Source organism: Patiria miniata, unplaced genomic scaffold (genome assembly GCF_015706575.1).
Source record: "Patiria miniata isolate m_02_andy unplaced genomic scaffold, ASM1570657v1 HiC_scaffold_16, whole genome shotgun sequence".
In the NCBI taxonomy this organism is placed as follows: Eukaryota; Metazoa; Echinodermata; class Asteroidea; order Valvatida; family Asterinidae; genus Patiria; species Patiria miniata.
This window is the reverse complement of record NW_024037054.1, coordinates 12113051-12329210: the sequence shown is the minus strand read 5'-3', so window position 1 is coordinate 12329210 and position 216160 is coordinate 12113051. Positions and strand designations below refer to the sequence as shown.

General features: G+C 41.1%; 9 protein-coding genes and 1 long non-coding RNA gene across 13 annotated transcripts; 6 read left to right on the top strand and 4 right to left on the bottom strand.

Annotated features, from left to right (window-relative positions):
- The first annotated feature begins 40495 nt into the window (after positions 1–40495).
- On the top strand, positions 40496–63938 carry LOC119723035 (leishmanolysin-like peptidase). Its single transcript, XM_038193516.1, has 17 exons — positions 40496–40790; positions 44960–45097; positions 49421–49506; positions 50533–50650; positions 50929–51107; positions 51873–51978; positions 53451–53545; positions 54077–54194; positions 54543–54650; positions 55622–55809; positions 56339–56471; positions 57263–57352; positions 58029–58098; positions 58537–58667; positions 59196–59403; positions 59938–60087; positions 60343–63938. Exons 1-17 carry the CDS (start codon positions 40698–40700, stop codon positions 60447–60449), a joined length of 2118 nt encoding a protein of 705 aa, XP_038049444.1. The 5' UTR covers positions 40496–40697; the 3' UTR covers positions 60450–63938.
- Positions 63939–66357: 2419 nt separating this feature from the next.
- Positions 66358–79216, bottom strand: LOC119723034 (nucleolar GTP-binding protein 1-like). The gene is made up of 14 exons (XM_038193515.1): positions 79169–79216; positions 77217–77387; positions 76968–77071; positions 76290–76527; positions 75089–75331; positions 74029–74136; positions 73632–73721; positions 72543–72653; positions 71836–72138; positions 71319–71362; positions 69482–69569; positions 68883–68942; positions 68106–68237; positions 66358–67316 (listed from the first exon to the last, which is right to left on the bottom strand). Exons 1-14 carry the CDS (start codon positions 79214–79216, stop codon positions 67164–67166), a joined length of 1893 nt encoding a protein of 630 aa, XP_038049443.1. The 3' UTR covers positions 66358–67163.
- Positions 79217–79326: 110 nt separating this feature from the next.
- LOC119723033 (chromobox protein homolog 1-like) lies at positions 79327–85999 on the top strand. 3 transcript variants are annotated; one of them, XM_038193513.1, is made up of 5 exons: positions 79327–79464; positions 80548–80773; positions 82674–82833; positions 84064–84248; positions 85001–85243. In XM_038193513.1, the coding sequence occupies exons 2-5, from the start codon at positions 80574–80576 to the stop codon at positions 85209–85211; spliced, it is 756 nt and encodes a 251-aa protein (XP_038049441.1). In that variant the 5' UTR covers positions 79327–79464; positions 80548–80573; the 3' UTR covers positions 85212–85243. The 3 variants fall into 3 exon arrangements, with proteins under 3 accessions (XP_038049441.1, XP_038049442.1, XP_038049440.1); XM_038193514.1 differs by having other exon boundaries at positions 79372–79460; XM_038193512.1 differs by having other exon boundaries at positions 79378–79522; positions 85001–85999.
- Positions 86000–90188: 4189 nt separating this feature from the next.
- Positions 90189–112076, bottom strand: LOC119723031 (src kinase-associated phosphoprotein 2-like). The gene is made up of 7 exons (XM_038193508.1): positions 111887–112076; positions 107825–107965; positions 98836–99042; positions 97226–97306; positions 95047–95258; positions 93850–93931; positions 90189–92909 (listed from the first exon to the last, which is right to left on the bottom strand). Exons 1-7 carry the CDS (start codon positions 111933–111935, stop codon positions 92110–92112), a joined length of 1572 nt encoding a protein of 523 aa, XP_038049436.1. The 5' UTR covers positions 111936–112076; the 3' UTR covers positions 90189–92109.
- An 8-nt stretch (positions 112077–112084) lies between these two features.
- On the top strand, positions 112085–114933 carry LOC119723032 (single-strand selective monofunctional uracil DNA glycosylase-like). 2 transcript variants are annotated; one of them, XM_038193509.1, is made up of 3 exons: positions 112085–112222; positions 113299–113748; positions 114110–114933. In XM_038193509.1, exons 2-3 carry the CDS (start codon positions 113329–113331, stop codon positions 114638–114640), a joined length of 951 nt encoding a protein of 316 aa, XP_038049437.1. In that variant the 5' UTR covers positions 112085–112222; positions 113299–113328; the 3' UTR covers positions 114641–114933. The 2 variants fall into 2 exon arrangements, with proteins under 2 accessions (XP_038049437.1, XP_038049439.1); XM_038193511.1 differs by lacking the exon at positions 112085–112222 and adding an exon at positions 112394–112538.
- Positions 114934–115877: 944 nt separating this feature from the next.
- Positions 115878–124247, bottom strand: LOC119723030 (IQ calmodulin-binding motif-containing protein 1-like). The gene is made up of 12 exons (XM_038193507.1): positions 124049–124247; positions 123179–123341; positions 122136–122362; positions 121870–121969; positions 121303–121473; positions 120642–120750; positions 119969–120078; positions 119438–119580; positions 118142–118290; positions 117509–117640; positions 116948–117104; positions 115878–116290 (listed from the first exon to the last, which is right to left on the bottom strand). Exons 1-12 carry the CDS (start codon positions 124152–124154, stop codon positions 116094–116096), a joined length of 1764 nt encoding a protein of 587 aa, XP_038049435.1. The 5' UTR covers positions 124155–124247; the 3' UTR covers positions 115878–116093.
- A 49-nt stretch (positions 124248–124296) lies between these two features.
- On the top strand, positions 124297–127569 carry LOC119723029. The gene is made up of 2 exons (XR_005270508.1): positions 124297–124430; positions 125756–127569. It is a non-coding gene; the product is annotated as an uncharacterized LOC119723029 (long non-coding RNA).
- Positions 127570–128151: 582 nt separating this feature from the next.
- Positions 128152–143064, top strand: LOC119723027 (methylcrotonoyl-CoA carboxylase beta chain, mitochondrial-like). The gene is made up of 15 exons (XM_038193506.1): positions 128152–128280; positions 129825–129976; positions 130541–130642; positions 131050–131177; positions 131677–131789; positions 132157–132270; positions 133518–133582; positions 133860–133959; positions 134962–135130; positions 135749–135825; positions 136120–136186; positions 136586–136742; positions 137740–137854; positions 140446–140531; positions 141072–143064. The coding sequence occupies exons 1-15, from the start codon at positions 128152–128154 to the stop codon at positions 141187–141189; spliced, it is 1692 nt and encodes a 563-aa protein (XP_038049434.1). The 3' UTR covers positions 141190–143064.
- A 1985-nt stretch (positions 143065–145049) lies between these two features.
- Positions 145050–175814, bottom strand: LOC119723026 (DNA-binding protein RFX7-like). Its single transcript, XM_038193505.1, has 7 exons — positions 175386–175814; positions 158704–158737; positions 156919–157013; positions 154998–155120; positions 153240–153356; positions 152454–152538; positions 145050–151544 (listed from the first exon to the last, which is right to left on the bottom strand). Exons 1-7 carry the CDS (start codon positions 175493–175495, stop codon positions 147783–147785), a joined length of 4326 nt encoding a protein of 1441 aa, XP_038049433.1. The 5' UTR covers positions 175496–175814; the 3' UTR covers positions 145050–147782.
- Positions 175815–179694: 3880 nt separating this feature from the next.
- LOC119723025 (dynactin subunit 6-like) lies at positions 179695–191108 on the top strand. The gene is made up of 7 exons (XM_038193504.1): positions 179695–179813; positions 183317–183381; positions 183960–184065; positions 185516–185595; positions 186326–186373; positions 187213–187355; positions 188354–191108. The coding sequence occupies exons 1-7, from the start codon at positions 179737–179739 to the stop codon at positions 188444–188446; spliced, it is 612 nt and encodes a 203-aa protein (XP_038049432.1). The 5' UTR covers positions 179695–179736; the 3' UTR covers positions 188447–191108.
- Positions 191109–216160: the final 25052 nt, after the last annotated feature.

Genomic DNA, 216160 nt, shown 5'->3' with positions numbered 1-216160 from the left:
TCATGTACCTATGTCTGGGGCACTCCAAAAGATTCAAGTCTAAAACCTTGCCGATTTGTCAGCTTGTTGGCCTATTCATCGCCATCCAACAAGTTATAGTTTGTCAAAATCCATCCATGTTAAGGTACCTTTAGACCGCGACACATGAGAGCCATGTTGGCTGGCGCTGAACAGCCCTTGCTATGGGACTTACTGCACGAAAAACGAAAACTGGGGGCATCTGTACCTAGGTCTGGGCTCACTCAAAAAGTTTTCAAGTCTGAAGCCTTGCCGATTTGTCAGCTTGTTGGCCTATTCATCCGCCATCCCAACAAAGTTAGAGTTTGTTCAAAATCCATCCATGTTAAGGTTACCTTTAGACCGCGGGCACATGAGAGGCCATGTCGGCTGGCGCTTGACAGCCCTTGCTATGGGACTTACTGCACAAAAAACTCGAAACTGGGGCATCATGTACCCATGTTCGGGGCTCACTTCCAAAAGTTTCAAAGTCTGAAAGCCTTGCCGATTTGTCAGCTTGTGGCCATTCATCCGCATCCAACAAGTTATAGTTTGTCAAAATCCATCCATGTTAAGGTACCTTAGACCAGCGACACATGAGAGCCATGTCGGCTGGCGCTGACAGCCCTTGCTATGGGACTTACTGCAAAACGAAAATGGGGGCATCATGTACTATGTCTGGGGCTCACTCAAAAAGTTTCAAGTCTGAAACCTTGCCGATTTGTCAGATTGTTGGCCTATCATCCGCCATCCAACAAGTTATAGTTTGTCAAAATCCATCCATGTTAAGGTACACTTTAGACCGCGACACATTGAGAGCCATGTCGGCTGGCGCTGACAGCCCTTGCTATGGGAACTTACTGCACAAAAACGAAACTGGGGGCATCATGTACCTATGTCTGGGGCTTCACTCCAAAAGTTTCAAGTCTAAAACCTGTCCGATTGTTCAGCTTGTTGGGCTATTCACGCCATCCAACAAGTTATAGTTTGTCAAAATCCATCCATGTTAAGGTACCTTTAGACCGCGACACATGAGAGCCATGTCGGCTGGCGCTGACAGCCCTTGCTATGGGACTTACTGCACAAAAAACGAAACTGCGGGCATCATGTACCTATGTCTGAGGCTCACTCCAAAGTTTCAGTCTGAAGCCTTGCCGATTTGTCAGCTTGTTGGCCTATTCATCCGCCATCCAACAAGTTATAGTTTGTCAAAATCCATCCATGTTAAGGTACCTTTAGACCGCGGGACACATGAGAGCCATGTCCGGCTGGCGCTGACAGCCCTTGCTATGGGACTTACTGCAAGAAAAACGAAACTGGGGGCATCATGTACCTATGTCTGGGGCTCCACTTCCAAAAGTTTCAAGTCTGAAGCCTTGCCGATTTGTCAGCTTTTTGGGCCTATTCATCCGCCATCCAACAAGTTATAGTTTGTCAAAATCCATCCATGTTAAGGTACCTTTAGACGCGACACATGAGAGCCATGTCGGCTGGCGCTGACAGCCCTTGCTATGGGACTTACTGCACAAAAACGAAACTGGGGGCATCATGTACCTATGTCTGGGGCTCACTCCAAAAAGTTCAAGTCTGAAAGCTTGCCGATTTGTCAGCTTTGGCCTATTCATCCGCCATCCAACAAGTTATAGTTTGTCAAAATCCATCCATGTTAAGGTTACCTTTAGACCGCGGGACACATGAGAGCATGTCGGCTGGCGCTGACAGCCCTTGCTATGGGACTTACTGCACAAAAAACGAAAAACTGGGGGCATCATGGTACCTATGTCTGGGGGCTCACTCCAAAAGTTTCAAGTCTGAAGCTTGCCGATTTGTCAGCTTGTTGGCCTATTCATCCGCCATCCAACAAGTTATAGTTTGTCAAAATCCATCCATGTTAAGGTACCTTTAACCCGCGACACATGAGAGCCATGTCGGCTGGCGCTGACAGCCCTTTCTATGGGAACTTACTGCACAAAACTGTGGGCATCATGTACCTATGTCTGGGGCTCACTCCAAAAGTTTCAAGTCTGAAACCTTGCCGATTTGTCAGCTGTTGGCCTATTCATCCGCCATCCAACAAGTTATAGTTTGTCAAAATCCATCCATGTTAAGGTACCTTTAGACCGCGACACATGAGAGCCATGTCGGCTGGCGCTTGACAGCCCTTGCTATGGGGACTACTGAACAAAAACGAAACTGGGGCATCATGTACCTATTGTCTGGGGCTCACTCCAAAAGTTTCAAGTCTAAAGCCTTGCCGATTTGTCAGCTTGTTGGCCTATTCATCCGCCATCCAACAAGTTATAGTTTGTCAAAATCCATCCATGTTAAGGTACCTTTAGACCGCGACACATGAGAGGCCATGTCGGCTGGCGCTGACAGCCCTTGCTATGGGACTTACTCGCACAAAAACGAAACTGGGGGCATCATGTACCTATGTCTGGGGCTCACTCCAAAAGTTTCAAGTCTGAAGCCTTGCCGATTTGTCAGCTTGTTGGCCTATTCATCCGCCATCCAACAAGTTAGTTTTGTCAAAATCCATCCATGTTAAGGTAACTTTAGACCGCGACACATGAGAGCCATGTCGGCTGGCGCTGACAGCCCTTGCTATGGGACTTTACTGCACGAAAACAAAACTCGGGGCATCATGTACCTATGTCTGGGGCTCACTCCAAAAGTTTCAAGTCTGAAGCCTTGCCGATTTGTCAGCCTGTGTGGCCTATTCATCCGCCATCCAACAAGTTATAGTTTGTCAAAATCCATCCATGTTAAGGTACCTTTAGACCGCGACACATGAGAGCCATGTCGGCTGGCGCTGACAGCCCTTGCTATGGGACTTACTGCACAAAAACGAAACTGGGGGCATCATGTACCTATGTCTGGGGCTCACTCCATAAATTTCAAGTCTGAAGCCTTGCCGATTTGTCAGCTTGTTGGCCTATTCATCCGCCATCCAACAAGTTATAATTTGTCAAAATCCATCCATGTTAAGGTAGCTTTAGACCGCGACACATGAGAGCCATGTCGGCTGGCGCTGACAGCCCTTGCTATGGGAATTACTGCACAAAAACAAAACTGGGGGCATCATGTACCTATGTCTGGGGCTCACTCCAAAAGTTTCAGGTCTGAAGCCTTGCCGATTTGTCAGCTTGTTGGCCTATTCATCCGCCATCCAACAAGTTATAGTTTGTCAAAATCCATCCATGTTAAGGTACCTTTAGACCGCGACACATGAGAGCCATGTCGGCTGGCGCTGACAGCCCTTGCTATGGGACTTACTGCACAAAAACGAAACTGGGGGCATCATGTACCTATGTCTGGGGCTCACTCCAAAAGTTTCAAGTCTGAAGCCTTGCCGATTTGTCAGCTTGTTGGCCTATTCATCCGCCATCCAACAAGTTATAGTTTGTCAAAATCCATCCTTGTTAAGGTACTTTAGACCGCGACACATGAGAGCCATGTCGGCTGGCGCTGACAGCCCTTGCTATGGGACTTACTGCAACAAAACGAAACTGGGGGCATCATGTACCTATGTCTGGGGCTCACTCCAAAAGTTTCAAGTCTGAAGCCTTGCCGATTTGTCAGCTTGTTGGCCTATTCATCCGCCATCCAACAAGTTATAGTTTGTCAAAATCCATCCATGTTAAGGTACCTTTAGACCGCGACACATGAGAGCCATGTCGGGTGGCGCTGACAGCCCTTGCTATGGGACTTACTGCACAAAAACGAAACTGGGGGCATCATGTACTATGTCTGGGGCTCACTCCAAAAGTTTCAAGTCTGAAGCCTTGCCGATTTGTCAGCTGTTGGGCCTATTCATCCGCCATCCAACAAGTTATAGTTTGTCAAAATCCATCCATGTTAAGGTACCTTTAGACCGCGACACATGAGAGCCATGTCGGCTGGCGCTGACAGCCCTTGCTATGGGACTTACTGCACAAAAAAAACGAACTGGGGGCATCATGTACCTAGGTCATGGGGCTCACTCCAAAAGTTTCAAGTCTGAAGCCTTGCCGATTTGTCAGCTTGTTGGCCTATTCATCCGCCATCAACAAGTTATAGTTTGTCAAAATCCATCCATGTTAAGGTACCTTTAGACCGCGACACATGAGAGCCATGTCGGCTGGCGCTGACAGCCCTTGCTATGGGACTTACTGCACAAAAACGAAAACTGGGGGCATCATGTACCTATGTCTGGGGCTCACTCCAAAAGTTTCAAGTCTGAAGCCTTGCCGATTTGTCAGCTTGTTGGCCTATTCATCCGCCATCCAACAAGTTATAGTTTGTCAAAATCCATCCATGTTAAGGTACCTTTAGACGCGCGACACATGAGAGCCATGTCGGCTGGCGCTGACAGCCCTTGCTATGGGACTTACTGCACAAAAACGAAACTGGGGCATCATGTACCTATGTCTGGGGCTCACTCCAAAAGTTTCAAGTCTGAAGCCTTGCCGATTTGTCAGCTTCTGGCCTATTCATCCGCCATCCAACAAGTTATAGTTTGTCAAAATCCATCCATGTTAAGGTACCTTTAGACCGCGACACATGAGAGCCATGTCGGCTGGCGCTGACAGCCCTTGCTATGGGACTTACTGCACAAAAACGAAACTGGGGGCATCATGTACCTATGTCTGGGGCTCACTCCAAAAGTTTCAAGTCTGAAGCCTTGCCGATTTGTCAGCTTGTTGGCCTATTCATCCGCCATCCAACAAGTTATAGTTTGTCAAAATCCATCCATGTTAAGGTACCTTTAGACCGCGACACATGAGAGCCATGTCGGCTGGCGCTGACAGCCCTTGCTATGGGACTTACTGCACAAAAACGAAACTGGGGGCATCATGTACCTATGTCTGGGGCTCACTCCAAAAGTTTCAAGTCTGAAGCCTTGCCGATTTGTCAGCTTGTTGGCCTATTCATCCGCCATCCAACAAGTTATAGTTTGTCAAAATCCATCCATGTTAAGGTACCTTTAGACCGCGACACATGAGAGCCATGTCGGCTGGCGCTGACAGCCTTGCTATGGGACTTACTGCACAAAAACGAAACTGGGGGCATCATGTACCTATGTCTGGGGCTCACTCCAAAAGTTTCAAGTCTGAAGCCTTGCCGATTTGTCAGCTTGTTGGCCTATTCATCCGCCATCCAACAAGTTATAGTTTGTCAAAATCCATCCATGTTAAGGTACCTTTAGACCGCGACACATGAGAGCCATGTCGGCTGGCGCTGACAGCCCTTGCTATGGGACTTACTGCACAAAAACGAAACTGGGGGCATCATGTACCTATGTCTGGGGCTCACTCCAAAAGTTTCAAGTCTGAAGCCTTGCCGATTTGTCAGCTTGTTGGCCTATTCATCCGCCATCCAACAAGTTATAGTTTGTCAAAATCCATCCATGTTAAGGTACCTTTAGACCGCGACACATGAGAGCCATGTCGGCTGGCGCTGACAGCCCTTGCTATGGGACTTACTGCACAAAAACGAAACTGGGGGCATCATGTACCTATGTCTGGGGCTCACTCCAAAAGTTTCAGTCTGAAGCCTTGCCGATTTGTCAGCTTGTTGGCCTATTCATCCGCCATCCAACAAGTTATAGTTTGTCAAAATCCATCCATGTTAAGGTACCTTTAGACCGCGACACATGAGAGCCATGTCGGCTGGCGCTGACAGCCCTTGCTATGGGACTTACTGCACAAAAACGAAACTGGGGGCATCATGTACCTATGTCTGGGGCTCACTCCAAAAGTTTCAAGTCTGAAGCCTTGCCGATTTGTCAGCTTGTTGGCCTATTCATCCGCCATCCAACAAGTTATAGTTTGTCAAAATCCATCCATGTTAAGGTACCTTTAGACCGCGACACATGAGAGCCATGTCGGCTGGCGCTGACAGCCCTTGCTATGGGACTTACTGCACAAAAACGAAACTGGGGGCATCATGTACCTATGTCTGGGGCTCACTCCAAAAGTTTCAAGTCTGAAGCCTTGCCGATTTGTCAGCTTGTTGGCCTATTCATCCGCCATCCAACAAGTTATAGTTTGTCAAAATCCATCCATGTTAAGGTACCTTTAGACCGCGACACATGAGAGCCATGTCGGCTGGCGCTGACAGCCCTTGCTATGGGACTTACTGCACAAAAACGAAAACTGGGGCATCATGTACCTATGTCTGGGGCTCACTCCAAAAGTTTCAAGTCTGAAGCCTTGCCGATTTGTCAGCTTGTTGGCCTATTCATCCGCCATCCAACAAGTTATAGTGTCAAAATCCATCCATGTTAAGGTACCTTTAGACCGCGACACATGAGAGCCATGTCGGCTGGCGCTGACAGCCCTTGCTATGGGACTTACTGCACAAAAAACGAAACTGGGGGCATCATGTACCTATGTCTGGGCTCACTCCAAAAGTTTCAAGTCTGAAGCCTTGCCGATTTGTCAGCTTGTTGGCCTATTCATCCGCCATCCAACAAGTTATAGTTTGTCAAAATCCATCCATGTTAAGGTACCTTTAGACCGCGACACATGAGAGCCATGTCGGCTGGCGCTGACAGCCCTTGCTATGGGACTTACTGCACAAAAACGAACTGGGGGCATCATGTACCTATGTCTGGGGCTCACTCCAAAAGTTTCAAGTCTGAAGCCTTGCCGATTTGTCAGCTTGTTGGCCTATTCATCCGCCATCCAACAAGTTATAGTTTGTCAAAATCCATCCATGTTAAGGTACCTTTAGACCGCGACACATGAGAGCCATGTCGGCTGGCGCTGACAGCCCTTGCTATGGGACTTACTGCACAAAAACGAAAACTGGGGCATCATGTACCTATGTCTGGGGCTCACTCCAAAAGTTTCAAGTCTGAAGCCTTGCCGATTTGTCAGCTTGTTGGCCTATTCATCCGCCATCCAACAAGTTATAGTTTGTCAAAATCCATCTATGTTAAGGTACCTTTAGACCGCGACACATGAGAGCCATGTCGGCTGGCGCTGACAGCCCTTGCTATGGGACTTACTGCACAAAAACGAAAACTGGGGCATCATGTACCTATGTCTGGGGCTCACTCCACAAAGTTTCAAGTCTGAAGCCTTGCCGATTTGTCAGCTTGTTGGCCTATTCATCCGCCATCCAACAAGTTATAGTTTGTCAAAATCCATCCATGTTAAGGTACCTTTAGACCGCGACACATGAGAGCCATGTCGGCTGGCGCTGACAGCCCTTGCTATGGGACTTACTGCACAAAAACGAAACTGGGGGGCATCATGTACCTATGTCTGGGGCTCACTCCAAAAGTTTCAAGTCTGAAGCCTTGCCGATTTGTCAGCTTGTTGGCCTATTCATCCGCCATCCAACAAGTTATAGTTTGTCAAAATCCATCCATGTTAAGGTACCTTTAGACCGCGACACATGAGAGCCATGTCGGCTGGCGCTGACAGCCCTTGCTATGGGACTTACTGCACAAAAACGAAACTGGGGGCATCATGTACCTATGTCTGGGGCTCACTCCAAAAGTTTCAAGTCTGAAGCCTTGCCGATTTGTCAGCTTGTTGGCCTATTCATCCGCCATCCAACAAGTTATAGTTTGTCAAAATCCATCCATGTTAAGGTACCTTTAGACCGCGACACATGAGAGCCATGTCGGCTGGCGCTGACAGCCCTTGCTATGGGACTTACTGCACAAAAACGAAACTGGGGGCATCATGTACCTATGTCTGGGGCTCACTCCAAAAGTTTCAAGTCTGAAGCCTTGCCGATTTGTCAGCTTGTTGGCCTATTCATCCGCCATCCAACAAGTTATAGTTTGTCAAAATCCATCCATGTTAAGGTACCTTTAGACCGCGACACATGAGAGCCATGTCGGCTGGCGCTGACAGCCCTTGCTATGGGACTTACTGCACAAAAACGAAACTGGGGGCATCATGTACCTATGTCTGGGGCTCACTCCAAAAGTTTCAAGTCTGAAGCCTTGCCGATTTGTCAGCTTGTTGGCCTATTCATCCGCCATCCAACAAGTTATAGTTTGTCAAAATCCATCCATGTTAAGGTACCTTTAGACCGCGACACATGAGAGCCATGTCGGCTGGCGCTGACAGCCCTTGCTATGGGACTTACTGCACAAAAACGAAACTGGGGGCATCATGTACCTATGTCTGGGGCTCACTCCAAAAGTTTCAAGTCTGAAGCCTTGCCGATTTGTCAGCTTGTTGGCCTATTCATCCGCCATCCAACAAGTTATAGTTTGTCAAAATCCATCCATGTTAAGGTACCTTTAGACCGCGACACATGAGAGCCATGTCGGCTGGCGCTGACAGCCCTTGCTATGGGACTTACTGCACAAAAACGAAACTGGGGGCATCATGTACCTATGTCTGGGGCTCACTCCAAAAGTTTCAAGTCTGAAGCCTTGCCGATTTGTCAGCTTGTTGGCCTATTCATCCGCCATCCAACAAGTTATAGTTTGTCAAAATCCATCCATGTTAAGGTACCTTTAGACCGCGACACATGAGAGCCATGTCGGCTGGCGCTGACAGCCCTTGCTATGGGACTTACTGCACAAAAACGAAACTGGGGGCATCATGTACCTATGTCTGGGCTCACTCCAAAAGTTTCAAGTCTGAAGCCTTGCCGATTTGTCAGCTTGTTGGCCTATTCATCCGCCATCCAACAAGTTATAGTTTGTCAAAATCCATCCATGTTAAGGTACTTTAGACCGCGACACATGAGAGCCATGTCGGCTGGCGCTGACAGCCCTTGCTATGGGACTTACTGCACAAAAACGAAACTGGGGGCATCATGTACCTATGTCATGGCTCACTCCAAAAGTTTCAAGTCTGAAGCCTTGCCGATTTGTCAGCTTGTTGGCCTATTCATCCGCCATCCAACAAGTTATAGTTTGTCAAAATCCATCCATGTTAAGGTACCTTTAGACCGCGACACATGAGAGCCATGTCGGCTGGCGCTGACAGCCCTTGCTATGGGACTTACTGCACAAAAAACGAAACTGGGGGCATCATGTACCTATGTCTGGGGCTCACTCCAAAAGTTTCAAGTCTGAAGCTTTGCCGATTTGTCAGCTTGTTGGCCTATTCATCCGCCATCCAACAAGTTATAGTTTGTCAAAATCCATCCATGTTAAGGTACCTTTAGACCGCGACACATGAGAGCCATGTCGGCTGGCGCTGACAGCCCTTGCTATGGGACTTACTGCACAAAAACGAAACTGGGGCATCATGTACCTATGGCTGGGGCTCACTCCAAAAGTTTCAAGTCTGAAGCCTTGCCGATTTGTCAGCTTGTTGGCCTATTCATCCGCCATCCAACAAGTTATAGTTTGTCAAAATCCATCTATGTTAAGGTACCTTTAGACCGCGACACATGAGAGCCATGTCGGCTGGCGCTGACAGCCCTTGCTATGGGACTTACTGCACAAAAACGAAACTGGGGGCATCATGTACCTATGTCTGGGGCTCACTCCAAAAGTTTCAAGTCTGAAGCCTTGCCGATTTGTCAGCTTGTTGGCCTATTCATCCGCCATCCAACAAGTTATAGTTTGTCAAAATCCATCCATGTTAAGGTACCTTTAGACCGCGACACATGAGAGCCATGTCGGCTGGCGCTGACAGCCCTTGCTATGGGACTTACTGCACAAAAAACGAACTGGGGGCATCATGTACCTATGTCTGGGGCTCACTCCAAAAGTTTCAAGTCTGAAGCCTTGCCGATTTGTCAGCTTGTTGGCCTATTCATCCCCATCCAACAAGTTATAGTTTGTCAAAATCCATCCATGTTAAGGTACCTTTAGACCGCGACACATGAGAGCCATGTCGGCTGGCGCTGACAGCCCTTGCTATGGGACTTACTGCACAAAAAACGAAAACTGGGGGCATCATGTACCTATGTCTGGGGCTCACTCCAAAAGTTTCAAGTCTGAAGCCTTGCCGATTGTCAGCTTGTTGGCCTATTCATCCGCCATCCAAACAAGTTATAGTTTGTCAAAAATCCATAATTTAAGGTACCTTTAGACCGCGACACATGAGAGCCATGTCGGCTGGCGCTGACAGCCCTTGCTATGGGACTTACTGCACAAAAACGAAACTGGGGGCATCATGTACCTATGTCTGGGGCTCACTCCAAAAGTTTCAAGTCTGAAGCCTTGCCGATTTGTCAGCTTGTTGGCCTATTCATCCGCCATCCAACAAGTTATAGTTTGTCAAAATCCATCCATGTTAAGGTACTTTAGACCGCGACACATGAGAGCCATGTCGGCTGGCGCTGACAGCCCTTGCTATGGGACTTACTGCACAAAAACGAAACTGGGGCATCATGTACCTATGTCTGGGGCTCACTCCAAAAGTTTCAAGTCTGAAGCCTTGCCGATTTGTCAGCTTGTTGGCCTATTCATCCGCCATCCAACAAGTTATAGTTTGTCAAAATCCATCCATGTTAAGGTACCTTTAGACCGCGACACATGAGAGCCATGTCGGCTGGCGCTGACAGCCCTTGCTATGGGACTTACTGCACAAAAACGAAACTGGGGGGCATCATGTACCTATGTCTGGGCTCACTCCAAAAGTTTCAAGTCTGAAGCCTTGCCGATTTGTCAGCTTGTTGGCCTATTCATCCGCCATCCAAACAAGTTATAGTTTGTCAAAATCCATCCATGTTAAGGTACCTTTAGACCGCGACACATGAGAGCCATGTCGGCTGGCGCTGACAGCCCTTGCTATGGGACTTACTGCACAAAAACGAAACTGGGGGCATCATGTACCTATGTCTGGGCTCACTCCAAAAGTTTCAAGTCTGAAGCCTTGCCGATTTGTCAGCTTGTTGGCCTATTCATCCGCCATCCAACAAGTTATAGTTTGTCAAAATCCATCCATGTTAAGGTACCTTAGACCGCGACACATGAGAGCCATGTCGGCTGCGCTGACAGCCCTTGCTATGGGACTTACTGCACAAAAACGAAAACTGGGGGCATCATGTACCTATGTCTGGGCTCACTCCAAAAGTTTCAAGTCTGAAGCCTTGCCGATTTGTCAGCTTGTTGGCCTATTCATCCGCCATCCAACAAGTTATAGTTTGTCAAAATCCATCCATGTTAAGGTACCTTTAGACCGCGACACATGAGAGCCATGTCGGCTGGCGCTGACAGCCCTTGCTATGGGACTTACTGCACAAAAAACGAAACTGGGGGCATCATGTACCTATGTCTGGGGCTCACTCCAAAAGTTTCAAGTCTGAAGCCTTGCCGATTTGTCAGCTTGTTGCCTATTCATCCGCCATCCAACAAGTTATAGTTTGTCAAAATCCATCCATGTTAAGGTACCTTTAGACCGCGACACATGAGAGCCATGTCGGCTGGCGCTGACAGCCCTTGCTATGGGACTTACTGCACAAAAACGAAACTGGGGGCATCATGTACCTATGTCTGGGGCTCACTCCAAAAGTTTCAAGTCTGAAGCCTTGCCGATTTGTCAGCTTGTTGGCCTATTCATCCACCATCCAACAAGTTATAGTTTGTCAAAATCCATCCATGTTAAGGTACCTTTAGACCGCGACACATGAGAGCCATGTCGGCTGCCGCTGACAGCCCTTGCTATGGGACTTACTGCACAAAAACGAAACTGGGGGCATCATGTACCTATGTCTGGGGCTCACTCCAAAAGTTTCAAGTCTGAAGCCTTGCCGATTTGTCAGCTTGTTGGCCTATTCATCCGCCATCCAACAAGTTATAGTTTGTCAAAATCCATCCATGTTAAGGTACCTTTAGACCGCGACACATGAGAGCCATGTCGGCTGGCGCTGACAGCCCTTGCTATGGGACTTACTGCACAAAAACGAAAACTGGGGGCATCATGTACCTATGTCTGGGGCTCACTCAAAAATTTCAAGTCTGAAGCCTTGCCGATTTGTCAGCTTGTTGGCCTATTCATCCGCCATCCAACAAGTTATAGTTTGTCAAAATCCATCCATGTTAAGGTACTTTAGACGGCGACACATGAGAGCCATGTCGGCTGGCGCTGACAGCCCTTGCTATGGCACTTACTGCACAAAAAACAAAATGGGGGCATCATGTACCTATGTCTGGGGCTCACTCCAAAAGTTTCAGGTCTGAAGCCTTGCCGATTTGTCAGCTTGTTGGCCTATTCATCCGCCATCCAACAAGTTATAGTTTGTCAAAATCCATCTATGTTAAGGTACCTTTAGACCGCGACACATGAGAGCCATGTCGGCTGGCGCTGACAGCCCTTGCTATGGGACTTACTGCACAAAAACGAAAACTGGGGCATCATGTACCTATGTCTGGGGCTCACTCCAAAAGTTTCATGTCTGAAGCGTTGCCGATTTGTCAGCTTCTTGGCCTATTCATCCGCCATCCAACAAGTTATAGTTTGTCAAAATCCATCCTTGTTAAGGTACCTTTAGACCGCGACACATGAGAGCCATGTCGGCTGGCGCTGACAGCCCTTGCTATGGGACTTACTGCACGAAAACGAAACTGGGGGCATCATGTACCTATGTCTGGGGCTCACTCCAAAAGTTTCAAGTCTGAAGCCTTGCCGATTTGTCAGCTTGTTGGCCTATTCATCCGCCATCCAACAAGTTATAGTTTGTCAAAATCCATCTATGTTAAGGTACCTTTAGACCGCGACACATGAGAGCCATGTCGGCTGGCGCTGACAGCCCTTGCTATGGGACTTACTGCACAAAAAAACGAAACTGGGGGCATCATGTACCTATGTCTGGGGCTCACTCCAAAAGTTTCAAGTCTGAAGCCTTGCCGATTTGTCAGCTTGTTGGCCTATTCATCCACCATCCAACAAGTTATAGTTTGTCAAAATCCATCCATGTTAAGGTTCCTTTAGAGCGCGACACATGAGAAGCCATGTCAGCTGCGCTGACAGCCCTTGCTATGGGACTTACTGCACAAAAACGAAACTGGGGGCATCATGTACCTATGTCTGGGGCTCACTCCAAAAGTTTCAAGTCTGAAGCCTTGCCGATTTGTCAGCTTGTTGGCCTATTCATCCGCTATCCAACAAGTTATAATTTGTCAAAATCCATCCATGTTAAGGTAGCTTTCGACGGCGACACATGAGAGCCATGTCGGCTGGGCGCTGACAGCCCTTGCTATGGGACTTACTGCACCAAAAACGAAACTGGGGGCATCATGTACCTATGTCTGGGGCTCACTCCAAAAGTTTCAAGTCTGAAGCCTTGCCGATTTGTCAGCTTGTTGGCCTATTCATCCGCCATCCAACAAGTTATAGTTTGTCAAAATCCATCCATGTTAAGGTACCTTAGACCGCGACACATGAGAGCCATGTCGGCTGGCGCTGACAGCCCTTGCTATGGGACTTACTGCACGAAAAAAAAAACTGGGGGCATCATGTACCTATGTCTGAGGCTCACTCCAAAAGTTTTAGGTCTGAAGCCTTGCCGATTTGTCAGCTTGTTGGCCTATTCATCCGCCATCCAACAAGTTATAGTTTGTCAAAATCCATCTATGTTAAGGTACCTTTAGACCGCGACACATGAGAGCCATGTCGGCTGGCGCTGACAGCCCTTGCTATGGGACTTACTGCACAAAAACGAAACTGGCAGGCATCATGTACCTATGTCTGGGGCTCACTCCAAAAGTTTTCATGTCTGAAGCCTTGCCGATTTGTCAGCTTCTTGGCCTATTCATCCGCCATCCAACAAGTTATAGTTTGTCAAAATCCATCCTTGTTAAGGTACCTTTAGACCGCGACATATGAGAGCCATGTCGGCTGGCGCTGACAGCCCTTGCTATGGGACTTACTGCACGAAAACGAAACTGGGGGCATCATGTACCTATGTCTGGGGCTCACTCCAAAAGTTTCAAGTCTGAACCTTGCCGATTTGTCAGCTTGTTGGCCTATTCATCCGCCATCCAACAAGTTATAGTTTGTCAAAATCCATCTATGTTAAGGTACCTTTAGACCGCGACACATGAGAGCCATGTCGGCTGGCGCTGACAGCCCTTGCTATGGGACTTACTGCACGAAAAAACGAACTGGGGGCATCATGTACCTATGTCTGGGGCTCAGTCCAAAAGTTTCATGTCTGAACCTTGCCGATTTGTCAGCTTCTTGGCCTATTCATCCGCCATCCAACAAGTTATAGTTTGTCAAAATCCATCTTTGTTAAGGTACCTTTAGACCGCGACACATGAGAGCCATGTCGGCGGCTGAACAGCCCTTGCTATGGGACTTACTGCACAAAACGAAACTTGGGGCATCATGTACCTAGGTCTGGGCTCACTCCAAAAGTTTCAAGTCTGAAGCCTTGCCGATTTGTCAGCTTGTTGGCCTATTCATCCGCCATCCAACAAGTAATAGTTTGTCAAAATCCATCCATGTTAAGGTACCTTTAGACCGCGACACATGAGAGCCATGTCGACTGGCGCTGACAGCCCTTGCTATGGGACTTAATGCACAAAAACGAAACTGGGGGCATCTTGTACCTATGTCTGGGGCTCACTCCAAAAGTTTCAGTCTAAAGCTTTGCCGATTTGTCAGCTTGTTGGCCTATTCATCCGCCACCCAACAAGTAAGTTTGTCAAATTCATCGATGTTAAGGTAGCTTTCGACCGCGACACATGAGGAGCCTGTCGGCTGGCGCTGACAGCCCTTGCTATGGGACTTACTGCACAAAAAACGAAACTGGGGGCATCATGTAACTATGTCTGGGGCTCACTCCAAACGTTTCAGTCTGAAGCCTTGCGATTTGTCAGCTTGTTGGCCTATTCATCCACCATCCAACAAGTTATAGTTTTGTCAAAATCCATCCATGTAAGGTACCTTTAGACCGCGACACATGAGAGCCATGTCGGCTGGCGCTGACAGCCCTTGCTATGGACTTACATGCACAAAAACGAAACGGGGGGCATCATGTACGTATGTCTGGGCTCACTCCAAAAGTTTCAAGTCTGAAGCCTTGCCGATTTTGCAGCTTCTTACCTATTCATCCGCCATCCAACAAGTTATAGTTTGTCAAAATCCATCTATGTTAAGGTACCTTTAGGCCGCGACACATGAGAGCCATGTCGTTGCGCTGACAGCCCTTGCTATGGGACTACTGCACAAAAACGAAACTGGGGGCATCATGTACCTATGTCTGGGCTCACTCCAAAAGATTCAATCTGAAGCCTTGCCGATTTGTCAGCTGTTGGCCTATTCATCCGCCATCCAACAAGTTATAGTTGTCAAAATCCATCATGTAAGGTACCTTTAGACCGCGACATATGAGAGCCATGTCGACTGGCGCTGACAGCCCTTGCTATGGGACTGACTGCACAAAAACGAAACTGGGGGCATCATGTATCTATGTCTGAGCTCACTCCAAAGTTTTAGGTCTGAAGCCTTGCCGATTTGTCAGCTTGTTGGCCTATTCATCCGCCATCCAACAAGTTATAGTTTGTCAAAATCCATCTATGTTAAGGTACCTTTAGACCGCGACACATGAGAGCCATGTCGGCTGGCGCTGACAGCCCTTGCTATGGGACTTACTGCCCAAAACGAAACTGCAGGCATCATGTACCTATGTCTGGGGCTCAGTCCAAAAGTTTCATGTCTGAAGCGTTGCCGATTTGTCAGCTTCTTGGCCTATTCATCCGCCATCCAACAAGTTATAGTTTGTCAAAATCCATCCTTGTTAAGGTACCTTTAGACCGCGACCATATGAGAGCCATGTCGGCTGGCGCTGACAGCCCTTGCTATGGGACTTACTGCACGAAAACGAAACTGGGGGCATCATGTACCTATGTCTGGGCTCACTCCAAAAGTTTCAGTCTGAACCTTGCCGATTTGTCAGCTTGTTGGCCTATTCATCCGCCATCCAACAAGTTATAGTTTGTCAAAATCCATCTATGTTAAGGTACCTTTAGACCGCGACACATGAGAGCCATGTCGGCTGGCGCTGACAGCCCTTGCTAGGACTTACTGCACGAAAACGAAACTGGGGGCATCATGTACCTATGTCTGGGGCTCAGTCCAAAAGTTTCATGTCTGAAACCTGCCGATTTGTCAGCTTCTGGGCCTATTCATCCGCCATCCAACAAGTTATAGTTTGTAAAATCCATCTGTTAAGGTACCTTTAGACCGCGACACATGAGAGCCATGTCGGCTGGCGCTGACAGCCCTTGCTATGGGACTTACTGCACGAAAACGAAACTGGGGGCATCATGTACCTAGGTCATGGGCTCACTCCAAAGTTTCAAGTCTGAAGCCTTGCCGATTTGTCAGCTTGTTGGCCTATTCATCCGCCATCCAACAAGTAATAGTTGTCAAAATCCATCCATGTTTAAGGTACCTTAGACCGCGACACATGAGAGCCATGTCGACTGGCGCTGACAGCCCTTGCTATGGGACTTAATGCACAAAAACGAAACTGGGGGCATCTTGTACCTATGTCTGGGGCTCACTCCAAAAGTTTCAAGTCTAAAGCTTGCCGATTTGTCAGCTTGTTGGCCTATTCATCCGCCACCCAACAAGTTATAGTTTGTCAAATTCCATCGATGTTAAGGTAGCTTTCGACCGCGACACATGAGAGCCATGTCGTCTGGCGCTGACAGCCCTTGCTATGGGACTTACTGCACAAAAACGAACTAGGGGCATCATGTATGAAGAAGTTATAGACTCCGATATGTTGGGAACTATTCCAGTCCGTTTATTAGACGACAACACGAGTTCACATACGAACATGTAAGCGCCATGTTAGGAGTGAAGCATGCTTGGATACAGGATTAGACCGCTACACAATGCATCGATTAGATGGGAAGCGCTACATCCTCTCTTCTAAGTTAGTTTACAATTTGAATAAAACAGCTTTATGATCATAAACATTTGTTTGATCAGTGAATTTGTAAACTGGAGTCTGGTAATTCTAAAGTCTGAGTATTTCACTGATTGGAAAACACTTAATGAATATTTAAAAAACACACTGGTTATGTAAATGTACCAAGATAAACAATTACTATCCTTTCCTTGAAAAACAAACAGAGGGTTTAAACCAATAATATAGTTTAAAAAAAAAAAAAAAAAAAAACTCAAATGCCTTGAGTACTGAGATAGACTGTCTCAGTACTCGATGTGTTACAAGGGATTTTTCGCCCTCATCTTGGAGTGTACAAACATAAAACACATGTTGAGTAGGCAATGTAGTTACTAACAGTACAGTCGCGAGGACAGTCAAAGTTATCAGCATGAAATTTGGATCAACAACACAATCCAGTGTGGTCAAAGCAATAACAGTCACACAAAATGTTAAGTGTATTTAGGATTTGGCTTCGAAGATTCGACCGGAACGAGTGAGAACTGGCTGTGGTGGGAGTGCGTGGGGGATGCAGGCTGAGGCAGTGGATCCTGTGCGGTAAGTAGAAGCTCAGGTGAGTGTTGTTGCTGTGGAGGTGTTCAGGACTAGCAATAAGTGTCTCCGATTCGGCGGTAGAGTGTGCCTTGGGGCATTGACGATGTACGATCTGGGGTCTGGAATGCTTTTGGACAATTCCAAGCTGATCGTGCCCTTTGGGTGATTGTAGACGGACACTTCGCCCGGTGTCAGTGGTCGGAGGGGCTTGGCAGATTTGTCGTATGAAGACTTCTGTTGCTGTTGCCTCTTGCGTAACTGTGCTGGACGCGTGTGTAAATGGCGGGTTTAAGGAGTGGCGTCGGGGTAGGGATGGTTGTGCGAAGACGCCGTGACATGAGACGTTGGGAAGGTGAGCCAAGCTGGGGGTTGGTTGGGACATGCGAATGTTCAGCAGGTTTCGGTAGAGGTCTGAACCGTCGCGTTTTGTCTTCTCGAGGAGTTGTTTGGCGCGCTTGACAGAGCTTTCTGCAAGGCCATTGGACTGGGGAAAATGGGACTGCTGGTTGTATGCTGGAAGCCCCATGACTGTGCGAATTGTTTGAAGGCGAAGCAATCAAATTGTCGTGCGTTGTCACTGATAACGATGCGGGGGATTCCATGGATGGAAAATTGTCTCTTGAGTACCTCAATGACTGTAGAGGCACAGGTGTTGTCGAGTGAAGCGAAGTCAAACCAGCCGGAGTATGAGTCACCAAGGGCTAGGTAATCCATACCGTTCCAATGGAAAAGGTCAACTCCAATGTGTTCCCATGGTAGCTGGGTGGGGGTAGCTTTTCAGTGGTTCTTTCTGTTGATGGGCTTTGGTAGCGTTGCAAACTGTGCATCCAGAGACGGACTGCTCGATACAAGGCACATTGATGGCCAGTAAACTACATCTCTGGCTCTGCGTTTGGTAGCCTCGATGCCTGGGTGACCTTCATGCAGTATTTGATGTATTCTGCGCGTAGTGACTTGGGAATGATGGCCTTATGTCCCTTAAGATGATACCGCGGTCGAGAACCTTCATCTCTGAACGCGAAGTAGGGGTGGGCTTTGGTGGGGCATTGTTGATATGCGAAGGCCATCCGCGACTGATGACATCAGTGAGCTGTTGCATGCAGAGTCACAGGCAGTTGCTTTCTTGAGCTGTTCAAGTCGCATGTCAGAGATTGACAGGAGGGTCATGGACTTGCAGGTCATCAGTTTCAGTACCGGTCGTTGTCAAGGGTGCACGTGACAAAGTGTCGGCAAGGAACCATTCTTTTCCTTTCTTGTACACGAGGGTGATGTTATACCTCGTAACGGAGAAGCATGCGTTGAAGCCGCGCAGGGGCACTCAGCAGAGGCTTTTTGACGATGGTGACCAATGGTGGTGGTCAGTTTCGACTACGATGTCTTTACCGTATATGTAGTCGTGGAACTTGGTGCAGGCAAACACAACTGCAGCAGTTCTTTTTCAATCTGTGCGTAGCGTTGTTCAGTGTCACTCATGGTACGTGAAGCCATACGCGACAGGGGCACCCTCTTGTAGGCAGGCTGCGCCAAGGCCAAACTTGGAGGCATCGCAGGTCAACGTGACTGGCTTGCGGACATCAAAGTACGTGAGTGTCGGCGCATTAGCAATCTTGTCCTTGATTGCTAGAAATGCGGCATTGTGTTGCTCTAGCCAGCACCAATGGATGTCACTATGTGTGAGCTCGCGTAGTGGGGCTGTTAAGTCGCTCAAGTTGGGTACAAACTTGGCCAGGTATGTCACCATGCCAAGAAAGCGTTGTAGGGCAGTAACGTCGTTGGGTGGAGGGCATGTCGGTGATAGCACTGACTTTGGCTGGGTCAGGCTTAAGACCACTGGCGGTGAAGACGTGACCGACATATGAGACTTGTTCAAGACCGAAGCGGCACTTTGTGGGGTTGAGGCGCATGTTGATTTTGCGTATCCGATCAAGGACAGTTTTGAGGTGTCGATCATGTTCCTCTTTAGTGCGTCCACCAACTAGTATGTCATCTACGATGATGGAGCATGGCAGATCGGCGAATATCTGCTCCATGGTTCTCTGGACATCGGAGGCAGAAACAGAGGCCGTAGGGCATGCGAAGATAGCGGTATCTGCCATATGGCGTGCTGAATGTAGTCAGCAGTGATGATTCGTAGTCCAAGGGGATCTGCCAGAACGAGCATTTAGCATCAAGCACTGAGAAAACTGTCGCACCATCCATCTTGGCAGCGACTTCCTCTACTGTTCGGGTAGGGTTGTGGGCGTTTCAGTGCTTCATTAAGGTCGCGAGGGTCGATGCATAAGCGGATTTCTTCGCTGTTTTTCTTATGAGTCGCGACCATGGAGGAACCCAGTCTGAGGTTCGGAGACTGGAGTGATCACGCCTAGGTAGTCATCCGCTGCAGTTCGGACTTGACCTTGTCTTGCATTGCAGCAGGGATGCGACGTGGGGGTCGGACAACCGGCGTAGCATTGGGGTCTATGGTCATGGTGTAGATGACTGGTAGTGACCCGAGCGAGCTGTCAAACAGTCTTCGTAGTCTTTGAAGACTTGAGGCGATGTTGTTCATTGGAGACATGGTAAACCAAGTTGTTGACAGACAGCAGGCCTAGACGGAGGCAATCGGTTAAGCCGAGGATAGCTTTCACTTGTGTGTCAACAATGTGAAAGTCAATATTGTGGTCAGTCAGCGATGAGTCAATGCGACATGGCAGTGTAGCTAGTCCAACTGTGTGGAGCTCGGTTCCTCCATAAGCGATGAGCTTGGTTGACTTTGAATTATCAATGGACTTAGGTGGTGCGATGACGTTGTAAACAGCATGGGCAGGACGTTACAACGTGCACCAGTGTCAAGTTGGACAGGAACGTGTGTGTTATTGGACCACAAGCGTAGCGTGGATGTCATGTTTCAAGTTCAAGTTGGTGTTGTCCACGGCTCGAACGTAAAATAATTCTTGCTCATCCACGGCAGGTTCGTCTTCCTCCGAGTATGAATCGGGGTTTTACTGTGTAGACGTGGCGCTGCTTCTGCAGTAATCAGCATAGTGATTCTTTTGTTACATTGTGGCAAGTCTTGCCGTAGGGCTGGGCATTCGCGCCTCTTGTGAAAGTTCCACAATTTCCACAAGGTTTTCTGGGCTTTTGCTGCTGTGTAGAACTACTGCGTGCCAGATGTCTTGCCGTTGATTTGACCATGTTGGTCTGTTTGGGCGTTGAGCCTTGTTCTTTCTGAAAGCATTGACAGTGGTATTGATTCAGCCATTGTGCTGGTAGAGGCTGACAACACTTTGCCTGATCACTGCGAGCTGCATTGATTGTGCAAGTTCCACTGTGCGCTTGAGGTCAAGTTTGTCCTCTGGTTGGGCAAGCAGGGATTTCTGGATGCGTTCATTCTGCACGCCACACACAAGTCTTGTCTCTCAGCATTTCATCAAGGTTTTGGCCAAATTGCAGTCACTGGCCAGTGCACGTAGTGCTGCTAAATATTCGGCGATTGATTCACCAGATCGCCGACAGCGGCTGTTGAATTGAAAAGCGAGCAATGATGCTAGACTTTGTGGGTTTGAAATGCTTCTCAAGTCTGTCCACTAGTTCTTGATATGTAGCTTCGTTGGTTTCTTAGGGGCAAGAAGATCGCTAATCAGCTATATGTGTGAAACCAACGACAGAGTTGAGTATGGCCCTTTGCGTGCTGCGTCGGAGATATTGTTCGCCGCGAAATATTCGCGAGACGATCAGTGTACATTCCCATGTCTCTTTCTTTTCACAAAAACTCTCCAATATTGCCGAAAGTAGCCATGATGTATTAAGAAACGAATCCTGTACTTACTGACACCATGAAGAAAGTTATAGACTCCGATATGTTGGGAACTATTCCAGGTTTATTAGACGACAACACGAGTTCATACGAACATGTAAGCGGCATAGGAGTGAAGCATGCTTGGATACATGGATTAGACTTGCTACAATGCATCGATTAGATGGAATCGCTACAATGTACCTATGTCTGGGGCTCACTCCAAAAGATTCAAATCTGAAGCCTTGCCGATTTGTCAGCTTGTTGGCCTATTCATCCGCCATCCAACAAGTTATAGTTTGTCAAAATCCATCCATGTAAGGTACCTTTAGACCGCGACATATGAGAGCCATGTCGACTGGCGCTGACAGCCCTTGCTATGGACTTACTGCACAAAAACGAAACTGGGGGCATCATGTATCTATGTCTGGGGCTCACTCCAAAAGTTTCAAGTCTGAAGCCTTGCCGATTTGTCAGCTTGTTGGCCTATTCATCCGCCATCCAACAAGTTATAGTTTGTCAAAATCCATTCATGTTAAGGTACCTTTAGACCGCGACACATGAGAGCCATGTCGGCTGGCGCTGACAGCCCTTGCTATGGGACTTACTGCCACAAAAACGAAACGGGGGGCATCATGTATTGTCTGGGGCTCACTCCAAAAGTTTCAAGTCTGAAGCCTTGCCGATTTGCAGCTTCTGGCCTATTCATCCGCCATCCAACAAGTTATAGTTTGTCAAAATCCATCCATGTTAAGGTACCTTTAGGCCGCGACACATGACAGCCATGTCGTCTGGCGCTGACAGCCCTTGCTATGGGACTAACTGCACAAAAACGAAACTGGGGGCATAATGTACCTATGTCTGGGGCTCACTTCAAAATTTCAAGTCTGAAGCCTTGCCGATTTGTCAGCTTGTTGGCCGATTCATCCGCCATCCAACAAGTTATAGTTTGTCAAAATCCATCCATGTTAAGGTACCTTTAGACCGCGACATATGAGAGCCAATGTCGGCTGGCGCTAAAAGCCCTTGCTATGGGACTTACTGCACAAAAACGAAACTGGGGGCATCATGTACCTATGTCTGGGGCTCACTCCAAAAGTTTCAAGTCTGAAGCCTTGCCGATTTGTCAGCTTGTTGGCCTATTCATTCGCCATCCAACAAGTTATAGTTTGTCAAAATCCATTCATGTTAAGGTACCTTTAGAGCGCGACACATGAGAGCCATGTCGGCTGGCGCTGACAGCCCTTGCTATGGGACTTACTGCACAAAACGAAACGGGGGGCATCATGTACTTATGTCTGGGGCTCACTCCAAAAGTTTCAAGTCTGAAGCCTTGCCGATTTGCAGCTTGTTAACCTATTCATCCGCCATCCAACAAGTTATAGTTTGTCAAAATCCATCCATGTTAAGGTACCTTTAGACCGCGACACATGAGAGCCATGTCGTCTGGCGCTGACAGCCCTTGCTATGGGACTAACTGCACAAAACGAAACTGGGGGCATCATGTACCTATGTCTGGGGCTCACTCCAAAAGATTCAAATCTGAAGCCTTGCCGATTTGTCAGCTTGTTGGCCTATTCATCATCCGCCATCCAACAAGTTATAGTTTGTCAAAATCCATCCATGTAAGGTACCTTTAGACCGCGACATATGAGAGCCATGTCGGCTGGCGCTGACAGCCCTTGCTATGGGACTTACTGCACAAAACGAAACTGGGGGCATCATGTATCTATGTCTGGGGCTCACTCCAAAAGTTTCAAGTCTGAAGCCTTGCCGATTTGTCAGCTTGTTGGCCTATTCATCCGCCATCCAACAAGTTATAGTTTGTCAAAATCCATTCATGTTAAGGTACCTTTAGACCGCGACACATGAGAGCCATGTCGGCTGGCGCTGACAGCCCTTGCTATGAGACTTACTGCACAAAAACGAAACGGGGGCATCATGTACTATGTCTGGGGCTCACTCCAAAAGTTTCAAGTCTGAAGCCTTGCCGATTTGCAGCTTCTTGGCCTATTCATCCGCCATCCAACAAGTTATAGTTTGTCAAAATCCATCCATGTTAAGGTACCTTTAGGCGCGACACATGAGAGCCATGTCGTCTGGCGCTGACAGCCCTTGCTATGGGACTAACTGCACAAAAACGAAACTGGGGCATCATGTACCTATGTCTGGGGCTCACTCCAAAATTTCAAGTCTGAAGCCTTGCCGATTTGTCAGCTTGTTGGCCTATTCATCCGCCATCCAACAAGTTATAGTTTGTCAAAATCCATCCATGTTAAGGTACCTTTCGACCGCGACACATGAGAGCCATGTCGGCTGGCGCTGACAGCACTTGCTATGGGACTTACTGCACAAAAACGAAACTGCGGGCATCATGTACCTATGTCTGGGGCTCAGTCCAAAAGTTTCATGTCTGAAGCCTTGCCGATTTGTCAGCTTTGTGGCCTATTCATCCGCCATCCAACAAGTTATAGTTTGTCAAAATCCATCCATGTTAAGGTAGCTTTAGACCGCGACACATGAGAGCCATGTCGGCTGGCGCTGACAGCCCTTGCTATGGGACTTACTGCACAAAAACGAAACTGGGGCATCATGTAGCTATGTCTGGGCTCACTCAAAAGTTTCAAGTCTGAAGCCTTGCCGATTTGTCAGCTTGTTGACCTATTAATCCGCATCCAACAAGTTATAGTTTGTCAAAATCCATCTATGTTAGGTACCTTTAGACTGCGACACATGAGAGCCATGTCGGCTGGCGCTGACAGCCCTTGCTATGGGACTTACTGCACGAAAACGAAACTGGGGGCATCATGTACCTATGTCTGGGGCTCACTCCAAAAGTTTCATGTCTGAAGCCTTGCCGATTTGTCAGCTTGTTGGCCTATTCATCCGCCATCCAACAAGTTATAGTTTGTAAAATCCATCCTTGTTAAGGTACCTTTAGACCGCGACACATGAAAGCCATGTCGGCTGGCGCTGACAGCCCTTGCTATGGGACTTACTGCACAAAAACGAAACTGGGGGCATCATGTACCTAGTCATGGGCTCACTCCAAAAGTTTCAAGTCTGAAGCCTTGCCGATTTGTCAGCTTGTTGGCCTATTCATCCGCCATCCAACAAGTTATAGTTTGTCAAAATCCATCCATGTTAAGGTACTTTTAGACCGCGACACATGAGAGCCATGTCGACTGGCGCTGACAGCCCTTGCTATGGGACTTACTGCACAAAAACGAAACTGGGGCATCATGTACCTATGTCTGGGGCTCACTCCAAAAGTTTCAAGTCTGAAGCCTTGCCGATTTGTCAGCTTGTTGGCCTATTCATCCGCCATCCAACAAGTTATAGTTTGTCAAAATCCATTCATGTTAAGGTACTTTAGACCGCGACACATGAGAGCCATGTCGTCTGGCGCTGACAGCCCTTGCTGGGACTTACTGCACAAAAACGAAACTGGGGGCATCATGTATCTATGTCTGGGGCTCACTCCAAAAGTTTCAAGTCTGAAGCCTTGCCGATTTGTCAGCTTGTTGGCCTATTCATCCGCCATCCAACAAGTAATAGTTTGTCAAAATCCATCCATGTTAAGGTACCTTTAGACCGCGACACATGAGAGCCATGTCGGCTGGCGCTGACAGCCCTTGCTATGGGACTTACTGCACAAAAACGAAACTGGGGGCATCATGTACCTATGTCTGGGGCTCACTCCAAAAGTTTCAAGTCTAAAGCTTGCCGATTTGTCAGCTTGTTGGCCTATTCATCCGCCACCCAACAAGTTATAGTTTGTCAAAATCCATCGATGTTAAGGTAGCTTTCGACCGCGACACATGAGAGCCATGTCGGCTGGCGCTGACAGCCCTTGCTATGGGACTTACTGCACAAAAACGAAACTGGGGGCATCATGTAACTATGTCTGGGGCTCACTCCAAAAGTTTCAAGTCTGAAGCCTTGCCGATTTGTCAGCTTGTTGGCCTATTCATCCACCATCCAACAAGTTATAGTTTGTCCAAAATCCATCATGTTAAGGTACCTTTAGACCGCGACACATGAGAGCCATGTCGGCTGGCGCTGACAGCCCTTGCTAAGACTTACTGCACAAAAACGAAACGGGGGCATCATGTACTATGTCTGGGGCTCACTCCAAAAGTTTCAAGTCTGAAGCCTTGCCGATTTGCAGCTTCTTGGCCTATTCATCCGCCATCCAACAAGTTATAGTTTGTCAAAATCCATCCATGTTAAGGTACCTTTAGACCGCGACACATGAGAGCCATGTCGTCTGGCGCTGACAGCCCTTGCTATGGGACTAACTGCACAAAAACGAAACTGGGGCATCATGTACCTATGTCTGGGGCTCACTCCAAAAGTTTCAAGTCTGAAGCCTTGCCGATTTGTCAGCTTGTTGGCTATTCATCCGCCATCCAACAAGTTATAGTTTGTCAAAATCCATCCATGTTAAGGTACCTTTAGACCGCGACATATGAGAGCCAATGTCGGCTGGCGCTAAAAGCCCTTGCTATAGGACTTACTGCACAAAAACGAAACTGGGGGCATCATGTACCTATGTCTGGAGCTCACTCCAAAAGTTTCAAGTCTGAAGCCTTGCCGATTTGTCAGCTTGTTGGCCTATTCATCCGCCATCCAACAAGTTATAGTTTGTCAAAATCCATCATGTTAAGGTACCTTTAGACCGCGACACATGAGAGCCATGTCGGCTGGCGCTGACAGCCCTTGCTATGGGACTTACTGCACAAAAACGAAACTGGGGGCATCATGTATCTATGTCTGGGGCTCACTCCAAAGTTTCAAGTCTGAAGCCTTGCCGATTTGTCAGCTTGTTGGCCTATTCATCCGCCATCCAACAAGTTATAGTTTGTCAAAATCCATCCATGTTAAGGTACCTTTAGACCGCGACACATGAGAGCCATGTCGGCTGGCGCTGACAGCCCTTGCTATGGGACTTACTGCACAAAAACGAAACTGGGGGCATCATGTACCTATGTCTGGGCTCACTCCAAAAGTTTCAAGTCTGAAGCCTTGCCGATTTGTCAGCTTGTTGGCCTATTCATCCGCCATCCAACAAGTTATAGTTTGTCAAAATCCATCATGTTAAGGTACCTTTAGACCGCGACACATGAGAGCCATGTCGGCTGGCGCTGACAGCCCTTGCTATGGGACTTACTGCACAAAAACGAAACGGGGGCATCATGTACTATGTCTGGGCTCACTCCAAAAGTTTCAAGTCTGAAGCCTTGCCGATTTGCAGCTTCTTGGCCTATTCATCCGCCATCCAACAAGTTATAGTTTGTCAAAATCCATCCATGTTAAGGTACCTTTAGCCGGGACACATGAGAGCCATGTCGGCTGGCGCTGACAGCCCTTGCTATGGGACTTACTGCACAAAAACGAAACTGGGGGCATCATGTACCTATGTCTGGGGCTCACTCCAAAAGTTTCAATCTGAAGCCTTGCCGATTTGTCAGCTTGTTGGCCTATTCATCCGCCATCCAACAAGTTATAGTTTGTCAAAATCCATCCATGTAAGGTACCTTTAGACCGCGACATATGAGAGCCATGTCGACTGGCGCTGACAGCCCTTGCTATGGGACTTACTGCACAAAAACGAAACTGGGGGCATCATGTACCTATGTCTGGGGCTCACTCCAAAAGTTTCAAGTCTGAAGCCTTGCCGATTTGTCAGCTTGTTGGCCTATTCATCCGCCATCCAACAAGTTATAGTTTGTCAAAATCCATTCATGTTAAGGTACCTTTAGACCGCGACACATGAGAGCCATGTCGGCTGGCGCTGACAGCCCTTGCTATGGGACTTACTGCACAAAAACGAAACTGGGGGCATCATGTACTTGTCTGGGGCTCACTCCAAAAGTTTCAAGTCTGAAGCCTTGCCGATTTGTCAGCTTCTTGGCCTATTCATCCGCCATCCAACAAGTTATAGTTTGTCAAAATCCATCCATGTTAAGGTACCTTTAGACCGCGACACATGAGAGCCATGTCGTCTGGCGCTGACAGCCCTTGCTATGGGACTAACTGCACAAAAACGAAACTGGGGCATCATGTACCTATGTCTGGGGCTCACTCCAAAATTTCAAGTCTGAAGCCTTGCCGATTTGTCAGCTTGTTGGCCTATTCATCCGCCATCCAACAAGTTATAGTTTGTCAAAATCCATCCATGTTAAGGTAGCTTTCGACCGCGACACATGAGAGCCATGTCGGCTGGCGCTGACAGCCCTTGCTATGGGACTTACTGCACAAAAACGAAACTGGGGGCATCATGTACCTATGTCTGGGGCTCACTCCAAAAGTTTCATGTCTGAAGCCTTGCCGATTTGTCAGCTTCTTGGCCTATTCATCCGCCACCCAACAAGTTATAGTTTGTCAAAATCCATCCATGTTAAGGTAGCTTTCGACCGCGACACATGAGAGCCATGTCGGCTGGCGCTGACAGCCCTTGCTATGGGACTTACTGCACAAAAACGAAACTGGGGGCATCATGTAGCTATGGCTGGGGCTCACTCCAAACAGTTTCAAGTCTGAAGCCTTGCCGATTTGTCAGCTTGTTGACCTATTCATCCGCCATCCAACAAGTTATAGTTTGTCAAAATCCATCTATGTTAAGGTACCTTTAGACCGCGACACATGAGAGCCATGTCGGCTGGCGCTGACAGCCCTTGCTATGGGACTTACTGCACAAAAACGAAACTGGGGGCATCATGTACCTATGTCTGGGGCTCAGTCCAAAAGTTTCATGTCTGAAGCCTTGCCGATTTGTCAGCTTTGGCCTATTCATCCGCCATCCAACAAGTTATAGTTTGTCAAAATCCATCCTTGTTAAGGTACCTTTAGACCGCGACACATGAAAGCCATGTCGGCTGGCGCTGACAGCCCTTGCTATGGGACTTACTGCACAAAAACGAAACTGGGGGCATCATGTACCTATGTCTGGGGCTCACTCCAAAAGTTTCAAGTCTGAAGCCTTGCCGATTTGTCAGCTTGTTGGCCTATTCATCCGCCATCCAACAAGTAAATTTGTCAAAATCCATCCATGTTAAGGTACTTTAGACCGCGACACATGAGAGCCATGTCGACTGGCGCTGACAGCCCTTGCTATGGGACTTACTGCACAAAAACGAAACTGGGGGCATCATGTATCTATGTCTGGGGCTCACTCCAAAAGTTTCAAGTCTGAAGCCTTGCCGATTTGTCAGCTTGTTGGCCTATTCATCCGCCATCCAACAAGTTATAGTTTGTCAAAATCCATTCATGTTAAGGTACTTTAGACCGCGACAATGAGAGCCATGTCGTCTGGCGCTGACAGCCCTTGCTATGGGACTTACTGCACAAAAACGAAACTGGGGGCATCATGTATCTATGTCTGGGGCTCACTCCAAAAGTTTCAAGTCTGAAGCCTTGCCGATTTGTCAGCTTGTTGGCCTATTCATCCGCCATCCAACAAGTTATAGTTTGTCAAAATCCATCCATGTTAAGGTACCTTTAGACCGCGACACATGAGAGCCATGTCGGCTGGCGCTGACAGCCCTTGCTATGGGACTTAATGCACAAAAACGAAACTGGGGGCATCATGTACCTATGTCTGGGGCTCACCAAAAGTTTCAAGTCTGAAGCTTTGCCGATTTGTCAGCTTGTTGGCCTATTCATCCGCCACCCAACAAGTTATAGTTTGTCAAAATCCATCGATTAAGGTAGCTTTCGACCGCGACACATGAGAGCCATGTCGGCTGGCGCTGACAGCCCTTGCTATGGGACTTACTGCACAAAAACGAAACTGGGGGCATCATGTAACTATGTCTGGGCTCACTCCAAAAGTTTCAAGTCTGAAGCCTTGCCGATTTGTCAGCTTGTTGGCCTATTCATCCACCATCCAACAAGTTATAGTTTGTCAAAATCCATTCATGTTAAGGTACCTTTAGACCGCGACACATGAGAGCCATGTCGGCTGGCGCTGACAGCCCTTGCTAAAAGACTTACTGCACAAAAACGAAACGGGGGGCATCATGTACTTGTCTGGGGCTCACTCCAAAAGTTTCAAGTCTGAAGCCTTGCCGATTTGCAGCTTCTTAACCTATTCATCCGCCATCCAACAAGTTATAGTTTGTCAAAATCCATCCATGTTAAGGTACCTTTAGGCCGCGACACATGAGAGCCATGTCGGCTGGCGCTGACAGCCCTTGCTATGGGACTTACTGCACAAAAACGAAACTGGGGCATCATGTACCTATGTCTGGGGCTCACTCCAAAAATTTCAAGTCTGAAGCCTTGCCGATTTGTCAGCTTGTTGGCCTATTCATCCGCCATCCAACAAGTTATAGTTTGTCAAAATCCATCCATGTTAAGGTACCTTTAGACCGCGACATATGAGAGCCATGTCGGCTGGCGCTGACAGCCCTTGCTATAGGACTTACTGCACAAAAACGAAACTGGGGGCATCATGTACCTATGTCTGGAGCTCACTCCAAAAGTTTCAAGTCTGAAGCCTTGCCGATTTGTCAGCTTGTTGGCCTATTCATCCGCCATCCAACAAGTTATAGTTTGTCAAAATCCATTCATGTTAAGGTACCTTTAGACCGCGACACATGAGAGCCATGTCGGCTGGCGCTGACAGCCCTTGCTATGGGACTTACTGCACAAAAACGAAACTGGGGGCATCATGTATCTATGTCTGGGGCTCACTCCAAAAGTTTCAAGTCTGAAGCCTTGCCGATTTGTCAGCTTGTTGGCCTATTCATCCGCCATCCAACAAGTTATAGTTTGTCAAAATCCATCCATGTTAAGGTACCTTTAGACCGCGACACATGAGAGCCATGTCGGCTGGCGCTGACAGCCCTTGCTATGAGACTTACTGCACAAAAACGAAACTGGGGGCATCATGTACCTATGTCTGGGGCTCACTCCAAAAGTTTCAAGTCTGAAGCCTTGCCGATTTGTCAGCTTGTTGGCCTATTCATCGCCATCCAACAAGTTATAGTTTGTCAAAATCCATCCATGTTAAGGTACCTTTAGACCGCGACACATGAGAGCCATGGCTGGCGCTGACAGCCCTTGCTATGGGACTTACTGCACAAAAACGAAACTGGGGGCATCATGTATCTATGTCTGGGGCTCACTCCAAAAGTTTCAGATCTGAAGCCTTGCCGATTTGTCAGCTTGTTGGCCTATTCATCCGCCATCCAACAAGTTATAGTTTGTCAAAATCCATCCATGTTAAGGTACCTTTAGAACGCGACACATGAGAGCCATGTCGGCTGGCGCTGACAGCCCTTGCTATGGGACTTACTGCACAAAAACGAAACTGGGGCATCATGTACTTATGTCTGGGGCTCACTCCAAAAGTTTCAAGTCTGAAGCCTTGCCGATTTGTCAGCTTGTTGGCCTATTCATCCGCCATCCAACAAGTTATAGTTTCTCAAAATCCATCCATGTTAAGGTACCTTTAGACCGCAAAATATGAGAGCCATGTCGGCTGGCGCTGACAGCCCTTGCTATGGGACTTACTGCACAAAAACGAAACTAGGGGCATCATGTACCTATGTCTGGGGCTCACTCCAAAAGTTTCAAGTCTGAAGCCTTGCCGATTTGTCAGCTTGTTGGCCTATTCATCCGCCATCCAACAAGTTATAGTTTGTCAAAATCCATTTATGTTAAGGTACCTTTAGACCGCGACACATGAGAGCCAAGTCGGCTGGCGCTGACTGCCCTTGCTATGGGACTTACTGCACAAAAACGAAACTGGGGGCATCATGTACCTATGTCTGGGGCTCACTCCAATAGTTTAAAGTCTGAAGCCTTGCCGATTTGTCGTTTGTTGGCCTATTCATCCGCCATCCAACAAGTTATAGTTTGTCAAAATCCATCATGTTAAGGTACCTTTAGACCGCGACACATGAGAGCATGTCGGCTGGCGCTGACAGCCCTTGCTATGGGACTTACTGCACAAAAACGAAACGGGGGCATCATGTACTTGTCTGGGGCTCACTCCAAAATTTCAAGTCTGAAGCCTTGCCGATTTGCAGCTTCTTGGCCTATTCATCCGCCATCCAACAAGTTATAGTTTGTCAAAATCCATCCATGTTAAGGTACCTTTAGACCGCGACACATGAGAGCCATGTCGTCTGGCGCTGACAGCCCTTGCTATGGGACTAACTGCACAAAAACGAAACTGGGGGCATCATGTACCTATGTCTGGGCTCACTCCAAAATTTCAAGTCTGAAGCCTTGCCGATTTGTCAGCTTGTTGGCCGATTCATCCGCCATCCAACAAGTTATAGTTTGTCAAAATCCATCCATGTTAAGGTACCTTTAGACCGCGACATATGAGAGCCAATGTCGGCTGGCGCTAAAAGCCCTTGCTATAGGACTTACTGCACAAAAACGAAACTGGGGGCATCATGTACCTATGTCTGGGGCTCACTCCAAAAGTTTCAAGTCTGAAGCCTTGCCGATTTGTCAGCTTGTTGGCCTATTCATCCGCCATCCAACAAGTTATAGTTTGTCAAAATCCATTCATGTTAAGGTACCTTTAGACCGCGACACATGAGAGCCATGTCGGCTGGCGCTGACAGCCCTTTGCTATGGGACTACTGCACAAAAACGAAACTGGGGGCATCATGTACCTATGTCTGGAGCTCACTCCAAAAGTTTCAAGTCTGAAGCCTTGCCGATTTGTCAGCTTGTTGGCCTATTCATCCGCCATCCAACAAGTTATAGTTTGTCAAAATCCATCTATGTTAAGGTACCTTTAGACCGCGACACATGAGAGCCATGTCGGCTGCCTCTGACAGCCCTTGCTATGGGACTTACTGCACAAAAACGAAACGGGGGCATCATGTACCTATGTCTGGGGCTCATTACAAAAGTTTCAAGTCTGAAGCCTTGCCGATTTGTCAGCTGTTGGCCTATTCATCTGCCAACCAACAAGTTATAGTTTGTCAAAATCCATCCATGTTAAGGTACCTTTAGACCGCGACACATGAGAGCCATGTCGGCTGCCTCTGACAGCCCTTGCTATGGGACTTACTGCACAAAAACGAAACTGGGGGCATCATGTACCTATGTCTGGGGCTCACTCCAAAAGTTTCAGTCTGAAGCCTTGCTGATTTGTCAGCTAGTTGGCCTATTCATTCGCCATCCAACAAGTTATAGTTTGTCAAAATCCATCCATGTTAAGGTACCTTTAGACCGCGACACATGAGAGCCATGTCGGCTGGCGCTGACAGCCCTTGCTATGGGACTTACATGCACAAAAACGAAACTGGGGGCATCATGTACTTATGTCTGGGGCTCACTCCAAAAGTTTCAAGTCTGAATCCTTGCCGATTTGTCAGCTTGTTGGCCTATTCATCCGCCATCCAACAAGTTATAGTTTGTCAAAATCCATCCATGTTAAGGTACCTTTAGACCGCGAAACATGAGAGCCATGTCGGCTGGCGCTGACAGCCCTTGCTATGGGACTTACTGTACAAAAACGAAACTGGGGGCATCATGTACTTATGTCTGGGGCTCACTCCAAAAGTTTGAAGTCTGAAGCCTTGCCAATTTTGTCAGCTTGTTGGCCAATTCATCCGCCATCCAACAATTTATAGTTTGTCAAAATCCATCCATGTTAAGGTACCTTTAGACCGCGACACATGAGAGCCATGGCGGCTGCTGCTGACAGCCCTTGCTATGGGACTTACTGCACAAAAACGAAACTGCGGGCATCATGTACCTATGTCTGGAGCTCACTCCAAAAGTTTCAAGTCTGAAGCCTTGCCGATTTGTCAGCTTGTTGGCCTATTCATCCGCCATCCAACAAGTTATAGTTTGTCAAAATCCATCCATGTTAAGGTACCTTTAGACCGCGACACATGAGAGCCATGTCGGCTGGCGCTGACAGCCCTTGCTATGGGACTTACATGCACAAAAACGAAACGGGGGGCATCATGTACTTATGTCTGGGGCTCACTCCAAAAGTTTCAAGTCTGAATCCTTGCCGATTTGTCAGCTTGTTGGCCTATTCATCCGCCATCCAACAAGTTATAGTTTGTCAAAATCCATCCATGTTAAGGTACCTTTAGACCGCGAAACATGAGAGCCATGTCGGCTGGCGCTGACAGCCCTTTCTATGGGACTTTCATGTACAAAAACGAAACGTGGGGCATCATGTACTTATGTCTGGGGCTCACTCCAAAAGTTTCAAGTCTGAAGCCTTGCCGATTTGTCAGCTTGTTGGCCAATTCATCCGCCATCCAACAAGTTATAGTTTGTCAAAATCCATCTATGTTAAGGTACCTTGAGACCGCGACACATGAGAGCCATGGCGGCTGGTGCTGACAGCCCTTGCTATGGGACTTACTGCACAAAAACGAAACTGGGGGCATCATGTACCTATGTCTAGAGCTCACTCCAAAAGTTTCAAGTCTGAAGCCTTGCCGATTTCTCAGCTTGTTGGCCTATTCATCCGCCATCCAACAAGTTATAGTTTGTCAAAATCCATCCATGTTAAGGTACCTTTAGACCGCGACACATGAGAGCCATGTCGGCTGGCGCTGACAGCCCTTGCTATGGGACTTACTGCACAAAAACAAACTGGGGGCATCATGTACCTATGTCTGGGGCTCACTCCAAAAGTTTCAAGTCTGAAGCCTTGCCGATTTGTCAGCTTGTTGGTCTATTTATCTGCCATCCAACAAGTTATAGTTTGTCAAAATCCATCCATGTTAAGGTACCTTGAGACCGCGACACATGAGAGCCATGTCAGCTGGCGCTGACAGCCCTTCCTATGGGACTTACTGCACAAAAACGAAACTGGGGGCATCATGTACCTATGTCTGGGGCTCACTCCAAAAGTTTCAAGTCTGAAGCCTTGCCGATTGTCAGCTTGTTGGCCTATTCATCCGCCATCCAACAAGTTATAGTTTGTCAAAATCCATCCATGTTAAGGTACCTTTAGACCGCGACACATGAGAGCCATGTCGGCTGGCGCTGACAGCCCTTGCTATGGGACTTACTGCACAAAAACGAAACTGGGGGCATCATGTACCTATGTCTTGGGCTCACTCCAAAAGTTTCAAGTCTGAAGCCTTGCCGATTTGTCAGCTTGTTGGCCTATTCATCCGCCATCCAACAAGTTATAGTTTGTCAAAATCCATCCATGTTAAGGTACCTTGAGACCGCGACACATGAGAGCCATGGCGGCTGGTGCTGACAGCCCTTGCTATGGGACTTACTGCACAAAAACGAAACTGGGGGCATCATGTACCTATGTCTGGAGCTCACTCCAAAAGTTTCAAGTCTGAAGCCTTGCCAATTTCTCAGCTTGTTGGCCTATTCATCCGCCATCCAACAAGTTATAGTTTGTCAAAATCCATCCATGTTAAGGTACCTTTAGACCGCGACACATGAGAGCCATGTCGGCTGGCGCTGACAGCCCTTGCTATGGGACTTACATGCACAAAAACGAAACGGGGGGCATCATGTACTTATGTCTGGGGCTCACTCCAAAAGTTTCAAGTCTGAATCCTTGCCGATTTGTCAGCTTGTTGGCCTATTCATCCGCCATCCAACAAGTTATAGTTTGTCAAAATCCATCCATGTTAAGGTACCTTTAGCCCGCGACACATGAGAGCCATGTCGGCTGGCGCTGACAGCCCTTGCTATGGGACTTACATGTACAAAAACGAAACGTGGGGCATCATGTACTTATGTCTGGGGCTCACTCCAAATGTTTCAAGTCTGAAGCCTTGCCAATTTGTCAGCTTGTTGGCCAATTCATCCGCCATCCAACAATTTATAGTTTGTCAAAATCCATCCATGTTAAGGTACCTTGAGACCGCGACACATGAGAGCCATGGCGGCTGGTGCTGACAGCCCTTGCTATGGGACTTACTGCACAAAAACGAAACTGGGGGCATCATGTACCTATGTCTAGAGCTCTCTCCAAAAGTTTCAAGTCTGAAGCCTTGCCGATTTGTCAGCTTGTTGGCCTATTCATCCGCCATCCAACAAGTTATAGTTTGTCAAAATCCATCCATGTTAAGGTACCTTTAGACCGCGACACATGAGAGCCATGTCGGCTGGCGCTGACAGCCCTTGCTATGGGACTTACTGCATAAAAACCAAACTGGGGCATCATGTACCTATGTCTGGGGCTCACTCCAAAAGTTTCAAGTCTGAAGCCTTGCCGATTTGTCAGCTTGTTGGTCTATTTATCTGCCATCCAACAAGTTATAGTTTGTCAAAATCCATCCATGTTAAGGTACCTTTAGACCGCGACACATGAGAGCCATGTCAGCTGGCGCTGACAGCCCTTCCTATGGGACTTACTGCACAAAAACGAAACTGGGGGCATCATGTACCTATGTCTGGGGCTCACTCCAAAAGTTTCAAGTCTGAAGCCTTGCCGATTGTCAGCTTGTTGGCCTATTCATCCGCCATCCAACAAGTTATAGTTTGTCAAAATCCATCCATGTTAAGGTACCTTTAGACCGCGACACATGAGAGCCATGTCGGCTGGCGCTGACAGCCCTTGCTATGGGACTTACTGCACAAAAACGAAACTGGGGGCATCATGTACCTATGTCTGGGGCTCACTCCAAAAGTTTCAAGTCTGAAGCCTTGCCGATTTGTCAGCTGTTTGGCCTATTCATCCGCCATCCAACAAGTTATAGTTTGTCAAAATCCATTTATGTTAAGGTACCTTTAGACCGCGACACATGAGAGCCATGTCAGCTGGCGCTGACAGCCCTTCCTATGGGACTTACTGCACAAAAACGAAACTGGGGGCATCATGTACCTATGTCTGGGGCTCACTCCAAAAGTTTCAAGTCTGAAGCCTTGCCGATTGTCAGCTTGTTGGCCTATTCATCCGCCATCCAACAAGTTATAGTTTGTCAAAATCCATCCATGTTAAGGTACCTTTAGACCGCGACACATGAGAGCCATGTCAGCTGGCGCGGACAGCCCTTGCTAGGGGACTTACTGCACAAAAACAAAACTGGGGGCATCATGTACCTATGTCTGGGGCTCACTCCAAAAGTTTCAGGTCTGAAGCCTTGCCGATTTGTCAGCTTGTTGGCCTATTCATCCGCCATCCAATAGGTTATAGTTTGTCAAAATCCATCCATGTTAAGGTACCTTTAGACCGCGACACATGGGAGACATGTCGGCTTGCGCTGACAGCCCTTGCTATGGGACTTACTGCACAAAAACCAAACTGGGGGCATCATGTACCTATGTCTGGGGCTCACTCCAAAAGTTTCAAGTCTGAAGCCTTGCCGATTTGTCAGCTTGTTGGCCTATTCATCCACCATCCAACAAGTTATAGTTTGTCAAAATCCATCCATGTTAAGGTACCTTTAGCCCGCGACACATGAGAGCCATGTCGGCTGGCGCTGACAGCCCTTGCTATGGGACTTACTGCACAAAAACGAAACTGGGGGCATCATGTACTTATGTCTGGGGCTCACTCCAAAAGTTTCAAGTCTGAAGCCTTGCCGATTTGTCAGCTTGTTGGCCTATTCATCCGCCATCCAACAAGTTATAGTTTGTCAAAATCCATCCATGTTAAGGTACCTTTAGACCGCGACACATGAGAGCCATGTCGGCTGGCGCTGACAGCCCTTGCTATGGGACTTACTGCACAAAAACGAAACTGGAGACATCATGTACCTATGTCTGGGGCTCACTCCAAAAGTTTAAAGTCTGAAGCCTTGCTGATTTGTCAGCTTGTTGGCCTATTCATCCACCATCCAACAAGTTATAGTTTGTCAAAATCCATCCATGTTAAGGTACCTTTAGCCCGCGACACATGAGAGCCATGTCGGCTGGCGCTGACAGCCCTTGCTATGGGACTTACTGCACAAAAACGAAACTGGGGGCATCATGTACTTATGTCTGGGGCTCACTCCAAAAGTTTCAAGTCTGAATCCTTGCCGATTTGTCAGCTTGTTGGCCTATTCATCCGCCATCCAACAAGTAATAGTTTGTCAAAATCCATCCATGTTAAGGTACCTTTAGACCGCGACACATGAGAGCCATGTCGGCTGGCGCTGACAGCCCTTGCTATGGGACTTACTGCACAAAAACGAAACTGGAGACATCATGTACCTATGTCTGGGGCTCACTCCAAAAGTTTCAAGTTTGAAGCCTTGCCGCTTAGTCAGCTCTTTGGCCTTTTCATCCGCCATCCAACAAGTTATAGTTTGTCAAAATCCATCCATGTTAAGATACCTTAAGACCGCGACATATGAGAGCCATGTCGGCTGGTGCTGACAGCCCTTGCTATGGGACTTACTGCACAAAAACGAAACTGGGGGCATCATGTACCTACGTCTGGGGCTCACTCCACAAGTTTCAAGTCTGAAGCCTTGCCGATTTCTCAGCTTGTTGGCCTATCAAACAAGCTATAGTTTGTCAAAATCCATCCATGTTAAGGTGCCTTTAGACCACGACACATGAGAGCCATGTCGGCTGGCGCTGACAGCCCTTGCTATGGGACTTACTGCACAAAAACGAAACTGGGGGTATCATGTACCTACGTCTGGGGCTCACTCCAAAAGTTTCAAGCCTGAAGCCTTGCAGATTTGTCAGCTTGTTGGCTTATTCATCCGCTATCCAACAAGTTATAGTTTGTCAAAATCCATCCATGTTAAGGTACCTTTAGACCGCGACATGTCGGCTGGCGCTGACAGCCCTTGCTATGGGACTTACTGCACAAAACGCAACTAGCGGGATTCAGTGACTACATCTTGCATTTTCTCCAAAAGTCTTGGGTCTCAAGACTTGCTTGTTTTTGCATGTTGTAGACCTATTCAGTAGCTTTCGAACAACATAGAGTTCGTCTACAATTTTGCATTCTAAAGTACCTTTATCACACTGCGAGGCCATGGCGTGCCCTTCTATCGGACTTACTGCACAAGTGAATTAAACTAGGCGGTGAAATTCAATACATCTGCGATTTTCTCCAAACGTGCTGGGTTTACGAACTTGAATGCCTTTGCATCTTATTGCCCTGCTAATTAGCTTGCTAAAAAAACATGTAAAGTCTGTTTGGAAAATTCCATATTCGAGGGCATTTTTAATCCGATATATCAAGCTCGTACCGCGAGACCAGACATGCCTTTTCATGGGAGTTACTGCACAAAGTGAAACTAGGGGGTGAAATTGAATACATCTGCGATTTTCTCCAAAACTGTTGGGTCTATGAACTTGAATATTTGTGCATCTTATTGCCCTACTCATTAGCTCTCTAAGCATATATAATTTGTTTGGAATTGTCCATGTTCAAGGGAATTTTATTCCGATATATCAAGCTGGAAAAGCGCGGCCCTGATATGCCTTTCTATGGGCTAGTTTGTTTGAATATTTCATTTTTAAGGGCATTTGTATTGCGATATTTCAAGGCGAAATCGCGCAGATCTGACATGCCTTTCTACGGGACGTACTGTGCCAAGTGATACAAGGGGTTACATAAAACACATCTGTGACTTTCTCCCAAACTATTGTGCCTAAGAAGATGTTTGTTTTGCTTCTTGTTGCCCTGCTCATGAGCTTTCTCTAGAACTGTCCAGCCGAGATTACAGCATTTCTATCAACCATTATATAGGCTATAGTATAATTTGTCTGAGACGTTGCGTTGCCACATACATTTGTTATTCAGATGCAGGGAGCCAGTATCGCGTGGGCTGACAGACCTATACATGGCGGGATTTCCCACACACAAAAAAGCTGCATTCGTTACTTTTAGCTGAAATAATATCTAGAGGAGCCAATGCTACTATGTTGTTGATGGCTCTCTCAAGCTTCACGTACTCGACGACTAATTGACGGGATCCCGTGTCAGAAATCCTCCTGGAGGTCTCTCATCGGTGCAGCTACGGTTGCTTTACAGTGAGGAAAAATCCAGTGACTTTGAATTCCTCATTTATCTTTGAAAGAACCAAAGTCTGCATTTTCCCCCACTGTGATTCATGCAAAGAATTGAAACTCACCGCACTTGATACCTCCCGTCTCCGACTTGAAAGAAAACCTTCCTGGTCGCTGCATTGGCCGCAAGGGTTAGTGCCATCCGTATCTGCCAAGGAAAAAAACCGCTTTATTTTGAATATTTTGCTCTCATGCACTTCATCGTGAGAGCACATTTGCGTGGAAGGATATACATAGAAGGGTCAGGAATAATTATCAAATAACCAACAATATTTGGTGTCGAGATTCCCTTCCCCAAGTGTTCACGTAAAGTGATGTCGGCACCTTGATCGCAACAACTTGCGGTATCTTTGTCTGTTTTATTATAATTTTCCAAAATGTACCGTAAAATTAGTTGAAGCTTCGCAACATTTCTAAAGCATTTTTTTTTTCAATATCAATTTTGTAGATAGTTCAGTTTTACTTTGAGAAAGGAATTTTCACGTCACTTGTGGTTGTGTAAATCGTTACTTTATTTCACAAATCATCATAAGTCGGGAATACAAAAAGCTGAGATGCGGAGTAGGATTTTTTTTTAAATGGGGCTAGGGGCACCAGTATTTTATGGGGGGCAACAAAATGCCCTTAATATTCCCATAACAAAATTTTGCTCCCTCCCGCGTGCTTGGGGGAGGCGAGTGGGGGTTGGATGTTACAGTGGAGGGGTGGCCAATTTCATCTTGAACTAGACTTTTTTTTCACAAGACACCCAGCCTCCGTAAAATCAGAAAATTGGGGATGGGGGAAGGGGAGAAGGGGAGAAGGGGGAAGGGGGAAGGGAGGGAAGGGGGTGGGGCTGGACAACATCTTCCTATGGGGCGCTAATCAAAACCGACATCATGTTTAATGTCAGACAATAGGTGGCTCTATAGTAAATTTCCTATTGACATTAAAAAAAATACATGATAAACAGCCAATTGTGAATAACTTGAATACTTAGGGTTTTCGTTCAAATTAAACAGAAAACCGCACAAAGAATCACTTTTTGTTATAACGAGGTAAGCATGCTAACATAATTAAAGGAATAAGAGTTTCTCTGGTTCTCAAATTTTCAGTGGTGGGGGCGATGGGGTTTCTTTTTATTTTAAAGGGGGCCGTGCTCTAAAAAACAGCCACTCTCTCGCGCTGCATGCCCGGCCTCAAGTGGCAGGTGGCCCCTCCCCCCACCTCCGATTCGAATTGGGGTTTTCTCCATGGCAGGAGCAAACAGCGAGATTAATTTCCCAATTAAATGTTCCATGATCGAAAACGGTCATACAGCTGATCATGACTGAGCGCCTGATATCGATAGGGCGCGGCGCGTAAAACCCAATAAATATAACCCTCTGACCAACCGACGCCTCTGCATATGACGTTTTCTGTCAATAGATGGCAGTGTTTATTATCTTCAGAATTAGAAACTGCTGCTAGCTCAACAATGACATGAATGATACAGCAGGCAGTGTGGGCGACGCTTTGTTTTGTGACTGATTGTGTAAGCTTTTTTTCAATGGATGTGGTTATTCAGTGTAGTTTGATTACAAAATGACACCGAATTTGGAACGCTGACTGGTTTTTCAGAGGGGTTAGTCTTGGGTCCTTAAATATGGGTAAACTCCTTGTTCTTCTTTCAAATCTGTATGTCTTCGGTTTGGTTACTGCGAATGTCTGCGTCCACCGACCCCCAGCTCGCAATGAGGTAAGAATTAAGCGATCGTGTTGTATAGGGGCCTATAGGGATCCGTTTTGTTTCGATCAAATTATAATCAAGAATTTTTTACTACTAAGTAAAAACTGACATTGTCAACCTAAACTAAAGCAGACTTTTCTCAATGTAATGACACCTCTTTGGTAAGTTTTGAACAGTTTCTTGGGGTAGAAATTGTGATTTTCCTAAATGGTTCACGCCCCAATTTACGAGCCGGTTAGTGCCGGCCGTGCAGCAAGAATTGTGCGTTCACGGTACATGGTGCGGTGATATCCATTTTTATTTTCGTGTTGCATTTTACCCCCAATTTCCCTCAAAAATTCAAAAACTTGCCCTTTAATCTGTGACATAAAAAAAAATGTACACGTCGGGGGGGGGGGGGGGGCAGAATAGGAAGGCACATAAAATGACAGCATGCCAGAAAGAATAATTTCACTGGGAGTTTTAATAGTGCCATATGCTTTTCAACAAAAAATTGTCAGTTAATAGGGCCTACTTTTTGGATAGCTGCAAATGATTCGCTCCACCTTTAAATATTTTGTGATGTCGCTTCTTATTTTTTTGGCACACAACTTAATTTTGGAAACTAAATTATAGGCCTTTGTGGATTTGTTTACAAACATATTGTCAACAAATGTCAACAAACAGGATCAGCGTCATACTTTTAAATTGTGTGATACATTGGAAATAATCTTAGGCAGCCCACTGAGTATTGTTAACACCTTATTTTTGCTGATAAGTGCGTGAACAATTTTTTTACGCTTTGTTGACGCTTGTTTTTCACCAGCCATGTACTTTCAAAGTTACCATGGTTACTCAGTATTGCTGCCATCTTCATTTTTGAGTCCTGTGTTTTGTGGTCAATGTGTTTTTACCCCGTAAGTTGCCTCACAAATCAAAACTCTGCCATATTTCCACAAAATAAATCCTGCTGATATTCAACATGGTATCACTGCCACTAGTGCCAGCTGTATAGGTGAGTCCAAAAATACTAACATTTTGCCATGAGAATTAAATCTGCTTCTCATATAGGTCTACAGACAATTAAACACAATTAAGAGGTCTACATCTTCACCGCCACAATGAATTGGTATCTGAATTTGTAATGCTGTCGGCTGAAATCATAATTGCCTATATTATTAAACCAATCCTGTATTTTGTACAAATTTGTTCGCATGAACAGCATGGATGAAGGTTGTAGCCATTACTTCATTGAACTTCGGTGTATATGTAGGTGCCAGAAATATCATGCCGATTACACTTTGGACTTTTGACATGTTTGAATGGGTTCAAGTGAGTGGGAAAAAGTACATTGTACATGACCCATAGTGAACTACTTAATGTACATTTGTAAATACTTTTTGTTTGAACACGTACACAAGTCATACCTCTTGTAACAATGTAACTTACTGTCATGACTGTGGAATAAATCATAAACAACTATCCCTATAGCTGAGTCTTCTGGTCGCTCATGGACTACATAATTAGTTTTGATCCAAGCCCCATATCACAAATCACTCTGTGAACAAAGAAGCACGTATGAATGTCTATTGAAATACATGTAGGGTCTTTCACATAATTGTTCTTAGTAGTACACATAATATGCCAAAATGTGTTTCACACAAGGATACATCCATACTACACATTATATAATACAATCTATACGTTGGGCCAAAAAAAAATAAGTTGGTCTCTGGTCAGCGCGCGCATCGATTTTAATCATGCGCGTCAACTTTTTTTTTTTTCAAATTGTCGGCGGTAGCTACAGCAGCGCCCTCTATTGCCCCACCTCCTCAAATTTTTGTACCAAGGAATTGGGAAATTGCACCAAGGCAAATGATGGAGGGCACCAAGGCAAATTACGGAGGTCCCCAATGTACATGTATATGAGGACACAACAAAAGCAAAATAGTACCCACCTTGTCTGTACAATCCAAGCTTCAAAAAAAAAAAAAGGCCCCAAAAAAAAAAAACCATTGCATCGCCGCATCAATTCCGGAACTTTGTTCTGACCAGAGACCGAATATTTTTTTTCTTTGGCCTTACATGTACACATGTATGTATAATTTGCAGAATCCCTTCTCACCCCACCATTCCCCCATCAAACAAAAAGCCAAATGGACCATCTACGTACTCTCTTTCACATTAAACAGGAAGCAATCATTTTTAAGCATGTTAATTTAAATACAGTGCAAGTACATGTTCATGTGTGTTCTTGGAAAAAGTGGTGATCCACTTTTGAGGGTCGCATAGTGCAATGCAACCATTCATGATTCGAAACGGAGCCTGAGCAAGGGACGGGAATTGTAAATTTACAACACAGATAAATTTTACGAATTTTCATACGTTATTACGCTTTTCAACGAAAAAAAAATCTCTAATCTGGAATAAAAGAGTAATGAATCAGTCTTAATGGCTGTTTCAAACCTTGCAGAGTCATGACCGTGATGACGCACAGGTCCCGCAAAATCCAACCAATCAGAGCGTGAATTCATCAGAGTATCCCAGCGTCCTGTTTACTGGTGTGCTGACATTTTCTAGAAACTTTCTTGGCTTTTTTCTAAAACTGCTCCAAATTTTCATTTTTAGTTGTTCCGCATTTTCTTTGCAGTACATGTAGATTACACACAAGTGGGGTACAAGCCTGCCAGACTGATTCTCTTACCTTACAATTCCCCAAAGTCTATAAATTCTCCAAAGTCTATAAATTGCTCTGTTTCATCTTAAGTGGGTCATGGAACCAGACTACAAGTACAAGAATATTATTGGTTTTCTTAATTTTTCCAGCATCAACAAGCCAAAACATGTCAGTTGTTCAAACAATATTTGCTATAATATACTAATCCTCCTAATCCAATTTTTTCTGAAAATTGCAGCAAAAGCAAATGTTGTACATTCCCTTTATTTGAGAAGCACTGGCTAGGGCTCATTGGATAAGCTCATTGAGCTGAAAACTTGGAAGACATTTGTATTTAATTATATAGACTTCATTCATTGTACAGCCCCAACTTCAACAGAATGCATTTTCAATAAGACAAAGTTTACCTTTGAATGCAAAGTCTGTGTGATATCCTGTTTGTCAGTATGCGAAAACTATATGTTGCAAACAATTCATAATTTAAATGCAAATTTTGCCAGCACTTCACATAATTCTGAGCAGTGCGATGTTTAAATTTGTTGTGACCACCGTGGCATCAAAACATCTCAATTTTTCATCTCTCAATAAATCCTTGCCAGCTTGCTTTTGATTAATTGTGCTGGTTGCCAGCAAACGTGTGAATGTTTTTCATGCTTCTATAGCAGCTTGACAGTATCCAATGTGACATACTTATCCTTAACCTTCTCGCCTAACCATATTGGCTTTCCCCGCTCCTACTATTTTAATTAAGAAGTGATACACTGTACTATATTCTTGTGTTGTGCAGTGGGACACATGCACATCATAGGATCCCCTCCCATACGTTTATGTACAAAGAATGTACATTGTATGTAACAGTATGGGTCATCATATATCAGGTACATGTACGTACATAATGTAATTAATCATAAAGATGTGTGCATGTATGTACTTGCACATAGTACATACATGACGTACATGTAATCAAAAAACAAACCATAATAAAAAAAAAAAAATTAATTCTGCGTGTTTTTCTACATGTTGGTCGGTTAGGGGACTAGGGTACATGTAATAGGAAGCGCACAAAATGAAGGTACAGTATTCTTTTGTTGGCCTGACTTTGTGTGTACTAGGCATGTCCAACCCCAATAGTGGCAAGATGAGGGAGGGGGGGAGAACTAGCAGTGATACGATACATTGTAAAAAGCCTTCTCAAATCTCCATATACACACATTCAAAAAGGTGGTCTCTCTTGAATCTCATCCCTTCCTTCTCCAACTAAAGTTTCAAAGTTTTAAATCCATGATTATGAAATGTAGTTTTAAACTGTTGGAAAGAAAGATTTCATAATGGTTATTTATATTTTAGCATCTTGCTTTCTTATGCCTAAGTTGCACATATTATGGTAGGTTCCTGTAAAACAAATGAAATCTGATCATTCATTTCCTCATAAATGATCACAAATTTTCAAATTAATGAACAAATTTACGAAACCGCTTGTACATGTATACATCCATTAATGCCATGATGTTGTTTGTTACAGATAAAGCACGGTGTACATCTTGAGCAGGCACCTGGGGATAGACTAAAGCGAAGGAGCGCTTCACATCCGCTACGAATCCATGTGGAATACGAAGATGATGTCGACTCCTTACCCGCTGCGACTTCACTTCTCGTTAAGGTTTGCCATTCAGTAAATGTGTATCAATGTGTTTCTTTGGGCTCAATTGAAACACTATGGTACTATTAGTTATCGCACAAGCGCTAGTGGAACACGGAATAACGTAGTGCGTCAGTGCAAATGGGACACAGATGCACTACATTTTCCCTGTGACACGAGAATGAGTGAATAACTTATTTATCTTCAAGCAAACTTGAGGCACAGTAAAGATGGAACGAGCACGCTGTACACGAACTTGTCAACGGTTATCCTATTGCACGTGCGTGCAGCAGGAATAAAGGGATAGCGTGATAAAGGGAGTGCAATGTGGACCGTGGCATACGGGACGATGCCACAACTGTTGTTGCCATGGATCAACCATTTAGGATCGAGAATTAAATTTTGCTTGAAGATACATGTAAACTGTACACGGGGTTTAGTCTTTGAGGATTTTACTGAAGTCAAAGAGTTTAACTTCCTGAAAGAAACTGTCTTAAAAAAAAACAAGTACATTTGTGTACATATATATGTAATAACATCAACTTACAAGATACAACATCCTTCAGGAAATATGGTTTGCAATATACGTCACTGCTGCTGCCCCCCCCCCCCCCCCCCAGTCTATAGAATATCCTCTTGCACACGTGCCAAGAGTCTGTGATGCAATTGGCAATTAATTATGCAGAACAAGACTGCGTCTTGACGCCTTCTATCGGAAATTCCGTAACCATTATTTTATTTAACGTAACCTACAATTGTACATAACCGATGTAAACCTATATTTTTATTCTGCCACACATTTCAAAAACAAAATTAAAGAAAATTGTAAAAATCAATTTGACCCACAAGTTGGGTTATCATTACGCCAACATAACAACATTGTCAGTATACCTACCGGGGGTAGCTCTGAGATTTTTGTTTACAAACTTGTTTTAGAATAAGGCGAATTTGCATGAAATTTGGTTTAGGTACATTTAATCTAGTGTCAAGAACTTATGGAAGTTATTTGCTATATTTCTGCTACCAGTCAAGCCAAAATATTGCATGGTTTTGCACCTTAAAAACATGCCAATATTTTGGCACATGGAAGAAAACCTTTAAAAGCGTATATTTTGAGTTTCAAAACCTGTTAAGAATAACCTATATTGATGAAGAGGGTGACTGTGAGGCCCGACACAATTTTTTTTTCTCGGCCTAACAGATGCTTGTACCATTTTCACACCCTACAAATTTCATAACGTTCATTACATTGGGAGACGTTTTATATGTTGGTGGCAGCAAATATACAGGTCCTTTTCAATTGTTTATGTCATATTTAAGCCAAAGCACGCATGCTCAATATGACGCAAACAATGGAAAAAGGACCGGTATGTTTGCTGTCACCAACGCCTCAAAAGTTGCCCATTGTGCAATCTGTGCAAAGCCCATGTTCATCCCTAACATGCTACATGTCCATGCATTGACGCACAACATATTCTTCACCTTAGCATCGGGATTTGATTTTGATGTGATTCATACAAGACGAGCCGAAGCCCCAAAATAAATAAACCACTTCCAGTTGACATTATCTGTCAGGAAGGCGGCCCTCGTCAAAACAATTCAAGATTACTTCTTGACAACATATTGAGCGGTGATACTGATATTGTGAACCAAGACAGTGGTGAGCCAGTTCTACGCCTGTTGCAATTCCGACATGTTTTTGTGGTTGATTGGGTCTATTTTTAATAAGGGAAATTTTGAAATTTCTTTGTTTTTTTTGTTTTGGTGGGTTTTTTTTTGTGGTAAACTATTGTACAACCATGACAACTGTATGTTGTCATGTGACTTATTACAAAAAAAAGGTCATTTAGAAAAACACTTTCCTTTACTATTTTTGGTTTAGAGTATTCTTGTTTTTGTGTTTCTATTTCAGTCTTTTTCTTTTAATATTTGATCGACAAAACATGGCCCTTTGAATGAGTGTCAGTAGACAACTTGAGCTAATTCGTTATAAATTGGGGCATATACCTTCTGACCGTACAAAAAACACCACATTAATAACACATGAATAACAAGAAAAGAAAAGGGCAAACAGATACTCGAATCATACGCTTACAAAACTACTGACCGGAAAAACGAACAATTTCAAATGTCCCGCGCTGCGAATTTGTCGACCATCTCCCACAATGCACTGGGAAAATTGAACTCTCCGTGGCAAACTCTTGGTGGCGCACTGCATTGTGAATCGCCCGAATTGGCTTGTTGACAACAATGGTTGATGTTTAGTTCAGTAACCTTTTTGATACATATCCCTGTGGTTTTCTATACTAATTTTAATTAAGAGTTTTTTTGTTTTTTTTTGTTTTTATTTCACCCTTGTTATTTTTATATTTTGATTATGTGAAAGTTCAACGTTGAGGAATGAGTGAATTGAATTACTTTTTAGGTTTTAATTACCTTTTTTTAATGGGCTTGTTTGATGTTTGGATTGTTTCGTGTTCAATGACTTACACGGGTCAATAGTTGACTTCCTCATTTTTGTTATTTATATAAAGTTGTTTGTGTCGAGCTACATTTACTTACATAAGAAGTTACAGTTTTGTTTTTTCTGGTTCCTTCCTGTATGCATTCAAAATGTTTTTTCTGGTTCCTTCCTGTATGCATACAAAATGTTTGTTCTGGTTCCTTCCTGTATGCATACAAAATTTGCATTCATTTTGTAAGTTATTATTCAAGTATTCCTAGATAGGCCTACATACATTACCTGTATTTCCAACTACTGTCTACATAATGAAATTCCCAGGTGTTCATCAGCCATGCCCGCTATTATTGAACTGGTTCTCAATCATAACACAAACATGTACCTTTAAATGCTCAATCCATCAGTCTACCATGAAAAAAAATCATTGAGAGTTAAGTTTCATAATTTCTAAGTGCCTGAGACCAATATACTGCCGAGCATGGAAGCATACAATAAACAGTACCTGCATCAATACAAACATGTACCGTACACGTATGTAATGTACAACATATCGGTACGGTGCATTGTAATTGCTAAGTATCCAAGCTGCCTCTTATCCAACCCTACCCATCATTAGGGAGATGTATGGGTTGCCATAGCAACCAGCCACTTACTGATCCCCAATTACTGTATCCGTCACAATGCGGAGGTGGCCCTGGTGTGTTACAGATTATACGGCCCCAAGGAGGAAGAGAGGGCATACATTCAACTCTTTGAAATGAAAATTGTTTTCTTTCCATTCTGTATGTGAAAGTCTTTGACATGTATGGAATAAAAATTGTCTGTTGGGTATCATCCTGTTCCTCTACCTTGTGAGATAATTTAATGTTTCCATTCTGATTTTTGCAGAAAGTCATTGGAGTGTACATGTGTACATGATATCTGATGGATTAATATTTTCTGGCCTATCGTAATGCTCTAACTTTTTTCAAGCCTAATGTAATTTGTACAAGTACATGTACATGTGGGTGTATAGTGTGCTTTGTCCAGACATCCATTGCCTGACATGCCTGAAGGCTATAGACAACCCATGCGGAGAGTGGTTTATCGCTCTCAAGAAGTGTCTCATGCACACTGTGTGCAGTACTTGTATCTTTGACAGTGTTAAAGGTACATTTAAAATGTCCTTTGCAAGTCTCTGTCAAGGGATATAACATGTATAAGGACAAGACTTTCATACAAGTAAGCGTGTTTGTCTTCAGAACTTTTTCTCTTTTACATGCACATGTTCCTGCTGGTGTAGCATATGTACCTGAACATGCTTGAACATTGTAAATGTTGATCCCTAAAAAAATGTACTCGAAAAATGTACTTGAAGAACATGAACCGGTACATGACTTGCCACTATAGTCACTCATGATGTACATGTACATGTAGCATACAGGAGAACACTACATTGTAGCTTGTCACATGTGCATGGATGTCCATGTTTTTGCAACACATTCAATGAGCATGTACCATACATGCACATAAACATTTACATGTACATGTAGAGCCCTGTATAAATCAGAATACATGTACACGTACATGTACCTGTTAATAACATACATTGTATTTGATTTGAATGGCCTTAGCTTTGTACATAGTCCGAAGAGAACATACACTATGTACATGTATGTAATCTTTAGAGGCATTGTCCAAGTGTGTTCATGGAATTAGGATGGTCTTAGGTGTTCTAAACCATTAGCTTTATGAACGCTAGCATGAATTCGGTCAATGACTCCAAAAGGTTCAATAGTATGAAATAGACATTGACGTATACATTTAGTACAAAGTTACAAAATAAAAAATTAGATGATCTAAATTTAATTGTGTTTTTCCAATTTGTTGGTTTTTTTCTACAGAATGATCTTTTACCTAAAGCTGTCCGTTCCATTTCCCGTATGCTGAATGTCAGGTCAACTTCAACAGGTCCCATCAGGTTAAACAGGTGAGGCTAGACTTGCTCCAGTCTTTCGTCCTGATGCCCTTCAAAAAAACATAAAATGAAAGGCATATCAGATCATTTACTTTTCATGCATTTTGTTTGTTTCCAAAAATAACACAACTCAAAATCCAAAACAGAATGTTCAATACTTTGAAGTTTCAGCTCAGTGGATATTACATTTTTCGAGAAAACGGTGAAAAACAGTGCACAACCTTTGGATCACGAAACACGATTTGTTAACAGCACTCTTTATTTCCAAAAACCAGTCAATTGACTGATTGTTGGAAATCACCTATATTTCTTGATTTCTTCTAAATGACAGTATAAGCCACACAGAATAATTTTTTTACGGGATGTTCAGTACGTGTATGATCTTTAATCCAAGTAAGCTTTTTGTATGGTAATTCAGTGGGTTACTTTCGGGATCAATGCAAATGATACTACGTGCCTTTAGATAGAAAATGTACTTAAAACATTTGCAGAAATCAAAATTGTGAAAATGCTACAAATTGTTTTGAAACAGTGATGAATAATAATAATAATAATAGTAACGGAAATTTATACCGCGCCATTATCCGCCATAAATGACGCTCATGGCGCAAACAAAAATTATATCAAATCAGAAATAACAAAACAATTAAATTTAACTAAACAAGAATATTCTGAGTGGTCTGAAACAAATAGGTCTTTAGGGCAACTTTAAATTCAGAAAGCGATGAGATATTGCGAATGGCGAGGGGTAGTTTGTTCCAAAGATGAGGACCTGCGTGAGAAAATGATCGATCACCCCAAGATGCGAAGATTTTGGAGTATTTTCCCGTTTCAGTAATTGATCAAGACCTGGCACCAAAAAAAGTCTGTCTGGGAGACCCAGTCCTTAATACACATCTCTTTCTTTTGGTGATGTTATCGGCAGAATGTAGCTTTCATGCCCTGATGTACAAAATTCGTTGTGTTTTTGTCTTCACCATGATTACGGTATGGTGAGGAAGTTATGTCAACTTTTTTCCCTCCTGTTTCCAATGGCAGAGCGTGTGCCTTTTCTCATTACTACACATTGGCTAACGACACCCATGAATACTGCTCGGGATCATGCAACAGCATCACACGGTGCGGACCGGTCACCATTCCTGACAAACATCTACATGTAAGTTGGATTTCTTTTGTAAATTACTGTAAAGGAAGGTTTAAGAGAGGTATGAAAAGATGCGGAATGCAGTACCTGTACCATGTATTTCAACATTTGTTCATGTAACATTTTACAAATGTAAATTACATTTAAATTACAACGTTTATAGACTATTAAATTCCATTCCCATAAGAGTTCAGTGGCAGACTCTGTATCTAAGAGACTTAAGCATTGTTCAAATTTAATTCATTTTGAACCTTTATTTAATTGACTTTAGCACTTTGTTCCCTGTTTAGGCTTGTTACACCTGTGATGAAACGCAGAGCAATTGCCACAAGAGCGGAGGCGAGACTGGGCCGGGTGTGGCTGACACAGATTTCATCCTGTACGTGACCGCTGAGAACACCTCCGATTGTCGGATTGCAGACACCACGGCCCACGCGTCATTCTGTCAGTTGGAGGCCAGCCAAGATAGGTTGGTACTTGTGTTTGTATCTCAGAGTTGAAATCAAGTCAGTTGTAATAAGTTCATCACAAGTCATATCGAAAGTAAGGGGGGATGAACCTTTGGCAATTGGAGGCCAGCCAAGATAGGTTGGTACTTGTGTTTGTATCTCAGAGTTGAAATCAAGTCAGTTGTAATAAGTTCATCACAAGTCATATCGAAAGTAAGGGGGATGAACCTTTGGCAATTGGAGGCCAGCCAAGATAGGTTGGTACTTGTGTTTGTATCTCAGAGTTGAAATCAAGTCAGTTGTAATAAGTTCATCACAAGTCATATCGAAAGTAACGGGGGATGAACCTTTGGCAATTCGTTTGAATTACTAATACATGACTTGAGACTGAATGACTTGTGATTGACTTGTGATTGACTTGGGATGACTTATGATGACTTGGGATGAAATGCGGCAGCCTGATCCCAAATTGGCTGGACGTATAAATCAACATATACTTTTCCACAAAACTCCCAAGAATGGTCAGTCGCAAGTCAATCACAAGTCAACTTGTGATTGACTTGTTATGACTTTTGAGGAATTGTGATAACATGATGACTTGTTTGTCATTGTGTCCTGTCCCACAAAACCTTACAGAATGACAAAAATAACTCTGATTCCCATTGTGTTTCAGTATGCATATTAACCTTAGCCACTGGAAATCCACAAAAAAAAAACAACTCTTGATCCTATCCAATCAATTGTCTGTGGTTGGAATAGAATTGTTTCATTTGTTTTCTTTGTAGACCAATTGCTGGTTACATCAACTTGTGTCCTCAAGCGTTAACCAGTGACCCTGTCCAGAACACCATGCAACTTACTACAGTACAGCATGAGATTATCCACTCACTGGTAAGAATCCTATTAAATCACAAGGGTTTTGTCTACAGTGTTAGTAATAGTCCAGCGGATATGTGACAAAATATCGATGAATTGTGCACTTTTGCATAAAAGCGTGAAACTTTGCACAGATGTTCATATTCATGCTAGAAAATGTTTTAGATGTGGAGCCATCGCAAATTTACTTTTTTAGGGGCGTGGCATCCATTTAAAAAAAGGGGGCGGGACTTGTCGTGCCCGCAGTGAAAACGGTTGTTCCCAGTTGTCACAAAAGCAGGAAACTTCACAAAGACATAATTATATAGATTATAAGTGTTTTCCAGATTCGGAGCCACCACAAAAGTACCTTTTTGGGGGCGTGGCAGCCATTTAAAAAAAGGAGGGGTGTAATTATTATGCGCACCTTAGAAAAATATTGTGCCCATATTTCATGAACGAATCAAACATCCCCCAGACGTTTATGTTCATTAGAAAAAAAATTCCAGATGTAGAGCCATCTCGAACACACCCTTTTAGGGCGTGGCAACCATATCAGGAAAAAAGGGGGGCGGGGTTTTCATTATGTCCACCATGGAAATATTGTTCCCACATTCACAGAGAAATGGAACTTTCCACAGACATTGGCATTCATGAGAAAAAATTCAAGATGTGGAGCCATCGCAAATACACCCTTTTAGGGGCGTGGCAGCCATATTGAAAAAAAAGGGGCGGGGTTCTCATTATGCCCACCATGGAAAAAACGTGCCCACATCTCATAAACGAATGAAGCTAATTCCTACAGACATTAATATTCACCAGAAAACAAATTGAGATGTGGAGCCATCGCAAACACACCCTTTTAGGGGCGTGGCAGCCATAGTAATATGGGGGGGGTAGTCATGATGCCCCTATAAAAAAGTTGTGCCTACCTTTCATAAACGGATTAAACTCCACACAGACAATATATTTAGAATCTTACTTTTTTCGAATGTGAAGCCATCACAAACCTATCCTTTTAGAGCCGCGGCATCCATTTTCAAAATGGGGGGTACTCAATATGCCCACCGAGAAAAATTTTGACCGCTTTTTATATAATAAAATCTACCTCAGATAGTTCTGAGCTTATGAACTTTTTTTAAAGTTTAATTGTTTGACAATTTATAAATAAAATATTATCTACAAAAACTTTGCACCTACAAAAAGTTTGCTCCCTGATCCAATGGCTGAGTTTCAGTATCAATGGTTAGTGCATGGTACATGGTGTCGACATAAACCGATACCGATTGATTTGAACACGTACGGTACTGGTTTCAAATGGACAATGTGAACTGATGATGTTGATCTTGATACTTGTTTGCAAAACCATAAAACACGACCACTATTGTGCTTTCAGTTTCAATTTTGGAATGAAACCTCTGGTTTTTCCTGCCCAAAAGTGTACATCTGTGCATTTGTTTTAAAGCTTTTCTCATTTGGTGTATCTTTTGTCTTCTCTTTTGTCTCAGGGTTTCACTGCTGCCCTGTATGCTTTCTACCGAGATAGTAACGGTAATCCCTTCACCCCTAGAGATGCATCAGGTCTGCCACCTTTCAATGAAAGGTAAAGTTGTGGCCTCAGCAACGTTGTAAAACTAGATTATACCTAGAATCACAGGTTTGTCATTACAACATAAACATACATATATTAGCACAGAGTGTTTATACAACATTTTGTAGTGAAGAGCCATTATCTCTCTTAGTGATCCCTGATTTTCCCATTTCCCGGGTTTGCAGCTCATTGCTGGTATCATGCATTTTTGGGGATTGATCCTTGGCCACACAGCACATACGGGTTTATGGCTTCTGACTAGCACCCATGAACAAAGACATTGACAAAATGGGAGGAACACACACAGAGCTCACAGTAGAAGAGTTGATAGTAAGTTGGTACAAATCTCCAGTGGTTACAGGTTCAAACCCACTCAACTTAATTGATAAAATATTACAACAGATAGATCTTGACTTGTTTTGGGATGGAAGGGTCTGGACTATATGTCCTGTGATTGGATGTCTCCCTTCCCCTTCTATGTACATGTGAGTACCCCCTATAATACAATATCTAAGTCCATACTATCTGCATGTTTCTTATCAGTCTTGGGTTGTACCAGTGGAGCGATCGGGTGATCAAGCCCATCAAACGGAGGGACTGGGCTGTGCGAGGAGGAAGCATCACACACACAGTCAACATAATGGTCACACCAAGTGTTGCTGTAAGTTGAAAATGTATCATCAAATAATTGCAATGGAATTACATGTAGTGTTAGATGTATTTTGTTGTTATTTTTCAGAGAGATTGTTTTCAAACAGGATGTCTTCGAAAATGTTTCTTCAACTAGTTTCAGTACTCAATGCAGCTCACAAAATTGAAATCAGAAACAAATGTTTTGAGGACATGTAGGGGAATATTATGAATTTCCTCCCAACGACACTTTGTCAGTTTTGTTTTTAGACAAAAAATCTTTCATTAAATTCAGACGTAGAATATAACTTATGAGTAAACTAAGATTCTCATATTGTTACCTCAATTAAAAAAAAAAAAATTTCTATTTTTTGTACAGAGGGAAGCAAGAGAGCATTTTGGCTGTTCCTTATTAGAGGGAATGGAGCTGGAAAACAACGGAGGCCACGGGACCAAATTAACGCATTTTGAAAAAAGACTTTTAGAGGTAGGGTTTTTTTATTTACGAATGTAAAACTTGCAAATTTTATGCCAACAGAGCATTAAATCCGTTTAGTCTGAAATTCATAAGCAATGGCATGTAATTCACTGTCACAGACAGGGATGTAGTCAAGTCCATCACAAGGCCATCCCAAGTCATGTATCAAGTAAATCACAAGTCCAGTCAAACGTAACAGTGGATGAACAATAACACAGGAATGCCTTTGTCAAAGCTCATTTGAATAGCTTGCGAGTTGAATTGGGACTGGAGGACTTGTGATGGACTTGCAGGGACTTGCGATGGACTTGACTACATCCCTTTAAGCTTGGTCGCTGATGGAAGAATTTATCTTGAAATTTGATGATTTCATAAAATCCTCCGCAAATGTGCTGATTTTTGCGAGTTTTTGCTGTAAATGCTTAATTTTAGCACAGTTTTTCTGATCGATCACTACGTTGCTAAACAGTAATCCTAAAGCATCCTGAGCAAACATAATTAATGCAACAGATGTATAAGGCTGATGGTCCTTGTTACATTGGGCCACAAACATACAGTGCAAAAAAACTGACAATGGATGCTAGTCTTGTTGAACAATGCCACAGTTGTATCCCGCTGCAGTTGGCAACAACACACGCAGGAGTTTTGCCTTGGGAATTTTGCCCTGTGGGATTTTGTCACATTGGGCAGGCTTCTCACTTTTAACCGTGATGCATGTTGTTGAGTCGGGCAGGCTTTCCAGACAGAATATCCTGGAAGGTACACGCACATGGTTGGTCTACTCTTAAGGAGTAATGGAAAAACTCATGGAGCCAGCCACTGACTAGAATATCCATCATGGAGTGGTAATTTTACACAATAGCTGGCACATTGCTTCCGTCATGACTGGGGGCCTTCATGAGTGCTCAGTGATCACATGAAATAGATTGGTTCATTGGGCCTTGATACGGGAGGTACATCTATCCCCTTATCACCAACAGAATGAAGCAATGACTGGAACTCACACCCATGAGCGAGTCTTTTCTCGGCTCACATTAGCAGTCTTGGAAGACACGGGTTGGTATCAGCCCAACTATGACAGGGCTGATCCGTTAGATTGGGGTAAAGGGCTCGGATGCGACTTCGCTACAAAGAGCTGTAAATATTGGATGGATACCAAACGCAACTCGTAAGTCTGAATCAGATCATTTTGTTTTTGTACCCTAACTTTCTCGGATTCTCTGAGAAAGTTTTTGGAGGATTTTGGAGGATTTTGAAGGATAGTGGGCTCTCACGATCCAACGTGACCCTCCATTGTAGTAGGCAAAGATCGTATATGACACTGTGAAGTGGGTAGTAGGCAAAACAACTAGGGAGTTATCATTTTTATAAACAGTGAATGGCACTCAGCTGGGTTTCTAAGGGTTAATGTAGATATTAATGCAAAGCAGATTTGATGTTGAAAATATGCCATCAGTTTTTTACAGCGCTGAAATGTATAAAACTTTGTGAATCTTTAGCAGTGAAACTTGTTTGGATGTCACAAATTTGAATTTGGTCCTGGAATGAACTGGCCGTAATAAGTGGTATGTTTAGAGATGAAATTATTCTAAATCCAGAAAATGTTTTAAAGAGAAGGTGTGAGATCCATTCTCTTGTATTGGATTTTATGTCCCTAAAGATAATGTCCTAAATTGTTTAATGCTTTTTTCTTTCAGTCAGGAAAGTTTGTCGCCTTTCTGTGACGTGATTCGGGCAGAGCCCTTCACGCTAACCTGCAGTGTGGGACGGGCCTCCGTAGCCCTGTGTAATCTTCATCAGTATGACAGAGATTTGGAGCCACAATATCAGGTATGTCAACACAGGACAGTGAGGGAGTGTGGCGAAGTGGGTGGGGTTCATGTCTAATGATCAGAAGTTCAGGGATTCGAATACAGCTGCTGACCATATGTTGTGTCCTTGGGTAAACCACTTCACCCCCACATGCCTCTCTCCACCCAGGAGTAAAACGGGGTACTTGCATTAGCTGGGGAGGAACCTGCAATGGACTGGCATGCCATCCAGGGGAATAGAAGTAATCTCGGTTGTTTCATGCCAAGGAAACTGGAGATAAGCGCCAGCCTGATGGGCCATATAGGCTCATGACAGACTTGACTTTATTACACAGGACGCTGAGATAAACAAATGGAACAATCCATTAAGTCTCGCGCTGAGATGTTCTGACCAATCAAAGCCATGAAATGAGTGCACTCACGTATGACAGACGTGGCGGGAGCATGCAGATCGGATTGGTCTATTGATTTTTTTTTTTTTCCTTGCCAATCTGTCAATCAAAAAAAATTTCAGGTCTCTTATGAATATTTTTCTGATTTTTTTTTCTGAAACTTCTAAACCTTGATTTTGTTTCATTGTTTGATTTTACGCATATAATTTTCTTGAGTGCCAAGTATTGAACTGTGCATGCTGCGTTTACATACATTGTCATTTTATTGATAGACAGATTTCCCTTTTGTACCCTTTTGGACCGTTTGTGTTATCCTTTAAAAAAGAATTGCACAGATTCCTTTTGAGAGTTGTAGAAAGGTACGTAATTATTGATCGACTGACCTTATACCAATCTCATTTTTCTTTATTTCCTACAGTATTTTGATTCATTACCCAGCGTTAGCAGTGAAGATTTAGGGAGGTACGGGGGGACCTCAGAGCTTGCAGATTACTGCCCATTCCAACAGGTGATTCATTGAACCTCTGCTTGTTGCTGGAAATGTCATCAAGTATAAAACCCATTTCAAACTGGTGTTCCAAAGTTTCACCGACCCAAATGTTCTTGAAGATTTTGAATATAGTACATGAAGAGTTCAATGTTGGAAACAGTTTAGAAGTGAATTTGTTAAAATGTGGATCGTTGCAGACATTCAGAACGACTCCAAAGTCTAGTCAATTGAAAGTTAATACATAAGCATTGCTTGTCTGAAACCAAATCTATTTTGATTGAATTGAGTCACTTGTAATTCTACTTGGTATGACATTCCATGAAAATGCTGCTTTCCGTACAAATAACCTGTATACATTATAGTTCATCTTGTTTGTAGTGTTTAAGGTGGCTTTGTAAAAAGGTGAAACCAGGCTTTGACCGAAGTGATAGTGGTTTGTCCAAGCCGTAGTTAAATGCGTGAATAAAAATAAATTAATTAAAGAATAAATATGCATTGCGTAAAATATACGGTGTAATAGAATACAAACCTAAATATATAGTCACTCAAGGTGTAAAATATGGTGTGAAAAACACTGTTCTTTAAATTTTAGATTCTTCTTGCTTTATATATCAATGAGTCTTGTGAAAGAATTTATTCAGCAGAAAGGCGACTCACATCTATTGTTTTCTTTGTTTTGTCCTAACTTTAACAGCAATTTAATTACAAAGAGCCTGATGGTGCTAAGAAGTCCACGACATGTGGAATATCATATAACATGCCAAGTAAGTACTGGAAACACTCGAGGGATGTTGAAGATTTCTTACTGTGGGTAAACTGCATATCATTCGTATAGGCTTAAGAATTAGAAATATTTATTTGTATGCTTTTGCCAGTGGCCTTTAGCAAATAAATATGTCAAGTAATTATGTCCTAGCAATGCTGTGATACTAATTTTTAAATGCTGTGGTTCGGCTGAAGTTTCCAAATTTTCTTTGTTGACCAAGTCATTGCGATAAAATCATTGACTGACTGATAATGTCACTGAGTATTAGTAATGTCCTAAAATATCATGCTGAAACTGTTTCACTTCGACTAACCAACTGAAGCGGTCCAGCTGACACTGATCAACTGACCAGCTGCCAAACGTTCAGGCACAGCTCGTGTATGCAAGTACAGTATTGTCTCTATTATCTATGCTTATTTCTGTGCTTTTCAAACAGGTGGTACTGAGAATGTAGCCGCTGAGTATTACGGCATGGGATCAGTGTGCGTTGAACATGCCGACTCGTGGAGGCAAGCTCAGTGCAGTCAATATCAGGCACAGCAGACATGGGGAGCAGGTTGCTATCAGGTGGGTATCAATAGATGTTGGTAGGGGTTTGCTTCATGGTAGGGGAGGGGGAGGGGCTAGAGGGAGGAAAGGGGAGGGGCTTATGGTATGTGTTGAATATGCCGATTCCTGGAGGCAAGCTCAGTGCAGTTAGTATCAGGCACAGCAGACATGGGGAGCAGGTTGCCATTGGGTGGGTGTCAATAGACTTGGGAGGGGTTAGCTTCATTAGGGGAAGGACGGCAGGGAGGGAGGGGGACAATTGTGGTAAGTTCACTGCAATCAGTACCAGGCACAACAGACATAGGGAGCAGGGTGCTATCATGGTGCTATCAATATACACAAGCAAGGGTTAGCTTGATGGGGGGGGGGGGCAAGGTCAGGGGCTTTGGAAGGAGATGGAAGGAAGATTTGGTCGGACCTTCTCGAACAAGTATCTTCTTAAGGAATACAGTGTTAGACTCTGAGCCGCCATTTCACACTTCAAGTCCTGGCCAGCATTTTTTTCTCAAAAATATGACTGATTATGTGAAATACCTTTCTGATCAGTATTCCTGTGGCAGTGACGGACTGAAGATCACTGTGGAAGGAGTCAACCACCTGTGCTCCTGGAAGGGTCAGCAGATTGAGATCAGCGTGACAACCAGCGCGTACCTCCACACAGGGACCATCATCTGCCCTTCCTGCCAGGAGTTGTGCGGGACCTCCTGCCCACCGGAACAGAAGCCTGGTGTCACGGTGGAGCTGACAGTCAGAGGTACAGGGTTTCTAGCCACTCTAGAAATGAGGGAAAACCTTGAAAATGAGTTCCAAATTTTCCAGTCACAGAGAGATATGCCAGTTGGGCATATGTGCGTCTTGTGCCACGTGTCCAAGTTGTGTCCATTGACTGACTGAAAAAATAGCGATAAGGGGAGAAGGAAGTCAATTGCTTGTCAGCAAGCTGCCTGTGTATTATCAGTATCTTAGTTGCTTTGCTGCAACCACCTCTTGACTTCCCAGCAACCTTGTTAAAGCGAAAATATTTCTCTTGGAATTTTGGAAATTTCTCAGGGAAATATAAGGGAAAACTCAGGGAATTTTGTTTTCATAATGTGCTGCGAACCTTGAGGTAAATAAAGGGAACGTTGGTCCAGAATGGAATTTAGTAAACTGGCCAAACTCTTTCTTTTTTGTTTTGCTAGTAAAAGTTGACCATCATAAAATCAGCCGACGCATCGAGAGTGGTCATTTCCCACTAATTTCCCCTCAAATACTGTTGTTTTTATTGTGATATCTATTAAACCTACAGAGCCTGGTGACGAGGGTGAATGCCCCCGCCTAGCGTACGACACCGTCGGTGCCTGTGTGAATGAATGCAGCAACTGCAGAAGTGAAGAGAAATGCTGCAGTAATGGCTGTGGACGCACATGCCAGAAAACTGTAGTCAAAAAATCTACGTGTGAGTATTGTTTAAGTTTAATGCATCCCAGAACAAAACAGACGTACGTGTAACTGGCATGTTTGGAAGACAGTCAATATCTTGTGTGGATAGCACCGTTTGTACAGATAAAAATGCAGTCTTTCAGAAGATTCGATCAAGCTTGTTCGAGTAGGGATAAATGTAATGTTTTGTCTACAAAAACCTCTTTCCAGGTTTCAGTTTTCATTTTGTTTATTATTCGTTCCATTTTTGTATTTTGTTTTCCATCTGCAGACGAGCCATGCCCAAGCCAGGCCCCCGACGCTGTCAGGTCAAAGGTCACGATACTCACCAGTTTAATTTCATTGTCTTTCGTTGCTATTTTGACAAAATTCTCCTGATAGTATATTTAGTTCAACATTAAATTAACTTTGTATTTGATTTTCTTGTCTAGGTAGACTCAAGGAATTTTGGTCATTTAAAAGTTCATTCCATCGAAAGCCTTTTTTTTGTCTCTATACTCTTTAAATACTTGCCCACAGTAAATTTAATTCAGGCTCTTTACCACAATAATTGCCATAATTGTTTGCATAACATTTAAACTCTGAAGCACTATGCTTCAGACATTTCATTCTTGTCAAAATAATGTTGTGCTTGTAGCATTTATATCCATTGCAAAGTTTTGGTTACGCTTTGTGACTATCATCCATTATTTTCTTTCTGTGTTATGCCTTTTCTCTCTTGGTCTACTAAAAATGTAGAATTTCAAAATTATATTTACTTCTCACATTCTCTTTGTCAGAATTTCTTGATGTTGTTAGACTTTTCACTTTAACTCAGGGTTCTCACTTTACTTATTAAACTGCCATTAAACAAAAAATGTATACGGGCCGATGCGTGTGCCTTGCAATGCATGATGGGAAGTGGCGTACGTATATTTGGGAATGTACACGAGATGTTTTGAGGGAAAACAAAAATGGAAAGTCTGAAATCCTGTCCATTTTTTAAACTGTGAACAGACTGGTTCGTTTAAATACAATGTAGATCGACATCAATCCCAGAATGCAGTGCTGTGCCTAGGGAAATTCTCATTGGCTCTGCTTTCCAATATCTCTATCATATGAGATGCTTTTAGCACTTGTACAAAGATGAACAAAATCTTATACTTTTTATTTAAGAATAAAATCCACAACTGCACTTTTATAGGATAGAAATCGTACTTTTCACAGCATACTTGTAACTTGATGGAGTAAAACTCTGTAATTGTAACATCAAGTTTGGAATTTGGAAGACATTACATCTGTTAAAATTGCCCCATATTCATGTGGAATATGTCAAAGGTTATATGTCAGACATTCCACAGGCCCGGCCATACAGTATTTGCAAATCCTCCAATCAGAGAGCAGATCATATATGTTTGACAACACAATGCTTGAATCACAATGTGTAGACTTATATCAGGTTTTAAGAGGACTGTTTTTGAAGGTTTTGTATGTAAAATATAGAGATGAAAACAAATTTTTTGGACATCAAAATTGGAAACAAAGTTGTTTCTGGAACAGCCATGCCAGCCCTTTTCGCAAATATAAAAAAAAATACTGGGGGGTTTTGCCATTTTATGCAGGTTAAATACATGGATGTTAAGATTTCACTGTCAGTGGAGAGAACATAGAAAGATTGGAAATTACTTTGTGAACTGGAAAGCATAAAAAAAACTGTGACCTTTTTTGGACATTGAAATTCCAGAGGGGGAGTGCACCATCTGGCAGACGGTGGCACTACAGCACAAACTTGTACATATACATTTATGTATATAATTGCATTTTACAACCATTCCTGGCTGTTTTTGTAATCGGCCACTGTTAAGTTTTATAGAAATTTCAAAATGGCTTGCACGCTTTTCTTTTCTTCATTTGCCTCTTTTCAATATAAGAATTTACTTTGGTAGGATATTGTTGACAAAAGGATATCATTATTGGCGGGGAAATGGGAAGGGGGTAGGCGTGGGGGGTTGGGGGTGATCTTATGGGGCATTCCCCGGGTCCAAAGTTGACAAAAAAAGAGAGGAGATACATTATCCTCTGTATAGCCCTTGGAGTTAGGGTGTGAAGGCCGGTTAATATACTTCACCCGAAAGCAAAGGGAAAGGGGATATTATGTCCTTAACAATTATACATTCATGGTAACGTTTGCTGTTTATACCCTAACAATTTACCTTGCACATCTTTGACATATTAGACATGTAATTAGCCTTTAGCAGTTTCAAGGATTTGATTTCTTGAGTAGGTTTCTAGTGTGATTGCAATTTCATACACACACAAAAACATAGATCTGTTGCCAGAAAGTCAACCTCCTTTCCTTCAAAAGTACATTTGCTCTGGGCGCATGCTTAGTTTTATACTGTGTCAGTAGATTACACATTTTATATTCTAATTTTACCACCGAAACAATTTCTTACATTTGTATAAGATCATGATACGTGTAGCTAACTCCCTAGAGGTTGTGCAAAATCGTATTAAAATTGGAGGATTCAGGACTGTTAGGGTTTTAACCTGAAAACATTAGTAGATGTCACTTGTTTATACTGACGTTCACACTTGTTGGTATTTGAATTTGTGTTGACAGACCTCTTGCACTCTTTTCTGCTTCTCTGTATTACTAACATTTACACACACAAAATCATTTATCAATCACTTTTCGCCATTATACCTACGAAGCAGTGTTGTAATGTTTATTCATATTGTGCAATTGAATGTGAATATTTATTTATATCACTTTAAAAGTTGTAAAATTTGAAAGATATTACATTTTTACAAATCTGTCGATTTCAGACCAACGTTGTTTGCCCATGTTGATCATGTTCTTATAAAAAAAATAATGATGATTCAATATCCCGATTACCTCTGAATTTTGAGGTTAACAACTGTTAATGAATCACACCCCAAAGATGCAAAAGGATTGAGATCGTGGCTAAAGCACATTTTTTTTTTAAACCAATATTGAAATAAGGTGTGTAACTAAAAAAGAATAAAACATGCTGTAATTTATGTCTTCTGCTACAAACCTTACATAATTTGAATGAATGATGAAGCTTGTTGCTTTTTTTTGTTTTTTCAACAGTTTATTGTAGAAACCAAATATTTTGGAGTGTTTGTTAGTCACTGTTGCACTATCAAGTATCAGATATATATATACATGTATAAGGAAGCCCGTAAGTGCCATTGAAATATATAAATGACAAAACCACAACAGACACACTGTTATGGTCAATCTGTTTAAATAGAGTACAATTGCCTACTTGCAGTGTATTTTTATTGGTACTAATAGGCTTTCTTAAATATCAGTAATTTTTGACATTAAAGAATGAATGCATATACATGTTCATGCTCTTTACTTTCTTGGTTTTTGGTGTATTAATATGATAAAATTTAATTTTAGCATGTGATTTTTATTCATTAATAAAAATAATAACTTTCAAAAGGGATAGCAGTGAATATTAAATTTTTAACTGAAAATGGCCTGTCAATTTTAAGCATTAATGTGATTTGTGTTTTTTAATATAGCGAAACCCATGATAAATAATTTTACTTGACGAAGCTCATTAAACAGCATTTGATCAAGTTTTCCCTAAAGAGTTCCCACCTGGAATGTATGTACACAGGTGCTTTTCCTTGTGAAACTTTTTCAAGAGCAATTGTGGTAGGAACCGATTGTACATTTTCACTTGTAGATCATGTTTTTTAAAGAAATGTACAAAGAAAACAGATAGCATGTATATACTTCAATCCTCAAAATTAATGTTTGTATAAAACACTGTACATGTATGTTGCAATATGAAGTCATCACAGCGCAATTGAACATTTGAATGTTAATAAAATACATGTATTTGATAATTTGTTTTCCTATTTACAATAATTTGGCGCAGAAACGGCCTCCTACATGTAGTTGGGTCTGAATGCAGTTCTTTTTGTGGGGCGGGGCTATTCTCCCGAATTCAAAAAATTCATTTTAAACGCTTACTCAAAATCCAAAAAAAAAATATTTTAAAAAGACGTCGTTGGGTTTCAAAAAGTTTATTTCATCCACATAGAGCAAACTTTCAAGGCTGGTATTGCAGCCAGCCTTGAAAAGAATTGGGGTCAAAAGCTGCCCCAAAGATAAATTTGTGCGTACGAAAAGTTTTATGAGGCAAACATTGTGCTTTATTTAAGTTCAAATAGTTGACATCGCAAAGCACCTAGTTATCTAAGTAGGTTCTGATACTTGGATTAACACGTGTATTGTCTCCTTAGTATGTCACCGTTTAGGAGTGCTAACATGTAAATTATTCATGTTTCTTTTTTTTCTTTTTTCCCCCCAGATGTTTACACTTGCGGAAAAAGTGTGAGGTCACCAACTTGTGTTCCAAAATTAATTTATTATTGTTGATTTTGGTTGGATTTTTTTGGGAGCACAAATATATTGGGCTTAAATTGATCATGAATTTAACCAAGTACATGTAAACCGAGTACTAACCAATCATGACAGTAGGTGATGTGATCGTGTGAAGGGATATGAGTTGCATTTTGAATCATACTCATTCATGAGGTTAACTCTCTGCTTGTGATGAGCCAATAAATACATGTAGGTCATTCTATGGTTGAGATTTTTAGGATATCAGGATTTTTTAAAATCTCTTCTCAGTTCCGAAATGTAAAATTACTGAGATTTTACAATAAAAGTATAATAACTACATGTATAAAGGTTTTTTGGCCCTTGAAACCCTCTGCCAATTCTTTCAAGGATTTTCCATTTCTCCCAATCTCTGCATCGCATATTGTTTCAATATAACTGTGTTTATTTTTGCTATAACCTGGACTTATAGGTCGGCTTGCGCCTTGCGACTCATTTGTCCCTTCATTGGGTTAATGTAATCTACAGCTAGGTTGTGTTAGGGAGTTAATCTGTATCAGACAACATGGATATTTATACATGAATGCGAGGTTCTGATCATTACCACTTGTTTTTTGCAACGGTTTAACCCAAATTGTTCCAATTCATATAAGCTGTTTTAATTCAACAAAGACTTTAATGTCGGCTGAAATTTATAACTAAATTCATCACTTGCATCTCGCTTGTCTTTTTCTCTTTCCAGGAAAAAAACCACATAGTTATAATAGAGTAGCGGACCTCATAATTTGATAATAAAATTATTTTTAAAAAACCCACAAATTCTGGTAATTGGTGAGTGCTTTGAATCTTGTCCCTTTGTGCATTTCCCAAGTTTTTGATGAAGTGAATCTGGCTTTAAAATGCGCTTCAAAATATTTGATTTGACGATGATCAAGTTTGTATTTTTTTTTAATGGGGAAAAAACTAACTACCTTTTTCTTCTTGGACATTTTCAATCCTCTGAAAATACTTTCTTTTGGTTCGCTTTTGCACCGATAGCACACAAAACGATATGGCTGAATTAATGTTGGGCGGCAAATAATTGGATATTTGTAAGGTAATGTAACGGGGTCCCATCTTGGACAACCAAGGAAATTGAAACTCGAAAGCAAAATATTTCCTAGAATTTATAATAAGACAAATATAAATAACAGTCGGAATGACATTGAAACTGAAACTTACATATTAACAGATTCAGCCACAGCAGTGCAGGCCTATCTACGCGACTACATAAACTTACAAACAACATGCACGGCCAACGCCCAGTCTGAAAGTCCACATGCGGCCAAGGAACCCGGGGATATAGTGAAGGAGCATAACAATTAAAGGAATTTCCTAATAACAAAAAGTAACCCACTTAACCCACTTGTGAAAGTATTTGCTTAATAATAGAGATCCCAACCCATGGTGGAGGGCGAAGGCTTTAATCTACTTAAGAATTCAAAGGCTCTTATAATTAATCCTGTAGACAGGAGCAAGGGCTCTAATTCCAGTGTAGTATATAATTATTCAAAATAGGCAATGAGATTAATCCACTGTACGGTCACAAACAGGGGCCCTACTGGGCGAGGCTATACAAAGGAATTGAAGTATTAAAGTAATGTAGACGCTGTTGTTCAGACCCCTGATACTAGCCTTGTACAGATGCTTATTGTTACTAATATTATATAACTAAAATGTGAGTAAAAGTGATGGACTTTTGTATTGCTTGTAACGATTTTAAAACAAACTTTTTTGGGGGGAATTAAACTAAAAAATGGCACAAGGGAGAGCAACTCAAAGTTGAAAACAGCAAACAGTGATGCTGCATTTTCACAAGTAGTTCTGCTCATACTCAAAATAAAAACAAATAAAAAACCAAAACAGCACTGAAACATATTTGCATTTGATAATCTGTACTCGTCATTTATTATCAACAGTTCTGAAATAAAAGTGGATATAATATGAAAAGAATAGTATGGTCATAAAATACAATCGAAGCTGAAACGTATAATTCAACTAACTGGTATTAGTTAAACTGTTCTGCACACAGTGTTTAAAAATCCAAGGAAAAGTTTTCCCAGTTCCGTCATGAAGAGAGCATGAGGCTTTAACAGGCAAATGATTATTGAATGTGATCGTAAATACCTTGAATGTTTTTTTTTTCATAATTTAAATGTTTAGAAAATTACTGAACAATGGATAAGATGTCATCATGATGTCACTTCAAATTTAACATTGACAATTTTTATCGTTTTTACGCTCTACTTTCAAGCTTGAACAGCTTTTTTGTGGCAGACGCCGAAAGGGGGAAAAAATGGGGCATTGGAGGTTTTTGAGAATGGGGCAGAGGCAATTCTTAATAAAATAATAAATCCACTAAAGTTGATCTAAATTAAAAGACTTCTATGGCAGATTGAGTAAATAATAGATGTGAGTAAAGCTGCTTTTCCCACATCCACGTTTTCAGCCAGTTTGGGGTCTATTACGTATTTAGGAGTATTCTCAAGTATTGGCCTTACAACGCAATGAACTGAAAATGTGCATGTATAGTAAGGCTGCTTTACATTTAAGCAAACAATGCAAACATTGCTGCATTTTTTTTGGGGGGGGTTACAAATACAATTGGAATATGTGGAAACCGTAAGAGACAGAATTTAAAAAAAAAAAAATATGAGAGAATATCATGTCGTTCAAACACAGTTTTAGCGTCTTCCCGTCGTTCCCATTTTTCTCTTGCCAGCAAACAGATGTTTGGGCATCTTGCTGGGTATCTTGCGATCCGCTTCGCCCTTCTTGGCCAACATGTTGCTCTTGCGCTGCACCACTTTCCTCATCTTCTCGACCTTGGTTTGTTGCTATGGGATACGAAGAAGAAAAAAGGAAACATCACTCAAAGCACAGGCATTATTAACTGGGATGTAAGTCCTACAATTACAGGATTTCCGGGTTTTTTTTTTTTTTACTAATTAGCAACTTTACTACACTGTATTTTTTCCCTGAGGAGTCTACAAAACCAAACAGTGCTTGAGTTGTTTAGGGCTGTACAGGGAGTAACAGGCAGGGCGGTTTTGGGCAGTACGAAGACTTACGGGTTTATAAATTGTGGGTGACAGTTCTGGTGTTATACATCATATGGGTAGTTCTATAGATTTGGGGTCCACTTTTTTTGTAAATTCTGGATGCACTCCTTAATGCCTTTTTCCTCTAAAGAGTGATTTATGTAAAGCAAATTACCTATCCAAAAAAAATAAGAATAGTTTGAACGAATTTTTTTATGATACTTAAGAGGGAAATTAAAAAGTTGAGAGGTAACAGAGACAGAAAGAATGTCACACATTGGACCCTAAATTTATAGAATGGCCCACATACCCTTTTTTGGGGGTAAACCTCAAATTTTCATCTCAAATGTCACTACCATGCACAGCATGTTGAAAAAAGTAGATTATTTTTTAAATAAGGTGACAACAGGTAACAGGGGATGAACAATGACAGAATAGCTTGTGAAATGAATTGGCATTCGATGACGTGTGATTGACTTATCAAGTCTTCACAAAACTCAATGAAAAAAAAAACCCACAAATGTCTAAATATTGCTTATTTTCAACAATTCCTTCGGAACACCCGAGTACATGTATATCTCTTACCGTCTGGTCCCGGACTCCCGACAGATCTCTTGGTGTGCGCATACTGCTGACAGATCGGCCCCGCGAGTCTGTGCGCTGCTTCTTGGGCGTCACCGGTGTTCTGCTGCGAGATCGAGCCCGGGTATAGTGACCCTAAAATATACAACATATGAACACAAAAAAATAGTACCAAAGCAAAGAAGTTTTTCTCTCTAATACCAACAAGGTATGGGATAGGAAACTATCTGGGATTAAAAAAGAGGCTCGCCAAAGATGGTGTGAGGGGGAGAAATGCTTTAGACTCCAATAAACTTGTCTTTCTTGACATTTTACAATTGTATTGAGCAGTATCTGTGAAACAAACATTCCAAGTAGTAGTATCCACTGGACATATTCTTTGAAAGAGGAACCCAGTCCAATGTAGTGATGGCACACAAGTGTAACCCTTTCAACTGCGTGTACTTCACTAACAGGTGGATTCCAGATCCAGCACATCTTGATCACTCCAAATTAGCAAAGAATACCCTAAACGAAGTATCTGAAATGTTTTAACAGAAGTGTCGATTTGCTCCGACTTTGAAAGTAGAATCAGTTTTTTTAAGTAGAGATGCCACCATCAAATTAGCTGGCCACCAAAGTGTTATTGGATGGTGTTCTTTTCTACAAATATTCAACAAATTAGTCATTAATTTCCTTTTTAATTATCTGATATATCAAAAAACTATAATTTGAAAATTGTGGTCCAAAACCATGATAATTTGTGAGAAGAAAAGTTTCCCCTTTTTTATTAATATTTACCCCTTCTGCAGGCTCCACACCCAGCTCAGCCATCTCCTGCTCAAATCGCTTCCTCTTTACCTGGACAACACAACAAAGCAAAACTTTTATTCATAAAATGCAGAGCTGGTCAGCACCATCTACAGGGTTCCAAGCACTTAATGAAAAAAAATTTCCCTGAGTTTTTCCCGATCTTTCCTTGAGAAATTTCCAAAATTCCATGAGAAATATTTTCAAGAGGTGGTTGCAGCAAAACAACTAAGATAATGATAATACACAGCCAACTTGTTGACAAGCAATGGTCTTTCTTAATAGCCATCCGTTCCTCACCATATGCAACAGAGAGGCACATATACCACACTAGCGAAAACCTTTCCCTTCTGGGTCACCGTCTAATTCCCCAAGTTTTCCCCGAGTATTTTTGTTTTCCCAAATTCCCTGAGTTTTTTACTGGAAAAGTGGAACCTCATTTTCAATGTTTCCCTGATTTCCTGAGTGACTGGGAACCCTGTTTAGACAATAAATGTTAAAATGGCAATTCACAAATTGACCCCTCCTGTCCCCCCCCCCCCCAAAAAAACCCCAAAATATTTAATTGATTAAGATGACCAGAGACATACCGGTTGGGCTGGTCGTGGCATATGGGGCTTGTTGATGCGTCGTTTCTCCTTGGATGCCTTCATGATCAGGATTTTCTTGTCACGAATCCTGGAACAAAAAAGATGTCCAAAATATGTCAATAGATGTAATTTCGAGAGTTCAGAGGATGGGACACATCACGTGCGCGTACTGGTTTGCAAAACTAATTTTATTCGGAATGTGCACAGAGCCATAGCGTCTTAGCCTGAGCATCCGGCATTGCCGGCAATGCGTTCAAATGTCTCTCCCAGTAGTCTCCCCCAACTCTCCATTTCTTACCATTGAGGGGGTACTTGTGCACCTGAGCCCCTTGAAATAATAATACAGCAGCTACATAGTTTGTCAAGTTTCACAATGAAAATATTATTGGTTTATTGCCAGAGCTAGTTTATCCATGATGTACGTAATAACAAACTGGGATTAATTCTTCTTGCAAAATCAATCGTTTTCAAGTCTAATACATCTAACAGTAGTGACAAACCTATACATTCATGTGACAGTGGATTTTTATTTTTTTCAAGAATTTTCTTTCGAAAATATTCTTGAGCTCCAAAATCTGTCAGCTGTCAAGAACCAAAGACCATCTGTTGAGTAATCTTTCAAAAAAAGACTAACAACAAGTCAGGTGTGTTTACAAACACAAATGCCCCGCAACCGTGACAGTTCCCATGACATAACACCACTCTTTTAACATCAACTTACATGTACCTTGGTCACATGGAACATTCATTGACAGCATTAGTGTCTTCTGTAGGTTTTATATGAATTAATCCCTAATCCCTATAATCTCAGAATAAATACATGATTTCTATTGTTTTAGCCACTGTGAACTTGACCATTGACCTTTTGGCCCCAAATTCAATAGGCTTCTTAGGATTACCAAGAACAATCCACAAACCAAATTTGAAGTTCATATGTTAAGTATTTCTCAAGTTATCGCGCTGACAAGATTTCTATTGTTTTAGCCACTGTGAACTTGACCCTTGACCTTTTGGCCCCAAATGCAATAGGCTTCTTAGGATTGCCAAGAGCAATCCACAAACCAAATTTGAAGTTCACATGTAAAGTATTTCTCAAGTTATCACGCTGACAAGATTTCTATTGTTTTAGCCACTGTGAACTTGACCTTTGGCCTTTTGGCCCCAAATGCAATAGGCTTCTTAGGATTGCCAAGGGCAATCCACAAACCAAATTTGAAGTTCACATGTAAAGTATTTCTCAAGTTATCACGCTGACAAGATTTCTATTGTTTTAGCCACTGTGAACTTGACCTTTGGCCTTTTGGCCCCAAATGCAAAAGGCTTCTTAGGATTGCCAAAAACAATCCACAAACCAAATTTGAAGTTCACATGTAAAGTATTTCTCAAGTTATCGCGCTGACAAGATTTCTATTGTTTTAGCCACTGTGAACTTGACCCTTGACCTTTTGGCCCCAAATGCAATAGGCTTCTTAGGATTGCCAAGAGCAATCCACAAACCAAATTTGAAGTTCACATGTAAAGTATTTCTCAAGTTATCACGCTGACAAGATTTCTATTGTTTTAGCCACTGTGAACTTGACCTTTGGCCTTTTGGCCCCAAATGCAAAAGGCTTCTTAGGATTACCAAGAACAATCCACAAACCAAATTTGAAGTTCATATGTTAAGTATTTCTCAAGTTATCGCGCTGACAAGATTTATCCGGACACACACACACACCCACCCACACACCCACCCACACACCCACCCACGGAAGGACAAGGCGGAAACAGTATGCCCCTTCGGCTTCGCCGCGGGGCATAAAAATACAACACAAATGTTCTTAGAGTCTCCACTTACTTTCTGGCTGTAGATCGTATCTGCTTCATATCCTCATCATCCGACTGTAAAAAAAACAATAGTAACGATAACAATTAAGAGTCGTATTTGCAATCACAACATCTCCATTGAGACATTTCTTGAAGATTAAATAACCATTTCATCAAGAAATATAATGCGAAGTAAAATCAAACAGCCAAATTTAATTTTTTTGTTTAAATATTAATAGTAATAATCATAATAATAATGTGGTGCTTACATAATGCTTCATACCAAAAAACTCAAAGCGCTTCACAACTATTACCCCTTGTTTGTCAGGCCATGAGACCATTTTTTTTTTCTGCAGCAGCTCGATATCAGCGCAATCTGGTCTCTACCTTCACAGGTTACCATTTACACTCTTGGTTGGAGAGAGGCAATTTTGGTAAAGTGTCTTGCCGGAGAACACCTGCACCATGTTCCCCATTAGGGTTCAAACCCACTTACCACAGAACGTGAGTGGAACACCGTAACCAACAGATAACTTCACACCACTCACCGACATATCTTCGTTGTACATCCCCGCCTGTTCCCTCAACTCCTCCTCCCGTTCCAGTTCCTCCAGTTTAGCCTCGATATCCGGATCCACGTAGTCCGCGATGTTGTGCCCCATCCAGATCTCGGGGATGATGTCATCCTTCTCGTCCTCGGCGACGTCCCACTCCTTCTGGAGATCCAGGATGTAGTCGTCCGCAGCCTCCAGCTCGTAGTCCCGGTACAGCTTGCGTTTGGGCTTGTCCACGTCCATGGCTTGCTTGCTGGAGCGATTGGCGATGGCCGCCGGTATGCATGGAGGCCTGGGCTGTGTTGAAAAAAAAAGGATTTTGAAATAATATTTGTGTCCAAAATTTAGTTTCAACTTTAGGGGTTTGCTCTTCACATAACACATCTTTATAAGCACTGTTTACTCAGGGCTATACCTGAGTTTGTGATATAAACTTTCATATTGGGTTTGTTTTTTTTAATTCATTGTGATGTTAATTTTGATACTGTTTTTTCCCTTGAACAACATACCTTTATAAGCATTGTATACTCAGTGCTGTTTGAGAACTGGTGGGACTCAAATTTATGGCTTAACAAACCTACATAGAGACAGTGCTGATATCTCCCCAACCCCCTTTTTCGACAAATTTACCACTCGACCATCAGGCATTTCTTGAGAACTGCAAACTTTGTACACAACTGAAAAAAATTGCTGCTTTCTACCTTTGTGTCTCTCTGTGTTGGCATGGCAACTCGTAGACGATTGAGGACCTCGTTGACTTTCTTGCCCTTCATTTTCATGTCGACTCGTTGAGCTAGGAGCCGGTCACAAGCCTGCCAAAAAAATTTTTTAAATGTGTCATGTCACAAAATAAATGCTGACTGAATATCATCAGAAGACAATCACAAGATATGATGATGACTGACTTCTTTAATCACCAATTTTTTTTGACACCCAAACATACACCAAATGCTGTCAAGTCTGTTCCCAATTTTGTGGATCTGTGCAGAAAATGCAGGTGAAAAGCAATGTACATGGCATTCATGTTATTCAACCTGTTATTTTGGTCGGCATTATTTACTGTGATTGGCACATTTCTGTGTTTAGCAGCTTTATGAAGCTTGTACCTTATATTCCTTTATCCCTGTGCACTATGTTCCTTCAAACCCAATCTGTTATCTTTAAGATTTAAGAGTACACTGTCACTACCTACAGTTAAGACCACACTCTATCTTTAGGAACACACATATCCAACCTTAAGGGCCACACCCTATTAAAGGAATACACCTTATCTCCAAGACTACATCCTACCTTCACGATCAGATCCTTACTTTAGCTCCACATCCAACGTTTCTGACCACACCCTACCTATAGGTACACACCTTATCTTTTGGCCCAAACCAAGCCTTAACACTACACAGTGCATCAGGTGGAAAAGAACCAGTGCAGTTTGATGCATTCAGCTATTAACACCAGTGCATGAATGGCCAGCTCTGAAACAATGAGAACTAAGTCCCAATTGAACAATGCCACAATTGAATCCTGCTGCATGTGGTGACCACGGACTCTGAGGCAGTGTGGCTTTGAGACTTTTCCCCTGATGGATCTTGCTACATTTGGCAGGCTTGTCACTAAGTCAAGTGTTGCATGTTGCTACCTTTGGCAGGGTTCTAGCAAACATACCCTGGAGAGTTAGGGTTAAGGACCACACCTTGAATGAAGGACCGCAACTTCCTTTAGAACCACACCCTACCTTTAGAACCAAACCCCATGTTTTAGGCCACACACTCAATTTTAGGCCACACACTTACCTCTGTCTTGACCTCCATGACCCCTTCCTCCGTGACCGTACTCATGCTGATCAGGGGAATCCCGTCCTCTTGAAATTTTTCAAGCAGTACCTGGAAGGCCAAGAAACATTTTTTTTTTAATTTAGCATTATAAAGTACAGATTCATGATTTTCCCAATTTCAAAAAGAAAATTGGCAAGATATGCGTGAGAACTAAGTATATTGTAGTGCAGTCTAAATAGGCATCCTCACACTATGGAATACGATAATATTTCTTTTATAGGGGGTGGGGTGGGTAGGGGCTAGATAAGTGTAAAATTTACAACAAAGAAATAAAATGTAGTCAATTCCACTTCCTATGGTACAATGTATTAATCATTTATCTTTTTATCATTAAACTTGAGTTCAGTCTACATACCTTTTTCTCCGGTGCCAGTTCATCGACTGTGACAATATCAGTCTTGTTGGCACAGACAATCAGCGGCTTATTGGAGAAAAGGGGGCGTATACTCTCAAACAGCTCCACCTGTCAATTAAAGATTGGCATGGTCACGTAATTAACATCCAGGCAAAATGGACACCTACGGCTAGCTACTCGACTATTAAGTGAGCTACTAAGCTTGATAACCTAAACTTCCCCGCAACATTCAAATATCTTTCGAAATAGTCATTTTAGCAGCCACAGGGTTCCTGCTGCTGTAACAAATGCATACTGCCGAGACATAATTGGGAACAAATCTGGAAAGTTGGATGAGTCTAAGTTTGGACTGACTTAACGTACTACATGTACCACATGGACTCAGTTTGTGAACAGCAGATAGTGCTTCAGTATCACTCATGAGAAGACACACTGCGTGCATACACTAGTTAGCACGTGTATGGTACAAAAGAATAATTTCATTTTGACGGCACATGAACCACTCCTTTCTGCACACATGTAAAGATTAGTGGCATTGACCTGTATCATCTGTGAAGCTTTGCATGCACAGACGCATATTGAGGCAATGAGCGCAGGAGTCCCTTCAAACTCTCTTTTTCCTAACCATTGAGGGAATACTTGTGGGTAGAGTCCACAACTCCAATGAGTGATGGCACATGGCAACATGGTAAGAAAAAATCAAAAGTCTGACACGAGGCAATATGGCCCATCACGCTGGCATTTATCTCCGGTTTCTATTCCCCCTGGATTGGATACCAGTCCATCAGAGATTACTCCCCAGCGAATGCTGCTACCTATTTATACTCCAGAGAGGAGACTGGGAAGTGGGGGTCAAGTGGCTTGCCCAAGGACACAACATATGACCATCGGCTGGATTTGAACTCCCGACCATGAGTCTCAAACCTTAACCACTAGGCCACACTCCCCCTGGCAACATGGGGTACTCCTCAATCTATCTTTGTTTTTATTTTTATCAATGATCTGATGAGGGGGTACCTGTGTATAAAACCCACATGGCAGGCATTTCCATACAAATTACCTGCTCTTCCACAGAGTGTCCACACTGCTCCGACACGTCCAGCACGTAGAGTATAGCCGCCCGTAGGTGAGCCAGCGCGGTGATGGCTTGCATCTCAATGGTGTTCCTGTCTTCCAATGGGTGATCCAGAACGCCTGGTGTGTCGACCACCTGCCAGCGCAGGTAGCGGTAGTCCATGTGGCCCACATAGAGGGACTTGGTGGTGAAGGCGTAGGGTTCTACTTCCACATCCGCTCTTGTTACCTGGTGAAGTCAGAGAGAAATGACAATGGATGAGAGTTTGCTTGACGTAATTCTGACTGGATGGCTTATCCTAAGAGGTATATTTGACAAGTAAATACCAATAAATACCAGTTTTGTTACAGGAGTGCTTGTGATGGTCAAGACACAAGCTATTCAAATAAATTGTGAAAACAAGTATTCCCTCGTTATTGTTCATCCTACTTCTTGCATTTGAGACCAGACTCATGAATTTTATTTGTGACTTACTTGTGTCTCTACTTTTAATGTACTTGTGATCTATCATAACTGAATGTACGTCGACTACAATACTAATAATGCATTTCTAATAACAAATAATAATAATAATTTCTTATATACCACCTTACGCTAAAAACAACCTCACATAGCAGTACATCCTTAAAAACCAAAGTACATCAAGACAATTTTAAACAATTTTTTAAAACCCCATAGCATTGCAAATACATAACTAGAGGTATGTGTCTGTTCCATGAACAGAACATATGGCTTTCCGCAATTTAATTTTTTGGTAACGTTTACCGGTATGCTTCTTTTTTTTCCATCCATTTGCATTGATGTTGTTGGTTTTCATGTACAATTAACGCCATAAATATGGTGTTAATCAACAAAACTTGAATATCTATATAAAATCACATGACGTCGTAATGACGTCACCTCAATTTTCAGATAAAACATAACAAAATCTATAAACATACAAACTTTCAACGCAATCGGACTTTTAGTTCTCTTGATATAGGACTTTGATGACGTCATGACAAGGGTACTTGTCCAAACCTGGACACAAAGATATATAATGATCCACCTAAAAAAGATGAGTTATTAAAAACCCTTTAAAATCATTATTAGACGCATATTAGAACTGAGGAGCTTTCCAAGCAATTTCACCCTAGTTTATGATGGTCAGTCAAAAACTCTTTGAAAAGACGACAAAATTTTGTACCTTGTTCATGAAGCTGGATTTGCCGACGTTCGGGAAGCCGCACAGCAGCAGGGTACGCGTGTTTGGATCGATGGAGGGCAGACGGGACAAATGTTGCCTGACCTGCTCCAGATACTGCAAGCTCTGATTCTGTCTCTTCATGATGGTGCACATGCGGCCCATCGCCGCACGCTTCAACTGCTTACAGCGGTACAGGGAGTCACCGTACTTCAGCAGGCGGACATAGTCTCTGGCAACGCTGAGGTAGTGAGGAAATAAATTTATAAAAACAAATCAATAATTTTCAAGTTGATAATACATGTCACATTTCGTTGCGTTAGTGCAACAAGGTTGTAACTCGATTCTGCAACTAAGTCGTATCTCGTGCGAATACGCTCCGTGCAACAACAACGTATCTTGATGTCCATTGATTTGTGTGTACATCCGGGTTATTTTAAGCGAGATAGGACCTTTGACATCCTAAAACTCGCGTTTCGCGTAAATGCCATTTTAGGAGATACAACCTCGTTGGACGGACACAACGATTTGTAGTTTCTCAAATTCATTTATTGATAAATTATTATTTCTTTCTTTTTCCCCTGTTTTATAAATTCCCATACACTATGATCATAACAACACACATTACCAGTGTATCGTTTTTTTTTAAAGAGGGAAAAGAAATCATCAGGAATTTATTACTTGTCAATGAGATGCCGTGCTGTGTTGATCTGTCCCAGAGCCAACTTGTAATGATCCTTGTCATACAGAACATTCATGAGATCTGCATAAAATGGATGAACGTCCTGCACACAAAAATGAGTAAGAAATAATATACAATTGTATCACTGGTATCACAGCAACACTGGTAATCCGTAGACCACTTGTATAGCTAACTAACTAACAATATCATTATCAATTAAATTATAAAATTAAACATTCGAAACCAACCTCCAATTTCGGGAAGTCGTTGATGATTTGACTGAGTTTATCATGGTAGTTCTGCTGTGTGTATTTGACCTTGCGCATGTAGAACTGACGGATCCGGCTGATCTTGTAGTGTTTATGGACGACCGTTGGAGTCTTGCGTTGTGTCTTGGACAACACTATGTCAATGAAATCCTGTTGGGTGAAATTATTCCATAAAAAAACGAGTTAGTGTTACAATGTACATGTAGGTCTGTATTTAGTAATCAACCCTAACAAGTACTATATTCATGTGGGTAATGTTTTAGGGGTAAAATCTGATGGTTTTGGAGGGCGATGAGTATGCGATGATTTATTTGGAGTCCTTTGGAAGGTTCTCACTTGGACTCTACCACTGCCAAATCATGACCAAATTTTAAAAAAAAGCAGACTTGTATTCAAATCACCAAACATCGAGTGGCATCAGGAAACTGTATTTAACCCTCTCCTGATTTCGAGTCATGCAGGTCGAGTCCGAGTCCGTGTCGCAAGTCTCAAAGGTTGAGTCTGAGTTGCGGTACTCCTAAAATCTCAGTTTAAATGTTTCCATTTTTTCACAGCATTTCTCTAATTTAATGAACTGGAAATAAATGTGTAACATGTCAATAAACAAACCATGGGATAAGCCATTGAAGTGGACTGATCTACATGACTTGTATCATGCCTTAATTGTCCTTTATTTTCAAAAATTAACATTATAAAATGAAATTGCACAAATTAATTTAAGGGTTCATTTTGGCATACTCAACATGCTCAATTCCCATCATGGCCAAACAATTGTTCTGATCTACATGTACATATGCGTGGAAGTTTTGCCACTCTGCCACTTCAAATTTAGAACTTTGTGTACAAATACAATTGTTTATCTTAAAAATCACGTGCAACTGCAAGCGCAAGGCTTTTAAAATTATCTATGTCAGGCTTTCGGGGCCGGGGGAAAGAATGTTGCAACCTGAAGCCCCTTTTTTCTTCATATGTCATGTCAATAAAGGTCAGTCACTGCAAAAATGTTGAAAAGACATGAATCCGGGACTGAGAAACATTTCCAATTTTGGTAGGAAATGACTCTCCATAGACTTTGTACACAAGTCGTCACCGTTTTCACGAAGAGGCGAATTTAGTATTTCACTGTCTGAACAAACATTCGAGATAATCACATTTAAAGTTGGTCCTTTTTCATTTGAAAATTTGAAACTTAAAGATGCATAAAATATGCAAGATTTAGGTATCAGAGGAAAGAAGAGCTTCTAATCTTCCTAAATGTAGCAAACTTTAAGAAAAAAAGGTGATTAGTTTTGCAGAATTAATCAATTAAGACCAATTAGAAAATTCGCCCCCTCCGTGAAAACATTAAAGTGACTACGCGCAGATTTCGCCCTTCTGCGGTCTGAGTCAATGCATTTTTTGTACAGTCATGACAGTCATGACAGTACGCGCAGATTCTGCCCCACTGCACATGCGTCTTGAAATTTGCCCCTTCGTGAAAACGTTTTATTGCACGCACATGGAATTCGCCCCTTCGTGATATACGCGCCATTGTATTACAATGTATTTATTTACTGAAAATTTATTAATACCATTAATACCCTTCGTGAAAACGCAAAACAGCACTTTTGGCAAATTCGCCCATTCGTTAATTAGGTCCATTAAGATTTTAATAAATTTTTTGAAAGTATAGCCTCACCAGGTTGTCGATATTGATATATTTATTCAGTTTCACCAAAAAAACAAATTTCGAAAAACAGACGATTTTCATGAAATTCGCCCCTTCGTGAAAACGGTGACGAAGTGCTGAGGAAGTCATGGAAGTGGTGGCGTCAGGATCATGATGACATGAGGATCGAACATTCCCCCATTCTTTCCAAATCAACTTTAAGTTTTACTCATAATCCTCTTAATTTATAACCTGGAAGTTATGACAAAAGTTCAATAATTACCTTTGCCGTCGGAACGACGGTAATTTTCTTGAAATTGTACATCGACATCTTGAAATAATCAGGATTTCAAAGCCACAACCGCTCGCACTTCTATCTTGCAATGCCTGGAGCTGTGTAGTGTACTGTAATGTGCACGTGGATTGCGACACGATATTTGCATAATCCAATGCATTTTCTTTCAAGTGTCGTGAGAGGGCGCTAGGCAGTTCAATTATTTCTCTCACTGTCTCTTTTTCCCGCCTTAGCCCTTGCATGCAGTGAAGTGTGTGACGGAAGGCACAAACTGTTTGAAGTGCGTGAGTAATTACTTTTCCTGGAAAACAATTTCATGCTTTACCTGAGGCTGTATCTGAGGTGATTTTGTTTCCATTTAATGTTGGAATTTCTGGAGATATCTGTCAGTTCTAATGGTTGTTTTTGTGAGGAAATGTTGACAAAGTTTCGACCATGTGTTCCGATCGCATGTCATGGTGGTTGTTTTTAAACAACGTGGTGGTCGCCATTTTGAAAAATTACCAGTGTGAAATGTGGGATTACCGGGCTTTCATACGCCTGTACATTGAAGGATATTATATGTTGTTAATGCAGCTAATACCATGTAACCAATTACATTGAAAGGTAGAAACAATATAGGCATGAGGTTCTGAGAGGTGTAATTGTTTTTGTTTGACAAAATCAGACGAGAATTTATTAATATTTATTAATATCACTGACAAAACACTGATTATAGTCCCATAAATGTGACTGAAATACTCCTGGACTACCTTCGTATATCAGTCACAGAGCCACGTACGGCCTGTGAGCGGAGCGTCCCGTTGCTAGGGGAGCCGAAAATTAATTAAAGATCGAAATTATTTTGTCAGCAGAAAATCAACCCAGCTATAGTATGACTGCTAAATAGCACAAAATCATTAAATTCGGTACCTTCAGAGATCTAGTTATCCAAAAATCATGGTAATTCGTCAAAGAATGCAGACGGTTTTGAGCAAGCATGGTGTCGCTGATATGTTTCCCGGCCACCCTAATAATAGTCAAGAGGCCAAAGGGGTCAGGGAACCAAACAAGAACTTTAATCATCTACTGAGCGTGCGTCAACTTTTGTAAAACGCACCACGGCTGTTACCTGTCATTCCAAAATCTTTGAAGCCCTCTGCAGTGAAGTGCGCCCTCTTGTGTGCGCTCTTCATCCGCAGTCGCGTATTGCATCTGGGCACTTCACAGAGCGCCAAAGATTTTGGAATGACAGGCAACAGCCGCGGTGCGCTTTGCCAAAGTTGACGCACGCTCAGTAGATGATTAAAGCTTGGAAATGAACTTTTCAATTTCAAGCCCAGTTTCATATGCCTAATGTGCATTTTTATTTTTTGTGTTTGTGTTAGTGACATAAATTGCCACAAATACAAATATGGGAAGAGGCAACCCAAAGAGTAAAAGTTCAAAGAGGCCTGAGGATTCCCAGAAGGCTCAGAAGGAGGAAGACGATCCAATGAGAAGCGAGGAAGACGAAGAAGAAGAAGAGGAAGAATATCAGGTGGAGAAAGTCCTCAACAAGAGGGTGAAAGGAGGCCAGGTGGAGTACCTCCTCAAATGGAAGGGATACCCAGAGTAAGTGGCTGCTCAAAGCCGGCCTAGGGTCGACCTGAGATTTGCTTGCTCCACAACGGTACCCTCGGCATCAACCACAGAAGTCACGCTTAGATCACAAAACTGAGAAATTCTGTAATTATCTTGGAACAAGCGGCATCTCGACCACAATGATCGCAACCATGCTCATGTCGCCAACAATGATTCACAATAAGATTATATAATCCGGATGTGAGCACGATGTTGTATGCTCACACAGGTCGACTGCCATTGATTCTCGTCCTCAGGAAGTCACATTGCAGTTGAAAAAGTTGAAATTGTTCCACTCTTGCTACTTTTTTTAGTGTCGACTGATGCCGATTGTTTTAATATCGTCACAATTACACTCGGGTCGCAGAAAATTGGCGGCTGATTGGTTCCTGATGGCTGTAGCTCATATGAATCTGCTGTCATTCATATGCTCAGATGCAGCTTGATCCTGAAAAGCCATCCCGACTGTTCTTTGTCGTCCCAAGGTCAACCTGAGGACGGCTTTAGGGCCTTTTTACACACAGGCACAGTAATGGAAAATACAGTGGACACAAAATGCGGCATATCAGGCAGTAGTGAACACAGGGATGCAAGTCCTTCTGCATTTGCCTGATTTTAGGTGTTTTTTTTTCAAATGGTAAAGAACAATGGCACCACACTTGTGTGTAAACTTTTCTGTTACACCTCAAATTTCAGGCAAAAATGTCAGAGTCCACTTGATCACTGTGAACATTTGCATATGAGTGGAAAACTGCGATATGTTAATTCATTCAAATGCAAATTAGCTTGTAATGACCTACTGTAAAGTCAACTCTGTCTTCAGGGGCCCAAATTCATGGCAGTACTTAAAAGCAGAAAAGATGTGTTAGTTATAGCAGCAAAATTATGCTAAACTTTAGGCATTGATGGCGAATTACTGTCGTGTCATTGTCTTGACCCTAACTCCCTAGGCATTTTTGCTAGGATGCAACCTCAATCCTGTGAAATCCTCCAACTGCCTCCATGTACAGATTGCATAAAGTTATTCTCCAAAATCATCCATTATTTCTTGAATAAGGTCCTTGGAGGGGTGACCACTGCCTCAGTCCTGCAAATTCCTCTGGCAATCACTGTCTATCATGTCAATATGTTGAGGCAGAGCCAGTGACATCCTGGAGCAGTGCGGGGGATTTCAAGTATAATGTAGGCCTAAATCTGTGCACGACTGAGCATAAACAACACAAGGTCCGGCCCAAGACCTTGACACAGTGCATCCTCCAAAAACCAGCCGCACACTTTGCCATGTAACCTCAATCCTGCGAGCAAATTCTGCTGCAGGAGTAAGCATGGTCTGTGCACACTAGTCTTTTAAGTGGACGGGATTGCAAATTAGTGAGTTTGATTGCATTGATACCACAATAACAATTTGAGAATTGTGGGAAAATGTGAGGATTTTGTCAATTCATCTCATGATTAGAATCAAACTCAAGTCAACATTAATGCAGCTTCTTGATCAGCTGGCCCTTTAAAAAAAATAATCTGTGTTTAGGTATTATTTCTGCTTAGTAAATCAAACTCCAACAGCAAGAGAAGGTCCAACACACTTTATTGCGCACCCTTCTTATCAGGGAAATGTTAAACAGAAATTGGCTGCTACTGTGTATTTTCCCTATTAAAAAGTAGAGTTTCTCACATCTTTGGTAAAGATGTTGAAATTTTAAAAATGAAATCTTCATCAATGCAGTGATGGCACTTTTGCTGAGAGCACCGTCAGAGTAAAGGGTTCTCAGTTACATTCCTGGCAACAATTATTTTAACAACTCTCCAATAAAACAGAGAATGGAAAGTTCTCGGATATCTTCCGTTCTCAACACATTCGTTGTCCTAAAACAAACTTTGGTATCTTTTGCAGCGAGCAAAACACGTGGGAACCGGAGACAAATCTGGACTGTCCTGAGCTCATCCAGATGTACAATGACTCGGTGAAGCAACTCACGCAAAGTAAACGGAAACTCACAGTGAACGGAGGGGATGGTGACTCGGCCAAGAAAAAGCCAAAGAAAGTTGTAGAGGTTAGTGCTATGTCTTGATTATAGGCTGCATTCATAGTGAATGGGACGAAGCCTATATTTGTGGTTTTCAGTTGATTTCGATTACAAAATACCAACTCTGCCATGCTCTAGGGTCAGCGTATAAGTTGTTCTCATGAAACGCCGGTATGTGTTTATTCTATAAACGGTGTACATGTACATTTCATGCGCGGTGTGACTGAGCTCACAGTTAAAGTTGAGTCCATCGTAAGTCCATCACAAGAACTACAGTCTCAAGTCAAGTCGCCAGCTATTCAAATGAACTGCGGCGAAAGCATTCCTTTGCATTGCTCATGAATCACTTGTGACTGGACTTAAGCAAGAACTCGTGATTTATTTTCTGCCAGAGTTAACTTGTGATGGACTCAACTACAGCACAGACTTGGCTGTCTCTATGGTTCGCGTATCAGCCATGACTCGAGTAAATAATGGATCACAAGTCCGCTCAAACTCAATCGCAAGCAATTCTCATGTTCGGTCACAAGTAGGATAAGTAAGCAAAAACAAATGGATGCTTTATCAGAGTCCATTGAGCTTGTGAGTAGACTTGGGTCTGGATGACTTGTGATAGACTTGAGATGGACTTGTGATGCATCACAAGAACCTTGACTGCCAAACAGCAATTTAGCCGTGCAAGCCTTGTCTCTCTTAGATAATTTTTGTGAGACAGTGAGCACACTTGCTACATTTTCTATGGCATGTGTGGTCTCCCTACATTCCATCTCAACAGTTTCAAAGAGAGCAGTACTGCGTATGCATGACAGACACTTGATTGTCATGCGCCCAAGCCACGGGTAAATACAAGTCCAAATAAAAAAATGTTGCACCCACGTCTTGCGTTACATGTATGCACTAACATGGCAAGCCCTACACAATGGAGCTTTTTAGTGAGGGTCGTACTAACTACCGTCAACTGCCACTTGTCAAAATGACAAGCCTGCTCAGTGTAGCAAGATCAATCAGGTCACAAATCTCATTTGGCAGCCAGTCTATTTTGGCTCGTTATTGTGGTGCTGTGCCGCTTTCTTTAGTGTGTTCTAAAGGAGCTGACAGTGAGTTGACAACAAGTTGACAGTAATTGTGGCACTTGACATCAACTATTGTGACCAGTGTGTGTTCACAAAGTGGCCTTCACCTTTCCAAACACGGCCTCCTCCATTCTGCCGTTTCATGTTTTGTGGGTTTTTTTTTACCTACCATTTCATCTCCCAGATATCAGCCAAATCCAATGAAATCGGTGGTAGCACTAGGATGGTCAGGATGGCGACAGATGTTAATCGTGCACCAAAGAGTATGCAGACTCCGACCGAGCCGGAGGGATTTGAGAGAAAACTGGACCCGGAAAAGATCCTTGGAGCCACAGAGAAAGACGGAGATCTTATTTTCTTAATGAAATGGTAAGGCAAAAAAAATGGCAGTGTTAATGCTAGTGAGGAACACATGATCTGCTCTGATTGGTGGAACTGTAGAAGGCCAGTGTTTACTTTTCTCTGGCTCCCGGTCCGTACATTATCTATATTGATTGTGGGGTAGGAACCAGCCTACCCCACGAGAATAAAATTATTGTCTGGCAGCCAATAATTTGAAATTGTAAATTCATAAATACCTGAGACAGTTTACCAGTTCCTGTATTTGTCAAGAGCCTGTCACATGGGTGGTTTTAATTGGTTTTAATTCTTCAAAGTTTGTGGGATTTGAAGTTCGGGGGGGGGGGGGGGGGGGAATAATCCAGTTCGGTATTTCAGTGACCCAAGGTCATTCGGGATAACATCGCTGACGTGATGTTATACGATATTACGCTCACGCCCATCTGCTGGTAATTTACACGCAAGCGTCGTGCGCCCGCATTCATGCGCCTTCAAAACTTTTGATTATCCCGAATGACATGTGACCCATATCATTGTGCACATGTGCTTTTGAAATACCGAACTGGCTTATTAAAAAGCAAATAGTTTTACATCGTTTTTAATTAAAAAACGTTTTTAGGGAAAAACACATGGCGGAATAAAGAGACTAAAAAATTGCAGTAAAATCTTGTTTGCTTGGAAACTAATCTTTGGGACGAAACTCGAAAAAAGCATGGAGGACACAACTTTAAAATACACCAGATTTAGATGGGTCATTGATTCTTTTTGTCCGTTGTCTTCAGGAAATCCAGCGATCGAGCCGACCTAGTCCGAGCCAAGGAAGCCAACGTCAAATGCCCTCAGGTTGTCATCTCATTCTACGAGGAGAGACTGACCTGGCACACGGAAAACAAAGATGACGACGGAGGAACCTGTCAACTGGAACAAAAGCTTGAGCAAAAATCTAGTCAACAGGAACCAAATCGCGAGCATAAATCCGAAAAGTCATTGTGAGTCCACCCCTCCCTCCCTCTTCCCTACCCCGCCCTGCCCCGTCATTTCCCCATGACACTTCAAATGTTTTTGAAAAACACCTGTATTCCAAAAATTTTCTCTAGAGTTTGTTTTCGACCAAAAGAAAGAGAAAAAACATCCAAGGGTAATGAAAACTGGGCTCATAGATGCATGTGCACAGAAGATATTTCTTCTTTACGGAAGTTTTTACCGTATTAAGACGGTGTGTATGAGGGTGAACATTTTTCCATCTACAGTTTGGAGTGAGGTTTGAATGTTTGATTCTGGAACAAAAAAAACAACGTTCAAGTCAAAAAGTTCAACTTATCTTCATGTTACTTCGTGTTAATAAGCGAAGCGTTAAAAAGGGAAGTGCTTTCGTAAAAGAAATTTTTTTAGTAGATTACACTGTCCACTTCAGCCCTCTGTGGGTAATTCTGAGAGACACGAAATATTGAAAACTAAGAAATTGTCTGAAACTTCTGGTGTAGGTAAAACGAAAGAGCGAGTCGGTGAATCGCAAAGGAAAGTATTGAACAATAATGTCGGAAACAACCACATGTAAATCATGGAAGAATGTGTTTTTACGTCATTTATGTACTATTTTTTTTTGAACTGTTTGTGTTAGCATTTTTAAAACAATAGACATCACTGTATGTTATTCCTTTTTTTGTCTCCGTGCATGTTCATGTAGATTTTGGTTTGTTTTTTTGTTTTTCAGTGTGATTAATTCAGAATTCATGTAGGTGTTTCTGAGTGAGACGATCTCATGAAGATACCTGTCGGAAGACCTCAAATAAGTCCCCTTTTTCTGCGAGTGTATAAAAAAAATCTAGAATTGCGACAGCATTTGTAAATATACTGTACATAAACATGTTAGGACTATTGTTGTCGATGTTTGTCCGCCCTCTTAACTCTAGGTTGGTCTTGAAACACCCCCCCCCCCCACCTGCCAAGCCCCGCCCCTCACCTTCTAATCATCCCCCCCCCCATTTCCCCCCCCCCCCCATTTTCCCCCCCCCCCCCACCTGCTTAAAGAGGCAAGTCTCACCTCCTTCCATTTGCCTTACGTTTATGCTTCTTAAAAAACCAGGTAGTTCTGAACCAAACCATTCAAAAAAAATTAAAACTAATACCCAGATCAGTTCTCATGGTTAAAAATCGGTTTTGAAATTTTTAATAATTACATTTTGGCTAACCTGGTTTTGAGAGTTGAAAACTGTTTCCTCATAAACCAGTTCCAAGTCGATGAAATAATGCAACTTTGTTAAAGGATACTGCAGGTTAGTATAAATATGACAAACAGAAATTTAAACTTTGTCTGGAAAAAACATTTGTCATTGTGTCGATGGGATGGGAGCATGTCCATTTTGGGTGTAATTACAGAGGTGCATCATTTACTAATTGAATTTCAGGAAGTCCTTTTATTTTCGGACATTTTGAATGCCCTAAATGTTTCTAATTGTTTTATAATTTCCGGCCATTTTGGACAGTCCTTTTGCCAGTGGCACACAGCAATGGTTGGCTGTATTCTTTTCGACAAGAGACAATTTTAAAATGAATATTATTGTCCTGTCCGTTAAAAACTTAATTAAAGCTGTTGTTTTTATCGCTTTGTATAAATTAATTATCCATATCGAAACTGATATTTTTTGTCCAGTTTTGATTTGCCAGTTGCTTTGAGGTTCAGTAGATACTAGGCATCTGCATGTAGTTAACTTAGTTTAAAGAGAAAAAATAACTTTAATCTTGCAAGTAATTCATATAGTGTGACTGACTGTCAGATGACATTCAATGACAACAAGTTTCTGCATGTGTATGTACACTGTGCATTCACAAATACAACAAACACAACAGGTACAGTGAGGTAATGAACTTTGTGTAAATCTCTGTCACAAAGTAAGTTCCACGAATATCCACACACAAAAAGTGGGTTCCAGCATGTAGCATTTGAAATGGCATATGACAAGGACTGTTTCGTGTGCCCTCGGACATCATAACTGCTTAACCATAAGACATAGCATTCAACCATTTCTACCCAGTTTCAGCACGTGTCTGCACAAGCCTGATATGTTTTTATACTTACTGGCGACCATATAATGTGATCTTTTGTTTGCAAACACGGTTGGGACAGTTAAAGTATCCAGACTTAAAAAGTGGTTGCCTTCAAAACAATCGGGCTGAAAAGTAAATTGCAGACATTCACATTGTTGTTTTTTATTATTATAACAAGAAGCCTCTTAACACTATCAATTTTTTGTTAGATTACCTAATGTATGTACAATTTGTGTACATGCACATTGCTTAACATGCTTAATGGAGAAACCAGACTGGCTTTAAACCTTGACAGTTATTGAGCTTGTTACTGAGATTGCATGATCCTTGTCCAAGATTTGTATTTGATGCCCGTATCTCTCTTCTGTTTTTTCTTCTTTTCTTTTTCCTTTTTTTTTTCAGTGGAAATTTTCTTGCTAGCCACACATTCGGGATGCTTGCTGGGGTTTCATTATGTGTCTTTTCAACAGTTTTTTTTTTTCAAATTTCTGGCATGTAATTCACTTTTGGTTTGATATTATTACATGTAAGTAGATCTGAACTTGCGTCTTTGATAGTGGCAAAATAAAGTTAGGCCCAAATTTGGATGAGTACATGTACCGGTAGTCTTATTTCCAGACACACTTGTATTTTTACTCCTTGGATGTGCCGAACATTGCAAACGTTCTGCTTGCAGCAGTTGGTATATGTGGGGGAAAAAAGATCTCTTGATGTCTGGAACCAAGTCTTAGGTACACATACCATTGGACCATGATTGCATGTTCACTGAAACTATGAATTGAACATATCAATGTTTTAATTTGGGGGGACAGGCAACCTTTCAAAAACATTCATTACTTTCTCTGTGAAATGCCATTTACTTGTGTTGAGGTTAAGGTACATGTACAAAGGATTACTGTCTGAGAATAATTACAACATTTCCTAATTTAAAATAAAACATTGTTAAAAACATAAAAGAAATTTGAATTTTTATCCATTGCCAAACCGGGCACTATTTTAGTTACAATAAAAGCATTTTGTATGTGTATTTGTATGTACAAATGTTGTGATTGCTTTAGAGTGTCATTTTATTCTTGGTGTGGTTTTCAGTTCATTCCATCAAAATTGAATTCAACAGGGCTGAGATTGGGTCGCCAAGGGTTCCATAGCAATGTAGGGTCCATGGGTTATGGAGTACCGAAGTGTGACGTCATTTAGAACCAGAAAGTGTAGTGCAAACGAATGGAGTACGCGCACTTGTTGGTTCACTTCGGTATTCACTTTGGTACTCCATATGTTTGCATTTGCCCAAAGGCAGCCCTTACAATACCAATTTCTTTTGTTCCATGCTTTTATAGGTAAAAACACCTTAACGGTAAAACCTCTGTAATTTCAGATTTGAAAAGGGTTCTTTAACCAGTTCATGCTGGGATTATTTTGACAAGAATGAAACGAGGCGCGGGATTACTTTTTACTCAACCTCAAGCCAGGTGGGTTGAAGCCATCACCCTCCAGCAGCACACTCGTATTTCCAGCCTCGCTCGCTGCAAGCGGGTCGCTCACAGATATTTCTGGCCATGCTCGTTGCGTGTTAATCCCATTCCGAATACTGCAAAACATTTGCATGTATACACGGCCTCCGGCGCGAACTGGTTAAAAATCCTAGAACAAAAAAGGTCACAAAAAATACAGAAATGAGGAAAAATCTTGACAATTCGGGCGATTCACAATGCAGTGCGCCACCAAGAGTTTGCCATGGCGAGTCCATTTTTCAAGTTTACGGTCGACAAAACATGGCCCATTTGAATGAGTGTCAGTAAACAACTTGAGCTTATTTGTTATAGACTGGGGCAAAGCGTTCTGCCGCCTTACAAAAAACACCATATTGATAAAAAGAAAAGAAAAGGGCAAACAGATACTCGAATCATACGCTTACGCAACTACTAACCGAAAAAACAAGCAATTTCAAATGTCCCTCGCTGCGAATTTGTCGACCATCTCCCACAATGCACTGGGAAAAATGAACTCTCCATGGCAAACTCTTGGTGGCGCACTGCATTGTGAATCGCCCGAATTCTGGCCCAGATCCACACTCCACAGGGTCGGAAAGATTTTATTATTATTTTCTTATTTTTTCGGAGGGGGGGGGGGGGGGGGGCAGCTGCGTACCCCAATATCTACTCCACTGGTATGGGCTCCGTGCCTAAACAAAAGAGGGCGCGTTTTTACCACTTTTGAGAGCCCGTGGACGGGACACACAGCGTGTGCATACTGTACTGTACTGGTTCGCGCACGAAGTACGCATGACTTCCTGAATGTGTCAAAGCTATTAGCCACGGCGTCTTTGCACGAGTGTCGGGCCTTGTCGGCGCGCGAATACGTTCAAATTGAACTTGCAATTGTCTACCAGACTTATCCCCGCCCCCAATAACTTTTGATCATTCGAAATATGCAGTGGATGGACAGGGATTCAGTCTAGGTCTCCCCAACTCTCCTTTTCTGGACGTTGAAGGAGTACTTGTGCGTGGAGCCCATAACTAAGACTTGTTGAATTTTTCCCTCAACTTTTTTCCCTTGCAGTTTTCCAAGTTGCAGATGAGAGTATAACATTAAAAATGGCTTATTTTGAAAAGTGTGACAAAAAGTTACCTCTGGCCAGTTCTGATTTGGCAAAAAACAATCACAAATGTTACCTGGTTTTATGAGAAAGCTTGGCAACGAGTGACAAAAAAAAATATGTTGTGATGCCCATACCAACTTCCTCTGAGCAAAATACAGTCTTGGAGAAATACAGCCATTTAAGACAAAGAAATCTAGCCTTAGTTTCTTGCAACTTATTTACTTTGACCCATTCCCAAAAAAGTGGAGTGTCCGTTATCTGCGGTTGACTTAGGACAGGCTAACAAAAAATTGTTCAAATAAAACCCAAAAGCTTCAGAAACGTATTGTCAATCAACAATATGTGTTTTTATTGCTCATTTTTACATCACTTACTCGCTCAGTTTTAAATTCATAAGCATCTGCAATGTATGTTTTGATATTTTGAACCATTTCACCCAATACAAAAGTAACTCGTATTTGTTCCACTAAAGAAGCCAGCATAAATGTTTGTAGACTTGGGTGATTTCAGTTCAACATTTTCACTCGATCGTTACAATTAAGTGAGAAAACCAACAAAATACATGGGACTGGAAACAAAATTCAAAGACTTTTTTTTAAATTGACATGACTACTTTATGTATGTGTAGATTGACCTTAAATAACTCTTTTTTTAATGGGGGGGGTGTATCCCCCACCCCATCTCACTTGTTTGGGGTTTAAGTATGACGCCACAAAACGGGGGAAGGGACGAGAACAAAGTTCTGCAAAAGTGCAATGAGAACAATTTAGGGTTCGAAGTAAATGCCTCCCCTTCCCCTAGATAAATCAGGGTAAGCCACTTCATGCAATAGTTACCGGTATGCAGTTCTGCATAGTGCAGACAACTTTCAAAAAGTAGAGATCGGATATTGCAATTCATGAGCATGTACCTGTTATCGTTCAATTATACCACAAAAATATATATACCTTTAAATTTCCTGCATTAAATTTCATCTCGGAGTAATATGAACGTTAAATTAAAATAAAAACTCTTACTTTTGCCCTTGGTAAGTTGCTTTGATGTAACTTAAATTGTAATTTTGAGAAAAAGTTGCTGAAAGGACATGAAGGATGGACACCAAAATTATGTTTTTATTATTGTAGATACCAGCTACTTGTACATGAAGCTTAGAATATCTGTATACAGTGTACTGCAATTCACAAATATGTCATACTGATATTTAATGATAACACAAAAATAATAATAATAATAAAAAATTTAGGAAAATTAAAAAATTTATAAAACCAAGAAAAGGGGGAGAGAAAATTACCCCCAAACCTGGCCAGCCTGGGTACGCAACAGAATTCCTCTTTCAAAGCTTTTTTCTTTCTGAAATAAAATGTTGATTTCCCTTGCAAAAAATGTACAAAATTGCCGAAGCATTCCCAAATCTTACATACATATACAATGTACATGTACATTGTACATGTACATGTACATGTAGTTCCATTCCACTTGATTAGGTTATCTTGAAAGATATGTACACAAACTATGTCGCTAAATCATCTACGAGCTGAGTTATATAAAAATGAACTTCAAAGCTTCGGGTATGTCAACACAGCTAGGTGCAAGTTCCTTTTCTTAGTACATGTTGATGGAAGTATTTACCTATTAAATTGCATTTTTTTTTCTCTATGACTAATGCATTTTTTCGGTGACTGTTGCATTACTACATTCATATTTTAGGGAAATAAGTGAAAAATAATTAAAATTTAAGCCTTTGCATAGACTTTTGATAGAAAACTATATTATTCTTATCATTTCACTAGGTATAATTTTGTAATAGACCAGTTAACAGATTTTAGTTGTAAATATATGGCTGGAAATGCCTGCAGCCTTAACATGATTAGTATATACATTTAAATAGATATACAAATGTGGGCCCAAAAATAAGATACATTTTAACAACTTTTCGATTTGCTCAAAACAGTTAAAGCGTAATGGAAAATGTACAAAACGGAACCCAGAAATTTGCATTTCAATTGAACTCTATTAGCCAACTTCCTCTGTTTGCTGAAAGAAAGTTTTCTTCTATACCAATCCAAATCCAACACTGTGAACAAAACTGATGGAATGGTAACTGTACCTTCAAGTAAACGATAATTCGAAAGCCCAAAGTGGATAAAATATGTTGTTTTATATTGGATGCTTTTTAATTAGCAAATGAAAAGACAAAGGCATTTAGCACTATAATGCATACATTTGTTGTCATGGGTTTACTGACTAAATCATATAAGCTTTCATCAGGTAGTCCTTGGGCACCAGACCCACTTTATTGTTCTTCTCACCGATCCACCAGCTGAAAGGGTCGTACTCTTTGCTGATGATGTGGACCATCTCGCCTCGTCGGAACTCCAGTTCGTCTTGGTCGTCAGCCATGCAGTCCCACAATCCGATGTAAATGTTGGCATAGTCTTCTTCCCACGGTTCCTTCCTGGGCAGGGCTGTGATCATCTCAGGCGCCGAACGAGAGGGGATAGGGGGCCCCGGGGTGGAAGTGATTGCCGGTTTGGCATGAGCTGGGCTGGATCCCGTCTTGATGTTCTTGACGTTCTTGCCCTGGTAGCTCTTGATTTGCGTATGTGGCGAGTACGGCTTTGCTGTTTGCGTGTCGGGTGCAGCAGGCATCGGTCGGTGGGTGGTTGGCACGGGGGGCGGGGAGCCAGACCTCGGGGGGTCTGGTGGTAAGGGCTTATTAGCAGCCGAGGGCTTTGGAATGCGTTCAGGCAACGGTGCTGGTGGCGGCTCATTGGCATTCGGTACGTCTTCGTAAATCTCCTCCTCTATTGGCTCCCCGTCTTCCTCATTGTCGCCCGTAAACAAGGCAACTGCAGGCGTCTCAGTTGCCCCTGGTTGCTCACCTATCTTGGTTGCTTGGTAGGCATCCAGGTCCTCATATGTGTCACCGTAATCGTCATCATTGGCTTCGGACGATGGGGCAGGGGCTGACGTGTCATCGTACAATTCTTCCGAGAGATCCTCGCTGCCTCCTGAATTGTTGGGGGTCGATTTGGCAAGAGGATCTACAAGATAAAGAACATCATGTCTGCATTACCATATTTGAATAATTAAAGAAGATGCACTCACAGTTTTTTGCCAATCAAACACAAATGAAAGGTAGATAGCTCAGTTTATAGGAAACAGATAAAGTGTGCTGGAAGGCACACAAACATATTTATTCACCTTGTTAACTCTTTGAGTATGGCATTAGTTGCAGTAATAAGATGGGAATAAAATAATGAGCTTTGATGTTAAAGCCAATTTATGGGCACAGCTTCTCTATGACAGGGTGCCCAGAGAAATCCTGAAATTCCAAGACTTTTCCATGGCTTTTCCATAACAAATTAGGGCTTTTCATGACCAATGCCTACTCTGTTTTGACATCTTAGGAGCCTATTGCTCTGGAGACAAGGTACGCTACACCTTTTCAGCCTTCCAGTTTTACACAATACCTCTATATGCACCACATATGCACAAGCAACCAGTATAGAGCATATATGCATAAAAAAGAAGTTCATGTATATAGAAAACTGGAAGACTGCCAAGGTTCAATACTACGCATCATCCAAATGGGTTGTACGGGATTCCACGACTTTTCCATGACTCCACCATTACTTTTCCATGACATTCCAGGATTTTTTCCATGACTGTGGGAACCCTCCTACCAGGCACCATCTTAAGCCAACATTTTGACTCAATGCAAGCAAAGAGTTAACAGCCGCCTCTGTGATTAATCCATATGAAAAGCATTCAATTCTATATTTTTCACCGATATAAATGCTGTGTCCCACAGGTGGGTTCAATCATGCCCAGATTAGTGTCTGCCTCCCCTCCATTAGACTTGACCATCAAAACTGACCTAAAATTAAATTACTTGACAGGTGTCACTGGTTGTGGTTTTACATCATCGTTTATTTTGGGAAACCGACAACTGCTAAACTGCTCAGCCTTTATAATACCTACCTACTAGACTTGGTCCCAGTTTGCTGGCGACAGCAATGACCTTGATCCATTCCTGCAAATCTTTCTTGTTCTGAGCGATGAACTGCAGACAAAAAGTAGAAAAGACGACAAGGATGTGTGAAACATGGATTCTGTGCACAATCAGCAATCAACACCTTGTTACAATTCACAAGCGTATTGTGTGCGGGAGACCCTGTTTCACGGGCATTTGGCACAGACTATTTGTTGCTGTTGAGGGGGTACTTACGCACAGAAAAAATGAAGAATTTGATGTACTTTTTTTATTTGGAGCATTTTTTTTATAAAGGGCTCTTATAATGCCACGAATCCTTCTTCAGTTTGTCCAAATTTGTGAACAGGTTCGTGTTTATTTATGGAATAATACAACTAAATTTGTATTTATTTCCGACCCAACAAGAACTCAGTTCTCACACAGTAGACTGGTTCCCACCTCAGCACCTCCCATTCAGAGTCAGCAATGCAGGGACCGGGAATCAGTCTACTTTGCAGTAATAATAATAATTTAATAATTTGCTTTAAGTTTAAATTATTATTATTACTTGCAGGGTGGACCCAATAAAGAATGATATAAAAGCTTCTTTTTCAGAGTGTTGCAGATGTCCAAAATAGTGGAAAGTTTGAATTGTTTTTGATACAAGTTAATACATTTTTTTAAACGTGACTGAAAAATGCCTCATGGCTGCCATATTGTAATTTGAGGTAACTTTTCAAGCTGCCCTCCTTTCGAGTGAACCAACTCCTTTCCTGTGATCAGGGGTGTGTTCCACTTTTCCACGCGCACAATGCTAACGTTTGCCAGTGTTGGCAACTGCAGTGCAAGTGGGACCTACTGTTTGCCACCAACTGTGGTGAACGTTAGCAACGAAGGCTACAGAGGTCGTCCCCTGTTTTCCCAAATGGCAGCAATGATTGTGTCGCTGCTGAAATTTTCCGTTTTGAACAGCCCAAATGAATTAGTTCATATTTCACTAGAAAAAAAAAATAACTTCCAGTTACACATTTTTCAAGGATTTTAAAAGCTGCTATCCAAATAGAGACATTTGTAAGATTGGTATACAGGGCATTTTGACAACATTTTTTGATGATATTATCATTTCTTTTTGGGTTAGGTCCTTTTACAGGATCTACTTAACAAATGTAAAATGGTCGCGTGAGCAGAATGCATCCCAGTCCTACCTGATACGAGCGCTTGGCCGGACACACCACCTCAAACAGCAAATCCTTCCTCTTGTTCTTCTTCTCAAAGTCTGGCGCCTCGCGTCCCTGGTAGCCCGTCAGCACAATCTGATTGCACTGCTCCTTGTCAGTTTTCTTCTTGTAGTAGTACAGGATGTTGCCCTTGATGACGCAGTAGCGTTTCTGCCAGGCCTGCAGACCAAACTGCCCTTCTGCAAAGAGGCAAACAAAAGTTGGGGATCACGATTTCTGGAGCCTATATGGTGTACGTCTGTGTTTGTCTGAAGGAATCCCTTAAAATACCGTACTTCTTTTATTCTAAAGATTGAAACTTTTAAGTAAAAATAGGTTTACGGTAAAACCTCAGGGATTCCAGATTCCAACAGGGATTCTTTAAAAATCCTGAAATTTAGGATAAATCCTGACCCAAAATCTTGAAATCAGAAGGCTTCACATACATTATTTCATTAAAAAAACTGAATAATCAGTGTTTCTCGAGTTAGCCAGAAAAAAATGTACAACCTTACTATAGTGGGACTTGAACCCATGAGCTCCTGCTTACAAGTGCAGATGTCTCACCCTTCAACCACTGAGCATGTCAGGGTTGGCTGGCCACATCTTTAAAAGCAGTGGTTACCACAATCAATCTCTGTTTTATATGATGGAATTTCTGTGTGTAGGACAAGTAAACTCGATCTATATATTTTTATCAAAATCTCCCTTTATTTGCATTTTTCTTTGTTAGATGCTGTGTAAAAAAAAATTATAAAAAAAATAAAAGTGATGATTCCTTGTCACCTAGTATAGCTAAACCGGGATTAGCACATCATGCCAGAAACTCTAGATTGCCCGAATTAAACACAACCCATATGCCCCAAGGCCCTTTGAAAGTATAAATTTATCCCCGACCGGAAGCTTTCTGAATAGTTTACCGCCACAATGACGTCTGAACAAGTGTGCAGTCCAGAGTTGTTCTTTATACACTTGAGGGTCAGCGCTGGGTCAATGTGACTTCCATTGATCCCCAACGGCTAAACTGACCTTTACAATTTAGGCCATCAAGAATTCCCTCAACTCAGTAAGGCAAAACATTATAGGTCGAAGTTGTCACCTTAAATCTGTGAAGGTTTTCTTTCTTTCCTTCTTTTTATGCAAAAATTACCAAGTGCATGACCTTTACGTTTTGATTAGACAAATACAACATACATGTTGAATAGCTGTCACTTTAAATCTGGTGCGCAAGGAAATTTGATATACATGTAGAATACAAGTACTGATAAAAATCAATTATTCTTTTTCAGTTTTCCTCATTGGGGTGGGGTCTAAAAAGGAGACCATTATGTACATGTCGATGAATATCCATTTATGCTGATTATTGGAAGGGACTTACACTGTGGTACTTAGACAGAGTGGAAGTGGGGAAGCTGTGATGTTCTACACATTATACAAACATTTGAGGAAAATGTCACATCCACACTGCAACCCCTCTCCATACAATAGACCAATCCATTAGGCCCCGCCCACTGCACACCTGGGTCACCGACATGTGTGCCTCTCCAATGCCACAATGCATGTTCCAGACTTTTTGGACACTGATCAAAACTGTGATTGGTCAAAACATCATTGGGCGGGGCTTAAACTTTAAAGGCATATATAGGATCATTTGCATATATCCCAAAAGTAACCTACCAAATTATTATCAAAATGCTTACTTGGGTTAAAGATTGTACCAGAACTACATGTAAACACCCCGTGAAATTATTCTGTCTGGCTAATTGCTGTCATTTAGAAGGAATAAAAAAAATGTACCTGACTTCCAACGATTAGTCAATTGACTGATTTTTGGAAAGACAAGATGGACAAAATCATGTTTTGTGATTTAAAACGTTGTGCATAGTTTTTCACTGTTTTCTTGAAACGTTGTGCATGGTTTTTCACTGTTTTCTCGAAAGCGCACATCCACTGAGCTGAAACTTCAACAGGTTAGTTTTTTAACATTCTTCTTTGGATTTTGAGTGGTGTTATTACTGGAAACGAACAAAAGGCATGAAAAGCAAATAATGGATCAGTCTATTTGCCTCCAGCCCGCAAAGAATTAGAGATAAGTGGTCAAGATGTAATATATATATGCCCCTTCAGATCCAAGGATGAAAAACAAAACCAAAACATGAATATTTACCCTTCCGTTTCTTATCCATATAACCTTCTTTGCTTGAAGCAGTTAAGTCGGACGCTGCAATTGGGTCCACCTTCACATCACCTAATAGTTAAAAAAATAATAATAATAATAATAATAAAAATAAATCAAAAAAAAAAAATGCAAATTAATAAATAGAATTTTTTTTAAAAACTGAATAATCTAAAAATTAATGCATGCATGTATATACTTGCATCATCATTCATTTCTTCCTGAAAAAAAAGAAAATATTTTCCCAAAAGTATTTGGGTTTTTTATTTTACAAAGATTTTGGGTAGAAAATATGTACATGTATGATCAGTCAGTGTATATTGGACCTAAACCTAAGCAGTTGAGGAAGGAAATACCAATTTAAGTTGTAAGGACAAAAATTCCCAGGGTGCTCATTATTCAAGTGAGTACCGATGGCCTGATTCCGATGGGCCCCTGGATGGATTGGAACCAATAACAGCAGAGAAAGAGCATGTAGCTGTAATGTCTCAGCAATGTGATTTGCGTTTCTAGTGGGATTCGAACCAGTAACAATAACAGTTGTGCAAAACAGGGAAAGAAGATCCGTACGTGTATGACTGCATACATGTACGTGTTTATGTCATGTATGTGCATGTTCAGTTAGCAGCCTGATTTGAAAAAGGAACATCGGATATATGAAAAATTTGATGCTTTACCCCGTTCTATGAGGTTGTCAAGGTCTTCTAGAACACCAATGGACAGCAGTCCTTCTGATTTGAAAATCACAGGCGTGTGGAAAAAGGCACACCTGGATTTTTCTACGTGTGTGTTTTTTCCTAGGTGTGTAGTTTTCTAGGTGTGTGATCTGTGGTCCAGGGAAATTCAGGCCTGCAATTATTCACACTTCTTGGGAAGCTTTTAGGTGTGGGATGGTGTGGGGGTGTGATTGCACGCCTCAAATCAGAAGGACTGGGACAGGGTATTAAAAAAATGATAATTAAAGGAAGCATGTAATGATCTGGTTTGATGACTAATTAACTTCAAAACATCAGTGTGTTTGTGTCAGTACAATGTTAAAGGTTGGTTAAAGATCAGTCACTTTTAATGTGGCAAACATAGACTGACTTTGAAGATTATATATTTGAAACAATTTATAACATTGAAAACTAATAAAGGAGAGTTTTGGCTTTAAAAACAAAAATTAAAAAGCTGCTTTGCACCCTCTATCCAGGAGCAAAACATTAAAGTTGTTGGGAGCATCTGCTGTAAGCCCATTTTCTTGACGTCAAGGTACGGCTCTACAATCAAACAACTGTTTTGTGCCATACTCACACACAGTGAGTACACTATACACACAGATTGTTTAACAATTCGCTTTAGAATTCAAACAATTTAGGCATATTTTATTTTTAAGTGACTGGCTTTAATCAACTTTCCATCCTATTTGTGTGTACCATTCGGGAGTCGCAGATGACTGAGTACACAACCAACTGATTTCAAACAAAAGTTGGTCCGCGTCTGCATTATTTAGCCATGACCCGCAGTAACACACGTGTCTATGGGAAGTGGCTACAACTGCTTCCATAGGTCCATGTGTGATCGCAAGCTGTATAGCCAAGTAATTCAGTCACAGCTCTTACCATAAGGATCTCCGTCCAGGTCAAACATCCCACTCCTATCTTCTTGCTCCTCCCCATCATCCTGGTCGTCGGAGTTCTGAGACGAGTCGTTGCTGTGGGTGGACTCCGGCACCGTGTCTTCATAGATGTCATCGCATTCATCTTCCCTTTCCTCCTGAATCTTGTCGGCCGACAGACTGGTTGGCACGTCCACGTCCGCATATTCCTCTGGAAATCAAATTTCAACATTATAATCATTGATTTGGCTCATACCAATCACTGGTAATTACTGGTGACCACTGACTAAAGGTCAGTTCATACTCAGCGCCAAAGCGGACGCAATTGCGAATTTGTGACGGCACGGCGAGTCTTCGTGCTGCAAATTCGCAAAGGTTGAAGGCCTTTCAACTCCGGCAAATTTTCTCAGTGAATGTTTCGTGACGTCAAATTCATTTCGCATTCACATGAAGTATACGAACTGGCCTTGATTTCTTTTAGCTCTCACTGCATGGATTTTATTTTCCCATGTGACTGTTGCACTTTGCTCATTTACATACTATAAATACAGCTTACACATGAATGAAAGATTCCATCCGACATGCAGAAAACCCTTATTATTAATATTTTGGTACCGGTAGGTTAGTTATGGGATAAATGCAAATGATCCTAATATATGCCTCTAAAATATCAAGCATGGATAAATTATGGCAGTGTTTCTGCAGCTCTACCGTACATTGTACATAAAGGTACAAATATTAAGATGGTACATGTACTTTTGGAATTCTATCTAAAGTTCACATACATTTCGTCAAAGTTTCACGAAGAGACAAATTAAGTGTACTGAGGGAATAGGGAAATTGTCTCTTTGTGAAAACTGTGACAATTTGTAACAACACTGATTCAGCCACAAATACATGTACAAGCATGTACATGTGTGAAGGCCAGAATGTTCACTGTATAGGCATATTAAAGTACACGGTTTTAAAAATGACATCATTTTATCAAGACTAGGAAATGGTCAATGATAGCAGGTGACAAAGCCTTGACACAGATACAGTGGTCATATGCACCTGTTGTGTGTGTGGATGTATGTATATGATGTCATTTCCTTCAGGACCACAAACATGACAAATATCCTAGAATTGCAAATGTAGATGTGCATACGCACTATTGATCAGACAAAAAAGGGGAAAAATTGTCCCTGAAGTTGAATCCACTTAATTGCCTGAGGTTTTAAAGGTAGAGTACAGCAATTGCTTCATTTGAAGCAACAAAACTGCTCAAAATCTAAAGATGAGTGCTTAACAACTAACCTGATGAAGTTTTAGCTCTGTGAATGCCGTCTACTCGGAGAAAATTGAATATTTTAGGATCTCAATTTCAATTCCAAAGTTGCCGAGTCATATTTTGAATTGCGCCCGAAATCAGCATCCAGAACACCTTCTCATTCAGCCGACTGCAGCTATACGATGTCACGCACTGAATCAATGAATAATACCAACTGCGCGTGCTTGTGCGCACCCCATTCACAGATTCGCCCAATTACAAAGCAAGTACTATAACGGAAATTTCCATAAATGCGTCTCTTGACTCATCTTTGGCAATGACCTTCTTTTCCTGTTTTCTTCAAAATGACAACATGCCAGAAGAAATACTTTCCAGGGAGTTTAGTGCCATTACTATATTTAAACCAAGTAAGCCTTTTAACAATAATTTGGGCAGTTACTTTTTGGACAGCTGCAAATACATCTACTCTACCTTAAGGCATGAAAGATGTGAATGCGTAAAGGTTGCAAAACAGATCCATTTCTAATGAGTGGCAGATGTCATCTTCTGTACAATTATACAACTATTAAGGCAAGACTCTTTAATTAACAACGGCAACAAGAACGAACAGTGAACAGAAAATGATGATTAATTGTGATTGGCAGGTAACATTTTATGAATCATTTCTATTAAAAAATATCATAGGTATATAAAGTACTAGCATGACTGGTCAATCAATCCCTACCATGGAGCTTTTCTGAACAGGTGTGTAAGGATTTCAAATCTTTTGTTTTATGTTAAGGGGGACAGAGTGGTGAGTTTTAACTATTGCGAAAAAAATCTCTATTTTCACTTTCTCTAAATAATTGTAAGTATTTGCAAACAATGCCGCCTAATTCACAAGTTTTTGCTATGATAACAGGATTTGGAAATGATACCCGACTCTAAAAATTGCTTTCACCTACATGTAATTAGTCAATGCCTTGGTTACTGTGAGAAGCTTTGTTTGGAACTGTTAAATCTTTAACCCAGCCCTGTATTTAAAGCTGATCTCTCATTAGTCCAATTAACCTCTTTCCCTAAACAATAAAAAGTCCAAGCCAGTTCCTTTTATCCTGTTTACATGTACGTATATGACTATTCAGATGAAATGCGGAAGAAAGAAAAAACAATTGTGGAAAACCCAGTCAAAAGGATGCAAAAAGGCAAACAGGATGTGGATACATGTAGAGTGCATTGTACCATATGTTCCGGGGCCGTTGGTATGTTTGGGGATTCCCCTAAACTGTTTGCCATCTGTCTGAACCAAAAGGCTCTCATTTAAAAAGGAACACTTTAGACAAACACCAAGTTACATGCACCTCAGCAGATTTCTTGGCATTGGGTGAAATGGGCTTTTTTTTTTTTGAAGGGAAATCCCCTTCCAAATCCAATGCATATTACACAGATTTAAAGTCTTTGCAGTGCTATGCCTCTGTTCTGCAGAAAATTTCTACAAGAGAAATTCCTCCTGAGCTTTTGATTTACAGACAAAAAGTACATTTAAGTAATTGGTCTTCCATTTTTAATTTTTTTTTGGCAACACTCTTAATGCTGACATACAGAAGTGGGACCAACCTATAGGCCTATATATGACAGTGCATTGTAATTACAGGCTTTCAAGAAGACCCAGGTGAAGAAGGGATAGACAAACAGGACAAAAGTAGGACTTCGGCTAGACAAAATCAGGATAAAAGTAGGACTTTTGCAGGCTTTCAGGAGTAGTTTTTGTTGATACTCACTCATGTCCACAGTTTCATAAGCCTCACTTGGCATGTTCAGTACTCACACCACTTGTGCTCCATCCTCAACTAAGCGCTTGGAAAAGTACAGTTGCAGTACTCCTACGCCCAAACCCTTCACTGTATTTTGTGTACTATAGAAAGTATTTTATGAGATTTCATTTTTCGGACTTAAGGGACCCAAACGAGTAGGAAAAAGTAGAAATTTCAAGGAAAGAGTAGGAAAAGTAGGAGAAAGGTTAACAACTCTAGAAAAAAGTACGAAAAGTAGGAAAACTTGAAAGCCTGTAATTAAGATTTTGAAAATTACCTGTATGAATCTTGCTACCCGGTACTTCACTTATCATGCACCTTTTCAGTGCAATGTCACTGAAAGGACTAAGGCTCTTATGTACTTATCCAATACTTAAAAACTAACACAATATCATAACTGGCGTGCCACATCTACACATTTAAAGATTTAATGACACATACGGTACTATATCATTCTCATATTCCGCATCACATCTAATGAAAACAGACTCAAGTTGCATATCCTGCCTAAACATGATTTTTATGTACATACATGTGTTAGAAAGATAACTCTTCCCACATGTAACCGCCCTCGTGCACATCCTTCCCACCACAGATCCATTAGATCCGTAAACTGATTCATTTCCTCATACTGTAGAATAGGCCTATATATGACTTTTGATTTGATGACTTTTTGAGAGGATTTCACATCAGGAAGATTTCAATCGTGAATGTTAATTTTTGCCCTTCGCTGACGAAGGGGTGAGATTGTGAGAAAATGGAAAAACCATGAAATAATCGGTAGAGGGCTTGAGGGTCACAGAAGGCCCCAGAGCAACCTTGGGTCAATGGTAAAGCCACCCCTAAAATACCAATTTCTTTTGTTCTATATAACTTCATACATTTAGGTAAAAACGCCTTTATTGTTAAACATCAGGAATTCCAGATTTCAATTCCGGGGCTCTTAAATAATCTTGAAATCACAAAAAAAATCCTGACAAAAAAACCCAGGAAATCAGGACAAATCCTGACAAATCTCACCCCTGCATTGGCCGAGCTCGGCACTGTGCAAATGAGCACTTGTAGCAAAAGGTGCAGTAATTGTTCCAGCAGTCATACATGTCATGTGCAGTTTTAAGTTTCTCCATCTATTCCTTACCCACCCAGATCTTTTAAAATCCATGAAGACACTTTGGAGGATTTTGCAAGATTGAAGACGGTACAGTACAGTCACTGTTGGTTTACATTCGTGTAGAGCTTAGTTAGGGTTCCCTGAGCACTTTAGGAGAACAAAATTCCCTGATATTTCCCTGATATTTCCCTGAGAACTTTCCAAAATTCCATGAGAAATTATTTCACGTTAACGAGGTTGCTGGGAAGTTGAGAGGTGGTGTGGCACAGCCAATCGTTCTTGTCTAGAAAGGTGTGTAATATTCACACTGCACAACACCATGCAGCCATACAGGCTACATGTACCTTACATCTAGTGTGGACATTCCTTTGTCTTCATGGAGTTAATAAGAAAAAACGGAGGAAAAAAAGGATTTTATTCGCACTGTAAATACTCTTTCAACCCAATATTTGTATCATGATTTCCTTGAGTATTCCTCTTCATTTTGCGACACATAAACCTAACCCCAAAATGCCTCTAAACCTATTTTTCAGAGAGCAGGAAACCTTGTGTGGACCTGGCTAAGTCCACAGAAGGTTCACACAACCAACATCGTGTGAGGACCTGTTTTGTTTTCAGGTCCACACAATACAAAGATGGCAAGCTTAGCGCACCACAGCCAGTCAGTGGACACAACTTGGACACACGGTACAAGACCCACATACAATGTATGCCAAAATACCACCACCTTTGCCTTCTGGTAGCAGACCAGTAAATAAACTTCCATAGACCCCAATGGTAAATGCTCCCACTTCAAAAATTCGGGAAAAATACTAACAACTCTCCAAGGTGTTCGAGACACACATCAAATTAAAGCTTATTTCATCATCTTTCATTTTCTTTTCAATTTTCGGGGGGTCAACTGATGACTTTTAGGAGAAATTTCCATCTGAAGATGATCACCCCTGAAAATAGTCCTGAAGCCCATCGCCATTTTGAAGAACGATGCCTACACTCCATTGCAAAATAGAGCGCTTTTAGGGTCCAAATAATTACATCAAAATTACACAGAACTGCAAGCTCCCAGTCCTGTGCACGGCTTCCACCCATATTTTTTACAATCCCTCAAGTTCATGGCCCACAGCATGCTCAAATACCGAAGATTTTGAGGGCATGCAAATCGTGATTTGGCCGGCGCAGGCAATTTCGGACCAATTTACTGGTCTGCACCCTATAGAGAAGCGAGGTTTTGAAAAATTTCCCCAAACCACTTGTACGGCACGAGGAAGGATGGATGACTCATATTTCATCAAAAAATTGCAAGAAAAAAAATCTCTGACTGCGATTTCTGGCCTGAAAACAAACCCTCTGTTTGTGGCTACCTTACTGCAGGGCGCCCCCAACGGGCGTTAATTGAGTTTTTGCTCCTTCCGACCCCAAATTACCCCCCCCCCCCCTTGTTCACTCGAAATTGCTGTGATTGGACGACGGTCCATCGGCCCTATTCAGATTTTGGGCGCATTTGTTGCGGAACCGCCATTGGTGACCCCTTTTTAAACGCTGCCCCCCCCCCCCAGGTTCCGCCCCCCTGAAAAAAAAAACACTCCGCAAACATTTGACAACAAACGATGGAAGGCGCCATTTTGAAACTATAGAGAAGCGAGGTTTTGAAAAATTTCCCCAAACCACTTGTACGGCACGAGGAAGGATGGATGACTCATATTTCATCAAAAAATTGCAAGAAAAAAAATCTCTGACTGCGATTTTTGGCCTGAAAACAAACCCTCTGTTTGCGGCTACCTTACTGCAGGGCGCCCCCAACGGACGTTAATTGAGTTTTTGCTCCTTCCGACCCCAAATTACCCCCTCCCCCCCTTGTTCGCTCGAAATTGCTGTGATCGGACGACGGTCCATCGGCCCTATTCAGATTTTGGGCGCATTTGTTGCGGAACCGCCATTGGTGACCCCTTTTTAAACGCTGCCCCCCCCCCCAGGTTCCGCCCCCCTGAAAAAAAACAACACTCCGCAAACATTTGACAACAAACGATGGAAGGCGCCATTTTGAAACTATAGAGAAGCGAGGTTTTGAAAAATTTCCCCAAACCACTTGTACGGCACGAGGAAGGATGGATGACTCATATTTCATCAAAAAATTGCAAGAAAAAAAATCTCTGACTGCGATTTCTGGCCTGAAAACAAACCCTCTGTTTGCGGCTACCTTACTGCAGGGCGCCCCCAACGGGCGTTAATTGAGTTTTTGCTCCTTCCGACCCCAAATTACCCCCCCCCCTTGTTCGCTCGAAATTGCTGTGATCGGACGACGGTCCATCGGCCCTATTCAGATTTTGGGCGCATTTGTTGCGGAACCGCCATTGGTGACCCCTTTTTAAACGCTGCCCCCCCCCCCCCCCCCAGGTTCCGCCCCCCTGAAAAAAAAAAACACTCCGCAAACATTTGACAACAAACGATGGAAGGCGCCATTTTGAAACTATAGGTAGCAGACCAGTAAATAAACTTCCATAGACCCCAATGGTAAATGCTCCCACTTCAAAAATTCGGGAAAAATACTCACAACTCTCCAAGGTGTTCGAGACACACATCAAATTAAAGCTTATTTCATCATCTTTCATTTTCTTTTCAATTTTCGGGGGGTCAACTGATGACTTTTAGGAGAAATTTCCATCTGAAGATGATCACCCCTGAAAATAGTCCTGAAGCCCATCCCCATTTTGAAGAACGATGCCTACACTCCATTGCAAAATAGAGCGCTTTTAGGGTCCAAATTACATCAAAATTACACAGAACTGCAAGCTCCCAGTCCTGTGCACGGCTTCCACCCATATTTTTTACAATCCCTCACGTTCATGGCCCACAGCATGCTCAAATACCGAAGATTTTGAGGGCATGCAAATCGTGATTTGGCCGGCGCAGGCAATTTCGGACCGATTTACTGGTCTGCACCCTTCTGGGTCACTGTCAAATTCCCTGAGTTTTCTCTGACCGGAAAAATGGAAACTCATTATCAAGGTTTTCACTTAAATGTAATTTCCAAATTGGCTGGGAATTCTGACAGTGGTTGACTTTGAGGGTTTTAAGTACATGTAGGTTCCGTAGCAGAAATGCAACTTACATGTAGTTACAGGGCTAACTACATGTACATTTAGCTCTTAAAACTTCAAAGCAGTTTGGAGATTAAGGCTGAATAAATTGCTTGGCTGTGGCTTGCAATACATGGAAGCGGCTGCAGCCACTTCCCATAGACACATGTAGTACTGCCAGCCATAGCCAAATAATTCAGCCGTAGACCAAAGACAGACTATATACCCTCCTGATGTCATATAATATGACCATAAGGTGGGGAAGGGATGGGCTGAACATACGAAGGGGTTATTTGGTCTGCTGCATGCCCGGGGAATCTCCTAAAATTGAAACCAATGCCATATGAATGGTTTGATCTATAAATAACTCATTAATGTTAAAGGGAGGCTAGGCCCCTGTAACATATTTTTATATGCAATCCTTTTGATGCAAATTTTAGTCCCATTATCTTTATTTTTTCAATCTTCATGTTGCCATTTTCAGGGGTGTTTTAATATCTCTTTGGTTTTGCTGCTCGTGCAAAATTCCATCTTCATGAGGAAACCTGTTATGTCATTTTAGGCAGAAACTTCAGCTCCCAGCCTACATAAAGCAGGATTGACTGGCTGTGACTGTTTATGCAACTTGATAAAGCTATGCTTTGACTGTAGGTGATTGATGAGCCAACTGCGCCTACCACTTGCCTGCTTTTGTCTGTTGACTGAAATTGTCACAGTGCTTGCCTGAAATATGATCCGACTGTTGGTGACTAGCCTGTGTAAAGGCATGGCAGGGGATTGAGTTTTTTAACTACAGGTCTGTGATCAGATAACATGAAGCCATGAACAATGATGCACAATTTTTTTCAGTAAGCAAACATTTGGGTTCACAATTTGAAAAGAAGACCACTACACTGAAGAGTGTGTGCCTAAAAGTAACCTCACAGCAACAGCTCCCTCAGTTGTCAGATATACTCCATCAAATATTTAAATGTCTAAAACTTCATCCCCATAACCCCTATCCTTGTGCAGTTTTCCAACTCCTTCAGCTGTCTGTCGTGTATACATTGAAGGGATTTTCTTTGGGGAAGTGACGTTTTCCCTGGGAGTCCCACGGGAGAATTTTATCAGGGTCCGACTGGCGCTGCTTGGCGCGCTGTCAGCAGCCCGTTTTAGGAAATGGTGAATTTTCAATGCAGGGGACCACTGGTGATTATTTTGCAGGTGACTGCATGCACATGACATGGGGAAACCATCCTGGGTAATAAACGAACGACCTTGTATAATGCAATCAAATTAGCAGGGAACCGGGGTCAACCAGTAACAGGGGAAGAGCTGGGAGAGAGGGTATATTTAGAAAATTGCAAACCGATGATACACATGCAAGTTCAATTTCTTCCCAGAATTTTTCTGAATGGGTATGTTTGGATACTGTTCAAGGCCATCCAAACCTGCCAGCATTGCCAAAATAAATGATGTTTCTTTATCGCACGAGGGCAGTGATATTGTGTGTAAGTCCAATGAGAAACGAGTTACAAAACACCTGATAAAGAGGGGCTCAGGTATATTCCCAAAAAAACTGTATCATCTTTTAAAAGCTGATAAAAAAAGGTCGCCGAGGGTCGCAGGGGAGGAGGGCGTTTAGGGATTAAGAGGGTTGCCACAGCACAGGATAAACATTATGTACACACACGTGGCATTCTAAAACTATAAGGAAAAGAAACGTATGCAACTCATTGCAACTTATGACATCTTGAGAATACCTTGTTCTTCTTCCTCTATCTCAGGTGGTGAGAGTTTGACGATGATGCTGGCTACATCCTTGAGAAGTTCCTCTCTCTTCGTGTTGGTCTCTCTCTTCAGTTTCTCCTTCTTAAGGGTGATGGACAGATACGTCTCAACATCTATACAAAACCAAAGAAAAATTAAAAGGCTATGGATTGAATTAAATTGAAGTGACTTGAAGTAAACTGAATTACTTTTTTGCTCCATCAAAAGAAAATTACTTTGCTCATGGTACATGTACAATAAAAAGAATTAAAGGGAATATATAACATTTGCTTCTGCTGTAATTTTAAAAAATGGATGGATTTGGAGGGTTAACATTTTATAGCAATATTGTTCCATTAACTTGTTTGGAGTTATATGTCTTCGTAGATGCTGCAAAAACCAAGAAAAACATTCATGTTCCTGTAGTCTGGTTCCCTGACCCCTTAAAGATGAAACGGAGCAATTTATAAACGTTGAGGAATTGTGAGGTCAGGGAACCAGTCTAGCTGGCTTGCACTGGTTCATAGGTGTGCAATCGATTGCAAACAAAATGCGGACTAACGAAATATGGTAAATAGGGGGCAATATTTGAAGAAAAAGAAACAGTTTTTTCCAACGCTAGTCGGCCGACCAGCGTTGGAAATTGATACAAAAATACCACTTTTCTTGAAAATGACAGCACACTAGGTGCCACGATTTTACAGGATGCTTTAGACTGTCATTCACTAACAGTCCAGTAAGGCATTTCATGATAATTTTGTAGTTTTTTAATAATTCTTAAATATAAAAATTAATGCTTAAATGTATTTGGGTGTTTGTAGTACTGATTTGTTTTTCATTTGCAAAAACAATTTTCAACTTGCCAAAAAAAGTTTAAAAACAACAGATTCTCTGAGTCCCTGTTCAAAACCCTAGGTGGTTTTGTCTTTCCCAATGGAGAGAAAAGCGACACCTTCGTAGGCCAAATAAAAGCTGTACCTAAGTTTTATTAATGTTACAGGGAAAAAAACATAACAGTGTAAAAAAACAATGACATTCAATTAGGATGCACACATTTATAATCAAAACCCCTTCATCATGTTCATGAGTATAAAATCTTGCAGTCGTGACCGTGGATTATAAAGCACAAACTCTACAAATGTGTAAAATCTGTTTTTATATAGAGCTTGTTGTCTCATGTAGATCCTATCAAAGTTTAGAATGCTGAAAAGGAAACGTCGTTCATCCGCCTGTGGATCGAGAGTGTCAGCTGTAAAATTCATTAAAAACAAAATAACCACAAGATATGCATGCATTGCCTGGGGGAGTAGGGATGGCTGGGCCGGGGATAAGGAAATAAGGGGTCATTTGCGAGAGGATGAAGGCTGTAGGGGGAGGGAGTCGAAAGTGAAGTGGCCTTTAACATTCTGCTGATAGGAGTAACAGAATTAAGACATTAAGTGGTGAATTTTGGGAGTGGATTATTCAATTATAAAGTAATGTTTGGGTTAATTTGCCATGTATATTACGTACCTATCTTCTTTTTTTTCAATTATATTATCAATATCAATTATGTTGTCAAGACAGTTTCTACTTTTTTTTGTTTTATTTATTATTTTCAAATCATGTGCATTGAACAAACACGGTTTTGAAACATGTCCATATTAAATAAACCAAGTTGAAGATACATGTACCGGTATGACGCATGTAAATTCCATATTAAGATAGGATGTTTATATGTAAATGGACAGATTTAAGTATGTATACATGTTGCCAGTATTAACAATGTATTCAAACAGAACAAAGGTACTGGATATTTCGCTTTCAGAAATGAGACTATTTTAGGCCGCAAACAAAGCTGCAACAGGCTTCCACAGGATACTGAGTAAGGGCATAGGATACCTCATGAGCATCATGACCTCATGACTAATGGCCAAGCTAGCCTGCTGGCCTCGTTTGCCTTACTGACTGGCATATGTGCACTGTATTACAACAAGTAAGGAGCATTTTCTTACATGCATTGTATACTGTACGCTGTGAGCACGTACACGTATTGGCTCAAGTTTTTTTTACCTCACTATGCAAAAATGCTCTCTTCTACATGCAGATTTATGCTTGAGCTTATACTGCACTTGCCCATCACTTTGTCAAATCTTCTTGCTCAATTTGCAAAGCAGTTGTCAGTTTGCAGTTGACAGCTCAAGCTACATGTATCAAGTGAAGATACATACATGTACATGTGGTACATGTAGTTTGCAAGCTCAAAATTAGGTTGTATAATTTGTGTTTTGATAACTTAATGAGATAATTTACTTGTGTTTTCTTTTTTTTTTAAACCCTGAAATTGTTTTGAACTGCAGAGATAAATTAAACATGTAAAAAGGAGTAAAGATGTTGTTAAGGTAAACAGTGTTTACATTCCAAAAAATTTTTCATTAAAAAACAAAACTTTATAAATGTATGTTGCACTGGACTAAAAGAAAACTGGTAAACATGTTTAAGGGCATCAAACCTCAGATTTATTAATTTGATTTGCCAAGGACATTTTGATGTTGTTTAAGAAATTACATATTTTTCATATTAAATGAAGGTCCCTTGCTCTATTGTCAATAGGCCTGCTTTAATACATTTGTAATATGACATCACGTCACACTTTCTTCTTCAGCCATTGAGTACATGTATGTATCCCTCTTAGTCTTAGAAGCTGCATTTATCTCCCGAAGATCATCATGGAAAGAATGTTTCAACCTGAGGCCACTTCAGCAGTTGTGTACAAAGTTTATGGAGAGTCAAGTAAATGTTTCTAACAAAAAGTATTTCCTAACAAAATTGGAAATGTTTCTCATTCTCAGATTCATGTCTTATCATCATTTTGGCAATGGTTGACCATCATTGAGATGATATGAAGAAAAAAGTGGCGTCAGGTTGTAAAACATTTTCCTGATCATCATACATGTACATGGTGCTTGGTAGCGGTGCAAAGGGTGCGATGCCTGAACAAAAAAAACACATGTGTGATTTCCTATGGGAGCCAGGTTGGGATGACAGCCACCAACCTCCCATAAGAAAGCGCACATGTGTAAACAAAGCTGACATCATTTATGTCTTTATTTCTAGAAACTGTGTAGTTACAAGCACTGTTTCAATAAGAGAACAAAAATCCAGTGTGTTGTAGGTTATTTGACTTACTAAACTACATGTAGTTAGCAACATTTAAACCCAACAGGAGAGTCGTGGTTTAGGAAGGGTTTTAATTTTTTGAGGGATTTGGGGGTAAAACAATGAAGAAGACAACAAAATGGAACACAAAAATAAAGATGACAATCAATGCGACGCACCATGAATGTGCAGAACCGCATTGAGTCACATGACATCAAGTGAAACTGCCTAGAGATTCTGTTCAAATTCCAATAAAAAAATACTAAATAGTGTCATTGGAATTAAGAAAAGGTGCAGAAGTCATTTTGGAATGATAAAAAAACACTCTTGAAAGTTGAATTGAACTTGACCAAAACAAAAGAGGGGCCCGTAACTACACATTTGTCCTATTTTTAAAAGGAAGACAATGTACATGTGTAGGAAATTTAAATCTGTCAAAATGTAACTCTAAATAATTATAATATTATTAAAAGTATTGTAAAACTTAAAATTGTACCATAAAGAGTAATTGTAACAAATGTATAAATGATGATAAAAACCGAGATTGATGTCCAGTTGTCTTAAACTTAACTAGTTTAAGTTACAACTAACTAGTTACAAAGTAGCCTTCAGAATGTTAAGTAATTCAAATAATTCAGCATTTTGTCCAAACAAAAATTTTCTATATTTTTTATAAACGGAATTGTATAAATAAATTAAATGTGATATTGACTGAAAAATGACAAGGCATAAATGTACTAAGTAAAATGAAAGCATAAAACATCTACAGATTTCAATATGGTGAGGAAATACATGCGGTGATGAAATGAACATTCACATGCCCACAGCACACGATGACGATTGCTTATGCGACGGTAAAGCGACATGATCGCCGAAAATCGTAAAAACTGAACATAAAATTCTGCCACAAACATTACCTTTGAGGAACCGTTTCACCTCCTCAATGACATGCTCCAGTTCCGGCATAATGACACAACGGCAAACATCAGATAATTCACAAATAAAAGCTGTATTTTCGGAGTTTCATCGCAGCTTACAAAGTTACAAACTTCAATTTTTTTCAGCAGCTACTTCCTCATCCTGCTCGCTCAGTCACGTCGTCTGCATAAAAATGTAAAAATGACGCGCTAGGTTTTTTTTTACTTCCGGGTGGAAAACGTAACGGGCGCCATCAACGTTGAAAAAACACGTGTTGTTTATGGACAGGAGGTAGCAGCAGCAGACGACGCTAAGTTTTTCTCCCGAATAATTTGGTAATTATGAACGAAAAACAATGAATGCAGTATATACGGCCACTAAGATATTTTCTTATGGGATATTTTCTTATGGGAATTTGCAATGGGATACAAAACGTCTATGGCTCAAAGTTAAACCAATGAAGAGAAATAACAATAAAATTTGTATTAAAAATGAAGGGTTTTTGTTGTAGCTTGTCTGTTGTCATTCATTGTCAACCATTATTTATGGAGGGAAATCATGAGCTTATCAGTTTTGTACTTTAGACCCCTGCCTTGTGCCTTAGCTTTGTCCAAGTAGTAAGTTGCAATGATGTACCAGCACAGTTCCACTGTAAGTGTAAATAATACATACATACATACATGTAGTTGTATTAAAAACTGTTGTTATTTTTATTTTTATCACCAATCAGTTTTGTTTTGTCGTTTGAAAAAAATATAATATAGGTCTATTGAGTATTGTTGCAGCAATATATCTAATGTTAAATTAAGTTGACCTAAAGTTAAAAATGGTGAATGGTGCGCAGTGACAATAATCCAGTTATTTTTATGGTCCTTTTTCGTTCTACCACCAGTTTATGCACTTCAAAGTCACACACAAAAAATGACACATTGCAAATTTAGGCCAAATAAAAAAAAACATGTTTTGCGGCCTGCCTTTTTGAGAAAAAAAAGAAGCGAGAGGCCCTTTTTTTTTCTCTTCAAAAGGCAGCCCCTCTGGGCTATATTTCAAGAGATGGCAGCCATTATTTTTAAATGGCCGTCATTGGACTCAGAAAATGACATACCAGCTTTATATGGGCTAGATGCAACAGACAAGGAGGCCAAAATGATGTCACTGTTTAAAATTTATCGTTTTTTTCTGTAAAAAGAAGAAAAAAAAGAGGTGGCCTTCAAAAAGGAAGTGGGCGAGGACACTAAACATGTTTTTTTTTTTCATTTGGCCTCATTAATAATTGGACGTGTCAAAATGAAACTGTTATTGTTGGCGCTATATTTGCTTTGCTAATGTTTTTAGTTTTGTAATAATTGCGTCAACCTTAAAAAGTGCTGTCATATTTACCTTATTTTCTCCTCGATTTATTCACCTCCAGAAGATCAGCTGAGAGTACGTACTAATTACGATGCCTCGGAAAAGGGCTGCAGCTCCAGACCAAAGTGCTAAACCAAAAAAAGTTCCTAAAAGCAAGCAACAAGATGGAGCAGACGAACCGAGTGACGCAAGTCTGAAACAAGATGTCGTCAACGCGACAGGTGATGCAGCAGCAGCAGCTGCAAGTGCTGCAGCAGGCAACAGCACAGCAGCAGCAGCAGTGCCAACATCATCAGGCGGCATCGCCGACCGCTTCTTGTCGGAACTGGTGGCGCCGTTCAACAGGGACGTGGCGGGCATGAAGTTCGGAAAGCCCGTGGAGTACGTGTACAATCCCCTGGAGTACGCTAGCGAGCCCCACGAGGACTTCATAAGGAAATACTGCAACTCGACGAAGGAGGTCTTGTTCCTTGGGATGAACCCTGGCCCGTTTGGCATGGCACAGAATGGGGTGATTGTTTTTCTTATCTGTAACTATTACCTCGTCTGAAAATTGGCTCTCAAATCTTTCTATTGAGAGTACAAAACCTACTCAGTAAACCCTCGAGTCACTGTAGCAGGTGCTAGTGGGTTAAAGGAATGGACTGGGGCATGAAAGAACCAGTTCAACACTTTTCTGTGTCCAAAGAAATATCTGGTACATGTACTTGGTCTATATTTCCATACATTTTCTCCATAGTCATTGATTGGTTGATCCTTTTAGAAGACAGGAATATAGCACAGACATAGCCTATTGCTAAGCCAAGGCTAAGCTTTAGTTTGGGTAAATGGCATAAGGTTTTTGAAACTCATTTGTTCCCCTTTATTACAAGGTTCCTTTCGGAGAGAGGGATTCTGTCAACGACTTCCTTGGCATCAAGGGAAACGTGGGCAAGCCTCCCAAGGAGCACCCCAAGAGACAGATAGTGGGCCTGAGCTGCGACCGCAAAGAAGTCAGCGGCAGCCGCTTCTGGGGTCTCTGGAAGTCCCTCTGCAAGACCCCCGAGGCCTTCTTCCGTCACGCCTTCGTCTACAACCACTGCAGTCTGGTCTTTATGTCCGAGACGGGGAAAAACATCACGCCACCGGGCATGCTGGTCGGAGCGCGTAAGCAGATCGTGGAGCTCTGCGACACGTTTATCTGCAAGATGATCCAGCTCCTCGAAGTCAAGGTGGTGGTGGGCATCGGGAAGTTTGCCGAAGAGAGAGCCAAAAAGGCTTTAGCTGCAGGGGGAGTGGAAGGGGTACGGGTGGTAACCATCATGCACCCATCTCCCATCAACCCTGCTGCCAATAAAGGGTGGGATGAAGCCGTCATCAAACAACTCACCCAGTTGGATCTACTGAAATACTTTAAAGAATAATGCACCTTCTCAGGGCAAAGTTCAAGGTCCACTAGATTTGTCGTGAGGTCACACAAAATGGTCCAAGGTGGACAGTGTTGGACATTCAACTGAATCAGAAATATAGATGCCATTCCAAAATTTGAAAGCATTGAAACTATTAGGGGTAAAATTGATCTTTGAATTTCGGGCAACGCCCAGTCATTTAAACAATTAAACTCTGTTATTTAAAGATTTTTTTTATGACATTTTTACCCTTGTAGAATTTAATATAGTTTTATTTACAATAAAACAACTGTATGAAACAACAGAAACATACATGTAGTTGCTTTTGTGTTTTAATTTTGTGTCATTGTTGATACAGAAGTAACAGTATATTTCTCTGTAGTTTCAAGTTGCAGACAAAAAGTTCACTTCTTAAATGACTTTATACAATTGTGCATATGTACAAATATCAGTTGGACGGAAATGGAATGTTGACAATTTCTAAATTGACAATATGAAAGAAATTTTTTGCCCAAATACCATTTGCTATACATGCTTCAGCTAGCAACACTCGATCCAATATATATATTGCACTCAAGCCGTTTCAAAAAAATGAATAAAATGCAAGACGAACACAGTTTAAATGTAAACTACTTTCATACACAATTATACGTTGATGCTTACCTCTCAAGAAATCAACCTTAGCAGTAAACATGCGTTAAAGCATATAAGATCATTTGCATTTATCCCAAAAGTAACGTACCGAATTATCAAAAAGCTAACTCCCATTAAAGATCGTACTGGTAAACACCATGTGAAATAATTTTGTCTGGCTTGCTGTCATTCAAAGGAAATCAAGACATGTAGGCTTTTTCTAGTGATCAGTCACTTGACTGATTTTGGAAATAAAGAGTGCTATTGACAAAATCGTGCACAAAAGGTTGTGCATGGTTTTCCACAGTTTCTGCAAAAAGTGTAATGTCCACTGACGTTACACTTTTTGAAACTTCCACAGGTTAGGTTTTGAACAATCCTCCTTGGATTTTGAGTGGTGTTATTATTGGAATTGAACAATATGCATGAAAAGCAAATGATCCTATATGTCTTTAATGTTAAATCTTACAAGGCATTAACCCCTTAAGGACAGGGTGTAATGGGGACATTCCTCCACACATAGAGCAAGTGGCTCGCATGACTGCACAGCCTTTGTGTGGTAGCGGGACTGCACAAAAGCAGCAGCTGTGGAACTACCCACTAGCTGTGTGCCACGGCATACCACAGCTGGCAACTGCATTCCAATGAGGATTAGCGGCCGTGGCCATGACCGCTTCCCGTCCTTAAGGGGTTAACGCTCAGTTATATTTCAGTACTCCCTGATTTTGAGTTTAGGTTTCATCAAGGCACTTGGCTGAAGGCAGTAAGTGGAACAAACAGAAATGGAGTCCATAAAATTTGGCCCCAGAATTTGTTTGTTTACTCATTGTCATCATCATAAGATGTTGGAGTCATAGTCTTGCTCAGCTTCTTCATCGGTTCTCTCTCCGGCATTCAGTTTCTTCCACCACGGCTGACGCAGCATCAACATCTGCTCCTTGTGATTGGCCAAAGCTTTGGCGGCGATCGGGGCCGAGTGACTGGTGAACTTGTGCATGTCGCGATCCGTCAGGTCACACAGCTTGGGAGCATCTAGGAAGATCAGATGTGAACAAGTTGACACTTGTTTCTGATAGCTATTACAGTAGTAAAAAGCTTTATGGGTTCTGGTATTAACAGATGTTAACCAGGGTTCCCAGCACTTTTTGAAAACAAAATTCCCCGAGTTTTTCTCGATATTTCCCAGAGAAATTTCCAAAATTCACTGACAAATATTTTCACTTTAACAAATCTAAGAGGTGGTTAGCAGTACATGTAGCAAAACCAATTGTTATTGTCCGGAAAGCTGTGTGTAATATTCACAATGCTTAAACACTAAAAGCCGACTACAGGTAGTCAGTCAGTCAATGGACACACCTTGGACACATGGCACAAGACGCACATACGCCAAACTGGCGAAAACCTTTTCCTTCTGGGTCACTGTCACATTCCCTGAGTTTTCCCTGATTTTTGGTGTTTTTCTCCCAAATTCCCTGAGTGTTCCCTGACTAGAAGAATGGAAACTCATTTTCAAGGTTTTCCCTGATTTCCAGAATGACTGGGAGCCCTGGTTAGTGTGTGACCACTCGCAAGAACTGGACACATCCATCCGCTGACTGCTTCAAGCAAGTATGGCGCGAAGCTGTCAACCCCCCCCCCCCCCATTCAAATTTATCTTGCCACACCCTTGCTTTTTCTACCCCTTCTTACCGCTGAGCAGATCAGCATCTGTCTCCAGCGATGCCAGGAGTGCCTCCCTCCTCTGGTAGTTCTTACGGTGAGCCATGCGGACGCTGAGGTAGCGTCCCAACATCTCCTGGGCTTCGTCGTGTAGCTCCTGCTGCAGCTGTCGGCTCAGCTGCTTGGGCTGATGACAGGGACCACACAAAACAAGTGAAAGATAGTTTCATTTGAGAGGGCATGGGCTCCGTGCACAAATACCCCCTCAACGGTCAGGAAGGAAGAGTTGGGAGAGACTACTGAGAGAAACATTCAAATGCATTGCCGACGACGCCCGACGCTCACTCAAAGACGCTATGAGTTTGTGCACATTCAGAAAAAAAATATAAGCTGTGCATATCCAGCGCTTTAAGCACACAAACCATTATGCGCATGCAACGAGTCCCGTCCACTGGGCCCTCGAAAGTGGTCAAAAAGCGCCCTCTCTTGTTCACGCATGGAGGCCATAATGATCAGGCAATTTCTGAAATTTCTGAACAGTTTTCAACCAATTAAATTTCACAGCATAACAAAATTCTTTGATGTTCTTACCGGGTGTGCCTCTCTATGTTGATCAATAGTTCTCTGCAGGTCAACTCTCCTCTCGTCCGTCAGGCCAGGGGGAGGCCGGAATAACAACGGTTCCCTTTTCTTCTCTTCCAGTCTCTTCAGGAATCTACGAACCTAACCCCACAAAACAGAACAGGTAGAATCACAAGCATCCAAAGATAAACAAAATTATTGATTCATTAAAAACAGTATTAAATTAGACATAAGGGATGTGGTCGAGTCCATCACAAGTCCAGTCACAACTAAACCACAAGTCCTCTCAGGAGGAACAGTGGATGAACAATAACAAGGGAATGCCATTGTCAAACCTCATCTGAATAGCTTGTGATTCAAATTGGAACTGGAGGACTTGACTAGACTACATTTCAGTCAGACAAAATGGGCATATTCAAAACCCCGTTCTCAAGTGACCCGTGAACAGTGTGAATCAGGTTGCCCAATTCAAATGCCCAAGTGCATGAGGAGTGGAGTTGGGCGAAAACTCAAGATGGCAGCAGCCACATTAAAATGCAAAATGAAAAACCTCTCCATTGGTAGTGTCGGTACACAAAACATTTACCAAACCATTTACCAAACTGATTTCAAGTCTGACCAAGCACACGAATGGCAGCTTACAACTCTCTGAATGGTGATGGCTGCCCTGACTTGCTTGGCCGTGGCCTGACGTAGACCCAGCTTACGTCTCTCAATGATCCCCCTCCAGCGAGCTTGTAACTTGACGGCTGCTGCAATCTGAGACATCTGCAAATACGCATCCACTTTCCCTGCAAAGGAAGGAGTATCAAATTTAAGTGGCAACTTGATTTGGGGATTAGACTGTCAATTTTAAAAAAAAGGACTGAAAAGTGGATGAAAGGTCTGAAAGATCTGTCAGATTCAAAAGGCCTGATTTCAGAGAAAAGTCTACAAAATCTCATGCCTGGTGATTACAATTGGGGCCCCATTTCTTTGCCATGATAGTACCACAATTGCAACTGTCAAAGGTGCGGCGTCTTAGAAGGCACTCTTTCAGGAACACAGAGGATGAGCTTACAAGACCGACAGCTAGTCATGAAAACTATTACACTGGCTACTTACAGATTATACTGTGTTACTTAAGTTCCATTTTTTTTTTTAGATATATTTTATACTGATCAAGATTCTATGAGTAACAATAATCTTTCTTTTTTTCCAGATAAAATGTGATAGATGGTGGATAAACTTTTAGCAGGGTAGAACAACTTTATCTGGATTAAAATTTGTTTACCAGGGTTACTTGCACTCACACAATCCCTCATGGTGAACTCTTAAAATGAAATTCCATGACTTTTAGATGACGTTTCCAGGACGAAATTAGGGCTTTCCATGACGAATTCCTATGCTGTTTGACATCTATGATCTTAGAAGCATATTTTACAATAAACTGGCCAGTCATCACACTGAAAATAAAGGTCTACGCAGTGTGCATTACCATCAATAAATGGACTCCATCCTCCCCCCCCCCCCCCCCCCAGCCATCTGTTCCTCCCATTTTTTTCATGTTAAACTTAAATGTCACCCAAAACATATATTTCCTGTCACTGTCTTCCTTAGTACAGGCATGCAACTGGGAATTTAGAAAAACGAGGAAACTCCAAACCACACAAGACTTTGTACTGCATTTTTCAATTTGTAATGGCACTCATGAGAAGTAAAAAAAACAAGGAAATCAGCAGATCCGAGGAAAAGTTGCATGCCTGTTCCTAGCATTTCATGGACCTACAAAGCTCTGAACACCACAACAACTATAGAAACAAAAATAATGCAACTAGAACGCAGAAAGCCAAATATTACGCATCACTATGTAACAAGTGTCCCTCCCACACAGCTCTCACAAGCATTCACAAAGCACTATCTACTATCTACTATGCACAGAGCCCATATCCCTCATACCTGGTGCCATAGCAGTGATCATATCCAGCTGTTTCTGTCTGGTCTGTCGGATAGCTTGCCTCCTCGACACCAGCAGCTGATGCTGCAGCTCCCTCCTTTCTCGTTCCTTCTCGGCATGCAAGTCACGCTGTACTTGCTTCTCTCTGGAGATGGGAAATTGTAATTAATTGAAATGTGTTGTGTAAAGCAGTGGGGACAATAACAATCTAATGTTTTGGGGAACAATCCAGGCATTGTACACAAGGTACAGTCAACTCTCGTTAATACAAACACTGTTAATACAAACTTGTTGTAGCAAACATGAAGCCTTGGTCCTGACTGTGCATTTATGTGTACAATGAATGGGACCGTCACTCCACTTAATACAAAATTCTGATATAGCAAACATTTTGGCTAGGTCCGGCTGAGTTTGTATTAACGAGAGTCATTCTATATTGGGTCCTCTTGTTTTCCCTGTCCCTGTTACATGTGACATCTATAATGTTATAATTCCTCCTGTTTGGTCATGCAGGGTAGCATTCGTTTTTTTACCTGAAGCTCTTCTGTAGTCTGGTGAATGCTTTGTTGGCTTTCTTCAATTGCCTTCGAGTCTGGAATCCTTTCCATACTGCCTGGATGGTCTTGGCTGCTCGATGTAGTCTCTGCATTGTACAAGGTAAAGACACGTACCATGAATACTCCACAGGGTTAATACAGTGTACATTTTTGTAGAGTTTCTGGTACAAATCTGGTACACTGACTTGCTCAGAATGCTTGGCACATTTTAACTTTGAATTCTCCAGACCAAAGACATTGTTGCTAATCACATGATTCGGGGCAAGCTCTTGCATAGTTACGCAAGAGACACTCAGCACCAATACATTGTTCACAATGGGTGAGAATGGCACAAAGACACCAGACCATGCCGGAGCTGGGGGTTGCTAGCGTAAGGCTTGCCCCGAATCATGTGATATAGTAACAGTCTCTTTGGTCGAGAGAATGCAAAGTTAAAACCTGCAAAGCATTGGATTAAGACAGCATTCCAGATTTTATTCAAATTTAACTTGCAAATGGCTTATTGAGGCGCTTTACATTGCTATTAGTGCATGGGCATAAGTTACTTATCAAATCAACCACGAGCCGACCAAGGGTTCTCAATCGACCTCGTTCCTGTCCGTAGGCCCTATCGAAGTGGAATGTATTGGCATTTGACCAATGACCTGACCTGCATCTCTGCCTGCTGGGTTGACCCCGCATCCAGTAATCCCAGAAGCTTCTTCAAGTCTCGGCCGAAGCCCTTACCAGTCCACCGGCTCAAAAGTGGCCTCAGTCCTCTGTGAGATGCAAGTGCGATGGAATGCTTAATGAACCACAGACACACATTTTTTAAAGGCATATAGGATCATTTGCATCTATCCCCAAAGTAACCTAGCGAATTATTATTATTAATTGTTTGGTTTTAAGGATCTTACTGGTCTGTTTTGCTGTCATTTAGAAGAAATGTAGATGATTTCCAACATCAGTCAATTGACTGATTTTTTTAAACAAAGAGTGTTATAGACAAAATCGTGTTTTGTGATCAAAAGGATGTGCATGGTTTTTCACTGTTTTCTCAAAAAGAGTAGTATCCACTGAGCTGAAACTTGAACAGGTAAGCTTTTCAACCTTCTACTTTGGATTTTGAGTGGTGTTATTATTGGAAACGAACAAAATGCATAAAAAGCAAATGATCATATATGCCTTTTAGGCAAGTAATTGGGCCCTAATATTTTTGCAGGAAATCTGAGGTACACAAGAAAGTACACGGCCCCAATATGTTATCCGCAATTTTATCAAAGAGAAATCCTGTAATTGCAGGACCTATATAACCCCGCTATTCATCTTACTTGTATCGTGTGTAGAGCAGTCTGATGAGCTGTTGGTGGACATCGGCAATGTTGACCAGAGCCCTGGTAGCTGCCGCACCGACCTCTGCATCATTAAACGCTGACAGCTTGTAGATGACCTCATCCAGTAGACTGTGGACCACCTTCTCATCTAGTGTCTGTAGGACCATTCTGGGAGAAGAGAAACAAGACAATTAGCAAAATAACATCCAAGTTGGACCTGCATCAAACCCCGACTGAATAAAAAGGAGAATTTCCATGACACTTGAAAAAAAATGCCGTGCCTGATGTGCCACTGAAAATCGTGATTTCTTATTTGGATGTGTATGGAAATCAGTCTTACCCAAATAAGTTAAACTTAAGAAAAGGTAAACTGTGGATAGTGGTTTTTGATTTATGGACGTGAAATGTGAAATGTACCGTTCCACACTGTACTGTAGTGCACGCTACAGTGTACTGTAGTGTACACCACATACATATTCATTTTAATTCCCCTATAGATCCAAACAGAAAAATCCAGCCCTTAACTTTATATATAGCTGGCATGAGAACTATCGGCAGACTTACGGGTTGACTCGGACCGCGTTCTGAAACAATCCAAGAATGACGATGGCAGTCTCCTTGTCATCTGTGATCAACATCTGAAGCAGGTAATTGGATCTCAGCACTGAAAAAATAACAAATTGCTTAGTTGTGGATAATTACTTACAAATTTTGAATTAGTTGCTGCCTGGCAATATTTTGGGTAGATCTGTGCATTAAAATAAAACATACAAGGGTTGAGAGGAGGGAGAAATACCTCTACTACAGCACTACCTAATATGCATTCCTACCGTGCATAGTGAGGAAAACATGGCCACTGATGAGCCACTGTAAGGCCTCGATGACCTCCTTGAAGTCTTTGATTAAGTCGTCTTTCAAGGTCAGCGTCTTCTCCGGGATCTTCATGTAGCGGAACTGGATGTTGCGGGCTAAGATGAGAAGACGTTCCGATGCCTCCGGGAGGAAGATGGCATTGTACTCGTAGGTGTCCGTGGGTTCCAGGCCAACTGCGCAATGCCTGGGGGGGGGGGGAAAATGAGGGGTTTTATCAATTTTTGTAAAATCTATCTCAGACTGGCATTCCTGAGGTGCACCATTATCCATACCTGTCAAATTATTCTTAATATCTAAAATATTATGAAAAGTTCAACACTTGAAACATAGAAGCGACTATGTTGTACAGTCAACTGATGCAGTGGCTTGGGATGACTTAAAACAAAAAGTTAATAGAGTTGCCCTATCTGAAAATCACATCTGTTAGGGTCAAATTGGATTACTCTACTATATTTGGTCATTCTTTGTGAAACTGCTACAACTGCTCATTTAGTTTGAACTATCAACTCGATGTGTTCTCCACAAATATGGACTTCTGGTTCCTGAGATGTGAAGTGCAGGTAAAAAGAAATAAAAAAGTTTTTAAAAAATAGTACAGCATGAAAACTTAAGCGTTGACATAAAATTTGAGGAAGGTGGTTTGCCCCTTAACAATGGCCTGTGCACAAGTCTGCAAGGTCATTTGTTAAGAGTAGAACCATTCTTGAGAGAAGCCACCCAAACATCTCACTTTCACTTCCAGAAGTCAAAATTCACATCTTGAGTCTTCACAATAAGAGAGGTCTGCAGCAAATGTCTGGCAGTCAAAAGAACTTGTATAAAACACTCTCACTGTGGACAGGTCTTTATTCCTTTAAAATATGAATGAGAAAAACACTCAGTACAGGTACTTTCATTGTCCCTGAAATTACATGACAAAAGCCTGTCCAAAGTAAGGACACTCTGTGCATATTCTCTATTTTCGAGAAGTAAAAGGTTTGAATTCACAGCTCCAACTCACGCTAGGATCTTGGCCAGGGATGCAGCCGTGTTCCACTTTCCCTGGATGAGAGAAAAGTCTTGCCTCAGCGCAAGAAGGACACTCTGCAGAAGGTCAAAGTTCCAGATGTCTTTCTTGACTTTGGAAGCTCTCTGAGAACTGGGGATGACACTGTCCAAAATGTCTTGGGGGGGGGGGTTACAAAGAAAATTATACAATTTGAATATTATCGTTGCTGTGCGTGCAATATGGTTTTCACTTTTGGTGCAATGTGGGATAAACCACTCGGTGCTAGCAAAGCGTACGCGACATTTGGGGGCAGTGCAATAATGTGTTTCACGGTAATATGCGCCATTTTGTTCACGGGGGAAAAAAGAACATCCGTTGCGAGACGCGGGTGTATTTTGGAATGACCTTGTGAGCGCAAAAGTTTTCCATTGACGATACGTACACAGCAACGCATGTAAAATTGCCCAGCGGGCAAGATGGCGCATATTACCATGAAACGCCTTATTGTAAATGTTAATGCTCGCGGTAAAAATAGGTTACAAACCAAATAAAACTTAAAAGACTGTGCCAAAAAAATGACAGTTTTTAATAATCCTAACGCCACTTATGTACACAGTCTAAGGCACTGTAAAAAAAAAAAAAAATTAAAAAAAGTCGTGAAAGCATTCAGGCTTCATTGAAATTGTTTACTTTAATACCTGACCATCTTAATTCTTATTCAAAACGTTATACAAGGTGGAAAAAGTGGAACCAGGATACTGCATTCTACCCCAAACTTTTACAGCAAAAGAAATATTTGGCAAGATTTGGATATGAATTTGTGATGACTATATATCCAAGATCCAAAAACTGGACTCCGCCCACGGAGCTAGACATTTTCACCTTGGATTGCAAGAAGCAAAATTGGAACATTTTTATCTGAAGTTTCTGTGACTTGGTGAGCAAGATCCTCCACCCGTCTATCTTCTAGAGTATCCGCTCCGCTCATTTTCTTTAAATGATAATGTAAGTCGAACACCAAATCATTGGAATTGAGTAGATCAACTCTGTTCCTTGCTCTATTTTTGCTCAGAGGAAGAAGCTCGGCCTTGAATTGCGAGCCAGCCACTACCAGATGCACACGTTCTGTCACGACTCGAAAGTTATTCGCGGTCAATAGCGCCCTCAATAGGGAGTCACTTCGTGAAATTACATCACGCGAACGAACACTGAATCGTGAACGGATTAATATTATATTTACGTTTAGGACCAAAAAAGCAAGAGCGTAAGTGTCGGTAATTCACTAGAACATAATACTGGGATACTAAAGTTACTTTTTAGACGTTTACTATTTCTTTAAAAGTCGTAACGGGTTAAAAATCTACTCGTTTTTTGTAAGAGCATTCGTGGTCATGGGCGCTGCCATTTTGTTTTGCAGTTGCCCCCCCCCCCACCCCGTCTGAGTATCACCCGTTATCCACGGAGCCAAGTCTCCTGTGTTAATGTCTGATATATGTAAGCATGTGTGTGACGTCATTTCATTTCGAAATCAGGACTAAGATTGTGATTGGCCAATTTAGATGCTGCATTTTCGTAATACAACCGCACCTGTAGGCATAGTCCGAGTAACTTGGACCCAACTTATCGCCTTTTTAACATTCCGCCGTGGACAAAGGTCTGGCAATAGACCATGACCATGACTGAATGTTAAAAAGGCGATAAGTTGGATCCAATTTACTCGGACTACTCTAGGCCTAGCTACATGTACGTGGGAGCTCAAATTTATGCGCGTATAGAACATTAGAAGGCGCCTGCTGATTGGTCAGTTTCTCGAGGTCATACACAGGCTAGCCCCATAAATGTGGCCTATTTACTGGACTGCCTCCGTAAACATAGGCCACACATCCACATGTACAAAAATCGTGTCGACGGAGCCAAATTTTGATTTTCACATTTAGGCTTAGTTTGTAGGTTTTTTTTGCTTTAGAAGCATACTCACCCTCTTTATAGGCTAATCAGAAAGTGCTGCCTTTTTCAGATGTATATTTTTCGTGAAATTTCCAGATTCATTTTTACACGTTTGTGTATCAAAATTTCAACATGAAATTTCACAAAAATTAGACATCTGAAAAAGGCAGCACTTTCTGATTAGCCTGTAAAGAGGGTGAGTATGCTTCTAAAGCAAAAAAAACCTACAAACTAAGCCTAAATGTGAAAATCAAAATTTGGCTCCGTCGACACGATTTTTGTACATGTGGATGTGTGGCCTATGTTTACGGAGGCAGTCCAGTAAATGGGCCACATTTATGGGGCTATACACAGGCTAGTTGCATAATTAATTGCCACATCTGTGTATGCGTAATAGACCATAGTTGGCTTTGCCAGGGCCAGGGTTCATAGCCAGGGCGCCCCCCCCCCCCCTTCCCTCTCAATGTTTTGACTGGTTTGGTTTTACCCAGTTACACCTCCGCATGGATGGTGTTTCACCTCCTGAAATTTCCTGTTGTAAACCATTCAATTATTCATCGATGATAACAATGCTAGGCCTAGTACTAGTACATGTATATGTTTCCACATTATATTTCAATGTTTTGTTTTCAAAAATTCCAGGCAGAGATCTACATCTCAGCACAGCAGATCCTCAACTATGGCTTTGGGAAAGAAAGTGGCAGACATTGGCTACAAGACCTTCACAGTCAGCATGTTGGCGCTCACCGGCTACGGAGGATTCCTCTGTGTCAGACGAATCACCAACTTCATTAGATCCAGGAACGCGACCGCAAACACTGCTATCGAAACGCCGCCAAAAATCACCGCAGAGACCAAGCAATGATGATGTCCTGACGGACTGACTAATGTCCAGAGCCCCAGGAACATGAGTGATACTTCCCCAACCTTGATCAAAACACTTCCTACACTACAGACGAAGAATGCGCATGAACTTAGTTGCAGTTGTTTCATCACCTTATTGAAGTTCGGTTGTTACAATTAATTAATGGAGTAAACTCAGTCTGGTGCAATGTTTGAACAAAATAGACTGTGCCAGCAGTCTTGGTTGTGGGCCAGACCCATTATAGAGCAAGGACCTAGTCTTGCTCTATGGCCAGACTAGGCCAGACATTATGTTATGTGTGCAGGAATATTTTTTTACATACAGCAGGTGGGGAGTCGGGGGGATCTTTGCATTTTAAAGGAGAGTTAAGCTTTGCAGCTTGTGCTGTTCGCACTTGTACATTCTGTGTATGTAGTGTCACAGCCTGTACAGTTTGACAACATTTTTATGGAATCCTTTCAGTTCATATTCACGTTACACATGACCAACCTCAAGATACATAGAACACAATGTACAGATTTTTTTAGTATTCATCCAACACATTAGCATCCCAGGTGTTTCACTTAAGGCATGAATGGGGCTTGATTGTCTAGTTGATTGTCCTTGTGTGTGCTGATAATGCCATGTAACTTTAGCCAAACATATTTTTGTATGCATGAACAATGTGTAACTTAATCAATTTCATACTCAACTGTGATGCATAAAGAAAAACTTCTTCAAACTTGGGATGAGAAGTTAAAAATCTTGCAGAGATAATATTGGCGTAGAAAGAAAAAAAATTAAGCAGTTTACCAGAACCATCCAAAATATCATGCAGTATACACTGTATGGACAAATTCTGGCATGCCATCAATTCTATCACGAAGCATCGTGTTTATTACTTGGATAATCTGTCATAGGGTAACTGTTTTGTACAATAGCATGCACAATGGTTTCTCCATTGAAGGGGGCCTCGTGTGTGTATAGTGATCATGTACCTGCATTGATGTATAGATCATTTACACTGAGGTGTGTGCTTTTGTGTAAAACACACCTCAGTGATGGCTGCTGAATGCAATCAGTCTATTGCCTGTGACATGTTTTCAGAGTTTTGCTCAGCACATAACTCGTGCTTAGCGTCTACATGGAAATTGGCAAGGCTAAAATCGGTTTGAACTTAAAGAATGTATAGAGAAACTTCAAAGTTCAAATTAGCACCGAATTGGGATTAAAGAAAAGGTTGCCAGTGTATAAATGTCATTGGCTTTAAGTGGCTGTAAATTTGAAATTCATCTATCATCAGATCATGCGTATACCCTGTTAAACATGTATATTCTATGTGAACTACAAAGAATCGTCATATACAATGGTCATATTTTTAAGAGCTTTTAGTGATCATACTTTACAGTGTTAATGTGTATGTATGGGTGATGTTTCCTACAGTGCCATAGGTAGGTGTTTAACTGCAAACTTTCATATAAGTTGCAGACCTTGTTGACAAATCACTGGGGAGGTTTTTTTTTTTTAATTGGTAACAACAATGGTATCATTGATTTAGTTTGAAAATTTGTAATTAAAATCGAATAAACAAGTACACATGAGCTGGAGTTGATTTCTTTCCGGTGTTGTCTTTGACATGCTTTTACTGCAGATCTGGAATACAAATTGCACATTTGCGGGTTTTTCTTTCTTTTCTTTAGCTCTTTGTATATATATTTTTTTTTGGGGGGGGGGGGCAGTGCGGTATTTTCAATACTAATATCAGTTTTATTTTTTAATGTCCTGTCACCATTGTCTATCATAACTTGAGAAGCTTTTTGAAGCTACCGGTGTACTGTAAAATATGGACTCTGTGAAATACGGACTCGTTCGTGGTATTGCGCATACCGTAGTGTCAGCATGATGTAGACTTTCCTGGCCCCATTTTTGAAGTCCAAAGGACAATGGGGTCAGGGAACCAGACTAAACATGATGAGGACAGTGCAAGCGTCTAGTCTGCGTCGTGCAGGGTTTAAACTTTAATTCAACACGTCCACAGTTTATGTGACACCGATATTTCGCTAAAACCTGTTTCTAATCTGCCGAGAGAGGGCGCTAGATAGAAAATGCGGTGATTATCGATTATCGAAGCAACATGGCTGCGCCCATCTGAACATTGTTTTGTGCAGGAAGACGTGCAATATAAAGTGTCAAAATGAATGTTTGCTGTCGCCTTTTGAGTCGCAGTTTGCGGAGGAATGTGGCAGGCACATATAGGTCATATTATGGTGAAAGAATTGCAACGATCGGAACACCACCAGACAAGAATTCGGACCAATACAAGGTGTGTTTATCAATCATGTTTATCATTATCTAGCTGGAGTTACCCAGCCCTGAGTTTTATCATTGGGTTGTCTATAGGGCTGGAGCGAATTTTTCTCGTAACTTGTAGTATAGGCAAAATTTTTTGGAAAATGTTCAATTTTGTCCCCGTTACACACTAATTGCAACTGCAACTCACCCCAAACTTGCCTGGAATAACCATTACACAGGTCCTTGAAGTAAAAAACGATCCACGATGAAGATTCAGCCTACAATTGCAGTGAAAACAGGAGGGATAACCGCTAACTTGACAACCTTGCTGGATTGGCCAGGACCGCAATTGGTTTGTGCACAAAAAAAATTGTGTACAATGAATGGCGGTCGATTAACAGGCACAGAGAGCGATCGCTGTCAACTACTCGTTTTGCCGGCTGCGCTGGCTGTTGGCGCATGACGTCACGCGGAAGCGTAACACCCGATGACTGTTTCATGCACTAATATAAGGTTTACCACTCGCATCACAGCTTTGGTACTGGAACCGCAACCAATAGTGCATGAAACAGTCATCGGGTGTTACGCTTCCGCGTGACGTCATGCGCCAACAGCCAGCGCAGCCGGCAAAACCGAGTAGTTGACAGCGATCGCTCTCTGTGCCTGTTAATCGACCGCCATTCATTGTACACAATTAATTTTGTGCACAAACCAATTGCGCATGTTCAGTGCATATCCGGCAAACTAACATTTACTAAAGGTTTGCCGTCTCCGGCAAAATATACACTGCCTAAAAATAAATGTATCTTTTAATAATATTCGACTAGGCATGCCTAGTATAATACTAATATTAATGACGTACACCTCATTTTGAATTAAATATTGTTAAAATTAATGAAATTGTGACAATAAGATTAACAAAGTGTTTGTATTACTTTTATATTATTATTTTTTTAAAGATGTGTTTATATAGCCGTGAACCAGTCCCCCTTTTTTTCCCGTTTTTAAGCCGGCACATTGTACAGTGCCCGTATGGGCACGTATAGAAGTAGGCCTACACATTAAATTGCCATTCTAACCCGAGCGAACACGTGGCCTAGTGGATAGAGCGCAAGACTAGGAATCGTGAAGATGCGCCAGGTTCGATTCTCCGTCCATGCACTCATGTTAATTTTGTTACCCGAAAAAGTAAGAGCTGTCTTCCTTTACTGTTTTACACTGCCTAGGCCCCTGTATGATTAAAAAAAATTGCCATTGGCCTATTTTTCAAATACAATTGACTCTCGTTAATACAATCCCAGTTAGGCTAATACAAATTCTGGTTATAGCAAACATAAAGCCTTGGTCCCGAGTGTGCATTAATGTGTGCAGTGAATAGGACCGGCACTCCACCTAATACAAAATTCTGATATAACAAACATTTTGGCTAAAGGTCCCACTGAGTTTGTTTTAACAAGAGTCAACTGTATTTATCAGCCTGGTTAACAGGCTAATTTTATACAATCATACAAAATAACATGGATGAATAAACAGATCTTGGTAAAATTGACATTTTACTGTTTATTTGCAACACAGGAAAACTATGTCCGCATGAAAGAACTAGTTGCTGAGCTGAAATCAAATGTAGCTACAGTCACACAAGGAGGTGGGGAAAAGAGCATCCAGCGTCATGTATCCCAGGGGAAGATGCTGGTCAGGGATCGCATCAATAATCTCCTGGATCCAGGGTAAAAATCGATTACAGTTGTAGCTGTTACACCCCAACTATGGCCCTGTCCCAGTTACAGTGTGGTTTGTCTCAAATACAGTTAGGAATTTCCCAACTATTCTTGGGACTGTCCCCAAAATAGTTGGGACCATTACCATAGTTGGGGTGTAACAATGAAAATGGACTCTACGTGTAGATGGTGCTTTGTGGCAACTTGTGAGAGCTCCTTGTCATGGACACACTGCGTGAACGCCATGGTTGAGCCTTGATGGTGCGAAGTACGCATGATTAATTTCAATCGGAATGTGCACATATCTACAGTGTCTTCACCTCGGCACGATTAGCGTACAATTAACAGCAATGCATTCACAGGTCCTACCTAATTTCGCTCTTTGTAAACGTTGAGGGGGTAAATGTACCTGTGAATTCACTTGTAGCTACTCACATGAACGTTGACAAAGACATTCCTGTGTTAGTGTTCATTCATTGGTTTTTTTTGTGAAACTGAGTAGTCCTTATAAATTATGTCGAGGTATGACAAAACCCAATTTTTCAATTTTATCTTATTTTTCATGTTTTTCAGCTCCCCATTTCTGGAGTTGTCTCAACTGGCTGGCTACGATCTATATGGTGAAGAGGAAGTGCCTGCCGGGGGAATTATCACCGGTATTGGCAGGGTGTCTGGGTAGGTGTCTGTCATATTATTTTTGACATTTTTTGTGCATTTTTTTTAATTGTCTTACATGTAGGTGGTTGAAAAATAAGACCTTTGGTGGTTGTGTGCAAGAAGCAAAATCACAGATTTGGAAAATGTAAATATTTTTATACTTATACTTTCTATTAACATTGATCAGTTTTATTTATACAAACAATTAGCTATTTTCATGTTTCAAAGTGTTTGTCATCTTCGTCAAGTTGCTTCCTTGGATTTATTTTCTGTTTCAAATTTGAATTTATTGACAATGAAACAAAACAGGAATGAATTTCAAACAAAAAATCTTTCAGTCCTTCATAAAAAGGGTCCACAATTAAATTCCTTGTTTGATTTGAAATCTTTAGAAAGATAAATTAGAGGATATGCTTTGGTTCCAGGGTTGACTGTATGATTGTAGCCAATGATGCAACGGTCAAAGCAGGCACTTACTATCCAATCACAATCAAGAAGCATCTACGAGCACAAGACATCGCCAGAGAAAACAACCTGACCTGTGTGTATTTAGGTGGGTAGCTTTTCTGACTTGCACCGTCAATTCACGGTCCATGACAAGTGAACTTTGGCTAACAGTTAGGGCATTGTGCAGCTATTGCCGATGAAAACGTTATGCTCCAACTATGGCATCGTCCCAACTATAGATGAGACTATCCCAACTACAGTTAGGATCGTCCCTACTGTAGTTAGGAATTCTCAATGCTTTGTTGGGAATAGTTGGGACTGTCCCAACTATAGTTGGGATCCTTGCCATAGGGGCAAAATTTAAAAAAAACACAGTAGCACATGCCCTTGCAAATCAAGCAAGACTCATTTCTGATTTAAAAATGTAAAACAAAAGCACAGAAAAACTAAACCAAAAAATACCCCAAAAGTTATGGAAAGTTTGTGCAGTAAAAATGACACTGAATGGCCTTACTATTTAAGGGACGAAATTACCTCAAAGCCTATGTTTTCATCTTTCATACGGGAATGTTTTTTTTTTAAATGGTCTTTTCCTTATCCCACAGTGGACTCAGGAGGAGCTAATTTACCCCGGCAGGATGAAGTCTTTCCAGACCGAGACAACTTTGGCCGCATCTTCTACAATCAAGCCATCATGTCTAGCATGGGCATACCTCAGGTCAGTGACCTTTTGAATAGCCGAGGTCAGTGACCTTTGACCTCAAAATACTAGGCCTAATTTCTGCATACAGTAGCAGAAAATTCCGTTCTTATAGTAATCTTAGTTCACGGGTAAGCGAGGAATTTTGGCTTATGCGCATGCGAACATCCCATAACTGCGGATTGTGTGCTTACAGGGTTAGCGCAGTAGAAATATTCTCAGTCGTTTCATATCGCATCGCTGAAACTTGAGATAAACGCGGCCTGATGGGCCACACTGGCTCGTGACAGACTTCACTTTCAAGAAAAAAATGGCTTCATTTCTTGCCAATGACTTTCCTGTCTCTCGTTATCTGTTAATCTCTGTCTGTTTCACTGGTAACCAGATCGCCGTTGTCATGGGTAGCTGTACCGCTGGAGGTGCGTACGTACCAGCCATGGCTGATCAGAGCATCATTGTCAAGGAGCAGGGAACCATCTTCCTTGCTGGGCCACCATTGGTAAGACTGGGTTGATTTTCCTGATAGGTCAGTTACGCCCTAACTAAAGGCGAATCCAGGCACGTGATCGCTGTACACGCACAAGGCCCCCTTCAATGGCAAAAGCATTATGCAAAGCGACTGCCCCTTGTCCATTATCTGAACAATAGCTAGCACAGGGCTTTCACCATTGAAGGGGGCCTTTGTGATAGAAGTGACAGCATGAAGGGATTGACGGCCATCTCTGTAGAAGAACTGCAACTGCCTATTTTACGCAATCAAGCACGCATTGCGCAGTGTTGAAAATGTTCCAAACATGCAGCCATGTTGCTCGAAATGTGTTCGAAATACCACGCAGCCGATGCGCGTTATGCAAGTTCACGCTCAAAATGCCAATGCGCTTGGCTGGTCTGTAGGAAATGACATCATTTGAGAGAGACCTATAGGTGGGACAGTCCCATTGTTGGGACAGTCCCATGCTATAGTTACGCGTAATAGGTCTATGGGCTCCGTGCACAAGTACCCCTTTAACGGCCAGAAAAGGAGAGTTGGGACAGACCTAGACTGGTTCCTGGTCCACCCACTGCGTATTTCGAATAATCCAAAGTTATTGGGCGCGGGGATTAGTCTGGGAGACCATCACAGTTTAAAATTGATCGTATTCACGCGCAGACGACGCCTGACGCTCACGCGAAGACGCTATGGCTATATAGCTTTGGCACATTCAAGAAGTCGTGCATACTTCGCACGCGAACCAGTACAGTACAGTACGTAAGGCACACGCTGTGTGTCCCATCCACGGGGCTCTCAAAAGTGGTAAAAATGTGCCCTCTTTTGTTGGCGCACAGAGCCCATAGTTTAATGCAGAGTTGTAGTCAAAACTTGCAAATCAAGTCACAAGCTATTCAAAAAAACTGTGGCAAAGGCACAGTGGTCATCCCCCGTTACTTGTGGCCAGACTTGTGATTGATTCGTGCTTGGACAAAGCAAGATTGTAATCCATGTACGTGTTCTACATAACCCCGAGGACCGACACACAAAGGGAGAACAGCAGATCCTGTCAGTCCTCGGGCATTGGGTCCTTTGTTGAAAACGGTCCTCTATCGTACGATTATGTGCGTAGCCTATGGGAGAGTGTTGTATTACAGGGACAAAGGGAAACATAAAGCATTGTCCTCGAGAGTATAGTAAAACGCGACTGTCTGTACTTGTTTGTGTGTATTTCAAGATGTGCTTTGATTCTGATGGGAATGATTCTGTTACCACAGGTACGGGCAGCTACTGGTGAGGTGGTGTCTCCTGAAGAATTGGGCGGAGCAGACCTCCATTGTAGGTAGGGGGCTCCTTATTTGTTTTCTTTTTCCAAACTTGACATGAGGCTGTTCTGGAGCAATGAAATAACAGTATCCAAGACATAATTTCAATTGTTGCCATCGTTCCTGAGACAAACGCACCTTAGAATAGGTTGAAAATTGTACTAATGTCGTTTTTTATCAGTCATCTTCGTATCTCATGCTATTTAGTATTTTTTTTCTCTCCCTTAGTTTTTAAGAAAACCCTTTAGAAGATAATTTTTATCAACATTTTATGATGGTACATGTTTCTCTCAGGACGTCGGGCGTGACAGACCACTTTGCAGAAGACGACAGTCATGCGCTGTACCTCGCCAGGAGAACAGTGGCCAACCTTAACCGGAAGAAAACTACAAATGTAAGCAAGACTTAAAGACACACTAATCATCCTTGTCTTTGACTCTCCAACACCCTTAACCCTCCTTGTGGGAAGTCAGTAGTCGGAGCTGTATGTAACACCCTTCCAAACCTGTAGGTCAGTTTCAGGTGAAGGGATGGGAAGTTTTAAAGTAATTGTTTCACACAGAGAGTACAGCACAGTGGAGAGCATTGAAGCGTTAACGAATCTGCCTGCTTGCCCTGAACTTAACCACACAAAAGAAGTGTGCAGGGATTTAAAGTGTTATCCATACTTCACAGAAGACTACCTGGAAGGAATTTGAAGTGTGGGTGCTACTTCTATGGGCAGACAAGTTTTTGCCTCTTCACTTTTACCCATAGAATTGATCACACGGCAAGACCAAATGTCCTTTGTGTTGAACTTTCACCTTTCAAAACCCTTTACAGTTTAGTGTGGTAGGCTCAGGCCAAGCAGCTGAAATCTCTGCCATGCTTTACTGTATTCTGTGTGTGCTCTGTTTGACCTTTCAGAGTGCTAAAATGAAGAATTTAATAATCAAATATATCTAAAACTATGCAGAATATATAACAGGCATGCAACTTTACCTTGGATTAACTGATATCCTCATTTTTTGCGTCACGCATATGCCATTAAAAAATTTTTAAAACACTGTATAATGTTGTGTAAAACTTGGAATTTCCTTCTTTTTTTCCCTACTTTCTAGTTATACAGGCCTTATATCAGTGTCATTAAACAAACAATTTTAGTTTTCTAAATTAACACTTAACCAATAATCTCTGGAGGCTAGTTTTACTATATCACTTGAAGCAGTCAACATTTATGTAATATTTATATGCATGTATAAGATTCCTTGCAAATTTGATTAACACTCCGGAAAAAAACATTTGCTGCTTTATTTTTTCAATTAACAAACAAATTATGTATAGTACTGGAACAGCAATCTGAAAGTCGCAGGTTCAAACTCCGCTCCCTTAAAATTTTGTTCTTTTATTTTCCTAGATTCCAATTCAGGAACCGCGAGACCCAGTTTACTCAGTTGATGAGTTGTACGGCATTGTGCAAAGCGACTTTAGCAAAGTGTATGACATCAGAGAGGTCATCGCAAGGGTTGTGGACGGCAGTGTGTTTGATGAGTTCAAGACGCTGTACGGAGACACGTTGATAACAGGTCAGTGACAATGAAGAAGTGTGAAATGTAAGGTTGACCTCTCTTTGACATCAGATAGGTCATCATGAGGGTCGTGGACCTCTGTGTGTTTGATGAGTTCAAGACATTGTGTGGAGACACGTTGATAACAGGTCAGTGACAACAAAAAAATGTCAGATGTAGGGTTGACCTCTGTGATATTAGAGAGGTCATTGCGAGGGTTGTTGCTGGTAGCCTGTTCGATGAGGTCACGATGCTGTATGGTGACACATTGATAACCTTTCAGTGTCTTTGGATGTATGACTTGGTCAGACTTAAGCTACCTTTTCAGAAGCACATTTCGTGTTTTTGTTGCAGTGCCTTCTACCGAACAAAACTTGGGGTCTAGTGGCTTTTTGCACAACTGAAGAATATGTTATGCCAAATTCTCCATTCGAATTTTAATTTGACCACATACAATAATCATCCGTATAATCCAGATTGGTCTTCAAACTATGCATACACACATCGAGATTTGATGATTTTCCCGCCAGGCAAACGATTAGTTATTTGCAAAACTTGAAGAAAAAAATCAGAAAGATTGATTTGTTTGTGCCATCATATTAACCCGTGGATTTTTTTCTTCATATTTTGGTGTAGGATTTGCTCATATCCATGGTTACCCAGTAGGTATCCTTGGTAACAACGGGGTGCTGTATTCATCGTGTGCTTTAAAGGTGAGCAAGATCTGATGGTTTTGTAAGAAATTTAAGTTAAAATTGTGGGGCAAACTTCTCAACAGTGCAGTTATGTGGACTGTCTTAGAAAAAATGGACTCCACACAGGAAATGATTTGTTACTATATTTAGGGTGTAGTTATGCATTGAGTCCATGATGTTGTCTGTCCTGAAATTTAGAGGCGAAAAGAAGTAACATAATTAGTTTGTGAATTTTGTGAATTTAAAGTTGAATGGGATCTCATGAATTATTATAGATTTTGACAAATAATACTTCCGCTTGTTGTCTGACAGGCTGCTCACTTCATTCAACTATGCTGCAAACGGAAAATTCCCCTAATATTTCTACAGAACATCACAGGTAAGTTTGCTCTTTATTTCAACTGCATACATCAATGTCTTACACCATGAAACACTTCATAAGTTCTCATTGACAATTAGTTTGTCCCGTGGTGAGGTTTATCAAATTTGCAATTTGTTTTTCCAGCTTTGGCTAATTCGTCAAATTAATTAAAAGTCATTCAATTAAAAGTCATTTAATTTTGCAAAGGTGGTATGCACACCACAAATGCTGGTTCAGACAATGAGTTGCCAATGTGTCTGCATGTAACACATGGTTCCAACTCAGTGAAAGCTTCTAAGCTTGTTTCCCGGATTAGTCCATACTTTCGATCAATAAATGTGTGTATACATGTATACAAGAATCGCACATTTTTATGTCAATTTCCTTTGACTCCCCTCCCCTTCCCCCAATGCCCAGGTTTCATGGTTGGCCGTGACGCTGAGGCGGGCGGTATTGCCAAGAATGGAGCCAAGATGGTGAATGCCGTAGCATGCGCCAACGTTCCCAAGATCACTGTCATCGTAGGTGGGTCATTTGGTGCCGGTAACTATGGAATGTGTGGACGGGCCTATGGGTAAGAAACAGATTTGTCATGTCAATTTTTAAGTTAAATATGTTAATATTGGCTTGTAAATAGAAATAAAAGCTAATTAGTAGGACAAAGTAAGTCAAGTGAAATGAACAAAAAGGAAAAAATTGAAAAGGAAAAAGTTGCAGCAGTATTGTGAGCTTATTGAGGAATTGACTTGGATTTTTGTTGGGGGGAGGACCATTGGAAGCTCCCATCATTGTTAGAAAATATGAAATGCACAGGTTTGTCTGTAAATAAATAGTTTCCTTATTTTAAAAATAATATTCCAGTCGTTCAGAATGCATTGATTAAAAAGTACAACATTGAAGATTGTCTGAAACATGCAATGAAGTATGGTGTGTCATTTTTAATTAAATGTTTTTATTGAAACCCATTAATTGTTTAGGGTCTGATCATATGACATTAAAATACCATGTGACCATTCGGTTTCCCCTTGATAGGCCACCATTGTAGCAGGCAAGCGTTTGGTTGGTAACCAAGCCGTGCATTGCTAACAACAGAGCATATTGACAGCAGGGCTTATTTTCACGTAAAATAACGGCAAATTCTTTATCAAGTGACATAATGATCACTACCTGTGCCGTGTACGGTTGTCATAATCGTGCCGACCCAGCATTGGACGTTGGCTCCGCATTTTTCGCACAGATTTTGTCATCCATCACAGCTTTGAAGGCTTGCCTACTACCTACTGCGCAGTGCAATATACGATCTTTGCCTACTAGAATGGGGACGTTGACTGGATGTAGGCTGGGTCACGTGGGTCAGTGAGAGAGCCTGTTATTGCAGAACCGTCATCCACTCAATCAAAAATCAATTGCAAGTCGGGTCACTTGGCAAGTAATAGGGGAATAAGAATGACAAAGGAATTCCATGTCATGGTTCAATTGAATGTCTTGTAACTTGTCTTATGATTGAAGATTATGAACCTGTGATGGCTTGAATACAACTTCTGGTTTATTGTACTTTTTTACTTGCCAAGTCCACGATTCCTGTATATGTGGCCCAACGCGCGGATCTCCGTCATGGGAGGCAAGCAGGCAGCGTTGGTACTGGCTCAGGTACAGAAAGCACAGAAACAACGAATGGGACAAGAGGTAAGACACACAAACCTGCCCTAGCCCCCGCCCCATTCTCTCCCTGATTAACCCTACTAGTGGGAAATCAGTATCCAGTGCAATATATGAAAAAAACCTTCCAACAGTGCACAGTATGAGGACATTTTCAGATGAAAGGTATTTAAATTTCTGCCATGTCCTTTTTTTTGTAATGCGAGTTAATGATAAAAAAGTTATTGCCAAACCAACAGAAGTTTATTTTGTTGGCCTCTTTTCTTGCAGTTTAGTCACTTAACTTGAAGGGATCTTCTGTGAGAATAATCCACCCTAAATGCTTTGACTTCATAGAATAACAGCACAGAGTTGACAAAATATCCCCGTTAATTGTAAAGCGAGCTACCACAGAATTGCCCTTTAGAATGCACAAAAATGCCAACTGAAAGCCATGTCAGATCATTTGCCATTAACCGGAAAAATACCTACCAATTTGATGACAACAACCTTGCTCACAATGAAGATAGGACTGGTATCAAATACACCTTGAAATTATTCCCCCTGAAATGGTATCGTTTGGAAGAAAACTAAAATTGAAAGTGGTTTTAAAACAGGATACCCGCGATAGCAATGGAATCCAGTTAGGAGATCCAACAAAATTGTGCATACGTTTTCCCTGTTTTCTAAAAATGTATAGTGTCCTCTGAGCTGAAAGTTCAACAGGTTTGACATGAGTGCACGGTATAAAGATTTTGAGCAATTTAGTTGCTTCAACCAAAAACAAATTTGCACAAAAAGCAAAAGATCCTATGTACATTTAACGGCTATGTCCAAAAAAGAAAAAAAGTGCCTGTTTAGTTTGTTGACCTCTATATAGAGTTGAATGACATTTTATCCTCATCTTCACATGCTGTCAGCTCATATTATGAAGTGTCATCAAGTGACCGTGACCAACTCAAATGAGTTCTGAAACCTGACAAGCGTTAAAGTCGCATTCCCTGTGCTATACTCGAGTTTCATCCCTAAAAATAGATTCCTTTTCTAAATTGCTTTTTTTTTCTAGCAATACAAAAGTTATTCACTTTTGAATGAGCCATCAACCCAAAAAAAACAATCTGCCTGTGTTGATTTTTTGAATTATTACTTTACAATTTTTGAATGATTCGCTGCCGAACAATAATTCCGTTTTCGCGGGTTAGGCAGGTTCCTGCCCCACAATCAGTATTGATAATGTACGGACCAGGAGCCAGTCTGCTCGCAGAGCAGATCTGTTTTTGCCCAAAACAATTTTTTTGTTTTTTACAGAGAGTTGCAGACGTCCTTAAAAGAAAAAGGACTTTTTTTTTGGTTGGAATAAAACATACAAGTTGAAAATTTATTAGTAGAAAAAAATTTGACTTTGTTAACATGGTTAAAGGGCACGCAATGTACATATGATCTGATGTATACTGGGCTGTGTTGATGAACATCTGTTGTATGAACACTTCTCGGTTTCACCTGTATAATGTTTTCATCTGGTATAGCTAAAATTGCTGTAATTGTTCGGTGGAAATGTTCACGCTTGGAGTAATTTGCGTATCAGCGATAATGACCTGTGAAAAGATAAAATTTTGTTAAAGAGTAGAATTTGCTCATGAAATGAAATACGGAATTTCAACCGTTTTGTGTGTACGTGCACAAAGAACAACAGATTCTTTGTTGACCTGGATTGTTCATCTTTTGTTGAAAACGGTCCTTAAAAACATTGAAAACGTACGTTTATGTGCTTAGTCGATGGGAGTGTGTTATGATACAGGGAAAAAGGGAAACACAATGCCTTGTCCTCGAGAGTTGTGTAAAGTACAACTGTGCCATGTGTTCAAGGTTCAAAATAACTCATTTGTAATTTTAAATTGAATACTCAGGGCATGCAAAGCCTCAAATTGATGTGCATGTGTTTGAAAGGTTTTGAGGAAAAGTGTCAAATTCGAAACCAGATTTTGACACAAGATGATTTTTATGAACTGATGACTGACAACTTTATTAGTATAAAATGCCTTAATCCCAGTAGCCCTATTTGATGGTGTCATGTGACTATTATGCACACCTCCTCCTCCCCCCGCCCCAGGTCTTATGGCGGAGGTCATGTTTTTCAGAGTGGGGATTTTGGTCACTCCCAAACATAGTTCTGTAAACCTTTAGCACAATATTCCTCGAACCTGGTCACATAAAACTGCATTGAATGTAGAGTGCCGTGGCCTCATGGTCTGGAGCATTGAATTCATGGTCTGCAGGTAATTCTGCAGCCTGTGGGTTCAAGTCCAGCCTGGGGTTATGGTGCGTGTAGCCGTGTACCCTTGGGCAAGGCACTTTGTCACTCATTGCTTCTCCCCACACAGGAGCAGATAGGTACCTGCGAGGGCAGAGATGGTTATTGTGATTGATTTTAGCTGCTTTGCGCCGAAATGACAGCATCGAGCTGTTTACTCCCCAGGGAGCTGATATTGTCTTTAGAATGTTTCATTGAGCCATTGAGCAGGGTAATAATGATGTAGCGCCTTGAGCACCAATACTGGTGTATACCTGTGCTTTATAAATACACATTATTGTTATAATTGAATGTGAGACGATGGAATCTCTGTTCTGGCTTTCCACAGTTCACTGCCGAGGAGGAAGAAGCCTTGATGAAACCCATCTTGGAGAAATACGAACAGGAAGGAAGTCCTTACTATTCCAGCGCTAGGTCAGTTGTTACACATCAAAATGTATATGGGCAATCCCAGCTGTTATGAAAATAAGTCTAATGTCCGTGACAGAGCCAATTAACCATAATATCTAGTTAAGGATTCAGAGAAATGATCCAAAACTCATCGTCTGTAATCTCCTTGACCATTACTAGATGATGAATGTGTAAGATTTGAAAAATACACGTTCAGGTTTATTCACCGAGCTCATAAAATGCTCCGTCACAGACATTGCATAGCGCTGGAATTGAGATTTGTTTTGGTATGGGAATTCATCAACAAGAATTGCACATCCCTGTTGAACAAAGGCACACACCTCAATGATGGCAGCAGTGCAAATGCTCTGTACATTGCCAAAAGGTATTTCCTGCATAAGATTTAAAAACTGTATGCAAAAAACTACATCCACATAGAGTGGAGAACACGTGCAAGATCCTAAGGCATACTCAGGAAATCCAGGGTATTGGACTGAATTGCTGGGACTTTGGGACTATCTATGAGACTATCATTTTTCTTCTTTTTTTTTCAATTTCTCTTAGGTTATGGGATGATGGAGTGATAGATCCTGCCGACACGCGCACCATCCTTGCGCTTAGTTTGAGCGCTGCCCTCAACGCTCCTGTACAGAACACTGACTTCGGTGTCTTCCGCATGTGATGACAATTTACAGACAGTTATTATAAATAGATATCATGATCATGAAATTCAGAGTATTTTGATGCTCGTTATGTTGAGGATCATTGTGAAGCGAGTCGGCAAATGTCAGCAGATAATCGCATGGACTTGTAGGGGGCACTAACAATTTGAGAAATAAGGGAAATCGCCAATTTGTTTGTCTTACAGACAAATCTCAGTGTACATTCACTTTAATCTTTAACCACGGTCCACATCACACGTGTACATGTACAGCATGCGTGTTCAATCTTTACTGTGCATCAAGTTTGCTTGAAGATATATTTGTTATCCCACTCGCGCTTGTGGAATGCAGAAAATGTAGTGGGTTTGTGTTCCATATCTTCGACCGGGTGGCATATGGGACACAGACTCACTACATTATTCCGTATTCCACTCACGCTCGTGAAGTATCTAAAGTGTACCTTATCAACGGCTATTTTGAAAAATAGCGGACACAGTGCTTCTGCCATTGGGTAGATCTGGGGAAGAGGGTTGCTGTATGTAGAAAGTTTCCTTTTTTCCAGGTGCTAGTTTTTGTTTGTATAGTTAGAAACTGGAGAATTTGAATTGCCAGACACGCACAATCACCAAGTGTGTTCAGCTTCCATAGGAACAAGCAACACAAATATCAGGGAGAAGACCGTGCCAACAACATGTGCACCCCTCCCATGCTACACGATATGCTACAACATATGCTACAACCGCACTCATCATGTGTATGTGCACACTGGTACTTTGTAGGTCTTTTGTCAGAAACTTGGCTGCGCAATAGCAGTTTTGTTTGGGAATAAAAAGGAGCAGGCTTCACGGATCAGCTGTTAGTAATTGCACAACTTACACACACACACAAAAAGGACCAACATTGACAAGTGGTTGCATGATCACACATGATGGTTAATACTGTTTTAATACCTAAAACATCGGTTTCAGTTGGATTTTTTTAAATTATTGAAAACATTAAAGCACACAAGAAAAAAAAAATGTTTTGAATACAGCAAGAAAACTGACCAATAGAAATGGCATATACATTACAGTAGTCATGTACTCAATACAATCTGAGTCATCTAGGGGTACTTGTACTTTCAAAATGCAGAGAGACATAAAGGATTTGTAGTTAAGTTCATATTTTGTCCTTTGTTTTTTCCTTTAATCACTCTGAGAACTTGTTCTTGCAGTTCATTATCAAATTGGGTACTTTAACACATTTCCTGATTACTTTAGAGCAGATCAGTGGTTGTAAAAACTTGAGACTTGTAACACAACTGTCCCGAACAGATAGAAACTGTATTGGTTTTATAAGCTATTTTTTTGTGTCAATAATATGCCATTTTCGATATTCCTTCTTTTTTACTGAAGTACTAAGTAATCTCAATTTCAGACCAAGTTGGATGCATATTTTGTTCAATCTAAACTTAATATGACAGTATTTATAACAAATTCTGTCTAGAATTGATTCAAGTCTGAGAATTGCCCATGTCTATCATACAGCTGGTATCCTTGGTGGTTTCTATCAGTGCAAAAGGAGTGCACTCCTGATAACCAGACCACTAAATTAGTCTAGCAAATACGACACATTATTGTGTTATTAATATGTACCTCTATGCTTGGGCATTGTTTTAGCATGGGTTGAAGTAACATACGTCAGACTTGAACCAAGTCTACTTTTCTTTAAATTTAACTAACTAGAAAGTATAGAATTCTAAAATCCTGAGTCCCAAACTGTGGGAAACATTTCTACATGGAAGCTTCAACAGTTTTCTCTATTGCTTGAAGGAAACTTACTGGATGGTTTGTAAAGTACCTGTACAACAATAAATTCCCGATAATGCTTATCTGTGATGACGTACTTTCATCTCACTACTTTTTGACCAAGAGCCTTTTTTCAAGGCGATGCTAAGCATGCAAGTTTACTTAGCACAGAATGTTTTGCCGTTGGTTTTAGCAAGAATGGTCAAGCTAAAGAGCATGATGTATATTACTTGCGCTTACTTTTAAGCTGGGCCCAATTGATGGTGCTGCTAAGCACACGAATTGTCTGCTAACTGAGCCTCTGTCTATTTCATGGAGACCATAAGCAGTAAGCACAGCAAAAGCACGCTTAACCCCCGGAGGAAAAAGTTGCTTAATTTAATGACGTAACAATAGAAATCCCCATGCGCACGTAACCATTAGCACATTCACGCCATGAAATAGTACTTAAGGTTAGCACAATTTCCTGCTATAATAAGCACAATTTTCTGCTAACTGTTAAGCAGCGCCATGAAATTGGGCCCATATCTCTGCTTAGGACTATCTGTTAAGCAATATGTGACCTGTCAGAACAAACTGAGCTTTAAGCCGCAAATTGCCATTTTGCAGTACAGTGGGGCGAAGTAAAAATCCAAAGGGGTGGTAGAATTTTTTTCTGGTGAAACTCAATCCATAATTCCTGTTTTACCTTTCCCATTTTTTTATTTGTTATACAAAACATCTTTAAAACCTATTTTCATCCCATTTTATCGGTTGACTGTTCATTCACTGCAATACAATGGCAGGAATTTTAAATGCCATTTTCTCAAAACTTTGTTCTACAACAGTTTTTCCGTTACTGTACTTAGTACCCGAAAGTGATACCATTGGAAAGCTCTTGTTTTTCAGATTCCAGAAATATAAATATTTTAAATTCTTCAAAAGTCTGACTTTAAGCTCATTTTTGTGTTGACAGATCACATATTTTCTGCTCAACAGCACCATAAATTCGAACCTAGGGTATAATTTTTTAACATTTTATGACCCTCCAACTCAGAGAAATGCCATACAATTTTTGCACAAGGCAAAACTGTGGCAACTTATATTTTCAAATGAAATTCAAAAATGGCTGCAAATTATTCTCTCCAACAAGAACAAAATAGGAAAGGTTCATTTTCGTTTGACAGCCACAACTATTTGTCACCTAAAAGATAGTGCTTGGGCACAGCAACAGTCCGACACTGACCAACATTTATGAGGTATTTAAACCTGGCTTTTGGGGGAATGTTCTTTGAAAACCGTCGCACCGGCAAACCAATACTATTTCTTTGCAGGAGACTTTCTCCCATACCACAGGGATGCATCTTCCATACAAGGGGGGGGGGGGGAATCTGACAATAACATCTGCATTCTCTTCCCATGGTGGCAAAGTTTTAGCAATTAATAAAACAGCCACGATGACCAACTGCAATGCAATAATGCCTTCCTAAAATGCTAATTACAATAAATGTCTTTGGAAAAAGAAAAAATAAGCACTCAAATTAACTCGCTCTTTAACTCCTGTTCCCAGTATCGAACATTTCAAGGTGTGAGTCTACACGCACTTTCTCACCCTCCTTCATTAATAAAAATGACAATGTTGGATTCAAGAAATGACTACAAATTGTCTTTTTTATACACGGCATAGAAAAAACATCTAGCAAAAGTGCTAGAAAATGTACAATTCCTTCTTTAACTTTTTTCTTCATTGAAAACCTGAGAATAACTAGGAAGCAGAATGTATTGATGCTCAGTAGAAAGCAGATGTCGCACCCATCTTGGAAAACATGCTCAACTTCGATTTATTTCTTCTATTTTTGTACTGCTTTTTTATTAATGCATTTCCGTTCTAGTGATTTGCTTTTTTTTAAGGTTTATAAGATCATGTGTATTTTATCCCAAAAGTAAACTACCAAATAATTATCAAAAAGCTTGCTTGGATTAAAGATCTGCTGATATTAAACACCCTGTGAAATTATTCCGTCTTGCTTGCTGTCATTTAGGAGAAATCAAGAAATGTACGTGATTTCCAATCATCAGTTAATTGACTTATTATTTAAAAATATAGTGCTATGGATGAAATCGTGTTTCGAGATCAAAAGGTTGTGCATGGTTTTTCACTGTTTTCTCCAAAAGTGTATCCACCGAGCTGAAATTTCTACAGGTTGGGTTATGACGATTCTTCTTTGGATTTTGAGTGGTGTAGGAGATCGTCATCTCATCATTTAGGTGCTCCATCAGATTGAGGCTGTAACATGGACAGAGAGCATGGCACATTCATGTACTTTCCACTGAGCATCAGGTATTCTGCACTGCTTGAATAAAAAGGCCACCACCCTAAAGACCGAATCCACAAGTAGAATGCACCATATCAAAAGACCATCGCAAGCACAGACGGCGCAACGTCAAAATAATCTTCAGCTTCTCAACGGGAACGAATGCTAAGTTAACAAATTTAAAAACAGCAGGTGTGCACAGGCAAAAGATTTGTAGGAATGGGTAATTTTGGTCGGGGGTCATTCAACATTGCAAGAAGTTGCCCCAAAAATTAAAAAAATTGTTGTTGTGCATACATGCTGTTTTTTTCTGCCTAGCTTGTTCCAAAACGATAAAGCCTCATCACCCAAAAACTTTAGCCACATATGACCTTTGACACTCAATACCCCTCCTGGTAAACCCAACATCTTTACAATCAAGGCATTTCCACATTCTATGATGCATGCAAGTGTGACACCGCAAGAGGGCCGACCATCTGCAAAACATGAAAGCTGAACAACTAGGCACAGTTCTACATAGGGGCAGTTGCTGGAGTTTTGTGAAGGGATTTTTGTTCACATTGTACAGCATTCCTGTAGTGTTACCCAACGGAATGCAGTCCTAAAGCGCTTGTTTTGTTGAGAATTATTTTCTGAAAAATCTGGATAAATGATTGAAGGATTTGTAGTGGCATCATGTAAATCTTGTTTGTGAGTTGTGTGTGATTATGAGAAGAATTGGTTTAACTGGATATTTCGAACACTGCTCTTCAGGAGAACACTGTGAAACAACCAGAGCAGGTACTGGGGGTACACCGTTGGAATGTCCAAGTTGACATTTGCATTCCCTGTGCTAATTTGGAGTTTCATCCCGAAAAATAGAATTTGTTTTCGAAATTGCTATATTTCTAGTAATGCAAAAGTTCTTTACTTTTGAACGAAAAAAATCAACCGAAAAATAATCGGCCAGTGTTTAGTTATTAAATTGTTACTCTACAAATTTCCAATTACTGGCTGTCAGATAATAATTCCACACAACTCACAAAAGAGATACATACATGTAAGTTGTGCTACCACAGAATTCTTCACCGATGGATTATCCACACATCTCTAGTCTGATTGAAATATTTTGCTCATTTCTGAAAATGCTTCGAATATATTAGCCTCGCAACTTCTCTCTCCCCCTCCAAAAAAGCTCCAAAACATTTCATGTAAAACTGTGCCTGCACCCAATTAAATTCAACTGTACAAGCAAATGAAGAAAATGGTATAAAAATGACATAACTGTGCAATTTTGTACATGTATCTAAACGAGTTTCCTAAAAAGTCAAAGGCATTTTCTACCTGTACATGTTGTTGATGTACACGTACACATTACAACACCTCCCAATCTAATGAACAATCAATCCCATATTTATGAAAATATATAATTATAATTTGTTTTTATTTTAAATATTCATGTACATAATGATTGTTCAAACGTTTATTTCATTTGTCACATTTCATTGTCAGTTTTGACATTTGTTTTTTTCATTAACACGTAACTAAGACAACATCATACCAATATGGAAAACCTATTAAACCAGGGATCAATTCATTTAATTTGTTTGAACAAACACGAATGCACTATCTGTAAATTTCAAGACACGCAAAGTTACCGGAAAGTTCTTACACTTTCAGAAGATTAAAAACAAAACAAAACCATTTTTCCAAGTATCACAAAACACACATGAAACTGGCATCCAATTCCACTTCATATCTAAAATACAGAGAATTCTAAAAAATCTGTAACAAACTGTGCCAGAAAAAACATTTCAAAAATGCATTTAATTTATTCACACAACGGTAAAAGCTACATGAAACTACACTTTTTAAAATGCCAAAAAGTAGCTTGTTTTTCTAGTATTTACATTTTTAGTATTTACTCAAAAATCTTCACAAAATATGTTCAAATCTATTCACATTGACTCAATACAAATTGAACAAAGTCAGTTCTACAACTGACAAATAACGGCATAGAAAGGTTGCACATACACTACACTCTGTGCGTAGGTTAACAAAAAACGGAAAAACGTTATCTACACAAAATGTACGTCAAAAATCTGAATACTCAATGTACACATTCTTAAAACTCATTTTGTGACCAATGCTTATCTCTGAATTATGGTCACGTCTTGCCAAAACAAAGCTGGCCAAAGTAAACCCCAAAACAAACTCCACACAAGCTCACAGTGTTCACCAACTCACCACTGAAAGCAATGTTCCTGTGATGATTTATGTGTAGATGAACAGATGAGTTGGAAATCAGTTGGCCGGCTCCATTATGCACGAACAAAAAATAACGAAAAGATTTTACATCCGACTGCAGACAGGAGGCTAAACACACTCCCTTTCCAGTAACAGTTGATTTTCAAATCTTCAAAAGTTTATGAAACTATTCCTCTGGTATGAAGCAAGCTGAAGAAACTGAACTGCTTCATAAAGGCAACAATATTTTGAGCTTGGGAACTGGTAAATCTCTCTCTTGGTCTAGTCCCCTGACTGGGTTCTGGATTACATACTGCATTCCAGTGAGGCTAGATTGCCACTACTACCCATCTGGGGCCAGCTTGGAAGGGTGAAATCATGAAAGACTGGATTGGAGCCCATGTCATCCATGGCAGCTATCTCTTCATTCAAAGTCGACGTGGTGCTATTGGAATTATCCCCTAATCCCTGGGCAAGATCTAGCTCATTCTCAGTGTCTCTTTCCGAGCTGCAAGACGTCATTGGGAAATCCACAGCCAATTCGGTGGAGCACTCTGGCTGCATGTTGCTGACCCATGACCCTTGACCCTGGGTGGGTTGCTGCAAGTCAGCATTCAGGAGATCATTAAAAGCTGTGTCACTCCCTTCAAGGAAATGCTCTTCGGGATTGAAGTCTTCGTCTGTGACTTGGATCTCCTGCAACTCCTGGGTAAGGTTGCGCTTAGCTCCAAAACTCCGGTTATTGACGGTTACCCCTCGCTGCTCAACAGATGCGGGGAAGTTGGATATGAACCTGTCCTGACTGAGTACGACTGGCTGGTAGGCTGGCAGAGGAACACTATGACTTCGCTGATAATGCTGTGAGGTGTTCAACTCCAAATTGGGATTGTAGCTACGGATGTTAAGATCTGTTATCTCTTCGGGTAAAAAGGTAGCTGCATCTAACGAAAGCTGTTTGGTCGGCTGCATCAAGGTTGCAGGCCCGGATGGATTCCTCTTCCTGTTACTGATGACCTGTGTCCCCCATGGTGTTTGACTTTGGCTAGACAGGTCACGCTTTGTAGATCCCCTGTTGCTCATAGCCTGACTAGGGTCAGATAGGACTGTCACAGGTGATGGGGGTGGCATACTTGCAGCATCTGCTTGGCTGATTGCTGAAACCAAGGATGGTGATAGTGGCGTCGAGCAACGACTCCCGCTGGGAGAGGGGGTGGGTGTGATCTGACGGCTGACAGCAGGAGGAAGACAATTTATTGTGCCGTTGGTGTTTGGTCGCCTTGTTGTACCCGAACTTCGTCGTTTGCGATTGGGGGCAACAAAGCTTACCTGTGAAGTGCCAAACTTTGGCTTGGGCTTCTGCATTGGCTTCACCGGGCTGGGGCTGGTTACACTTACACCAACTTGCTCTGTGCTCTGCTGGATCGGTGTGAACGTGAAATACACCTGGTTGGGGTCGTTGGGGCTTTGGGGAACACTCTCTATCCCAAGCGGTATAGGTGTTGCTGTGTTAGAATGTGGGTTTAAACTAGATGTAGTACTCTGCCTTCCTTGGCATTCTATGCCTGCTGGCTGTTGGATGCCAATCACTGCTGTACCCTGGGCAATACCATTCACAAAGCTGATAGGCTGCGTGACTGGTATTCCTTGCTGCACCAGCTGACTTCCAAGGTTTTCCATTTCCTGCTTGATCAGGATACTGGTGTTGACATCTTCCATGGCATTACAGCCTACCTCATTGATCTGTGGGAGTAATGTTCGATGTTGGAGGGAGACTGCAGATGAAGACTGGTCGACGTGGACAGGTGATAAAGCCAGCCTCTTGTTACCTAACTCCATAGCAATGGGCAGCTGAATCCGATGTGCCGCTAGATCAAGAGGTTGATTAGCAGTGTTTATTGGGAGGCTGTACACAGGAATGCTCTGATACGAGGATGAAATCTGTTGATGGCCTTCCTTGACCTGTTGGTTTGCCTGGTGCAGGTTACTCACATGACTTGTTTCAAGACTTGGTGCTGTTAATATTGATATCAGACCGCTGTTAGAAGCTGGTGGTAGGTCTTTTTGAGCCCTGGTCAACTGAACTGGCACAGCTGGCACGTTTTTCAGGCTTGCAGAGGACATCATGTTGGACTTCAAATGTGCATCTTGTGAAGCTTTGTATGCTGTAGAAACTAAACCACCCATATTTTGTTGAGCCAATTGTGATATTGATGAAGCTCCTGTCATAGAAATGATTGCAGGCTGGAGGTTATGATTACTTCCTCCAATCTGGGGGTTGGCTCTGGCTACCTTGCTAGCTCCTCTGCTTTCCTCAAGACCTTGCTCCTTATTGGCAGTGTTGGACAAGATCGCCAGAAGTGCAGATGCTGAATTGGCAGGTATCTGCTTGTGGTCACTTGCAGCAAGACCACACGTTAGCCCACCCTGTGAGGATAACACATTCAAATCATGATTCCCTGCCATGGACATACCATCCCGAGCTGTCATTGTCTGCTTCTGAAATGGAAAGGTCGAAAAGGTGACTGCTGTTGATGGGTGATGAGAAACAGAAGCTGTTGGAATGCCTACGGCAACTGGATTCACCTCATTTAATTTATTAACTGCAACTTGATTCACAGCAGATGATGGGTGATTATCTGCTTGTGGTGAAGTCTTCTGAGGCTCCACATGTGCAGACCGAAGGAGTACTGTTGAGGTGTTTGCAGTGTATGGGCAAGCTGGGGTCGAATTTGGCTGGACAGGGGGCGAGGTGAGGACATCCTGTTTGCTTGAAAGAAGTGATGTAGAAGTCAAAGAGGGGATAATACCTGAATGAGTGGCACTACAGCCTCCCTGAGGTGACGCGCCTCCTGCGTCTGACTGTAACTGCAGCATGTGAGTGTTGCTATGGGATGGCAATGTCGTCGTAGGGTCTTTCTGTCCGACTGACACCTTGTTACCTTGTAGAGAGCCATTCACAAAGTTAGCGGCAAGGCCTGCTTGAGGAGACTGTTTGACAACAAGTACACCCCCTGCAACAGGAGAACCTTTCAAGACCTGTCCAGGAGATACTGGCACAGCAATGACATTCTGAGCTCTAGACGTTCCTGGTGATGAAACGGTTGACTTGGATGTCCCAGAGGCAACCAGCTTGGGGTTAGGAATGTTCTGTATGGGAATGGTAGCCATCTGAGGCATGGAGCCATTAGAGAGACCCGATATTTGAATGAACTGGACTCCAGGGGGAAGCTTTTGCCCTTTTGAATTCAGAATTGTTCCGTTCGGCTGAAAAAACACCATCGGCCCATTGGGTAAGTTGTTGACATTCAGGGGCATTTTTACCGCACCATCCCTCACGGGAGTCTTGGGTTGTATGGGTGTGAACCGACGTTTGTTGTTTGGACTTTCCTTGACTGTTGTAACGGTGGTGGTTACCGAGCTTGAAACAGGTAGCTGGTTACTGTTGTTATTGCTGTTGTTGTTTGTCTGTAACCCTGATTGGTGAGCTAGGCTAGCATTATGATCAACCTGCTGGTTACCAAACTGGCTACCATTGGGGGCCTTGTCCAGTTCTTTATTCTCTCCCCTGTGTGAATCAGTTCTTGCATTCATTTGCATCTCATCAGGCATACTGTGGCTCCTGTTCAGTACTTTTCGGTCGTCTCGCTGTTTGGCACCCTTGATGGGGTCTCCAGGCTTCAGTGCCGGAAGTCGCTCGTTGGCCTGTCGCAACTGTTCTTCCTTCATCTTGTGAAGCTGCCGCTGCTGTATCTTCTTCTGCAGTTGATGCTGTGTCTCCTTCCGCCGCTCTTCCGGTGTAATAGGCAGTTTCGCCACTGCAAAATCCGGCCGCAGCGACCTCGACGATGACGACAAGGAATCCTTGCCACTGGAGAGTACTGTGAAGGAAGCCATGGAACTAGAGACTAACTTATTGCTGGCAAGGTGGTGGGCAATCTCATCTGTGGTTTGGAAGTGGGTGGCAAAGATCTTCTCGGCCCATTCACAGATGACAATGGTGTTGGCCAGGTCGGCCTGCTGTTGTTCTTGGCTGCACTTGCAAGAGGAAGAGCTGTGAGGTATGTCATTCTGCAAGGAAAATGAAACGCATTTGGAATTTAAACCATCAACCAGAAAAATATGTTCAGCATTTGTTGCAGATAAGACAAACTGTTTTGCGGCAATACAGCAGTAAACTTGCAAGTCTCCTTTACACTAAAACTGGACAACCTCAGTCCTCCCATTTACCAATGTTGTGCACAGTTCAAACTTTGTTTAAAAAACTACAACTATATTTTCAGTAAGGATGGATAAAGGAATGACATTAAAATTCAGTCAAATTTGTTGTAAACCCAGGAAGAACTATGAAATTAATGCATGTTTTTTTTTTTTTCAATTGTCTGTTTTCAAATGCTATAAATGAATGTATGTCTTTCCAGCATGAACCCATACATGTGTTTTGTTAGCTTAAAGGGAATGTACAACATTTGCTTTTGCTGTAATTTTCAGAAATATATGGATTTGGAGGATTAGTATGTTATAGAAAATATTGTTAAACTGATTTGTTTCACGTTTTGGGCTTGTAGACGCTGGAAAAACCAAGAAAACCTATCATGTTCTTGTAGTCTGGTTCCCTGACCCCACTTAAAATGAAACAGAGCAATTAATACACTTGGGGAATTGTAGGCTCAGAGAATCAGTCTAGCAGGCTTGTACCCCTTCACAGGTGTGTAATCAATTGCAAAGAAAAGTCAGAATAACTAAATATGAAAACTTAGGGACAGTTTTTGAAAAAAAGCCAGTTTTCTCCAACGCTGGTCGGCCGACCAGCGTTGGAAAAATACAGTTTTTCTTGAAAATGTCAGCACACCAGGAGCCATGATTTTAAAGGATGATTCGGACTGTCAGTCCCTAACAATTCAGTAAGGTATTTCGTGATAATTTGATCATTTCGTTTTTTGATGTTTGCAAATGTTGTATCTTCCCTTTATTACTTACTGGTCCAATTTTGCGTGGGGATTCCATACTTGGCAGTAATGGTGGCTGGATCTCACTTTTTTTGCGTAGGCCGCTGTAGCAATACGTGTGAAAAGTCAAGGGTAATTAATGACTTGTTTGGCTTGTATAAAGTTCACAGACAAAATAATGTAAACAAGGAACTCTATTCACATGAGTTGGGGAGGGGGAAATGTTTTTAGGAGGGAAAAGTCATTGAGGAAAAAGAAGGGAAAATAGATGTCTACAGAGCCCTTCATCAGTTTCTCTGAAATTTCCTTTAGGAAAAAGTCCAGGACTTAGCAAATTGTGATTTAAAAATGCTGAAGTCAAGTGATCAAAAGTTCTCCAAAGTCAATTATTAAGGGTAAGATTGAGGGAAAATGAAAAATCCACGAAAGAATTGGTGGAGGATTTGAGGGTTGCTGGGCGTATATGTTAGTATTTGCCTGAAGGCAACCCTTAAATTAGCCATTCATTTTGTTCAGCATAAACACAGTGAAAAAAAATGCTGATATATCTCGCCCTTCATGATTATAAATCATTCAGTTTCAAGTCAAGTCTCGTCTAAAACCACACTCCTTAGTCATAGTTTATCCCGTTACTTGTGGTTGATTAGTGATTCGACTTCTGAATTATCCTGTGATAAACTAGTGATGATGGATTTGACTATAACACTGCAGAAACCTTTAACTAATGTAGATGTACCATCAATGCTGTTGAAAAGTGGATTATCGACAATGGATTAAATAGGACAGAGCACAGCTGTGTAAGCAATATAAAGGATATTTGGCATTTCCGCGTGTGCCAAGACGTCGCTGTTTGACCTGGGGAAAGACACTCTTCATGATCTTGCCAAAGTCTGCGGGGCTCAAGACCCGACGAGTGGCCGAATCACAGTGCAAGCTGCAACAAGAATAAAAACCACAAAAACAAGGAAGTATTAAACTGTGAGTAGGTTGGGAGTAGGACAATGCCAGTGCTATAATAATAATAATAATAAAAAACATTCTTATATAGCGCATATCACCGCTATGAAAGGAATGGCAATGTCCACGACAAAGCCAATTTAACCATGATTTCTAATTACTGATTCAGAGAAATGACCCAAAACTTCTAGTCTGTAACCACCTTGACCATTACTAGATGATGGATGTACCATGTACATGTATGAGATTCCAAAATATATATATATTTTCAGGTTTACTCACTAAGCTTTTAATTTATGGGCATGACATGACACTAGAGTTGCCCATCCAGTCACGTCAAAACACGTGACAAGAAGTGGATAGTATCCAACCAATGATTCTCTACCTCGTGGTTTTTGTATGCTGTTATGTCTTGTCACAAAGTGTTTTACCAAATCAAAACTGTAAAAGAAAACTGCACGACAGCCATGCTGTCAGTGTCAGTGTCTGTTCATTTTGCACATATCCCAAAAATAATCTACCGAATTATTATCAAAACTTTACTTGGATTAAAGATCGTACTTGGTACTTAACACCCTGTGAAATTATTCCGTCTGGCTTGCTGTCATTTGGAAGAAATCAAGAAATCTAGGTGATTTCCAAAGATCAGTCAACGGACTAATTTTGGAATAAAGATTGCTACGGACGAAATCATGTTTCGGGATCAAAAAGTTAAGTATGGTTCGTCCCAGTTTTCTTGAAAAGTGTAATATCCACTGAGCTTAAAGTTCAACAGGTTAGGTTTTGAACATTTTTCTTTGGATTTGGAGTAGTTTTAGTATTGGAAATGAACAAAATACATGAAAAGCACATGATCCTATATGCATTTAACTCTTTGGGTTCAGAACCTGCTGTATATTAGCTTAAGGAGATAATCTGATATACATGTATCAGCTCAAGACTAATGGCACTTTGGTGTAATTACATCTAATTATTAAAGGCAACTAGGTCTACAGTGAGCAACTATTATTGGCTCAAACAGGTGCCTGCTGAAGATGAGCCATCATAACATATTGTTTTGATTCCATCTAATTAACCCTCCTAGTGGGAAGTCAACATTCAGAGCAATATGTCAAACACTTTAAAAACCCTGCAGGTCAAGTTCAGGTGAAGGGATATGAAGTGTTAAAGTAACTGTGTCACACAGAGAGTCACTGCACACACGAAAAAAAAGCCTGTGGACAGCAGTGAAGTGTGACCGAATCTGCCTACTTGCCCTGAGTTTAACCACACAAAAGAATTGTGCAGGGACTTGAAAGTATTGTCCGTTCTCCACAAAAGGAATTTCAAGTGTGGTCGCTAACTCTATGAGCAAAATTGAAATTACAAACTTGAGGGTTGTGAATCGCCGAAAACAAAGAGGGTTAAGGCAATTAATTTTGAATACAAAGAGTCGAGAAAGAGGTTACAGTCATCTAGGTGAAGAGACCCTATTTTATTCAAAAACGTTGGATGCCCACAAGTACAGAAAATGTGTACTAAAGAAACTGATGTGTTGCATCAGTTATAACATTTGGATTGCACTTCAATACATTTTGATCAATCACATCATAAACTAATTGAGTCTGACAAGACATACCGATAGTCCTCATATACTTCATGTTTAGGAAGCGACGTATCGCTGCACTCCTCCAGATGACTCCGGATCCAGTTGAAAGCCTGCGTCTGCTCGATGCGGGTGACCGCTAGCGAGGGGGATGAGCTGTGGGAGAGTAGAGGACAGCATTTTGTATGACACTGAGTTCCAAATCCGGTTTTACCCTTCACCGTTTTCAATTTGTATAGTGTGTACTTGGTGCTTTCTGAGAGCTTGCCAGAACAAAATTCAAAACTTGCGTGTGTAGGGCTCGAAACCCCCCCCCCCCCCCCCCTTCCCCATCACCTGCTTACTAGTGTATTCATCATGTCACTTCACCACTGAGCTTGTTGCAGGTTAGCTTGGCAATGGACCAATCCATTAACCCTAACCTTCCTCAATCCTCCAAAGTCCTCCTGGCGGTTTGGAGGATTTTGGAGGATTGAGGCTGAACAGTGTTTAAAGGAGAGGATGATTTTGGAGGATTGAGGCTGAATGCACTTCAAGAGGCAGGGCTGTTGGAGGATTTTGAAGGATTGAGGCAGTGGATATCCTTCATTTGGACATAAGTGCACAATTTTTGGAGGATTTTGGAGGGTTGAGGATGGTTCCTAGCATGCATTTGTGCACGCTTGTCGGACATTAATCAAGGCTGTGATTGGTCAAATCTTCATGGGGTGGGGCTTCATGGGGCGGGGCTTCATGGATCGGTTTAGTCCAATCCAATATAGCATTGCGTATAGTGAAATCAATGACTATGCACTAGTAGTAAGCAATCTTGAGGTTGTGGGTTGGTAAATTTACTCTCATAAAATCAGTTACATGTACAGTGTAAACAAACACTTGTTTACAAAACATGTTTACAATAATTTGCTTAAAGTAAACCCACGGTTCCTACACCTTTCAGGATTTTTCCACGACCAAATTATGAAAATCTATGACATGCAGTTCCATCAAAATGGAGATCAAAACTGTGAAACTTGTTCCATGAAAAGTGCTCAACAGAAACAAAATTGCCCAATTATGCCAACATGCCAAATTTGTCGCATTTTATCGGATAAAGAATTCAATTTCCAATGCTAAATTACATGTACCAGTATACAAATGTTACAATTTAAAATAAATTTGTCCTCGCAATATTCCACGACTTTTCCACGACTTAATTGTCATTTTCACAAATTTCCATGACTTTTTCAGGTTTTTCCAAGGCTGTTGGAACCCTGCAAACCTGGGTAAAAACTCATTCAAATCACCTCTATGTAAATTCCTGCCCCTGTCAAGATTTGTATATATGTAAATGTATGTAGATACACAAGGAGGGGAAATAAATGAAAGCTCCCAACAGATCTAGCTTCAATATCTACATGTAAAACAATTCAACTGTATCATATACAGATAGAAACAAAATATGCCTGTTACGGAAATCGACATATCGCCCTATGTTAATGGCATGAAGGATCATTTGCTTTTCATGCATCTTGTTTGTTTCCAATAATAACACCACTCAAAATCCAAAGAAGAAAGTTTAAAACTTAAAGCTGTTGAAGTTTCAGCTCAGTGGATAGTACACTTTTCGAGAAAACAGTGACAAACCAGGCACAACCTTTTGATCGTAAACACGATTTCGTCTGCATGTATTGCACTCTTTTTTTTTTCCTCCAAAAATCAGTCAATTGACTCATCCTTGGAAATCACCTACCAGTACACTTCTTGATTTCTTCCAAATGACAGCAAGCCAAACAGAATAATTTCATGGGGTATTTTAGCACCAGTACGATCTTTAATCCAAGTAAGCAAAGTAAGAATTTGGTAGGTTACTTTTGGGATATGCAAATGATCCTTCATGTGCCTTTAACGCATACATGTGCGAAATATTGAGACTCTTGCGAGCAGAAGTCCGACAGTGACCGGTCAACGACCTCACCTTTTCAGCCGGTTGGAATCGAACCCGCTGACGCCCGTCGGCAGCTTCAGGTACAACAGCAGCTTCTCAAGGTCATTGAACTTATTGACTTCGGCCTGGAGGAAAGGATGATCATATTGATGTACATTATACCTCATTAAATGCACACTATAAGTGCAGTTGAGCGGAAAATGGACTCGATTAGTGTAATGGCTCTTTTGAAATGCACCGTAAGGAAACTGCATAATTAACATTCTGCACTGTCAGAAACAAAATGAATTCTTCACAAAATTATATCCACCAATGAAAAGTTTTCACAAATGCACAAATCCTGGTGTTGTTTTACATGTAATTTTTCAGCTGAAATCAATGCGCAAACTGTAGCTCAAATATATGGATTTGTTTACACTTATTTCATGATTAAAATGGCACAGGATTTGGATCGTAACAAGTCATGAACCTAGCATTTATGTTGATGTTGCTGTTGTAAATTCTACCATGCCTTTGGCTAAACAAGATATTTACGTGCGGTTTAGTTAAGTCATTTGCACTCAACAACACACAAGGAAATATCAGGGCTAACCACTATCTGAAAATCAATTGTAGGCCTAATGGGTTGAACCTGAACTTCCTACAAGGAAGAATGCTACAAAAATTTTGCAAGAAAACATTTCAAACAAGTTTAACAAATTTTGTGATCCTACCATACATGAATGGAGTTACGAAGTCTTTAGTTTAGCACGTTTAAAAAAAAATAAAAACACAACTTTGGGGAGCTGGCTTTTTTTCTATTAATAAATGTTCAACTTGTACATTTTATAGCCAAAAAACTCAATTGTTGGATGGGAACCAGCCTACCCCGTGAGAACGGAATCATTGTCTGGCAGCCAATAATTCAAAATTGTAAAGTAATAATTCAATAACTAAATGTGGGCCGATTACCTCGGTCGATGTCTCATTCGACAGTGAATAACTTTTGTATCAATTGCTAGAAAAATAGCAATTTAGAAACAAAATCTATGTTTTCAGGATCAAACTTGAAAATAGCATGGGGAACGTTACTGTGATATGCTTAGCCTTATTTTCTGCATACATGTAGCAACTACACGACATTGGCCAACCAAAACACCTGAACACCTTGATAAGTCTGGTTCCCAGACCAAATGATTGTGACGGTTGATAAGATCAGGCTGCCGACATTACCAACTGACACGACTGATTAATTAATGGGGAATAATTTCTTACGATTAAAAACATTTCCAATATTTCAAAATTTTCCAAAATCTTGAAGTTATTATATGATGTTTTCTACTGTTTTTTTAGTGTAATTGAGCTGTACCGGTATCTTTAGAAGAGAAAAAAGAATTTTGGCATTCCTTGAATTTTTCAATTTTCCATCAATTGAAGCTCGAATCGAGAAAAACATTTATGTTTACTGGATGTGCATGTACATGCACATGTGCAACCAAATGAAGAAAAAAAAATCACCATGTGCATCTAAATTTATGTGTAGCTTTCCTTGACACTGTGTGTCATGTTCTATTTTTAACCATGGCAAGCTACCTGACCTACCATTTATAATGAGTCGTCAGGGCAGTGGCAGGTCAGGGAATCAGACAGAGACTAAGGCAGTTATATGGCCACAGGACAATGCTGACTATTTTCTGATTATAACCTTTTCCAATTAAGTAAACAAAGTACATGTACATGTACACTATGGGGGAAAACACCGACAAGTGAAATCAAGCATGTACTTGGATTCATTATACTTCTTCACCCAAAACAGGAAATTATTAGCATACTTACTACCATCGCGTCTATCCTTCGCTTCACAATGGGGCTGAAAAAAAATAAAGTAAAAGTAAACAATTTAAATTTTATGTACATTTTATGTAAATACTGATATTTTGTCATTTTCGCACAAAAATGTGGTGCTTGATAAATTTAAAAAGACAACATTAATCTACCGGTTAGACAACAGAATACATGTACATGTACAACAAGAAAGTGTACTCCTGTGATATGTTTCAGTGATCAACACAATATACATAGTACAATGTACATGTATGTACAAACAATGTATGTTCAATACATAATGGTGTGCATTTCTAGGTAGAACGGGAACTGGGTATCCTATTGAAATATAAACACGGGTACCCGTAAAAGAACCAACCCCAACATTCAAATCCCGGAAGTTGTCTGAAGGGCATTACAGCTTTACGTCGTCAAGCGCAACTTTCGCGAGCATCATCTGTTTGTTGCACTCTCAAATGCACATAAATGTAAAATCTGTTTGGGTTTTCAGTGTAGCCAGGTTTTCATTTTGAAAATTCCCACACAAATGGCTTTCAAAACCTTTCTTTTTTCACTGTCTGAGAAGTTACTAAGTAATTTGTATAGTTGGTTACAGGCACCTGATCCCATAAGCCGGAACTGGTTCCTGACATCAGCGGTTGGGTCCGCGGGTCCGTAGCACACTCCTAATTGTACCGTAAATGTACATGTACATGTACAGTGTACATGTAAATGACATTGGATATATGTATTCTTTCTCTTTGTACTACAATGTAGAACATATGTAGTAAGTACAATGTAAGAATACTCCATCTTGTATTCCATAACCTTGGCCTTTCTAGACTAAGGACAATGTTAGTATAACACTGCACAGCTGTCCTTGACTACAATGTGGGAACATACTGGTACATTTTTGTACATTGTACACCATTCTGAACATTAATTTCTCGGCCAACACTGTTTACTATTCATTGCTGTGGAAAAAGAAAAGCCAAAATGTCCCTGAAAGGTCAGGCCTGAAAATATATAAATTTTTTACACACATACATAGTAACCCAGTATACAAACATGGAGACACTGAAATGCAGAAATTTGTATGAGTATGCATGAAAACTTACAAATGTATACACCCATACATGTTCAACTGTGTCAAAGTACATACTTTAATGAGTCTTGGCCAAACCACAAAATACAATGCAAATATATTAGTCACTTCACTTTGCTTGGTCAACAAATTCTAGTACCAGTATCACTTCTATTCAACAAAATAAAGGTTAACACTATTAGGGGCCGTTTACAATTATCAACAGTTTCATGAGCGTACAAACCGTACGCTGGGGGGGGGGGGAGGGGGTTAATGGTTAATAAGCGAGCTACAAGTGTACATGTACCTGTACATGTATGAGTGTATTGCAAATTTACTGTACATGTACGTACTTATGCAATATTGGTACAATTCAACATTATTTCACTACATGTGCCAAAGACTACATGTAGGCTATCAGCTTCGGTCCAAAAAATTGGGCCACGGGTATCAAATGATCGAAAGGAGCAATGCTCACAGCGATTTTCGGCAAGGTATGCACATCTACATGTAGAGTTGGAAAATGTGTGACAGCTTTGCAGTGTGAGCGGAGGCAGTTTTTTGGGTGTTATCACTTCTTTTTCTTCAAAATGGCCGCCAATTTGCTTGTTATCGGATTAATTAAATGTGATAACAAGCATGTTTTGGCCGCATTTTTTTTTAAAAGTGATAGCACCCAAAAAGCTGCCACAGCTACAATGCTATCACATATTTTCCAAATATACAGGGGTGCATACCTTGCCAAAAATCCCAATATGCATTATTCACTTCAATTGATACTGACCAAGGCCCCAGGCTGATGGCCTAATGTAGTTGATCACCGTTTATGTAGAGGAGTGGATACGTAATTAGTGTTACGGTAGCTTTATAAGAAATTTAGTCACAGCACAAAGGTTGCACTTTCTGTAAATAAAGGGCACATGATGTATCATGTACATTGTATGGACTTTCATCGTACAGTGAACTCACTTACAATGGAGCACTGTTTACTAAGTTTTTTATGTAAACAGTAAAGCATCTGTACAAATAAATTTCATATTTATTTACAGTGTTTGTTTTAAAAATTTGGGGGTCCCCCCCTCCCCAACCTTTACATCAGTGGCAAGGGATGTGTAACCAATGTGTACTACATGTACATGTACTGTATGCTGCATCCAACAATACGTGTATACTATACATGTAAGTTATCCCGCGAGCGCGAGTGGCACACGGAATAATGTAGTGCGTCTGTATGTGGGACACAGACGCACTACATTTTCCGTGTTCCACGAGTGCGAGCGTGATAACGAATTTATCTTCAAGCAAACTTGATGCACAGTACAGTTGGAACGCGCACGCTTTACACGGACATTCAGCAGTTTAGCATATGCAGCTGGAATGTCGCTCGCATCTTGGAACAGAAGAATACGCGGAGTGCGGTATGGACCGAGGCCGTGCTACATGGATGCATGTATATGTAGCACGGCTTGTTGTCATGGATCGACCAATCAGGATCGAGGATTCAACTTTACTTGAAGATAAATACAAATGTGCAAGTACATTGTAAGGTGCACCTGTACCTGCACACTGCACGTACAGGTACATGAACGCACTTGTATGTATGTACATGCACATTGTAAATATGCACATTAGCAAACAGCGGGAAGTGTCCAACATAAATAAAGTTGGATATTAAATTAAGTTGACCCCGGCCCTTGGGCAAAATTTTGAAAACAACCCGTTCATTTGTAAAATCAGATAAAAGGGCATTCAAATTTATTAAAACCTACATGTACTACATGTGCTTTATACATGTACACGTACCGGTATGCAAGTTGCATGCATGTCCATTCATGACCATTCTTTTGTTAAATTTGAACTGTAAGGCGACACCAAGACAATTTGAAGTTAAGTAAGTAAAGTCACGCATGCACCAAAATTAAAGGCTTTATCTTTCCTGAACCTATCAACAGAAGTATGTGTACATATGTATAAAGTCCAACACATGTGTACCGGTACATGTTGATGAAGAACAAGAAACATTATGTGAACTGTGCATTCTACATTGTATACTTGCAGTTTGTCTGTACATGTACATAATACATGTATTACATGTAAATTTATTAACTTTTTACTTGCTTTCATTTCCATGGAAAAGTTGCTTAGTGTTTAGTTCAATCATTCCTCCATGGTTCAATTATGCCAAGTGTACTCCACAGTACATCATACCGGTACATGGTATAGCCATGGTACACACTCCTATGTGAAATCTACACAATTCGTCGCGTCAGTGCAACAAGGTTGTAACTCAAATTTCTCTCATCTCGAATTATTCTGATTTTAAACTTTTGTGGCACCATGTTGGTTTTTCACTGATTTGAAATATAATTTTCTCTTCATGTTTCGTATCAAGGAAAACTTTACATGGTTTTAAAATAAGAATTATTCCAGATGAGGGAAATCCGAGTTACAACCTTGTTGCACTGATGCGACAAATTATGTACAAAAGTACATGTGTACATATGTACACGTACGTGTATACTGTACGTGTATACCATATGTGTGTACAGTACTGGTACATGTTCATTACACATGTACAGTGCATGTATCAGTTTGTATGTGCATTACAAAATCCAAAGGATTTCATAATTTTTCTGTTCATGGTAAACGAACAAGTATTCTCTGAAATATCCACTTGCCACTTTGCATAATCTGCCCCAGATTGAAATCCTCACTTACACTAAGCATGTCACTACCTACGTAAACCATGTATGTACAATGCACACTGCCCTCAGTGCAACGTTCATTTGTAAGTGGTAGTACCATATGTGTAAAGTGAGTACAGCACTTTGAGGATGTTGACACAGATTGTATAATGCCCATTCCAGGAAGACACAGGCTTAACCAATCTAAGACAAAGTACATGTACATGTACTTGTACATGTACTGTACGTTTGCACACGTGTACATATGTACATCATCGCGTATGTATGTATCACACATCAAGAGTGAGCCAAATTGTGTTGAACTTTCATGTGGATTCATATTCCTAAATACACATACCGCCCGGTACATGTACATGTTTTATACATTTTTCTGTTAACATTGATACATGTACGTAATTCTTCAACAATGAACAGATGGATGCACATATGTACGTGTACGGTGCCATGTATCTTCTTTCTTTCTTCCTAATGCAAGAATGATCATAAATGGACTTGTATACTGCACATGTGGGCAGGATGCTTTTGTTTTTTACTCCAATCACCCTATTCAACTGGTAGTGGTGACATCTGATTTCTTTGGGCTCTCAATGGACCGCTCACATTGTGACCTGCAGTTTAACACTTTGGCATGCCCGTATGGCATTAGACCCAAGACTTGACATCTTACTACATGTACATGTATGCGGAGACATGTACAGGTTGGGGGTACATTTTTAGGGAAGGAAGTGTCTTGAAAGCTTTGATGGAGTAGCCCAGATTGTCATGATGACATCACACTTAAAGGTGAAACAGGGGCCAAACAAGAACAGTGGGCCTGCAGTGAGCAGCTTTGTGCCAGAGTTAACGAACTAGATTCATTTCAAAAACTTGTAAATAGGACTGGTTCAAAACTTTGGAATAAGAATCATGATTAATTAAACTCTTTTACAGGAATTGACTCTCTTTGAAGTCAGTGTTTAGTGGTTGATTCCTTGCTCTAACACAAGTTCACAGATTTCATATTGGGGGGGGGGAAGAATTCTGCAGAGCTTTCCAATACATGTGCAATCATCACACAGCAAACTGCGAAACTTAGGTTTTTAAGTGGTTACTCATCATGTTGAAGAGAGCAACTTAATTTCTCTATCGCAGTTCATTGGTGGATTTTAATATGATTTTAAAATATGTTGGACAGAGACATTGGGAATTAATTCAGAATTTAAAAAAAATGAAATACATGTTCATGTTGGAGTTGCACAAGCAAAGCACATAAATTATACAATATGAATGATTCTTCTGAGTCATGTACGTCAGATCATGTCAGAGGTCATGAAACACTATAGCTGCCCAGTCAAAGCCAAGTAGGAGCCCAAAGCAAAATATAGGCCTATTGTTCGAAATAATTTTCTATGAGTTACAAACATTTTTCGTTAAACACATTCTTCAAACCGAAACGAAATGACAAATGGTCCAACTTTCAGTACCAGATAAGATGTACAATGTATGCACATGCACAGAAATGGGAACACTGAAAGGAGTCTCTGAAGGATTTTGCCGCGCCGCAATTTATTTTCAGTTTCAATTTGAAAGCAAAAGGATAGCAGCACACATTGCGTGTATTGCACACATGAATAATTTTCAATACTTTTGGCTGACAGCCAACAGAATGCAGAGATCTGCTGAATACAAGTTGTGTACATAATTCAAAATCCTACCCTACGTGCATGCATGTTAGAAATGTGGCAACACATGAAGAAATTGGACTGATCAGCTACTACATGTACCGGTAGATTTGCTTTGAAAGGATAATTTACATTCAGTTGACCAATGGTTCAACAAAATATTACATGAACACGGACATAATAATGTAAACGAACAATATATCATATTACATGTACATAGTACAATGTACATGTATGTATATATTGTAAATGAACATGTAGGACCCTTTTTCATGTACTGCAAACATGTACCGGTACACTGTAATGTGTCACTTCTTTGAAATTTGTACAATGTATATTTATACCGGTACACTGTATAAGAAAAGTGAAATATCAGCTTTAAAATGACAATAAAAATGACATTAAAAATGTCTTCACAGTTCCACAGTCTTAATAAACAATGTACAAATGTACCTCTTTCCAAAAAAATTACTTACAAATTTAGATGTGCATTTACATGAAACCAAGTTGAAAACTTAACCCACCTTTTTCAATTCATGTGCTTGGCCGGTTTTAAACATGTCTGCGGTACATTACATGTATGTATGTGCCTTGTGCACTTACTGCTAAAAATCTCCATACAAAATGTACATGGAAATTGGCGTGCATGCAGCGCGCACTGCCCGATGTGTTGCGAAACACGAAACGAGTTGTGTGTTAAAACCAGCCAGTGTTTTATCAACGATTTAAAACTACCCACGTGACGGGCTCTTGACCAATAGGAATGGGTTAACTGTCTCAGGTATTTAAGAAAAATGTATAAAATACTGTTCAAATCTACCTGTTAAACATGTAAAATGCACATGCATATACATTTGTACATTTACTTGTACATGTACGTACAATGCTGACTACATGCTCGTATGTAAACTACAATGTGCAATGTATGGTACAACAATGTAAATGTCCATATATTTTTGTACAAGGAGCTTCAGCTGTTGCAAGGCTCTGAGCTTAAAAATGCTTGATTAACTGAGTATTGATTAATCTGTGGCAAAATACAGCGCATGTGTGCCCTGTACTTGTTCCAATCGTACCATGGTCGAAGTCAACTGAGTGGCCGCTCAATAATTCATATGACCCTATCAATTTGATCAACCATGTCATTTGTACAAAAATGTGCATGATAATTATACAAGTCATTCATGAACTTGCATACATGTACATGTTCAGTACATGTACAGTACGGTACATGTACTGGTACTTGTAAAAACTAATCCTGTCATACATGTACATGTAGGCTTCGGCTCGCCATGGGGTAGGGGACTTTGCCACCTAACCCATTTTGAGGGGGAGGCAGCTTCACCACCACGACCGCTCCGCGAATGTACTGAATGTACGCATGCAAACTAAAAACTAAAAATGTAAAAACTAAAAACCTTTTAATTAGGAAGTACGGTAATTGGGTTAAGGTACATGTACATGTACCTGTAGGTGGAACTGCTAATAGAGATGTAAAGCAATCATGGCCAGGCTATGTTGAATACATGTAAGTGAATTGTGGAAAGTGTCATTCTTGTACAACATTTGTGCAATATGGACACAGTGCACAATGTAGGTTTTTAGCACCTTTGCAAAAGGTAAATACCATATGTGCATGTACTGTATAATTTAATACACAATGTCTATTGTGTACATACATGTGCCTTGGACATTCATACCAAAAAAGCATGCAATATTTGTATTATTTATGTGTTGTGTAGATAAATCAAGGCACGTGATCACTTTACACTCACGAGGCCCATTTCAATGGACAAACATTTTGCAAGTTACATGTACGTGTATAGTACGGTGCAATGCAACTGCCTCGTGGCAGATTATCTGAATAGCTACAGATACATATACATGTACGTACATGTAGTACATGTAGTACAATGCTCTTGCCATTGAAGGGGGCCACCGTGATAGAAATGCCAGCGTGCTCAGATTGGTCATACCGTATCAGCCTACAGAGTAGTAGAAACATTTATTTCAATGTTGCCATTAACACACAATAAAATGTTACAATGCCGTGTAAACATATTATACAGAGCAAAATGCAAGGAGTTATGTAATTGTGTATAATAATGTACATGGATCAATACTAGAACAAATTTACGACAACATTTAGGTATAAGGTGAAGCGTCACGTTTTTGTACCCTAACCTATCGACAGACAAGTGGACATGACCAAGAAAAACAGAGACAGTGACAAAGGACAAAATGGACAACAGTGAGACACACAAAGACACAACCTAGAAAAACACAAACTGGTATGAGACGAGGGCATACATCTAGATTCATACATTATAACTAGTTATTCGAATAAACGTAGAAAAACACAAACTGGTATGAGACGAGAGCATACATGTACATCTAGATTCATAAATTATAACTAGTTGTTCGAATAAGAATTGAGTAGATGTGATCTAAGGTTTTTAACAAAGACCGAGAAGGAAGGTGCTGATTTTAAGAAGTCATCTAGACTATTCCAGTATGATGTACCACGTTGAATGAGTACACATGTACACATTCTGTACATGTTTTCAACACTGTACATGTAGAGAGCCTTTGACTGACATGAATCTTCCGTACAATACATAATTATAACTGCATATGGACCAATTCATGATGCTACATTATTGTAGAGCACATACACATTGTGCTTTTTAGGACCCTAGGAGTAACCATAGAGCAAGAAGTAACTAAACCATAATGTAATCAAAGAGAGCCTACGGATGTAAAAGTTTTTGCCAGATGCAGTAATGGGGTACATGTATCTTCCGCGCAATATAGGGCATTCAAGATAATGCATTACATCATGCGGGGCACATACACATGTTGTACAGGCAGGACCCTGGGAGTAAAACTGAACTATAATGTAATCATGCACGGATGTAAAAGCATTAACCATGCAGTAATGGGGTAGGCAGAAGGCACACGCACACACTGTTGTAATGAAGAGCAGCATGCTCTTGACACAAGATCAGGGTGGATTACAATCTGCAGGTCAGCAATTATAGGTCAGAGAATATTAAATGTGTATTTGTACATGGAAAACATGTAAAACAGAAGGACTTTTTTTTTTTAAGTATGGTGTGTTAAAGGCATAAACAGGATCATTTGCATTTCATCCTAAAAGTAGCCTATCGAATTATTATACACAACCTTATTTGGATTAAAGATCTACTGGTACTAAACACCCTGTGAAGTTATTCTGTCTGGCTTGCTGTCATTTAGAAACAATCAAGAAATGTAGGTGATTTCCAACGATCAGTCAACTGACTGATTTTCGGAAATACACAGTGCTATGAAAACTATACAGAGTGTTAATCGTTACATTCAAGATAAAATAGACGACAGATCAAACTTGATTGCGCTACTTTAGGTTGTTTTTGTTAAAACTTTGGGTCTACAAATGCATACTTGTATATATTTCAGCCTCTGAGTCTGAACTTGTTGGCAGTGTTTTTGTGTACAATTCACATATGACTGGCTGTCCCACGTTGTTCAGAATCGTGCACAATTGGACATGGCTTTGGTGTTTCAGCTTATGCAGACAAATAAAGGGTGCGTGTCAGGACCTGTCCAGAAATTTGAATCGTCTGTTGGTTGAAGTATCTGTTGTTCATTGTACTGGATCCATGGGTGGATTGGTACACAGTCTATCCCTTCCTGCATGATGAGTGTAAGGAATTTGTGTAGTTACGGGCCCCTCTTCTTTTTGGTCGTTTAAGTGTTTTTAAGCTCTGGCAGGAGTTTCTACATGTTACACTGTACTTGGTGGTTGGTCGGTCGGTCTACCTGTTTGTCTGTCTGTTCCCGAAAATTGACTAAAAATATTTGACAGAAAAATTGACCAAATGCCATGTCGTCGTCAGTAAATGCACCCTAGACAAAATTTATCGGAAAACAGGCTTTGTGTCGATCATGCACATGCGCGTCTATTTTGCCTGTCCGGTAAAATTGACCAAAAATGAGCCCCCTAAGTTTCCCATAAAATGTAACTACTCAAGTTTTAATTTCAAGAAAAAGCAAACAAAAGAAATGAAATAGGCCTACTTTACAAAAATTGCTTTTTAACAATTCGTAAAGTTGTTTATAAATGAACATTTTGTAAATGGAGGCAAGATGATGTGCAGTATAGTCACATGGTAGTATGGTACGCTATATAGAGCGCTATTTTTATGGGAAACTTAGGGGGCTTATTTCGGTCAATTTTCAGCGCGTGATTTTCATGTGTGATGGACGGCGGCTGGGGCTTGTACGCACAATCATTTCATGCAAGACTTTCATGAAAGGCAGCCGGGGCTTATTGTGCACTCGCAAGTCGCATTCCAAAATGACTTCTGCAACCTGAAGCAGTCTTCTTTTCATTCTAATGACCCTATTTGTTTACAATTTTGAACAGTATTTGTGATGCGATCAAGCTAAATGAGTTGTTTGTCAGCAACTATGATTTTAAGATACCGGTACAGCCCAAAATGGGTCAGTAAGGGTGGAAATTTCAAAATCGACTTTTTTGTAAAATCGGAAGGCTACATGTCCTCCTTCATGTCAACTATTTTTTCTGAGAAAAACTCACGATAAAGTAGTTAAAATGTTACATTTTTGCTAAAGAGTTAATATTCAATGACCTGAAACAAAGCCTGTTTATTGTTGCTTAATATAAACACTTCATTTTTGAATGGTCGATTTCCCTGTTTAATTTCTCTGTTTTCTTCTTTCTGATCTGCCTGTGTTCTTAGTCCCATAACTTCTGAATGGAAGGTCGTATTCATATGGGGTTTTCGCCAAATATAAACTGAAAGATAGGTCTGTATTCAAAAATGAAAAAAAAACACCACAATTTGATAAGGGCCGACAAAAGACAAATATAGCTTGATCGCATCACCTTTTTGATACAAAATGCAATTTCCTTATTAATGCATTTTCAGCAGAAGCTATGAGAGGCAATGCATTTTTGTGCATTCATGTTGCGTCGCGGTGATCCCCGGGGCCATTTTTATTTACGTGTTGGGTTTCGCCGTCTGCACATCATTTTACCCCAAAATTTCCCTACAAAAAAATGAAAACCCTGCCATCTATCCACAACATTCCTGTTGGTTTTAAACATCGCTAAAAGTACTTGAATGAGTCCAATAACATAAACGTGGATTTTTGTTCTGTTTACAGGAACAGGGACCGTTGAAAGCGCGATGGTTTGGCCCTAACCATCACAAGGAAATGATGGTCAATTCCTCTTTTCTCGAAAATGACCGCATCCTATGGTAGGTGCAGTGATTTCACAGGATACTTGATCCTATTATTCACTTACAATCAAGTAGGATATTTATATAATATTGGATGGCTTTGAAGGGATACAAGAATATATTGCACGAGCTATAACAATATTGCACGAGTCGAAGACTAGTGCAATATTGTTATAGCGAGTGCAATATATTCTTGTATCCCCAGAAAAGAAGCCATCCAATATTATTATTTACGTTGACCTGATCCAAAAGAAAGAAATTTCAGGACTCTATCTTCATTTCTCAAGTTTCATTTGAATATTCTTCGCTTTTACTGAAGCAAATTTCGCGTCGCTCGAAACTGCCATTGTGGTTGTTGACAAAAATGCACGCATACCCTACATGGTGCGCGCGCTTGTGACGGTACCGCACGCTGGGCTCTGTTGACTGGTTGACAACTGTGAGTTTCTACGCTCTTGACTGTGCGGGAACCAGCGCAATTTGTTAAAATGCCGGATGAGGACAATATCAAACATACTATTGTCCTCATCCGGGTACTTTAACTGACATAATATTGCAGTCATCAGGGTACTTTTTAAGAAAGTATACAATAAGCTGATTAATTTTTACCACCGGAAGCCTGATATGAATAATAGTTGTGATATTTTGACGATTTCTTTTTTTTGAACGTTTGTAAATGGTGTCCATTATCTTTACAGCAAACAAATAGAACGATTACATGTATTGTTCCTGGAAAATGTTATAAAATTATATGTCTTGGCATTGTAAATCGCTTTGGAGAAGTGCATGTAACCAGTATAATGTAGCCACAGTACAAATGTACTCGTATACCCTTTGTTGTGCAGTGCAACTGCTCATACTTCATGTACACAATACAAACGATTAAACTGTCAAGTTCAACAAATGATATACCGGTTCATCTGCCCTGAAGGTTGAAACGTGTGGGGTGACCCCTTTGTTTAAAATTCACCCCACAGCCGATGGAAATTCAGCCCGACAGCAGTGTGAATTCACACCCAACTATTAAGTCGCTGACTGGCCAGCCAATAAAACTAGTGATAGCCAAAAGTACAATGTACATGGACTGTATGTACCCAAACAGTCTTTAAAGCAAGTTTCACTCTCTCACATAGGCATGAGATTGTCAATTAAAAAAAAAAGTCTGGAAATTGGATGAAAGGTCAGAAACATGCATTTCTTTCTATACTGATAATGTCTTTCTCTCAGATTCCTGTCTGATTTCAAACATAAGTCCGAAAAATCTCAAGCTGGCTCTCGATTTTGCAAAACTCCTTCCTCAATTTGATACTCGACACAAAACAATTCTTGAAATCACTAGACCCGGGTCAATGTGCTTATGGGTCATGCTCCAACCACAAAGTCCTTGATCTACAAAAATCCTCCACTGAGCAGGAAACGAGGAGCACATTCTTTAACTGTACTTTTACTGTCAATAAAGAAGATCAGACCCCATAAATATTCATCTGTGTACACCTCTTACTGACATGTAATCCTGCAAAATCTTCCCAATCTCTGGTTGATTTTGAACAAAGATCTTTAACAGAGGTACATGTGTACTTTATAGAATCATTTGCTTCATGTGCTCTTTTCCTATTAAAGCAACATAATTGCTCAAGATCTTAAGTAGAACAACTAAAGCCTGTCGCACACCTTTTGGGGTGTGCACCAAATTCGGACCGATCTGACCGTACACCGAGCGACCGCATGAAATCAAACATGTTTTATTTTTACGCATCTGATTTCACCGGATCCAATGTCACCGGAAAGGTGTGCGGGCAGCACTCTGATTTCACCAGACGCGATATTTATGTTACAGGATTCAAATTGACGGCTGCCATTTTGTCATCATGTGACTGGTCATCATGTGACTGATCATCATGTGACCTATTATAGAATGGAATCAGGCAAGTGTGCAGGTACATGTAATGTTAAGGTCTAACCGCAATATTTAGCAACAAAAAAAAGTACCGATGATGGGGTGCTCCGGTGAACCTGTAAATTTGGAAAGGTGCGTGCCGGGAGTGGCAACCATACATTTTGAGAAAACAGAGAGAAAACATTTTCATTTTTCACGTCTCATAAATGGGCTCCATTCATTGCTAAAGCACATTAAAAAAAAAAGTGTGCCCCCGGGCACACTTTTTTTAACTGTTTTCTTCCTAACGATACCATTTCAATTGGAATATTTTTTACAGGGTATTTTGGCACCATCCCTATCTTCCCTTTGGGATTGTCTTTTCTCGTTAAATTGATGGGGGTCTGATTCAGTGTTTTAGAAATGCTGTGTACACATTGAGCATACTGTGCAATTAACAGATTTCTTTATATTATAAAGTTCAACATGTATATCAAATCAAACACAACATTATAATAAAACCAGGCTTGTCTTGTCAAGCCGAGTCCAAACCTCTGCTTACATTTGTAGGACAAGTTTATGCCTGTACTTAGCAACTACATGTACAATGTACATGCATGTACCGGTACGTGTACAAAGGGTATCAGGTCAACTCGGACCCAAACCAAGTCGGACCCATGCCAAGTCGGACCCATGCCAACTTGGACCCACGCCAACTCGGACCCACTACCAACTCGGACCCACTACCAACTCGGACCCACGACCAACTCGGACCCACGACCAAGTCGGACCCACGACCAACTCGGACCCACTACCAACTCGGACCCAAGCACGACCAACTCGGACCCAACAATGACTCAATCATTAGTTTCAGAGATTATATTGATAGGTGATCTTAATAAAGTGAAGATATTGTGTAATTATATTGGGCAGAATGGGGCTTTTAATTTTGTTGTTTTCTTTTATTGCCGCTGTGTGGAGCGCTATTTTATGATGCGTACAGTAAATACTGTTGCTAAACGCTTATCGTTTTGAACGTCATGAAACTAAACGTGCTTAGCTTTTTGAAACCGTGACCTGTGAAGCTAAACCAATAGATATTAATAGCGTATAGTATAGGTTAGGCATATCGTATGTCATTTGTACAACTTGATATATACGTGCTTTTTCAAAATCTCGATTTTCTTTTTAATTCACATGCTGGCTTTTAAATTTTGTGGGTTTTTTTTACGAATCCGATTAACTTTTTATACTTTTTGATTTAACTTTTTTGTTTAATATGGAACCTTCGTTTTTCTTGCAATGTATGCAATGGTGTTTATGTGGGTTTTTTTAATAGAGATTAGAAAAGACTTCGTTTTTATATCTTATTTATTTTATTTATTGACTTATAATGTTTACTAATATTTATTGAGTTAATAATGTTATGTTTGAAAGTGTTTATGTTTTAATGCCATACTTTCCAATTTTATTTTTAATGAAGATCTGTTCTTAATTTGTATACTCGTTACGTTGAAGTTGATTACAAACGAAATAAATTTCTGTTAAATTTAGCAAGATGGTGTGAACGATGTCAATTAATATGTTTTAATGAAAATAAATATTTGGTTAAACTTTTAAAGCGCTATATGTTTTAATGGAAACAAATAAAAATAATCAATAATTAATTACACTTTTAAAGCGCATTTCAAAATAGCATTTCAATGCGCTTTACAACGACAAAAATGTTATACTGCTGCAATACGGGTATGAGATAATTTACCTTACAATTACAATGAAAATTTACACTAAACAGTATCACTGTAATAATAGATGAGAAGTGGACAAACTTTATGAAATGGATCGAAACCGTACAAAGTCAGTATTCAGAGCACAATAGGCTGGCTCTATGGGCCCAACACAACAACAAAAAGGTTTCAACTATCCCGGGTATTGACTGAATCATTTTCTGGCATGTGTCTGGTCTATACAACAATTTCTTCTACTTCCCCTGCAATTTGTATACATAACAGGAAAAACAAAAGGAAAATCCTCTCAACAGACAAAAGAGGTGTCTGGTGGATACAGCTGGCAATGTATCAATCGCCTCCAGTCAAAGCATGGTTTTACAAGTATCTAAATTACATTGTAACAAGGGAATTCTTAACTGTTAAAAACAGTCACTTGACGATCAGAGCGTCGAGTTTCACAACCAGCCAGTTTTTTTTTCAGAACCACACATCTTCTGAAGAGAGATTCTTCCACATGGTGTTACCGCAAACCCTCACTAATTTACACTACATTTACCACCATGCAAAGTTTCAATCTTACTATCAGTCACTTGATTGATTTTGACCGTTGTGATGGCGTAGCCGAATCTGTCATCTGTACATTTCGAATGATAATAGGGAGTCGGGAACTAGGGCAGCTTTTATGGGCGGGAAACCAGTTCAAGGCTAGTTTCCGACTCCCTTTTACCGTTCGAAATGCACTTGTGTTTATAAACGTGATCCAGATTAAAAATGTGATCCAAACGTGATCCAGTCTTCTCATTATCATAATCGATGCACTGGGCTCGGTAACGGAATCACACTTGGGATACGGGGACCATCGAATGTACGCTGGGCATGATGACCAAATCGCATCGTTCAAACATTTACACAAGTCGGAAATTTAACGTGTTCAGGATCGCGAGGGGAGCTCTTGGAATTGAAAGGGAAATTTCACTCTTCATCCGGCTCGTAAGTTAACTTCAGTACAACCATCTTAATCATCGATGTCTACTTGTACCTCAGGTGGCGTATCTAGTAATTTGTAAGCCATTTGGAGGGTGAAATCTGATATTTTTGTTAGGCAATGTTGCGTTTTGGGGTCAAGTACAAAATTGTGTCAATCGACTGATGCGGTTTAGCTTGGACCCTACTATCGCCAGACCATGTGTTGTCCGAATGTTAAAAAGGCGATAAGTTGGGCCCAAGTTACTCAGACTAATAGGGAGTTAGCAAGTTAGGGTTAATAAATGTCTAGAAACTCAGCATTCATGCAAATTTAACCTGTCAAACAATCCTGATGACTTCTAGTTCACAATCAGACAAGTGTCTGACTTAACCATCTCCGACATTCATGTAATTTTTTTATTGCAAAATAGTAATACAGTCCGTGTCATTCAACATACATTTTTTTGTGTAATTCCTGAATTTGATCCTTGTATTCATTCGTTCGTTATTACACATCTCAAAAAACATATAATTAGGCCTAATTTATATAGGCCTAGTAACATTTCTATTTATTAAAGGCAGTGGATATTTTGCCGGAGACGGCAAACCTTCAGTAAACGTTAGTTTGCCGGATATGCACTGAACATGCGCAGTTACTGTTTTTTTGTACTTAAACATTTTCCGGTGACAAATTTTAGTCTGACTCCATGCCAATATTATCGTTGTATTTTTGTATTAACAAGATGGGAATCAGACCATTTTATAATTTCGGACTTTATTTCCCTTTAAAAAAAATCCTCCAGAGCCACAAATCTGAAAAAGAAAAAGTAATACTCTGCAATAAAATGTTTGTTACATATTAAAATAATAAGAGAAGAATATTCTTATTTATTTGGGGATTGAAAAAAAAACCTCAAAATTGTGGCGGGGGTCAGGATTCGAACTCGGGACATCCTACTCACTAGAGCTATTGTTTAACCACTGCACCAACTGTGCTACACAAAATTTGGTGGGAATTTAATACATGTTATAATTCAGCCCTATCTTAAAGAGTACAGCGCCCTCTGTTGATATGGATTGCCGCCGGGAAACCTTGCCCTTTAGTAAACGTTAGTTTGCCGGCGTTACCTCCGGCAAAATATACACTACCTTTATTAAATTACATAAAAGATGTTGGCATATAGTTTTACATTCTTTCTTTAACGATATAACCTAATATTATAAGTGGAAGGGGATCCCCCAAAAAACAGAGCTTGTCATACTTGTGGAGCTCAGTAGGGATCCCCTTTACTTTAATAACACCAATTTGCACGTGAATTTTAAAGAATAACTTAAGGAGATCTATGTACTAGGCCCTATAATTATAAATTCACACTGTTTTTTTGGGGGGGGGGGGAAATACCTTATTGAGGCTTCCAGTTGCTCAGTCATCAGATCAGTGGGTGATAATCCGTCACTTCTAGTAGCTGATTTGCCTTTGCTGGGCCTACTTTCATTTTCAGGATCCGCCATAATGTTGCCAAAGAAGTTAGTGTTTAGTTGTTCGGGGCCGGGGACAGACTTGGCTTTGAAATGAACTTCTATCACGTCAAACTGTTTACCTAAAGTTTCCACATCAGTACAAAATGCAGCCCCAGGAATATAGGTGACCACTGGATTGTCACCAGTGGTGATCGGTGGGTCAGTCGAAGGGCTTTCGGCCCCCAACTAACACCAAAATGTTCCCTAATTCATCGTGATAGCACTCATTTTCCAGCATTGCCAATGTTAATACGATCGCATGACAGAAAATACACAAAATCAGCATAATACACAATGCACATGTGCATAGCACGCTTTTAGCTGGTTTCCCATCAGTATGCAAAAACCACAACAGAAAGATGGGTACCATGGAAATATAATTCTGTTCAGCAGAGGGCGCTATTCCAGATTCATGGGCATACTTTTAGCACTTGTACATCAGTATATGTACATCAATCAATCAAAATCTTTAATTTTTACCAACACATACATGTACATATACAATTATTTACCATTCCAATTATTCAGTATGGATGGAGGTCTCCAAAAAGCATGAGCTTGTCTAGTGGAGACCCCACGGTGTGCAAAATAATAATGAGTATACATATATCGGGGGCCGCTTACCTGTACCTCCCACCACAGATGTACAATTCTAACCCTAAAAAGCCGGAACTTTTGTGGGGATTTTGTCAGACGGAGCCGGACCCTTCATTTCTACCAAACCTCAATTGTACAGCCATATATAGAATGTGATCCTCTACTTGGTCGGTATAAGCGTATTGGGGACTCATTGCACTAATTAGCCAGTCCACAAGAAGGGCGTCAACACTAACCACTGAGCTATTATTGCCGAAATAGGCTGTAGACGAAAATCCGGGGTTCTCACTTTTGCAAATTGAGGTAAAAATGCAAGATATATTCCCAACCGCTCCACATCATTTTTTTTGCATTATTAGGAAGAAGCCCAGTAGGCCCCAGCTCCTTAAGCCGACCCTTAGCACCCAGGCCTCGATTAAAAAGGGGGGGGGGGTGTTTGGTCTAATTAATGTCGCTCCGCCTCTATAGACCCAGAAGTGGGGCTTTGTGAATGAAATCTTTCGAGTAATTGGAAGCCATAAGCCAAATGCTTCTTTTTTTAGTACTATAACATTGTATATTTTAATGAATATAATATTAAATATATTTGTATTCATTACGACTCGAAGGCATAGAAATAAACATGTACTCTACTCTACTCTATCAACAGCCGAAATTTCAATTTCATACAACAAATACTTCTTGAGTTATTGGCCCCTTTTTTGTTGAATTAAAAATGAAGACGCTATTTCTTGCTTAACAATACTTCTTGAATATCAGTCGTCGTAGAAACATCACAAGCAATCAACAGACGAAATTGCATTTTCATACAACAGATATTTCTTGAGTTATTGGCCCCTCAAAGAGCATAGGCATAGCCAGCGAGGGGGGGGGGCAATATTTTGTAAAGACTGCCTTTTTCCATTCAAATCCCCTTTTTTTCAATGGGCTTACCCATTTAAATTTGTCCGGGGGGGACACATTTACCGGGGGGGGGGACAGAATTACCTGCCACACCGTAAAGACATACATCCGCACGCCGTAGATTATTTTAAGTTTTGTTCAATAGAGGGCGCGCCACATAAATAGTGGTCTCAACAACGCATCAACACGGATGCTGCACAACTGAACAAAAAGAACAAACTCGTTTCCGATGAACTACTCAGGAAATACAAAATGGATTAAATTGAAATTTCGTGCAATTAGTTTTCACGATGTGTAGCATAAGTAGTTTGAATGGCGTGAGAAACCGTGGAGCTATCAATACAATATGATCGTAACAATCTAGTGTTTTAAACGTTAAAAATCCATGTTGACTTCCATTAGGATTGTATTTGTTGCAAATAAAATCCTGTATTGTTACGGTCATAATAGCTTGATTAATTGATGTTTTTTTTATGAAATGAAATCTTTTGATGCCAAACATCATGACAAATGAGTGTACGAAAATTCATTTTAATGTAACGTGTATTTCTTGAGTTGTTGGCCCGAAATCGAGTTTGGTGGTGGAGATCGAGACCACTATAATATAGAGGGCGCGCCACATAAATAATGGTCTCGGCAACGCATCAACACGGATGCTGCACAATTGAAGAAAAAGAACAACCTCGTTTCCGATTAACTACTCAAGAAATACAAAATGGATTAAATTGAAATTTCGTGCAATTAGTTTTCACGATGTGTAGCATAAGTAGTTTGAATGGCGTGAGAATCCGTGGAGCTATAAATACTATATGATCGTAACAATCTAGTGTTTTAAACATTAAAATCCATGTTGGCTTACATGAGGAGTGTATTTGTTGCAAATAAAATCCTGTATTGTTATGGTCATAATAGCTTGATTAATTGACTTTTTTTCTGAAATGAAATCTTTTGATGCCAAACATCATGACAAATGAGTGTACGAAAATTCATTTTAATGTAACGTGTATTTCTTGAGTTGTTGGCCCGAAATCGGGTTTGGTGGTGGAGATCGAGACCACTATAATATAGAGGGCGCGCCACATAAATAGTGGTCTCGGCAACGCATCAACACGGATGCTGCACAATTGAAGAAAAAGAACAACCTCGTTTCCGATGAACTACTCAAGAAAAACAAAATGGATTAAATTGAAATTTCGTGCAATTCGTTTTCACGATGTGTAGCATGAGTAGTTTGAATGGCGTGAGAATCCGTGGAGCTATAAATATAATATGATCGTAACAATCTAGTGTTTTAAACGTTAAAAATCCATGTTGACTTCCATTAGGATTGTATTTGTTGCAAATAAAATTCAGCTTGCACGACTGGCCATACGTGGCATGTAGAGGGCGCACTTCCAAAACTATGGTCGCATTAAAGTTCACTTTACGGGGGGGGGGGCAATATTGCCGCGTATGAGGGACACAATCGGTCCGCGATATGGGGGAACAAAGTTTTCCGCGACTATATAACGGGGGACAAAGTTGTTCCGCGACTGGGAACAAAAGTTGTCCACGATTTAGGAGACAAAATTGTCCGAGATATGTCGTCCAGGGATAAAATTGTCCGCGACTTTGGGGACAAAGTTGTTCCAAGTCTTGGGGGACAATGGTCCATGATAATTATGGGGGACAACGTTTACTGGGGGACAAATCAAGTTGTTCGAGTTTTTGGGGACAAAGTTGTCCGCGATTTGTTGACAATCTTGTCCGCAAACTTGGTGACAAAGTTGTCCCAGAGACTGTTCGTGAATTCGCGGAAGTCCCTGCTTTTCGCGGACAAAATCTGGCAGACCTCTTATAACTTTACACGAGCCTCAACAGACGAAATTTAATATAATACAATTATTTCTTGAGTTACTGTCCGCCACGGTGACAGTGCAGACAAAATACGGTACGGTGACCACACTGTCTGCAAGATAGAAGGCGAATGCGGTGATCGTGCGCAACTGTCAGCTATAAAATAGGGGGCGGGCGCTATCACAAACACACCGGTATAATCACTGGCGCGCTGCATGCTGCGAGTACCGTGAAATTGGTTAGCTTTATTAAATATGTTAACTTAACTGCTCAATCATTCTTCATGATATTTCACAAACGTTTTCAATACATCAGAAGCAAATTAAGAAACGAAAACTCAATGTAATTCAACAGATGTTTCTTGAGTTATTGTACCCGAACAACGAGCGTGTTGTTTTAGTTAGTAATAAAATTTGATTCGCGCTAAAGGCACGCTATTGTTTTGGATGTTTTAATGTTATTGCTTGACAGCTCTTCTAAATACATGTTATGAAAAACCGTCTTTAAAAACACCACAATCAATCAACGGACGAAATTTCAATTTAATACAACAGATATTGCTTGAGTTGTTGGCCCCACATCGAGTGTGTTGTTTGTGCTGACTGAGACACGCTATTCGTTTGAATGTATTAATTTGATTCCTTTACAATTTTTCTTGATATTTATAAGCCGTCTTTAAAAAACATCACAAGCAATCAACTGACAAAATTTCAATTTAATACAATAAATATTTCACGAGATATTACGAGTATGTTGTTTTTGTTGGAAGTTTTTCGTTACACTGAGCGACAGTGATCACTTGCACCGTGATTTTGTTATGGCGCCCTCTATCTTCGTTTGCACTTGATCACTGTTATTTGGTTATGGCGCCCTCTATTTGACTGAATCCGTATCCCATGAGGGCGTGCTGTAACGTAAACGCAAATTTAGTCGGTTCGAGCATCGAGAAAATGGCAGGAACCGTGCGACCAAGGTGAGAATGATTCAGTGTTATGTTTGCACTACCCTGTGATTTACTTTAAGTTTTTGCAGCTACATATACAGTCGTTTGGGGGGGGGGGGGGGGGATTGTGGATCCCAGTCTCCCCCAACACTTCCTTCCAAATACCGTATTCGGAACATAGGGGATATTGCCGGAGGTAATGCCGGTTCTGATTCTGGTTCTGGTCATGCTGGTTGTTACTGTGCAAACACCTCTTAAGTGGTTATCTCGCACAGGTCGTAGTGGTTGGCGCAGTGAACTAAATTTTAAAGTGGGCCTTATACTGTTATAGCTGAGGAGATCTAGGTGCTCAATTCCCTCTTTGAAAGCTTTGACATTGGGAGCAGAGCGAATGTTTGGTGGTAGCAGGTTCCATTCCCTTTTAGTTCTTGGGTAGAGTGAATATTGATAGCACAGTTTGTTGAAATTTGGCGGGACAATGATATGACAATTGACATGTATGAGGACCGAAGTTCTGTCTTGTTGCATGATTGTTGTTACTCTGGCTTGACGGCAGGTTTGATGGTATGATATTGTGGACTTCCTTGTAGATTGTTGTCAGTCGTAGTCGGATTCTGCGGAGTTCGAGGGTGTCCCATTTGAGAGAAGACAGCATGCTGTTAATGCTGGATCTCCGCTTGTAATCATTACATACGAAGCGGGCTGCTCGCCGTTGTACTTTCTCTAAGTTGATCTTATTGTTGTTGTTGAAGGGGTCCCATACGGCTCCACAATAATCCAGTTTGGGTCTTACTAATGACTTGTATGCGTTCTCTTTGACGGATTTACTGCATGCGTGAAGATTTCTTTTAAGAAGGCCGAGGGTTCTATAGTATTAGCTTTCCCAGTCAGTTGATTTATATGTGTTGCCCAGCTTAAATCCTTGCTTATTTCGACACCAAGGTATGGGTGACGGTCAACTGCCACTAGTGTGTGACTGCCCATGTTGTATTCTGAGATGAGTGGTTTGACCTTGTGTGAGACATGCATGGTATGGCATTTAGCTGCATTGAAGGACATCTGCCATGTTCTTTCCCAATCACAGAGAGCGTCCAAATCTTTCTGCAAAGACAAGCTGTCCTCTGGCGATTTAATCTCCCTGTAGATTATTGCATCGTCTGCGAAGAGGCGAACTCTAGATGAAACTTCGTTTGGCATGTCGTTTATGTACAGCAAAAAGAGTAAGGGGCCCAACACAGTCCCTTGAGGTACACCTGAAGTCACTGGTGTTTCTGCAGATGTTTCTCCCTCTAGTAAAACTCGCTGGTGTCTTGTTGTTAGGAAGATCTCAATCCACTTCAGGAGGCTGTTGTTGATTCCTACATGGCTGAGCTTGTACAGGAGACGTTTATGGGGGACGGTATCGAACCTTACTAAAGTCTAGTAGTATCGTGTCTGTCTGGCTTTTATTATCAAGCCCAGCAAGTTGGGTATCGCATGATCGACCCTGACGAAATCCATGCTGGTGGTTTGTGAGTACTTTGTGGAAATCAAGATGGTCCATGATATGCCGGTGAATTATATGTTCAAGAAGCTTGCATGGTATCGAAGTAAGTGAAATTGGCCGATAATTAGCCGGGCTTGTCCGATATCCCTTCTTGTAAATAGGAACGATGTTGGCATTCAACCAGTCTTCTGGGAGTTTCCACTGTCTACAGACTTATGAAAGATCTTTTGGAAGACTGGAGCTATACTTGCTGAGCAGCTCTTCAGTATTCTAGCTGGTACCTGGTCAGGCCCGGATGCTTTCTTTGATTGGATTTCCTCTAGCAATTTTTGCACCCCGTTTGTTGTTATGTTGAGGGCTGAAATTTTTGGAGTTGGATTTGAGTTGAGTGACGGGAATTCAGCAAGGTTTTCTTCAGTAAAGACCGAGCAGAACTGGTGGTTTAACGCTTCGGCTTTGTCGGCTGGTAGAGACACTGCACGCCCCATCGTTGTAAGGGTTGCGATTCCAAAAACTTCCTGGCTCATTGACTTGATGTAATTCCAGAAGGGCTTTGTGTTTTCTGTCTTCAAGCTTTCTCCTATCACATCATGGATGTACTTGTGATGAGCTTTCCTGATTTGTCTGTCAATTGAACGGCGTACTTTCTTGAAGTCTGTCCATGCTGAAGCTGTTCCAGATCTTCTTGCCCGATTGTACAACTTTTGTTTTTTCCTAATTGCTCGTCTAACTGTTGAATTGACCCATGGTAGATTATGTCTTGTTGAACTCAGTTTTGAAGGAATATGACGATTCATAGCCCCGACGAGAACTTGTTTACCGTGAATAATCCGACTCCAGCGTGAATATCCGACTCCATGAAATGTGGACTCATTGGTAGTACTGCGCACGCGTGAGTACAATACTATGCTATTTTTAGGATCGTTTCGGGAGAGTGACCTGTCACGTGCGAGGGATCAACCAATAATAGGGAAATAGGGGTCCGATTTTCATAGGAGTCGGATTTTCATGTGACACCGGGTTCGATCCCGATCCCCGTTGGCGACATTTTAAAAGTTTTTTCCCCATCCCCAAAAAATAACAAAAGGGGCATATTCTTCTTTTATTATTTTAACATGTCTCAAACATTTTATTGCAGAGTATTAGGCCGAATAAAAAAAACTGTTCAAAGACACTTTTAAAATGAAAGATAAGTTGGACAAGAGAACTGAACATATTTACAGTGTCATTTAGACTTGTTTTGGTCTACAATTTATTTTCCAATGAATTTGTGGACTTTTCGGTGTTTTTTTACTGCATTTTTTAAAAATAAAAAATAATACAAAAATCCAGGTGGCCTCCAAAAAGGAAGCGGGCGGGGACGAGAAACGTGGGTTTTTTTTTACTTCGCCTTACATTTTCTTTTTCAGATTTGTGGCTCTGAAGGCTTTTTTTTTTAAAGGGAAATAAATTCCAAAATTGTAAAATGGTCTGATTCCCATCTTGTGAATACAAAGTAACAACGATAATGTTGGCATGGAGCCAGACTAAAATTTGTCACCGGAAAATGTCCCCAAAAAACCCAGTAGCTGCGCATATTCAGTGCATATTCGGCAAGCTAACGTTTACTAAAGGTTTGCGATCTCCGGCAAAATATCCACTGCCAAAAAAAACAACATCGGCCAACAAAAACATCAGATTTATCTCAAAACGGCCTCCAAATTACTAGATATGCCACCTGAGGTACAACAACGTTGTTTGAACAACGCGATGTGGACGTACGTGCCCAGCGTGCATTCAATGGTCCCAGCACGATTCCGTTACCGAGTGCGATGCATGATTATGATAATGAGTAGACTGTATCTTGTTTGTACACACAAGTGCATTTCAAACTATTATACGGAGTCAGGAACTAGGGCAGCTATCAGCGGAAACCAGTTCAAGCTAGTTCCCCACTCCGTATCATAGTTCGCAATGCAGTTTGTAAAAACGAGATTGATTCAGGTATCTAAAAAGTTTTGGGTCTGAAGTTAACAATAATGAATACGTTTTTTGGTTTTTTTTACAGTGTAAAAATAGGGGCTGGTGCAGTAGTGTGCGTGGAGGCTGAACTCCGTGGTGATATTACGATAGGTAAGCACGAGATTCTGGGCAAGGTACTTAAGTCCCCATATGCCTCACCTAGTCCAGGGGTGTGAATGGGTCAGCATTAGCTGCAATGGAATGATATCCTATACAGAGGGAAAAAAATATATTTTCAGTCGTGTCAGTCAACTGGAAAGATACTCGATGAGCCATATTGGCTTAAGACAGACGTCTTTTTGGTTATTTTGGCATACTGACTTACCAAAACAGCTCTTGTTTTCTTTCCAATTTTTTTCCTCAATTTTTTTCTTTGTAATACAGTTTGTACAGTTTCATACTACAACCCGCTTTTGGGTTCTTTTGTATAACTGGGTTCTGAGCAACTTCAAACTTGACACATTCATAGACAATCAACTAAAAAAGGTGTACCAAACAATGATGTCATGATGACATCATCATGTGTCACGTGACATCACATTCAAGGTGGATTTTTCAAAGGCCCACATCTATTGAAGTACAGGTCTGATTTGGTTCAAACTTATGTGAAATTAAAGTGACATCATGATGACACGATCGTGGGAATTATAAGAGAGTTTTGAATTGTTTACTCTTGTTTGAATTACAAGGTGCCAGGACCGTGGTGCATCCTAAGGCACGGATCATCGCCGAGGGAGGACCCATTGTAATTGGAGAGAGTAACTTGATTGAGGAACAGGTGGTCATCATCAACAGGTGTGTGTTCAGTGCAAGTTTAGGGTCAGTCTGTGAGAAGAAGAGGAATGGAACAGTAAAGTCATCCCAGTTATTAAAATGCACACAATTAAGGTCAAGCAAGGACCCTTCATATAGTGCTTGGGGGGGGGGGGAGGATCAGCTCCATCACCCTTTAGTTTTGTACAATACCTTCTAAAGTTTTTTTTTACCCATACAATAATTCCCAGCAAATAAGCCATTTGCGAGTGAAATTTGAATGAAATCTGGAACGCTGACTTAATCCAATGCTTTGCACGTTATAACTTTGCATTCTCCCGACCAAAGAGACTGTTACTATATCACGTGATTCGGGGCAAGCCTTCGGCTAGCAACCCCCAGCTCCGGAATGGTCTGGTGTCTTTGTGCCATTCTCACCCATTGTGAACAATGTATTGATGCTGAGTGTCTCTTTAATACGTAACTATGCAAGAGCTTGCCCCGAATCATGTGATTAGCAACAGTGTCTTTGGTCTGGAGAATTCAAAGTTAAAATGTGCCAAGCAATCTGAGCAAGTCAGTGTACCAAATGCTTTTCAAATTTAAATCCTAAAGGGCAGAGGTCACTCGCAAATGGCTTATTTTCTTCTCAGCAAGAACTTGAATCTTGGAATGAACATCAACCATGACCCAGAGGTGCGCATAAAAATGTTAATTTAACTGGCTAATTTTGTTTTCAAATGGTGGCTGCTTATATAGTCGTGTTCCCTAACGTGGTGCACTTCAAAGCTTACCCAACTTTCCTCCTGTAGTGTTGCCAAACCTCTTTGTTGACAAACCTCAAATTCATGCAGTGAAATGCTAGTACTTTTACCTTATTAATGCTTGCTATTTAACCTCTGTGAACACTTTCGGTTTCATAAATTTTATCGAAATACAAAACTGGTGGCGTCCGGAAATTGGGCACAAATTGGCGGAGTGTTCCCTAACGTGGCTGGCGCACTTGAATAAATCTCGGAAAATTCTAAATTAACATTTAAGAATTTCTGTAAACTTGATAAATTCTGATAAATCATTATTATCTCTACTTACAAACCCAGCCAAATGTTTGTCAGAAAATTATTTTCTTATTTTTCGGGGCATTTTCAAAAGCTTCACTTTGCACTTGAAAATAAAATCGGAAATAAACTCGCGATTTATGAACGGGAGTGTTTAGAACTTGATGAAATTTCACTTTCTGTGAAATTTCAGTTAAAACTTTTGCTCTAGCTAGGCGCTACAGGCGAAAAATCAAAGTGCGCCACGTTGGGGGCCGTGCCACATTAGGGTACATCAACAATATTAGGCCAACCATCATTTGGTATCAAAACTGTGGCTGTGACGTAGCAAAAGAAAGGTCTGCACACCATTTTTAACTAAATTGTTTTCTTGATATCACTGGCTAATAAGATGTGGGGGATAAACTTGTGATTTGTGTTTTCTTTCCGTACAGGCAAACTGAGGGCTCGCCAACTAAGGAGGGCGGACAGAAGATGGTGATTGGGGCTAACAATGTCTTTGAAGTTGGCAGCTGTATCCTTTTGTAAAAAAAATCCACTGACGAAAGAACAGCTTGGTTCAGTATTTTATGAATCAGTACCAGATACAATTTTTCGCCTTGCATCTTATGATGCTCATTCTGTTGTGTAAGATTGAGGTGCCTAAGTGGTCCTGCAGTTGCAGGATTTCGCACTTTTTCAAAAATTGCATAATTGTCTCTGGAAACGTCATTTTGTGCCAAAAACTACCCCACTCTGGACTGAAGAAAAAAGAAACATAGTGCTCAACTTTACTTGACTAAAGACAGGTCTAATCAAAGTTAGATTTGAATCACTAAATTAACTGGGGCACTTAGTGAAACTGTTTGCGAATGCTGCATACATTTTACGACTCTTTTGAGTAGGGAAGTGTGGTATGGCGGTTAGTGACTCATGATCAGTGGGTCAGGGGTTCGAATCCAGCTGCTGGCCATACGTTGTGTCCTTGGGCAAGCCACTTCATCCCAACTTGGCTCTCTCCTCCCAGGAGTATAAATGGGTACCGATATCGGCTGGGTAGTAACCTGCAATGGACTGGCATCCCATCCAGGGGGAATAGAAATATTCTGAGTCGTTTCATGCCACTGAAACCAGGGATAAACGCCGGCCTGATGGGCCATATTGGCTCGGGACAGACTTTACTTTACTTTGAGTGGAGTGCCAACTTTTTGATGACTTGTTGTTTCTTGAATGTAGCCCCTGTCCTTAACAGAATTTCTGAATAGGCTGCGAAGCACTTCGTGTCGGTGACAACAATGTTATTGAAGCAAAAGGTAAATAGAAGCATAATTAACAAATTGTCTCGTCCTAAAAATGAACAGTACTGAAAACTAATGGATACCATTTGCAAACATTCAAAAATGACACAATTAACAAAGCATTAGAAGCTCCGCAGTACGTGATCACATTCCAGGCAGTCAAGTTATAGGTTCTCAATGACTGCCGGCTGTCTATTGTGTCAGTTATATACAATGTATACAATTTATTGTTTTATGTTTTCAACATGCCACTGCCACAAGATCGACGCTCATTGTGCTGATTTTTAATAAATTGATGTTGGTGGTTTTTTTTAACACGCCCAAGTTCAAACAAACTGGGGCGTCAACCTTTGTGAAGTGGTTAAGTGTTTAAACGTTTAACCGTGCTAAATAGTTTTGCTAAAATGTTAAAAAAATTAAATGCAAAGTCCCATCCTTATTTTGTTTGAGGTAAATTGTACAGTTATGTTCACAAAATTTATGGAAAAGAATTTGGAGGATAAAGGTAAAAAGGGGAAATTAAGGTATTTAGTTTGATGGAGCAGTTATAAACATTATGTTCAAAACCCAGCTAGGGGCCTGGTCGCCGATAAGAGTCCACAGCTTAGGTTTGGGCCATTTTTGATGGCCAGGCCCCTAACCGGTTTTAAAATCACTCCCTTATTTAAATTAAATTGACCCCTATGTCAAATGTCATTCGGCCAACAACACACTGGCTGTTTTCAGACTCTGTATCCCTCACGAGGTGATTTTGAGGCCATACTCAGAATAACCCCATCTTCTCTTGAGGGTTGGTAACGTTTTAAGTTTTTTGTCCAAAACCTAATTCAAACAGTCTTTTTCTTCTTTATTAGCTGTGGTAGGACGAGATATCGAGCTCAGCAACGGCTGCGTGATTGGCGCGTTCTGTCCGATCACGAGCAGTGAGACCTTGCCAGAGAACACCGTCATTTACGGTGAGAAGTGCGTGCGGAGGGTGCAGGCCGAGAGGCCGCAGGTAAGCACGCAAGAACACAGTTAGTGTTTGCAGTCAATTAAAGGCATAGGATCATGTGCGCTTCATGCATTTTGTTCATTTCCAATAATAACGCAACTCAAAATCCAAAGGCGAATGTTTAAAACCTGACCTGTTGAAGTTTCATCTCAGGGGCTATATTACACTTTTCGAGAAAGCAGTAGACAAAACATGCACAACCTTGTGATAAAAAAAACACCACTTTCTTAACAGCACTCTTCATTCCAAAAATCAGGCAATTCGGGCGATTCACAATGCAGTGCGCCACCAAGAGTTTGCCATGGAGAGTCCATTTTTCAAGTTTACATTCGACAAAACAAGGCCCATTTGAATGAGTGTCAGTAGACAACTTGAGCTGATATGTTATAGATTGGGGCATAGCGTTCTGCCGCCTTACAAAAAAACACCATATTGATTAGAAGAAAAGAAAAGGGCAAACAGATCCTTTTCTACGCTTACGAAACTACTGACCGGAAAAACTAACAATTTCAAATGTCCTGCGCTGCGAATTTGTCGACCATCTCCCACAATGCACTGGGAAAAATGAACTCTCCTCGGCAAGCTCTAGGTGGCGCACTGCATCGTGAATCGCCCGAATTGACTGATCGTTGGAAATTATCTACATTTCTTGATTTCAAATGACAGCACAAGCCCAATGGAATAATTTCATGGGGTGTCTAGTATGCTACAAGTAAGATCTTTAATCTAAGTAAGCTTTTTGATAATAATTTGGTGGGTTACTTTTCAAATTATCCTGTATGCCATTTTAAGCTTTCATTAACTGCTTGAAAATGTAGGAAGTGTCAAGCTACGTAAATGCATAGTCTCATAAAGAACATGGCCAACAAAGTCCATTAACCTCGTATCAATATGCGTAGACTGGCTCACACCACATGCACGCACCGGCGATGGTTATCAAGCTGAGCATCCTATGATTATGCGCGCTAAGCTGCTTTTTCTGTTTTTAAACCTGGATACAGGCACAGACTCTCCAACTTGACTTCCTGATGAAAATCTTGCCAAACTACCATCATCTGAAGAAGTCGACTCGGCCTAAAAACCCGGAGAAATGAACAAATGCTCATGAGACCTTCGAGTTGTGGAGGAGGAGAGTCTCGAGAGGGACACAAATATTCAAGGTGGACCATTCCTTCAATTTGTTCATGTTGTTATTTATTTTGGTTTTGGAGTTCTTTCAAAGCATTTTGAGCATTTCCCACTTTTTGTTGTTTTGGAAATGCTCTGCTGTTAATATGCATGTCAGCAACCTCTGAGAAGTACTTTGTTATTTTCTCCTGTGTCCCTGGAGCGAAGGGAAATGTTTGATAATTGGGATAATACGCGGATGTAATGCTCGGAAACCTGAATTGACCTGCCTTTTCTACGTCATACATCTACGTCTCTTATGGACAGCTGCCTGCCTTTCATGTGATACGATTCCTTCGCTTGACGTTTGGAAATTTTCGTTCAACTGAAACGTGGAATGTTCTTTAACCCGAACTGAACTTTGCAACTGGAACTTGCATCTAACATCTGCAATGTTGCTTGCCAAAGAGATTCACCCAGAAATCTCAAAAAGCAATGAAATAGTTCTAGCGATTGAATTTTTTTTCCCTAACCCTATTCAATGCAACAGAAGGTGACAATGGTAAAATAGTTGTTGCATCTTGTTGCATTTAGCAGGGTAACTGCGAATAGCACCATGGCAGATACAACAGAATCCACACTTTTGCAGTTTGTTGCATTTAGCAGGGTAACTGCACATAGTACCATGGCAGATACAACAGAATCCACACTTTTGCAGTTTGTTGCATTTAGCAGGGTAACTGCACATAGTACCATGGCAGATACAACAGAATCCACACTTTTGCAGTTTGTTGCATTTAGCAGGGTAACTGCGTAGTGCTAAGGCTGGTGTATAGCGAGTTCACTGCACAGTGCAACAGAATCCACTGTTGCAGTTTGTTGCATTTAACAGGGTATCATCTCAGCTGTGTTGCATTCTGTTGCATTTAGCAGGGTGCCTAGAGAAAACGTGATGAGGGTTAACTGAAAGGTACTCGGGCTTTGGTATGGACAGAGTTGATCTACAAACTATTACTGTGGTATCAGTCTTCTTTTGTTTTTGTTTTTTTAAATTGAATCAACTGAATGTACATATCACATTTGTGATGATATATACGATGGTTTGTGAAGCATTGATATTAAGTTTTGGAGAGCTGCAGCAAATTTGAGGTCATTCAGAAAAAAAGTCATCGAATGTCCGATAACGACCGTCTGAACTCGTCTGCAACATTATTGGATGATGGACAGCCACATTGGCAAGGGTATACATGTACGTAGTTCATAGTAACATCACACCACACTGGCTTGACTTGTGATACAAGCAACATAGATTGCTGTCAGATTGTATAACGCGAGTAATTTAGTTGAGAAAATTGTCTGGGTATTTTCTTACCGTGTCGCGGTGAGTCAGAATGACATCCCGCCTGAGGCCTGAGGGTTGCTAATTATCAGAAGAAACTTGTTAATTTTTTTTTCTCCCGATGACACCAAAAAAAAATCTAAGATTTGTGATCTGCTGAGACATTATGAGTCTAGCTATGTTTTTTTATGGGGTGCCAAATTGTTGATTTCGAACAATTTGTAGTTTCAATGTCACTTTGGGTGTTGCAGTGGGTATATTTATTTGAAGAAAAAGTTGGAACTTGTTTTAAGATGTTCAAGAATCTTAAGTCAGAATCTTGGGCTTTCAGAAGTACTTTTAATCAGGTGTAAACTTTAAAAATGTCATTGCTGAACTGTTCCAAAGTACATTTATTTGGAATTGTTTGTTGCAAGTTTTGGTCATTTTTTTTTTTAATTTATTTTATTTTCTGTAGTTTTATGTCTATCTGTTGACATCGTAAATACCAAATTCTATGAATATTCATTCCTGCGCGGTTACAATATTGGTACATGTATTTGATGGGGTATATTGGTAATGCATGTGTACATTGCAGCGAAACTGTATTAAAATTTGGGTACTCTTAAAGTTGCGTTCCCCATTTTCTTAAAAAAAAATTCAATTAATTTTTGTTCTATTAATTTCAACTTGTTTGTTTGATTCCAACCAATAAACCTCATTCCCCCCCTCCCCCCTTTATTTTGGACGTCTGCAAACCTCTGAAAAAAAAGGGGTTTTGTCTTGGGCACAAATAAATCTGCTATGCGAGCAGACTGGCCCCCAGTCCCTACATTATCGCTATTGACCATTGGGCAGGAACCAGCCTACCCGTGAAAACAGGAATCATAGTCTGGCAGCCAATAACTCAAAATTGTAAGGATTACTCACCAACTAAACGCGGGCCGATTGTTTTACGGTCAAAGTCTCATGCAAAAGTGAATCATTTCTGAATCGCTGGAAAAATAGCGATTTAAAAAAGGGAATCAATTTTTCGGGATGAAACTCAAAAAATTGCACGGGGAATGCAACTTTAAGTGCATGCGAGTGTGGAAGCATCCCGGTCACGGGCTGAATTATTCCAGTAATTATAACCTTGCATTAGTCTGTACACGAGTAGCTTGAAGTCAGTCAAGTAGATTTAATACGCTGCTACCCACTCCCTTATCCCCTGAAGCTATAAGGCTCCTTCCCGTAGTATTTATTTTGTAATTAGTATGTCATACAACCCTTTCAAGGCAACATTACATGATGGAGCAAATATTAAAACTCAGAATCCGTTAGTAATTTGAGATGTTGTCAAATTTTGTCTGTTCGTGTCTCGTGTTTCCCCCGACGGATAAGGGCTGTAGGAACATTACACATGTAACTGTCATACCGGTACGCAGGCCGGAAAGGCAATCCGATTTGTCAGTTTCTCGTCTCCTGTTTCAATGACTGATGTCGGAGACTGATTATATAGCGAGGCCATCAAGCATCAGTCTTTGGTCGTGATAATTTTTTTTGTATTTTTGGATAGTGGGTTCAATCATCCCTATGTGCTCCACAACTTAAACTTTGCTATTGGAAGCTCAAATTCATCCAGAATGAAGACCAAACCACGATGTATGAGTTTGATTCCATGCAGGCAATTCACATAGGATTGATGTGTTTTGGGGTTTTATTAAAAACATGGATTCAATGAGTCTCCTGTGTGAGAAAATGTTGGGCAGAGCCGGCCCAACCTTTTACTGGCATGATTGAAATTCTGAATAGCCCCCTCTGTTGTTGGGGATATCACTGAGGTACGCAGTTGATTTGCTGATCCTCATGCTGTTTGTACATTTATTGCTTTTCTTGAACTGAAATGGAGATAAAGTTGTATTTGGTCTGGGTTATTCTTTAAAAAGCAGATGTGTTATTTATCCATTGTCTTTAGAAAAGCCTAGACTAAAGGAGAACATGCCCTTTCCCCTGAAAAGCAATTTTGGTTTGCAGTTGAAAGGGGCAAAAGCTTCCTCTTCGATTTTTCATGCATTTTGTTCCTTTCCAATAATAAAACCACTTAAAATTCAAAGAAGAGTGTTCGAAATCTAACTTGTTGGAGTTTCAGCTCAGTGGATCTTACACTTCTTGAGAAAACAGTGAAAAATGATGCACAACCTTTTGATCTGGAAACATGATTTCGTCCAAAGTGCTCTGTATTTTAAAAAATCAGTCAATTGACTGATAGTTGGAAATCACCTACGTGTCTTGATTTCTTGTAGATAACAACAAGCCAGATGGAATAATTTCACGCGGTATTAAGTACAGATGTTTTGCTGTAAGTTCATAGAGTCCCATCGTATGACGTCAAAGTACAATGTGGATAGGCTACCATTGCGGTAGGTAAGGCCTTGGTTAGCAACCACGTCACACATTATACAGGCATGAGAATCTGCCTGGAATTCCTGTTTTTTTGTTGTTGCCCAAATGTCTGCATTTTCATTTATTTTGGGCCTGTTTTGGGTTTTTTTTGCCTGATTTCACATCTTTTTTCCTGTTTTTGCACAATTTTCCTGTTTCTTTTCATTGAAGTTTATTCTCATGCCTGATTATAAACTAGAGAGTAGGGCTTATTGTCACATAAAATAACCATAAACCATGAATTCATAACAAACGGCATAGTGGCCACTACCTGTGCAGTGTATGGTTGTTACAATCGTGCTAACCCAGCACTGCATTTGTCTCGTGCAGTTTTTGCCATCCATCACAGCTTTGAAGGCTTGCCTACTACATCTTTGCCTACTACAATGGCGTCGCTGACTTTCCGGTACACAGATGTAGGCAGGGTCATGTGGGTCAGTGAGAGAGCCATACCTGTATATCCGCTCTGTTCACAAGTACCCCCTCACCAGCAAAGAAAGTACAGTTGGGGGTTACCGAACGACGCCATTTTACCTGACTGCAATATTTTGCCACGAAGCGCGGCCACTGCGTGTACATTGTACAAATCCCCTGGTGTACGTGCATCACACACAGGGAACGGTGCGCGCGTCAACCAGCGAATGTATGTGTCCCGCCCATGGGACGTCGTTGCTAGGTAAAAGGGCGCCCTCTTTTGTTGGCGCATGGAGCCCATAGGTCCACAAAGTGTGAGGAAAGTTCATCTTTCATGAATATAAAAAAAAAAATGCCAAGTACCAGGGTACATCCGAGTCTTTGAATTTAATTGAATGTTTAGCACTTGTATACATAATAGCAAATTTGCAGTTTCTTTCAACAACTTGCATGGCATTTTAAGAGTATCACGACTTTAATGAAAATAATGGCATTTTTAAGAGAATAATGTTTTTAAAATAAGTGAAATATAAGCACAACTACAAGGTTTGTTTTTGTGGTTTCCCAGTTTCACATTTCAAAATTTAGATAAATACATTGATAGAAAGGTAGTTTCCTTTTATCTTTGCCAAACTTTCATTTGTGTTTTCAGTTCAATGTTATCTTTCTCTGAAAAAAAAGTTAAACATTTTGTGTAAAACCAAATATGCATTGCAAAGTTCAGAAATGTTTTCAGTCTTAACCCCTATTCAGAGTAAAGAATCATGTTTATTTTTAATTCCAGTGATTCCATATCTTGCCAGGTTTCCAAACAGAATTCTACAGCTAGCTGGTATTTCCAAACAATGCCTTGTTTTCCATTTTGTGTCGGAGATAAAGTCAGGAAACTGGGAGACAAGTGTTGTCTGGAAAGCAACATAGTTTTGCCGGTTGAGGAATGCAAACAAAGTTGATATGGCCAACTGAAAGTTTTTAGACATTGTTTTTTTCTGTTAACCCACTTTCGAAACATTTCTTTTGGGGCGGGGGAGTTTCAATTCCTGAGATTACATTTCTATTTTTGTGGTGTTTTATATTTTCTGCCTGTTTTGTTTCTGCTCCGTAGACTGTAGATTTACTTTTACATTCCAGAAAAAGCTGTCCATTATCCCACTTTCGAAACATTTTGTGTGTGGATTCCTGAGATTACATTATCAAACTTTTGGATATTTTTTTCTTTTTTTTCTGTCTGTTTTATTTTTGAGGTACACTGTAGGTTTATTCTTACATTTTGGGAATTGTTTTGCAAGATTTGTGAAATTCTATATTAGATCACATGCAAAACTTGGAGGGGTTTTTCGTGGCAAATCCGTGAAGGGAGAAACTCCCTCGTTTTGCGTGATAAGCACCTCCCTACAACAGTCTGGAATTTGGGGTATGAGGTGCTAGCACTACTCCCTCCACTACCCCCCTCTCATGCGGTCTTGTAAATGTTGTCTTGTACCGGTAGATGATTGAGGATTCATCGAAATCCTCCGCACTGCTCCAGGATGTCACTGGCTCTGCCTCAACATATGGACAGTGATTGCTGGAGGATTTTGCAAAACTGAGGCAGTGGTTACCCCTCCAAGGACCACATTCAAGAAATAACGGATCGTTTTGGAGGATTTAGGCTGTATGCAATTTTGGAGGATTTCGCAGGATTGAGGTTTCATCCCAGCAAAAATGCATAATTAGGGTTACAGACATGCTGTAGGAAAATACTGTAGGATCATTTGCATTTATCCCAAAAGTGACCGAATTATTATCAACCAGCTTACTTGGATTAAAGATGGTACTGGTACTAAACACCCTGTGAAATTATTCCGTCTGGCTTGCTGTCATTTATAGAAAATCAAGAAATGTAGGTGATTTCCAACGATCAGTCAATTGACTGATTTTTTTTTTAAATACACAGTTCTATGGACGAAATCATGTTTCGTGATTAAAATTGTACATGATTTTTCGCTGTTTTTTTTCCCGAAAATTATATCCGCCAAGCTGAAACTTCAACAGGCTCGATTTCGACCATTCTTCTTTGGATTTCGAGTGGTGATATCATTGGAGATACAAAGTTGTCCTTGCAGTCAAAATCAATCAAGTGACTGTTTTTTAACCCTTAAGAATTCCCATCCCACATTAAGCAGGATTGACTGCCTTGGACTGCTTAAGCAACCTGATACAGCTATGCTTTGACTCTGGGTGAGTGATAAAACAGCTGTGACCGCAACTTGCCTGCTTTGTCTGTTGACCCTGTTTGACTAGTCACAGTGCTTGCTTGACATTTGATCTGACTGGTGGTGACTAGCCTTTGCTAAAAGTGTAGCAGGGGAAGTGGAAGTGAATTTTGGCTGTCTGTGACTGCTTAAATAGCGGGAGGGTTAAGCTGAATGTCTTGGTAGATCACTTTGTTGAAACAACAGTCACACCTCTCCCGTCCAATTTCTTGATTTGCCTTTCTGATTTGTTATTTTTATTCCACTTTGGTACAAATTTAGGAGACGTCGCAGAATGGTGTTGATTAGAATCGAGGATGACATAAGTCTCTTGTGTCTGAAATTGCAATTTGTTACTGTTTGTTGTTTGTTATTTGTTATTTGGTGTTGCTTTTGTTGGCAAATCGAACCTCCACTGACCCATGTTTCCTGTGCGAGCTTGTATCGTCAATAGGCCTTTCTTTCAGTTGCCATGGTAACAAATGAGTGGGAGTAGTTGGCAGTACCTTTTTTCCAATTTGAATGGAAATTGGGAGATCGATACATCCAATATCTTTCATAGGTCACTTGCTGTCACTAACCTGTGGGTATATGCTGTCAAGATACCTCATTGTAGAATTGAACCACAGATAGAGAGAGAACAAAAAAAAATTGTACTGGTTAACATGTTATGTATATACATGTATATACATACCGGTACATGTATATGTGGGTCATTGTATACATATAGGGTCCAAAGTGGGTGATTTTGACTGTCTCCGCTACCTTTGAACTTTGTACTATGCCATTCAAGTATCATTGAGAATGACTTCAGATGATATTTTATTTGTTGGGTAGTTTGCTATTCATAATCACTCTTGGAGGATGACTGCATTAAGGAGAGTGCATCCGGAATTATATTATCATAGATGTCAGATGAAACTGGGACAGGGGAAAAAAAGTGGACCCCAAATTTATAGAATGACCCATATTGCAGTTGAGTTGTACACTGCTGATTCCAGCAATCATCACCCCAACGTTATATCTAGTACCTCTTGTACATGGAAGTACAAGTGTATGCACTGTCCTGTAGACCATTCCAGGCCCGCTATCGCTTCTGTAGCGGAAGCCTCTTTCAATGGCGAAAGCATTGTGCTAGCTATTGTTCAGATAATCCATCATAAGGAAGTTGCTTTGTACATGTACAATAGTGTGCACAATGGTTTCTCCATTGAAGGGGGCCTTGCAAGTGAACAGGGATCATGTGCCCGGATATGCTGGGTGGTGGGACAGGGTTTTGGAAGTTTGAATGGTTTCAACTTTAAACTGATCCCTTATCAATGTGCTCAGTATGATGTGGTACATGCGCTCCCCCCCCCCCCCAATTCCCCGTCCCCCTGCCCCTGCCACACACCCCTTTCAAGCCGTAGGTCCCCCTGCCCCTGCCACACACCCCTTTCAAGCCATAGGTCCCCCTGTGCTGCCCCTGCCACACACCCCTTTCAAGCCGTAGGTCCCCCTGCCCCAGCCACACACCCCTTTCAAGCCGTAGGTCCCCCTGCCCCTGCCACACACCCCTTTCAAGCCGTAGGTCCCCCTGCCCCTGCCACACACCCCTTTCAAGCCGTAGGTCCCCCTGCCCCTGCCACACACCCCTTTCAAGCCGTAGGTCCCCCTGCCCCTGCCACACACCCCTTTCAAGCCGTAGGTCCCCCTGCCCCTGCCACACACCCCTTTCAAGCCGTAGGTCCCCCTGCCCCTGCCACACACCCCTTTTAAGCCGTAGGTCCCCCTGCCCCTGCCACACACCCCTTTCAAGCCGTAGGTCCCCCTGCCCCTGCCACACACCCCTTTCAAGCCGTAGGTCCCCCTGCCCCTGCCACACACCCCTTTCAAGCCGTAGGTCCCCCTGCCCCTGCCACACACCCCTTTTAAGCCGTAGGTCCCCCTGCCCCTACCACACACCCCTTTCAAGCCGTAGGTCCACCCATACTTGTTTCACATGACTAGTGTGGACTTTCCATTGCTTTCGTGTAGTTAAGAAAAACCAGTGAAAAAACTCATTTTTCTCAAACTGTGAAAACTCTTTCAACCCAATTTTTTTTCTATGATTCCCTTTAGTGTTTCTCTTCATTCTGCTACAGATAAACCTAACCCAAAAATGCCTCTAAACCTGTTTTCCAGAAATGGGGAAACACTGTGTGGACGTGGGGTAAGTCCACACAACGTCGGTGCTACCTACATTATGTGGACGTCTTTTGTTCGGAAGTCCACACTGCGTATGTAAGACAAACACACCTGCCCCTGCCACACACCCCTTTCAAGCTGCAGGTCAGTGATCAACGAAATGAGTTGTGAATGCTAACCAGAAAAGTCTCTAACATATAGAGTATAGTAATCATGCTGTCCACTTTCATCCACTTCCAATTCTTCAGCTCGGTGTAAGTTTCTCTCCAGACACTCACTAGTATAACACTGCCTAAAGGTACCATCACTAAAGAAAAAAGAAACCTATTCATGACTAGGAGGTTCAAGGAGATCCTAATGTGACCGTTCCTGTCATAGACTCTTTGTATTCGGCAGCTATCTATGAAGCTTTTTATGTATTTGTTCAGTAAAAATGAATGCACAAGAGGTACATGTATACTATTAGTTATACCACGTGAGTGGAACACGGAATAATGTACTGCGTCTGTGTCCCACTTGGGCCTCGTGGCATATATGGAACACAGACGCACTACATTTACTGTGTTGCACGAGTGGGATTACAAATTTATCTTCAAGTAAACTTGACGCACAGTTAGCACGCTGTACACGAACTTTTCATTGGTTATGCTATTGCATGTGCAGCAGGAATGGCGCCTGCATCTTAGAAAAGCGGGATGCGCGAAGTGGGATAAGGATCGTGGTATATGGGATAATACCGCACTGTTGCTTCCATTGATCGTCCAATCAGGATCGAGGATTCAGGTTTGCTTGAAGAGCATCCTGCGTAGCCACCTCTTGAACAAACGTATGCATCTAGTGAAAAGGATCTACTCCAGGTGATGATACAGTTGGGTCAGAATCCAAAAATGATGGATTCATCATATGAACCTGGCATTGAAATGAACTGGACTGCAGCAATTTGCCCGTAAATCCCTTGCGCCCACCGCCTACCCATGTTTGAAAGCAAACAGACAGAGGTCAATGATACAAATATTTTCTTCACTTCAGACAGCAATCGGTTGCTCAGCAACCAGCCCGATTTGCTTTTCTCGTTCACACCTGGACCCTTGCAGGACTTTGTACATCCAACTGCTTCTTCGTTTAACCATGCTTTGATTTTTTTTTTTTTTTTTTTTAAAGATGGTCAGATATTATCTGAGTTTGTTGACTAAGTGGATTATGTTTGCTTGAACAATATTTGCAGTTTCCGTGAAAAAAAACTTTGGCCAATAGCCCTGGCTGAGCTTGGTTTAGTATTTTCTGTATTTATTATAGGGCAGGTTGAAGTTTATTAAGGGTTATTCTGTGCTGTGAAGTGTGTAAACTGTTTGTGTATAAGCATCGGCTTCAAGAGCTTGATCTGGTAAATATGCTCTTTTCATTATTTTAGTGTAGGCCTACTATGAAAACCTATGGTCCAAGATTCACTATGTTGTCGTAGGAAGTGATATCATTTGTAGTAGTTTTGCACAAATTGTGTAGTTTTAGACCATTGAACCAAAGATCTGAGCGTTGTTGGAAGAGCATTTAAGTCTTTGAGTAAAAATATTATTGCCTTCATTCATTAGAACGGAAAGAGTGTTTTGTTTTGGAGCGGATTTACTATAGTGCCATTTTACAGTTGACACCATTTTTAGTCAACAGATCGGCTTGCTGTATGCAATGAGTTAAAAAGATTTTAAAAACTTAAAAGTTTTTTTTTAAATCCACATATGGGTCATTCTATAAACTTGCAGGTTTCCTGATCCTGTTACATCCGACATCTAGGATTTCATAAATCTGTTACACTCCTTAATGCAGTCGTCCTCCAAGAGTGATTATAAATAGCAAACTACCTACCCAACATATCAAAAAGTGGTGTGAAGTCATTCTTAATGACACTTGAACGGCAAATTACTAAGGTAACAGGACAGGGAAAATGTCACACTTTGAACCCTTCAGTAATAGAATGACCCATATTCAGAAGTTCTGCAATTCAATATTATTTTCTTTATGTGTTAAGTTTAATAGAGGAGGGCTAGTTAGAAATTTTTGAGAACTTAAAGCCCCCCCCCCCCCCAAAAAAATGTGCCTGGCTTGGGGTGTTTTTTTTTTGGCTACGTAAACAGACATACAATTGTACAAGTTTAACTGTCTGAAAAACGTTTGTTTGAGGGATCCTTTTGCATAAAGTGCATTGGGTTGCCTCCCAGTTGTCTGTAAAAATTGCCTTGTGTAAGGTTTACTGTTAATTATAAATTGGTGAATTTATACCGAAATGTGATGTCACTACTACATATTTTTACTTCCGGGCACTGCTTACTGTTAAGTGTTGGAGATGGTTGTTATTTTACTTGATGTGAAACTGTTTACTTGAAGTGAATCCACAGAAAAAGAACACGCCCCCTTTTCAGTATTGTTTTGCTCTTTTTTTTGCCTTTGACTTCTTGCTCTAACTTACATGCACCGAAGCCATGGACATTAAATCCTGCTTTCACAGATTTGTACTTAAACCATGGAGCAAGGGAAAAGTGACCTCATGAACATCCTCTGATTGGCTAAGTTGCATTCTTGGAGTTTTTATCGAGATAGTTCTGTTTGTGTTTTTGAGTTTGCTTTTCTCAATGCCGGGCATGTCCATTGTCGGTGCACATCCACGGCAACGGACCAGTCAATTACCCCCAGCTTAGCTTGTTAATCTCATGTCAGTTGCCATGGCAACGGCTGCTAAAGCAGATTAGCGGCACCGTGTAATTGTATTCTTGCAGCGCCGCGAGTTGCCCGCAGGGCCTGACTCGAAGTCGTTGGAAATTAAGGTCACTTCTTTTGCAAAGAAATGAGGAGGCACCTTGCAATTTCGGAGGCAGAAATTTGACAGGCATCTTCAAGCTCTTCCCCCCCCCCCCCCATCTGAAAAGGGCTTAGCAAAATGATTTTGGTAATAGAAATCCTGCCCTGATTAGAAAATAGGAAAGGCTTTTGCAATGTCTGTTCTTACGCTTGACTGAAAAAGCAGTCGACCTTGAGTGCAAAATGGAGGTGAAAAATTGAGATGCAGGGACATGTACTAGTTCTGTTTTTCCAGCCACACCGACAAAATGTGGGGCACCCTGTAATGTTTTTGCCCCCGAGGTCTAAATGACTCATTTTTTTCACCCGCTTTTCAAATTATCTGATCATTTGGGTTTCTTCAAGCAGAAAAAGCAGAATTCCGTGGCTGAAGGACAGAGCGTTCCCCCCCCCCCCCCCAAGAACACCAATCTGATTTGCTATTAAAAAATATCGTAGCTTTTCCCGCAGAGCCTTTAAAGGTAGAGTATATCATTTGTCATTTGTGGATTTTTTTAGTTTGAAGCAACAAAAGTACTCAAAATCTAAAGAAAGGGTGCTTAACAACTAACCTGATGAAGTTTTAGCTCAGTGAATACTGTATATTCCGAGAAAACAGTATTCTATTATCTCGATCTCAATTGAGAAGTTGCCAAGTCATGTTTTGAATTGCGCCCGAAATCAGCATCCGGGACCGAAATCAGCGTCTGGGACATGTTCTCATTCAGCCTATTGCAGCTACTGCGCACACATGTGTGTTATGTCTTTAGACACGTCTTTGGAAATTACCTTCTTTTTAATGTTTTCTTCAAAATGACAGCATACCAGAAAGAATAATTTCACAGGGAGTTTTAAATAGTGCCATTACTATCTTTAAACCAAGTATTCTTTTCAACACTTATTTTGTCACTTACTTTTTGGATAGCTGCAAATGATATACTGTACCTTTCAGTTGATGCATTAATGTTGTAAGAATGTCAGCTAACAATTGGTCGGAAAAATAATTGTGTTCTTTCTCTGTGTTAGTTGAAATTTTTGCCCTGCAGCCTTTCGGATAACAAACGAATTTCTTCCATTGATTTATCAAATTTGAAACTCAGTCACCCAGCTGTCTCAGTCAGGCTTAGTAGTGGAGTTGTTTAGATGTTTGCACTGGAAAAAGAGAAGAGTGTCATGGGTTTTTGCGTGCAAGTTTTATCTTTAAGCAATCTCACTTCTAATTTAAACATGGTGAAGTCAACCCTTTTTATGCCCTTGCTTTTCCATTTGTTTGTGATGTTTCCCTGTTTTTGTCGAAGTCATGTCTCTCCAATCTTCTGTGGCTTTTCTAGCCTTGTCAAAAGAAACTTCCAACCAAATATTCATTTTATAGGAGATTGAAACAAGAGAGTTTGTTTATGAACAGGATAGGGCATCTATAAGCATGTGTGCTTAGATGCGCTATGATATTCTAGCTTTTTTTTCAGCCACATTTGATTTGGATGGAATTCAGTAGGATCACAAAATTATATGGTTGAATATTGTTGAAACAAATACAAGTCAAAGCTGTTTACATACTTAATAAAACATATAAACATAACTTAAACATTTGAGACCTAGTATATATGGTCTATCTTTTTTTCACAAATCAGTGATGGTGACTGCTCTATGTTCCGACACCCCTATGTTCCGACAACCTAGATTGTGTTACTCCCGGTTAGGGTTAGGGTTAGGGTTAGGGTTAGGAATTGGAATATGTGCAGTCGGAACATAGGGGTGTCGGAACATAGAGGTGTAACCATCAGTGATGTCTCTAAACTTGCAGTTTAATTTTACAAAGTATTTGAAGTATCTAATTTCTTGAAGAAATTCCACGAAGTTTCGTTATATATTTTTTGTCAGTGTCCAGAAACTATGCATTTTGTCAAACATATACATTGTATATGCATTTGATTTTTTCTTTACGCCACAATTAAATGCCAAGATCAGTGCCCAGTGCCTCTTCTACGTGCCACTGAACACGTACTGGGGGTACGCGGCAACAACCTCTGTAAAGCGTTGGCTAAATTTGAGAATGTTTAAATCAAGCATGACAGTTTTACCTAGGCCTATTCCTGTCCTGAAGCGAATCAACATGATGATGCAAACAATTTGGCACGGTCGTGCACTTTTAGTTGTAAATAAAGCATTTTGCTGATTCAAACTTTTAATCTGTTAAAAGAATTTTTGGGGCCTTTTTTCTCCCATATTAGAGTTTCTCTAGACAACCTTTATTTTATCCTATTTTTTAAAGAAAGATTTGGGTTCTTGTTTTCATTTTATTTGATATCAAACAAATATAAGGACAAGTATTGCTCAGAAGACGACAAAAAATATCATCTTTTTTTTTTAACTTGTCATGATTGCTGAGCACACGCTCATTCTGGAAACCTGTTTCAAATCAAAATTGAGATGCTAGAATTGTGATGTAAAATTCAGTTCATGGTCATCGGAAACCGGGGAACTTTGCACAAAACATTGTCGCATATCTCAGTCTCAAATTCCCCTGAGATAGATGATTAGCACGGAGCGTTTGAACCTAGCAATTGTGGTTTTCAGCCACGTTGCGGTAATATGACAGCCCAGTACATATGCCGCTCTTCCACATGTCTGGTGTGAGCAATGAAGCGACTAGCTCCAGCCTTCTCGTCTGACAGTAAATTGTCCGCGTGTCTCACCAGAATACTAAATGGCGTCATATTCCATCCCTGTCCATCGCACTCCCTTCGTTTCTTAGTTACTTTCACTCTGCTCGCTTCATCCGTCCAGAAAAACTACATCCCAAACGCGAGGGGACATGCGAACACGCAATAGGCGCGTCGCCGGCCCAGCGCAGGGTTTAAAGTCGCGGAAAATTCCTCGATTGCATGCTCGGTTGGGCAAAGGAAAGAATAGCAACGGGGCCCAGGGGAGAAGCAATTTGTACATTGCGTTTGATTGACTTGTCGATAATTGGGAGTGAGGGAATATCGCAAAAGTACAAGCGATGTGGGGATTGTCGTGAAGAGAGGGGGGTTGGGGAGGCGGGAATATGGATGTACATGTGCACCTTCAGACACTGAGGCAGCCGTACATCTAGCAGACACTCTGATGGAGTGAGACTCCGCAGGGATTTTTTCAAATGCACATTTTGTGGAGCCAAATTGATTGCAATGGGGATTAAAAACCTTGCAAACTAGATGTTTTTTAGCCACCATATTTGGAAATGTCAAAATAATGACTCGTTTATTATCTTTAGGGATTTGCAGGTATACATGTGCAATGTAGTGTTTTCAGAAACACACCATTATTAGGATAAAAATAAAGTGAATTGTTGCTTTTTGTTGTTAGTTTTTAACCAACTGTTGTTTTTGTTTTGCATTGTGTCTGCTTTGGAAACTGATTTCAAATACTTGAATGGTCATCCCCCCCCCAAAAAAAAAGTAGTAGAATTCCTCACTCCTGATCGAGAGCCAATGATGGTCTGTTCATGCAATAACAGAAAGCAAATGGAACAACAAGAAATATCATTTTCAAGCAGAATTCAAATTAATTTGCATGACCTAGCTACGTCACATGCATTTGTACCTTAAATAGCATGACGCAAAAGTCAAGAAATAATGTCGTTTCTTTTTACAAAGTCAATTCAAAACATAATTTCAGCTTCCTGTGGTGGTTTTCTCACACAAATTTTGTGTAGGAAAATGCTCATTCATCCATTTTTAATTGTTCTTAACCTGATGATGGTGAAACAAATTTCTTTTGTCTGTTCTAATGGTTCAAATTTCCCACAGAAAAAATAAACAGGTACCAACACTGACCACATGTTGTTAGTGCTTAAATCATTTCATTTCAGTCTCTGTTTCTACAAAGTAATTGAAAAAAGTACAAGCAAAGAAAGCACTCTTCTCTTTTTACAAATCTCCTCATCACTGAGTTTGATGTAAAGCTGAGTGACGGAGGCAACTGAACCTCTAAACAGATGCCAGATCAAGATAACCGGAAACAATTTTGTTTCCGATGCTAAGTCGTCACTGTGTACATTATGTCCAGTGTCTTGGATGTGAAATGCACAAAATAAAAGCACAACACTCAAGAAAATCAAGTGAAAAGCATCACAGTACATGAAGATAAGTACGAGGACCTTATACCACTAAAGAAGCAATGTTTGGATTTGCCCGTCTCCAAATTCGCTCACAAAAGGCACTGTGTGCTCAGTGCCGTTTGAGAGCTTGGGCGAAGAACTCGAACCTGTGACCCTGCACTCACTAGTGCAGACGTCTTATCCACATGACTACCAAGCTTGTCTTGGTATAAGCTGGCCGCTTTGAATCTGATAGAGCTGTGGGTACTGCAGTTATTGACTTACCACCGTACCAATGAATTTGGTGCTGCAGAGGTGTTGATTTTGCATCTCTTAAACACAAAATTTCATCATAGGTTACCATGATGGAGAATGGTAAAGACCAGAACATCTTTGCTGATTTATTTATTTATTTATTTATTATCCACATCCAACAGCAGAAAAAAACGCCAATTACAGGACTGGGTTAAACATATTATAAAATTATTATAAAAAAAATTAAAAAAATAAAATAAAAATAAGAATACATGCGGTATAATGAATTGAAGGCGAAAACACATGGCTGAGATGAATGAATGATGGAAAAAAGGGTGAGATTGGGAGAAAAGACAGCGCCCATTAAATAAAAACCAGATGGGCAGTCAAAATACTAAAGTAATAGGAGTCATTCTATACATTTTGGGTCCATTTTTTCCCGTCCCTGTTACATGTACATCTGACATGTATGATTTTATAATTCTGATGCACTCCTTAACCCATACATGCCATAATTCTGTGCCAAGTTGTCCTTGCAGTCAAAATCAATCAAGTGACTGCTTTCAACAGTTCAGAATTCCCAGCTTACACAAAGCAGGATTGACTGGCTGTGGCTGTTTGTGTAACTTGATACAGCTTTGCTTTGACTGTGGGTAATTGATAAACCAGCTGTGCACACAACTTGCCTGCTTTGTCTGCTCATGGTCTGTTGACTGGGTTTGACTAGTCACAGTGCTTGCTTGACATGATCTGACTGCTGGTGACTAGCCTGTGTTAAAAGTATAGCAGAGATGGGAATTTTGACTGTCTGTGACTGTTTAAATAGCAGGAGGGTTAATGCAGTCGTCCTCCAAGAGTTATTGTGAAATAAAGAATTGTATGACGTCATTCTTAACGATACTTGACTGGCAAATTGCAAAGTACCAAGGTAACAGGGGCAGGAAAAAGTTCATTCTTTGGACCCTAAATTTATAGAATGACCCACCTACATTTAGTTGGATCTCAAAGAGCAAGGCAGAAAAGAAAACACTCCAATGGACAAGATTATCACAAAGAAAAACGTACCCATAATAAAGTTACAAGCGAAAAAAAAAAAAGGCAAATAAGGGAAAAAGAAGAATGAATAGAGAAAGGAAAACACAGGACTGAGATGAAACAAGAAATTAAGGAAGAAAGACTGGGGGAAAAGAAGAGTCTAGAAAAACAATGTATAGCATAGTGTGTAGAAAGACATTAAGACAGACACGAAGATAAGCATAGAGGAATAATAACACAGAATGAATTCCAAAGAGGAATGCTCGAAGAAAAACAACCATCAGCAGAAAAAGAGCAAGAATATGAAAACCAATCAGTAGGAACAATCCACATGAGAACTTGAAAAAAGATGACTTGCTGAGGGCAACGAAAATAAAAGAGTGCCAGAAGCACTTTTCTTTTTCAGCTCTGGCAGGAGCTTCTATGTGTCATTATGTGGTTGGTCAATAGGTCTGTCCCCGGAAAATTGACCAAAAATGAGCCCCTTAAGTTTCCCATAAAATATGGAATTGACCAAACATTGACCAAATGCAATGCCATTGTCAGTAAGTGCTCCCTTGGAAGGTTTTCGGGACACACCCCTTTGTCTTATTCGATGCGCATGCGCGTCTATTTTGCATTTGAAGCGAGTAATTCGGAACCTGGCTATAGCTTATTGTACTCTCGCACTTGTTTTTCCCACATCTTAACGTTTTGACATTTTACACACATTTTCTGTCTTCTGTATCTTATCATTCTCTGTTTCAGAAGGGGTGACAGTGAAGCAGTTGAAGAAGAAAAAAAATCAGAATATGTGAAAATGAATGAAAAATAGCTTTCACATTTTTTCTCCAATATGAAACATTGGCAAATAGAATAGAATACAATGAAGGATCAGAATAATTTATTGCTCATGCATTGTTTGAAAGAAATACATGAAAGTTGTCCTGAAGTACCGGTACAAGCTTAGAAATGATTTTGTCTTTAATTGTCCATTATTTATAATCATCATGCGTTATTTATCATTCACAAGTGCCTCTTGCTCGGGCAAAGATGCACCCAGAATCCCAACGGGTCCCCCAAGTTGCCACGACGATGAGAGAAATTAGAAAAAATCTAATATGTTCAACTCGAGTGGCTCTCTTGTGTAAACACAGCTGGATCGAATAAAACATGAACAAACTAAAATTGTGGAGTCCAAAAAAAAAAAATCACTAAAAACAACAAAAGAAAAAACAAATTCAAGCACGGATGTTTGCCCTCTCACAGCCCTTGAATAGGCCGGGCTGGTCGCACGGGATCGGAGGAACTGTAAAGGTCTTAAGATTTGATTGAGGGGGGGGGGGGGGGGGTTATGATGATGGCGGGAATATGAATCGACAGGAAAAATCTTGACATGCTGTCGGCCAGCGATGACACTGACTCGATGGCAATGGATTATGGTAATTCTTCTTTCCCCTTGGCCCTGACTTTCCCCCGCAGGGAATGTTGACCTTGACGCGTCTTTGATGTGTGAGCGGCCCTTGGCCCTCGACCATGGGGGGTCATTGAAACCTTGGTCTATAAGTGGCAGACACATACTGGTAGCAGGTCTTTGTCAGTTTTTTTCCATCATTGTGTTGCCATCATTTGACACTCCTCTCACTGAAAATGTCCTGTTGAATTTTGGTTTTCAAATTATTTTGAAATGTCTCTTCTTTTCAAATGTTTACTGAATTGATTTGCTGTGTAGAATTTGCTATTTTTTTTCCCCATCATCAAAAGTACACAGCCTTGTTCTCCTGTGCTGATCTACAGAATAAATAAACAAATATGCGGTAGTCTTTGTTAAATTTTCATTTCTGTTTGATTTTTTTTTTTGGAGGGGGGACAGTTTTGTATTCAATTTTTCTTTCTACGGACTTAATTCTCTTGTCGTGCTTTCACCAGATTCAGGAAAGGCCTCATGCCAGTTAACAGTCTTCCTACATTCTTATCAAATTTTAACATTTCAGTTTTGTGTTGAAATGTCAATTTCCACAGACTTCTTTAATTGTCTTGTTGATTGATCACGATATTTGTGGAAGGCCTCATTTTAGCTATCACTCTATTGTGGAACGGTCTGGTGTCTTTATTGTGTCATTTTCACCAATTTCAGGAGCAGAGATGGGTATAGAGTGATGCTCTTTGCTCTTTGGCCCCCCCCCCCCTCCATCACCCAATGTAATCCTAGTCTGTTATGGCTCAGCTCAAGCAAATTTATTTCTCCATCATCGTACATGCATGAGTGGGTTTCTTTCCCTCACAGTATCCAACTTTTGTGCATGATTTCCCGTGGCTCCTTCCCATTGCGCAGAATTGCCACATCCTTCGATAAAAACCGAAATTGCCAACCCCCCCCCCCAAGGAAAAAAATCTGATGGGTTATATACATGTACATGGTTTCCGTCCCATTGAGCGTGAAGTCAGTAACCCCTGTGACACGTAACACTTACCTGCGTGACTGATCGGCCACAGTAGATTTGAAACGGAGAAAAGGCCAACTTTGGTTGTTCTTACATTAAAATCAGATCCCACGACATCACCTCAGGTCATTGCACACGTTTAAGATTGCTGAAGTGATGCATGCATCCCTGTGGAATCCGCCCGTAAACTTTTTCACCTAATAGAGTCGAGCATTTGGCGCTACATGTACAGCATTAGATCCAGAGATGTCCATCAGTTAGGTAATTTTGTATAATTTCATTTCATCAGAAAGTAGAAGTGTGTTTTGGGACACATTTGTCATTTTCAAGGTTGAGTAGAAAGGCTCAACTGGGCAAGCTCAGTGGTCGAGTGGTAAGACAACTGCACTAGTAAGCATGAGGGTGTGGGTTCGAGTCCCACCCAAGTAGTTTGTGAACTTTATCCCATCCTTAAAGCAGGAGTCCATCATTTGCAGCTATCCAAAAAGTAACTGGCGTAACTATTGTTGAAAAACATGCTTGGTTGAAAGATAGAAGGGGACTAAACTCCCTGTGAAATTATTCTTTCTAGCAAGCTGTCTTTTTGAAGAAATCAACGATAGGCCTTTCCAACGGTGAGTCTTAAGAAGCACCGTTGGAAATTTCTGTTAGTAGTTCGTTTTTTTTATTCGGCGAAGCGCGCAAGCGTTGGCACGATGCACATGCGCGCAGTTGCTATAATTCGTCGGATCGCGACATCGCGTAGCTGCAATCGGCTAGTGAGAACGTGTCTCGGACGCTGAATTCAAGCCCAATTCAAAACATGATTCAGCAACTTTTGATTTGAAATCGAGATACTAGAATGTTGTTTTTCTTGACATATACAGCTGAAGCTGAGCTGAAACTTCATCAGGTTAGTTGTTCAGCACCCTGCTTTATATTTTGAGCACTTTCATTGCTTCAAATGAACAAAATGCACAAATTACAAATGATGGACTATACCTTTTTTTTTAAAGGCTATGGAAATGGGAGGCTCAATGCACATAACGAAGCAAGGGCGGATCCAGAACACAATTTTTTTGGGGGCCAAAAAAAAATTTGGTCCCCCAAAAAAGTGGGTCTAAAAAATTACGGCGTGGGGTTCGGGGCCCGTCAGGGCCCCGAAAATTTTTGGATTCTAGATGCTCTGTGGTGCGATCTGAGGCAATTTCTGACCACTTTAACCAATTTTTTTGAGGAAAAGATGGTGGTGTACTCATTGCCTGCCTTTATTGCGATGTCACATTAAAAAAAAATAAAAATTGGTTTCGTTTTGGGGGGGCCATGGCCCCCTTTGGCCCCCCCCTGGATCCGCCCTTGTAACGAAGCACTTATATGCAATGTTCATTGGTTTCTATCAAGTTTATCCTCCACTCCCACCTCATCCTCCACCCCAACCCATCTCCACCCCCTCCCTTTTTTCTTTAATATTTCCTCTCTAGGGAAAAATGATTAAAGGAAATATACAACATTTGCAAACATCACAAAACAAAACTACCAATTTTTATGAAGTACCTTACTGGGCTGTTAGTGAATGACAGTCTACAGCATCCTGTAAAATCGTGGCACCTCGTGTGCTGTCATTTTCAAGAAAAGGTGTATTTCTGTATCAATTTGCAACGTTGGTCAGCCGACCAGCATTGGAAAAAACTGGCTTTTTTCAAATAATGCCCCTAATTTACCATATAGTTAGTCCGCATTTTGTTTGCAATCGATTACACACCTATGAACGGGTACAAGCCAGCTAGCCTGGTTCCCTGACCTTACAATTCCCCAACGTCTATAAATTGCTCCGTTTTATCTTACGTGGGATTGAGGGAACTAGACTAGAGGAACATGATATTTTTTATTGTTTTTTTTTCCCAGCATCTACGAACATAAAACTTCAAACAAGTCAGTGTAAAATACTAACCCCCCCAATCCATCCATTTCTGAAAGTTACAGCAAAAGCAAATGTTGTATTTTCCCTCTAACATCTGTCTCATAAAAAAAGACTTGCTAAAAAGCTTTAAAAACTTAGGCACATTTTTACATATTGTTCACTACTGTTGACATGCACTGTGAACACAGCATTGTTTTATTTAAATGGGGAGGGGAAAATGAGAAATATCCCCCCCCCCCCCTTTAAAAAAAGAATTGAAAGAAAAATTTAAAAAAAAAAAAAAAAAAAAAATGAAATCTATATCAAAAAGCAATTTTGGATAAGTCACACTGAACACAGACTCAAATTATCCAACAAGGTTTTACATAACTCGGCCCTTGAAACCACCATGTCTACTAACCAACCCCTCCTCAGTTTGCAGTGTTCTACCACCCCCGCTAACAGTCACATTGCTCGTTTTCCCCCAGTGGCAAACAAAAAATAAAAAACCTTTTGCTCAAATGAGTTGTGTATACAGAGGCCTTGTGCACCAGACGTCATTGCTGCTATTCAAATGGCAAGGACTGGGATGTCTTTCGCTGACTTGACTTTTGTACTTTAGGTTGTGAAACAGGCGGCCATTGAACTCCGCAGGAGTGCAGTCTCGAGAGTATGGAAAGGGAAAAAGAGAGAGAGAGATCAGTTCATTTGTGGTGAGGATTTGAAAAGATGGAGGAGCTGCTCATGCAAAGAATGAGGGCACACCTCATGAAAAATTTGAACATTTCTGTTTTCTTTCTTTAATTTTTAATTGCGACTGAATTAATTTCCTTTGTTACTGTCCCCAGAATTGTCATGATTTGTGTTAGAATGACAACTTGCAGAGTATACTCTCTGAAGCACTGACATTTTTACAACATTATAAAAGACATTTCCTTTTATGGTTCAACACTTTTTTTACATATCCAGATTTTCTTTGTATTTCATTTTCTTTATGTTAATTGCCTAGTGGTTCGTGTTTGTGACTCCTGATCTGAAGGTCAGGGGTTCGAATCAAGCTGCTGGCCACAATGTTGTGTCCTTGGGCAAGCTACTTCACCTCCACTTGCCTCTCTCCACCTAGGAGTATAAATGGGTACTGGCATTAGCTGGGGAGTAACCTGCGTCAGACCGGTATCTCATCCAGGGGGAATAGAAATATTCTCAGTCCTTTCATACGACTGAAACCGAAGATAAATGCCGACCTGATGGGCCATACTGGCTCGTGCCTGACTTTAATAACTTTACTACGTACATTGTTGGGACAGCTTCCCAAAGATTGGATGGACTTTCAATCACTTCAATAAAGTCTACAAGATTCTGCCCTCTCTCAGCTCTGTCCACTGACTTAGGCAGCTTCATACAAGTTTCATATAAATATGAAATGAGCTAGCCAGTGTGCTGGGGGTTATGCATGGAGCTTTCCATGGTTGGATGGCTAATTCAGCACCAAACAAAGCTGTAAAAGCAGCCATTATTTTTTGTTGTTTTTAGTAATATTCTTAAGTGTAAACACCTGAGTAGCTACCCTTTGTCTGTGCACCAATTGAGGTGATTCTCCATCCATGTCATAAGCCTGGATGCCTTTTTGGTACAAAATATTTGTAATTTGTTGGTTGCTAGGCAACTATTTTTTTTCTTTCATCACAATTTCCACGTTGTCAAAATAGATTGGATGCACTTTATTACTTCCACACTCTAGCTGTCATATACTTTGAAAAAAATTGTAAAAAGAAAAACAAATTGCAGACGTATTCACCAATTTTGCTAATTGGTGATAGAGAGCTATAGAGCTTTCTTTGCCAACCCTAACCTGTGGTTGGCACTTTTTGCCAACAACGGATTCGCAAATATGGAAGGTCACGGTGCAAAAGTAAAGAATAGTTAGTAATGTTTCCAAACATATCATTTGCATTGTTCAAAATGCAAAATAACTAACAAACGCTTCCAAACACTTGATAAAAATGCCTCTTGTTTACATAATGAGGGTGATAATATGCAATTTTTTGGGCAAAATCTGTTGCTAAGTACGGCTTAAATTTATGCCTTTTTGGCAGCCCATACAAAATGGCGCTCAATGTTTACAAACGAAAGAAAGGTCTATTTTGTTCATCGGAAATACACCTTGTTTGATGTTTTATGTAATGTAATGTACGAATGGTTGGAAACAAATGTGATGCAATCAAGCTACATGAGTCGTTTGTCGACCCTGGGCAATTTTTATTTTTTTACAGATTTGAAAAGAGCACAATCCCAGCATTACTGTTGTGAAAACCGCATGCTGATACCATCTTTAGTTCAAAAATTATGGAAGTCGGAACACCCAGAGATGTCATAAAGTGATGTGATGAAGTGATTTTATTTTGGCCTGTATCTCCAAATAAAACTTCCCGACAAACAACTCATTTAGCTTGATCGCATCACAAATATAGAATCCACAAGATGTGCATAATTTTACCACAAGACGCATCAGAATGTCCAATGGCCTGAGGTAATCAATAGAGCATAAGATAATAGAGTTTGGTTTGTTTGGTCGGTGGAATTACAAGAGAATTTCAGGATGTGTGAACTACGACTTTTACAATTTGCTGATGTTTACAATTAGCTCCAGTGATTTCTTGCAAGTACTCAGAAATTGGAGAAAGTTCGAAGTTTAAAAGACAATTTGACAAACCAAATTTACTGAAAAGTTGGGCACATACTGTGTTTCAATTATATCTGTGATATGCAATTCTTTGACACAATATCAGGGAGACTTTGCTTGATCATATGTTTAGAAGAATCCCCAAGAAAATAAAAAGGAAATATTTCTTCCTCCAAAGAAAGCATTACCTTGCAGTGCAAACTTCAAACTCATTGCTAAATTTTGGACTCAACTTTCTTAAGATATGATATTTTGGAAATATTTATAATGCACTTATAATGTTGGCCAGGTCGACAAACTTACAAAATCCAACAATTTATCAAAGGCCCAATTAGCTTAGAAAAAAAACCCTTAAAATATAACCTTCTAAAGGTTACGTTTTGTCAAATGTTAATTTATGAGTACAATGGCTCGGACACCATGGACTACACGGTACAAGTTACACATCCACTAATGAAGGGTAAAAGCCAGATAGTAAAATTTATTTCAAATCACTTGGCAATTAGTGTTCGTTTGCCACAGCTCAGCCAGAAGTAAGGTAACAAGAACCACAAAAATAATGGCAAATGAATAGGTTGATAATGGTCATCAACAGTCGTTGGCCCCATGCAGAATGAAGAAGGTTGCGATGCACAGTTACGAAAGAGAAAATGGCACAGCAAGGGGGGGGGGGGGGGGTTGTGAGTTTTGGCATTGGCTTGTCAGCAGGGATACGTCCAATTGGCCCCTCTGGTGCCAACGTTTCTAGCCTGCCCACCAACGAGATAATTACAGTCTTTTACTTCCCAGCATGATCTGTTGAAATTGGTGGGTTTTTATTGTTTCTTTTGTTCTCATGTTTTCTGTCTTTTTTTTATTTGATGAGTTACAAGATTGCCTGAGCATTAACTTTTCTGCATTATTTTTTTTCGTATACGTGTGTGCACACGGATCTTTTCAAATGGATGCAGACGTAAGTTTTCATGGTTATTTAAAGTAGTATTGCTTTTTTGTGAAGGCTGGGTTGGCCAGGGGGACGCCACGGAATTACTACTGCGTTTCATGTTTACAACTCTCATTCCAGCAACTCAGTGGCTTTGCACTAAACTCCTCTTCTTTAAGAAAAGCAGTTTTAAATTTTTCCAATGGATTTCTTTTATTTGTGCTCAAGCGGGCACCAAGGGAAGGATAAAATGACTTGCTTCTGTTTTTTTTTTTAATTTAGTTATGTCACAGGTATGAGCAAAATTTGAATGAACAATTATGAACACAAAAAAGTACGGCACTTTTTGTACCAGGTAGTATTTGACAAGATATAGAATTTTTACCGTGCTACTTACAAGAGGCTCCCTGGAGAGAGAGAGATTACGCGTGCCAACTCAACCATTGTGTGTGACAAACATTTATTCCCCGCGGCTCTCATGTCCATCAATTATGCAAATCGTCCTTCAGAATTGTTCGTCCAATCAGACAGAGGCCCAAACTAAACTAAGAAAATAGCAAAGAGAGGGAGAAGAAAAAAAAGGGGGAAAAAAATTAACTTCAAACAAAAAATCAATGCAAACCAAGGTATAGAAATATGATTATCGTGGTGCGCACAGACTGGGAATATCTTGTCCTTTGTGTGGTGGACTCTCAGCGGTGAGCACCTAACTGAATTACAATGGCTATATGCGGAAACCTTTCTGAAGCCGCATCAGTTTAATATAATGACACAATGCATTTAATGGAATCGGGCCCTTCTCTCTGTCAAGGTTGTTCTCCGCGGGTCTCCCCCCCCCCCGTAATTGTGAATAAATCTCTTTTTGTGTTCGGCAAAGACGCAGCAGCCTTTAGGACAGGGGGAATTATAAGAGACCCTGTCTCGTGAGTTATGCAAAGTCTGTTTACCGGATGCCCCCACACACGGAGAGCCATGCCTAGCTGTCCAGTGTGCGGTTTGCAACTTCGTGTCTCTAGCTCTGGAGTTGTGGGATTTGGTCTCTTGTGTCTTTTCTCTCGAATGTGACTGATGTAGCCGCGAAAAAAACCAACAAATTTTACAATAAGAGTCGCACAAAAGGCTCAGATCTATTAAAGAGCAGGACCATTGTTCCTTCAATTAGTAAAAATTCGTACAATGAGATGGCCTCTTTAGAAAGGGAGAGCCCAAAGTAGAAAACATGAGAAGTTTTAGGTTGGGATAGAATGACACACCCCATGGGAAAGATTTAAGAAGGAAAGATGGGGAGGAAAATACAAAGCAACTCTACAGAGTTAAGCTTGCAATGCCGAATGCTCTCTTAAGCTTAATCATGCCAATGTTGCATGGAATTTGTTCTTCAATTCCAGTGATTGGATGAATAATCTTGTATTTGTAATTGAATTTTGGTTTTGACATTTCTGTACTTGCTTTCACTTGCACATGAAGTGTTGTAGTTGCCTTCATCTTAAAAGAACAAGCTCGATCGGATCATGGAAGCTGCGGGCCAATGAATTCGTGTTCATGCATGAGTCACGTGATTGTGCCATGTATTTTCTGGAAGGAGTATTGTTTTGAGTTTTAAAAAAATCAGGTTTTTTTTTCCCCGTGACCCCATGATGACCTTTGACCCCAGTGTTGGTCATGTGACATGCTGGGCTACTGGTACTTTTGACAAAGTTTGGTTGAAATCGGTCAAAATATGTAGGAGTAATAGACAATGTCAGCATTTGTTACTAACTGATGGACCAACAGAATAACGGAGAGATCTGATTTGTTGAGCTGCTATCCCGCAGCTAAAAAACATGGAATAAAATAAAGAACATGATATAAAACTTTCAAATTCAAATGTAGAATCAGCTCACAAATATACAATGATTATGAATTCCATTCATACCTTTTTCCAAAAGCATTCTTTTTATCAATCTACACATTGTACAATTGTAAACATCAAATAGACAATGCAAGAAGACTAAATATCAACAAATTAAAAAAAAAAGTACATCTATTAAACTACATCTATACTTAGAAAATCAGATTGAAAAATGAATTATAGTGTATTAGCAAATGTTTGCATGACATGTATTAAACAAAAGAAAGAACTACACATTAATACATGTATGTAAATTGTCACTGGTATGGCTGAGTGCTGGTTCCCGCCCAAGGTTTACAAGCCTTTGCCCTCACATGAACTGTCGGAGTTAGTGCAGACTGGTTTGCGTGAAATTCGCCAGAAGAGAATGTAAATCCAGCAGCTAACGATCCGCTCGGGGGTCCGCCCAAGCGAGAGCGAATCAAAGTTGCAGTTAACGCATATTGATCAGATTGTTTATCCCCGGCAAACGAATAAATTGAGGGAATTGGCTGGTACTTCTAGCGTATCATGCTGCCTTGACATGCTTGGGAAACCTTAAAGGGAATGTACTCACTGGCTTTTGCTGTAATTTTCAGAAACGAACTATTTTGGGGGTTAGTAAATAGATCAAATATTGTTACACTGACATGTTTGAAGTTTTGTGTTCGAAATGCTGGAAAAACCAAGAAAAACAAAAATGTTCAAGTAGTCTGGTTCCCTGACTCCATAAATGAAATGGATCAAAAATGCCGGAAAAACTGTAGGTAAGGGAACCAGTCTAGCTGGCCTGCACCCGTTCATGAACATGGAACCAATAGCAAACAACATTTAGACTGAAAAAAAAAACATGGTAAATATGGGGCAGTAGTTGAAAAATAGTTAGGTTTTTTTTCCAACGGTGGTCGGCCGACCACTGTTGAAATGTATACAAAAGTATCGTTTTTCTTGAAAATGTCACCAGGTGCCATAATTTAACAGGATGCTTTAGACTGTCATTTACCAACATCCTAGTAAGGTATTTTGTAACAACTCGGTAGTTTTATTTTTTGATGTTTGCAAATGTTGTTTTTCCCTTTCAGCCAGAAAAGAAAAAGATATCAAGAGTTCATTTAACCTGCCTGTAAAGTTGTAGTTGTACTTGCGATCAAAGCTTGGGGGGGGGGGG

Bases quoted from the DNA above. Each gene is read 5' to 3' on its own strand.
- LOC119723035 (XM_038193516.1), top strand. From the start codon at position 40,698: ATGGGTAAACTCCTTGTTCTTCTTTCAAATCTGTATGTCTTCGGTTTG. The intron at 55,810-56,338 runs GTAAGTCTGAAT...TTTTTCTTTCAG, and splicing joins ATGGATACCAAACGCAACTC to TCAGGAAAGTTTGTCGCCTT. The intron at 58,099-58,536 runs GTAAGTACTGGA...CTTTTCAAACAG, and splicing joins AATATCATATAACATGCCAA to GTGGTACTGAGAATGTAGCC.
- LOC119723034 (XM_038193515.1), bottom strand. From the start codon at position 79,216: ATGTCGATGTACAATTTCAAGAAAATTACCGTCGTTCCGACGGCAAAG. The intron at 77,388-79,168 runs GTAATTATTGAA...TTCACCCAACAG, and splicing joins CCGTCGTTCCGACGGCAAAG to GATTTCATTGACATAGTGTT. The intron at 76,528-76,967 runs GTAATAAATTCC...TCACTACCTCAG, and splicing joins GCACGGCATCTCATTGACAA to CGTTGCCAGAGACTATGTCC.
- LOC119723033 (XM_038193512.1), top strand. From the start codon at position 80,574: ATGGGAAGAGGCAACCCAAAGAGTAAAAGTTCAAAGAGGCCTGAGGAT. The intron at 80,774-82,673 runs GTAAGTGGCTGC...TATCTTTTGCAG, and splicing joins AAATGGAAGGGATACCCAGA to CGAGCAAAACACGTGGGAAC. The intron at 82,834-84,063 runs GTTAGTGCTATG...TTCATCTCCCAG, and splicing joins AGCCAAAGAAAGTTGTAGAG to ATATCAGCCAAATCCAATGA.
- LOC119723031 (XM_038193508.1), bottom strand. From the start codon at position 111,935: ATGCCGGAACTGGAGCATGTCATTGAGGAGGTGAAACGGTTCCTCAAA. The intron at 99,043-107,824 runs GTATTCTCAAGA...TTTGATTTCCAG, and splicing joins GATAGAGGAAGAAGAACAAG to AGGAATATGCGGACGTGGAC. The intron at 92,910-93,849 runs GTAGGTATTATA...TTTATCTTGTAG, and splicing joins ACTGGGACCAAGTCTAGTAG to ATCCTCTTGCCAAATCGACC.
- LOC119723032 (XM_038193509.1), top strand. From the start codon at position 113,329: ATGCCTCGGAAAAGGGCTGCAGCTCCAGACCAAAGTGCTAAACCAAAA. The intron at 113,749-114,109 runs GTGATTGTTTTT...CTTTATTACAAG, and splicing joins TTGGCATGGCACAGAATGGG to GTTCCTTTCGGAGAGAGGGA.
- LOC119723030 (XM_038193507.1), bottom strand. From the start codon at position 124,154: ATGAGCGGAGCGGATACTCTAGAAGATAGACGGGTGGAGGATCTTGCT. The intron at 123,342-124,048 runs GTGAAAATGTCT...CCCCCCCCCAAG, and splicing joins TTTGCTTCTTGCAATCCAAG to ACATTTTGGACAGTGTCATC. The intron at 120,751-121,302 runs GTAAGATGAATA...TGCATCTCACAG, and splicing joins CTGCTCTACACACGATACAA to AGGACTGAGGCCACTTTTGA.
- LOC119723027 (XM_038193506.1), top strand. From the start codon at position 128,152: ATGAATGTTTGCTGTCGCCTTTTGAGTCGCAGTTTGCGGAGGAATGTG. The intron at 131,790-132,156 runs GTCAGTGACCTT...ACTGGTAACCAG, and splicing joins CTAGCATGGGCATACCTCAG to ATCGCCGTTGTCATGGGTAG. The intron at 140,532-141,071 runs GTCAGTTGTTAC...AATTTCTCTTAG, and splicing joins CCTTACTATTCCAGCGCTAG to GTTATGGGATGATGGAGTGA.
- LOC119723026 (XM_038193505.1), bottom strand. From the start codon at position 175,495: ATGGCGGATCCTGAAAATGAAAGTAGGCCCAGCAAAGGCAAATCAGCT. The intron at 157,014-158,703 runs GTAAGTATGCTA...CCTTTCCTCCAG, and splicing joins GAAGGATAGACGCGATGGTA to GCCGAAGTCAATAAGTTCAA. The intron at 151,545-152,453 runs GTAAGTAATAAA...TTTTCCTTGCAG, and splicing joins CCCCACGCAAAATTGGACCA to AATGACATACCTCACAGCTC.
- LOC119723025 (XM_038193504.1), top strand. From the start codon at position 179,737: ATGAGGGCGTGCTGTAACGTAAACGCAAATTTAGTCGGTTCGAGCATC. The intron at 185,596-186,325 runs GTATCCTTTTGT...ATTTCTGAATAG, and splicing joins TGTCTTTGAAGTTGGCAGCT to GCTGCGAAGCACTTCGTGTC. The intron at 187,356-188,353 runs GTAAGCACGCAA...ACCTGGATACAG, and splicing joins TGCAGGCCGAGAGGCCGCAG to GCACAGACTCTCCAACTTGA.